Source organism: Apodemus sylvaticus, chromosome 19, assembly GCF_947179515.1.
Source record: "Apodemus sylvaticus chromosome 19, mApoSyl1.1, whole genome shotgun sequence".
NCBI lineage: Eukaryota > Metazoa > Chordata > Mammalia > Rodentia > Muridae > Apodemus > Apodemus sylvaticus.
The window spans coordinates 29,211,754-29,449,151 of NC_067490.1; the positions used below are offsets into that span (position 1 = coordinate 29,211,754).

The following is a 237,398-nucleotide window of genomic DNA, read 5'->3' on the forward strand; positions in this document are numbered from 1 at the left end:
ACCCATGATATAACTCACTGACCACATGAAACTCAAGAGGAAGAACCAAGAGTGATTGCTACAGGCCTACTTAGAAGGGGGAACAAAATAATCAAGGGGAAGTAGAGGGTGGGAGGGACTTGGGAGGAAGAGAGGAGGGGAAGGGAAAAAACAAGGGCAGACTCAGGAATAGGAAGAGATGGACAGAGGATGGGGAAATTGAACAAATGTGTTCAGCAGTGGGGGATGGGGAACTGGGGGTAGCAACAAGAAAGTCCCAGATGCCAGAAAAGCAAGAGCCTCCCAGGACCCCTCAGGGATGGCATTAGCTGAAATACCCCACATGACAGGAGCCTGAACAGCTGTCTCCTGAGAGGCTTTGCTAGATCCTGATCAATACAGATGTGGATGCGCGCAGCCAACCATCGGACTGAGCACAGGGACCCCAATGGAGGAAGGAGTTAGGGGAAGGACTGAAGGAGCTGAAGGGGACTTATCTGGCATCAGTGGGAGGAGAGGCCCTTGGTCCTGTGAAGGCTTGATGCCCCACTGTAGAGCAATTTGTGGGTGGGAGAGGGAGCACCCTCATAGAAGCAGGGTAAGGGGACATGGGATAGAGGGTTTGCAGAGGGGAAACTGGGAAAGGGAATAACACTTGAAATGTAAATAAATAAAATATCCAATTAAAAAAATAATCCAATAAAATATCCAATTAAAAAAATAAAAAAGAAAAAATGTTATCAGAAGAAGGGATTTTACTATGTTAAGGGAAACATGGTAACATAGTTTATTTCCACATAAGAACAAATTATATTCCAAATAATCACATAATTTCAAGAAAACTTTTCCTAAAATATTTTTATAAAATGTAATCCTGTTGCTTTGAATTCTAACCCTGATGCCTTGAATTCTGGAAAAGCCACCTTGTACATTAGTATTACCTTAAACAGAAACATTCTAAAACATCCATATCTTCCATGGGTCTCATTTACACAGCTGAAAATTCTTTCTAGATATTTTTCATGATAAATGATGCTGTTGATAATTTTACTCTGTAGAATTATACTTTGTTGATTTTTCCACTTTTACAAATAAAGAACACATATACATATATAACACACACACACATTCACACACACACACACACACACACACACACACACACACACACTTTTCTAATGGCTTGTACTGGCAACGAGGGAGTTACATTTTGTCAAACCCAGATTGAACAGAGTTGAATTCAGATTAATACAGAGAAAGGCGTGCTCTGGATGTGTTGTCCTTTGTATTTCCTGAAGCATTAGGTGAATGGTAAAAACTTCAAAGAGCTTCTTGTTACTCCTGTAAAAGAATGGAGATATTACTTAATTCCTTACAAAATTGAGAGAACTTATACAAATGTGAGGAAATAGCACTTGCTTTTTAAAACAAAGGAGAAAATGGCTGACTACAGGATTAAGATGCTAAGAAAACTAGGTTTTAGGAGCTAAGGCCATAGTGGAAAGACAAAAAAGAAAATAATTTATATCCTGAAAACTGATTCCTGTTCGCTAACAGAGGAAAAACTCCTAGGTACAAGGAACCCCTGCTTCCCACAGTTAGAGCCTAAGGGTTATCTTAAGGGTCTAGAATGGCAATGTGCTACTTCTCTCCTTTCTCTAACAGACTCTCTCTAACAGACTCTCTCTAACAGACACTCGAGCTTGGTGTAGAAGTGCGGACCTTCAATCCCAGCACTCTGAGGCAGATTTGAGTTCCAGGACAGCTTGGTCTACACAGCAAGTTCTAGGATAGTCAGGGCTACATAGAGAGACCTTGTCTTACAAAACAAAAGAAGAAAACAGAGGAGGACGAACAAAGAAGAAAGAGGAGGAGAGAAGGCATTCAGTAATTTCATTTTAGTTAGAATCCTATCTTAAATATAAAACAGAACTCCACCATATTTTATGTTCTTATCTGAGTGTATCGCCTCTTGAGAGAAATTATCATTAATTTCCCTGCATTAAAGGAGGTAGAGACGGGTGGTTTCCAGAGCTCACTGGTCGCGTAGCCTAGCTAATCAGTAAGCTCCAGATTCAGCCAGAGACCCTGTCTCAAAAAAGAAGAGGAAGACACCTGATATCAGCCTTGAGCTTCCACATGTACACACACACACACACACACACACACACAGAGTCATACACACAGACATACACACAGAGACAGAGACATATACATTCTTTCGACTGTTTCACCAAATGCATACTTCAGTGTATTAATAAGGAATTACCAAAATGCACGTTTACTATCACTTTGACTTTGTTACCTGTTATATAAAATATCAGTGTGCGGTGATTTGTTCTGATGTTGTCACTTGATTAATAAACTTGTCCTTAGTGGAGGAACCATGCAGTTAGTCCTGGGTTCCCAGTACCATAAAAACCAAAAGCAACACAATATACAAATAGTCTCCCACTCAACATCTTAAATAAGAAAGCCTTTTTCTTGGATTTGCATGCTGTCTCTGATATTTAAAGTTTGCTTAGATGAACTCAACCAACTGAGAAGCAGCTATATATTCAAAGACTAATGTCCATTATTAAATCTGTGTGTATGTCTTTAAAAGTGTGTGTGTGTGTGTGTGTGTGTGTGTGTGTGTGTGTGTGTGTGTGAGAAACTGTATGTTTGAGTGTGTGTGTGTGTGTGTGTGTGCGTGCATGTTTGTGTGTGTGTGTGCTGTTTGGTGCAGGCATGTGCATGTGGGTGTGTGCATAAGGGCCAAGGGAGGGTGTGTGGCAGACTACTATCTACCACTCTCTGCGTTATTCCTTAGAAACAAGGTCTGTCACTGAACCTGGCGGTATGCTGAGCTCACCAAGGCCTGGTGATCCTCCTGTCTCTATCCCCACAGTGCCCCACACAGTGCTGGGCTCAAAGGTGCACACAGCCACACTTAGCCTTTTATGTGAGTCCTGGGGGGGTTGAACTCAGGTCCTCACACTTACAAAGTACCTACTCTTATCTGCTGAGCATTTGCCTAGCCCCAAATATATGGTCTTTGATAATTAATTTTCATGATTCTTAAATTTTTACATCTAGAAATTGGAAATCATAATCAAATAAGAATCAAGTAATAACCGAAGGAAAACTGGCTTGAGAGTGAGACTGAAAAGGCAGCCGCAATGGTCACAATATAATTATCAATTAAAAATGTTACAAAAAAAGACTTTCTTACTTGATTTTGGAAAGCTTCTGCAGGATAATGCTGAGCTTTTCTAGGATGTGAAGATCAAGTTTAGGGGTTCGCAGCAGCACAGAGCAAGTACGAAAAAACAAGGAGGTGCTACAGGCTTCCAGGAATGGCTGCAGGGACTCTGCAAAACAAGTGCTATGCTTTACTGGGAAGGAGTAGAAAAAGGAAACTAAAACAGCAAAACCAGACCGTGTGAGTCAAGCATCAACACTGGCTTGGCCTGCCACGCTTTCATCCTTAATCTCTAGGACAAAATTATCATGTGAAAAGCAAAAGCGAACTCCTGCTGGGTGTGGCAGCCCTCGGAGCAGGTTAGTGTCTCACACAGAGCAAGCCTGAAAGAGGGGGGGAACTGTGTCTCCCATGAACTTCTAACTGGAAGCCCAGTCGCAGTAACTGTACATAAGAAATTCTGTTGAACTATACATTATTTTTCCTTAAAACCCCAACAACGATTCTGTATAAGATGGGCAAGAACATTCTGAGCATGAGTCATAACAGACCGAAAACCTAAGGATAAAGACTTTAAGGTCTCACTGTGGAAGAGCAGAGCAGGGAAACGTGAGGACCAAGGAGTCTGCTGAGAGACTCTCCTAGGATGTCAGAAGGCACAACTAGGAAGTCTCACCAGCAAGGACAACAAAAGATATACCAAAGTGGATGGGGGTGAGAGGGTGGGGAGTGGGCCTTGGCCCTACACAAAGATCCACAGGTAACTAAGAATGCAGGTGGGGGGTAGTGCGGGGGCGTTCGGGTGGATGGGGAGGAGGTCTTCTCCAAGGAAGAGCACACCTACTGTTTACCCTATACCAAATGAAAACATATCCATACCTGTAACAGTCTACAGACTGAGCAGCTTGTATTCATGTATTTAGGCATATGTGTGTGTGTGTGTGTGTGTGTGTGTGTGTTTATTTATACACATATGTGTTTAACAACAATTAATGAAAAGAGGCATCAAGTTTGAAAGAGAACAGGGAAGGACATATGGGAGGGTTTGAAGGAGAAAGGGGAATTGAAGCGCATGCCTTTAATCCCAGGGTTGGGGAGGCAGAGGCAGACGGATATCCAAGTTCAAGGCCAGCCAAAGTTACACAGAGAAACCCTGTCTTGAACTCCCCCCCCAAAGAATAAAATAGTAAAAATGTTCCAAATTTGTTACCAAACACCTTAAATGCACATATCCTTTTACTAAGAGCTCTGCCTTGGGGCTGGAGAGATGGCTCAGCAGTGAAGAGCACTGAATGCTCTTCCAGAGAAGCTGGGTTCGATTCCCAGCACCCACATGGCATCTTCACTGTTGTCTATAACTCCAAGATCTCAACCTCTCCCTCTCACACGGATATACATACAAGCCAAATGCCCATGCACATAAAAGTAAATAATTAAAAAAAAAAATGAAACTGTGCCTTTAAGAACCATCCAATAGAGATGCGTGCAAAGGTAAGAAGTCCTACTATTCACTGTGTTTATCACAAGAGAACATATGAAAATGCTTTGGAAGTGAAAGTTACTGGTACTGGCTAGCTAGGGGAGGCTGAAAAACAACACTAACAGCAAAAATCACCCAATGTCAAACTGTACCCTTTAAAACCATGTCTTTAGTAAAAGGCCTCTGCAAAAGGCTGGTTTTTTTTAATGCAAGTAAGCTGTTTCACATAAAAGATATAAACTCATGATAGCTTTGCATTCATCTTGCTTTTTATATGTAGAAACACAACTTGGAAGGCTTGTATGTTACTATCTTGAGACATAATTGATTAAAATAAACTACTGAAGCAATAAAATCGAAACTGTAAGGAAAGCCAGGGAAACAGAAATCAGCTGGTGGAAGAGGAGTCTATGCAAGCTGCAAAACCCATACCTGTCACTAGTGTCAGGCTAGGAACCTATGGCTAAACAGGACTTAGGCCTTAGGGAAGACTACCTACAATTATTATTTTATCTTTTTTTTGGGGGGGGGGGGTTGGATTTGGTTTTTTCCAGACAGGGTTTCTCTGTGTAGTCCTGGCTGTCCTGGGACTCATTCTGTAGACCAGACTGGCCTCAAACTCAGAAATCCGCCTGCCTCTGCCTCCCAAGTGCTGGGATTACAGGTATGCGCCACCATCGCCCGGCTATTATTTTACTAAACAGACATAATGTTCAAATGTTTTTGTTTTCCAAAGCAGGGTTTCTTTGTGCAGTCCTGGCTGTCCTGGAACTTGTGCTGTAGACCAGGCTGGCCTCTGCCTCCTGCGTGCTAGGATTAAGGTGTGCACCACCGCCAGGCAGTGGTGGTACATGCCTTTAATCCCAGCATTTGGGAGACAGAGGCAGGCAGATTTCTGAGTTCGAGTCCAGCCTGGTCTATAGAGTGAGTTCTAGGACAGCCAGGGCTACACAGAGAAACCCTGTCTCGAAAAAAACAAACAAACAAACAAAAAAAGGTGTGCACCACCACTGACCAGCTTACCATAAAATTTTATTTGTACTAGATTTTGAATAACACACAGACCCAGAAAATTTAAAGACTGCAGGATGCTCAGCCCTGAGTGGAACATACGCTGCAGTCCTCCCTTTGGGGCTCAGGGATCACTGAGGAAGAAAGAGAAGGTAATAGTGCCAGTGCCAGAGGCCGGGGATGATACCAGGAAACAGTGTCGTCTGGACACAGCAGGGAGGCTGCACATAGAACTCATGGCATTTGTGACAGCATGCACAAGACCTGTGCAAGCCCGAACCAGACGAAATCTCAGCATGAAGAGTGGAGTTAGGCATAAAATCCCACCCCTAACCATGGGGAGATTAGCAGCCACCAGCTGCTGAGAGGGAGTCAGTCTCCTCTAAGAGTGTAGCCCCCCTGGGAAGCCAAACAAGCTCCAGGGGAGGAGCATGCACCCCAGATCAGCCGGGCAGCACCAACTGGAGAGGTGCTGCCCTGCTGTTGGTGGAGGAGAACAAACAGGCTGCCAGGAAAGAGAGGGTGGACCTGAGATGAGAGGGGAAGGGAGTACGTATAGTCAAACACAAAAACACTGCACTAGGACAGACAGGAGAAGAAAAACAAAAGCTGAAACTTCTAGATGACAACACAGGGAATTCTATTTTTAAGACTCCAAGGCAGGCAAGAACTTTCTGGACATAACTTCAAGAACACAAAAACTAGCCCCCAAAACCAATCAGATGGGCTATATCAGCAGAGCCCACAAACAGGCCAGAGAACGGGAAAAAAAACCTTTCCAGCTACACTTCAGACATGGGGCAGATAACCAGAATTTACAAAGAACTGCAGAAATTAAATACCTAGGAAATATCACTGCAAATCAACACGTGGGGTAATGAATTACAGCAAAGGAGGAAGGAAGGAAGGAAGGAAGGAAGGAAGGAAGGAAGGAAGGAAGGAAGGAAGGAAGATGAATGGCCAATAGCCATTTTAAAATGTTCACTATCCCTAGTCATCATGGAAATGCTTGAGGTAATGCCTCAGCCCAGTCAGAATGGCTGTCATCAAGGAAGCTGACAAATGTTCAAGGATGCAGAGAAAGAGGAACCATCATACACTGCTGGTGGAAGTCCACACCACTATGATGGGAATCAGCAGAGCCTCAAAATTAGAAACAGACCTACCATATGCTACGGCTATTGTCCTCCTGGGCATATGCACAGAGAACCTATTATGCTATGCAGTGCTGCCATATTCAATATAGCAGGGAAACACAAGCACCCCGTGTTCAGTGCTGCCATATTCAATATAGCAGGGAAGTGCAAGCAACTGGGGTGCTCTGCAAAAAGTGAATGAGTAATAAAAATCTAAACATATATAAAATGGAGTACTATTTAGTTCTAAAGGAAAACAAAATTACAAAACTTGCAGGAAAATGGATTCATAATGCATAATATTAAGCAAGGTCTTCTAATCTCAGGGGGGGTGGAAATCAATCAATCAAATACATTTTCTCCTCCATATGTGGATCCTGACCCACATTTTGTATGTGTATATATAAAAACAATATACATTCGAGTATAACATTTAGAAAGAGGAACATGAAGGGCAATAGGCAGAAAAATGCACACCAGTGATATCCCATGTATATTCTATGCAGTTAAGTCCTTTGAATACTTTCTCAAGGTGCAACACATCTTCAGTGCAAAGTACATGCTTCAGCGGGGGTTGGTCGCTTTGTGATTCTAAGAGGAGCTGTTACCTGACTGGGAGATATAAATGGTAAATTATGATTTTTGCTGTTTAAATATTCCTATAGGATGTAGTTCTTTGTAAGTACTCCTCAATTTAGTGTATTTAATTTTTTGAATTTTAGCTATCCAGTTAACACAGAATGAAGTAGGAAATGGGTAATAAGTCACCATAATTTTGAAATTTCTGAGAATTCCTGAGATACTAATTTATTGTCCCTGAATCTCAAAGAGCAACTTGCCAGGAATATGAAAATACTGAGAAGTCACTGTGGAAATCAGTATGGAAATCCCCAAAAATGTAAAAAAATATAGAACTGCCCTATCACCCATCTGCACTACTAAGTCAGCACACCACAGAGCTTTGTGCATCCGAGTTTACAGCCGCATTATTCACAACAGCTGGGAAATGGACGAATCCTTTCAAGTCCATCAACAAGTGAGTTTATAAAGAAAATGTGGCATGCACACATACCCGAGGGAACTTTATATGGCATAAAGAAAAACAAGAAAAAAATAAAGAAAGAAAGAAAAAAAAAAGAAAAACAAGATCATGACATTTTCCAAAAACAGATGCAAATGGAATTATGATAAATGTAATAAACCAGACTAAGGGACAAAGATCAAATTATTTCTCATACAAGGAGCATACATTTTAGATTATACACATAGGTATATCACTATGTCTATATGTTTGTATTTGTAGGATACTGAAGCAGAAAGGAATCACGAGAGGAGAGAAAGAGGTTTCAGGGATGTGGGAAATAGGAGTGGCAACAGGAGACATGTGTTAGGAAGGAACAGAGGAGGACTTGCCGAGGAAGACCGAAGTCAGCTGGTGAAGGGGCACACAACAAAGCGTGACACATACGTATGTCACGATGAAATCTCATTCTGTGTGCTGACCTAAATAATAACATTTGAAAACAGCCATCATTTACAGCACTGTGCAGTAGTGCCTGGAGTATGGGGTTAACACACACTGATTAGAAGGAAACGGAAGTGTCATTTCTTTACAGACATAAAAGATAAAACCTTACTTGACTCTACTGTCATCTGCAGTAGGCTGTCGATGACATTGGATAAGAGCCCTTTACTGGATATTCTCAGGTGTTTCAGGATGACTGGAACAGCTTGGTACTCCAAAAATAAGGTTTTTCCTTCATCTGTCTTCAAGTCCAAACAAAGGGAGTCAAACGCTTGAGCTAGGTAGTCAGCTAGAAACAACAAACAACCATCTGTGCATCAGTTATTCAATCAGAAACAAAAGGTTAAACAAAAAACCATCACTTTAATAAAATACAAATATAAAAGAATTAAATAACAAGAGATCACAAGTTTAGTTTCACTCCCCCCCTCACTGGTTTATTAGAACTCAACGAGGCAGGAGAGATAAAGGTAGTCCAATTACAATGGCGTAGACTCATTTAGCACATTCGTATTTCAGTATTAAAATAATAAGCCCCACTGAGCAATGACAGATCTCTGTGAGTTCAAGGCTAGCCTGGTCTACAGAGTGAGTTCTAGGAGAGCCAAAGCTACACTGAGAAGCCTTGTCTCTAAAAACAATAATAATAATAGCCCAATTTTGTTTTTTATACTAAAAAAGAAAAGTAATAATTAATATTAAATAGCACAATAGTATAGTATATATTTCCGTATTTGGTTGTAATTACCACATACTTTTATGAACTTAAACATCAGTATCTGTATCTTTAAAATAGCTTCTAATTTCATATACCTTATTACTGACTTCCAAATGCCTCTTCATTTAAAACTATAACTAAACACAAACCTGCTCAATGAGTTTTAAATGAGGATTTCTGTTTCTTACCAAAGAGCAAATATCACGCCATTCAAAAACAACTTCCAAAAGACTGGGTTATCCTCTGGTCCACTCCATTCTGTAACCCACCCATTATTACGAATGCAGCAAGATTTTCCCAAGACCAGCACTAGAATGGCACTTACTGTATCATTACCGTGATTCAGCAGATACCCCCCATTATGACACGTACAATACGACACATACATACTTTACACTGCTTGTAAATGTGTAAAAATTATTTTCCAAAATGTTCCTGCAGTATACGATTCCAAGAAATTCAAAAAAAGGTCTATGCTGTTCCAATAACATTTTTTAAAATTAATATTCTGTTTAACAGAGTGCCTTGGGCCCAGTGTAGTGGCATACGCCTTTCACAAAGCTCGCAGAAGCAGGTAGAGCTTTGTGAGTTCCGGCCAGCCGGGGCTACATAGCAGACCCTATCTTCAAAGGAAAAAAAGTGTGTCTTGGCTCCGATGTCATCTGTCCTAAACAGAATCCCGCAGTGGGGGCAGGTGTGCAATGCCTCCCTGTGAGCTGTTAGTTGGGGGAGAGGAGGGGAGGGCTGGAGACCCCCAGGACAGGATAGTGTCATTGCTCTTAGCTGCCCCTCAGAGCGATGACAAGACCCTATGGCTGAAGACCCCACACATTTTGATGTCTCAAGTGGCCCCAGGCAGCTTCCCTGACGGTTTTCTCAGTCCTGGAAGGTGCCGCTCAGGCGGCTGGAGGAAAGGCCAGTGTAACAACAGTCTTACACAGCCCTGAACCCTACAAGCTACACTACCAATCTGTCAGGTCAGCTGTGCCCACTGGAGCAACAGCAGCCCGACGGTTATGCTCTGGTGTAGTTCCTGAGTTCAGTTCCCAGCGGCGGTGTTGGGTGGCTACAAGCCCCTCTAACTCCAGTTCCAGGAGGAGCTAACACCTTGGGTTAACTAAGGAACACTACTGCCATACTTCATCTTTCACTTATAAATGACCTCTGCAAACAAGCGCATAATAAGCCAAACCCCTAGGTTCTGCTCAGCTTCGCCTGGCTCTCGGCTCTCGTTTGTGCAGGTTTGCCTGTTCATGTCCATGCAGAGGACAGACAGGGGAGGCTTTCTTCCTTTTTTTCTTTGTTTTTTCTTTTTGGGTTTTTCAAGACAGGGTTTCTCTGTGTATCCCTGGCTGTCCTGGAACTCACTCTGTAGACCAGGCTGGCCTCGAACTCAGAAATCTGCCTGCCTCTGCTTCCCAGAGTGCTGGGATTACAGGTGTGCGCCACCACTGCCCGGCTCCTTTTTTTTTTTTTAATTATATACATACATACATACATATATATATATAAAATTACATCATTTGCCTTCCTCATTCTTCCTCAAACTCCCAGGTACATCCTCACCCTAAATCCATGGCCCCGGCCTCTTTTTCCTTTGTTTTGAGCTGGGCTCTCTCACTGGACTTAAATCTCAACGTTTTGGCTACAGAGGCTGGCCAGTGAGCCCAAGCGACGCACCTGTCTACAGCCCTCACAGCTGGGATTAGAGCTACACACTGCTGTGCCCAGCTTTCCTATGGACGGCAGGGACCCAACCTCAGGACCTCTGTCACCAAGTCGGCAGCAATAGGCCAGATACACTAGCCAAGCCTACTGCCTTCACAGGAACAGGCTTCACAGCACTGCCCTCTACTGTATTTGAGGTTACCTGCAACAGCTAGCATGATTAAGTGGACTAATTATCACAGGGTTGCTTGTTAATAGAGTCGTAGTGGAACATCATACGTAGATCAGGCTAGCCTTAAATGTGCCTGAGTTCCCTGGCCTTGACTTCTCTGTATGTGTTCACCACCATTTAACGTACAAGCTTAAAAGGGTCTCCATCCTTCTTGCCTCTTAAAAGCTTGTCTTTCTTCTTTCATTCTTTCTTTCTTTCTGTTTAATCTTTTGGTCTGGTCTTTTGCTTGTATATTAGTTTCTTATTTTTGTGTTTTTATGGAGTGTATGTGTATCTGTTTCTTGTGTGTGTGTCTGTTTCTTGTGCTTTTTCTTTTTATTTAAAAAATTTGTTTTTTGTTTTGGCTGTTTTCTAAAGAAAAGTAGGAAGTGGAGTTAGGTTGGTGGGGAGGATGTTGAAGATGAGGGAGAAATCATGATCAGAACATAGTGAATAAAAATTATTTTCAATTTTTAAAAATGAGGGGAAAAGCTGTCCTTTAACAGTTTTCACAGGTAGAAAATAGTATTTGGTTATTTTTTTCTAAAATGATCTTATTTTTTTTAAATATTTATTTTGCTTGTAATTATCCATGTATATGTGGGGAATAGAGGGGCTGTGGACATGAGTGTGGGTGCATGATGAGGACATTAGAAGGTGTGGGATCTTGGGGATCTGGTTACAGGTACTGTGAGCTGCTCAACAGAAGCCAATCTGTTCATCTCAATCATGGTAGATTATCATGGTAAATTATAAAAAAAAAAAAAAAAAGTGAGAAAGTCTCTGCAGCGACTCTTATGAGAAAGGGGCTCTGCTGCCAGCTCTGACCCTTGCCTTGCAGAGCCTGGTGACTTGGCCAAAGCACAGTAAAAGTGATGCCTTGTGGACGAGCGCCCAGCCTCAAGGGCTCCTGAGTCTTCTGAAGAGCCAGGATAGATGCCGTGACAAGAGGCCAGAAGGGAAGATCAGTGAGAAGACACCAGGGAGCTAAGCCCAGCGCAAACTTCCACGCAAGGATCTGTAAGCTAGTAAACTGAATGCATTTTTAAAAGATTTCGTCTTGTTTCCTGTGTATGTGTGCACCACAAGCATGCTTGGTACCCACAGAGGAAATGATAAGGCATGGACCCCCTGGAGCTAAAGAAGAGGCAACTGTGAGCTATCCTACATGGGTGCTGAGAACAAACCCAGGTTTTCTTAAGAGCAGCGAGTACTCTTAAATGCTCAGCCGCCTTTCAGCCCCATGTATGTGGTCTTAAGTCACTTGCTTAAATCACAGCTAATGCAGTCTAAAAAACCTCAATTCTGATCTCAAGTAAAATCAACACTTAAAAATTAGTAAACAATGTCTATTGATAATAACAATCAGCTAATTAAGAATTTACTATATGACAACCTTTGCTGAACTTTTACACTAGTTCTTTCATTTAAGCTTTTAAAAAGTAAATTAAGTCAGTGTTACACATGTGTAACTCCCAGGACTTGGGACAATAAGTCTTGACATACAACGAGGTATCTCAAGCCCACCTGTCTAAAATATCATGATGGAAACTGAAAAAGACATGATCTGCCCATGTCAAAAAGTAGTGGGGCAGGCCGGGCCAGAGCTAGTGGGGCTGCAGAGAGAGAAAAAAGTGTGTGAAGACAGGTACAGGGAGGAAGAGATGACTCAGTGGTTAAGAGCACTGACTGCTCTTCCAAAGGTCCTGAGTTCAAATCCCAGCAACCACATGGTGACTCACAGCTATCTGTGATGAGATCTGATGCCCTCTTCTGGGGTGCCTGAAGACAGCTACAGTGTACTTACATATAATAAATAAATCTTAAAAAAAAAAAAAAAAGCAGTGGAGCTCAGATTCAGTTACCTGTGATGCTGGAGGGCTGGCTCCACAGCTAAGAGCACCTACAAAGGACCCTGGTATAGCTCTCAGCACCCACATAGCAGCTCACGACCACTTGCAAGCCCAGTTCCAGGTGATCTAGGACAGATCTTCGGACCGCCATGGGTACCAGTCATGTACCCAGTACACATACATGCACACAGACAACAGCATTCACACATCCAATAAAACGAAATCCTTTTAAAACCATGAAAGATAAAGGATTGACATAATTTTAAATCAGAAAAGAGGAAATCATCTAGCAGAAAATAGATCAAGGCTATCGACAGAAAATCTATAGAAAAGAAACTGTAAATCATACACATGCAAAAAGTTAAGCTTGGAGTGGTGCCACACACCATTAAGTTCCAGCACTCACAAGGTAGAGACAAGGAAATCTCTGTGAATTCCAGGCTAGACTGGTCTACATAGTTAGGCCCTATCTCAAAGACAAACCTAAACAAAATTATTATATAAAGCCATATTTTCATTAAATAAGACTGGAAAATATTTAAAAAATCAGTAACCCTGAAGGCTGGAATGGATGGTTCAAGAAATGGCACCACACACACACACACACATACACACACACACACACACAGGTATATACATACATATACAACCATCCTCCCAGATACAATATATACACATATATGCCAAATACACACACACACAGACACCTCCACACATATATGCAAAACACACATGCATACTGACACACACATATACATGCACACCACACACATAGAGACATACACACAAGACAGAGACGTACACACAACACACACACAAAGACAAACACATGTACATGTAGGTATACACACACATAGACACTCCCTAGACACCAAAACATACACACACACCCCACACGCATCCACACACAGACACATCCACACACATATACAAAGCTGACACACACACACACACACACACACACACTAGCCTCACTCTCTTTGAGAAAGGTGGCAATGTCTGCTAAAGTTAGGATTGCCTAATCTTTCATATGTCAGCATCATATTGGTTAGTTTATTATACGTTTTAATAGTGCTAAGATATGTATACGTCTATGTTATATTAGAATTGAGTGAAACATCCCATTGGTATCATGTCTAAGTGCTGACTGGCTAAAACGTTTTTCTAAAAAGCTACACAGAATACTTTAAAAATAAGATTCAGGCTATACATATGGATCTGTAAGTTAAATAATACACATTTTGTTTGTTTGTTTGTTTGTTTTGTTTTTTCTGAGACAGAGTTTCTCTGTTTAGCCCTGGCTGTCCTGGAACTCACTCTGTAGACCAGGCTGGCCTCAAACCAGAAATCCACCTGCCTCTGCCTCCCAGAGTGCTGGGATTACAGGTGTGCGCCACCACCGCCCGACAATAAAATACATTTATGATTAAAAGACACGGGCTCATCATGGATGGGAAAGAGGCAGGCTACAGAACCCCATCTCTAGGTAACTGTGGCAACTGAGGGAGAGGATGTGGCCTGGCAAACCACTCGCATTCCAGTAGATGGCTCTACATCCACACACATCCAGGTAGCACTAGGTGAACTGGGCGAGTTTTAAAAGAAGAATTCATAAAGTTGATGGGAAACATGGCAAAGTATAGAGGGAAAGTCAGGAATGAGGCATAGATTTGATGAAAATACATCATATGGGTATATGGGAGGGGCTAAAGAGGTACTGGCAGGTGACTGCTGCTGGCAGAGGGACAGTCACTTTTCTTTGAGGAGTGCCCACTGATAGGTTGGTTGCTCATACCTCAGTGGACAACTCCACGCCCATGCATGGCTGGGCATTTCTGTTCTGATTCCATGCATTATTTTTTCTCCAGCTTTTATAAACTTTTTTTCCCCGCCATCATCCTTCCCTTTACTCATGCCTGTAGAAAAGCTCATGACCATTCAGTGGCCCGTATGTGGGGCTGCAGACCAGTCCTCTAGGACAGCTGGGCACTCGAGTCCTCAGTAGAGGTCTCTTGGCGAGGCACACAGTACCTGCACACCTTCAGACCAGTCTGTCATTGCTGGCTGAGGGCCAATGAACTCAGGAGCTAGCACTGTCCACTCGCCCCAATTGCTCCATGGCACAGACTTCTCAGTGGTGGCTTGCTTTTTGCTCTCTATCTCTTCAGGGTCTCTGTAGAGGAAGAGATTGGGTGTGACCTCCCATGGTGCCCATAGAAAATGGTGCATGCGCAGAACTTCCCAAGTCAGGATCCACCACATTGGAGCCACTGAGTGAGTCCCCTTTTGTTGTTGCCTAGGGTAGCACTGTCCACTTAGTGCAGAGCAGAATCTCTGTCACCCAGAGCGTGGTAAGTAGGCAGGTTGGCATAAGATGTCTTTACGAGGGGCTGGTGGTCAGCCCTAGGATCAGTGGCCACCAAAAGAGGAGGCTCCCTAAAGGCTGGATCTGGTTGGCTAAAGTTCCAGGAATGAAGGAGGCCGCAATTGGAGTGGCCCTAGTGGCAGAAGCAAGCAATAGCATGGCTTGCTGGCCAGTGTTCCCAGAGAAGAAGATGAAGGCATGGCAGGCAATGATAGCTCGAGCTGCAAGCCACTACTTCCCCGGGGCCCTCTTCGGATTGAGGGTGTAGATAGCATCACTTTTCCTTCTGCGATGCACCACATGGAATTCAAGGGTGGTTCCACCCAAGTTGGGTTCCTGTGACAAAAAATTTGAGGGCATCCTCTTCCTTCATCTATAGAACATGAAGAACTCTGTACACTGTGTGTGTTTTCTCTAAGTTACAAATGGGAATCAAAAACAGCACAGGCATGGACCTGTCCTGTGCAGTGTGACTATGGGATCAGAAAGATCTTAACAGGAGAACATCCATTTCAAAGGCAGAGGGATGTGTAGGAGACGCCAGGGTAGGGGTGATGGAGGAGACTGAGGGGGACATAAGCAAGGTGCATTCTACGCATGTGTGAACGCCTTCAAGGAAAAGGATAGCATACAGAGTGCTTAAGAACAGAGGGCATTGCAGACGGCATATGTTAGGCAGTCAATCAGATGCCTCCTGGGGAGGGATACATTCCTTCCATTCATGACCTTATGACTCCAACATAAGCCCAGGTAGCTACAGCCACTTGAATGTTGGCAGAGATGCCAAGGTATATATAAACACAGCCTCTTCCACAAATGTGCCACAAAAACTGGCATATTTCTTCCAAATCCTCAGATAGAAGAATGACAGTGGATCCCTTCCTCTCATCCTGTAACAAAAAAGCAACTCTACATGGATTAAAGACCTTAGTACAAGACCTCAAACTCAAACTGTGAAAGGAAAAGGCAGGGCAGACCCTCCGAGATGTGGGTATGGGCAACAAGCTTCTGGAAAGGACTCCAACTGCTCAGGAAATAATGCCAACAATTGACAAGTGGGATTTCACTACTTCAAAGGCATCTGTAGAATAAAAGACCGAAGAGATACCTTCTGAATGGGCAAAGGTTTCAACTATACACCTTAGAGAGAATATAGACTCAAAAGTGAAATAAAAAGAAAAATTTAAAATCCAATCAATAAATGTGCCAATGAAAAGAACAGTCAGTTCTCAAAAACAGATGAAACACACATGGCCAAAAACATGAAAAAAATGTTCAATTTTACTAGCCATCAGAGAAATACAAATTGGAACCACAAGGAGATTCCCTCTCACCCTGATCAGGGTGGCAGTCCATAGGAAAAGAAGTAGCGGCCTGAGAGATGGCTCAGAAGTTAAGAGCACCGACTGCCCTCCCAGAGGTCCTGAGTTCAATTCCCAGCAACCACATTACACCATCTCACAACCATCTGTAATAGGATCTGATGCCCTCTTCTGGTATGTCTGAAGACAGCAACAGTGTACTCATATACATACATACATACATACATACATACATACATACATACATACATATATACAAAAAAGAAAAGAAGTAGCAATAAATGCCGGCAAGAAATTCAGGATGCACACACACCTACCTCAGGGCTAGATCATTATATACATTTCTTGGGGGAAAGGTAAAACACTTCCTGCCACCATTTGCACCAGGGAGCCAAGAGACTCCACAGCCTTCTGTGCATAGCCCGCCAGGAGGGAGTGATCTCCCAGCAGTGCTTTCACTTCTGAACACAGAGGTGAGATCACCACCTTCTCCCTGGAGGGGACCAGTTAGGAGCACACAGGGCACAAGATCAGTGGAGCAGCTGAGACAGAAGTTTTCCCCACCTCCATTTGCACCAGGGAGCCTGGAGACTCCACAGCCTTCTGTGCATAGCCCACCAGGAGAGAGAGATCTCCCAGCAGTGCTTTCACTTTTGAACTCAGAGGAGTAAGCACACAGGCTTACAGGCCCACAGGAGGAACAAACTCTAGCCAGAGACAACAATACCAACTAGCACCAGAGATAACCAGATGGCGAAAGGCAAACACAAGAACCCTACCAACAGAAACCAAGTCCACATAGCAACATCAGAACCCAGTTCTCCCACCACAGCAAGTCCCGGATACCCCAACACACCGGAAAAGCAAGAGTTAGAGTTAAAATCGTATCTCATGATGCTGATAGAGCTTCAAGAAAGTCTTAAATAGCTCCCTTAAAGAAATACAGGAGAACATCAGTCAACAGGTAAAAGTCCTTAAAGAGGAAACACAAAAATCCCTTAAAGAAATACAGGAGATCATGGGTCAACAGGCAGAAGCCCTTAAAGAAGTAATACAAAAATCCTTTAAAGAATTACAGGAAAGCACAAACAATCAAGTGAAGGAACTGAACAAAACCATCCAGGATCTAAAAGTGGAAGTAGAAACAATAAAGAAATCACAAAGTGAGACATCTCTGGAGATAGAAAACCTTGGAAGGAATTCAGGAGTCATAGATGCAAGCATCAACAACAGTATACAAGAGATAGAAGAAAGAACCTCAGGTGTTGAAGATACCATAGAAAACATTGACTCAACAGTCAAAGAAAATGCAAAATGCATAAAGCTGGTAACCCAAAACATCCAGGAACTCCAAGACACAATGAGAAGACCAAACTTAAGGATTATAGGTATAGATGAGAGCGAGGATTTACATTTTAAAGGCCCAGTAAATATCTTCAACAAAATTGTAGAAGAAAACTTCCCTAACCTAGAGAAAGAGCTGCCCATGAACATACAAGAAGCCTTCAGAACTCTAAACAGACTGGACCAGAACAGAAAGTCCTCCCGGCACATAACAATCAAAACACCAAATTCACTAAACAAAGAAAGAATATTAAAAGCAGTAAGGGGAAAAGACCAAGTAACTTATAAAGGCAGACCTATCAGAATCACACCAGACTTCTCACCAGAGATGATTAAAGCTAGAAGATCCTGGGCAGACCTCATACAGACCCTAAGAGAACACAAATGCCAGCCCAGGCTACTATACCCAGCAAAACTCTCAATCATCATAGATGGAGACACCAAGATAAGATATTCCATGATAAAAAACAAATTTACACAATATCTGTCCACAAATCCAGCCCTACAAAGATGGAAAATGCCAACACAAGGAGGGAAACTACATCCTAGAAAAAGCAAGAAAGTAATCTTCTCCCAAGAAACCCAAAAGAAGATACCCACACAAACATATAAATAACATAAAAAATAACAGGAAGCAACAATCACTATTCCTTAATATCTGTTAACAACAATGGATTCAACTACCCAATAAAAAGACATAGACTAGCAGAAATATTTCTCATGCAAATCTTCAATTTTATCAGAAAATGTTTGTAATTACCCTTTTAATTAATTTAGTAATGTTTTTTATGTCTACCATTTTATCTGCATTACTTTTCATGATAATTTTCAATTTTAATGTCTTTCTATATATTTCCTCTATTTTATCAGAAATGTGTTCAATGTAAATCTTTTTTATCACATATATTTCTAATTCCACCTTCAATTAATTTAGAGAGAGTTTTTATATCTATCATTTTATATGTAAAATTTTTCATGAAATAATTAATTTTAATGTGTTTTTCTATATATTTCTTGAATTTTACCAGAAATATTTTCCATGTAAATCTTCAATTTTATCTGAAAATGTTTATAATTCCACCTTCAATCAACTTAGAATTATCTTTATGTCTATCACTTTATCTGTATAATTTCCATGATAATCTTTAATTTTAACATGTTTTTCTATATATTTCTTCAGTTTTATCAGAAATATTTTCCATGTTAATCTTCAAGTTTATTAAAAAATGTTTATAATTCCACTTTCAATCAACTTAGGAATACTTTTATATTTACCATTATTACATCTATATAAAATTTTCCATGATAATCTTCAATTCTAACATGTTTAAAATTTTTAACACCTAAAATTTTTCTACAATCTTATCAGAAATATTTTCCATGTAAATCTTCAATTCTATCATAAAATGTTTCTATTTCATATTTCAATTAATTTAGTAATGTTTTATATGTCTAACACTTTATTCTTTAATTTTCATGAAAACTGTCAATTTTAACGTGTTTTTCTATGTATCTCTTCTAATTTATCTGAAATGTTTTCCATGTAAATCTTTAATTTTATCATAAAGTGTTTTTAACTTCCATTTTCAATTTAAAAAACTTACTTTTTTTCCTTCTTTTTATTTATTTATTTATATATTTTTAAATTTATGGTTTTTGAGACAGGATTGCATGTGTAGCGCTAGCTGTCCTCGTATTCTCTCTATAGACCAGGCTGGCCTCCAACTCACAGAGATCTGCCTGCCTCTGCCTCTGTGCCTCTGCCTCTGTCTCTGTCTCTGTCTCTGTCTCTGTGCCTCTGTGCCTCTGCCTCTGTCTCTGTGCCTCTGTGCCTCTGCCTGTGCGTCTGCCTCTGCCTCTGAAATGCTGGGATTAAAAGCATGCCACACACCATCTAGCTGACTTTATTTTCTTAAATTCAGCAATTACAAATAATTGTCTTCAGAATGTGTCACTATTATAAAATAACCCAAAATCTCATTCTGAAAATGTTGAACATAGTTGACAATAAAATAAATGCTTCAACTTTACTCAGTGAATGATCAAGCTTACCTTGAGTGACTGTTTTGAGGACAATTAAGGTTGATAAGAACCTCAGTGACAAGCTGGAGCTTTTGAAGAACACTGCTGTCTTTGCTTTGTTCTCCACAGAATGCTCTAAAGAATTATCCTGAGTTCCTTTCATTGTAACTCCTTTAAATACGTCTTCTCCCAATCTCCTCAATGTTGATGTCATAGTTGAATGCTATTAAAAATATATGCAATCAAAAAATATGCAATCTTCTATTTTAAATAGTTTGATCAAATGCATGCACTAAAGCAAACATTTATGAAAAACAGAATTGAAAATAAGCAAAATTACAATTAAAACTACATAATTAACTTTCAAAAACCAAATATGGACTTCTCTCCTTGAAATGTTTTCTTAAGAAGTTATGATCAGGACAAATCTGGTACAGTGAAATATCAAAAAAGGGGAGTTGGAGTCCTCTGAGCTCACCACTTTCCCTCTCGGGAGCCAGGCCATCCAAGGTTTTCTCAGAGCACCAGATAAAAGGGTGGAGTCAGCCGGAAGCTGGTCAAGCACTGCGGCACAAAGGGAGTGTGAGAGATGGGGCGGAACGGAGTGGCTTGTGCACCATGCCCAAATCTCTCACAACTCCTTCCAGCCCTAGCCCAGCCTTAGTCCCAGCCCCAGACCAGAGCTTGCAAAGTCTGCCCTGGGCAAGAACACAGAAGTGTTTGCTTATCAAATGACAGACTTCATATTTTCAGATCAGTCTCGCTTACCCCCTCCCCGCCCCCACAGACTCTGAAAACATAATTTCAAAAGAAGAAAATAATGGGTCAGAATCATGAAAAATTCTCATGGAATAAATTGCAACAAGAAAATGGACAAAACAGAAATAATGGTATCTCTAGAATAAAATGGAATCTGGTGGTCTTCTACAGACTCATTATGACACAAACACAAGGAAGCCATTTCAAAGTACTGGAAATAAGAATGCTTACGCTAGACTTAGAAATAACTTAGAGCTTTCTGTGTTGTGACTTAATTCTTTCTGCCCTTGTCACTGACTTTATAATTTTCCACATCTTCATGAGGATCTCTAAATTGATTTTAAGCTCAGCATTGACACTACAATGTGAATAGCACATGTCAAATACGTACACCAAAAAGCAGGAACAGAGATTTTGGGGATACCAAATGACTGGGCAGTATCTGGTACAAACAGTGTGATCTAACTTAAATGTACTGTAAGACTGTAGTATCCCTGAGGAAAGTATATCATTTAAGTAGCACGCAGAATGTTTCTATTCTTAAAAGTCTAAAACAATTCAAACTTGCACCATTCAAAAAAAATTTAAAGAAAACAATCACAATAAAATAAAAATTACATACTGGAAGCAGGGTCAATATTCAAGAAGATGTAATAATCCTGAGTGTATGTCCACCAACCAACAAGGTTGTAACGTGTGGAACAGGCTGGATTGCTGGTGTGGTGCTAAGAGCACCTCCTGCTCCTGCACAGGACCTGGGTTTGGTTTGCAGCACTGCCTGGCAGCTCACAGCTTAACTCCAACTCCTGCGAATCAGAGGCCCTCTTCTGATCTCCATGGGTACTACATACATGTGGTACATGTGCAGGTAAAATATGCATGCACATAATTTGTTTGTTTGTTTGGTTTTTCAAGATAGGATTTTTCTGTGTAGCCTCAGCCAGACTGGAGCTTGCTCTGTAGACCAGACTGGCTTCCAGTCAGAAATCCATATGCCTCTGCTTCCTGAGTGCTGGATTAAAGGCGTGAGCCACCACCACCCAGCTCTCATGAAAAAAGTTCATTAAATTAATTATTTAATGTGAGAAAAAAACAGATGGTCCAAGAGAAACACAAATGCACAGGCTATGATATAACTCCAGCACACTATCCTCTATTGATAGGAGAACTAAAATTATCAGTGAGGATATAAATACCACCAATTAACATTTCTAAAATACTCTACAACAGAACAAATATAAAAGTACTAACTTCAACAATACAGACATGCCAGAAACACAAAAGCAGAAAGACCTACCAGGCACTTCTAAGTAACACACATGACAGAAGAAGCTCTACAGGAATTAAAACAATGCGGGAGTTAAGTTCAATGCGAACGAAGGGACTGGAGAGATGGCACGGCACTCATGAGTGCCTGCTGCTCTTGCAGACGACTAGAGTTCGCATCCCAGTACCCAGGCCAGGCGGCTTATAGTTGCTTCTAACTCCAGGTCCAAGATATCTGACACCCTCTTCTGGTACATACCCATACAGACATATACACATTCATAACAAATAAAAGTAAAATACATATTTTTAAAAATGTAAATGAAAATGTGACTATCAAACTATGTAGGATAAGGGAGATGCCTCAGGAGGCTGATGTACAAACAAGCATAGGAACCTGAATGGGTGAGGGAGAAAAGGAGGGAGGGAGAGAGAGGAAGAGGAGGAGGGAGGAGGGAGGGGAGGAGGGAGGGAGAGAGGGGAGGAGGGAGGAGGGAATGGAGAAGGGAGAGAGAGAGGGAGGACAGAGTGAGGAAAGGAGGGAGGGAAAGAAGGGAGGAGGGAGGGAAAGAAGGGAGGAGGGAGGGAAAGAAGGGAGGAGGGAGGGAGGGCAAGGAGGATAGAAGGAGGAAGAGGAAGGGAAGGGGAAGGGGAAAAGGAGGGAAGGAGGAGTTGGCATATTAATACACTGTAAAATAAAATGTTAATACACAGTAATCCCAGCACTGCTGAGAGAAACCTGTGAGTTAAGGCCAGCCTAGGTTACACAGTAAGACTATGTGAATTCAAACACTACCACAGACAGAAAAGGATAAACAGTCTTAAAACAATAATCTAAATTTTCAGTTCAGTATCCTAGAAATAAGAGAGCAAAATAAACTTAAGATAGTAGAAGAAAATAAGAAAGGAGAAGAAATTAATTAAATTGAAAGCAAAAATGTAGAATGTAAAATGAAGAAATGATTCTTTGAATGATCATTTAAAAAGAAAAGTGTAGGAAAAACAGCCAAGGTAAAGAAGTAAAAGCTTTGATTGATTGCTCACACCGATGTGTAGCAGACACATGATGTGTTCCGGACACCGAGGCACACAAGAGAAGGGCCCTGTGAAAACACTGTCTGTCTCCATGCAGTGCTGATTTCAGAGAGCCAAATACGTCATGCCTGCTTTCACTTTATCTTTACATTCCAAATTCTAGATGTATAAATTTGTCAGTGAGACAAAAGAATTCATTTCCTCAAAAAGCACAAATTACAGGAAGTTAGAAAACTCAGAATAACCGTGTAACTGCGAGGATCTGGGGCTGAGGAGTTGCTTCAGCAGGGAAAGGCCCCCGATGCCTAACTTGCTAACCTAACTTTAATCTTTGGGACCTACAAGGTAGAAGTTGTCCTCTGACCTCCCCATGGCTCAAGGGCCCATGGGTACGTGCCTAAATGATAAAACTAGAATAAACGAAATTACCATATCAATATTGGTAACTGTGATATATAAGAGAGTTCTGTATTCTACGGAAATGTACATCGAAACATTTGGGGTAAAGGAACACAACTGCACCAAATGCTTATGGCTAACTGAGGAACTATGGGCAGTTGACGGTTGTGGGAAGGAGAGTCAGCTTTCTTTAGAGTGTAGCGCCTAGTAAGTTGGCCATTTCCCAGTGTATAGCCCCATGCACAGACGTAAAGGGGAGCTCAAACTGGAATTGATGGATTATTTAAAAGAAAAACTTGGGGTTATAAGAAGGCAAGTTATAGGAAGGTAGGGTAAATCTAGGAAGACTTAGAGGAGGTAGGGCTGAATATGATCAAAAGTATTGTACAAAATTCTCAAAGAGCTAAAAAATATTTTTTTAAAAAAGAAAAAACATATGCCTAAGTTGGGCAGTAGCGGTGCACGCCTTTAATTCCAGCAGAGGAGGAGACAGAGGCAGTCTGAGTTCAGAGGCCAACATGGTCTACAGACGAGTTCCCACACAGGACTATTCTGAGAAACCCTATCTTGAAAAACCAAAAAACACCCACCCACCCAAAAAACCAAACCAAACAACAAAAAACTTGCCCTTGCTCTGCAAAAAACCAAACCTAAAACAAAGCAAAAAACCCAACAAACAAACAAATCACAACCAAAAATCCATGCATGGGCTGCGGAGGTGGCTCAGTGGTTAAGAGCAATGGCTGCTCTTCCAGAGGACCCAGGTTCAATCCCAGCACCCACACGGCAGCTCACAAACACCTTTAACTTCAATCCCAGGGGACCCAATGTCCTCTTCTGGCCCCCACAGCCACTGCACACATGGGGTTCACAGACACACATTCAGGCAGACACTCATACATACATAATATTATAAAAATTTGATAACTGAATTCATAATTTAAAACTCTCCTCAAAATATATCTCAGGCCAAGAGCACTTATTGGTCTTGCAGAAGACCTGGGTTCAGTTCCCAGCACCCACATAACTCACAACCCTCTGTAATTCCAGTTCCAGGTTATCTAATGCTTTTGTTTCTGCCTCTGTGGACACTGCATGCATGCGGTGCATTACATACATGCAGACAAACATGCTATCACCATAAACATACAGACTACAAAATTTAACAGCTAAAAATGACTTAAAAATAGGTGACGATCTAAGGGAGTGTGCACATGAATTTTATGCAAACATTAGGCAATACTGATTTGAGACCATGACGCTGCGAGTGAGGAGATGGTTATGCTCCTATGTTGACAAGACTGAGCTCATGAAACTGGAGCACAAGCTGAAGACAATTCCTATCAGAACCTTAGGACAGCACTGTATAGAGAAGACTGCTCTCAACAGAAAGAGAAGACAGCGCACACACATGTGCGGAAGTAGCACATGTGGAACACACGGAACACAACCAAGAGAACAGATGGTAAATCACGTCTGCCGGAAAACAGAGTCCAAGGAGTCGGTACCTGTGAGCTGGCATCCAGCTGCCTCAGAGACCAATAGATAAACCTTACGAAAGGCTCGTGCAGTTTGGCGTTCACCAGCGGCATCCACTGCAGCTGCTCTGTCATCATAGGCAAAAGCTACGGGTGGAGACAAAAGCATAGCCTGCTTAGACATCTGAAATCAACTGCCACAATTTCCCAAACAGGAGCTGAGGGACGTTTAGGACTGTTCTACCAATCTGGTCTATGAAGAAGCCAGTTGAAATATAGATAATACATTGAGTATACAATTCATCTGGGTTAGGAAACTGACATATTTAAAAATATTAGGTCTTTTGGATTATTTAAGTTCATTAGTTATACTTTAAATTTCTCTCAGAAATATATTATGGTTTTCATATTGCCTGTTTTATATCAAAATTACATTTCTGCTTACGCATCTCCTCTTACATACAATACGTGAGCTTTCACTCCGCTTAGGATTCCCATCAGTAGCTCCAGACAGCCAGCGGTTAGGAGCCCCCTCAGCCTTAGTTATCTGAGTCTTCATTTCTCCGTTGATGGCAGGCAGTTACACTGGACACAGCGCGTCTGACAGCTTTTACTTTGGGTACTTTGTGCCACCCCAGCTGGCTCACAGGGATCTGCTGCAAGAGCTGCTAGCATGCTCACTGAGGTTTCTTGGTATGTGGCAGCTTCTTCTTCTCTGGCTGTTTTCATGATCTTTTTTGTCTGACTTTTGAACATATGAAATGTATCTTGGGGTTAATCTCTTTGGAGCTTACCTTAGTCAGGAGTTCCTTTGGCTTCTTGGATGTGTGTGTCTATTTCCTCAATAAAAACATGTAGGCTGTGCTCACCCCCACTAGCCTACCAAACAAGCTTCCTTAGTCTCTTCCTCCTGAGGCTTCTAACACACGGGATTAATAACAGAATCAATGCTCATATGCACTTCCCAGTACTTTCCCGTGACTCTGTCTCTTGACACTTAAGTATTTTCACTTTTGTAGCATCCTTAGTAGATTCTACTTCATATTGTACTACTTTGTTGTTATTACTGTTTTTTTCTCAAATTCTTTAAAAATGTTCCACCCATCTGTTTTTTTAATCACAAAAGAAAATCAGTTGTATCTGTCAGGTCATAACAAATGTATCAGAACTAGTCTCTAAGTCGGGCAGTGGCGGTGCAGGCCTTTAATCCCAGCACTTGGGAGGCAGAGGCAAGGGATTTCTGAGTTCAACGCCAGTCTGGTCTACAGAGTAAGTTCCAGGACAGTCAGGGCTACACAGAGAAACCCTGTCTAGGACTCTAATGGCTTTTTATGTTTTTAAATATTGAGCATGTCAATATTTATGACCCTTAAATGATAATGGGCCCTAACAGTGATTTAAAAAAAAAAAACACAATAAAATGTGTCAGAAGGTCCCATGGGTCATTTCTAAAGACATTGTTTTTCAAAACTATGCAATTCTAGTTTTTTTGTAGAATAAATACAGTATCGACCTGCCCCGATCACCCTTAACTGTCAACTTGGCATCACCTAGAGTGCCTGTATTCGGTACACATATATGTAGACAAAACATCCATACACATAAATAAATCTTTTAAATTTAGTATGAATTCATATTGAGGTCTGAAATGAATCATGTTCATATTTCAATAAAAACTATTTGTGTCGACATTTTTTAAGCAAAACTGCACCTACTCCAGATATAGAAGCACACATTTATAATCCCAGAAACAGGGAGGCAGTGATGAGAGAAATACCATCCTGAAGTACTGAGTGAGGCTGAGGACAGCCTAGGCGGTGTATCTAACCCTTGTCTCACAAAACAAAATACTGTCAACATTTCCCACTTACAAACATATCAGAAGTTGGGGCTGGGGAGATGGCTCAGTGGTTAAATGCACTCGTTGCTCTTGCAGATACTGGGGTTCAATTCCCGGATGGTTTACAGCCATCTGTAACTAGTCCTAGAGGGTCCAAAGCAGGCCTCTGAGCTCTGCAGGCGTCAGGCATGCATGTGGCACACATACACACACGCAGGTAAAATGTGAGCCAGTGAGGTGGCTCGGTGGGCAAAGGGGCTTGCCACCAAGCCTAGGGACCCGAGTTCCGCTCTTGTGATCCACACAGTGAAAGGAGGGAAACGACTTCCAGAAAGTTGTCCTCTGACCTCCACACATGTGTGGTGTTATACATGTGCTCCCAGTTAAATAAACAGATATAATTTTCAAAAGCTACAATAAAATGAATGAATAAAAATGCCAGAAGCTTTTCCTTACTAAATCATCATATACTTCAAATTAAAAAACAAAAGAACAAAGAACTAAAACTTGGGGCTGCTGACACGACTCAGAGGTTAAAAGCACTGCTTTTACAAAGGACCCAGGTTAGGATGGATGCAATAACCCGGCTCACAACCCTCTGTAAGTTCAGTTCCAGGATCCAACACCCACTCTGGCCTTCACAGGCACCAGACCGCATGTGGCCCTTACACATACACAAGCAGAACACTCACACAGATAAAAAAAAAAAAAAAGACAAATCAAAAGCCAACCTTTACACATTTCTCTTGAATGTCGCTTCTCTGGGAAGGCTTGGCTGGTGGCTTTTCACCATCCACACCAGGTTCCTCAGGCTCTACTTTGCTAAGATAGCAGTCTGATATCCAATCCATGAAAACAGTTAACACCTCATACACTTGTCCATTGAGTGCTGCCTGGTGATCAAACAGTAAATCAAACGTTTACTTCAGTTGAAAACTGCATAAAAACTAAAAAGAAAGCCTTAAATTTTAGATAAATTTAGATAAATTCTAAAGTACGTTTAGGCAAGTATTTAGGTGTTTACCTAAGCAAAAATAAATTCCAAATAAAATATTGTCAATTAAAATTAAAAATATTAAATACATGTTTAGATAAGGCAAGTAAATTCATCATAATAAGGAAAATAAAAGCATACCTTATTACTATAATAAAGAATTTTCAGTGGTTATATATAGTGGTCCTAGACTATAACCCCTTCCCAGCACCAGAGAATCTAAAAGAAGACAATGAATTTGAGGCCAAACTGGGTTAGACAGTGAAACCCTGTCTCTAAACCAACCAAAAAAAATGTTTTTAAATAACTGTCATCAAAGTTATTTAAGTTTGATAAATATAAAAACTGGCTTTAATTCAGCAGCATAAGCTATCCTGCCTAACAACAGAGACTTAAAGATTCCCCAAACCAAATAGTTTCTATTGTAGGATTACATATTTTCTTCCTACAAAACCTATTTTCTTTGTAATAATAACTTGATATAAACATGATGTGTAATTTTTTCCTGGAAATTCTATTCTCTGGGAGCCTACCAGAACAGAAGAGAAAAAGAGTAAGAAAAAAATCTTGGGATATAACTCAACTGTAGAATTTGTCTAACATGTATGAGACTTGTTCTTGGTCCCACAAAAAAATAAAAAATATACATTCAAACCCAAGCAGCTGGGCAAAACTGTGAGAGATTTTCTTGGGTGGATCACTTAAGGTTGGAAGGCCCACCCTAAGTCTGAGGCACACCAGGTGCATGCAGTGTCTGCAAGAGGCTAGAAGGAGGCACTGGGTTCCCTGGAACTGAAGTTACAGTTGTGAGTCACCATGTGCATGCTGAGAATTGAACCCAAGTCTTTGGGAAGAGTAGCAGTGTGCTTAACCATTTAGCCAGCTAAAAACTTCCACCTTTTTCCAACTTACATAAAGAAGAGCAAAATGTATCAAAATGGTAAGTACTACTACACAGGTATTATAAGGTTCAAATGTTGAAAAAAAATTGCCAGATACTGACAAGTTTGATAAGTAAATAGAACTTTAATACAATGATAGAATTACAAAATGCTACAATCACCTTGAATAACACTTTTATTTGTAAAATACAAAAACTAAAAAAGACAAGTGTCTATCCACAGAATGGCTATGTGAACTGTAATAAATTCATATACTAGAATACTACTGACTACACAAACGTAACCAACATGATGAAGAGAAAAGAAAGGTCTTAACTGAACAAGTACATATCATGCGATTCTGTGCACTAATGCTATAAAATAGGCCAGACACTCTAGTTTGATGGAATTCTGCAGACACCAAACCCAGACACTACTGCTGATGCCAAGAAGTGCTTGCTGACAGGAGCATGATATAGCTGTCCCCTGAGAGGCTCTGCCAGATCCTGACAAATACAGAGGCAGATGCTTGTAGCCAACCATCGGACTGAGCACGGGGACCCCAATGGAGGAGTTAGGGGAAGAGCTGAAGGGGTTTGCAACCCCACAGGAGGAACAACAATATCAACCAACCAGATGCCCCCAAAGCTCCCATGGATTAAACACCAACCAGAGAGTACACATGGAGGGACCCATAGCTCCAGCTGCATATGTAGTAGAGGATGGCCTTATCAATAGGAGGGGAGCCCTTTGGTCATGTGGAGGCTTGATGCCCCAGTATAAGGAAATGCTAGAGCAGTGAGGCGGGAGTGGGTGGGTGGGGGTATCCTCATAGAAGCAGGGGAAGGGGAGATGGGATAGGGGGTTTTTGGAGGGGAAACCAGAAAGGGGTATAACATGTGAAATGTAAATAAATAAAATAACCAATAAAAAAAGAATTCAAGTCAATGGCTGCTTCCAACTGGCAGAAATGAATAGGAAATGGTAGAAAGGAACATTCTAGTGCTACAGTTGTTTATACATGGTATGTGGAAAAGTATTTACCAAAAGCTCACCATACTTTACATGAGAAAAATATAGAATGTTGTTGTACATAATATACCTCAAGTTAAAAAAAAAATAGGGATTCACAGAGCCCGGTCAGTGGTAGTATGATCTGAGTAGCAAATGTCCCTCCAAAACTGCAGTGTCGAGAGGCGGGGCTCAGGGGGGTAAAAGTAACTGGATCATGAGAGTCCTGACTCAGTGATGAACTAACGATGACTTGTCAGAGATGATAATCAATGAGCTAACCACTGTTGGAAGAAGGTGGAAACTAAGAAGTAGGGCTCGGGTGGGGCAGGGGGATGTCCCTGGAGACATGCTCCTCCTCCAACTGTTTCCGGCTATGAGGTGCGCGGGTCTCCACTACATGCCCTCCTGCCATGAAGCCTGGCCTCACTGTAGGCCCTGTCCTGCTTTGCTTTCCATTGCTGTGAAGAACACTACGGCCAAAGCAACCTGGGCAGGAAAGGGTTAATCTGGCTTACAGAACCTGACCATAGTTCATCATAAAATGAACCCGTGGATGGAAGTCAAGGCAGGAACCTAGAACAGGTACTGAAGCAGAACCACGGAGAAGTACTGCCTACTGGCTTGCTTCTAATGGCTTGTTCAGCTGGCTATCTTATACCACAATAGACCACCTGTCCAAGGGTGGCACCCCCAGCAGAGACGACATCAATCAGTAATCAAAAACTCAACACAGCCTTGCCTATAAGTACTCTGATAAGGGAAATCCCCCTAGGATGAGTTCCTTTTCCCAGATGACTCTAACCTATGTAAAGCTAACAAAAAACCTAACAGGCCACTGAAATCACTCAAATTGTGAACTAAAAGAAATCTGTTGTGCAAATCAAGTAAGTTGATAAAAGCCAACACAGCCAGGGTATGGTTTTGATAAGAAAATAAATTTATTAACAACAAGTAACCTTAAAGGACCTGTGACTCATTACTGCCACTAAGAGAGTGCCGAATACTGTTTTATTTTTGGGTGGAAAGGGGGGAAAAAGGTTTTATACACACACACACACACACACACACACACACACATACACACATATATATATGTATGTGTACGTGTATATATATTATATATATTACAGATAGGTCTCTATAAAATAATTAAAATGAATTATTTAAAAAATACAGTTTACTTAAAATAGAAAAAAAATGATTAGAAGATATAAGAAAATTTCTTCACTCTCCACTACAGGAAATTTCATCCTATCATACCTTGAGAGGTTTTGAAGCTGGTGCCTTTTCTTGTTTTGAACTCTTCACTTCGTGAGCAGCGTGGGAATCTCCTTTCAGTCTCTGTACTGTCATAAACTCATACTTCCTCTGCAAGAGCACACAGTCAGGAGTTAAGGAGCAATCTTACAAAATGCAAGCACATCATTTAAAAATTCAAGACAGGACTGGACAGATGCATGGCTGTTCTTCTAGAGGACCCTAGTTCAGTGTCCAGCACCCACAGTGGCTCACAGCCATCTGTAACGCCAGTTCCAGGGGAATCCAACTCCCTCTCTGACATCCACAGGCACCAGGTGTGCACATGGTGCACAGACATACATGCCACAAACACTTATATACACAAAACAGTTAATTTACAAATTATGACACGGACTAGAGAGGCGCCTCTGCAGTTAGGAAAAGGTACTGCTCTTCCAGAGGACCGGACATTAGTTGGGTAGCTTACAGCTGCCTAAGATTCCAGTCCCAGGGGCTCCAATGCCCTTTGCAGCCTCCGTAGCAAACTGCACACACAGGGCATACACTCAACCCAGACACACACAAATGAACTAAAACAAAATTACAACAACAAAAACTCATCAGAGAAAAGCAGGCAACTTACCTGTAAGTTATCTAAACGAGCTTGGACCCTTTTGGCCTGAATCTCCATCTTCTTGTTTTCCTCGCTTACTTCATTTAGCTAAGGAAGGGAAACAGGACATACTTCAATAAAAATATTTTAAACTATTTTGATACTATTTCTCAATGATAAGTAATCTTATCAGATACTTTAGCAAGCAATGTAACAAAACAGCCAAAAATTCCCATTTTCATTCAAAAGTATCTAAGAACCTTTACATTTTATGAAAAATTTCAAAACAGAGTCTGTAACCATTCACAAGGCAGGTCCCCATCTAATGGAATTAAATTGGGTTAGCCTCTGGCATGCCCCTGAGGGATTCTCTTGATTAGGTTAAGTGAAGCTGGAAGACCTACCCTAAAACAGGGTGGTACTGTCTGAGAGCTAGGGTCTTAGACTGCATATAAAGAGGAAGTTGATCCATTCTCAAATTACTAAGTTTTTTCTTATGCATGCTTTAAAAATAATGTACTTAATGGTGTTTTGATTGTATGCATGTCTGTGCACATATGCATGCAGTACATATGGAGGCCAGAAGAGGGCATCAGATCCCCTAGAACTGGAGGGAGAGGCAGGTGTGAGCTGCCCTGTGGATGCTAGGAGCTGAACCCAGTCTTCTGGAAGAGCAGTCAGGGCTCATATTGAGACATCTCTTCAGTCCCTGTGCTTGCCGTTAATCTAGTAAAGCTCTTTTATTTTTAATTTTTTTCAAACTGCCAAATATATGCTAGATGAAAAAGAGGAAACAAGAATTTAAATATTTGTTTATAAGACTGTTATAGTAAAGCTAACAGATTTATTAAATTCTTTCTAGCTAAAATGTTTTAAGACTGACTTAAATTTCTTAACTATAATCTTAACATCTGATACATATAGAATAGGTATACCTGCTTTCTTAAGTTGTCATTCAGCTCTCTCAGGGTATCAAAGGAGGACTTCATTCTCTTGTTCTCTTTATTCTTTTCCTTAAGAGCTTCTGTTAAATGTTCAACTTCCGTACTGTGTTGCTAGAAGAGAGGGAAGTCTAATCGAAGTAACAGCTAAGAATCCCGTATGAGTAGAGCCTAACATGCCCAAGGCCCCAAGCTAAACTCCCACCAAAAAATAAAATGAATTCAATGCTATTAAACATAAATTAATTAAAGCTGTAATTCTTCCATCAAAAACTCTAATCAATGTATGTAAGCATATATCATATATAAACCTTTCTTAAGTAAATGTGTGTATATGTGTATATATGTACACACACATACACACACACACACACACACACACACACACACACAAGTAACTCTAACCAAGAAAGTGAAAGGCTTGTATAATAAATACTTAAAGGCACTGCAGAAATAAATGGAGGAAGATATGGGAGCATGGAAAGACCTCCCATGCTCATGGATCAGTAGTTTAATATTATGAACATGGACATCCTGCTAAAAGCAATCTACAAGTTAAATGCAATCCCCATCAAAATTCCAACACAATTCTTCACAGAAATTGAATTAAAAAACATTTCATTTTCACTTCGAAACCCAATACCTGGAATAGCTAAAGCAGTTCTGAATATTAAGAAAGCTGCTGGAGGTATCACCACGCCTGGCCTCAAGCTATACTACCGAGCAAGGTGCTGACATTAAAACACATTGATCAATGTAGCAAACTGAAGGCCCAGAGAAGCTCACATACCTATGGGCACCTAATTTTTTTTAAAGATTTATTTATTCATTTTATGTATATGAGTGCTCTCTCTACATGGACACCTGTGGATCAGAAGAGGGCATCAGATCCCATTACAGATGCTTGTGAGCCTCCATGTGGTTGCTAGGAATTGAACTCAGGATCTCTTGAAAGAACAGTCAGTGCTCTTAACCACTGAGCCATCTCTCCAGACCCAGCACCTGATTTCTTAACAAAAATACACAGTACTTCAACAGATGCTGTTGGTCAAATTGTACAGCCGCACGCAGAAGAATGTAAATAGACAAAACTCAAGTCTTAATGGATCACAGACCTCAAGATATCGCCAGATACCCTGAATCTGAGAGAAGAGAGAGCAGGGAATAATCTTTAACCATGCAGAAGAAAAGATTTCCCGGGCAGGACAATAATAACACAAGCACTAAGAACAACAATTAATCAATGGGACCTCATAAAGCTGTAAAACTTTTATGAGCAAAAGACAAGGCAAAATATAACATCATTAGAACAAATTGGTACACTATAGATGGGAAAATTAATTATTAATTAATTAACCATATGATAAAGAACCTTTTTTAAAAAATTGGATACCAAGAAAACAAACAACCCAATTAAAAATGGGGTACAGAACTAACAGTGTTCTCAAAAGATAAAACACAAATGGCTCAGAAACAAAGTAATAATGTTCAACATCTTTAATCATCAAGGAACTGTGAACCAAAACTACTTTGAGATTTCATCTGACCAGAATCAGAATGGCCAAGATCAATAATAGCTCATGCTGGTTAGGATGTGGGGGAAGGGAAACAGCTGTCCACTGCTAGGAGGAGTGCAAACTTGAACAGCCACCATGAAAATCAGTGTGGTAGTTCCTCAGGGAACTGAGGATTGATCTACCACAAGATCCAGCTTACACTCTTGGGCATTGTGCTGGCTAGTTTATATCAAGTTGACACAAACTGGAGTCATCAAGAGAGGAAGGAGCCTCAGTTGGAAAAATGTCTGTGTAAGACCAGACAGCAAGAAAGCCCACAGGGCATTTTATTAATTAGTGATTGATGGGGAGGGCGGGCCAAGATTTATTGAGGCTGGTGATCCTGGATTCCATAAGAAAGCAGGCTGAGCAAGTCATGGTGGGGGGGGGGGACAAGTGAGTAAGTTGGACTCTTTCATCACCTCAGTACAGCTCCTCCCTTCACATCCCTGCCCTGACTGAGCTCCTGTCCTGCCTTTCTTTGATAATGAACAGTGATGTGGAAGCGTAAGGCAAACAAACCCTTTCCTCTTCAAGTTGCTTTGGTCATGGTGCTTCATCACAATAACAGTAACGCTAAGACAGGCATATACTCAAAGGATTCCACATCCTACTAGAAATACTAGTTCAACCATGCTCACTGCTATTCTATTCTAATAGCCTCGATGACCATCAACAGATGAATGGCTAATGAAAATATAGTACATTTACATATTCCTAAGAATTTCTCAGCCTTAAAGAAAAATGAAATTCACAGGTAATAATATTCAACATCTTTAGTCATCAAGGAACTGTGAACCAAAACTACTTTGAGATTTCATCTGCCCAGAATCACAATAGCCAAGATCAATAATAGATTGGATAGAGCTAGAAAAATCATCCTGAGTGAGGTAACCCAGACCTAAAAAGACAAAATAGTATGTATTCTCTTACATGTGGGAGTTAGCTTCTAAGCCTTGGATAGGCATGCTACAATCTGTATAACCACAGAGGTTAAGGGAATAGGTGAAGAGAAGGAACAAGGATGTGGAAATAGACACCTACAATCTCATTGAACACAGAAGCTGTGCTGATGCCTAACTAGAGCCTGTGCCCTACTGACTGTTCATGGTACCCAGCACACTACCAGTGGACAGAGGTAAACACTAATGCAGCTATGAACCCTTCGATCCACAAGGGTGAACTGCCTGTATGATAACGCTATCTCAATAGTGGTGGGAATGACCAAACTGAATGACTGAATTTAAGGTCTACTCCAAGAGATGGAATTCGTGCCTAACACTGCTCAGATGGCCAATAAAAGGGACGAGAATGGCCATGGAAAACCAAATACTATTGTTCTGCTAAAGGAACATAGCAATAAAATGACTCCTAGTGACATTCTGCTATGCTCATAGATCAGCCATCATTAGAGAGGCCTCCTGCTGCAGGAGATAGGAACTAATGAGAGCCATAACTGGACACTGGGCTAAGAGTGAGGGACCTTGGAACACTCAGTCCTAAATAGGATGTCTATCATTTCTTTCTCCTCCAGACACTAGGTGGAAGACAAGGCGGAAAGACTGGAAGAGCCAATGGAGATGGAAAACAGCATGGAAATAAGTGTCTTGCAGACACAAGACTGACGCACACATGAACTTACAGAATCTGTGGTAGAATGTACAGGTCCAAACCAGATGGGATCCCAACACAAGTCCAAACCCTTAACCCAGAAGCTATCTTCAACTGTCAACTGGTTTTCTCCAATGAAGTCTCACTGAATATACAAACCACACTTAAGGGCAGGCCCCAGGCTCAGTGATGGCCAACACAAAACAAACTCAATGGTATTTTTAAAAGTGTTTTGTTGGTCTTATGATGAATTGTGCATTTTTTTGTGTGTATGTTTCTCATGCTTTTTCTTTGATTTTTGTTGGTTTTCTTTTGGTTTTTGTTTGCCAATTTGCTAAAGAGAGAAGAAAAGGCATGAAGTTGCACCGGTGAGAGGAGGTAAGTAGGAGCTGGGAGGAGATGAGGGAGGATTAACTGTAATCAGAATATACTGACTGAAAAACAAATTATTCCCAACAAAAAAGAAAAAAAATAGTGTGTGTGTTTGTGTGTGTGTTTGTGTGTGTGTGTGTGTGTGTGTGTATTCATGTGTCTGTATGCAAAGAGGAGGAAGAGAGGTAAAGAATTACTTCATGATCAAACACTGCAGAATTACCTCCTTTAAAATTTGAAATCTTGTCAGAACCTCTTCTTTAACACCTTTAATTTTGCTCAAGGCGGTTTCATGTCTGAAAAGCAGCTGTTCTCGTTCTGCTAAAAACTGTTCTCGTTTTTGAAGTTCTTCAGCGAATTTCTGCTGTGCTGTAGTTTCATACTACCAAAATAAACAATTTAAACGGTTTTTATTAGTTAGTTGACCAATTCTACAAATAATGTTTTAATCCACTGACAGACAGTGTTTTAATCAAAAGGTTTTGCCGATGCAAAATAGTGTGGTCACTTTGGAACAGTCTGGTAGTTCCTCAAAAATGTTAAATATAGTATCATCTGACTCCAACATTCTAAGAGAAATCAAAGTATATATATTTATACAAAACTTAAACACAAATGTTCACAGCAACATCATCACAATAGCCTAAATTGTAAACAACTAGTCAGTTTTAACTGTCAACTTGACACAACCTGAAATTACCTGGGAAGAATGTTTTAATAAGGAATTACCTAGATCAGGTTGACCTGTGAGCATGTCTACAGGGACTGTCTTGCCCAGCCCATTGTGGGCAGTACCACTCTCTCAGCAGGGGGTCCTGAGCTATATAAGACAGAACAAAAAGCTAGACAAGTAACATATATTTATCTGCTCTTGACTATAGACATGATATAACATTTAAGGAATGCTGCCTTGACTTCCCTGCTATTATGGTGTGGTGGTTTGAATATGCTTGGCCCATGGGAAGTGGCACTAGTAGAAGGTGTGGTCTTTTTGAAGTATGTCACTATTGAGGAAGGCTTTGAGGTCATATTTTCAAGCTCTGCCCAGTGCTGAAGAGAATTTCCTTTTAGCTACCTGTGGAAGACAGTCTCTTCCTAGTTGCTTTTGGATCAAGATGTATAACTCTCAGCTCCTTCTCCAACACCAAATCAGCCTGGATGATACTATGATTTCAACCTTGATGATAATGGACTGAACCTCTGAACTTGTAAGTCAGCCCCAATTAAATAGTGTCTTTTCTAAGAGTCATGGTGCCTCTTCACAGCAAGAAGAAACCATAGACCCTAGACAAAAGTTGGTACCAGGGACTAGAGTATTGCTGTGATAGGCCTGACCATGTTTTGATTGGAAGAATGTAGATTTTGGAACTTTGGATTTGGAAAGCATTGGAATATTTTAAGTGGGGCTTAATGGACTATTCTAATTATAGTAACATGAAAGATGGCAGTGCAGAGGATGATTAAAACTGTGGAGACCTGTCTCAAGATATTTCAGAGGAAAATTTTAGTATGTTGTCTAGAAATTGTTCATGTGATATTTTGGTGAAGACTGTAATGACTTTTTGCCCTTGTCCAAAGAGTCTGCCTCAGGCTAAGGTAAAGAAATATAGATTAATTGTACTGATAAAGGAAGTCTCAAAAAAAATAGCATAGACTCTTCCCTGTAGCTCATTCTTATGAAGAGCACTTCAATCAAGTTTAGCAAGCACAGAAAAGAAAAATACAAAACATATGGTTCAAAGAATAAAGGGTCACCAGGAAGTAGAATGGAACTAAATCCTGTGTTCAAGAAAATAAAATGGAAACTACATAGTGACTACAGAGCAAGATCCCACGAAACTAAGCTTATTGTTTATGCATTTTCAGTTGAACAAAGGATAGTTATATCATGTTAGGCATTATTATAACCTGGTTATTGCTTTCATTTAGACATAAGGAAATATGATTGTGTGTTTAATTGACAAGAGATGGATTGTGATGGCTATTCTTGGTTGTCAACTTGACTATATCTGGAATTAGTTACAATCCAGAACTTATAAAGAGCTTGTGAAAAGGAATTACATGAAAGCTTAGGTCTGGGCATGGTAGTGCATACCTTTAATCCCAGGAGAGAGAGGCATGCATATCTCTTGAGTTCAAGATCAGTTTACAGAGTAAGTTCCAAGACAGCCAAGCTTAGGCAGTGAAGGAGGTAACAGATAAAGGGGGCCATGTTTCAGCCCCAGCAAGCAGCAGAACTTAGCAGCTTTAGCACATGAGGAGAGTCTATAAGAGGCTATTGATGAAGCTTAATTGTAGTGGAAGACCTCAGCATATTAGAAATGACAGTAAGATGATCACCAAGAACAGCAGCAGCAATGGAGTGAAGTCACTCAGAGCCTAGAGTGTTACAGAGGGCAGAGCTGGAAAAGTGACCCAAGCCCTTTAGAGGAGATCATGTGTGGATCTCAGACATTGGAGCAAGAAGCTATGAAGCTGAAGGTGCCTTGGAGACCCCATGATGTTAGAGATGGCAGAATCATGGGATACCTGCTGAGGAAAGCTGCTAACAGGGAATGGAACCAGCCCAAGACAAAGAAGTCTGTTGTAATCAATAAAGACAGAAGGAATTAGAAATCTGAAGAGCATTTTTACATCAGACATGGAAATGCAGAGTTTGGGGTTTTCCCAGCCGATTTTTGATCTTGCTTTGGTTCAGTATCTCCTCACTGTGCTCTTTCCTGTTTTTTAGAATGGTGATATATATATATATATATATATATATATATATATATATATATATATATATGTTGGAAGTATGTGATCTGCTTTTTGATTTTGATTTTATATGGGACTCTGGCTAAAAGGTTGCATGAATATCCTAAGATACTTTGAACTTTAGTCTTTTAAATATTGTTGAGACTGTTATAGACTATGAGACTTTTGAAGTTTTATTAAATATATTTTGTATTATGCTATGGCTAGGTATGGCCCCCATAGACTCATGTGTTTGAAGAAGCCTCTAGGGGCCAGGGAGTGGAATGTGGTGGTTTGAATATGCTTGGCCTATGAGAAGTGGCACTAGTAGAAGGTGTGGCCTTGTTGGAGTAGGTGTGGCTTTATTGAAGGATATGTATCATGGTAGGGGAGGGCTTTGAGGTCCTATGTTCAAGTTCTACCTAGTACTGAAAAGGTCCCCCTCCTGGCTGCCTGCAAAAGACAGTCCCTTCAGATCAAGATGTAGAACTCTCAGTGCCTTCTACAGCACCAAGTCTGCCTGGATGACGCTATGCTCCCCCCACCCCCCGCCCCCATGATGATAATGAACTGAACTTCTAAAACTGTAAGCAAGCCCTAATTAAACACTGTCCTTTTTAAGAGTTTCCTTGATCACTGTACTTCTTCACAGCAATGGAAACCCTAAGACACATGACCTGCAACCTGGGATTGCAAGCCAATAAACCATTCCCTCTCCTGTGTTGATTTTTGCCAGAGTATTTTATCACAGCAACAGAAATGAAACTACGACACTACCCAATGTCCAACTAATGAATAAAGCAAGAAAATGTGGTATATAACAGAGTAATAGTTAGCAATAAAAAGCATGCACTGATACATGATGCAACAAAGAATGAACGTAAAATATGCTAAGTGAAAGGATCCAGTTTCAAATTACTACATACTATAGGATATCATATGTAAAATATCCACAGAGACAGAAAATACATTAGTGGTGGCCTTTTGGAGATGATGAAATATATTAAATTTGGTTGGGATGGTGTACAGCTCCATGAGTATGTTAAAAATAACAACAGATTATAAAATTAATGAATTAGAAATTTAGAAATGAGTTTTCTAGCTCAGCAAAAAGCTACAGCATTTATTTAACTACCTCACCCCTAAAAATCCATGAATTTTTTTCCTTGACTAAACTGTACTACACACTCAAAATAATCTCAGTACCATTAATAGAACCTATCAATTAAATATCTCTACAGTTCATCCATTGCTCTATATCCTTGGCCCTTATCCTAATCCAAGACGTCATCAGACTGCCACCATCACTATGCATTCTATCAACTGTCTAGCTCTTAACTACTGATGACAATTTAATATACTAACCCATACGTAGATACTGAAGTTGAGAATTAGGCATGCCCAACTCACACAGTGGGATGCAGTCCGGGATAGCTATGAATAGGGTCCAATACAAAACTGAAGACTTGTAAAACATGAAGTGTTTGCTTGTTTTGTCTTATAACTCAATTGCACAGTCCTCAAGCATAAGCTTCACAAATGACAACATCGTGTATCAGGCAAAATAACTGCATGTATGCTTCCATAACCTGTGGTCTGTGAGTTGGACACATCTCAAAGTCCCATGTATCTCTGGCCCTCACACTGGTATGAAGGGAAAGGTGCTGGAACCTTTTAGAAGTACCTGTTCACAGAAAGTCACTGGTACCTGGTCACTGGAGTTTGCTCTTGAGGCATATTACAGGACCCTGGTACTTTCTCCTTTGGTTGATGGCCAGAAAATGAGCTTGGCTGTGTCAATGCTTTTACCATACGCTGCTGTACCACAGTCACTGTTTTAGTTAGTTTTTGTCAATTTTATATAAGCTAGAGTCATCTGGGAAGAGGAAAACTCAATTGAGGGAAAAAAACCTCTCAATCAGACTGACCTTTAGGCAAGTCTCTGGAGCATTTTCTTGATGACTGACTGATGTGGGAGGGCCCAGCCACTAAGGGCAGTGCCACTTTGGGGCAGTTGATCCTGGGTTGTATAAGAAAGCAGGCAATGGAACACAAGCTACTAAACTGTGTTGCTTTCTTGCCTCTGCTTTAGTTCCTGTCTTGAGTTTCTGCCCTGATTCCTCTTCATGATGAACTGTGATCTGGACGTCCCCAAGTTGTTTTTGGTCACAGTGCTTTTTATCACAGTAACAGAAAGCAAACTAGGAAATATAGATCAGAACCTCCAAAGCTACAAATCTAAGCAAACCGTTCTAATTATTTGAGACTGAAATCAGATCTTCCTATCCTACCCAGCTTACTCTCAAAGTCAGGGGCTCCAATGAGCCTCAACCTTCCAAGCAGCTAGGCCTCCAGGTGTATACGACCACGTGGGGCACACTGTTGGCTTACGTTGATTATTTCAAGTACTTTGTTAGAGAGACAGAATACTTAACTTGTTAAGTATTCTGATTCCCAAATTAGGTTATCAATGATATGAGAGTAAGGCAGGCTGGTATGCTTACCTGTCAAAGCAACCCAAACCCACCCTTCTAACTCAACCCTTCTCTTTTCTGAAATCTACTTTCCTTCATGCTGCAGAGACTAGAAAGGTGAGAACTACAGTGAGGCCCTCACACATGCTGTATGGTCCCTCTAAATCAGCACACCAAGTCGAGACAGCTTTACATCCACACTAAAGTCTCTACTTGCTTCAGCTGTTCCTCTACCACCACTCCATTCCATGTCCCCACTGTCTCTTATCCAGTGATGACAGTAGAATCCTATCTACTCTCCCAAATTCTGCACCCACACTTGCCTCCAATCAATTCATATAAGCAGAGTAGCTTATGTAGCTGTCTTGTTTTAAAAATTATTAGATGCTTCTATGTTTCTTAAATTGAGAGCTTCTCATATAAACTAGAATGTATTCCTCTCACTAATTAGATTTAAATGGGATTTAACTTAAATGTCAGAAAAACCTTATCTGACTTCTCATTCTCCCTGAATCAGACATCCAGGATATACTTCTGTTATTCTTTCATTTAAAGTTAGAAAATTAGCCTGGCTTGGTGGTAGAAGTTTGTGCTTCAGTTCTCTAGCATACCAATTAAGGCAGGAGAATTCAAGGATGGGCTAAATAATGGCCTTTTCAGACATCAGTGAGAGGAGAGACCATTGGTTTTGGGAAGGCTCGATGCTCCAGTGTAGGGGAATGCCAGGTCAGGAAAGTGGGAGGGGTGTTGGTAAGCAGGGGCAGGGGGAGTGGGATGGGGGTTTTGGAGGGGTAAAGAAGAAAGGGGATACCATTTGAAATGTAAATAAAGCAAATATCTAATAAAAATTTTTAAAAAATTAAAAAAAAAAAGGATGGCCTAAACTACATATTGAGTTTAAGGTCAGCCTGGGATAGCTAATGATAACAATTTTATGTACATATTATATGCATAATATAAAATATATAATATATATTTTTAACATAGGTATTCACTATTTGCTTTGAATAAGCTTCATGTAGCAGGACCCTAGACATTTTATTCACCTGCATGGATACTCAGCATTGAACATATGAATGCATATTAATAAGCACTAAAGTATTTGTTGAATGGGTGAAGTCACATAATGTAACAAAAATCTAAATACTTAATGATAACTCTAATACTACCCAATGAATTTTAAAAGCAAATGAAATGGCAGAATCCATGTTAATCACATTCACTTAACTGGTTTTACTTTGTATTGTTTGCTGATAGACCTTTGCCAGTTTGCTTTTCTTTCACTTGGCACAGCTCTGCCTAAAACACCATTTGTTAATTCACTCCTTAGATTAAAATCTGTAAGACAGCCAGCATGAGTTTTCACTATTTTGTTTCCCGACAGAGTCTGCTTAATTCACAGCCTGACAATCTTTCCTCAAAGGCGCCTCCTTTGTTCTTTCCTTTTTCAACACAGTTACTGATTACTTGGGAATTTCACATCATACACCTCAATCACACTTCACAGTCATTCCAGATCTCCCCGCTCACCTTTTTGATCTCCTCACCCCCAAAAGAGGAGGAAGAAAAAGAAGAAGAGGAAGAGGAGGAGGCTTGGGGGAGGAGGAGGAGGAAGAGAAAGGAGAAGGATGTTGTCCAATTTGTGTTATCTATATACTCACTGGAGCATGGTCAAACTTCCAGTGGCCATCCTCTATATGAAAACTGAGTCCTTCCCCACCTGCATCCCTGCCAGTAGCCATCAACTGTGCAGAGCTACATGTCAACATCCTTACCACACAATTTTTAAGTTCTCTTCAATGGCTTTCTGTATAGGCTGTTACTTTTTGGGAGGTGAGGTGGGTAAAGGAACAGGCTGTCACAGAAGTCGTCTATGCCATTCTTTCTCAACCATGAATCTTCGGACATCTATACCACTGCAGAAGAAGCCTCCTTGCCCTTTACAGGCAGAGAGAGCACAGAACATGGACTCCCAGGCGACAGCATAGACCACAGACATCCACATGATCCGGCCTCAGAGTGTGCCACGGACCTCAAGCATGGCGTCTGGTGGCAGTACAGACCACAGACATCCACATGGCCCTCTGCTGCAGCATGGACCACGGACACCACCATAGCTCTTTTTGAGGGGGGGGGTCCCACTATATGGTCCTGACTGGCCCCTCCCAAAGCTGAAGCCAAAGCGAAGGCCTTGAAAGCTAAGAAGGCAGTGTTAAAAGGCATCCACAGCCACAAAAAGAAGATCTTAATGTCACCCACCTTCCAGAGGCCCAACACCCTGCGGCTCCAGAGGCAGCCAAAATACCCTCGAAAGAGTGTACCCAGGGGAAACAAGCTTGACTGCTATGCCATCATCAAATTCCCCGACCACAAGTCAGCCATGAAGACAGAGGAGAACAACACGCTTGTGTTCACTGTGATGTCAAGGCCAACAAGCACCAGATCAAACAGGTCGTGAAGAAACTCTATGACATTGACGTGGCCAAAATCAGCACCCTGATGAGGCCTGACGGAGAGAAGAAGGCGTATGTTCGATTGGCTCCTGATTATGATGCTCTAGATGTTGCCAACGAGATTGGGACCATCTAAACTGAGTCCAGATGGCTAATTCTAAATATACACTTTTTTTTAACCATTAAAAAAAAAAAAGAATGGACTAGGTTGCCGGGCAGTGGTGGCGCAAGCCTTTAACCCCAGCACTTGGGAGGCAGAGGCAAGCAGATTTCTGAGTTCAAGGCCAGCCTGGTCTACAGAGTGAGTTCCAGGACAGCCAGGACTATACAGAGAAACCCTGTCTTGAAAAATCAAAACCAAAACCAAAACTAAAAAATAAATAAATAAATGAATAAATAAACAAACATAAGACAGTCTAAAATCTAAGATACACCTACCAGCAAACTACCATTCCCTTGCCTTTTCTCTCAGCTACTACATTTTCCATTCGACAGTTCCTATCAATTAAATCTGATACTTCTGAACTGCCCCCTTCTGAACTGCCTTGACTTGTTTATATATAATTCATATCAAAGTTCTTATATTAAAGTTTTGCACATAGTCTTAGAACACAAATATTTCTGAACTTTCAATTCAGCATTTGGTTTTTACCTGCAGTTTCATATGTATATGATATAATTCATCATATATTTGATTTATTTCATGTGGTAGCAAACCCTGCTTCTTCGACACTGTGGGTCTTGGGTAAAGGGCATGCTTCGGAGGCGTGTCAATGGAATCACTGCAGCATTCAGACTGAAGTCTTGAGGACGCCATGCTAGTCGGCAGGGCATCTGCAAAAATTAAAAACTTTTTCAGACAGAGAATCTTCAGAAAGAGTTGCTTTAAATAACAGTATTGTTAGAAAATCTGGAACGAATGATATAGCAAAAAAATGGCAAAATGTAATATAAGATTTGGATAAAGTGTATAACACTTTGTGCAACATTTCTGGTAAATATGAAATCATTTCAGACTTAACTATAATGTGGATAAAAACACTCATGAATTAACTAGCCTAGTCCAAGACATGCAATGTTACCTCACAAACTCCTAATCATGTTTCTCTCTGCGCCCTAAAACCAAATTAACCACCAACTAACTTATGGTGCTAACCACTGCCTTTACTTGTCAAGTCCCTACCTACATTTTAGAAGTCCATTTTGCCTATTTTAGATTTCATATGCCTGTGGTTAACAAGACTTCTCCCTTTAAATACTAACATGCTCTCTGAAATCTGCCCAGGCTGACTGCAGAATGATGGGCTTTAAGCCTTTACAGCTTATCCTATTTTATAAATATACAACAACATTCTCCAAGAGATGTATTTAAAGTGCTTTGCTTATGTAGAATTTTCATACTCATACATCTGGCTCCTGCCACACATGTTCAGAAATTTATCTGGAGTATAAATATAACTAATAGCAAAATTGCTGGCTTTTAGGATCTATGTGCAGGTTCAACTTTACTAATGATGACAAATTGTTTTCTAAAGTAATTAAACAGTCTAAACAGTTGTAGATAAGTTTCCCTTGCTTCCAATCCCTACCTATATAGTATATACCAGAACCTTCTTTCTTCTAATAGTGTAAATACTTTCTTACAAAAAGTAAATCCTTAGGACCAGAGAGATGGCTCAGCTAAGAGCATCTGTTGCTCTTGCAGAAGATCCAGGTTCAGATGATTGTAAGCTACAAGCATCCATAATTCCAGTTCCAGAGCTCCAACGCCCTCTTCTGACTCAGGTACCAGGCACACACATGATGCACATACACCCACACTTGTAAAACATGCACACACATAAATACTTTTTTTAAAAAAAGAAAAAGTAAAACCCTTATATATACTGCTTGTAAAATACAAACTAGTCCAGTCTCTAAGAAAATCAGTTTAGGCTCTTCAACAGACTAAAAATATATCTACCATTACAATAGTCACCTTATCACTTCTGGTGCAAGGCTCAAAGTCAATGGTACCACATGGACAAACACTTGTGTATCCACGTTTGCTACAGTACTATTCAGAATCTAAGTGATAGACCAACCTAGTGATCCTTCAACAACAGAATAACCAAAGAAAATGTGATACACTACACACATGAACACACACACACAATTTTATTCAGCTATAAAGAGCAAAGTTCTGTCATTTGTAGAAAAATGGATTTAACTGGAAATTACCATAGTAAGTAAATTAAGTCAATCTCAAATACAAATATGGCATGTTTTCTCTTATTTATATATTATGGATTTTTACATAGATGCATAAACTAAGGGCTGGAAGGATGTCTCAAAAGTTGATGCTCTTTCAGAGGATCAGAGTTTGGTTCCCAGCACCACGTGGTACTCTGTCCACAAATGCCTGCAAGTCCAGCTCTGACCTCTGATGGCATCCACACACAAGTTTACATGCGTGCTTCCTCCCCCCTCAAAAAGATTAAGACACACTGGTCCATGGTGGCACACCCCTTTAGTCCCAGCCCTTGAGAGGTCGAGATAGGTGGATCCCTGAGTTCGAGGCCAGCCTGGTCTATAGAGTAAGTTCCAGGACAGCCAGGGCTACACAGAGAAACCCTGTCTCAAAAAACCAAAAAAAAAAAAAAAAAAAAAAAAAAAAAAAAAAGTGAAAAATTACCCTGTATATAACTATTAAAAAAAAAGTTTCAGGACAGCCATGGCTATATGAGGCCCTGTTTCAAAACATGCAAACAAACAAAAAAATAGACACATAAAGCTGTGTATGGACACATAAAGTTGTGTATGTACACATGACATGAAGATAAAAGCAAGACTTTCTAGAGACAAAAGGGAGTGGGAGGGGCCCAGGGACTAAAGCACCAACCAAAGAGTTCACATGGAGGGGCCCATGGCTCCAGCTGCAATGTAGCAGTGGATGGCCTTTCAGACATCAAGGAGAGGAGAGGCCTTTGGTCCTGTGAAGGTTCCACGCCCTAGTGTAAGGGAATGCAAGTCAGGAAATTGGGAGGGGGTTAGTGAGCAGAGGGAGGGGGGATGGGATAGGGGATTTTTGGAGGGAAACGAGGAAATGGGATAACATTTGAAATGTAAATAAAGCAAATAAAAAAAATTTAAAAAGCAATGGGAGGGGCTAATATAGAAAGGATCTGCTCTAAGTATATTACATAGTTGTATGGAAAGCATTCGAATGAAACCCAGTACCATAAATAATATGGGCCAATAAAAACTCAAACTTTAGAAAACAGAATTCTCTGTCACAGTGTCCTTGGGAAGTCAAGCTTTAAGAATCTCTCATTATACTCCCCCATGGACAGATCATGAAGCAGTCAAAAAAAAAAAAAAAATACTAATTTACACTTGGCAGCCAGAAGCAGGAGGATCTCTAAGTTTGAGAACAGCCAGGTCTACAAAGAGTGGTTCTGGACAGCCAGGACTACTTAGAGACCCTTTCTCAAAAACAAACAAACAAACAAACAAACAAAACCCGAAAACCTAATTGCTCTCTAGCATACACCCATAATCCCAGCAACTCACTGAGGCACGGGCATCGAGAATTCAAGGTCAGCCTGAGCTACTGAGTGAGAACATAACTGGAAACAAAAGCACGTACTATAACAAAATGATTTTTAAGAAAGGTTTCATTGCTGAGTTAAGCAAATGAGGGAAAAACCCATTTAGTTACCTGACTAACCAATCCCTAGCCTGGGCGCGCAATATTTTTTGTCAACTTTTCAAATACATTCAACTTTTAAAAATAAATTTCTCTTATATTCAGTAGACAAACTGGTTACCTAGTGGGAGACACAAGTGCGGGCTGAATCGAATGATGTCATCTTCAAGTGCTGAGAGCAGTGGGACAAAGGGGACGAAGGCAGGCAAAGAAGACAGAAAAAATGGAGACTGCAAGTGCCCAGAGCTTCCACAGGGCAGGGGTGCACCACACCTCGCAGCCAAAGGGGAAGGAACAGACGCCACTGCTGGCCTCTGCTTTCTCTGAGATCCAGAGGAAACTGTGGGATCCATTTGGGCAGACAGAGCGCCCTGCTACTGAGCAGGGAGAAGGCAGCCTGAGCAGTTTCCAGGATTTTCTCAAAGCCTCAGGGCTGGTCAGATTCTAGGAGGCCCTCCCCACAAAGAAAACCATGAAAAGGAACTAAAGGCATCATCAAGGTTCAGTTAATCATGAACTTACTTGGATAAGTTTTGAGAATAGAAGAGCACGACCAGAAAACAGTATGCTTATTTTTCTTCTCCTTTAACTTAAACACAAGTACAGAAAGTATAATATGGCTTATAAAAACTCAGAACATAGAAATATAGAGTCCTGAGTAGCAGTTCCTACTAGAGGTAAGCATGGTTTGCTCTACATAACAAATTACTATTACCTTCCAAATTCTCTTACCGGTTTCTCTTTCTTTGAAAGACTGCTTTGTTATTTTGGAGGCACCATCTCTATGATCATCTTCGATTAATTCTTTTTCTGTTTCCCATTTCTTTAAATCATGAAAAGAATCCAGTTCATCATCTAGGCTTTAACAATATATATATCAGAAATCCGGAATTTCACTACAACAACTGACAAAACAAACAAACAAAACTGCTTTTCAGATAGTAACACCACAAATAAGGAAAATGCAATCATTTTTAAATACCAAAAAACTATGAACGTAAAATGTACAAACTAAGTTAAAAATCTTGAAAGCCACTGCAAGTGCTTTTCAATCTTTCTTTGTGTTTAAAACAGTTAAAACTTTTAGAATGATATGTGGCTATCAAACTCTTCCAAAACCCAGTAACTCAGACAAGGTAGGCAATGTTATCTATAATTTAATTAAGATAATTAACAGTTACCCTACAAATTAGAACCATGTTCTGGGGTCATGTCGGGACAGCACTACTTGCCTGCTTACATTTGATCATTCTTCTAGAAGTACATCAAAAACAGAAAGAGCCAAGACTTACACAGTGTTTCTTACTTATCACAGAACATATGAAATACTACTGCACCACAGAATGAACGTTAAGATATGAAGGTTGTTACGGTCATGTGTAAGGTACTCCTCGGGGGCTATCTCAGAGTCCCCAGATGACTGGTTTACAAGTGAACTAGTTTCATTAACAGGTTAAGCCACCAATTATTCCTCATACTGAATGAGCTGTTAGGAAATGGGGCCTCGATGGAGAAAGCTGGTCACTAAGAATGTGTTTTTCTCCGAGCCCCCCCCACTTCATTAATTATTTACTTTACATCCCAATTGGAACTTCCCCTGCCTCCCCTCCTCCCAGTCACTATCTCTCATCTCTTCTCTTTCTACTGCTCCGTCTCCTCAGAGAAGGGGAGGCCTCCCACGGATAGCAACCCGCCTTGGTATATCAAGTTGTAGTAAGACTGGGCACATCTTCTTTTATTGAGGCTAGATAAGACCGACCGTCCAGGTAGGGGAGGGCAGACAACAAAGTCAGACACAGCCCCTGCTCCTGCTGTTAGAGGTTCAACATGAGGACCAGGCTGTAAATCTGTTGTTACTCATGTGTAAGGGGACTGACTAGGTCCGTCCCATGCATGCTCTCTGGTTGGCTGGTCAGTCTCTATGAGCCCCCTATGGGATTTTCTTGTGGTGTCTTTCACCCCTCTGGCTTTTAATCCTTCCTCCCCTTCTTCCACAAAACTCCCTGAGCTCTGCCTAATGTTTGGCTGTGGGTTTGTGCATCTGTTTTCATCAGTCGCTAGGTGAAGCCACTCACATGACTGTTGTGCTAAGCATTGCAGAATATCATTAACAGTGTCGGGGTGGGCGGGCTCTCTCTCATGGCATGGGTCTCAAGTTGGGCCAGTCATGATTCCCTCACTTTCTGCTCCCTCTTCATGCCTGTACATCTTGTAGGCAGACATGTTTTTCAGTGATTTGTTTTGTCTCTGTTTCCCAGGAGCCATAAATTGTAGCGCTCTGCTCTCCCACATGTTCCATCTTGACATTCTGCATCCCCGCAGCCCTAGAAATATGGCGGCCAGCAACTACGGACTATAAATCTGAAACCATGGATGAAAATAAACCTCCCTCTTTTGTTTATGTCACGAACTTTGTCACAGTGATAAAAACAGACTAACATAAAAGGGGTTTACATTATCTTGAAGTACATCAGTGTATATTATACTTACAGCATATTTCTTTTCAGACCAGACACTTTTAAGTACTATTTGCAACCTGTATCTACTGGCAGGGCAGCACACTCATAGTAGACTATTATGACTAAGGATTCACACACACACACACACACACACACACACCACACACTTCTCCACTACTGCTTTTTTTTGAGCTGCTAAAAGCACAGTAATAGTATTATTCTAAATGCCTTACCAGTTCACATTTAAATGTTTGAAGGAACTACAGAAAGGTGTTGTAGGATGCTTCCTTCCTTCAGAGTAATATCTTGGTGATGAACCAACTTTATCTCCAGAGCTATAAGTATCTAAACCATCTGTCAGTGAAAAACATTAGTCAAATACTCATATTAGTCAAATGGTCTCATTCTGGCCTCCTAAAAGTAAGATCAAAATCACTAACTGATCTGTTTCTCTAATGTGAGCTTAGAGAATACATACTGAATTTCATATTCATATTGTACTTTACTGATTACACAATGCTCTTCTATTTTGTAAAGATCTATTTATTTATTTTACATGAGCACACTGTAGCTGTCTTCAGACACACGAGAAGAGGCCAACAAATGTCATTACACATAGTTGTGAGCCACCATGTGGTTGCTGGGAATTAAACTCAGGAAGAACAGTCAGTGCTTTTAACCTCTGAGCCACCCCCTCCAGCCCCCTGCTCTTCTATTCTTATTTGACCCAGGCAATGACTCTGAAGTGAGACTGGGTGCCTTAAATATAAGCCTCTGAAGTTTTTGATTAGCTAAGATTTTAATTCCTAGCTTTATTTCAGTTGCGTTTGCTTTGGTAATTCTATTTCTACTTTCATGTCTTGGACTGTTCATTATTTCATTCGACTATGTCTTCGGAGACTTCATTTAAGGCATTTATTAAATCCTCTTCAAGGTTCTTGAAGATATTTGTAACTGCTATTCTCAAGTCCCTTTCTCATGTTTCAGCTCTCGAGGCCTACTGCACCAGGAATGCTTGGCTTCTGAAGGAGGCATACTGCCACGGCTGTCCACAGTTGTGCTTTTGTGCTGAGATCCAGTCATCTAGAGTTCTCATGTTTGAGGTATTTCTTGGTGTAGATACCTGGTCTTGTCTTTGCTGGGTGGGTGTTCCATTCTTTAACAGTCCCTGTTCACTCTAAATCCTAGGCTAGTATGGCGGCTATGGCTAGGCTAATCCAGCAGAGGACTTCTGCAAGTTGAGGGTGACACAAAGAAATGGAGATGAGCTAGAAGGGAAAGCTGAGAGGGTCAGTGGTAAGGGGAGCCTGGGTCTACATCAAGAGGTGGAGAATGGAGGTGGGGTAGGAGGACGGGCTCCTGTCAGTAGGGTGCTACAGGACTAAGAGTAAGTTTGCAGGGATCAGAACAGAGATGAGGAAGCACAGTGAAGATTGCCTGAGTCCCAGCACAGTGTAGCCATTGAGGGATCCCTGCTAGGAAGTTTCTGAAGATTTGCAGCCGACACAAAGCAGTGGAGATAGGAAAGGGAAAGCTGAGGGTCAGATAGGAGAGGTAAGAATGCCCTGGACCAGCACCACAGGGCAGAGTCCCTGAGGAATGGAGGGAGGGTGGAGAATGGGGCTCCTGCAATGCTTGCTGCAGTATGACCTCCGTCATTGTATAAAGGGCACAAGCTATATCAACTCTCCTCTAAATTGTTAATTAAAAAAATATGTCTGTCAGGGAACAAACACAATCTCTCTTCAACTCTCATAAATTCATACCTGGGAGAAACACTGGTAACCAAAGACAAGCCAACAAGAGTAAAGTGGAAAGGTTTATAAATGCACAGTACAACCGGGTGTGGTGGCACACGCCTGTAATCCCAGCACTCTGGGAGGCAGAAGCAGGTGGATTTCTGAGTTAGAGGCCAGCCTGGTCTACAGAGTGAGTTCCAGGACAGCCAGGACTACACAGAGAAACCCTGTTTCGAAAAACAAAATAAAATAAAATAAAATAAAATAAAATAAAATAAAATAAAATAAAAATGCACAGTACACTTCATACAGGAGGAGCTTCAACGAAAGACTATTCAAATCATCACTTAGACCTCTGACATACAGAGAATCTTCAATAAAGATTAGGTTCTTAAACAAGTGGCGAGACACTGGCTAGAAAGTCCCAGGAATCCACCTATCTCCAACTTCCCAGCAACAGGGTTACAAGGACATACTGCCCAAGGGGTTTTTCATGTTCTGGGTGGTCCTCACTGTGGGGTCCTTATGCTTCCAAAGCAAGCACTTTGCCAACTAAGCCATCTCCTCCATTCCATGGAGCTCTCCTGACTCTGCTTCTTCTTATAGTATTTATATTTAAGGGACATATTTGAGGGTGTAGTATTCTAGCTTTCTTCATTCAACACCAAAACATCACAAAGTGCCAAACAATTTCAGATAAGTAACATTTGACAATTCTGTTACAATAAGATTCTCAATTAAAAAATAAAAGACAACAGCAGTTTTCAAGTGATATTTATAAATTATAGACCACAAAGTAAAGCTAGAAATTTGAAAACTTCTGGTGTTCCTTACATTCTCCAGAAACTCTGCTGTGACCTCACGAAGCACAATCCATCAGTGCATACTGAGTCATTAAGACTCAGGAGAACACAGATGGTCTCAAAGGACGCTTACAGTTTTAGGGTTACACGAGTGACTATAAACTCAGTGAATAATTTCTAGACCAAGTCAATCCTTTTTAAAAGTCTGCTAATTTCTAAAGCCTTTTAACCTCTCTTCATTGACTTTATTAGCAGTGGAAATAATTCCTTTCTTCTAATAAATTCTAAAGATCCAGAGTATTTGCAGTCAGTTCTTTTTGACTATCACAACCAACTTTAACTACTTACCTCTTTTTTCCCTTTGAATGATCTCATTTTGTCTACAGACCTAATTCTGATCTTCCAGAATTCTGTAACCATTCTGCCTTTAATGTCACACGTCACTTTTCTGAAAGTGCTGTACTCAAATCCTTGCAGACAGGGTGTTTCACTGAGAGTGTTTTTTAACTTATCATTAAGTTCATTTTTGCTTTTATCCAAGAGTGCAGTTTGTCTCCTGCTATTGTGTAATGTATTTTGGAAATCAGACTGTGCCCCGAGACCTGTGTAAATCAGCCCAATACAGCTCTCCAGTTACCAGCCAGTCCTCAGAGGCAGCTCCCACATCTTGATGAAATTAAAGACACTATTCATGCTATAACTACTAAAGTTTAATGATTATTATTGTTAACTAATAAATATTAGCTCTAAAGTATTAACAAATTAATGGATTAATGGTTAATACTTATTAACATAAAAATGTTTCAGCTTATCAAAAAATATTACAACCCACAGTAAAATTATGTTTCCAAGTACATTTACTTGATAAATTTTCCCTTTATTTTTGATTCTGGTACATTCTTTCTTGCCTAAACAATACTTTTTCTCTAGAGTTTTTCTCCCAGTACACTCTGTACAATTTTTCAACATCTTCAAAAGCAAACATACCAGCTGGGGACATGGTTTAGCGACTGAGCACTTGCTTAGCACTGATCAACTTGCTTAGAACTGATTCACGGTCTATATTTAACTCCCAGCACCACAGAATAAAAATAAAAGCAAGGCACACATATTATAAATTACATCACTCTCTCTCTCTCTCTCTCTCACACACACACACACACACACACACACACAAACACACGTGCGCGCACGCGCGCGCACACTCCAAAAACCCTCACTAAATTTAATTTTAGAAGACACCTCACACGTTCACCTCTAAGTTCACAATTGGATGGTTACCAGACTGAAACCTTTTTAAATGAAAAATGAGTAACAATAAGCCAAAGTCTAAATATTTCTATAAATCTCAAGTTAAATTTTCTAAAATACGCAAATACACAAAATATTCTTTTGGGCTTACCTGGGGAGGTCAGAATTCTTCTTTTACATTTAGTCTGGTCAAAATTTGAAAGCTCCTGCTAGGTGGGGGTAAAAGATACACTTAAGTTAAACACTTAGACATATTCTCTTAATACTTTTCCATAATGACAAAGGTTAGCATGGACAAACTTAGGGGCACCACCTGAACCAACATCAGCATCACTAATTAGACAAGAATACAGCATGTACCTGTCGATTCATCAGAGCAGCCCACATGCCAGCCATGTCATTTTCCTGCCAAAAATACAAAACCAGAATCAAATCAGAAGCTATCCATTAGACAAACTCAAACTGAGAGAGATTCCAATACACATGTCTTTCGACCTAGTGTAAGCACTATTGCTACAAAAGTAGGTGTGGACATCTGTTGAAGATTAAAGGCAACAACAGACAATCAAATGTAATGTTCAGACCCCAGGTAGTCTCTGCACCAGGGTATGCTTTCTACAAAAGGTTATAATTGAGGTAATCTGTGTACAAACTATACATTATTCTGTATTATTGCCGCAATGCTAAATTTCTTGGGAAACATCAATAAGGCTTTAAAAGAGAATGTGCTTCACCGGAAAAGCAAACTAGAGGAGTAAGTGTTGGAATCTCAATTAAGGTTATGTGAGGATGGGATGAAATTGTGTCATGGTCACAGGAACATTAAGAAATACTGATTATTTCTCAAGAAGGGGTTTTGGAATGCCAGCAAATGTGGGAAGGAACAGAGGAATGCCTGCGACGTTCCTCAGCTTCTGGAAAAGTTAGGGTAAAACGATGTTCCCATACCTCAGATGGTTTGTTGAAGACAACATTGTTATGCTTTATATAACCTTGAACATGCTGGGCTGTCAAGCAGGCTTCTTGGCTGAACTGTAAACACCTAAACTCTGTTATCAAAGGAGGATGATGATTAAAAACAACAACAAAAAGAACCCCGTCGTGCAAACTGAGGTCTGCAATTGGTTTCTGACTTCTGTTCTTCCAGGAGTCATCGAAGATGTGATTTGGTCAACCTCTCATACTATATTAGCAAATGACCTCAGTGGGAGCCCGCCTCAAAAATGGCAAGACTCTTCTGGTGAATGGCGTCCTCAAGGGAGGACGACAAGAATGCACATCGCCACAACTTTTCTCTAAGTGTGCAATTACTTCGGAGTAAGATGCTTTCCTGAAGGAACTACAGTGCCTGCTGCACTCAGGTCACCGCCAGCACTGGTTACCAGGACCAAAGCCACGCCCCGTCCGTGTCGGCGGTTTCCCCGGGGGAGGGCGCTGTCTGGGGAGCCGCCCCGAGGAGAGCAGGGCCGGGACCCTCCCGCAGCCGCCCAGCAGAGCCACAGCGGCTTTCACCCATCTCACCTCCACCGAGCACCTTCCCGCCAGGCCGTAGCGGCTTTTGAGACGCTCCACTACCATGTCCTGCCCCGGTGGCTTGACCACCCTGCGCTCCATGGCGGGTCGCTGACCGCCGTCGCCCGGGAAACCGCGCTCACAGCCGCGTCAAGGCGGGCAGTACGTCACGACGCCTGGCCCCGCCCCCAGGGACGCCGGAAGCCGGTACAGGGAGGATTCACTACAGCCCAGCTGCCTCCTGCCCCTTCTAGTTTCTCAGTTCCAAGTCTTTTACCCGCCATGAAAGACTTGAGGCGTGAAAGGGGAGAGTTCCATCTTCCTTGGGAGCGCCGGCTCGGCCTCGGGAAGGCGAATAACTTCTGCACACTGGAGAGCCAGAGTGCTCCCTAGGGCGGGGGTCCACAGGGTAAGAGTTACTGTGCACCAGGGCTTGCCTCAACAGGGGTCACTTTATCCAAAGTGACAATCACAGAAAAGTCAGGACATACCTGAATGCTAGCCATAAGAACTGCAGATTACCTTTACACCTTTGCCTGTTTCCTTAGGTGGTATATAGGCAGGGAAGGTAGAGGCAGGAAGCCAGCCTGGGCTACATACATGGTCATAAGCAGTTGGACAATTAACTGCCCCAACTACATAGGGAGATCTGCCTCAGAAACTAAAAGATGAGAAGGTTCGTTTAAAACACAAAACCTCTTTCCCAGATATATAACAGCACACAGAACACTTATGGTGTTCAACCTTATCATACAAGCTCCTACCTGTTCAGTTTTTCTGAGATACATTTACACTGAGAAGTACGGTAAATGGACATGTGTTGTAGCAGCCCCTAAATTCTCTGGATTACTTTTAACTTACAGAAGCTGATACTTTAGCAATAGACTGGAAACTCACTATCAAAAAATTGCTTAAAGAATACTTTTTGTGGGCTGGAGAGGTGGCTCAGTGGTTAAGAGCACTGAGTGCTCTTCCAGAGGTCCTGAGTTCAATTCCCAGCAACCACATGGTGGCTAATAACCATATATTATGTGATCTGGTGCCCTATTCTGGCCCGCAGACATACATGCAGGCAGAATGCTGTATACATAATAAATCTTAAATTAAAAAAAAGGGGGAGGTCTTTAATAACCTTAATGGTTTGAAATAATGTCTCTTAAAAAGCATTTGCAGCTACAGCACATGCCTAACAGTGGTGATAAAGATCCAAGATGAAGTCCAACCTCAGCTACAAGTTCAAGGCATTCCTGGGGGAAATTTTTTAAAATTCCATTTACTTAGATTAAAAATATGGCATCACCTTCTCAGCTGAAAAGCTTTAATACTTTTACATGAATTTATTTTACACAGGCTTTCAAAGAAGGCACTAAATGCACATGGTTCTTTTTACAAGGCCAACTTGAGGCAGGTTTATTTCATGTACCTGGTTGCAGGATTAGGTATTGTGATAGTGGTACTATTGTATAAATTCATTAAATAAGCCTTAACTTGCCTTGCCTAATCTAATGGTTGGGCACAAGAAAACAGAAATGACTCCATCCGTAGGTTTGGATTATATAGAATTTTGCCATCTACCTGGATTCCTTTTATTCTATACTGAATAGGCCCATAAGAACATCCCCTTCTGTTTGCCTAACTTAACCCAAACCATACCCAAGTAAATTTTCAGTGTTTATCAAACTCTTGATGTTGAGGAGTGTTGGATTATATAGAATTTTGCCATCTACCTGGATTCCTTTTATTCTATACTGAATAGGCCCATAAGAACATCCCCTTCTGTTTGCCTAACTTAACCCAAACCATACCCAAGTACATTTTCAGTGTTTATCAAACTACTGATGTTGAGGAGTGTTGGCCTTTAACTGATCTCGTTTGCCAGACTAGATTCACGCTCAACAGCGTCTTCTTTCCCCCAGTCCCACCGAGCTCGTTCCTTTGGCTGTGGTGTCACTGGACAGTAGGTTGGGACAGTGGGAATCTTGTTCATCCATTCATGTGGGTCACTAATTAGATGAAGCATTTGGCTACCTTAAGAGAGTTATAGTTACTTCCGCTGTTTACCCTCACTTCATTGAACTTCTTCACTTTGATATTCAGAGCCACTGAGCAGAAACCACATCTAGTCACAGAAGGAATAGACAACTTAGATGCACAAGTAATCAAATGTTTTAAATGTCATGGCTGTTATCAATTTTCACTTTATTTCTGCTACAAAATTCACCAGAAAAAGGTACTGCAACAATCTAATATAAAGCAAATCTTTAACCAAAGAACATGGTATAGATCTTTTAAAAATATTGATACTTTATCACAAGAACTAGAGAAAATTCCAATTCTATCATCAGGACCAAGCTGAAGTTTCTGAGGTAGTAGAGACAGGTAACAGAAAAGTGAATGGAAAGAAAGAAGAAAGCAAAGAAAGAAGGATGGTAAGGAGGAAGGAGAGAAAGCTAGCTAAGGAAATGATCAACTTATTTAAAATGTAAAAATTAATGTCTTCAAAAGAGCACGACATATCTTAAGAAAAGATGGTATCCTACTTAAAAGTTAATTTTTAACTATACAGGAGCATAAAAATTACAGAAGAGCACTTTGGTTAACTCCTATCTTCTGTGGCTCTATCCATTCATAAGTGAGTTTATACATAAATGAGCACAGGAATAGCTAAGATTTCTATATATATATTTCAAATCTAAAATAAAATTATCTGCATTGTGGTCCCCTTATTCAATGGTAAGTACCATGCAGGAAGTCCAGCTATCTTAACAGGAATTAAAATAAGATTGCATATATCATATTCCTTCAATAGTCTGGGAAATTCTATTGCTTTTAACAAAATTAGTATTAGCCTTCTAATACACATATGTCAGGAGTACATAAAAATAAGTACACCTGAAATACACCAGTGTTTAAACTTTTATTTCACACCATGCAAGATCAATTATTACACACTAAAAAGTGACAACAGCTATAAGCTACAATTTTACATTTATACATCGGAAAAGTCTGTTTTCAAAAAGGTGAACATAATTACTATACTGTTTGTAACAATTAAGCATCAATTCAACTGCTTATATAGATAAAACTCACTGTGAAAATTATTTTATAGCTGTCCACATTCTGTGATACAAATTCTTCTACTAACAGACCCTTTAGGAGAACCAAATGATTCAATCTTTCTAACAGTATCCATGCCATCCTTAACAAAACCAAATACTACATGCTTAAAGTCCAAATGTTCTGCTTTCTTCAGTGTTATAAAAAATTGAGAACTGTTGGTGTTCTGGCCGAAATTGGCCATGGATAGTAAGCCAGGGCCAGTGTGTTTCAAATCAAAGTTTTCATCGTCAAATTTATCTCCATAAATGGACTGTCCACCTGTTCCGTTGTATTTGGTAATATCTCCCCCCTGAAAACAAAAAAAATCTTTGTTAATACTGATTAAACATTAAAACACAGAGAAATCAGCATGATAGTGTAAATTATGAATGCTCTATTTCTTTAAGAATACATTTTGACAGCCAGGCAGTGGTGGTGCATGCCTTTAATCCTGGCACCCAGAAGGCAGAGAAAGGTAGATCTCTGTAAGTCTGAAGCCAGCCTGGTCTACAGAGTGAGCTTCAGGACAGCCAAGAGTACACAACATAGAGAAATCCTGTCTCAAAAGAAAATTTAAAAAATTTGAAAAATAACAAAACACATGTTTTGTTGTTTTGTTTTGGGTGGGGGAGGTCAAGGACCGGGGTCCCTTGTGTCTCTAGCAGATACAAAGCATTAGAAACTTGAGGCCTTTCACCCTGAATGTTTAAAAGGGAGTAGAGTGTCCAGTTTCAGTGTGGGGAAAAAAGAAAATTTCCAAGATGAGGATGAGGATGAGGGGAAGAATTACCTTCCTGAGTTGGTGTGGTCAAGATTTAGCAGATATAACCATGATGTATGTACAGTGACACTTACTTGGCAAATAAAATCTGGAACTATTCGGTGAAAAATGGAATTCTTAAAACCAAAGCCCTTCTCTCCAGTGCATAATGCTCTGAAGTTCTCAGCAGTTCGAGGAACGATATTTGAAAACAATTCCATGATTATCCGTCCTAAAGGTTCACCATCCGCACACACATCAAAGAACACCACAGGATTGGTGTCCTTGGATAACTCTGCTGCAAGGGATGTTTGTCCATTCTGGAGTTTCATTATATTTTGTTGACATTCTTCAAATTTTTTCTTAAAACTGTCAGTCATTTCCTTTGTCTTAAATCTTACTGCAAGCTGTTCTACTTTTGCTTCTCCATCTGTTAAAAAGAGGTGGGGTTGGGAAGACCTTAATATTAAAGTTACTTAAAAGGCATGTGTATGTTACAGATTTCAAAAAAGTCAATCAAATTAAAAGGCATTTGAAACTCACCAGCATAATCTGAGGCAGTCCAAACTAAAGCATTGTTTGAAACATTTAAAGGTTTTAATTCCATGGCTTTGGTAATAACGTGGTTTGCACATACTTTAAAAACCTGGTCTCTTCTCATTAGGATCCGATAATAATTCTTCACTGTATGCCAGAGAATCTTTATATCTCCAATACCTCTCTCCTTCCACTGACTGACATCTCTATCCCATCTATAAAGTTTGGCTCTCTCTTTGAACAAAACTTCTTCCTCTTCCTCTCCAGATTTCACTTCTACCTATGACAAGAGAAGAACTTATATAAACAACTAGTTATAACAAATCCCTTAACCAGTGCCAACGGGTATTACTGTATCATGGTATCTAATTAATATCCTCCACTTGTAATATATCTGATTTGGTTAAGCAGTAAAGATGGGATTATCATTAAATATTAAATATCTCTGTGAAAAGAAAATGCCTTTAAAGGTCAAAAGCAGTTTCAGAAATGCTGGTTCTTGGCAGGCATGACAGTGCATACACATCAATAGTCCTGACAAGTGAAGTGTGGAAGCAAGAGGATCAGTCCAAGGACGGTCAGCCTGGGCTATGTGAGACCAGAAGCAATGTGGGTCTTTGCATGGATGCCCAGTAATCCCAGCCCTCCAGAGCCCAGGAGGCCAGATGATTACCACAATTTTGAGGCCACTCTGGGTTAGTACTACATAACAATATGCTGTCTCAAAAACTAATAATGTCCCACCTTAAAGTGTTCTGTTTTTATAACATTTTATGTATATGGCTGTTTTGCCTGCCTGTGTATCTAGGCACTGAATTCCTCCATTACCCCTGATGCCAAAAGAGGGTTATCAAATCCCCTGGAAGCAGTTATAGGTAGCTGGGGTACTGGGAATTAGCCTCTGAGCTTTGTCTCCAACCCTTTTTATTTTTTATAGAGATGTACTTTATTTTCAATTTTATATATGTGTGAGTCTGTATGTGAGCATGTGCACGTGAATGCAGATGAGTATCTCCCTGGAGCCTAAGTTACAGGCAGCTGTGAGCTGGCTGATGTGGATGCCGGGAACCAACAAGAACAGTACAAACTCTGAGCAGATCTCTCCAGATACAGCAGGGCTGATTCTTGTAGTGTGACAGTAACTGAGACTGAACATGGACATGATAATTTTCTAAAAACAACAGTCTTCTCTAGTCTTTTTATGGACAAAAGTCCCTAAAATTATTTTATTTTTTCAAAGATTTATTATTATATGTAAGTACACTGTAGCTGTCTTCAGATTCATCCGAAGAAGGCATCAGATCTCATTACGGATGACTGTGAGCCACCATGTGGTTGCTGGGGTTTGAACTCAGGACCTTTAGAAGAGCAGTCAGTGCTCTTAACCACTGAGCCATCTCTCCAGCCCCCTAAAATTATTTTATGAAGATAAACATGATCTCCTAATGACATAACAAAAATGCCTATGGCTGAGCAAGATGGCCAGTGAGTAAACATGCTTGCTAGCTGCACAATCCTACAGGCCTGAGTTCAAGTCCTGGAAAGCTATGCTCTGACCTGCACATAACCATGGCATGTACACACCTGCTTGTGTTCTCTAATACTCTGTGTGTGCATACCCACTTCTTTCCTCCCTCTCACTCCACTCTCTAAACGATCACAGAAATGCAGGAAAAAGTTTAGTGAGCACCGAGTAGTAACATGCTTGTTAACACGAGCAAGACCCTGGATTCTATCCCTAGCACTATACCCAAAAGAAAACAAAACAAACCTCAAAACAATACCTACAAAAAGGCTGGAAATCTTGAGCTGGAGATATGGGTCAGCAGTTAACAGCACTGGCTGCTCTTCCAGAGAATCTGGGTTAATTCTCAGCACCCACATGGCAGCTCCCTGTAACTCCATCTGTATGTAACTCCAGTCCAAAGGTAAATGACCCCTCGAGGGATATGACCACAGGCAAACACATGGCACACAGACATGCAATGTAGGCAAAAGACTCAATACACATAAAGTAATTTTTAAAAAGTTTGGAAATGTAACAAAAAGAACATAATATTTAATTGTTTTGGGAAAAAATGTAGATAGCAATATTTTTTTTTAAAAAATATGGATTTAGGGCATATTTCCACACGTCATCACTAGTGAACTGTTCACTTCCGGCACTTACCTCTGGTAAGGAGACTATAGGTTCAAAGTGAATGTCCTCATTATGAACTACGTCTTCATCACTGCCATCTTCATCCTCGCCACCTTTACTTGTTGACTGTGTTCCAAACACAGCTGCTCCAGTATTTGCCCACTGGAAATTTTTATCTGATAAATAAATTAGGCTATTTAAACACTGAACTCTTAAATTTTTATAAAGAACAATTTTGTAGTCTGTAGATTACTTTTCAACAATGAAATACATTGGTACATGTAATTTTCAACGTCATAAGCATCTATTGGAGGTGTTTAAAGTATTATCATTCTGGCAACTTCAACAACTATGGAATACAATTGATTGCAGCGTATTTGTAGGTTAAATACTATTTTAAGAAAGTAAAGTGCCAGACTGAGTGGCCCATACCTTTAATACTAACACCCAGGAAGCAGAGGCAGGTGGATATTTATGAGTTCAAGGCTAGCCTAGTCTACACAGTGAGTTCCTACAGTCAGAGCTATTATAGTGAGACCATGTTTCAAAACACCAAAAAAGAAGAAAACAAAAAATATGCAAACTAAAGCCAGGATTCAACACAAAAGAAAAGAGGAGAGGAGAGGAGAGAAAAATGAAGAGAGGATGCAGTGACAATATTTATTAAGATAAGGCTAACCTGATACTTAAGTTCTATCTCATACTTATTGTATGATATGATAATAAGGAAACACTATCAATTTTCATTTGGCCTTTTTCAGGGAGATTAAGTATACCTATTGTACTGGTATATCTACTCACTACTCATCTTTTAATTCTAATCTATTAAATACATTAAAACTAAAGTTTAAAAGCTTGGTATCACCTTTAATTCCAGCATTTGGGAGGCAGAAAGAGATGATCTTTGTGAGCTGAAGACCAGTCCACTCATATTAAGAGTGCCAGCCTGGGAAAGACAGATAGTAAGACCCTGTCTCAAAACAAGAGTAACTTGGCATGAATAAAACTATGAATTCTCATCAATTATTTCTTTTTATGTTTTGTTTTTTGAGACAGTATTTCTCTGTGCTGCTCTGTAAAAACATTTCTTTTTCTTTCCTTTTCTTTCTCTTCTTCTTCCTCCTTTTTTCTTTTTCTTTTGAGACAAGGTCTCATTGTATAGCCCTAACCATCATGGAATTTACTCTAAAGAGCAGGCTAGCCTTGAATTTAGAGAGCTCTACCTGCTCCTTGCTTCAAGAGTGCAGGAACTGAAGGTGTGAGCCACTACTATCTAGCCCTATCAATCATTTCTAAAAGTTTAATGTGTTTCTGTAAGTAGCATGAACTTTCAAAAGTATAAAGATCTAAGTAGGACTAAAAGTAAAATCTTAAAATGGATTATTTCACCATTCTAAGATTTCTCCAAACATCTTAAAGAATAAATTGCACTATATTCACAATATGAAAGATCTCTGAGTAAATACAATGATGTCTAATGGTAATAAAACTTGAAACAAATAGTGCCTGCATGGCAGCTCAAAACCATCTGTTTCCAGTTCCAGAGGATTTGCCCTCTAAGAGCACTGCATTCATGTAGAAATATGTATATGCGACAGAAACACATACACAAATAAATAAATCTTAAAAATATAAACACCGCTGACAAATGAGAACGAACACGAATTTCTGTGTTATATTTCTGTGTAGCCACTGTGTTAAATTACTGTGGAAATGTGTAAATTTCCACAGCCCTAATGTGGCGATCCAATTTGTCTTAAAGCCAAGTCAGGGTTATTCCAAAACCGAAAAACATACATGTAGATGAGGAAAGGAAGGGCTAATTTAAATTGATTTAAATTAAGTCAAGAGAAAAAAAAATTTTTTTGTTTTTTGGTATTTTTTTTTTTTTTTAGTTTTTTCAAGACAGGGTTTCTCTGTGTAGCCCTGGCTGTCCTGGAACTCACTTTGTAGACCAGGCTGGCCTCGAACTCAGAAATCCACCTGCCTCTGCCTCCCAAGTGCTGGGATTAAAGGCATGTGCCACCACCGCCCGGCTAGAAAATTCTTATAGCTTTTATCTTCACTGACAGAATGTGCAATCCTAATTGCTAATAAGGAAACCAAGGACATCAATATTCATCTCTTTCCTTTTGATTTTACCTTTAGAACCAAAAGCAAAATCTCCAGAATTACTTGAAGCCAAGTCTGCAAATGAGAGGCCTGTACCACTTCCAAATCCAAACAAAACAGTCTTGCTTTCCCCTGACAAAACAAACAAAAAAACAATTTCTAGTTTGAGATAGGCTATATATATAACATTACCCAGAACCCAGAAGGAACAGGTCTCTCTGTACTCCAGGTGAGACAAGGTATAAAATACATTTTTTAAAGTTAGTATTTACTCTTCTAAAATGCCTTCAAATTCAAGCCTGATTTTTTTAGTTGTTTTTTTTAATAGACTATATAAATGTATGTAGATATATATGTATGTGTGTATGCAAATATGTGTGTGTGTATATATAATTTCCTTTTTTAAAAAAGGATTTATTTTATGTATGCGAGTTCACTGCTGCTCTCTTCAGACCAGAAGAGGGCATCAGATCCCATCACAGATGGTTGTAAGCAACAGTGTGGGTGCCGGGAATTGAACTCAGGCCTCTGGAACAACAGTGAAGTGCTCTTAACTGCCGAGCCATCTCTCCAGCCCCTACAAACCATATTTTAAGTTACAAAGTACATTCAATTTCAAGCTTACTCAGTAATATAAAGTTTACAGGTACTATGCCCAATGAACACCAATTCAAAACCTAAACCAAGTTTCCTTTAAAATCCATTGAGCTACACACTAAGCTACGTTGAGACTATATAGTTTTTTTGGTTTTTTTTTTTTTTTGGTTTTTCGAGACAGGGTTTCTCTGTGTAGCCCTGGCTGTCCTGGAACTCACTCTGTAGACCAGGCTGGCCTCGACCCTGCCTCTGCCTCCCAAGTGCTGGGATTACAGGCGTGCGCCACCACGCCCAGCATATAGTTTCTCTTTATCAAGGTTCTTACACAATCAAGCAGTCAAAGGCAAGATCTTAGGAAAACTCTGCACTAAACATTTTTTAAAAAATTTATTATTTTTAACTGTGTGTTTTTGCATGTCTGTGTGTGAGTAAATAAATGCATGAGTGCAGGCTGCCAGAAAGGATAGGGCGAGGGCGGGCGAGGGCGAGTCGCCTGCCATGCAGCTGAACTCTGTCAGAGCAGCGGGCACTCGGGCACTGGTAACTAAATTTATCTGTGTTCTGTACTTTTGTCTAAATTCTACCAGTGTCACAATCTCTGAAATTGCTCTGGCCTACTTAATCTTATCTGAAAAGAATAAGATTAAGATAAGAAAAATCTTATCTGGCCTACTTAATCTCTTGCTTGTGCAGTTACTTTTTTGGCTCAGTATATTCAGACAAAGTGACATAAAGGTGCTATTTGTGACTGATGTTGGGATTACTTCTAGAAAGGAAAAAAACGGTAATATAGATAATGTCCATGTATAAAGAAATGCAATTCACAAAGACACTTCTTCCAACTTACAAAAACTGAGACACATAGTAAAACTAACAGTAATTACTGTAAATGACAAGTGAGTTTTGGAGCTTGTACAAATTTTAATATCATAAAAATGTTAAGTTTTTACAGTAATAATCTTTAAAGCACATGAGTATGTTTGGGTAATACTAATATATAACTCAACAATAGTTAAGTAAAACTATTATATAACCAAGAAAATTACCATGCAAGCAAATTGTTCTCTTTTATGCAGACCTAATGCTCTCTATTCTGTAATAGCTTAAAATCGAATGATAGGTCAGGTGTGGTAGTGCAGTAAAGGCAGCCAGATCTCAGTATCAGTGTGAGGCCAGTCTGATCTACAGAGTGAGTTCCAGGACAGCCAAGGTTACACAGAGAGACCATGTGTTTAAAAATTAACATAAAATATAGCAAATGATAAACTGTTACTATCTACTGTTTTATTTATTGAGAAGGTAATATGCCTTGTTTGATTACTGTGTTAGTTGATTTCAACTAACTTCTTAGAATCTACTCTATTTTCTCAAACACATGGGTAGTGTCTTATATACTGTGAAATATAAACACATGAACAACTTTTACCTTTGCTTGGGAATTCCATGTCAGTTTCTTTTCTAGTGGACAAATCTACAGGCTTGTCCATAGTCCCAGGAACAGGGGAGGAGCTACTAGGTTTCGTATCAGAATCAGGCTCTTCAGACTTACAGCCAACGGGGCTTGTTACTTCAGTCTTGCCTAAATGCTCAATACCAACTCTATCAGTCACTTTCTCATTTTGGGATTTCTGCAGAGAGGAAAGAATAAAACATACCATTAATTCATCCTCTAGAGCCACCAAAAGAAATAGAAAAATACTAGGTAGTTTCTATAAAGTTTGGCATGTGTTTTAAAGATTTATTGATTGATTTTATGTAAGTACACTGTAGCTATCTTCAGACACAATGGGAAGAAGACACCAGATCCCATGACAGATGGTTGTGAGCCACTATGTGGTTGCTGGGATTTGAACTCAGGACCTCTAGAAGAGCAGTCAGTACTCTTAATTGCTGAGCTATCTCTCCAGCCTCTGCTGTGTATTTTATGTCTTTACCATAACCACTGAAAAGACAGGAAAATTAATAGAAATAAAAACTAGGAAGGGACAGGCAAAATTAAAAATGAAGAATAAACTTAGAACCAACCCACCTCTCGAATTAAATGAATGTCAAATGGTCTAAGCACTAGTAAGAGATTATTCAGTCAGGCTTGTTTGTCTTTACTACAGAAAACACCACGGTGGAGAGTTATCTTGGCAGACATGCTTGCACATCAACTGCAAGGCCCTGGGTTTGGTTGCATGGAAAAACACACACAGAACAGTAACAGGCTGAGGAGAATGAGAAGTTAGAGGGATGGGGGCATAAGGATGAAGACAAAGATTAGTATCTCACACAGATACAAAGAGAGAATCTTTACCAAAGAAGATTTAAGAAAAATTACAAGTGATAAAGTGTGTTCAATAAGATTCATTTCATTTCCTCTCCTAGCATGGCAGGGTAAGAATGACCTTATATATTTTTCTCCTTAAACAATAAAAACACAAAGAATGATAACCAAAATCAGTTCTTTTGTCTAACTCTGGAAATTAGCCAAAACTACAAGAACCTAGGTTTTTTTTTTTTTTTTAATTTCTAACTATGAACTGAAATTAAGGCGGGGGGGGGGGGCTGGTTTTATAACACTAAGCTACTCCTTTTTCTGTCTATCCTGCCCCCAATCTCAGTAGTAGTTTATAATTCAGGAACCAGACAACCATGGCACAAAGAGGAATGTCTGCAGACAACTAGGCATGGCAGAGGAAGGGAGGTGACTGACAGAGCGAAGGGTATTTTTTTTATAGCACTGAAATTATTCTATATACTATACATTACAGATTTGTAATAATTCATAAAAATAACACATGGAATAATGTAAACTATATAAACTAATATAAACTATAAATACTCATAGACTGTAATTAAATTAAACCATCAACCACTAACAAAACATTATGTACAAAGTCACCATTTTAAATGGTGTACTAATGCATAGGTAAAAAGCATAGCAAGGAAGTACTCTGACCTGAATAGAAATGACAATAGCACACATTAAAACTGGTGTACCAGCCGGGCGGTGGTGGTGCACGGCTGTAATCCCAGCACTCTGGGAGGCAGAGGCAGGCGGATTTCTGAGTTTGAGGCCAGCCTGGTCTACAGAGTGAGTTCCAGGACAGCCAGAGCTATACAGAGAAACCCTGTCTCAAACAAACCGAATCCAAAAAAACCCAAAAAAACAAAACAAAACAAAACAAAAAACAAAAAAACAAAAAAACAACAACACTGGTGTACCTAAATATCGTTTAAGGGACAATATTTTTTGTATAAACAATGAATATGCTCTTAAGTCTGTACTCATGATTCCATATTAGAGAAATAGAATAACAGCAACGTAAAGTCAAGGCAAGAAAGAGATAATGAGAGCAGAAATCAGTGAAATTTAACAAAAAGGGCATGAAACCAAAATCTGTTTCTACCATGAAGGGAGGGGCCGAGATCCATAAAACCAGGAAAGGGCAGGAGTGGGGAGAGAGGAGCAGCGTAAGGCAACAGCAAATACGACAAACTCATGAGATCAAAAACAGAGCCAAGAATGTAAGGCACTTCAATAACACAAGTATTAAGAGACTGAAAATGGAAGCCAGATGTAGTGGCAACCACCCACAAACCCAGCACTCTGAAAGATGAGAAGATCGCAGAAAGGTCAAAGTATCAAACTTGATTCACAGAAGTTTATTCTACAGTTCTACAAATTTAAATTTGAGAATTCCTTCAAAGATACAACTAAAACTCAGTAACAAAGAGATTAAATAACTTCAACAAATATTCCGAATAGTGCCTTCCATTTAATTGTTTTCAAGGTCCAATCCTGGTATAGTTCCTTTAGTTAAAACTATTAAACACTTCCGGGGAAACAACATTAATCAGTCTAGTGGTGTGGCAGTGACAGGTGAATCACTAGCTCAGCCTGGTCTACAGAATGAGTTCCAGGATAGCCATGTCTACACAGAGAAACCCTGTATTAAACACCCACCTCCCAAGAAAGAATATAGTAGCACAGAAAAGTATTTCCTAATTTATTTACTATAGTACCATTAACTTTTTTTTAATGGTGGGGGTTCTCTATATTGCCATGACTGGCCTAGAATTCAGAGATCCACCTGCTTCAACAAAACTAAAGATGTGGGCCACTACTTCCAACTTAGAATTAAGTTTTAATTTTATTTGTATGTGAGAGTGAGTTCAGGTACCCAAAGAAACCAGAAGAAGAAAGGTATCTGGATCCTGGGGGTGGTGTGTCATCTGACTGACATGGGTGCTATAAACTGAACTCCAGTCCTCTGTAAGAGCAGTATATACTGCTAAGCCATCTATCTAACCCCAACACTGGTTTTTATATGGAAGCAAGGAACATCCATTTTTAAAAGCAGCAACAAAATTTACCTAGTTTAAGTCTTTCCTAGGAATGTCAGAACCATCCATAAACTGCAAAAATCTACATCACTTCGGCAAAGACGGACAGTACGATGGAACGCCATTCAATATTCACTTAGGATTAAAAACGCTTACTCATCAGAGACCTTAGAACACTCAGCCCTAACATGTGTCTCTATAAAACTCATTCTCTTGGGGCTCAGGGAACCCTGCAGAAGACGAAGCAGAGAAAGTCTAAGAGCCAGAGATGAAGGACACCGAGAAAACAAAGCCTTCTAAATCAGCATAAGCCTAAGGCAGCACGTGCAGGGCCTGACCTGTTTCCCTTAGCAGCCTGTTTATTTTCTAATGACGCAGATATCAGGAGAGGTAGGGAAAAACAGAGAGGAGTTGAAGTAGAAAAATGGTAATCAGGATATATTGTGTGAGGAAAAAAATATATTTTCAATAAAAGAGGAAAACAGGAAAGAACTTACTCATATTAGCTGTAATTTAACAGTTAAGAAAAGAAATTTTAAAGCCAATTTGTTTCTATCTACAAAGAATCCTGGTGGTGTTTCAAGTGACATGATACTAAGCTTGCAGTTTAGCCTCACTCAACACCCTACTCATTTTGAGTGTTCTCACTCGTGAACAGTAACATGGCTCTATTCATATCATCTAACATGTGCTGGCTAAGGCCAAGGATTACATTTAGTAATAAAAAGATTTTCAAATGTACTAACAGAGGCAAGAGAACTGAAAGGCCAACAGTGGAGACAGTCTAACCTGAGCTTCACAGACTTTCCGAAGCTCTGACTGAAAATCCTCCCCATTTCCATTGTCCTCATCAGTGTCACTGCAGACTCCACAGAAAAATGTAGGTGGAAGCTTTAAAGTATCTGCTTTTGCTCTCTCTTCAACTGTTGGCTTCTTTTCCCAAACAATAACACATTCCTTGTCATTATCTGAAAAAGTCATACAACACAATCAGAAACCCAAGCACTCCGTAACTGTCACCCTGGAGGGTTTTCAACACAATCTGAAGACCTCCAGAACAAGGACTGTGAATGCCCACCAAGCCAGTCCTTGGCTACCAAAACTCATCAGTGTTTTCCGACTGGTATTACTTTTTTAATGTTTTAAATGAGCATGGATGGATCCTGTAAAAAACCAAACTGGACATTACAGATAACTTTCAAAGTAAAAGGTACCTTTCTTTATTTCTTTACTCAGGTATTGTGGCACGTGCCTTTAATCCCAGCAGTGGTGGAGGGAGATCTCTGTGAATTCAAGGCCAACCTGGTCTATAAAGTGAGTCCAGGATAGCTACAGCTGTTACACAGAGAAATACTGTCTCCAAAAAACAAACAAAAAAACCACTTAAATTATTAAAATTGTATAAACATACCTGCTAGATTTTCTTCCAATGGTTTGTTTGAGTCATCCAGATAGAGTTTTCCATTAAGTTTCTTGACCGCCATTTCAAAATCTTCATCTTCAAATGCAATTAATGATTATATGAGTAAAATAATTTTAGGAGGTAGGTTTTCCTGCCCACAAACCTAGGAATGATCAATCTGGCCTTTACCTCCTGCTGCAGTTACTAGTTCCCACTTGTGCTCCCCTCATGCTTACCCATTCTGCCATTGCAACACAGCTCCCAACAGGTGGCCATCCAGCCCCACACGGGATGCTCTATACCACTGCACAGAGGATCTTACTGGGACTTTAAGGATGTTATCCTTCTCCCTCTTGTACTTTGAATACTTCTGGAATGATGATTACTTACAACTTCATCAAACATCAATATCTGTCTTTTCTTCAGGGCTTTCTTTAATGAATGCCATTCTTCTGATCATTTCATTCTCTGACAATTTTATATGCACAGGCTAAATACCCACCGCTACGGGTATTAAATGTTTCAATTTTCTTTCTTTTTTTGAAATGAAGTCTCACTCTCTAACCCAAGCTAGCCTGAAACTCCCCATGAATATGAATTCATAAGCATCCTACTTCAGTCTACCAGGTACTAGGATTACAGGCATGAGCTGTCACATCTGGTAAAAAGTCGGGCTTTAAGTAAGTAAACTATACTCCCAATTACTATGATTATCAATTAACAAAAAAAACTTACCATCCTCTTCTTCCTCACTAACATAACCAGGTCTATTCTTATAACAAAAGAAAGTTGAAGGAAGCAGAAGTTTCTCTGCAAGGGCTTTCTGCTCAGAAGTGGGAGTGAGTTCATACACAATGAGAATATCAGTATCAGAGGGGGGATCTTCAGGTTTATTCTTCTCTTGTGCTGTAACCAAATTAAAAACAACTGATAAGAGTCAACATAACCAGCATAATTAAAAACACAAAGAACATGAAACTTATCTATAGGTTAAAACAGCCCACTGATAAGATAAAAACACATACTTCAGAACAAACCAAGATCTATACTGCTAATGAATTTAAATTAGAATTAGAAGCCTGGTTTAGTGTTCTATTAAAACTTTTAGGGAATACAAAGCTTTTACAAATCCTTTTACTAGTCACTGGAAATTGCTAATTCCTGTAATTTAAAAAGTGTTGCTATAACCACACTCCATATACTAAACAGTTATTAAGCAAAGTATCCATGCATTTACATCTGAGAATGTACCTCTCGTGTTATCCAACATAAATATTAGTACACCCAGAGCCAACCTTTATTAGTTCCTATAAAGAAAGCAAACAACTTTTTTATCTGCAAAGGATGGCAGGTGATAGCATTGTATTCATTTTTTTGCATACTTCCAAGTGTGAAACTAGATAAAAATTAAACAATTGTTCTCTGATGATACTTTATGTATCAAGACAATTTCTGTAGCTAAAAACATTGTACCCACTCCACCTGATAAAAAGACAGAGATTTAGAGATAAAGGAACCCTATAAAAGTCTGTTCTAAGAATCTCTAGCTTGTAGGTACCAGTGCCTTAAACTAGTCATGAAACATGTATATGCCAGCCACTACAGGGGAAATATCCTCTAAAGTTTCCCTGTCCAATATGGTAGGCTTACCCATATGTGACTTCCTAATACTTAAAAGATGGCTAAGTCACACTAAAATGTATAATAAAGTATATACACTGGATTCAAATGGCTTGGCATAAAGAAGAATGTAAATACTGTGTGTTTTTTTTATCTTAATTGACTAAAAGTTGAAATATTTTGTATGCATACATTATATTGAGTAATTATTAAACTGATTTTCTGTCATGCTACCAATTCCTTTTAATGTTTCATTTTCTATGTTCCTCTCAGAATACACAGATCATACTATATTTCTAATGGATGGCATTACTAAAGAGAACTGGTACCTAATTTTCTGCAAGATCAAGATAAATTACTGGACATATTTCTTCCATTTGCTCTTAAAGGGCTTCTACAAATTCTGCATGCTTATTCCAGTCAAGAAGCAACATTTATTTCTATAATGACCTGTTTTACATAAGGAACATAAGTTATAGCATGATAGTTATTAAAAATCAGGTCTAATTTCAAATATAGTCTCTAAACCCTAATAGAAATGTATTATATACATGTCTGCTGCCATCCTATCTGAATACTGGCAAGCAGTAATGACTAAAGTCAACAGTTAGAAAAAAAACAGGTCTTCATTATACAAGACTTAAAAATAAAGAAAAGTTCAATGAAGCAGTAAGATAAAGACAGACAGATATTAATAAGCAGAGTTGAAAATGAAGCAAAGATAGCATAATAACACATAGACAGCATCCAGATACAAATTTATATTAAAGGCTATTACATCACCACTCAAAAAGTATGTTTTGTAAACTGTCATTCTTCATGCACATTGCAATGTTAAGTACTCCAATTCATACAGCCACGATTACTTGGCTAAGGACTGACTACCAGCTGGTGGTCACCTCACACTGAGAATGCTAGCTCTATACCTTTGCTCTCAGGCTGTGAGGGAGGGATGCTGGTCCAAAAACCCATTGGATTAGATTTAAAAAGGCTAAAATTAAATCCTAGGAAAATAAAGAATATTTTATTTTTTTTAACATCTTGTAAAATAAAATGAATAACTTTAAAAAAAATTCAGACCTCTTCTTTTATACCAATCTGGTTGCCTTATATGTTCATTTGATGTACAGGCCTCTTTCTTTGCTAACTGAATAAAATGGTGGCAATACTATAACATATAATATACATGAAACTTCTCAATAACAAATGCTTCGAGTGATTTTTAAAATACAACAACATTGAAGTATCAACCTTTAAAAGACTCAATACTCATGATTCAAGTGTATTATAAGTCTGTGTACTATACTAGGTTCTTTTGTACTGCTTTATAATGATACTATATCTCCAGATGCTGAAATGAATCTCTTATGATCTGTTAGTTGGAATACGCAGAAGCTTATTTAGGGATTAAACTTGTCCAAATACTTTTAAATGGTTATAAACTAGTGTTTATGATACAACTTTGACTAAAATATGAGTTTCCTATAAAGAGTCAAAGGTAAACATTAAAAAAAAATTCTACTTAACTCTAAATACTAAGTACTTACCCTTTTCTGGTGTTTTAAATGTATAACTTGTTGAAGAGTTCTCTTTTGAAAAAGCAGTGAGATTTTTGATTTTGCCATCAGAAGATTGCTTGATGTCAGAGTTCTGTGGCCGCTCACATTTGTCAGGTTCTACTTTTCCTTCAGATCCACTCTGGACTAGTGAAGTCATTTCACTATTGCTATTTTTCAAAGGTGCATTAAAACTAAATCCAAACAAAGAACCAGTGGCTGAGCTGTTGCCAAATGCAAATGGCTTTGATTTTTCACTACTAAAAATGCTTTTAACAGATTCTGAGCCAAATACAAACTTAGGAGGAGAAACCACTGCTTTTGGTGTTGTTTCAGATGTGCTAGAAGTTTCTCCAGCTTCTGAAGTTGTATCTATTACTTCATCTCCCTGAGTTAAATCTGTCCTTTCTCTGGTGGTTTCTTCTAGAACAGAAATAGCAATTTTGCCACATGGTGACTCTCTAGGGGTGCTCAGATGAGAAACATGAGGTGTTATCAACGAATCTTTTTCTTGGGCAGTTTTTGCTTCATCAAAAATTTTCTTAAATGAGTCTGCAACATCCTGTAGTTTAAAACGAACAGCCAAATGTTCTATTTTTCTTTCTCCATCTGCAAAGTCACATGCAGTCCACACCCACACTCTTTCAGTCCCTTTCATAGTTTGCAAAGTCATGTCTGGAGTTATTCTGTGATTGGCACAAAGTTTTAATACCTGGTCCCTTCTCATTACAATGCGAACTTGTTTATTATCATAATTCTGTAAGATCTTTATATCTCCAATGCCTCTTTCTTTCCACTGACCAACATCTTTGTCATATCTGTAGAGTTTTGCTCTGTGACTAAAAACAACTTGTTCATTTTCCTCACCACTGGATACTTCAACTAGATCAGGTAAGGGAACAACAGGTTCAAAGTACTGTCCATCTCTCTCTTCTTCTTGAGTAACATCAGACTCTTCATCAGTGCCAACTGAAGTTCCACTCTGGTTCAATTTGGCAGGAGACTTAGATGGGCTCAGAGCAGATTTAAAACTGAAGTTAAATCCTGTAGTTGACTCACCAAAGCGGAAGAGGTTTTTCCGCACAGGGCTGCTTGCCAATGGAGAAGCATGGACTGAGCTGCTGCTGACACTGTCATCCAAGGCATCTTCCCTTAAGTCATAGTTATCCCATTCTAAGGCAGGCCCAGTGTTATCAGCATTTTGCTTGACTGTAGTGTCTGAAGCACTGGAAGCATCTGCACCTGAACTTGTGTTCTCTTCATCAGTGACCTTTACTTGATCATTTGTCAAAAATGTTTTGAAATCTTTGAGTCCGCTCTTCATTTCCTCAGCTCTCTGAATTAATTTAGCAGCCCTACCAGTATCTACAAGTTTATGAGGTGTCTGAAGTGGAATGTCTAAGAGAAGTCGTTGACACTCCTCAAATTTCTGCTTGAATTCTTCAGCTAGCTCTGGCGTTTTAAACTTTGCAGCCAGTTGTTCCAGTTTCGCATCACCATCTGAAAAATCACTAGCGAGCCACATCCATGCTCGATCTGACCCTGAGAGAGGCTTCAGGTTCATCGTAGTGGTTATCCAATGATTGGCACACACTTTGAGCACTTGTTCTCTTCGCATCAGCATTCTTAGTTTACCGTTGACTTCATTTTTGAGAATTTTTAAATTCCCCAAACCCCTTTCCTTCCACTGACTTATCTCAGCATCAAATCTAAATAATTTCACCCTTTGTGAATACAATACTTTTTCATCTTCTTCTCCTGTGACTAGTTCCACCTTTTCTGGCATCTGCACTACTGGTTCAAAGTGGATGTCATCACTGTCCTCAGTCTTATAGGCATCATCATCTTTCTCAAGATCAGAAGATGTATTTGCTTTCTCAGCCACTTTGCCACTTTGTGATGAGAATAATTTTTCTCCTGCACCCGAAAATCCTTTGAAATTAGGGTCTTTCTTGCCAAATTGAAATCCTTCTTTTGAAGTTGACTTTGCAAGATCTGCAAAGGTGAAGGTGCTGCTTGTCTGACCAAAGATTACACCACTACCATTCTTCTGGCTGCTAATATCATGAGCTTGGAAACTAGGATCATTTTCAAGATGTTTTTCACTCTTCTTCTCTTGATTTCCCGTTTCCTGAATGCCAAATTTAAACCCATCAGCAGATACAGGAATGCAAAAACTAAATCCATCCTTGATTGACTTAAATTCTGTATTAGAACTACCCTGAAAGGCAAAGGAAGGTGTTTTTTCTTGATCCACATGCCCAAATTTAAATTTCTGCTCTGAAATGCCAGCTTTAAAATTCTTTTCTGGAAAGTTACTTTTGAATTCTGTTCCTACTTGACTTCCTGCAGACTCATTCAACTGTGACTTTGAGCCCGTTGTGAAAGCTGAAGGAGCTTCTACATTAGGCTTATGAGTTGGCTTGGGGGCATCACAAGCCACACATTTTAGGGACGAGCTCTCATTTTGTACACAACAAACAGCACACTCCCACTCTCCCTCCTTTTTGGTGAATAAGCCTTCAAATCCACTCTTTGGAGGTTTGCTTGACTCTGAAGAGGCAGGAGCTGATACAGAAGATGTAGGCTGATTCTGCTTATTTGGAGTCTGACAAGCAATACATTGAGTAGCACTAGCTTCATTTCGGACAAAACACAAGCTACAATCCCATTGTCCTTCCTTCTTGGTAAACATACCCTCAAATCCACTCCTGGAAGGCTTACTCATCTCTGAGGTACCAAACTTGAAAGAGGGAAGTGCAGTAGATGAACTTGAACTTGGTTTAAACGGATTATTACAAGCAACGCATTTCATAGCAGTTGCTTTATTTCTCACTGAGCACAAACTACAGCTCCATTCTTTCACATTTCCTGGGTTCTCACAAGCAACACATTTTGTAGAGCTTCTTTCATTTCGGACTAGGCATACACTGCATTCCCACTGACTATCTTTTTTAGAAAAAACAGATCTGAAGTCACTGTCAACAGACTTAGGAAGCTCTCCCTGACCAAATTTAAAAGAAGTTTGAACAAAAGAAGATCCATTTCTGTTAGCAGGCTTTGTGTTCTGACACGCAATGCACCTAGATACAGTGGGTTCATTTCTTACTAAGCAAACAATGCAATCCCAATGACCTTCTTTATTTGGAGCCATTAATGGAAATTGATCTCGAGCATTTTCTGGGCCAGTTTTAGGAGCAAAGCCATTTTCAACTAACGGAGGACCTAGGAGCTCTTTGTTGTTGGTTGGGTTTGTATTCTGGCATGATACACACTTCGTAGTAGTTGCAGCATTCTTAAACGAGCAGCTGTTACAATTCCAAAAAGGCCCTTCCTTCTTTACAATCTGGAATTCAAAATTCAAGTTTCCACCATCAGATTTGCAAATATCCTTGCTATCCTGAGTTGTAGGTTCTTTTACAATTCTATGAGTATGATTTGGTGCTGCAGATGCGTTTGTTCCTAAGGCTTTTAAAATTTTCTGGGCCTCTTCAAATTTACACTTAAATAGTGCTGCTTCCTCGGGGGTTTTGAATCTAATTGCAAGCTGTTCTGGTTTTGGCAATTCATCTGCATAATCAAGGGCATGCCATACAAAAGATCTATCTGAGCCAGTATTTGGTGTCAGCTTCATATCTGGGCTTATGTAATGATTTGCACAGATCTTTAATACTTGCTCTCGTCTCATCAGAAGGCGAATTTTACCAGATGTTTTATGCCTTAGTATTTTTACATTGCCTATTCCACGTTCCTTCCATTCTTTGGATTCACCATCAAAACGGAACAACTTTGCACGATTGCAAAAGAATTCTTCTTCATCTTCCTCACCAGTTTTTACTTCTATCTTGTCTGGAAGAGGTACCACAGGCTCAAAGTGAGGACCATCATCCTCCTCATCCCCATGAGCACTTCCTCCATCTGTCTCATGACTTTTATTTGCTAGCTCTGAAGCAGGTGTTGTAAATATGGACTTCCCTGGACCGTGAAAAGTAAACATATCATCACTTCGACGAAAACCAAAATTTTTCTGCTGATTTGGGCCCATGTTTTCTGTAAGTGTATTTTTGCTTCCAAAACTGAATGTATTCCGAGACCCACTAGCTTGACCAGATATTGGTTTTAGTCCACTATAGCCATCTCCCTGTAAAGGTTTATCCGAAGTCAGGAGACCTAAAAGACTTTCACTGTTACTATAAGCTGTTGAAGGAGGCTGTGTCACTACCTGTGGTGAAGAAAATGTGAAGTCACCATCATTTGATTTGAAATTGGAGTTAAATTTAAAGGGCGTTGGCTGTGTTGTATGTGCTGGTGTTGTCAAAGGTGGTCGTATTACTTCACCCTGCATGGGCTGAACAAAATTGGATTTTCCAAATTCTATAACCTTTGATTCTGCTGACCTTGAAGCATGAGCTACAAGTGGAGGCTTTGTGAAATACCCTGGTTCTGGCAAAGGTGGATTTGTGCTTGTCTGTTGAACATTGTAATTAAAATAATCATCACCCCTGGGTGATAGAATTCCTGTTGCAGGAGACTCAAAACGCAAGGGAGGACCATACATTTCCTGAGAGAACATACAAGCAGATGAACTTTGCACTGGTGGTGTGTGCATCTGTTGTGAATATGCATAAATATGCTGCTGGGGAGGAAGCCTATTCATGCCATAAACTGGACCCTAAAAGAAAAAAAAGTCAAAATACTTTCTGGATTATTCATAAAACTATAAAAATCTACAAACAAATCACCTCTCACAAACCTCAAATTAAGTATCATTCAGCAGAAAGCGATGATGTACACAGCACATTAACAGACACCAATGGTGCCACAAAGACACCTGATTATATTTGATAAGACAGCACCTTAAAAATCTGTATTTACAATGACTAGAAAAAAAATTTTCTACATTCACTAAACAATTACTAAATGATGTTAACAGTGAGGATTATTACTAAAATTCATTAAGCATTTATTAATGTATCAACTAGGCACAGTTCTAAACATTTTAACTTACTTTAGAAGTTAAAAGTTTTTAGCCTCAAAAACTCTAGTAACTGTAGTATCATTCTCATTTAAAAACAGGTGGCCCAAGAGGTACACAGGATATAAAAAAATGCCCATGTTCACAGTAAGCAGAAGAATAGGGACCTAAATGCTCCAATGCATCCCCAGCTCACTATCCTGGAAGTCATAATTTTCAGTTATTGTCATAATATCCGGTTTGAGTCAGTAAGATGTATATCAGCCTAGCAAAGCAAGAACATACTAGCCTTGTTCCTATCAAAATAGAATAACACAAGGGCCAAAACCACCCAATCCTCCTATATTTAAAATATTCTAAAAGTTTCGACTTACTATTAACACAAAAATAAGATGACTATAAAATGTCTATATCAAAGGTCACATATTATCTAATACTGAACTACTCCGTTCAATTTCTTTAAAAGAAACCTAAACATTTAAAATGTAAATAGTTATAATTGTATATGCTTTTTCTTTGTTACCTTTGTAGGAGTTACATTAGCAGCTGGTCTGAGAAGATACTGGGAATTATATGCAGGTGACTGACTATAATATACTGACGGGCCAGTAGTTGCAACTAAAATAAAAAAAACAAATAAAAAAAAAAGAAAAGAAAGCAATGTTAAAATTCTATTCTACAGTTTAAAATACTACTTAGATAAGAATTATAAATATATAAGAATCAAAGGAAGCTTTAATTATTCTGATCTTTACACTTCTACATACTAAAGTACACCATAAAGCAATTAATAAATGAAGAACTCAAAACAACAACAAAAGTTAAATGACACAAAGAATTAAAAAATAGCACTGTTCTTGTCAACAGGAACTGTACTGAACAAGCATGCATAATGAGAAGGGCACAATGGCACACGCCATCTGATCTCCCACACTCAAAAGGCAGGCGGATTCCTCTAAGTTTCAGCTAAAGCTACATAGAGACAGATCTCTAAAAAGAAAAGAAAGAAAATGGTCCATGTAAGATCAGCAGAATGTAAAAGCACAGAACTGCTCAACATTAGGAAAACCACATGCACTCAAGGGAACAGTGGCTCAGACCTTCAAACTCATCCCTCAAGCAGACAGGAGAGTCACTGTAAGTTTGAAGTCAGTTTTGAGTTATATATCATGGGTTCTACACCAGCCTGGGCTCAAAGTAAAATGCTGCTCACCCACCCACCCCTAATCAATATATAGTACAGTTCTAGTTAAATATCTCTTGTTCAAATTTTTGGTGCCAAAGGTATTTCAGGTTTCAGAATATTTGCATATACCTAAAAATGTCTTAAGAATAGAATTCAAGTACCACTAAATTCATTCATGTTCATAAATTCATCCAGTATATATTCTGAAAGTCTCTGGATTTGTTTCTGAGACAGGGCCTTACTCTGCAGGCTAAGCAGGCCTTAGATTTGTGGTCTTTCTAGCTCAGCATCTTGAGTACTAGATCATAGCCATGTCTGCCACCATACTGTGCCTAGTAATTTTCAGTAAACCTATATTTTGATAACCATAGTAACCCTTCTAAAGCTATTTTCTCATCTATAAAACCAAGTTTACCAGTAGTGTTTATAACCTGTTACTGTGATTACCCACAAAATGTACTTTTGCACATAGCTACGCACAATAAACATTATTAATACCCATGGCTCATTAGTGTTTACTATATAGTAAAAAAATATTCCATACCTATCTGCACATACGCAAATATTCAGAGTAACTATGTAAATCAAGTTCCAAGAAAAACTAATTATGGAGCCAGCTGTGGGAGTGCATGCTTAGAAGTGGGTAGTTAGAGGTGGGTAAATGAATTTCTGAGTTTGAGGCCAGCCTGGTCTACAAAGTGAGTTCTAGGCAATCCAGAGCTATATAGACCCTAAATAGACAGACAGACAAGGTAAATAGTAAATAAATGGCCAGACTACAATCCATTATGGATTTTCCAGTGAATAATCACGTTTGAAAATAAGGGCTGGAGAGATAACTCAGCAATTAAACACTAGGCTCACAATAAAAAATGAGTTAAAAAAAATCAAAATAACTAAAGAGGTTTAAATTCTTATTAGGCACCTCTTAATATTTAACTGTATTAGTTAGCATGTTTCAATTTATGAAACATTTAACAGGTTAGCTACAATGTATGTAAGATTTAGCTTTTTAATATATTTAGAGTATTAAGACTTGTTTATTCTGTTTCTGATTGGATTTATAAAATTTTACTATATTAAATATAGTGTTTTGGTAAACAAGTAGACATATTCTAGAATGTACAAAACCTCAAACAAGTTCACAAGTTCCCTATTTAACTAGGGTCAAGCGGGCTGATATGGGGTATAGATCAGGTTGTAGAACACTTGTCTAGCAATTACAAGGCTCCAAAAGTCTTAGTACTACAAAAAAGAAAAGGAACTTATAATGAGGGGTATTATTTTACTGGAATATAGGGTTTGTTTAGCTGCCAGCTCACCTGTTAGTGGAGCCCCGTGAAAAGCTTGTGACCCCTGATATCCATCAGGAGCTGGGTCTTGTCCATAATGTTCTGCTGGCCAACGATGAGGAGATGCAGAGTTATTGCTATTTAGCTTCAATTCCTGCATTTCTTTCTATTTAAAATAAAAAAGAAGTAAGGAATGTTAAATGTTTAATTATACAATGCTGGAAACAGTCTCAGTAAACACTTCATTCACTTTAATTCTACTCCAAAGAACTAACTCCCTAAATCTCACTCCATTTCCATTCCACTTTTACTTACATTTATCTTCATAAAATTTAATCCATCCAAAACATTTACCTACTCAAAAAATTAACACCTACAAATGAAACATCTTTTTGACAATCGCTTTCCTCAAGCACTTCAAGCTACCTACTCAGCTTCCAAGTTCTCCACATACTGCTATATTCTTCTGAATATCTGGACTATTCAACCCTGAAATTCACCTCTTAATACTTATCTTCACGGAAGGTAACCAACAAATTTCCAAGGTAGTAACAAATACTCAGCACCAACTGGAAGCAGTATATGCTCAGAACTTATCAAGTATACATTCTTAGTTATATACCATGTTGTTAGTAAACAATATAACCTATACTTCAAATAGACAGATATAGATAAATGCAAGAAAAGACAGAACTGGTACCTGATCCAGATCAGACTCCCAAAGTTTTCCTAACAAGTCTCTACTGACAGAAGATGGCAGAAACACTATTGCCTTTTACAAAGCTATCTTATCTCCGTTACTTTATTAAATGGACAGCATCCCAACACAAGAACTTGCAAAACTTTCTCTTTTAATATGGGACTTACCAATGAAATTGTTTTCTTTTTTTGTTTGTTAAAACAGGGTTTCTCTATAAAGTCTGGCTGTCCCAGAACACACTTATGTGTGCCAGGCTGACCTCAAACCGGAGATCCTGCCTCTACCTCCCATGTGCCAGAATTAAAAGTATATGCAACCACCACTTGGTTTTCTATTTCACTTTTATCAAAAAAAAATAAATTAAAATGTTTCTGTGTATAAAATGACAGGTCAATTTTGAAAACAGCATCCAACCAATTTATAAATGAGATCAGAAAAAAACCTAATGTTATGTTTTAGATAAAAAGTTTTATCTTAAAAGACTCACATCTCATGTGAAGTTAGTAAGTAATTTAGAAAATATGGTTAAGTGTCAAGAGAAACTGATTCTATAAACTAAACTATACTAAGGGTACACTTTGATCAACTGTAAGAAAGTAAATAAATAATCAAGAGGGTGGGAGAGGGGGAGGGAGACGAGACAGATACAGAGAACACGAACTTGAATCCAGGTGTGGTGGTGAAAGGCCACTCCGGAGGCAGAGGCCAGCTTGGTCAACAAAGTGAATCCAGGGCAGCCAGGACTACACAGAGAAACACTTGTCTCGAAAAACCAAAGTAGATTAGAGAAAAAAAATCTTAGCATGAGAGTTACACAGAACCAAACTAAATGTTACCTTAATGGCTTCTACTTGCTGGCAGATCATTTTCAGTAAAGAATTTTGATCTTCTGCCCATCGAGGTGGTGTTTTTGGAGAATACTAAATATACAAACATACACACAAATATGTTACCAGTGTTTACGTCATGTAGAAAACAACCTCGTAGTACAATGATTCATTTCTTTCGTACTTGCCTTGTAACTTTTACTTGGTGATAGAGAATATTTGGTAGGAGACGGTGTTGAATGCTTTAACTCTGAATCAGCACTTCGCAAGCAACCGTTCTTATAAAGAGTACCCCCTTCACTGTAGTCTTCAAGTTCCTGCATAACTGAATTCAGCATCTCTTTTACAGACTCAAGGGGGACAGGCAACTGAAAAAAAAAATGCCGTAGTTTGCAAAATGAATTCTAAAATACCTTAGAATAAAGAATCAGTTTTATTAAGCTGTTCACATTTTTCTTCTTTTGAGTCAGGAACTCACTTTGCAGCCCAGAGTTCCCTTGACTTCTTAGCCCTTACTCAGGCTTCCAAGTGTGAAGACTATATGTGTATATCACAGCACATTTTAACAAGCATCTCATTACATGTTAAGTTATACATATAAAAGCGTTGCAAAATCTAAACTCTAAGTTGTTCCTATCACATCTGTAAGTCATAGTAACAAAGAAAAGTGAACGTAGGAAGATTTTCCATATGGAAGTTACACATTCTTCTTCAGTACTTCAGTACAAAGTATCCTCAGATACTTTGAAGAGAGTGAAACAGATTCTAAAATACACCAGACAATATAAATCCTAAGATCATCAATACATATTAATAAACAAAATACTCAGAAAGCTAAACAGAAAACCACTAAAAATGTGAAACTGCTGAGAACTTAATTTCCCCAAACCAAAATTCATTCAGAACTCCTCCAAGCTATCATATTCATTTTGATTACATGCAAAAATGAAAAAACTACTCTCTATCTTAGAAACCAGTATGTACTTAGATACCAAGTTGTTGTGTAGATGTGTGTGTGTCTGTGTGCATGCGTGTGCAAGCAAGCAAACTAGATATTTACACATGTGTGGCAGGAATGCGCACATGTGTAAGCCAGAGATTGATATCAAATATTTTCCTTGATCACCTGCACTTCACCTTATCTACCTGATCGCCCTCCATGTTATATGTGGACTCTTGCTGAACCTGAAGCTTCATCTAGTCTAACTAGTAAGCTTACTCAAGGGATGGCCTATCCTGACCACTGGGATTTACAGGTGGGTAGTCATGACCACCTGGAATTTACTTGAAAGCTGAGTGGCTAATCTTGGACCCTCACACTTGCGCAATCTTCCCAACCTGAACTGCCAAATTTTTGTTTTAGTTTCAAGATATGCCAACCTGAGATGAAAGAAACATTCATACACATTCACAGTACACACGTGCCCCTAACACATCTATCACAAGCAATATATAGAGACTTCAGAAGTGTCTAAATATAAAACCTGGGCAATTATCAACAATACTAAAAGTCAGACAACAAACAGCAACTTACTTTCTGAACCACAGAAATATTTGAATCACTATCATCTAAAATCTTTATCAGGTAGTCCCTAGTCTTTCTCAGATAATTTTTGCATTCTTCTTGTTCTTCAGGAGACAAGGCATCATTTTCAATGTCTTCTGCTTTCCTGTGAAAAATCTACACAAAATACAATTAGATTTTCAAAGCAAGCAAGCAAACAAACAAAACTCAATTCAAGTCTTATATCACTTACCAGTGCAAGATTCCAATAAGAAACTACATTTTTAATAGATTCAAAAGCAGTCATGGCATCTTCTATATTTCCATTAACAGCATCCAATATAGCAAAAGTTATGTGTGCATCTTCTTCATATTCACCAATTTCAGATGCCTAAATACATTTATTTAGTAACTGTTAGTTAAACTGCTTCAAACCCAAACTTCCAAAGACTGTATTTTATCTGAAGAAAATTAACATTTTATTATAGTCATAATTCTTGTCAGCTACAAGATTTAGAAAGCAATGCTATCATAAAATAGCAACACAATTTGCTTATTTTCTATATTTGTATAAATTACATAAGCAACCAGTTCATTAGCATTAATTATTACCTGAATATCCACACTATGGAAATGTTTAAACAGGGGATCAATAGGTTCAGGAATACTGTTCTTCTTTCTGATCATCTTCAATAATGGTAAAACTTTCCTCCAATAATGAACACTTCTGCCTATGTATTCCCGTTGATCATAAAAAGAATTAAGACTGCTACCCTAAAAAGAAAGTCAGAATTCCGCAACATTATAAATAGTTTTGAGAAACTGGGAAAACTTTCAAATCAAAATTAAGTCAAATGTCAAAAGAAAGAGTTATTAACTGCCTCTACAAGAGGCAGCCCAATCTATTTTTAAAAGTTGCCATTTTTAAGATGGTCATGGTGGCATACAACTGGCTCACAACCTGGTCCTTGGGATGTAGAGGCAAGCAGATTGGAAGTTCGAAGTCATCCCTGGCTATGTGAGACTATGCATCACATATCCTCTATAACAACCCCCTGCAATAAAACTTGATATTTTTAGATAACCAAAATCTGCCTCTGAAAGTAACACTTTGTCAAAAAGCTAAACAGCCACATCTATTCTGATACACAATATATACTACTAATATTAGTACTGGCCAGCATTTTACTAATTATGTGTAAGCAATTAACATTATTACAGAAAAACACTTTTATTTAAGCCACAGTTCTTTTTTTAAAAATTCACATTTCAATGAACTCACAGTTTTCTGGAGACTCTGCGCCCAATGCACAAGCAGAGCGGGCTGAAGGCCATGCTTCTCCTGGGCCCTCAGACTGTTTATTTCATGCTGAACCAGGAGCCGCAATTTTGCTGAGGTTCCAGGTCTTTAAAAAAAAAAAAAAAAGAAAGAAAGAAAAAAGTTTAATTGAACTATTTTATAGAAATGCAGTTCAACACTTACATATATGTTAAGTGTCACATGACAAATTATACCTTCACACGACAAATTAAACCCCTAGTAAAACCAGGGCCACAATCTAAAGGATTATTACTGTTTTAATACTTACAATGCCTTTCTGTGAATCAGAGTACAAACTGCATCCCACCAGGTCTTCTGTCTTTCTGTACAAAGCTGTCTGCACACAGGAAGTGGCAAACACAATGGTTGATAGAAAGTGTGGTAAGAATTACACTTCTCCTTTAATTGTAAGTGACTGGTATATATAACGCCAAGTAAGAATACCTGTTTGATTTTTTTAAAAATAGTAAGTTAGAAAAACAAAATACAAACACTCGAAATATTTAATTAATTATTATCATTGCTTACTTCAAGATCTAAAATACATATTGATTCAGGTGCATTTGTTTCAAGCCTTGACGTCTCCTGAGGCAAATGGTGGAAGAGCTGTTTTAACCATTTTCGAATTGCTGGTAAAGCAGGCAGTGAATCCCACTGTAAGCCAAGCCAGGTAAGGTGCTGCAGACTACCATTATGTGCTCGAACGGCACCTGAAACAGAGGGGGAGAAAACGGCCATGCATGATACATTTTCTTTGGGTCTTTAGATTACAAAAATAAACAACTAATTTATCAAAAAAAAGTAATTACAAACTTTTTTTTCTGTTTCAAAACTAAGGAACAGAATAGCAAAAACTTCACATTTTTATTGAATATATTCTTACTTTTAAATTTTTTTGTTTTTCCAAAACAGGGTTTCTCTATGTAGCCAGTCTGTCCTGAAACTTACATGCTGTGGCCTTGAACTCAAAAGAGATCTACCTACCTCTGCCTCCTGAATGTTGGGATTAAAGTAGTATGCCACCATGCCCAGCTACACTTTATAAATTTTAATAAGAAACAATGTAAATTAAAAAGTTTTTATAGGCCATCTGAGAAAATAAGACTCAACAAGAAAGCTAAAAATTAAACTTAAAAAACTTAAAAATTAAATAATAAACTAATCTGACAAAGAATAATGTGCACTTTATATTATTATTATAAGAAAGTTTCGGCGAATATGTCATGGCTGCCATGGGGGTGAGTCACAGTCTTGCTGCGTCTCATGACACAACAAGTATTCAGGGCTTTTGCTCACCTACAATGAACAGGAGAACCTGCCACTCATTGTGTAGCTGCTGGTGAAGAGCTTCTCCGAAAGTGCAATCAACTATGAAATTATAATACTAGATGATGAAAGCCCAGATGGGACAAGAGACGTTGCTGAACAACTGGAAAGGATTTATGGGCCAGACAGAATTCTCCTAAGATCACGGGAGAAAAAGCTGGGCCTTGGAACTGCCTATATTCATGGAATAAAACACCACCGGGAACTACGTTGCCGCTATGGATGCAGACCTCTCGAACCACCCCAAATTTATTCCTGAATTTATCAGGAAACAAAAGGAGGGTAATTCTGATATTGTCTCTGGAACTCGTCACAAAAGGAATGGGGGCGTTTATGGATGAGATTTGAAAAGAAAGATAATCAGCCGTGAAGCCAATTTTATAACTCAAATTTTGCTGACCAGGAGGATCAGACTAACAGGAAGCTTCAGATTAGACCGAAAAGAAGTTCTACAGAAATTAATAGAAAAATGTGTCTCCAAAGGCTATGTAGTCTTTCAGATGGAAATGATTGTTTAAGCAAGACAGATGAATTACAACATTGGTGAGGTTCCAATTTCATTTGTGGATCGAGTTTATGGTGAATACCAAGTTGGGAGGAAATGAAACGGTCTCGTTCCTGAAAGGGTTATTGACTCTCTTTGCTACTACATGAAAGAAATTACTCATTTATGCTTCCTGTGTTCATTTCAGAATGAGAGAAGCCCAGGTCCCTGAATTTTATCAATGTTCTCTTAACACATGAGCCAAAGGGAAGAAGCATTTAATATGTATCATTTCTCTGGAGAAACTCCATTCTATATTTCAAATTAAAATTTAAAGTTCTTGGTTTAGTGAGCAATGTCCTCAACTTTCATGTACATACTGTATTAACACCTGTAAATAAATGTATATAGGTTTTGCAAAAAAAAAAAAAAAAAGTTTCAAAAAATTTTCCTTTTAATAAGGAGTCATTAAGTAACAATGGAATACCATTCTATTAAGAATACCATTTTATTAAGAATAAAAAGCATGTTTTCTAAGAAATCTAACACTGAAAAGGCTTGTGAAATTCTAGACGTAAAATAAGTGTTTCCTAGAAACAATAGCACTTTTAGCAATTTGCAAGAAAAAAATCTGTCTCAGTAGCTTCATTTTTTAAGAATCTCCAAGGAATTAATTTCGAAACACATACTATCTATTAATGAAGTTCTTTAACACGCTGCCCTTTTGTAATCAATACTGACCATCTGAAAGGATAAAGTTATTCAGTTTGTACAAGGACACTAAAAAGGTCAGCAGCCTAGCAAAGCAGCCCAGGAAGTATATAGGAAGATATAGATCATCTACATTGGACAGGTATAGCAAGAAAAGGCTAATGCCAGGCCTGTCCAAAGCGGTATTCACCCCAGCAAGATGCTTGTCACAAATCTCTCTCTCTCCTCTCTTAAATACAACTTTCACTAAAACCTAGCTAAATGAAGCCAGGTGTACTAGAGTACACTAATACCAGCATTGCAGAGGCAGAGAGGCAGAGGCAAAAGGATCTCTGAGTTCAAGGCCATCATTTACATAGCCACGAAAGGCTATATAGTGAGACCCTTTTTCAAAACAAGCAAAAAGATCCTGTTTTAAGTTTTTAGTAGTATTATATTAACAGTACCAAAAAACTGTAAATTTAAATGTTGAATGCGAGGTACCTAGCAAATAACATATACATATATACATATACACTATAGGATAGAAAATTCACAAAAGCAAGATATATATAAATATTTATTTATAAATAACTATTTTGCCAGGCAGTGGTGTTACATACCTTTAATCTTAGCACACAGGAGGCAAAAAACAGACAGATCTCTTAATTCAAGGCCAGCCTGGTCTACAGAGCAAATTCTAGCAGAGCCAGGAATACACAGAAAAATTCTATCTTAAGATATATGACAGAGAGAGAGAGGGAGAGAGGGAGAGAGGGAGGGAGGGAGGGAAGGGGGGGGTGAAAATAAAAAGAAACAAATATTTCAAAGAAAAATAGTGTGTCATCTACACCCATTTCCTTTAACATCTATTTCCTATAAAATAAACATAGAAAGAATTCAAAATATATTATAACTGCTAAGCCTTCCTGGTAGAAAGATGAATTATGATGAATTATTTCTTTGAACTTACCAGTATCATATCTAGCCAAGTCATCAGGGTCTGGTATTTGTCCATCAAGGTTTCCAATATCATCATTACGAAGAAAAGATCTCTCCTTGGATGACTGACTGGAAAACAGAGCATCACAGAGAGCAGACTGGCCACTTTTGTTAGCAAAAGATTCCACAACTTCCTTTAGAAAGTCTTGCTTGCCACGACTTAAGTTTAACAACATATGCCCTGAAAAACAAATTATTTCCATCATTGTATATTGAAACACCAATCATTTACTCCTGTCTCTTAATCATTTCATTGAGACAGGAGTCTCAATCCAAGAAGAAAATAAAAAGGTTATCTTAGATCTCATTTTTCAACCTCCAAATCACAACTGATGAACAAAAATAGTACTTTATCAAAAATAAACAATACAGGTTTCACAGTGTCTGTATCTATGTAAAGTAAAACAAATGGAAGGGGAAATAAAATAAATTTAAAAATGCCAAAGGTATTATCATTTTAGATAGTAAGTATAGGAATTAAGTGGCCTTCCGACAAAAGCCAAGAACCAAGCCCTAATGCTCCGATCTGGCACCCTGATGGGTAAAACTCTGATGGCTAAAACTGGGTTCTCAGATTCTTGCTGTTTTTAAACAACTTTAAGAAAATACCAATATGTAGGTTCTACTGAAATTTTTTATTCCACAAGCTCAGGATAAGGATTTGTTTTAAGCCAGTACTTGAATTAAATACTATCACATATTACATGATAGATGAACCCCGAAAAATATGAGAAATATATAGTTACCAAGCATTTTATATCATTCCATTTAGGCAATTAAAGACTGTCCTCACAGAGTAGTGTCTCCAAGCGGTAGTGTTAAACAACATTTGGCTACAGAAGTGTTTTGCACACTCAATAGGGATGCTCTAACACCCAGATAGAGCAGTTTTCTCCAATGGGAAGCAAATAAAATTAAATATGTTCTTAATTTTAAAGAATGCAATGGGGATTTAGCTTAGACCTAATCTAGCAAGTACAAAGTCCTAGGTTCGGTTCTCAGTCCACATCTTCTGGGCGGGGCGGGGGGGGGGGGGGGGGGGGAGGGGGGAATGGGAGCAGATATTTTTTCCTAATCTCTGCTATGCCTACCACCTTTGGCAAAGTATGAACAAGTATGAATATAGCAAAATGTGGCAAAAATAAACCAAGTAATTATGGAGGATTATCTAAGGATACTATAAAGAATTTAACTAAAGAAGCCTAAAGAACGTTTTGATCTTAGGATGGCAAGATGGTTCAACTTTAAGGGAACTTGCCACTAAGTCTGAGGACCTGAGTTCAACCCCAGAGTCCACATGATAAAGAGAAGCAACTCCTAAGTGATGAATATGAGTGAGTACATATACAACTCATACATACAAATAAATAAATGTAAGGAAAAAATTTAAGTGTTGAACCATTTCAGAATTTAATCAGTTAAAATATCATGTTACCTGACTGGCTAAGGCGATCATGAGACATCGTTTCCAGTAGATTTTGTCCAGTTTCTCCTTTTATTAATTTAACCTTTGGTCTTGGAACCTGACAATTTTAGAATAAAAATAATACAATTCAATGATACCTATATTCCCAACAGTGAGATGTTCCTTTCCATACTATTTTTTAAATAATGTCCAGCTAGTGAGAAAATAGCTGGCAAGGAAAAAGATTTCTGTAATCTATTAAAAAAAAAAAAAGTACAAAGAGTATTTTAATTAGGGTATAGTAGATAGCAGAAGAATCTACTGTGAGTTCAAGGCCTGCCTGTACTACACATGGACTTCCAAGAAGATCAGAGCTATGAAAAATCTTGTTAAACACCTTGGACATGGAGGAGTGGAACAGGTGCCTAATAAGAGCCTTTAGTCCTACAGACTAGTGTACACAGAACTGGAAGATATTCTTCACTACTGAAAAAGAATGGGAAATACCAACTGTGATGGCTTATATATGCCATCACATATATGTGATGGCCCAAGGAGTGGTACTATTAGAAGGAGTGGTCTTATCAGAGTGGGTGTGGCTTCGCTGGAGAAAGTGTGTCATTGTGGGCATGGGCTTCAAGACCCTCCATCTAGCTGCCTGGAAGCCAGTATTTTGCTAGCAGCCTTCAAATGAAGATGTAGAACTCTCAGCTTCTCCTGCACCATGCCTGCCTGGATGTTGCCATGTTCCTGCCTTGGTGATAATGGACTGAACCTATAAGCCATCCCCAATTAAATGTTGTCTTTATATGAAGAGTTCTTGGTCATTGTGTCTGTGCACAGCAATGAAAACCCTAACTAAGACACCAACCCAGCCACACACCCTTTACTCTACAAAGGTGACCTGCCTGCAAGATACAATGATAGTGCACTAAGCTTGCCACCAAATAACTTATCTGACTTAAGGCCCGGTCCATTAGATGAAACCTATGCCCAATGTCACCTGAGACTAAATAGGCCAATGACCTAGGGAAAAACAGTACTACTGTTCTGCTAAAGGAATGTCACAATCAAATAACTCCTAACAACCTTCTACTATACTTACAGATCATTGCACGGCTCAACTAACATCAGAGAAGCTGTCTCCTATACCAGATGGAAACAAATATAGAAACCCACAGCCAGACAAATATGCAGAGAATGAAAGACCTAGGAACACCCAGTCCTCAATTTGTTTCGTTCAAATCCCTTCCCACTCATGGCTCAGGAAACACTACAGAAGAGGCAGCAGAGAGTTTAAGAGCAAGGGTATCAGGGCTGGAGAGATGGCTCAGCGGTTAAGAGCACTGACTGCTCTTCCGAAGGTCCTGAGTTCAAATCCCAGCAACCACATGGTGGCTCACAACCATCTGTAATGAGATCAGACTCCCTCTTCTGGAGTGTCTGAAGACAGCTACAGTGTACTTACATATAATAAATAAATAAATCTTTAAAAAAAAAAAAAAAAAAGAGCAAGGGTATCATGAAGGGACCAAGGAGTCAGGAGTCAGGGCCTTGTAGATACGACAGGGCTAGTGCACATATGAACTCAGAGGCTGTGACGCCTGCACAGGGCTTGCATGGGTCTGCACCACATAAGGTTCCGGAGCTGAAAGTCAATCAACATCTCATTCCTAACCCAGAAGTTATCTCCAACTGACTGCCACTTACAAATGACAACATTTCCTCTAAGACAGTCTCACTGGAGAAACAAACCACTCTTAAGAGTAGGCTCCATGGCTACCATTAGGCGCAAAATGAACAGCATCTTTGAAGGTTCTTTCTCTCATGTTATATCAGCGAAGTTTTTTCCTTTCTTTCTTTTTTTCTACCTTACAGGTTCTTTGCACATAATTATGGCTTCCAGTTTGGGACATTTATGAGACTTCTAAGTGTGCAAATGTGAGTGTCACTCCATCTATAGCCTTTCTTGTACTTTTTCTTTGGCTCTTCATCTCATTTTATCATATTCCATTTTTGTTTTTATTTTACTATTTTTGTCTTACTGTTAGTCCTTAGATGTCTGTGTTTTTCTATTAATGACAGTGATCAAGATGAAAAGAAAGATAGTAAGGAACTGGTTGTAGGGAGAAGGAAAGCTTACCAGAATATATTGTATAAAAATATTTTCAATTAAAAAATCTCATCAAAAGAAACAGAGAGAGAGAGAGAAAGAAGCAGGGAGAGGAAAGGGAGAGAGAGAAAGAAGACAGGAACAAAGAGAGAAGAGGGAGAGCGAGGAGAAAAATATGTGAAGGGAAAAGGGATAGGGGAGAGACCGGTATAAAGGGAAGGAAAGGCAAGGAGGAGGAGAAAGTGAAGGACGGGGTATCTGGCCCGTGTAGAAGTTTTAGAATCAAGCTTAGCCAATATTTACAATTTCATCTTTAGAGGCTGGACGGATGGCTCAGTACTTAAGAGCAGTATCTGCTCTTAAAGTGAACCTAGTACCCACATGGCAGGTCACAACTGTAATTCTAGTTCCAAGAAATCCAACAGCCTCATATGCATGTAAGCAAAACACCAGTGCACATGAAATAAAAATAAATCATTAATAATAAATAAAATTTCATCTTTAACATTATGTTCCCAGAGATGGCCAAGCTGAAAGATCAAATGCTTCAATATGATCTGCAAATGAATAAGCCCAATATAGAATGTCCACAAGAATGCATTAACACCTACTTCACCTGCCTAAACAACGCATTGACCTTGTTACAGTTATTCATCAAACTTTTATCTTAATTTTAACACTATATTTACTCACAGACTTTATTATACATTATGACATAACTATGAGAAACACAACAGTCTTTTTGAAATGATAACTACATCTAAAACTGGAAAAGGCTTACCTGAAATGCTACAAGATAGCACAATGCAGCCAGCTCAGAAAGAGCTCGCCACTGAATTTCACTCTGCTGACCCATCTTCAAAAGCAGAGAGCCAACATGCATGTAGAAATGTCCTTTTGTTTCTAGGAAAGTGGCTGATAGCTCATCATTTCCACCCACAGAAGATTTCACAGACTGAAGAGCACTATCAAAGCTGTAAAATTAAAAGAGTAAACAGGTACTCTACACCTACAACAATGTGACTAATCAGTTTCATTATCTAATTCAAAATAAAATTACTAAGACCTATGTTAAATTTCACCTTCCTCATTCCCACTTCACGAATGAAACACCCTACTGGATAATCCCACATTAAAGAGCTAATGGGAAGTTTCATCCAGCAGCTAATAACACTTCAATCTTAAACACACTCGACAAGGATATCCTACTCCAAAATAGTTATTAGTCACACAATAAAAGATACAAATCAAATTGTTGACAACATGTGAATATCCAATATTAAATGAGGATAAGACAGCTCAGATTTTTTTTTATATTTTAATTAATATTTTTAAAATTTAGTGATCAATCCCTACAAGTCTCACGCTGTGCGAAGAATTATTTTAAAGCAGCTTATCTCAAGAAATAAGAACAATAGACTTTCTACCAAATAAGGTCTGAGGATTTCTATGGGTGCTCAAAGACCTCTTAGGGGATTCCCTGAGGTTAAAACTACTCTTGAAGTAATAATAAGAAACAAGAAATGTTTTGTCCATTATACTCATTTTCCCACATATGTATAAAAGAATTTTCAGAGAATTAAAATAGGAAACATACAGAATGACATAGTTAAGAATCTAGTTGTGTTCAATTAAGACAGATGTTACATAACCAAAATGTTAACAATGTCTTATTTTCCCACAACTTTGTTAAGAAATCCTTTAACTTTTAGGTTTTCTCTGTGTAGCCCTGGCTATCCTGGAACTCATACTCTAGACCAGGCTGGCCTTTAACTAAAGAGATCTGCCTGTCTCTGCCTCCTGAGTGCTGGGGTTGAAGTCATGTGAATTTTGACACCTCGGTCCAGCCACTCCTTTATTTTCAAGTCAAGTAGCGGCCCATAAACTCCTATCAGCCCATCCTTATACAAATAAAAATGATGTTTCTATGATAAGAATTTGGTTCAAAAGGGGAGGAGGTATAATAGGGCGAACATGAAAAGTTATTTGTTAGATTTGAATTACTTTGTTCCTATGCCAAAACAATGTTTTCCAAAATAATAGTGATGCTAAATGCTTGTACTAGCGAGTCTGAGCCTGGCCACTGAATGACAAAGAACTTTCTTACATGGTTTTTACTCAAAATTACATTAAAAATAAAAAGTGATAGCCAGACATTCATTTTGATGTACTATTAAGCATGCCAAAACTGAATATTAAACTGTAAGGCTAATTTTAAAAGCTGCAATAGCCAGGTAGTGGTGGTGCATGCCTTTAATCCCAGCACTTGGGAGGCAGAGGCAGGCAGATTTATTTCTGAGTTCGAGGCCAGCCAGGTCTATGGAGTGAGTTCCAGGACAGCCAGGGCTACACAGAGAAACCCAATCTTGAAAAACCAAAACCAAAACCAAACCAAACCAAACCAAACCAAACCAAAACAAAACAAAAAAACCCAAAAACCAACCCCCCCCCAAAAAAAAAAACCTGCAATAATATTCTGGCGATGGCAATACAGTTTAGAGTGTAAAGGTATTTATAGCCAAGACTGATGAATTCATTCCCCAGAACCCACAAAATGGAAGAACAGAACTAACTTCTCTAAGTTATCCTATGACCTCCATACTTGTAACCATGGCATGTGACACCACATACATAAAAGAATATAAATTAAAAATTAAAAAAAAAAGAATTCTGTAAAAATAAGTTGTATATAATTATATAAAATCCCCATAACAGCAAAAGTAATTTTCCTCTGAGTGTTTTACAGTATGAACTGCAGGTAAACTAGAGGAATGCTAACAATGTAAAGAAACCTAGAACAACATGGCAAAATAGAAAATCTGTCATTTGTTAAGTGTTTGCCTGTGCAAACTCTGCCAACATCAGCATACCTTTCCAGTAGCTCTCTACTTTCCTGCACATCTCTGGTGGAGAGTGTAAGCAGCATAAGGTTAGCATAGGCTAGAAGCAAGTCTTTATTGGCAGCTCTCCAAGTACTTTTCTCAGAATCCAAACACTGCAGAGACTCCAGATATTCCTATTTTTTAAGAAAAACACAGTAAGTTATTGTAGTGGCTATTCCTGGCTGTCAACTTGACTACCTGGAATGAACTACCTAACTATACAGAGACTACATTCTGTGACTCTAGAGAACCCAAACTAACACAGTTACAAAACTTCAAATAGATCTTGAAAAATTGACCACTGTATGCCTACAAACTCCTTGGCCCATTCTTATTAGAACTGTGCAAAACTGAGTGGTTTTACACTAGCCTTTTAAATAAGAATGTCAACTACACATACACAACACAGCAAATTATAGATGTGTGAAAGTGAGTTTTTACACTAGCTGTATAAATTAAAATACCAAATACACAAAGACGCGCACCAAATTTATTTTCCCACTTTTTTCAATTTAAATTGAGGTTGGCAAAAGTTTCATTTTACAGTTGTGCTATATTGATGACAGAAATTGAAATGTTACAACACCACAGAGACACAGCTCTCACCTACCTTAAGAGTATGTACAACACAGGAATTCCATTCTAAACTTGAACGTAAAGCTATGTTCCTGTCTGCCTCATGGCAGTGGGCCACAGCATCCTTCAATCTTTTATTTGAACGATAGAGCTCCACTAGTCGGATATTTACATGAATATCATCAGGTCTTGCATAAAGTTCTGACTGAATCAAGTCAAAAAGTTTATTCCATCCATCTTCACCTTTACAATCTAAAAGTTGTTCCTATTTGGGAGAAAAATCATTAAATGTTGAGTGATAACTAAGCTTCCTGTCCTCTGCTTCCCAAGTGCTAGGACTATAGGCATGCACCACCGTGACAGGCTACAACACATTTCTTTATAACAGTTCTAAGTTTTTGACCCGTAGATAATTATTTAATGAACTAAAGATTTTATTCCAGACAGAGTTTCATTACACCTTAGCTGCACACACCCTCACCTTACTTCCACTGATTACAAAATGATACAATCAATCATATCAACTACACTGTACAAACTATGAAACTGTATAATTGCTAAAACATGATTACAGAAGACTGAGATACCATAAATTTCATGTTGCCTAATAAGACAACACTGAGAAATATTTTTAAAGAAATTACTTAAAGATTTTTAAAGAAATCGTGAACATGTTCTTCTGTTAAGTTTGCTACTAAGAAGTATTTAAGCTTCAAAATACTAAAATGATTAATTATATCTTAGCTTTCTCCACTCACACATTTCTTGGTTTGAGGCTTTACCTTTAACTTATAAATGGCAGGACTTCCAGGAAAAAGTTTGGCTGCTCTTTCTACCCAGTATTTTGCTCTTCCATCAGTCACATCATTTTTACAAAGCAATTCTGCAATCTTCAACACAAGATCTTTTTGCGTTGGGTTTAATTCCACTGAACGCTGATGTCAGAAAAAAAAAAAACAGAAACAGAAAATTTAACTTGTATACAGGCATAAATTCATAAAGTCATTTTAAAAAGTTGTACACATTAAATAGTATATATTTTTCAAAGATTTTTAAATTTTCAAAAATGATATATATTTGCACATGAACACCCGCATGAATGTAGGTACACAAAGAAGCCTAAAGAGAGTGTCAGATCCCCTAAAACTAGAATTAGAGGTAGTTGAGCAGTTCCACATGGGTGCTGGGAACCTCACTCAGTACAAGAGAAGTACTCTTCTACTGAGCCACCTGTCCAGTCTCTGAAAATCCTATTCCTAAATGGTTATATTTTAAAGCTGGTAAAGCACCATTTGTATTTGTGTGTGTGTGTTGTGTGCGTGCGTGCGTGCGTGCGTGCGTGCGTGTGTGTGTGTGTGTGTGTGTGTGTGTGTGTGTGTGTTGAGTGTGTAGTGGTATGGTACCCCTATATCTCATACTTTTCACTTTAGCACTCAGGAGCCAGAAGCAGGAGGATCTGTGAGTTCAAGGTCAGCTTGGCCTACATAGCAAATTCCAGTTCAGACAGAACTATATAAGATGCCATCAAAAAAACAAAGCAAAAACAAATTTTTGCAAAAACAAAATAAATTTTGTATTACCTAGGATAGTTTTAAAAGAATAAATGGAATTATTATCTCTGACCTTTTTTGGCTTTTTGTAAGTTACATTTTTATTTATTCTGTATTCCAGGAATATGTGTACCCTTGTGCCAAGGCAAACCAGTCAAGGTCACAGGACAATTCCCTTTTCCTTTGCAGGTTGCAGGAATCAAACTCAGATGGTTAGGCTCAGCAGCAGGTCCCTTTACCAGCTGGGCCAATCTCAACAGTCTGGACTTAAAATTTTGTGTTTTAAATATTCAAAATATCAAGTATGTTCCAAGCTAAGTCGCTTAATAGTACTGTTGTTTGCGTTTACCACGTGGATAAAATCTGTATGATTATTACATGCCATGGGTTATTTATTACAACCCCTGTAAGGTTATACTTTGTTTCTTTTAAATGTGTACCGGTTTTAGCCTGCATGTACGTCTGTGCACGTGTCAGGGAGGCCAGAAGATGTCAGATGCCTTTGAACTGGAATTACAAAAGGCTGTGAGCCATCACATGGATGCTGGGAATGAAACCCAGCTCCTGTGGAAGAGCAGCCTGTGTTCATAATTGTTTCAGCCTCACAAAACCTGTATTTTAATCTTATAATTACCTTATAGCATTCTACAGCTTTGTCTATATTTTCTTCGACTTCATAAAGAAGACCCAAAAATCTGTGGGCTTTAGGGTCTCTCTCTTGCACATTAATATATGTAGAAATGTATCTGTTTTAAAATACAAAAATAACAAATTAAACATATTGTACCTAGTATGTACATTAAAACAATTTAAAATAAAAATACAACTAGACTGAAATACTGACAGTAGAGTACAGCCTAAGCCAAGCAACCATCCAATTATTTTATTGTGGTTCAATTACTGGCTACCATTACTTATTTAACATAGAGTACAAAAATAATCATTTCAAAGTGACTAATAACCATACAGAGCTAATAACATGTTTACACATTTTACTATTTTATTCACAATTTAGACACTTTTATTTTATGTGTATCTAAGTGCCAGCATATTCGTGCCACAATGGTGCCCGGTGCCCATGGAGACCAGAAGGTGGCAGCAGATCTCCTGGAGCTCAAATCACTACTTCCTCTATAAGAGCATCTGAGCATTCCTAACCATTAAGCCATCTCTCCTGCCCCTCATTTTACTAAAGTGCTACATTTGTCAAATAATGTTTCCACTGCTACCTACCAGAAATGAACACATTGTTTTTTCTTCCTGATCCCATTTAGTAAAGCACCGAAGAATTTCACATAAAATAAGCAAAATGATTATGATCTACAAATAATAAAACTTTAAGTGGCAATACGTAAAACACTAAAGAACAGTTTCCCAGCCAGGCGGTTGTGGAGCACACCTGTAATCCCAGCACTCTGGGAGGCAGAGGCAGGTGGATTTCTGAGTTCGAGGCCAGTCTGGTCTATAGAGTGAGTTCCAGGACAGCCAGGGCTACGCAGAGAAACCCTGTCTCGAAAAACAAAATAAAAACAAGAAGAAATTTACAAACAGGAATGATTTCTTTCATCCTACCCCAAGAGCAATTTTAAACCAAATGTACGGTTTAAAGAAAAAGTTTAAGAAAAAGTGTTTTAAATCAAGTAATTTCTGCACTAGATATAAACAGAAGAAGCCAGTAAGAAATAATTGTTAGAGGCTCAATGTAACAAATGTCTGAAAGCAATAAATCCCTGACTCCAGAATACAGTTGAAAGGAAAAATGTGTTCTTTAGCTGTTTTACTTATTACAAGGATGAAAAATTAAAACATATTTGACACTTACTTTTTAGCAAGATCATATTCTTTAGCTTCATAGTACAGCTTTGCAAAATAGAATCCTTTCATTGACTTCTAAAAAAAGAATTGAGTAGTTTACTGTTCACATCTTGAAATATTGTACATTTTCAAAGTAAAAAAAAAAATCCCTAACAAGTTTAATACTAATTTTTTATGTGAAAGGTAAAAAAATGCTGCCTGATGTCCTAAAAGTTAATGGTTCCAAATATTATAATTTCTATCGTAAAAAATAAATTCAAGAATAGTTAAAACAGACATCAGAAGCTACATTACAAGGCATGTAAAGTAGTCATATCTGTAGTACTAAGCAGTAAAGAGATAGAAGCAAAATGATCATGAGTTCAAGGCCATCCTAAACTCAAAACCAGCCTGAGCTGACAGACACACACACTGTCACACACAATAACACAACTGTACTCAGACAAGCTAGGCATACCGTGGCCTGTACTGCCCAGCATGCTTTGCGCTGCTTTCCTGGCATCACTCTACAGAGAAGTACATAGAAACCAACTTTTCTGGGTAAAGAGACAAATACTAAAAATCACTCCTTTCCTACCTCCTTGGGAAAGCATTTCAGAAGAATTTCAGACGCATTAAGGTACTGGGAATTCCCTGGTCCATTTATTATTTTCTTTACAGATCAGTATTTTACACAAAGATCTTAAAAGGCTAAAATAAAATTTGGTATTTTTGGTTTGTTTTTTTGTTTTTTTGCTTTGCTTTTTTAAGACAGGGTCTCACATGCAGCCTTGCCTATCATGGAGTGCAGTACATAGTAGAACCAGGATAGCTTCAAGCTGAGAAATCTACCTGCCTCTTCCTCCCAAGTGAAGGAATTAGACATATATCACAACTGGCTTTGATTTTTTTTTTTTTTTTGATCTCGTTTTTTTTCGAGACAGGGTTTCTCTGTATAGCCCTGGCTATCCTGGAACTCACTCTGTAGACCAGGCTGGCCTCGAACTCAGAAATCTGCCTGCCTCTGCCTCCCAGAGTGCTGAGATTACAGGCGTGCGCCACCACCGCCCGGCACACCTGGCTTTGAGATCCATTTCATACCCTGGATCTTCATCACATAAGCTGACAAGTCCCAAATCCAGCCACATACAAGATTATTTATGGTCTAGGGGTGGATAAATAGTGGCTAAGAGTAGCACCCACATGGCAGCTCATGACCGGCTGTAACTCGTTTCTAGGATCTAATACCCTCTTCTGACCTCCACAGGAACCAAGCATGCAAGTGGTACACAGACTTACATGCAGGTAAATCACTTGTACACATGAAATTAAAAACTAAAGCCGGGCGCTGGTGGCGCACGCCTGTAATCCCAGCACTCTGGGAGGCAGAGGCAGAGGCAGGCGGATTTCTGAGTTCGAGGCCAGCCTGGTCTACAGAGTGAGTTCCAGGACAGCCAGGGCTATACAGAGAAACCCTGTCTCGAAAAAAAAAACAAAAAACAAAAAACAAAAAACAAATCCAAAAATCCAAAAAAAACCCAAAACAAAACAAAACAAAAAACCTTAAAGTTGACACTGGCTTTAAATACATGAGTATTCATAGGAAAACTTTGTTTTCAAAATGTGGGGCAATCTTTTTTGTGTTCTTATTTATATGAAAGATAATTTATCTATCTTTGAACTGTTGCTAACAGAACTGGTTCAGACATTAGTAACAGCTAGTAGCCTCTTTAGTCTGCTACCAACAAGCTGTTTCAGCAATTATCCTTCAGAAGGGGGTGTGGGGTTAGGAACTAGAGTAGATAGCCTGTGTCTGAATTAATGACTGAACCATTCATTATCAGACATTCTAGCTGAATGCATCAGGGAATACAGTGCTGTTTCAGCTAGTCTCCCAGAATCCTCTGACCCAGTCAGGGCATCGCCACTCTAACCACATCATGCTACTACCCTTAATAGCAACGATCAAAGTCCTGGGTGTTTTTTGTAGGCATTTATCCATCCTCTCAACTATAGGGTACGCTTAGGTAGTAAGACCCTGGTGGCAAGGTTACAACCATGGAGCCACCTAGTCAACATATATTCAAATACACGTAAGTCTTCATAGGCATGACGCCCTTGGGATGAATTTCATAGTTCCAACAATATAAAAACTTACTCTTTTCCTTCTATTACCTACTTTCCTCCATAAAGTTTGTATCCATTTGTTCTATTCAGTATTAAAATGTCTAAGAATAGCTGTCTTTTTTTTTCATTTCTTTAATGTCTGATAACAGTATGGAGAAGAGTAGGTCACAAAAGAAGATTGATTTCTTAAGCAATGAAACTGTTTTCTTTGCTGTTTACTCGTTAGTGGTAATATGCTAAGAAAAGCTATTCTCAAATGAAAGTCCTAAAATCTTCATCCCTATATTCTTTCAGTTTCTCTCAAATTACTCTGAAATATAACACTTTTTTTTCCAAGTAGTATACACTGGACCCTTTGTTCCTAAAAGGTTATTAACTAGCCATCAATTTTCAAGCAATACCTACCAAATAACCCATCCATTAAACAAACCAACCCCTTTCTCCATATTTTGGAAAGAACCAAATGTTCATGTATAACATAATCTGCTTCTGTTTTGAAGCACATCTTTGCACTCTAGCGCAAATTAACCTGAAACACTACTGTAGCCCAGGCTACAAATGAACTGGGATTACAGGCATGAGCCACTACGCCCAGCTTTTATGTACTGCAGTCTTCATTTATTAAAACCTCTTTCAAATGATTTACAAGATTATATTTGAAAATTGAACATGACATAACAATAGCAAATTATATTTTACTTCCAATTATTTTTTTTACAGTTTATCCATTTTACATGTCTACATGTAGGTTATATGCACCACATACATATCTGATCCTGGAGGAGGTCAGAAATCAGTGTTGTATCCCCTGGAACTCAAATTATGACCTACTATATGGGTTCTGAGAACTAAACCGGTGTCTTCTGCAGAGCATTAAGTGCTCTGCCATCTCTAAGCCTCTAAGCCATCTTCCAGCCCCTTAAATTTTTAGCTAAGTCAGACTAATTTATAATTCAGTATTATCTTTAGTTATTCAAAAAACCTATTAAATATATATTTAATGTGTATGTGTGTAGAGGTGTTTTTACAAGTTCATTAGGACAAGTAGAGGAAATATATCACTACTATAAATTTGTAAACTATATAAACACACTATTTAAGATACCGGGGCTGAAGAGATTGCTCAATGGTTAAGAGCAATCACTGCCTGCTCTTTCAAAGGATCTCAGCTTGATTCCCAGCACCTACATGGAGGCTCACAACCATCTGCAACTTCAGTGCCAGAGGATCTGATACATTATTCTGGCCTCCTTGGGCACAAGCACACACAGGACACATAGACATGCAGGTAGGTGGTACACCTATACACATAAAAATATTTAAATTTTTTTAAAGACTAAAAATAACTAGGACTGGCAAGGTGGCTTCAGTGAGTAAAAGTACCTGACATTAAACCTAAAGACCTAAATTCCATCCCAAGGCCTAACATGGTAGAAAAGAACAAACTCCAACAAACTTACCTTTAACTTCTAAACACGTGAGCATACAAATACACACACACATATACACACTTGCTTTTAAAATAAAATATAGTAAAATAATAAGCTTAAGTATTAAGCAGAGCATTGGTTAAGAACATGGAGAAATTGAAGCCTCATACACTGACAGCAGGAATATAAGATTAAAGTATAATCACAACAGAAGATTCTGGGGGCTCCCTAGAAAACACCAATTAATAAACAGCCCAATAATTATTTCTTGGTGTAACTCAAGGGAATTAAGAGCAAGCACTCAAATTTTTTATATCAGTGTTTGTTGTATTATATTAGGCAAAGATACAACCTAAATGCTAATCTACAGTGAATGAATAACCAAAATGTGGCATACCTAAGATATTATATATTAACATAATATATAACTTATAAATATATGTATATATATATTTCTTATATAAATACAAATTTCTTATACAAATATCCTATAAATTATCTTATACTATTCAGCCATTAAAAAAGGAATAAGCCCGGTGGTGGTGACACACGCCTGTAATCCCAGCACTTGGGAGGCAGAGGCAGATGGATTTCTGAGTTCGAGGCCAGCCTGGTCTACAGAGTGAGTTCCAGGACAACCAGGGCTACACAGAGAAACCCTGTCTCGAAAAAAAACAAAAAAGAAAAAGGAAGGAAGGAAGGAAGGAAGGAAGGAAGGAAGGAAGGAAGGAAGGAAAAGAAAAAAACGAATCCCAACACCTGCCACAACATGGATGACCTTGAAAATACATTAAAAGGACAAATAGAAGAGCCTACAAACTTTAAAAACGAAAAATAACCAAATTCATAAATAGAAAAAGAGGTCACCAGGAGCACAGAAAAAAAGGGCCTATGGCATTATTTCTTTTTTTTAATATATATTTTTATTTTCTATATTCTTTGTTTACAATCCAAAAGCTTTCCCCTTTCCCAGTTCCCCCCTCCCCATTTGCCCCATAAGTCCTCTTCTCTCCATCTATTCTCCTATCTTTCCCCCTCCCTTTTCTCTGTCCTGGTACTCCCCTACAATGCTGGATCAAGTCTTTCCAGGATTAGGGCCCTCTTCTTGCTCCTTCATGGGAATCATTTGATATGCTAATTGTATCTTCAGTATTCAGAGCTTCAGGGCTAATTAATATCCACTTATCAATGACTGCATTCCATGTGCATTCTTTGTGATTGCGCTACCTCTCTTAGGATGATATTTTCCAGTTCCATCCATTTGCCTAAAAAATTCATGAATTCATTGTTTTTAATTGCTGAATAGTACTCCATTGTGTATATAGATCACATTTTCTGTATCCATTCCTCCACTGAGGGATATCTGGGTTCTTTCCAGCTTCTGGCCATTATAAATAAGGCTGCTATGAACACAGTGGAGCATGTCTCCTTATTCCATGCTGGGGAATCCTCTGGGTATATGCCCAGGAGAGGTATAGCAGGGTTCTCCAGAAGTGTCATGTCCAGTTTTCTTAGGAAACGTATGGCATTATTTCTTAATGGTAACAGAACTTGTTTGCATAATTTTTTTTAAAATACAAAAAATTTGGAAATAAGGGTTATGACTGAACAACTCACCATGAATGCAAATGCCACAAAACTGAACAATGAAACTAGTTAAACTAGATTTCTTATAGTTGTTATACTATCCAAATCAATAATAACCAACCCAAGTAATATTTTTTTAAAAAATGTTGGTAGCAGGATGTGGTGGCACACACCTTCATCCCAGAACTTAGGAAGAAGCAGTAGGTGGATCTCTATGAGTTTGGGGCCAACCAAGTCTACACAGTGAGTTCCAGAACATAACAGAAACCCTGTCTCAAAACAAAGAAAAATAACAACTCCAAAGTCAGATTTGAATACGCAGAGACTCTGCAATGGTTCCTAACATAACTTAACAACTGTTTAGAAATTTACATAGTATTAGATACTATTAGTTGAGTATGCTTTATCTGAAATGCTTGGTATTTTTAGGTTTCAGGGTCTTGTTTTTTAGTAATTTTTTTTTTTGATTTTTAAATATCTTCAAGCATGTTACGATATCTTGGTGACAAGACCCATGTCTAAATATAAATACATTTGTCTATGCAGATACTTCAAAGGACTTTCATATGATAATTCTTGTACCCTGGCATTTTAATTTTGATCCATCAGAGGAAACTAGGTGTAAAATTTCCCACTTTTGGCATACCAGCACTAAATGAATTTGACTTCTACAGTACCTTTGGATTTGACTGTGAGAGGGGGCTGTGGATTTACTGGACTGGATTATTTAGCCTGTAGAAGCCATCTAAAGAAGAGACTTTAAGGTGGTAACAAAAAATTATGCCATTTTACAACAGGGACTTGTATATTCAGGAACTTTGATATATATAGGTGACCATAAAACCCTCAGAGGCAGAATTTAAAAAATAAGCTACGACTGAATTGTGCGTTTGTATGCATAAACTGAAGTCCCTGGCTCTGTGTATTCTCAAGATCTGCCCTAAATGTTTAACATGAATCATCCTTGGTAACACTAACAAGGTCAAAATGCCGTTTTGTTGATGAAGGGTCTATACTATACCAAATTACAGTTTACAAATGGCGGAACTTGAATGTTCAATCCCCCCTCCCCCGCCAAAAAAGAACTGACTCTAGATCTTCTGTACATCTTTCTCCACCGGCAAACACTCTGGAAGAACCCAAAATAAATACAACACATTAATGACCTTAAAAAAACAAAACCCTACAAAACATGTTACGAAATAACGTTAGAAATATTAAGGCATTGCTGCTACCGTCTGGAAGGAATTCCTGACCTTCCGCCTTTATATAAGAAACTCAGAAAAAGCAAAGACTAGCAGCTTCTAAGAGGTTTGGGGAAGGAGAACGTAAGAAGCCGGGCACAGCAATAGAAGACATTTGTGCTGACGCGTCCTTCCTTCGCGCCCTGCTTCCTCCGTGGAGCCACCCACACAACCGTAAAAGCCCCCCGCCGTGCGGCGTCAGCCTCCCCGGGGGACACGACCGCCGAGACAGGGCCTAGCCATCCCCGAGACCGAAGGCGCCTGCCGGACGAGCCCGCAGAGCGCGCCGCGCCGGCCTACGGAGCCGAGGCCGAGAAGGCCAGGCCCGAGTGGGCCCGCGGACCGCCATGAAGAGGAAACGCTGGCGGCCGCAGTCCCCACGCCTCCGGTGCTCAGCAGCGCCACGCCGCCCGCGACCGCCTCCACTCAAGCGGGAGCCGAGGCCGCCGGGAGCCATGACGCCGCCGTCCTGGCCAGACCTGCTTACCTCTCGGGGTGACGGGGCGGAGCCCTGCACCGAGGCGATGTACCGCTCCACCTCGGCCTTGCTGCGCCTCATCGCGCCGCCGACCAGGCTCCCCAGGAGCCGCGGGCCAGCTCTGGGGCCTACAGCGGCTGCGGTCTCCAGGCGGTGAGCGCCGAACACCCGTGACGCAGCTCCGTCGCGAGCGGATGGGGACGGTGCGTGCGGCGTACGTCATCATTGTGCGCCACGCCGTGGCCTGACGCGCCTGCTCGCTGTCATCCCACCCCGCCGGCCCTTCAGACCACGTGACCGACCGTTTCGCAACCGATTGAGAATAACGCCCTTCCCCGAAAAGTCTTTATACATTTCACTAGTGCTACGTCACAAAGAGGGCCCAAAATGGCAGTGCTGCTGACGGTGCCCTAATAGATCCGACCTTTTCGGTGCTGCATCTAGTCTACAGTTGATTTCCGGGGTAGTTGACAGAGGCAGAAAAAGGAAGTGGTGGCTTTCCTGACAAACAGAAACTGGCATCACGAGGTTTTGAGGAATGATGACTTTTAAGTTTCTGTTTGGGTAAGAATCGAGGCGGCCATTGGGACATTGTCAGCAACATTGCCTTCTGGGACCTGTTTTGTGACTTAACAATGAGCAGAACAGATTATATTAGAATATTAAAAGTAATCATCTCTTTGTGCTAGAGAGATGGCTCCGCACTTAAGAGCTCTTGCTGCTCCACTGAAGGACCAAAGTTCAGTTCTCACAGCCAATTCCAAGGCATCTCTCTAAATCCCGGTTCTGAGCCCTGTAGCACCCATGCACACACGTCCTCATGTACACACAATGTTTTTTTTAAGTAATCTCAAGATTGTGAATAAACTATTGTAAAGGACAACTGCTGAAAAGAATCTGTGTCTGCAAAGACTGATTAAGATCGCAGTGGAGACGTTAGAGTGGTGCAGTTCCAGATGTTAAATACCTAATTGTCGCCGGGCAGTTGGGCGCCTGTCTTTAATCCCAGCACTTGGGAGGCAGAGGCAGACAGATCCCTGAGTTCAAGGCCAGCTTGGTCTACAGAGTGAGTTCTAGGACAGTCGGGACTACAGAGAAACCCTGTCTCTAAAAACAAAACAAAACAAACCTTATTGTCAGATCCAAAGTATACCCCACCCACCCCCGCAAAAGGGCTGCCCCACTAACTCCAAAACTGAATCTAACAAGACTCAACCTGGACTGTGGAGGATTTCTGGTGGTTAGGTAAAAGCTTGCATGCCTAAGGAACTTGTGGAACTGTTTCCTATCTACCAAAAGGAGTCATTTCCCTTACCTCTGGCAGAAATGGACATAGAGCTCTAGTGTACACCGCGCCCTCCAGGATCCCCAGCCCCTATTTACAAGCACTTGTTAAACAATTCAAAGGCCCCTTGCCAGCATCCTGGCTCTTCGCAGCCCTCCTCCACATGTAATGGCTGCTAGGGTGCTCCCACTTTTCTTCAGGGGAGTAACCAACCACTGGTTGACGGGTGATCCAGTAAATAGGCACAGACACTTGCACATACAAGCAACTATAATTAAACTTCTGGAGCTAAAAAAGTCAAAGCAGGCCGGGCAGTGGTGGTGCATGCCTGTGATCCCAGCACCCTGTGAGGCAGAGGCAGGCAGATTTCTGAGTTCAAGGCCAGCCTGGTCTACAGAGTGAGTTCCAGGACAGCTAGGACTATACAGAGACACCCTGTCTCGAAAAAACAAAGTCCAAAACAAAAAACAAAAAGTCAAAGCAGAAAGGGAAGGAGGTATGCTGGGGGAAGGAGGGTATGCTGGGAAGAAACTTTATGGGGATTAAGAAAGGGGATGGGTGATTTTGATCAAAACACATTATATGCAAGTATGAAATGGTCAAAGAATGAATTTAAAATTATGTTTACATTTTTAAATAGAGACAGTTCAAGGCTCAAAGTGGTGATGGTGGTGATGGTGTATGCCTTTAATCTTGGCTCTCCTAGAAGGAGAGACAGGCAAATCTCTGAGTTTGAAGTCAGCCTGGTCTACAGAGTGAGTGTCATGACAGCCAGGGCTGTGCAGAGAAACCCTGTCTTGGAAGGAGAGAGAGAGGGAGAAGGAGAGAGAGAGAGAGAGAGAGAGAGAGAGAGAGAGAGAGAGAGCTCAGCAGTTAAGAGCACTTGGTGCATGATGGTGAGGACTGGAGTTCTGATCTCAGTACCCATACCTCCTCATGCCTGTAACCCCAGCTGATGTTGGGTGGGGATACACAGGAAAGATCTTTGGGGTTTGCTGGGGAGAAAGACTTCCTCAAGGAAAAGGCTGAGAACTACAGAGGGCACCCCGCGTTGTCTTTAGAGGAGCACCCTGTGTGCTCTTCTGGCCTCCACAAACCTGGACAGGCTCATGTACTTGTGCATACATGATACTCTCACCCACAGAGACCATAAACAAAAGTTTGTGCTGGATAAATGGTTCCCTGGTAATGGCCATTCTCTCTTCTTGCTGAGGACCTGAATTTGGTTCCCAGCACCTACTTGTCAACTCATAACCACCCATAACTCCAGTTCTAGGGAATCTGGTCTCTCCTGACTTCTGAGAGACTCTGCATGCACATGGTACATATTCATACACTCAAGAGCACACTAATATATAAATAGATATATTTTTAAAACACCATTTTAGAACTATGTTGGATATGAATAACAGGAAAGAAAAGCATAAATCTAAGATTGCGAGGGTGATGAATTGCCACTACAATCAAAGACCCTCAGTTGCCCTAATCATGAGATCTGTGATGGACTTGGAAATCATGAACACTAGAGTGACAAGGGAAACTGTGAGCTCATTTGTGCTACATCTGACTGAGGGCTAATATACAAAATTTATTAAGAACTCAAGAAGTTAGATGCCAACAACCCAAATAACCCAATTAAATAATGAGGCATAGAGCAAAACAGAGAATTTTCAAATCTCTGGATGAATCTGGAATGGCCAAGAAGCACTTAAAGAAATATTCAAAGTCCTTAGTCATCAGAGAAATGTAAATCAAAACAACTCTGAAATTCCATTTTACACCGTTCAGAATGGCTAAGATAAAAACTCAAGTGATAGCTCATGCTGGCAAGGATGAACAAGAGGAACACTCCTTCATTGCTGATGGGAGTGCGAGAACTTGCACATCTTTGGAAATCAATTTTGCGGTTTCTCAGAAGACTGGGAATAGTTCTAACTCAAGACCCAGCCATACCACATCTGGGCATAGATCCAAAAGATGTTCCACCATACCACAAAGACACTTGCTCAGCTGTGCTCATAGCAGCTTTATTCATAATAGCCAGGAACTGCAAACAGCCTAGATGTACCTCAACTGAAGAAGAGACAAAGAAAGCGTGGTACATCTACATAATGGAATACTCTTAGGCTATTTAAAACAAAGGCATCATGAATTTTGCAGGCAGTTGAATGGATCTTGAGAATATCATCCTGATTGAGGCAACCCAGTCTGGAAAGGACATGCATAATATGTATGTAGGTACTCAGTTATAAGTGGATATTAGCCATAAAATACAGGACACCCATAATCCATTCAGGCCTACTCCTCTCCTCCCTTCTTAGGACTAGAGCCCTCCTGTTCCCTCTCTCTCTCTCTCTCTCTCTCTCTCTCTCTCTCTCTCTCTCTCTCTCTCTCTCTCTCTCTTTCTCCCTCTCCCTCTCCTTCTCCCTCTCTCCCTCTCTCACCCTCTCTCTCTCTCTCTCTGTGTGTGTGTGTGTGTAAACACCACAGCCAGCAAATGTTGATCCATGAGAGACAAAAGGGCAGTTTGTTTCAAGTAGTTTATTTCAGGTATATTTAAGTGCAGCACAAATTGGGAAAAAAGTTTCTACATGATAATTAACTCAATCCCATGTTCGTGACAAAGCTTAAGAGATGACTATATCAGAACTCTGTGTAAAGTACACGTGACATCTTCTATAAAGATAGGTTCTATGGATTAATTGAGAAAATATGCTCAAGATAAAAGTCTGGGGGGAAGCACAAGGCATGGTGGCACACGCCTGTAATTCCAGCACCCTGAGAGGCAGAGGCAGGCAGATTTCTGAGTTCGAGGCCAGCCTGGTCTACAGAGTGAGTTCCAGGAGTGCCAGGGCTATACAGAGAAACCCTGTCTCAAAAAAGCCAAATCCAACACCCCCCCCCAAAAAAACCAAAAATCAAAAACCAAAAACCAAAAAAGTCTGGGGGAGGCTCTGGTGTGCTCTTGGCCATCAGATAGCATAAAAGGTTGCTAGTCTATTAACCATGCCAACTTCTAGCCTTTTGGACAGAAATCAGGATGTACATCTTCCCTGTGTAGACAATCCTGTGTGTTTAATATTCTTGGCTCCCCTCGTGTATTTCTGCGACCACAAGGACTTCCTTGTCTCTTATATTCCTAGGCCTGCCTCCTCTTCCTTGACAGAAGCCATGTAGGGTTATGGTAAGAAAGTGAGTTTTCTGGAGATGGCCTACCATTTTGCATGGTGCTCTGTGAGGCAAGGACCCCAGAGACTTCATCCTAGGATTGCTTTCTTTTTTTGTTTTTGTTTGTTGTTCTTGGATTTGGTTTTTTCGAGACAGGGTTTCTCTGTATAGCCCTGGCTGTCCTGGAACTCACTCTGTAGACCAGGCTGGCCTCGAACTCAGAAATATGCCTGCCTCTGCCTCCTAGAGTGCTGGGATTACAGGCGTGCGCCACCACCATCCGGCCTAGGATTGCTTTCATTGCTGATATGCTTTTCCTACCACTATGACATTGCCTAATGAATCCTGGGCATCGGCCCACACTATTGGGCAAATTTTCTGCAGATCAATATGAAGATGAACTTTTATTTAATAATGCTGTTTAGATGAATTCAAGACTCCTGATTTGATTCATATAATTTTAAGAAAAAAGCTTCAGGAGATGGTTTTATAGTTGTTTTGCTAGAAAGATGTAATAAAGTTAGAATCTCCTCATAGAATAGTAAGTAAAGGTTGTATAATAAGGAATACAGTGAACTTTCATACATTGAACTAAGAAGAGAAACAGGCTTGGAACAAATCTGTAATCTAGGAAAAGCTAGGTCAGATCCAAGGAAGAAGCCACCCATGTGCACTATGCTAAAGCAAAGGCCATGTGAAACTGTTGCTTGGAACTTATAATGAACTTAGAGAGTGAAGCACTGCCTTGAACTTACTATCTACAGCCTTCTGTAACTCCCCTTTGTGTAACATTTTATCTGTGAGGTAATTTTATAAAGATCTTTTGTCTAAGAAGGTATAAAAAGGCTGAGAGGAAGCCGGGCGGTGGTGGCGCACACCTGTAATCCCAGCACTCTGAGAGGCAGAGGCAGGCGGATTTCTGAGTTTGAGGCCAGCCTGGTCTACAGAGTGAGTTCCAGGACAGCCAGGGTTATACAGAGAAACCCTGTCTCAAAAAAACCAAATCCAAAAAACCAAAAAAAAAAAAAAAAAAAAAAAAAAAAAGGCTGTGAGGAAAAGATAAAGTGTGGCTGCTGGGGCTCTGATCCACCTACCAAATGTATATATGTATATACATATATGCATGCATGTGCACTTGTGAAATGTATATATGTATATACATGTATGCATGCATGTGCACTTGTGAAATGTATATATGTATATACATGTATGCATGCATGTGCACTTGTGAAATTGATGATACAGATGGTTGGTCAGGCCTGGCCGTGTGTGTGTGTGTGTGTGTGCCTCATAGAATCATTATATTATCCTACAACCCACCCTGGCATCTTTATAAAAGGAAAGATAAAAATAAAACAAAGAAAAATACACTCCTTTGGAGTATGGATAATACTTTTAAACTTATTAAATGCTGTTTTAGCTCACTGAAAAGCTGGCTCTGGAAATGAGATTCGGCCTCATCCCTTCAGATACAAATGTGTTTGTCTCAAAGTGCCCTCCACAGTCCCTGTCCTGAGTCAGACTGGCCCCATGATTCTGTGACAGGGAGGAGAGGACAGAACATCCCAGGAAAGGTCTATATACTGGGGTGCAGCTAAGAGGTAAACTGTTTCCAATAGAGGATACTACTGTTTATTCCATGGTATTAAGGTGTCTCTGATAAAACTAGCTAATGGGATGTTCATATATGGAAAGGATAAAAGGGACCCTGTCGACCCTGTCTAAATCTCTCAATAAGAACTCCAGTATCATAGGCAGCTGATTTCTGCTAGATGTCACAAGACAATTTAAATAAAAAGAAAACAAATTGTATTAACCAGAAACATACAAGGCCTAATGATCTGACAGTATGTACACAGTAATATTAGTTTATTATGTTACCATATATATATATATAATATATAAATATTTCTTATATATATTTTACACATATTATATATATATACACACACACACACACACAATTTGGATTCTTTAATTAAGATGCTGCTGCCCAATATCTTCTAAGCCAAGCAACTACCATCTTCATAACTTGCTGTGTCTGTTCAAAGCAATCACAACTGGGTTTGTTAAAATGTTAATATTCCTTTAAGGGGAGGGAGTACCATTAAACCCTTACATTGATAATCAGTCACTCCTCAAGCTAGTTACAAGCAATTAGGCCCTAATTGTATGAAGACTCAAGATTTCCTGGAGAAATGAGGGTACAGAGGCTAAAAACTAAAAAGAGGAGTCTGCAGTCACCTATGCAGCTATGGGAAAGCTGTTATGCATGCTGGGCAAAGCCCCAATAGAGACACATATTGCTTTCCTAACACCCCTTAGTCAAAAAACTTCTTACAATAACAAATAGAATATATTTATTAATGTTATGACGCCTCCTGATATTTTAAAAGGGATACCATTTAACCGTACGCCAATGGCTTCTGTTGGGGCTGAGGCCAAAAATACTAAAAGACAAAGGCTCAAAAATTTTAACAGGGATAAATTATCTTAGTTTATAAAATCATAATTTCATGGGAGTTACTTACTGTAAATTGTTGAAACAAAGGCAATTTAAACCAAAAAAATTAATAATGATCAGCCACTTTATAAATTTTCTTAATGTTTCCAGATTACTTGTATTTGTACATACAAATGGTTGTAGTTACACTAAATACAGATGTGATTATTTACACAGATAAGACTGGAGGCAGAGATCAAGCTGTATCTCTCATTATATATTTTTTCTGTAGCCAGGCAGTGGTGGTACAAGCATTTAATTCCATCACTCAAAAAGCAGAGGAAAGGGATGTCTTAGAATTTCTATTGATGTGAAGAGACACTATAATCCCAGAAACTCCTATAAAGGAAGACATTTAATTGAGGCTGGCCTAGTTTCAGAGGTTTAGTCCATTATGATCATGGTGGGAAACATGGCAGTATGCAAGCAGACATGGTGCTGGAGAAGGAGCTGAGAGTTCTACCATCTTGATCTGCAGCAGCAGCAGCAGCAGCAGGAAACCATGTGCCACACTGAGTACAGCCTGACCACACATGAGACCTCAAAGCACCATCCCCCACAGTGGCACACTTCCTCCAAGGCCATGCCTATTCCAACAAGGCCACACCTCCTAATAGTGCCACTTTCCATGGGCTAAGCATTCAAACAATGAGTCTATGACACCATTCCTTGAGTTTGAGGCCAGCCTGGACTACAGAGTTAGTTCCAGGACAGCCAAGGCTATATCTTGAAAAAACATATGTATGTGTGTATGTGTCTTTGAAATTAAGTCTAATGCAGGTAACTCTAAAATTTATAAAATAATACTCAAAATCAGATATATTTTAAAAACTGGTGATGAAAAAAATTGGCTATGAGAATTGGATTCTTGAGTAAAATGAGTTAAATTCACAATATACTTGCATAACAGGACAACCCCAGAATTACATACCCTTTCCCTTGGATGGGACCTAGACTCCACCAGAGAAAATTGCATGTTGGCCTCATTACAGAATAGGGATGCACGAGAAAATAAAATTTGCCTGAGTCTGCTGCTCCACAGTCTCTAGTTGTCTAAGACAGACCAGGAAAATCTCCTCATCTCTCTATAAGAGACAAATGATTTCCCATGTCTCACATAGCAGGTGGATGGATTTTTACCCAGTGGAGGATCTAAGATTGCACCACTTTCAATCAACAGTGAGGCAAATAGTGACTAGTCGGTTCTAAATGCCTTGCAAATAGACATGTGGGTGCTGTGAACAGAGGAGCCTCGTGCCTAAGCCTGACAGCTGGTATGAGACCTGAATGCCACTTCACTTGGCTATGCCAGACCATGCATCCAAGTAACAGTTGGTCCTTACGTTATATTTTCCTAAAACTCAATCCCATGGCTAGTTTGCTTTAATTCAGGGCAAGTGTACTTTATGACAGGAGACTGCTCAGTCACAGGTTTGATTAAAGCACTCTGAAGTGGCCTTATATTCGTGGTGGTTTGTAATGTACTCATGATTATTTCATGGGGACGCAAAGGAAGGCCCTGGCTATGCTGTGAAGAGAGGGAAATCCAAGTGAGAGCTGGGATTCAGGTCAGTGGCAGAACGCTTACTGGATGTTAAGGTTGGAATATGGACGGTCTTCATGAGGCTCCAGTGGGTGGGGCTTAAGGGTTATAGCTCAGGACTGCAGCCAAGGCCTCCCTCTACTTCCTGATCTGCCCAGATGTGAGCAGGCAGACTCATGCTTCCCCATCATAAGAGACTCATCATCCTTTAAACTGCTTCTCATCAGGCATTTTGGTCAGTGTGCAATGAATTTGTATATCTACCAAACCCAGATCTCAAATGGGTTCCCAGAGCTGAAAAATATTTATTCTGACATCCAACACCTTCTGTGCCACTGTGGGATGTCATCTTTGGAGTAAGACAGGAAGTGCCATTGTAATCATAGCTGTTGATTACTCGCAAGAGATCCTGAGCAGTTTCCTTACAGGAGGTGTGTGTGTGTGGGGGGGGAGGCCACTAGGCCCCCACTTGAGGAGGAGCTACTTGTTCCCTCCTATACACCCTGACCCTAGATGCACGTGATTCTGCTGTAGAGGGACATGTGAGAGGTGTTAAGAGTATGTAGGAGGAAAGGTAACTGAGGGGTGGGCTCCATTTATGCAGCTTTGGGGGTTGTCCCAATGCTGAAGTGGTGCAGTTTTTCTATGATGCTGCTGTTTTAAAGTTATCCACATCCTTAGAAGAAGCCTTCACCCATACTGCTGGAAATTAATCCACTAAAATCACCACATCAGCAAGCTATATGTGATGGTTCTCTGTCTGGGATGAGTAACATTTATCTGTGTTGCAGGAAAAGTTAATACAAAAGGTACTAAAATTTGGCTTGTATACAACACCCAGGCCATTTTCTTTCACTTACTACCATATTATACTAAATAAATATTTGAATTTTCAAAGATAAGTCAAACTAAATGATACATAACACACTATGAATAATTTTGTATATTTATTAAGCACCAAACATATATAGCAATGGTTGCTACATAAAAAGCACAATTGCTGATATAATTTCTTACCATTAAGCTTACAATCTAAAATAAAATACAAGGATATTGTCAGCCTACATCAAAGTTTCCTTAACTTGGAATTGGCTACTTTGGCAAATGGATGAGGCAAAATGACTTATTTTAGGCAAAGTGTTAATAAGGCTTTGAACATGACACAAAAATATTTTTGTGTATCCATTTTCCATGTTACGTTAAGGTAAGTAAGGACAAAAAGGGCACTTAGAAATGTCATAAGCACAATGAATTACTTCAGATTGTTCAAACAGAGATGTTTACTGACAAATGCCAGCCCGTGAAGCCTCACAACTAATAGGAACCAGATGAAATCCTTGACGTGGCCCCATGTAGACCGCCATCTTCTTCCGCACTAAGGGCTCTACCAACAGTGAAAAGCACCATCTCCAGATGAATAACTATCTGACTGTGAGATCAAACTTCCTGGACTATTCCTGTCTGCAGAGAAGTGAGCAGAGACAGCAGTGGGGACGCTGGCCAAGCGATGCCACGTAAGCAAAGGCAGTCAGGCAAGGGTGCACCTCTAACGCGGACGGGAAGCACGGGCACGCCTGCCTTTCTGCTCCATACTTCCAGTGAGGTACGTAAGAACTTAGCTTCAAGACCCTAGGCTACAAATTCTATTTGCCTAAATGCATGTACAATAGTTCATAAATACTTTTAAGGTAATCACTGCTAGTCATTCTTAGCTCACAAAGGCACACTGAAGAAATTTTGGTTCTTATTGTCAAAAGGACAAATTTAAAATGCTAAACAATACAAAAGCATGTATATTTTTTAATTACTTATAAATCTCTTAATTCGAAAAGAATATTAGGAAATAAAATGATTGGTTACAAGTTAGTTATCTGAAAACAGAAATGTACTCCATAATGTGCATAACCAAGTATTTTAGAAATTCATGATTACAATCATTTAAAGGCAGAGTAACAGCATCCTGAGATGTGTGTGCGTGTGTGTGTGTGTGTGTGTGTGTGTTTGTGCGCGCGCAGATGTGGAGGCCAGATATCACTCTTGGTTGTCATTCCTCAGAAGCCATCCACTTCTTTTTGTGATACAGGATTCCCTTAGATCTGGTGCTCACTTGTGAGGCTGAGCTGGCTACCTTGGGAGTCCAGGGATCTGCCCCCTCCAAGTTCAAACTCAAGTGCTAAGGCTGGAGTGAGTCCATTACTGACTGAGCATTTTCCTAGGCTCCTGAGATAGTCTTTATGGCAAAACAATACACTAGTGTTTCTGTTTGAGGGGATGTTTTGGGGGGCTAGCATCTCACACTGTAACCTAGAATTTGTCTCCAACTCATGGCAATCTTTCTGCCTCAGCCTCCCAAGTGCTGAGACTATAATGTGAGTCACTATATCCAGCAATGTTTGCAGAATAATCTTGGCAACTGAGAAAAAGAAGGTAACATGTTAGCAGCAGAAATTTTTTTTTAAAAAGTTCATACTTTTGCATAGTGAGTTTATATAAAAAGAATGGTCCAGATATTTCAAAATAAAAATATTTTATAAAATAGAACTCACTGATTTTTACTTAAAGTTGATACTCTTTTTTTCTTTTTTGATTTTTTTTTTTTTTTTTTTTTGAGACAGGGTTTCTCTGCAACTGGCTGTCCTGGAACTCACTCTGTAGACCAGGCTGGCCTTGAACTCAGAAATCTGCCTGCCTCTGCTTCCCAAGTGCTGGGATTAAAGGCGTGCGACACCACAGCCCGGCTTAAAGTTGATACTCTTACTACCCTCTTTCAATCTAAAAGTATCATTTATACTGTTTTACTACTTTATAGTAAATAAAACCCAGTTATGACATTTGAAATGAAAAAGCCTTCATTAAAATATGTTTTAATATATCAGCATGGTTCTAATATGAGGTCAGGAATTAACTTTCATTGGCTTCCTGAGAAAAGAATTTTTAAAGTTTATATCAGTTGTGAATGACTCTAAATTTATCAATCTCAGTCAAAATACTTATTTTGGTATTATAGGAAATACCTAGAATTCCTGATTACAGGATGCAGTTTTCTAAGGCAAGGCAAGTTAGAATATGTATGAAGCATAGATATCAGCACAAAGGTAATGTGAGATACAGTCACTCTTTCCAAAACAAGGTCTTACTATGCAGCCTGGTCGGCCTAGGACTCACAGAGATCTGCTGCCTTTGCCTCCAGAGCGCTGGGACTAAACCCCAGTGCCAACACACCTGGCTCATGCTCGCTTTTCAAAGCATATATTCTAAGCTGCATAATAGTGCATTTCATGTCCCATTTGAATAGTATGTATTTTACATTACGCTTAGAAGCATAATTGTGTAATATATTTTTAAAATGCTTCATTTCCTCAATATCATGATGCATGCAGTATTTTTCCAGATAACTGGTATTTTTGTTTTGTTTTGCTCAAAAATGTAAAAGACACATTAGTAGCTACAAGTATGTTAAGTATTTTATGAAAAAAAATCTATAAGGAGAATGAAATAGAAAGCTAAGCGTAGTGATTTAACAAAATATGAAAAAAATCATTCTGAAATGTTTTTGCTTCTTAGTAACATGCATGTTCCTTTTACAATGCTAACTGGATAAGCACATGACTACATAGGAGCTGTTTTGGAAGTTTACTTATCTTCCCTACATAGTCTCCAGGATAGGAATGGGAAATTATTATGATAATAATAGAAAGCAAAACTTGGAGTCCTTCAACATGTGAGTCATGTAACAGCTGACTCTTGAGAACAGTGGTTGTTTATTACGTTCATTAACTGTGTGTGTTGGCGTAGAGCACCGTGGCCATCCGTGGAGCTAGAGGACAACTTGTGGGAATGAGTTCTCGTTCCCGTTCCACATGACCCGCACGGACATGGTTTCAGATGCTTTCTTAAGGATTCCACTTAGTCCACTCGGACTGGCAAGCGCTTCTGTTGCTCCATAGAGCAGGGTGTTTAATTCTGAAGAGTTAAATTTATATTTTGGATGGCTTAATTAAAACTACCCTTTAACATTTTTTTTTTTTTTTGCTTTTGCTTTTTGGTTATATACTTTTAATGCCTACAGATTAATATGGCTAAAGAAATGAAAGTCCTGATTTCATCTGTGTTTTAGATAGAAATAAACATTTTCTTTGTTCCAAATGAGAACAGCAAAATGAAAAAAAACATTTTCTCTAATGCTTTGATATAGTTTTAAGCAACGGTGGATCAGGGTCAATCAAATTAAGTAACATTGATTAGAAGAGAGAAAAAAGACACCAAAAGTTATTTCCTTCCTAAGGTTTCAGATAGTTTCTTAAGTCTTTTCTTCAGCTCCAAAGGAAATTTCTCGTAACACTTCTTACAGACTGGCTTCATGTCAAACTCCACAAATTTATTCCTAAAGGTAATTATATATAAAAAAGAAATTAGTGGAAATGTATCCAGCACACACATGCACAATATACACACAAACATATGATAAAGTGACATAAATTCACAAAAGGACATATAAATGAAGACACAATATAACATACTATATAAAATCTCTATGCACACGACAGTAAAGAACTGTAATTCTAATGCTAATTCTTATTATGATAAATATAAAGAGTGACTGGTATCAGTTGAAAATAAGCTTATATAATGGTTCTATACTCCTACATTTAGAACACGTGATGTTTATTAAATCTTATTCAGTGTTCCAGGAAATCTACGGTAGATATAATTTAAGTAAGTTAATCAAATTTTAATTTTTAGATTTATTTATTTTTCACGTGTGAGTATTTTGTCTGCACGTGTGTACTACTTGGTGCTCATGGAGGTCAGAAGAGGATCCTCTGGGAGTAGCATTAGAGGCAGTTGTGCCATATGTGTACTTAGAATTGAATCTGGGTCCTCTGAAGGAGCAGGGAGCACTCTTAACCACTGGGCCTGCTCCTCACTCTTCTCTTCATCCCAAATAAAGTCAACCAAACTTTAAAGCCTCAGGCAATGTTTTCCTCTTCTCAGTGCCTCTTACCCCCTAGTTTGTTGAGACAGTCTTACTCTAGAGTCAGGTTGGCCTAGAACTCGTGGGGATTTTCCTTTCCAGTCTTCCCAGTGCTGGGATTATAAGTGTGAACAATCATGCTTTTCACAAATAAATTTATTCAAACATTTATTTAAAACAAAGAAAAAATGTTTTTGTTTGTTTGTTTGTTTGTTTTTGGGTGGGAGCAGGGTTTCTGTGTAATCTTGGCTATCCAGAACTCTCTTTGTAGACTGGGCTGTCTTGAATTAACAGAGATATTCTAGCCTCTGCCTCCTGAGTGCTGGAATTAAAGCCAGCACCCCCACAATGGCTTTTATAATGTGAGTGATGTATTTTAAATTAGGCCACTATAAGGTTTCATCTTTCCCTGTACAAATGTTTTTCATTTTGTCTAACTAAAAAAAAAATTACCTGAAATTGTTTTTTTTAAAAAAAAGAGCTTAAATCATAATAGGTTATTTTAAGTAGTGGGATAAAAAAGCTGGTTATCATTCTTGAACACTAAGGACAATGCTTAAGTATTCCTTAAGTGGTAGTTCAGTAGAGAACATGATTCCTCTTTTAAAGCTACAAGAACACACAGTATCAATTTACTTTAATCAGCTCTGGAGACAACAACCTTAGGTAGTCTCCATCTCTATGTACTTAGAGCAGCTAATTGCAGGAGCTTAGAACTGCTGAATTCCAAACTCTGTAAGTATATAACTTTATAACCTGTTCATTTGCTGTGAGGTTTATATTTAGAAAGCATTTGTAGAATAAGCCTAGTGATACACTGTTATGGGTAACAATAATTGTTTTGAGGTCATTTTGTTTCTTTTTCTTTTTGAGACAGCTTCTTACTATGTAGCTCTGGCTAGCCTAGAACTCTCTATGTAGACCAGTCTGGCCTTGCACTCAGAGATCTGCCTGCCTCTGCTTCCTGTGTGCTAGATTAAAGGTGTATACTATCACATCCAGCATTGAGGTGATTTTAAAGAACAATGTTAATAATAAGAATAATTCCTACCCATTTATTTACAAATATTTTTTATACATTATGACATGTATGAGCTTGGCTTTCCATTTGTTTTTTACAAAGAAACTAATGCTGATTCAAATGTTACATGCTGCCAATTGGCAAATCAAATACTTGCAGGGCAGTTTGGTTTAAATGGTGCTAAGAGGCCCATCTAATGTGCAGGCTCAGCTCAGTTTTCCTGTAACAATGTAGCCTAGACACCTTTTCTCTGTGATCTTTAAATAGTGGTTGGAAGAGTTTTAAAGTACTTTTAAATCTATAAACTGTTCCCAGTCTTTGGTTTCTCTGCTGCCTAAAGTCAATTAACTGAGGAATTCTGGGTGTTGGATGGTTTTGGAATCATATGTATTCTGTAACTATAACTAAACTAAGTATTTTCCCAATGTTTTCTTAGAACAAAAACTAGTTTTGGTGGCAAAAGCTTCAAATATATGATTCCTGTTTTAGAGAAACTAGTTCTCTTGTTTGAAGTTTATATTTGCCTTTTAATTCTTCAACAAAAGGAAATAAGAAAATTAAACAAAATTTCGTTTAGAGTTTAAAACACCACAAGGAAAAACATGAAATAATCATGTCAGTAATTCAACAGAATGTCCAAGACTTAAGTACATCCCATACAAAGCACTGGTAAGAGTCTGGAAACTCAAGGCAACGCACGCACAGGCAGCGGGGAGCGAGCATGCACAGGCACTGCAGAGGACAGGCGTGCTAGCGAGCTAGAAGGTTTTGCTCAGATGGGGACATGCTCAGAGAACTCAGCACTGAGAACACACACACGCGGGTCTAAAAACACCCAACACTCACTTCCTCGGTTAAATGATTTTTAGGCACAAAGAAACCAAAGACCAGCAGCAGTTAACTGCCATAAAATACTTTACAACTGTTCCTACTACTCTTTAAAGGTTGTAGAGAAAAGGTGTCTCTGTCACACTATGACAGGAACGCTGAGCTGAGGCAGGCATGTGCGCACACACACCGCCTTTGCTAAGCTCGGATCTCATTAAGCTTTATACTTGTAAAAGACAAAAGAACTAAGTCCACAGATAAGTATCTCAATCTCTGATGGCCACAAAAACATGCATTAAAAAAAAGAAAGAACAACAAAAAGACACATAGAAAAGAAAGGCACCTAAGAGACTAAGCACAGAGAAGCACGAGACTGGAATGGAAGGGACAGGACGTTTACAGACACACTGGCTTTCTCTTTCTCTGCTTCTCCTTATCCTTTGCTTCTCTCTCCCGTTTGGCAAGGCGCCTCTTAAACTCTTCTGGCATTTTCTCATAACAGTATTTGCAGACTGGCTTTAGATCAATTTCAACAAACTTATCCCTTTGAGTAGAACAAAGAAGGGACAGAACAGGAACAATTAAAGAAGAACATTTACTTTCAGAAGGACTCAAGAGAAAAAAAGAGATAGAAATCAACCCCTTCCCCTTTTAGAGACTAAATGGCATCTAAAACCTTCCGGCTTTAGCAATCACAACGAACTAGACCAAGTACTTACTTGAGAGTCAGCTTGGTGTTGCAGGTGGAGCAGGCAAAGCAGCTCACACACCAGGCCTTGTTGAGCGCAGAGACCACTGTGAGGAGAGAGATCTCATCACACAGGAGCACTTTACTGTGGGACGAGGGGCTTTGCTTTCCAACCCTGAACAACATAGATGGCTGTTCCCTAGGTACCTAGGGGAGGTACCTTGAGACAGAGTCCTACTGTGTAGCCCAGGCTGGACTGAACTGCTGGTCTTCCTGCTTTAGCCTCCTTAATTCTAGAATTATGCATGTGCACCATCATGCCTGATAAGAAGTCCCCCCCCCCACCCCCCAAAACCCCAGCCCAAAAGCTCGATGCCACTCATGTACTTCTAACCAATTCACTTTTTATTATGGCCATCTTTTCACTGTTTGTTTTTTGAGGCAGGGTCTTACTAGAAAGCTCTTGGCTGGCCTGCAACTTACAATATGTGGACCAGGCTGGCCCCAAACTCATTGAGATCTCCTGTGTCTGTCTCCTGAGTGCCTGGCTCTTCTCACATTACTGGGAAGGTAGGTTTCAATTTAAGCAAGACTATTTCTGTGTTTTCATTTGTTTTTTCTGCACACCTTTGTGCATGTCTGGGTGCGCATGCATGTATGTATATATGAAGAGAAGTCAGAGGCTGGCATGGAGTTTTCATCACTCTCTATCTTATTAATGAAGGAAAGGTCTCCCAATTGAACTCGGAGCTAGCCAGTACAGTTCGTGTGGTTGGCGGCTTGCTCTAGGAGCCCCTCTCTACCTTCTAAACACAAGAATTACAGGCAGGCTGCGTCCTTCCATGGTGCTAAGGATAGAACTCTGGTCCTCATTACACAAGCCCTCCTCTGAGCTCTCTCTCTAGACTCACTTTGCCCTTTTTAACTTTTAGTTTTTCCTTACTTACAAACTAGAGACACTAAGATACCATTCCCTCTCAGTACTGTGGACAGCAGATAACCTGTGTGTCTCACACTGCTAGATGAGCTTTTCCAACAAGGCTTGAAGACCTCTGATAAAAAATTTTAAACTCCCGATTTTAATTTATCTGACTTAAAGGGGTGTTTCTTTCAAAGTCTACAATAAGCACATAACTTCCTTTGTCCTTTACATGACAGTGTCTCCTGCAGTTAGACTCACAGCACTGCAAGAACGATGGTCCCTGAACTAACCTTGTATTTCCTGATTAGGTGACGTCTGCTGTGAACCAGAAAGCATGCAGCAAACATGGTTGTTTAGAACTTTGTCAGGAAATTTCTGGCAGGACTGGTTAGTGACCATGAGCAAACACAGCTGCTTCCGCTGTGTTACACCCAATCTGTCCGGCCTGGTTAGCCTGCCTACGCAGTAAGTCCTAGCAGCTCTGCACAGCTTCCAGCAGCTGCGCTGCCTCAGTAGCCCATCTTGCTGCTGTAGCATTCTGGAGAAGCATGCCAAGAGGAAAGCAGTTGGCAGTGTCCGCATTACAAACCACAGGAGCAACTAGCTTCTTTCCATTTCCCCACCATTGTTTTTATGACAAAGTGGCCCCATCCACCCACAGATACATACCGTCACCTTCTATGACACGGTTGCAGTGGAAACAAACATCACCAAAGAGCTGAGAAGGAAGACAACAAACAAGTGGTAAGGGCGCAAGCGGCCTTAGAATTAAGTTTTTAACAGTAAATACTTACATGATCTCCATTCTGTTTACCACTGAACAACAAGTAGTTAGCAACTAAATTTGAGAATTTATTCATTCTAAAGAAAATTAGTAATTAGTTACAATGAAATACTTAGTTTTCTTCACTTAAACAAACTTTCCTTGTGACAATTTGAGCACCAAAATAACAAAACATACAAAACAACCCTATGCCCAGGAGGAGGATGGCAGCTGTTCAAGCAGAAGGCTGAGGGCTACCGAGCAGGGAGGGCACTAAACTGGGCAACTCTCATTCCACCCAGAGCAGGCAGCATTCTTGCATGCTGCTAAATACAAGGAGGACATTTATGTCATCAGAGGTGACTGTTCACAGGTTGTTTACTGGACTGGGGATGGGAGTAACTCTCAGTGCAGATAAAGTCAACACCAAGCCTGGGTGGGCACCAGTAGAACAGCAATGAACAGAGGAGAGGTGTGGAGGAAGACATGCCACTCCCTGCTCAGTGTTCCAGCCAAGAGCCCACAACCTCAAAATAACAGTGGAGAACCAACAGAAGAGCCGAAGGAAAAGGATATATCAAGGAGACTGGACATGATCCATATGTGAGGAGGCTAAAGAAATATAACAATACTGACACTAATCTTAGAGCAGGAAAAAAAGTACTATAAGAATATTATTGAGCTGGGTGGTAGTGCGTCCCAGCACTTGGGAAGCTGCTGCAGTAACACAGAGAAACCTTGTCTCTAGATAAATAAATAAGTAAATGCCTAAATAATAAAACTAGAAATTACCATATCAATATTGGTAACTGTGATATATAAGAGAGTTCTATATTCTATGGAAATGTACATCGAAACATTTGGGGTAAAGGAACACAACTGCGCCAAATGCTTATGGCTAACTGAGGAACTATGGGCAGTTGACGGTTGTGGGAAGGAGAGTCAGCTTTCTTTAGAGTGTAGCGCCTGGTAAGTTGGCCATTTCCCAGTGTATAGCCCCATGCACAGACGTAAATGGGAGCTCAAACTGGAATTGATGGGTTATTTAAAAGAAAAGCTTAGGGTTATAAGAAGGCAAGGTATAGCAAGGTAGGGTAAATCTGGGAAGACTTAGAGGAGGTAGGGCTCAAAACATACTGTACGAAATTCTCAAAGAGCTAAAACATTTAAAAAAAAAAAAAAACCTATGCATAACCTGGGCAGTAGTGCTGGGCAGTGGTGGCGCACGCCTTTAATCCCAACACTTGGGAGGCAGAGGCAGGCAGATTTCTGAGTTCAAGGCCAGCCTGGTCTACAGAGTGAGTTCCAGGATAGCCAAGGCTACAGAGAAACCCTGTCTCGAAAAATCAAAAAAAAAAAAAAAAAAAAAAAAAAAAAAAAAAAAAAAAAAAAAAAAAAAAAAGCTGGGCACGCCTTTAATTCCAGCACTTGGGAGGCACAGGCCAACATGGTCTACAGACGAGTTCCCAGACAGGACTATTCTGAGAAACCCTATCTTGAAAAACCAAAAACCACCCACCCAACCACCTAAAAAACCCAAACCAAACAACAAAAAACTTGCCCTTGCTCTGCAAAAAAAACCAAACCTAAAACAAAGCAAAAAACCCAACAAACAAACAAATCACAACCAAAAATCCATGCATGGGCTGCGGAGGTGGCTCAGTGGTTAAGAGCAATGGCTGCTCTTCCAGAGGACCCAGGTTCAATCCCAGCACCCACACGGCAGCTCACAAACACCTTTAACTTCAATCCCAGGGGACCCAATGTCCTCTTCTGGCCCCCACAGCCACTGCACACATGGGGTTCACAGACACACATTCAGGCAGACACTCATACATGTAAAATTAAAAAAAAAATCCTCAAAACAACAAAAACTACGGACATCTAAATGCACATACATGTCTGTACATAAAAGATAGATATATTAATATATAGCTCTATTTTTATATAGTAAAATCAAATGTGCCCAGAGGAAGCAAAGGGAGATTACAGGTAAAGGCAGATATACAGATATTGTTTGTACATAATTTAGTAAGCATTCTGAGACTCAAAGATTTAAAATACATCTCTGTAGACCAATGCAGTTTCCAAGAAACATTGGTCTACAGCTGAAACATAGATGAGTTTCAATCTGCATCTATCACATTTCTAGTAAGTATAACCATTACCTGATTATAGTGAGTTTCACAATAGGCCAAGCCCTTCCTCTCATAATGGCGATGTCCAAGAAATGGTTTTTCACATTTGGCACAAACAAAATGCTGGAAAAAATTGAGTAGATTATTTTTGAGATACTGTAATTTGACTTATCTAAGAAAGCAACCTCAAAGTTAATCAATTCTTAGAGAAGATAGTAATTAATAATCAGATTTCCACACCCTTTTTAGGTGATTGTGAATCACTATATAGAACGTATAGCTCTGGCTGACCTAAAACTTGCTGTGTAGACCAGGTTGGTCTGTAATTTACAGATATCTGCCTGCCTCTGCCTCCTGCCGGCTGGGATCAAAGGTGTGTACAGTCACAAATAGCAAGACCACAACTTTGAAGTTCTCAATTCGGATGTATAGGAGGCTCTAATGGGCATCCTAGGAATAACTGTTCAGCAGCAGGACATGGTGGCACATGCCTTTAATCTCAGCACCAGGGAGGCAGATATCTAGAAGTTCAAACTCTGTGAGTTCAAAGCCAGTTTAGTCTACAGAGCCAGTTTCAAGACAGTCAGGGTTACACAAAGAAACTCTCTCGAAAAATCAATACCAACAAAAAAGATAACTCCTCAGTAGTTAGAAGCACCCGCTCCTCTGCAGTAGGACCTGTGTTTGGTCTCAGTACCAGCATATAACTTATGACTATCCATAACTCCAGTTCCAGGGGATCTGATGTCCTTGTCTCACCAGGCACACACATGTAGGCAAAATATTCATATGCATTCAATACAACAACCTTTTGTAAAACAAAACAAAAAAGCCAGCCCATCAAATAAGACATGTGAGGGAAGAGCTAGGCATCCCAGCAGTATGTATAACTGAGAATAACTGTTGTTAGATGTGACATAAGAACAAAACATACACCCTGCACTATGCTGTCACATTAGAATATTCGAGATTTTATTTACTATAAAGTTGTGCTGGTTCATTTTTGTCAACTTGACACAAACTGGTCCATAATTCTAGGAGTTGCATTTATAAGACTGGACTGTGGGCGTGTCTGTGGGATATTTTCTTGCTTGGTATTGATATGGGAGGGCCCAGCCCACTGGAGGTGGTGCCATCCCTGGGCAGCTGAGCCTGGGCTATGTAAGAAAGGTAGCTGACAAGGAGCCTGGAAGCAAACCAATAATCAGCATTTCTCTATTGTTCCTACCTTGGCTTCACTTCACAATGGACAATGACTTGCAGTCCATAATAAACCCTTTCTTTTCCTGAGTTGCTTTTGGCTAGCTGTTGTTTGCTTTGTTTTTGAGTCTGGGTCTCTCTTTGTAGTCAGTCCTAGCTGTCCTATGAAGACCAGGCTAGCCCTGAACTTACAGAGATCCTCCTGGTTCTGTCTCCCAAGTGCCAGGATTAAAGGAGTGTGCCTCCACACTTGGTCTGGTCAGGATTTTTGTTTTGTTTGAGATAGAGATACCAAGTACTATCAGTGACAGACAAACTAGGACACAAGTCAACTGTTGTTTGAGATGTCCACATTCCCCCCAGACTGCTATCTGGCTAGCACACTTGGGCAGGCCGCACTCACCTCCACATGCCACTGCTTGCCCATGGCATTCACTACTCGCCCTTCAATGGGCCTCCGGCAGGCGCCGCAGATGGGGACCCCCATCTTATCATGGCATGGCAGACAGTAGAGCTCCCCTTTCAGCTCCCGAGCATCAGCAGTCAGCTCCTTCCTGCTCACCAAAAGACATTCAACTGACTACTATTGTACAACCAACAGGTGCTCAACAGAGGCGGCAGAAATTTTTACAAGACTTTAAAAGATATGACAATCCCTGATAATTTCTATTTTTCCCTCATTAACAGTGATCCGACAAGCCTGATTAAGTGTCTCGGCTGGGTTTTAGCTTGTTACTAGTATCTTGCATGAATGCCGAGACACAGGAAAGGTCAGACACATGCCACTTCAGTCATGTTTATCATCGTTGTCTTATAATAACATTGTATCTCAGTCTCCGTCTTAAAATTCCCAGTGCTGGGTCCAGGAATGGTCCACGTTTGTAATCCCAACACTTGGGAGGCTGAGGACCGAGGATTGTGAATCTGTGGACAGCCTATGATACATAGGTGTTTATTATTATAAAAAAATAATTGTATTGGGTTTGGGGCATAAGAGTTGAGAAGCTATTGGTAGTTAATGGCTGCTGGTGGAAGAGGAGTCATTTATCTTCAGGGGTGTAGCCATTGCTAAGGTGTCCATGATCCAGGAAATAACTCCACAGCCATATACTTGCAAGTATACTTAAACTGTAGTTTAACTTAGTTACACTTCAAGACTTCCTGTTCCAGGGGCAGGCTGGCCCTCTACCACTACAAAAGGGAGGAAGGACGACTTCCTGTTCCAGGGGCAGGCTGGCCCTCTACCGCTACAAAAGGGAAGAACAGTAACAGCTAAGGCTTTTATAAAAATTTAGCCTTTGAGATGGAGGTTCCGCTAGGAGGTCAACCATTTCCAACAGAAATTGTCCAGCCTCTGGTATAAGCAGGCCTGTGGTGGGACTGGGAAGCCAGAGATCAGGCATGGAGAGACCATTCTGCTCTGTCTATAAATTTCTCAATCAAGACCTTTACATGAGAACTGAAGAGATGGCTCAGTGGTTCAGAATACTGGCTGCCCTTGCAGAGGCTCCGGGTTCAATTTCAGCATTCACACGATGGCTGACAATCATTTTTCTAGTTCCAGGGTATCTAATGAGCTCACCTGACTTCCATGACCACAAGACATGCATTCAGGGCATATACTACATACAAGCAAAACACCCAATACACATAAAAAATAACCCAAGCTCCACTGTTTTCAGCAGAGTGTCTCTAGCCATTTCTGCTGAATGTTGTAAATGCTTAACCTGATGATGCTACTTTTACGTGCTCTCTCAATTGAGCTACTCTACTCATTTCTGCCAGATGTAGATACCGGATTTGGTGATGTTTAGTTGTCTGTCTGTTGCTTCTTATGTTCTGTCTGTTCTTACTTTGCTTACTATCTACTTAATAAACTCACTCATTGAACACTGAAAACCCAGCTAACACAGATCATTAGTAGAGCCATTATAGAATCTTCTTGGTCTTCTATAGGTCTAACACATGCACACAGACAAAATGAAATAAAAGCTTGACGAGATCAAGTTGGTTTGCTGCAGTAACAGAAAAATAGGCAACTCCCTTCCTTTGCTTTAATTTTACTGTTTTGCACAATGTCAGGGAAAATACTGTAATACCCGCAGTTGGCACAGTTGAAGTGGTCTGGATGGTAAGGGTCGTTCTTGAAGATCAGAGGCTGTTCATCAATGATGGCATGGCATTTCTGGCAGATGTATTTTCCAAGGCCTCTGGCCTTTTCACGATTATGACATGGGCGACATAGATGTCTATAAAGGGCCAAGATAGAAATTTAAAATCTTAAGTTCTTCTTAATCATTAGAAATATACTTCTCATATCTCTGACTAAAGATGAAAGAAACCAATTTTTAGAAAACTATCTCTTCTGCTATTAGTAGACAAGAATCAAAGTATGGGAAAAATCTTTTCCACTAATAATTCATGATGCGCATGGACTTTATCACTGCCTACCTCTCCTAGCAAACTAGGAGGCATGAAGTAACAGACCCTGTGAGCAGCCGAGCTTTGGGGTCATTTCCCAGGGAACTGAGTAAGTTAGTACATGGTTAGTTCCCATACCCTAGAGCAGTACCTCTATTAAAAAATGCATGAGACTTGAACAGTCAGTCCCTTCATCTACCCACACCCAACAAGGATAGAAAACTCCTACCTGCCAGCATTCTTGACAAACCCTATGTCTGCCAGCACCTCCTGGCAGAGGTCACATCGGAAACACTCCGGATGCCAGCTGTTGTTCATGGCTTTGATAACCCGGCCAATGATGAATTCACCTATAGGAAACCAAAGTACAAAAAATATTGTGAGGTGTCTTGTTTGCTATAAATAAAAGGGAAAGTGTTTATGGAGGGATTGACTCTAGTGCTCCTCCAATACTAAGTAACTGCCTTGCCCCTACGTTGTCTTTAAGATTTCACATCTCCAGCCCTCAGAATTTTCCCTTTTAATATTTGACCTAGGACCTCAAGTGAGCCCTTAAACTTGAGATCCTCCTGCCATGGCCTCCCATGTACCTGGGATTACAGGTCTGCATTACTAGCCTAATTTAAAAGAAGGCCTTTTATACCGTGTCTGTTGGACTAAGAGAACAAACAAATGATCTTTCTCTCATCTGGGTCTTCATTTTTACTTTGTAGTCACAATTAAAAACTGGGCATATTGTACCATACCATACCATACCATACCATACCATACCATACCATACCATACCATACCATGGGGTTCCCTTCCAAGCTCTTCTAGTGCCTCTTAGTTGTTTATGCCCACAGGTGGCAGGCAGCTGAAATCTACAGCACTTTTTCCTTTTACTCTCACTACACACCCCTTAACCCTCTCACTCCATGGAGATCAAACCAAGGGCTTTAAGAATGCTAAGCACAATTCTACCACTGCATGTTATAACTTCAGTCTCTACAAAGTATTTTCTGACTTTGTTCTTGCTGTGTTTTTGAGGCACTCACTTCCTTCACTAATCATTTTTAATATTGAACTCAGGGTCTCCAAGCCCTAGAAATGTTCTAGTTGAGTCACCTCTGAAGTGACTACAGTGAGTGAGCTAAGTACACACGCACCTTTATCCAGTCAACTGAAACATTTCCTGCCTCTTTCCTGGCCAGACAACAAGGAGGAATGTAAAGGCTATGCGCAGAAGGAAAAGCAGTGCAGAAGGCCCAGTACCAGCTTTTACCCACGTGTCCATAAAAATCAATTCTCTCCAGACTGTGGTCCTTCTTTAGTTCAATAGCAAAATAGAGAGGACAGATAAACTGTCTTTTATAATCATTTATATGCACCATTTGAAAAAAAAGTACTGTATAATGTTAAATGACTGTCCAAGTTAGCTTTACATGTCATCTTGAGGCATCCTAGAACCAACTAAGAAGGGAGTCCCAGTTGAGGGGTTACCCAGATCAGAATGGCCTGTGGACATGTGTTAGGGGAGTGTCTGGACTGTGAGTTATCTAGGAGGGCCAGCCCACTATGGCTGGCACAATTCCGGGGCAAGTGGTCCTGGACTGTGAAATACAGAACAGCAGCTGAGCTTAAGCCTGATGGCACACTGGCAAGCTACTTCTCCACAGTTCCTGCTGCCGGCTTCGGCCCTGCCCTCCCTCAGCAACGCACTGTTACCTGAGGCAGAGATGGAATAAGCCCTTTCCTCCCTCAGAGGCTTTTAGTCAGAGTGTTTTCTCATCACAATAGAGACAAAACTACAACAGTGCCTTATGTGAGTGTGAAATTGGTTTTCACTGACATTCAGCAGTAGAACTTACCACACTGGTGGCAGCAGGGAGCAAAGAGCATCTGGAAGTCGTGCTCACAGTACTTCCTTCCTTCAAACTGAAAGACAACCACGAAGGCCATTAGCTTTCATATATACACGAAACAAGTAAGGAATGAGATTAGTTCAGGAAAAGACAAACAAAAGTGGCTTTTGCTCTGTGTGTGTGTGTGTGTGTGTGTGTGTGTGTGTGTGTGTGTGAGAGAGAGAGAGAGAGAGAGAGAGAGAGAGAGAGAGAGAGAAAGTGTGTGTCTGTGTGTTTACGTGGTGAACCCAAAGCCTTGTGAATGCTAGAAAAGTGCTCTCTGCCAATCAACTATGCCAGTCCTTACCAGAGGAGGGTATGTATGTATGTATGTATGTATGTATGTATGTATGTATTTATTTATACACAGTCTCACTTTGTATACCTAGCTGTCTATCCTGGAACTAACCTACTTACTTGTTTGTTTATACATACATACATACATACATACATACATACATACATACATACATACATTTACATACACACACACACACACACACACACACACCCTCACTCTGTAGACCTAGTCGTCTGTCCTGAAACTTGCGCTGTAGACTAGGCTGCCCTTGAACTCACAGAAACCTGCCTGCCTTTGTCTTTTGCCTTATGAGTGCTGGGGTTATAGGTGTGCATCACCTGCCCAGCTAACTTTAGAACCTTCCATATTCCTCTATGTTGGTACAGGGAACAAACTGCACAAAACTGAGGTACTCTAAAACCAATATTAAAAAAAGAGCTGAAACAAAACAAAACAAAAAAAATCAACCCATAGTCATAGATGTGTGTTCTTGTAACCCTGTCCTGAGGAAGTGGCATCGTGACGGATGGACAAGGCTCACTGGGCAGACAGCCTAGCATGACTGATGAACTAACTTCAGGTTCAGTGAGAAACACTGTCTCAAAATATAAAAGTGGAGAACAATCAAAGAAAATAACCTCAACTTGCACATGCACAGGTACATATGCAGATGCACACATACACACACACCCACATACAGAAACTATACAAGGTGAAATCACAGTGAACAGCTTGTCTCACCTCTGACTGCTTAATTATTTTTGATGTACATATTCTAACTTTAAGGATTATAAAAGCATTTATTATTATTTTATTTAAATGGGTGTTTTGTCTGCATACATGTCTGTGCACTGTGTGTGTCTGGTACCTATAAGGGGCAAAAGAGAGCATCAGATCTACTAGAACTAGAATTCTACAGGACAGCCAAGGCTACACAGAGAAACCCTGACTCCAAAAAAAAAAAAAAAGGGTTAGAACTGGATTCTAGATGGTTGTTAGTTACTAAATCCTTTGCAAAAACAGTCCTTAATCACTGAGTTAGCTCTCCACGCTTATTTACCTTTATAAATTTAATGGAAGATACAGATCTCTCAACCCAGATAATTTGCATGTATGTAAAACTCCTTCTTGCATTATTTTAGGCCAGTATTTAAAATTTTTCACTGTAAACTTAAATATTTACAAAATGTACATGTTCTAGAATAATTTTTAAAAAGTAATTTTGTGTATGGGTTTTTTGCCTGTCTGTATGTCTGTACCACCTGCATGCCTGGTGCCCATAGAGGCAGAAAGAGGGCATCAGATGCTGTAGCGCTGGTTGTTACAGACAATTGTGAGCTGTCCTGTGGGTTGTGACAATCAAACCTGGGTCCTGCAGATGAGTAACTAATGCTTTTAACCACTGAGCCATCTCTCCAGCTCCTTAGTTATTTTTTTGAGACAGGGTTTCAATATGTAGTCTTGGCTGGCCTGGAACTCTCTATGTAAGCTAGACTGACCTTGAACTCACAAGGAATTATAACATTCTGGAAAGATAATTATGCTTACAGCTTTAAAAAGATTGATTTATGTTTATTTAAGATGTGCATATGTCTGAGGAAGCACGTATCACATGTGTGTGGGTGCATGTGTGGCAGTTGTTGAGTTGCATCACCACAGATACTGAGAACCAAACTCAGATGTTCTTAACAACCTGCTCAGAGAGCTTCCTGTCAATGCTCTGTGTTTGCCTAACAGGGACTCTTTGTGCATGTGTGTGTGCATGTGTATGCTTGGGGGTATGTGAGGGGGAATAGTATCTAAATACAAAGCCAAAGCAGATACTAGACGTCAGAGGTTATCAGTCTTTGCTTTCTACTTTATTTGAGACAGGGTCTCTTGTTCACAGCTGTGAACAGTTGTTCTATAAGCTTTTAAGAATTAAGTTGTTGTGCTCAATCCTTTGAGGGCAAGCTTTCCTCTCATTCTATTACATGTCTCCTACATTTTGTCCTCTGCAGAGTACAGCTCCATTGAGGGCAGAGTTTGAAGGCAGAGTTACACAGTACACTTATAAACTGATAGCAGAGTCTCACTGTAGCATACAGATATTTAGAATTTGTGTGCTGGCAGCTGCATCAAGAACAGGACACAGATAGATGTCCACTTGGTTGGTTCTTCAGGATAATCTAGGCAACCTGGAAAGGTGCCCAGCACGATGTAGTCTTGTTGCATGACTGAAAATTCTCCACTGTTCCAACTGCAATGTGGTTCCCCCCCCCCCCCAGGTTACCTGTGTGCAGTGACAGCTGGTCCTTCAATTGGATGATATAACATGGAGTGTGAACCAATTTGTCCCCCTTGCCTATACAAACTACTACAGCTCAGCTCTTGTGTGCAGACCTTATAAGGAAGATGTGAGACATCTCCCAGCTGCAGGTAGGCACCTGTTGCTCCTACTGGGTATACAGCCATTTTGGGCCAGAAGTATTCAAGGCATGTCAGATTCTAGCTTTTATGTGAGTTCTGAGATTCTGAATTTAGATTATTAGGCCTTATGCAGGTACTTTGCACACTAGCCATCTCTTCAAGTCATTCACAGGAATTCTTTTAAAGAAATATGCTCTCCTTTGACATGAATCAGAGGTACCCAAGGCAAGTCATAAAGGGAATGATGTTTGACTACTCTCTACAACTCTAAACTCACAACATACCAGAATACAGAACACTCAACATAGTTCATAGGATGAAGCCAAGGTTCATCCTAAATGAGAAAATACACAGGTCAGGAAAAGTTGGGAGGCTTTAAAGGCATATGTTTTCCTAAATGATACCATTTGAGAGGTGTCCTGGTGCAAGTCATCATATCAGGAACTGAGATCCTATTCTTTATAAAGTGGGAGAAGCAAGTGCGGTTGTGCATAGAAATATATTTGCAGTCAGACCAGAAAGGACTCAGAAGAGGCAGGCAAGCCAGAGCTACCCCACAATGGGATCTCAAAAGGAAGGAAAAAAGGAAGGAAGGAAGGAAGGAAGGAAGGAAGGAAGGAAGGAAGGAAGGAAGGAAGGAAGGAAGGAAGGGGAAAGAAGGAAGGAAAAGGAAGGAAGAGAGAGAGAGAGAGAGAGAGAGAGAGAGAGAGAGAGAGAGAGAGAAAGAGAGAGAGAGAGAGAGAGAACGGACAGACGACAGACTCAGGAAACAGCGTCCAAGTATTCAGGAAGTGCTTCCATTGCAATAACCTGCATACTAGATCCTGTGCTCCTCTGTGGTACAAGACCCAGTATTAGGACTATCACTCCTACTCCAGGACATTTTGCTATAACAGACTGCTTCTTTTCCATACACTGTAGAAACTATGAAGCATAAAATATTTAACTAAGAGTTTGGGGATCCCACAAATAACCCAAAAAAGTTTGGGATATGAAATTATGAACAAACTAGAAACTATTAATTTTGAAGAATCACATTTCCCTAAACACTATCTTTTAGATAACTACATTAACCCTATTTAAATAAGCCTATTTAAAACAAGGAATACTGTATTAGTTACTTTCTGTTGCTGTGATGAAACTCGGACCAAAAGCAACTCAAGGAAAAAAGGGTTTATTTTGGCTTCAGTTCCAGAAGGACAGAGTTCATCATAGCAAGGAAGGCGTGCCCTGTGGCAGGAGCAGGAAGTTGGCTGATCACATTTTTATTCACAGACAGGAAGCAGAGAAAGAAAGCAGGAAGTGGGGTGAGTCAATAAATCCTCAAGTCCACTTCCAGTGACGTACTTCCTCCCTCAAGGTTCCAGAACCTCTCCAAACAGCACTGCCAGTGGGAACCAAATGTTCAGATAAAGGAGCCTGCAGGGAGTGCTTCTCATTGATAGCACCACAAATACAGTAAGCAAGAAACACGTTCCAAGAGATTATGTGGTGTGGGAGAAGCAGCAACAGCTCTGCTTCTTTCTGTGTAGGTTTTGGAGTTCTGTAAATATTCCCATCAGAGAGGTGAGGGAGGGGCGTTAATAACTGTTGCTTTACAGCCAAAGATCGGGAACTTAGCGGATGGCCTCATTTCAGAAATGCAGATGCTGACCAGCCAGTTGGTGATTTATACATCTGCCATGAATTACTCTGAGACAAGTGGGTCGGCAGATAAGCAGAGAGGCTGGCTGTGGAGTTTCCTCTCTTCAGTCTTCACTTCTGAGTCGCAGCCATCCTGAATAATCAGGATACAGTATTAGAGGAAATGACTGAGGAAACTCTTTGTTAATCATTGTTCCATTACAGCATTCATTACCAACAGGTCTTTCCTGTTACTAAAGCCTGGGACGGGGGAGAAAGGGAAAACCAAACAAGGAGAGAGAAATCTGCAGCATTAACAGAGAGCTCAGCCCTGGGCGCGCTGGCTGGATCTGCAGCATACAAAGAAGGCTACTGTCAGGCCCTTGTTCTGGGCTCAGTCTATGCCAGTCGGAAAACTTTGTGGAATTGGATCCCTCTGTAACTGGTGGCTTTAGCTCACTTCTAAAAATACTGAAAAAATTACTTCTTTTAGTGGAGATAACCACGGTATCACAAAGATTATACTTACGAACCACTAGCAGGTGTCTGAGCCTGTTTAAATGGGCATTTCCTCCAGAAAATAGCCCAAATCTTATGCAACCTGCACTGAATTCTTTTTTTGTTTTTAAAGACAGGTTATTTCCATGTAGCCCTAGCCATCCTGAACTCACTCTGTAGGCTAGGCTAGCTTCAAACTCACAGACATCCACTTGCCTATGCCTCCCAAGTGCTGGGATCAAAGGCATGCATCACCACTGCCCAGCAGCACTGACTTTTAAGTGATATCTAGGTCATAGGGTTCATGTAACTATCAAATGAAAAAAAACATAACAACTTATAATGTAGCTTGTGTAGTAAGTGGCTCACAAACAAGAACTCAATTATTTTAGGGATAAGTATGACCTTGTAAGTCTTGAGCGCTGGGAATGCACAATACTTACTCCCATACAGGGGACTAGCTTTCTGTCAAGGTATGGGAAGCACAGGCATGCTGCCTTAGGCCACCTGTGACAGACACTGAGAAGCCCCATCTCAATCAAGCCCAGGAAAAGCATCACTGTCTGGGACTTGAACACACGAGGCAAGCCCTCTACCACTGTCCTGCTGTGCTTTTAACCTGCTCACACTGTTACAAGGTTACTATCTTCTGATGGAAGAGTAAAATGAGTGTTAATTTCTGTCGTCTAATAGGTTAATTTAAAGTAAAAGGCAGAATAGCATCAGAATGAAAGAAACTGGATTTTAGTTTGGCAATCCAGCACTCATAACATAAAATGAGATTTTAGTCTCTGTTAAATGGAGATAATCATTTCTTCATTATAAAGAGCTGAGAGCTGTATTACCTTGGGCACTAGATATATCTTGTGTTCTTTTTAGTTTACATATCAGTGCTGGGATTGAATCCAAGGCCTCTTACATGATAAGTATGTACTCCGCTACTAACCACACCCCCCAGGCCAGCCTGCTATATTAAGCAAGTAAGCAAATAAATAAATAAGTAAATAAACAAACAAACAAACCAGCACATCTTTTTGGTGGGGTCTTTTTTCTTTTGAGAAAAGTATCATGTAGCTCAGGCTAGTCTCAAACTTGCTATGTAGTCAAGAATGGCTCTGAGTTCTTGATCCTTTCTCTCCATTTCCAAGTGCAGGGATTACAGTTATGTATTAGCGACACCAGATCATGTGGCAGAAGTATTCAAATGGGAAATGAGTACTGTGACAAACAGTCACCATGACGTGTAAAGTGCTCCATGGTACAGGTGAGTGAAGTGCTCTGTGGACTCAGGAGAGATGGCAGGAGACAGATGGAACTGGCTGGTAACATCAGGAATGAATCTCCTGGGCAAATAACTTAGGCAAATCAGTTCTTTTTGATGAACAAATCTGCAAAGCACCTTATTTTTTAGAGACAGACAGATTTCTGCCTAAATTGAAAATGTTAGGTTCCTGTTTTAAACACATCATCTAGCAGGAGGCAGGGTCACTGTGTGAGGAGGGATCACATCTGGCCAGTCTTCCTAGGCCCAGTAGCTGCTATGCATTCTTTTTTGTTCTGTTTTTCCTTTAAGACAAAGTTTTACTTTTAAAAGTATTTATTTATTTTTCTTTTATGGGTATTCACCTACATGTATGTCTGCTCATCACATTACTGGTGCTCAACATGGTTAAAAGAGGGCACGAGATCCCACGGCACTGGAGGCACCAGCGGGTGGTGTCAATTCCTGCTCCTCCTGGCCTCCCCCAGGTGCTGGGATTTAGGCCTATGCAATCATAACCAGCTATACCATGCTTAAGAGAAGTACAGATGCATCAGAAATGCTTATGTTCATATCTCTAGCCATGTGTTCTAGTGAGTGGGTAGTGAAGAATCTGTGCCTAGAGAAATGAAATATCCTAGTCAGCTAATCTAATACATAAGGAAGTTCCACGAAGAAAAGTGAATCATGTTTTAAAGTAAGTAAACAAAACTTGTCTTTTTCCCCCCTTAAATTTGAGACAGGGTCTTATTAAGCAAGCACACCAAGCTAGTACTGAACTTGCAAATCTCCAGCCTCAGCCACCCAAGTGATGGAACCACAGGTCTGTGCCACCACATTTGGCTATCTTTAAGTCTTCATAACTGGTTCCAAGGGAAAAAAAAGAGTAAGGAATTACAAAGGTATGGACAGGAGAAGATCCCTTCTCTGATCTATCTTCTAAAGTGCTGAGAACTGAACCTAGGGCTCTTTGAAAGCTAAGCAAGAAAGCACTATATCACCAACCCACATGCCCTGCATGGCTCATTATACTGATTGATACACAGACCAAGTTTCTGATAGAAGGTCTGTCTGTAATCTTAGCACTAGAAAGCTAGAGGATCAGGAGTTTAAATTCACCCTCAGCCAGGCTGGACTATATATAATCTCAAAAAACAGAGGCCCCAGACAAAAAAATCAAATGGACTTCTAGTTCTGGAAAACCTTTCATTGTTGAGCACAGCTGAACATGCATTTATTCTTTGATGGGGATAGCTTTTTCCTAACATGTCATTTAATCAAAAGTAAAATTCTTATTTTTCATCTGTGGCTTTATAAATCTTTGGCTGGAAGATGGACCTTAAAGAGCAAACATGTAGATAAAATAGCTGTTTTCCTGAGGACCCTGAAGGCAACAGCCCATTGGGATTTGTAACATCTTTTGGAATAATACTAGGGAGATATTTATAGCCCCGCGGGGGAGAGAAGTAAGGAGTGAGCAGGAGGACAAGTGTGAGTCATGGTTTATTCTGCTCTGCTCAAGGCTGTTTCCAAGTTTTCCCCTCTGACCGAACATAAATGGTTTTACAACTGACAGGACCACACGTAGAGACAGGTGCACAGAAGGTAACTAACCACTGCTGGCTAAGAAAGATAGTGCCATTTAATGCCAAAATATAATGTACTGGAAAGGACAGTATCAGGCAGAAGACAAAACAGAAGTGACTTTTTCCCTCTGAGTTTCTGAGGTCTTTCCTCAATTGCTTTTCCAGTAACATTTCCTTAATCTTAAGAAGAGACTTGAGTGGATACTAGGGTTGATATGGGTTCTAATACCTGTCACAACACAATTGCTACCTGTTGTGTCATCAAGGATGTTTTCACCTTTCAGGGCCACAAAGAAAGATAGGGATTAAAGGGGACATACAATATGAATAACACTGCTTCCCCTATTTGTTATTTTGGGTATGTATATAGATATGTTCATGTGTACATGTAAGTGTGTATCTACACAGGTACGTGTGGTGTGTGTGTGTGTGTGTGTGTGTGTGTGTGTGTGTGTGTGTGTGTGTGAAACCATGTGGAAGCCACAGATGGTTGTCTAGTGTCTTCTTCAGTTGTTGTCCACCTTATTTTTGGAGATAGCTCAATCAACCTTGACCTCAACTTCCCTAGGCCATCCCCACATACATGTTCCTTGTGATAAGAAAGTTTCAGTATGATGGAAGTACAGATGACACCAAGATCAAGTGCTTAGAAAATAACTCAAGACACAGAGAAGGGCTAAACAGAGTGGTTCCTGCAGTGCTCAAGTCCTAACAAGATCCTCTTTAGAAAATACATGCATGGAAATCTCCAGAATGTTGCTTGGAAAGCAGAAAGTAGGTGACACGGGTTCCCCTTTAGGAAGACGTGCAATAATATCCTGATAAAGTAAGACCCGGGGATGAGGCTGGGCAGATTCCATGTAGGAGCAAGCATTGGGGGAGGCCAGAGATGACAGGTCTGGTGAAAGGACTCTGTACTTGGAGAAGAAGTACTCAGGTCTGATAGGCAGTTAGAAGACATTGTAGATTCTGAACTGGGACGAACTGATAGGCAAGAATGTAGGTAGTTATGCATGGGCATCCTAGTTAGGTTGGGACCTACATGTTCCACACGCATTCCACCACTGACCTCCCAGGTATTAAATTCCTGGCACTTAACTCATCTCTGGTAAGGAATTTGAAAGTGAAGGACAGCTGAGTTGACCCACCTCATAAAAGAGCCCTTCTGGGAACTGCTGGAAGCACTGCGCACACACGAAGCACTGTTCATGGTACAGCTCACCATTACTGTTCACGATCTTCTCAGCAGGTGCAAAGCCCCCCTTGCAGCGCTCACACGTGGCACTGGCCAAGGCATTGGCCATGTTGCTGAAACACACAAAGGGCAAGACAGAGTTTGTTAACTTGTTAACTGAATGAACAGACGGCATCAAGAATTGAGGAGCAAACCCTATCAGGACACAGAACTCCTATTTTATCCATAAAACCAGCTTTCATTTCACAAGTTCTCTAATTCAACGCGACCCAGTCTCATTAACCTAGGCACTTCAGTTTCTAAAGGCCCTCCTGCTTTGTTTCTGTTTGACTTTAACATTTTCAGCACTCTTGTAAGCAGTGGAAGAAACGAAGAGCACAGATCAAAGCCAAGAGTTCCCTTAAGGAACTCAGAATCACAGTGGATAAGTAACTTTAATTAAAATACCGATGAGACAGCCACGCAGTAGTGGCATACATCTTTAGTCCTAGCACTTGGGTGTCAGAGGCAGGCAGATCTCTGAGTTTGAGGCCAGCCTGGTCTACAGAATGAGTTTCAGGACAGCCAGGGGAACACAGAGAAGAAACCTTGTCCCGAAGAAACGTAAATAAGATATCCATGAGATAACGTTTTTTAAAAATTGTTCTTTGGTATGAATACAATATATTTTATTCACATGTGGCCCTGCTCCCTCCCCACTTCCAGGACTCTCCATTCCACGTTGCCCTATAACTTCACGTCTATTCCTCCTTCCCTCCTCATAACACATGGAGTCCAATTAGTGCTGCCCATATGTGCAGGAATGCAAGGCATCAATCACTGGAGCATGGGTCACCCACAATGGACCACACTGCAAAAGAGAACTGCCTCCCACCCCAGGCACTGCCAACTGCCAATAGCTACTCCTCTATAAGTGAGGAATTATGAGCCTCTACCCTCAGCAAGACAACAACTTAAAGTCAATTTCTTTTAAGAACAGAATCTAAACTTCATGTAACTAAACTTCATATTTTAACCTAAATTTAGATTATGCCTTTGATTAGATATTGTTCAAAGCAACTGCTTAAAACCACTGAAAATTAGACAAGATGACTCAATTCTATTAGACAGTATATAAAGCAAACATTTAGTACTAACAGTATAAAATGTATCACTAAGTCACAGAATTTTATGTAGTAAAGATCACTTTGTAGCTAGAGAACAGGTTCAGAGGTGGGCAGTTAACCTCATGGAACTAGCTACTCTTTAATGAATGACATAGGAGCAGAATCCAGGCTCTCTGCTTACAAGGAGTCATCTCCATCACAGATCATAGCCTTACTGCAAGCAAACTTGACAGTCCATGGTAGGGACACAATCATGTTTTACAGGTCAGGAAAATAAAACCAGGCGGCAACTAGTGTTGAGTGACTCTGACAGTTCCCTCCAAGCAATCCCACTACACCTCAAAACACAGGATGTGATCAATGAATAATCTCAGTTTTCTCTAGCCACTGGTGCTTCAGAAGCAAGGCAGCTGGCTGAACCAAAAAATTAGGTGAGGATTTCACATAAATAGCTATTTTGTTTCTGAAAGCTCTAGAAATGGAGAAGGTTCCATATGCTGATAGTCACTGACCAAGCCCTTTTGTGTGTTTTGGCTTGATTTTGTTTTCAGAGGCTGATTCTATGGTAGAGTTCCACCTCTACAATAAGCAAGGCTGCTCCCTGGCATAGCTTCTGCCCTTTCAAATATCTCATCAGTCTACCTCCACCCCTGCCAAGAGACAGATGGTGTGGACAGCCTCTCACTCCACAAACACTTTAACCAGCTGCCTTGCTCCTAGTTCTTTCCAAGGTCAGCATTTCCATAGCTATAGTTATTCTTGGCCCCACCCAATGGAGGACAGCTATACACTTGTGTTCTTCCTCAAATGTTTCAAGGCAACTCTATGTTGTAACCTTGCCATAGTAACGATATGTTGAATTCCCACATTCACCATTCCAGATCAATCAAAAATCTGTTAGAATTCATAAGCTCAAATCTAAGATAGGAGTGCCGCTGAAGAAACGGGAAAAGATGGGGCCGAAGAGAAAAAAGCAAAGCAGGTAACAGTGTTTGCTGCCAAGCCTGAAGATGTGAGTTTGATCCCTGGAATTCACGTAGTAGAACAACTGACTCCAGCAAGTTATCTTTGACCTTCACAGTGTATGCCCCATCCCCCAAACACTTTTAAAACAGGAAAAGAGGCAGCCTCATTTCTGGGTGAAGCTGGCCTAAGCACTGTGTATACAGACTTCCACTTTGTCTTTTCGGAATTATTGGGAGAAGAGGATCCAGATGAACAGCAACAGTTTTAATAAAGCTCTGGAGGGATCTGTGCACCCTCTTTCCTTACAGAAAGAGCAGCTGAGTGGAGGATGCTAAGCCCACATCCGCTCAGGAATTCTCAGAAGCTGTTCTGAGGATGAAATAATAAAAAAGTATAAACCACTCTGGAAAGCAGAAGGTGCTACTTAAAGACATAGTGCCATTATAATTCTAAATTCTCTGCAATGATACCCTGAACCTCAGTAATCTTAATGGACCTCCCCAAAAGCTGGAGAACATTCTGTAATGTCTTGCCACTTAACTCAGTGATTCTCAAGGACTGGTTCTCTGGAAGTTCTGAAGTATTCTTTCAGCCATAGCTCTGTGCTGCGTACAGAGCAGACTGGAAGGGGGTGGGGGGACTGTATCAAGAAAAATATTCAAAAATTCAAGGCAACAGCATTTTGCTCTGTATTACTAACATGTAGTGTGTTACTTCTTTTTGTTGTTGTTTTTTGTTTGTTTGTTTTGGATTTTTTTTTCCCAAGACAGGGCTTCTCTGTATAGCCCTGGCTGTCCTCGAACTCAGAAATCCACCTGCCTCTGCATCCCAGAGTGCTGGGATTACAGGCATGTGCCACCACGGCCTGGCTGTGTTACTTTTAATTGAATGAATAAATAAATAGATATAATTTCTCATACAAGAAGTACTGAATTTCAATCTTCTTTTTGATAGTACTGATAAGAATGCTATTAGCACTGACCTGTTTATATTTACTACAACAACATTCCAGACTTAATATATGTTTGAATACTCAAGTAGACTTGACAAAATGGGTAGACAGAGAATACTTTACACATATATTCATATATTTGAACTCCTTTTAGTAACAAATGAGGAACAGAAAACAGCAATCACTTGCCTCCTGACTGACCTCATGTTTCCCTTCCCTCTCACCTTGTTTGCTGGCTAGTTGGTTTGTTTCTTTCTTTGAGACAGGGTCTCAAATTCCCGATCCTCCACACCTCCCAAGTGTTGGGATCACACACTCAGCTCCTCCCTTGCCTGTACTGTTCACATTTTTTATACTTGACAATATTTAACACAACAAATGTAGAAGCTACATTTAAAAGATAAGTCCTTAGATTGGTTATACCTAATTGCTTAATTTTCCAGAAAATGTTTTTCACTAAAAAGAGTTGGTGACAAAGAAAATATGGAAGTGGAGAGAACGCACTTCCACAGAAGCCAACCATCTCTGTAAGCTGGCTACATAGGAAACCACATTCCAGCTTCCCAGTCTTCTACATCTCGTTTATTTCTACACATAAAACAAATTTTCTCTTCTTAAAAAAACAAGATGTAAAATTTTGTTATCAAATATCTTGAGAGTTTATTAGCCATCTCAAATATTGATTATGGGATAAATCCCCAACAAAGTATTTACCAGTTAAATTTTTAGTTTCATATTTGAGAACTTTAAGAGTATATTTTTTCCTGTTATAGATCCTGACAACACAGTGCCAACTTCTTTTATGGATAACACAGAGAAAATGTACCATTATTAGAAAGATGAGCACTGTCTATTCTTCCCAGGAAGGTGGCATTTTCCTTGACATCTACTAGGTCCCCTGGTGGAAGTTTATAAGACAAGGCAATCTGAGAACCACCCGAGACCTCTGCACACCCTGAAAAAGCCCTGCTAAATTAAAACACACTAGCTGGATTGGCTAGGGAATGCAGAACTGAGGACCTGGAGACTCGAAAGCCTGTATTTTAGGAGGAGAGAGACTCACAATTTCGCATAAAAGTCACAGAATTCCTTGTAGACTTTTACGTCACTGTGCCTGCGCTGCAGGTTCGACACAGCCCTCTCATCTTCATTCCCATTAGCTTCGAGGACACTGTTAAGAGCTGTCTGGGGGATTTCTTCATTCTCTGGGATAGTGCTCGGGCGTGCCCGTCCTGGGAAGGCCATTGTACAAGCTTGAGAGTTCAGAGTCCTGTGATGCCAAGCAGGATACAGAGAAGAGAAACAATATCCAGGCCTCCTGTTTCCCAGCCAGGGTCACTCCCACTGTTCCCACATGCGTCACCCAGCTGCCAGGGTCACTCCTACTTTTCATGTTAAAAGCTCTGCAGCACAGCAGTCTGGATCTACTATGACTTCTAGAAGCTCTCAAAACCATTTCACGTGGCAGTGACACTTTGTGTCTGAGCAAGTCTCCATTTGGGTGTGCACAAAAATTTTCCAAAAGCTTGACAAGCTCCAAGGAGGACTTGGGAGCGGAAGTGAAGCTCTATGTAGTCTTTATTATCAGTTCTGCATTCCCTAGCCATTTAATCCAGCTAGTGTGTTTTAATTTAGCAGGCCTTTTTCAGGGTGTACAGAGGGCTTGGGTGGTTCTTAGACTGCCTTGTCTTTTACTACGTAAGTAAGTAACAGCATAGTAAAGGCTTCAATGAATGGACGCAGTGTAAACCAGCAAGAACTAGAGTTTAACTGTAACCCTTCGATTTAATCCCAGCTAATACTGTAACAGGAGCGTCATGGATTCTTCATGGTATTCCTGCTATATTTAACTCAAACTACTATCTTGTAATTGTGTTTGTCATGATGATAATAGCAACAGTGTGGCATGAGGCAACACAGGGTTCTTCTGTGGTTCCATTCTCTAGAACAGTAAGACATCCTACTCAAAGCAAGCACCACAAGGAACTTGTGAGCAGCCAGGGTGCTGGGCACTGCAGGCCACACTGATAACAGGAGAGCCATAAGCCCTCAACAGACAAGCAACAAAGTTGAGACCTGAGTCACAGTGAATGGTGACACATAAGAATTAGTTAGTGTCTTCTATCACATCACCACATGCTCTATGAGACAGGTGCTATTCACAAGTGGGGAAACCAAGGCCATGAGAGAGATTCAATAATAAGTGACAGGGCTATGCTGTAACTTTTATGACAGAAAATGACTGAACAAAATCACTGGGAAATTAAACAGGAACTCAAAATCAGTTATGTGGCAGGTACAAAAGGGGACCAGAAGCAGGAATGAGATCACAGCTCCCTACTTTGAATCCAGAGATATCAAAATGATGAGGACTACAAGACTACAGACCTAGACTTGCTGAGACGCCAGGCTGATGGAGGCCAGAAAGGGAAAGAAAGCCCTAGAGACAGCTTCCCTGTGCAAAGGCCTCCCTTTCCACTCATCTGCACACTCTTGTATTTTTGGGTTTTGTTTTGTTTTGTTTTTTTGGTTTCTTTTCCTAAGGGTAAAGTAAAACAGAGAAAGGACAGAATCAGATGATCAACTTCACGCTAATGGAACAGTTTCCTCTCTGAAGAAGGCGAAATAGAGTAGCAGAGTCGGGAGCATGACAGTGGCATAGCTGTCCTACTGTCATTGAGTGTGTAGCTACTGTGGCCACCACTCAAGCAGGACGTGATCTCGGCCCATAGAAACCCCTTACTGCACTCCTTAACTAATCTGCTCTTCACCTGTATAAAGTGTCATCTATGGAACTCTATCATATGTGCTGGCTGAAGGTTGGCTTTGTTTAAGTCAGTATCATGCCACTAAGATCTGTCTAGGTTGCTATATATGTATGTGTAGTTTAGATCTTGTGTTGCTGCATAATATTCAGGAGTATTAATATATATGTAGTCAAGTCTTTTACTCATTGAAGATTTAAGTACTTCATAGTTTTAGGCTATGTACTGCTGGTTTTGTGTGTCAACTTGACACAGGCTGGAGTTATCTCGGAGAGGGGAGCTTCAGTGGGGGAAGTGCCTCCATGAGATCCAGCATTTTCTCAATTACTGATCAAGGGGAGAGGGCCACTTATGGGTGGGACCACCTTTGGGCTGGTGCTCTTGGGTTCTGTAAGAGAGCAGGCTGAGCAAGCCAGGGGAAGCAAGCCAGTAAGAATCATCCCTCCATGGCCTTTACATCAGCTCCTGCTTCTTGACCTGCTTGAGTTCCAGTCCTAAACCCTTTCCTCCCCAACTTGCTTCTTGGTCATGATGTTTGTGCAGGAATAGAAACCCTGACTAAGACAGGCTATTACAAATAAAAGTTGTTTAGAGGCTTCTGTGTAAATGTAGATTTATCCTTCTCTTTAAGAAATGCTAAAGAGTGAAACTGTGAGCTATATTCCAATCATACTTTAACTTTGAAAGAACTGCTAAGAGTGGTGGTGCATGCCAGTAATACCAGCACTTAAGAGGCCGAGGCAGATGAATTTAGAATTTAAAGCTACCATGGGCTCCACAGTGATAAAGGTCAGCCTGAATTAAGCAGTAAGATTCTGTCTAATATCCACTTATCAGTGAGTACATACCAGGTTAGCTTAAAAGCTCAGAATACCCACGATACGACCCACAAACCATATGGAGCTTAAAAAGGAGGAAGACCAAAGTGTGGATACTTCAATCTTATATAGAAGGGGAAACAAAATAATCATAGGAGGGAGGGAGGGAGGGAGGGAGGGAGGGAGGGAGGGAGGGAGGGAGGGAGGGAGGAAGGGAGGGAGGGAGGGAGGGAGGGAGGGAGAGAGGGAGAAAGAGAGAGAGAGATAGAGAGGAGGGGGAGGGGGAAAGGGGGACAGGACCAGGTATTTGAAGAGACAGGGGAGAAGTATAGAGGGTCAGGTCATATCTAATAGAAATATGTAGCAGTGGGGGAATGGGGAACTGTGGGTAGCTACAAGAAAGTCCCAGCCACCAGGGAAGTGAAAGGCTCCCAGGACCCTACAGCAATGACTTTAGCCAAAATAAGCAACAAAGGGGAGATAGAATGTGTAGAGACCACCCCCAGTAGATAGGCTCTGTCCCTAGTTGAGGGATGGGGCCACCCACCCATCTCAAACTTGTTAACCCAGAAATGTTCCTGTCCAAAGGAAAGACAAGGAAAAAAAAGGGAACAGAGACTGAAAGAAAGGCCATCCAGAGACTGCCCCATCTGCAGACGCCAAACCCAGACACTATTGCTGAAGCCAAGAATGTCTGCTGAGAAGAGCCTGGTATGGCTGTTCCCTGAGAGGGTCTACCAGCACCTGACCAGTACAGATGCAGATACTCACAGCCAACCATCAAGCCAAGAGACCCCAATGAAAGAGTCAGGGGGAAGCACTGAAGGAGCTGAAGAGGACTGCAACCCTATAGGAAGAACAGTATCAACTATCCAGACCACCCAGAGCTCCCAGACACTAAACCACCAACCAAAGCGTGTATATGGAGGGATCCATGGCTCCAGATGGATATGAAGCAGAGGATGGCCATATCTGACATCAATGGGAGGGGAGGTCCTTGGTCCTGTGGAGGCTTGATGCCCCAGCGTAGGGGACTTTAGATTGGTGAGGCGGAAGTGGGTGAGTGCCTCAGAGAGGCAAAGGGGAGGGGAGAGAAGGGGGATGGGATGGAGGGGTAACTGGAAAGAGGGCTATCATTTGAAATATAAACTAAAAAAAGAGATAAATAAAAAAAGATTCTGTCTAAAAAAAACCAAAGACCAACTTTTATTTGAAGGGCTTGGGGTATAGCTCAGTGTGGTAGATTACTTGCCTACACCAACAAGGGTTCAGTGTCTTCCATTGAAAAATAAACAAAGATCCTCCACTCAGTGACCTTATATCACAAGTTCCAAACCTCCTTCAGAATGTATCTCTTGTGTAAACTTGTGACCTATAAAGAAATATGATGACCACAAATGGCTGCACCAAGAACCTAAAATGTCCCCTTCTGACAATCCAGCCAATAAACAACCGCTCATTCCTCTCCTGTAAATTCATCTACCAGTCTGCAGAGAGGTAGAGCTAACACATAGCTCTGAGTCTCCAAATTAGCAGTCCATGTAATGGTGAGAAGATCTTTATTTCATTTCCTCTACTGGGAGCTGAAACTAGGCTAAGGGCAATGCCTGATATTAAGTACTAAGACCTCTATCCTTAAGGTTTATTTCATTTTGTTTTTGGAGACAGCGTTCCATTAGCCATCTCAAATTCACTATGTAGTGGAGGCTGGCCTTGACTCCCAGTCTTACTGCTTTACAGCCTAAAAGCTGCAACAGGCATGTACGACTATGCACAGTTTAAACAAAACATTCTGTTAGATTTTTTTGGGTGGGGAAGGGACAAGGTCTCATGTTGTAACCCAGGCTTGCCTCAAACTGGCCGTTCTTCTGCCTCAGCCCAGAAATGCTGAGATTATAGGCATGTGCTAAAACATCAGGTATACACCTTTACTTTTATTGACCCAGTAACTGTTTACATCAGTGTGGTACAGTGTGACATTTACATATATACTTTAGAAAGATCAGAGCAGGGTAACTAGCTTAACACCTTAGTCATCTTAGTTATACATCATTTTGGGGAGGGAAAGTGTGGAAAATTCAAAAATTTCTCTATTAGCTATTTAGAATAAATCAATTAATTGTTGCTAACCAAAGTTATCCAACTGAAGTATAGCATATATAACATAACAAGTTGTTCCTCCAGTTCCTCTGTATCTCGGTTTCCAATGACCATCTTCTTTTCATTATCCAAGCCTTTCTTTGCTTAGCTACTAGTAACCACTTTGAGATAAACAGTTAGCTTACAAATATATGTGAATGCATGCAGGACTTTCTAAACTTAGTTTATTTTATTTAAACAATGATTTATAGTGTTGAAATGACACAAGTTCTTTCTGTTTTGATGGCTAGACGATATTTTACTCTCTCTTTCTCGTGTGTACAATATGATATACCTTGATACTGGAATCTACAAAGTAATATCAATTCTTCTATACTGAAGTGTATGCTACCTGGCTTAAATGCTTATGTAACTTACAAGTCCAGTTTATTTTTAGTAACAGCTCTTTGGTTCTTATATTAAATGCAGCAAAAGTAGCCTTTAATTCCAAACTTGCCTGTCAATAACTGACAGAATCAGCCCTCTTATGCTTACATGCTGGAAGAATAACACAGAATCACGGAGTGTTGTCAAAGGTTACTGATACATGGACACAATGCCACAAAATCCTCTACAATCCTTGAGTAATTGATTTGTCTGATATTTTTGTAATTTGTACCTGACTACTTAAGAGAAATGAGAAAGAGAGAAAGAGAGAGAGAGAGAGAGAGAGAGAGAGACAGAGAGAGAGAGAGAGACTACATTTCTTTAGGTTGCAAAAAGACAAAAACAAAAACGATACAATTTGGATACTAGAGATTGGCTAAGTACAAATTTTTACCTACAATCTTAAAACCCCAGACTACAGGCAGCTGAAGGCAGGCACCAAAGAATCACAATGAAGTGGTAAGACTGTGTGGTGTTATTTGTGGTGGGTGGAACTGATATTTGCAGCATAACAACCAGGGTGTTTTCCTAGGGAAGGAGGAGGAGGAAGTAGAGGAAGGCAAAGGCAGCCAGAGAGAGCCTAACTCACAAGAAGCGATCTGACTCTTCTGCTGAATGGGGTCAGAAGCTTCCTAAGAAAAGTGGGTAGAAATGAAAATGCAGGGCATTAAAGAATATGGCAAGATAGAAGCTTTTAAAATTCAAACTGAAATAGAGATTATGGTTCAGTATTTTAGTGACTACTTGGTAACTTTTCATCTTTTTTAAAGAGTCTATTTAATGCATGTGTGCTTCGTGCATGTGAGCACAGTGCCAACGGAGGCCAGGGGAGGGCGTCAGACCCCGTGGAGCTGTTGGCCGTGGATACTGAGAACAGAACAGAACTGGAAGAGCAGACAAAGCTCTTAACTGCTGAGTCATCTCTTGAGCTCCCATTCTATATCATTTGAGCACTAATTTTCCTGATAAAGATAAATTTGTATGCACTGTATTATATATGTGTGTATATTCCAATAGATATAGTATATTCTCACTACCTTGGCTGAAAAGCAGTTGATGATAAATATATGCATTTATCTGTGTTCTCCAGTCTGTTCTATCAGTCTGTGAGTCTGGTTTTATGCCAGTATCAAATTACTTTGGTTACTAATGCTTCTTTCTCTTTGCTCAGGCCTGTTTTAGCTATTTGACAGTCTATGTGGATCAATCCAAAGCTTATGGGTACTTTTTCTACATCTTCAGATAATGTTGCTGGTATATATATTTTTTCGAGACAAGGTTTTTCTGTGTAACAGGCATGGATGGCCTAGAACTCACTTTGTAGAGCAGACTGGCCTTGAACTCAGAGATCCATCTGCTTCTGTCTTCCAAGTTCATGGATTAAAGTTCATCTCCACTGCCCAGATGGTACTTTTTAAAATTTTTATTTATATTATGTGTATGGGTGTTTTCTTTGCATACAAGTCTATGAAGGTGTCAGATTCTCTGGGCTAGAGTTACAGTTGTGAGTCACCATATGAGTACTAGGTTGAGCCTGGGTTGTCTGGAAGAGCAGACAGGGACCTGATGTTATCCTGATAGGGCTGAACTTCTTGGTCATAAGAGGTTCTATAGACATTATAACAGTTCAACAATTCATGATCATATACATGTCTTTCTAACTTGGTGACCTCTTTTGTTTGTTTGGTTTTTTGTTTGTTTGTTTTTTCGAGACAGGGTTTCTCTGTATAGCCCTGGCTGTCCTAGAACTCACTCTGTAGACCAGGCTGGCCTCGAACTCAGAAATCAGCCTGCCTCTGCCTCCCAGAGTGCTGGGATTACAGGCGTGTGCCAACTACCACCTGGCTTGGTGACCCCTTTAGTTTCTTTCATCAGTATTTGGTGATTTTCTTTATCTCTTCTTTTAAGATTTATTTATTTTATATATGTGAGTATACTGTCACTGTCTTCAGACACACCAGAAGAGGACACTGGATCCCATTACATATGGTTGTGAGCCCCCATGTGGTTGCTGGGAAATGAACTTAGGACCTCTGGAAAAGCAGTCAGTACTCTTAACCGCTGAGCCATCTCTCCAGCCCCTTTGTGTTTGGTGATTTTCATCAAAGAGATTATTTCTTTTCATGGTTAAGTGGTGGTTAAATTTTTTCCTAGATCTTTCTCTCTATATCCTGCTTTTATTTCCTTTACTGTAAATCAGATTGTCTTCTTGATTTCTTTTCCCTAAAGTTTTGTTGTATATATAAAGTTTTTTGTGTGTGTATGTATATATACACTATTGATGGGATGGTGAGATGGCTTGTTGGGAGTTTAAAGCCAAGCCTGATAATCTGAATTTTCTTTCCAGACCCTAGACAGTGGAAAGAGAAAAGCTGTCCTCTGATGGTCACATGTGTCTGTGGCCTCTGCTTCATTTCCTGCCTCCAGGTTCCCGCCTTAACTTCCTGCCCTGACATCCCAGCTGTAATAAACCTTTTCCTCCGCAAATTGCTTTTGGTCATAGTGCTTAATTGCAACAATAAATACAAACCTGGCTAAGACAGTGGTGTGCCTAATGCTTTGTTGAGACTAAACTACACACTAGCGCACGCCAGTACACCCTAGCGCACACCAGTACACACTAGCGCACGCCAGTACACACTAGTGCACGCCAGTACACACTAGCGCACGCCAGTACACCCTAGCGCACACCAGTACACACTAGCGCACGCCAGTACACACTAGTGCACGCCAGTACAAAATGAAGACAGCCGCAGACCTTCTGATTTCACCAGTCTGCTAACTTCATGACTGGACCTGAAGTGAACCAAAGATCAAAGATCCAAACAGCCTATTTAGACATGTTATACAAAGCATCACAGCTGTTCCTAGGAGTTTAATACTTAGTATTTGAACATATTCATAAGCAGAGGTGCCAAAAGCAGCTTTTGGGAGTAGAGGCCATGCTGGGACTGAATCTAGGTAATTAAGACAGGACCTTGCTATAAAACCTAGGCTAGTGTATGTCGTTCAGGCTGGATTCAACCTTGCGTCATGCCTCTGGCCACTAAGCAGAGGTGGTCTAATCGGTCTGCACTGCAGTGAAAGTCTGTGTGTGGAATGCTGTCCTCTGAGCATGACCCGACTAGTGTGCTCTCTTGCACTGTCAGCAGCCAGGATCACTTCAAAAAGATCTGCAAAAGACTGAGCCCATTTACTTTCTGCCATGGAAGTGAAAGAGGCTCATGAGGCCTTGCCCCTCTCCTACAAGATTTATCAGCAGGTCAGGCACGGTGGTGTTTACCTTTTAATTACAGCCCAGAGGTAGGCGGATCTCTGCAAGTTCAAAGCCAACCTGGTGTACATGTAGCGAATTCCAGGACAGTCAGAGTTATGTGACACTGTCTACACACACACCTACACACACACCTACACACACACACACACACACAGAGAGAGAGAGAGAGAGAGAGAGAGAGAGAGAGAGAGAGAGAGAGAGAGAGAGAGAGAGATCAGAAGGGACTGAGGGAAGGAGGAAGGACAAGCTAGCTATCGAGACCAAGAGTTCAACAAACTCTGGGCTTAAATGAGAGACCCTATCTCAAAGAATAATCAAGGATGCTGCCTAATATTAACCTGTGCCTCCACATGCATGTTCAGACATGAACACTTATATACCCATGTGAACACATGTATGCAAACATACATAAAAGAAAACAAAACCAAGGATGACAACTTCTGAGGTTGGCCACTGGCTTCCACTTACCTGTGCACTCATGTCTACCATCCCACCGTGAACATGCAAACACACTGGCACAAATACAAAAGAATGGTAAAATTTAGCTTTACCATGTCATTGTTCATCCCACCCATCCATCCATTCTTCCACACTGCATTAGGTAGTACAGTATAGAGATGATTTAAAATGAAATACTTGGGTAAATGGACCAGGCCATTTTCTAAGGAGCCCAAGGAACCAGAGCCTTTGCCATCCGGTAGGCAACAGGATGGCACAGCAGAGGTGTAGGTGTGGGGAAGTCCTCTGGAACCATCCCCAGCTCACAGTGAGTGATGACTGACGACTGGGGGGATAGAAACTGCTTATTTAATCTAAATCCATCACTAAACTAGGAACTTGCAACACTACCACTAGGATGAAGCCTCTTCAATCACTACAAAAGATCTTGGTGCCATATGGGGGTATTCAAATCACTAAGGTGGCCTACTTAAATTACTACTTGGCAAAATGAACTTTTTACCTGTAATTCTCTACTTGGCTTAAGTGGAAATTTTCATCTGATTTTCCTGGGACCACTGAACACAATGCAAGTGAGAGAACGGAGACAGAAAGCTCTTCCCGTTTCCAGTTTGTCGGACAAATGTAGTATGCATTCCTTCAAGACAATAAGGAAGTAGGGAAAGGGCAAGCAGAAATGGACGAATTTTCAGTTAATATGCCTTTTGCCTTGTCTTTTAAATTGCTTAACTGTGAACAGCAAACAAATTCATCACGTGGAGAAGAGTGAAAAGGCAGTCACCACACGCTTCCTTAGCCCAGCTGGAGCCGAAGAGAGATGCAAGCGTCCGTCCTGTGTCACTATAACGTTTGCTACCATTATTAAAAGGAAATAAGAGCACTCAGACTTTACTATATCGTTTTGTTGACTTGTTTTGTTGAGACAGGGTTTTTCTCTGTTGGAATGTACTCTGCAGACCAGGCTGGCCTCCAATCAGATTCGATTGCATCTGCCTCCTGGGTGTTAGGACTAAAGGTGTGTGCTAATGCTGCTCGCACCTTTATTGTATATTAAGTATAACACAGAGAGAATGTTTAAAGATCAGTTAAAATCATGAAAATATGAAATGTCTGGATTAAAGTACCAGTTGCCAACCCTGCACCACCAATGCCCCATGCCAGGATGCTTGCTATAAAGCTATTTACATATAACTGTTCCTAAGAATTGACCACTGAAATAAAACATATAAAGAACCTAGTTTTGATGTCATAGTTTTATAGTAGCATGTAGCAGACCTTATGATACTTAAAGAGATATCCATAAGGAAGTGAGTGTGATGCTATCCAACCAAAGGCTGGAAACTTGTCAGGAAGTAGACTAGTAGATGCACACTTTGTCCTATAATCAATAATTCAAATACAGTAAATCTGCTACTATCAGGTGTGGCAAAAACTCCTTCTCTGGTGTCTGCAGAATAGAGAGGCCACCTAGAAACCACAGCAAGGATGCAGCAAGGGACTGCCAAGGGCCTGTGACAGAGCCACATGTCCCAGCTCCACAAAATCAGAAATACTCTGCCCCAAACTGGCCTAAATAATGCAAATCAATACTGCAGCTACCCAACCCTAACCAATTTAACAAGGAATGAAAGCTTACTTTGGGGTCCATGTCTCATAAAGCATTTCTAAGTGATTCACATAACAAAATCGAATTCACAAAAGATGTGAGTGTGTAAAAGATGCCCTACGTAGGGAGAGTGGAAGAGAAAGACAGAAACTCAAGCTCATCATCTTTCTCCATGACCCTCTCTGACATGAACATTCTGAAAATTGGGTAAAGAGAAAGTAACAGCACCTACTCTTCCACAAAACAACAATGCCAAACAGCTGCCTTTTCTCTATGATGACACATCCTTACCATACTGGTAACCTACTGTGAAAAGAAGATGAGCTGCCAATGTGTAGAAAAAAATCATAACCATTCATGGCAGAACACTGAGACATGTCATGAACACCTGGTAGGCCGGGGCAGGATGAGTAGCCTGCACATTTCAGGGATTTGCACTTCCCTGTCACTCAACAATGCTTTATATACTCTAGAGAAAATGTGTAGCTGTCAAAGAATCACTATCCCATTCAATGAGCTTTACTTTAGAGAAACCAAACACTGTTCTGTACGCAAGATCTCAAAGCAGGATCTCTTCGTCTCTGCCTCTAGCTGGATGACTCTGAGCACCCTCTCAGTAGTCCATCAAGCCTTGCTGAGAGGCAGAGGGCGGCACTGTCAAGTACCACCCCACTGACACCCACACAGCTCAAGAGGTCTTTAGCAAGACCGTGCTTAAGAGACAATCACTGAAGTGAACTCCTGAAGCCCCACACAAATTTGGAGTGTTTGATCAACTTAAACAATTCTTTATATTTCCCTCAGAGCCTCCAAGGTTTTGCTGTGATTTTTAATATATTTTTTTCCTAGAAACTAGTCCTCTAGTGATTTCTTTACTGCTCAGAACGTCTTTTAATTCCTATCATGATGAATTAACGTATTATCACCTTTAAACATCTTTTTTAGAAAGATACAAAGCCACATTTGAGAAAGCTCCAAATATAGAAGAAGGGTATTTTTAGCTGTGTTGACCTAAGAGATGCCCAAGTTACCATGGAAACCTTTTGGCGCAGGCACACAGGAGCTCTTTATATGGATATGGTGCCCAGCAGCAGCAGCCTGTCAGGCTCTGAGGGACACTCTTATTTTAGTTCTGACTCAGCAGAGCTTTCTCACTGAACACAACTGCCAGCTACACTGTGACAGGAAGTTAGTGGGAGTTTTTATTCTTGACTAAATTTGAGCCTTACTTCACTGATAAGAAAAAAAAGAAACCATGAAATTTTCAGTATAGAAGGACAGAAGTAAAACACTTCGTTCATCAAAGGTCTTTCCTGTTTATATTCATAGATCTCTCATTTTTTATCATATATTTACCAGAATCAGAGAAACTGAAAAGGCTTTTTTGCTAAAGTCCAAATGGTACCTTTCCATTCATGAGCTTAAATTTTGTGATGTACAGAGAAAGGCAAGTAATTCTTTTAGTTGCCACATCTCAGATTTTTTTCATTGTTTTCTTTTTTTTATTCGATATATTTTTTATTTACATTTCAAATGATTTCCCCTTTTCTAGCCCCCCACTCCCTGAAAGTCTCGTAAGCCCCCTTCTCTCCCCCTGTCCTCCCACCCACCCCTTCCCACTTCCCCGTTCTGGTTTTGCCGAATACTGCTTCACTGAGTCTTTCCAGAACAAGGGGCCACTCCTCCTTTTTTCTTGTACCTCATTTGATGTGTCTCAGATTTTTACCACAACTGTGATAAAAGACCCTAGGAGTCTGATGTTGACCAGATGGTGCAACTATACTGACAGCCAGTTCACAGCCTGGGCTGCAGCCTCTTTAAGAGTCTTCAAATACCCTTTGTTCTGGCCCCTGAAACCAGATCACATGGTTATGAGGGTCTTTGTTCAATTCTTTCCCTCTTTTCCAGAGGTATTCTACAGTCCTGGCAACTCACTTCCTTTTGGGACGTGAAATACTGCTGAATACGGGCTCCCCACATCTTAGCTATTTAAAGCAGCACTCAAGTTGTCAGCAGAGGGCACTGGAGAGAAGCCTCAGGGTTTGTCCCCCCCCCATGCCCCCTGCAGAGAGCAGTCACAGAGAAGCAGACCCTTACAGAATTCTGCAAGATAGAAGCAGGAGATGGGCATGTGTTGGGGAGCTTCCTGTGGGAGACTCTTACCTAAGCCCTTGACATACCTGCCACCTCTCTCGTGGCAGCTGATCCAATTCTAACGCCGCCACACCAACATCATCTACTAAGATCTGCCGGGAGGGACGTGGTGAGAAACAGTTTTCTATCAAATAAGCTAACCTGACAAGATGAGTAGAGAACCACAGTTCAGTGTCCAGCACCCAATCCAACTCCAGATACAGAAGAGCCAATCCCCTCTTCTCGCTTCTATGGGCACTGCACTCACAGGCTATACATTCACACAGGAGCATATGCATACATAAAAATAAAACTAAGTAACTTATTCTTTTTAGATACCAAACTTTAAAAAGCATGTACTTTCTTTTCTGGTTGGACTAAGACCAACAGAGGAAGCCTGTGATTAGGATCCTATAGTTGAAGAGTTCTCAGACTTTTGGGCTCCTTACCCAACATGAGAAAGTTGTCTCACTTAGAAACTTAAAACAACCATATTTGCAGCAGAAAACTAGGAAGAGGTGGGAGGAGCGGGTAGCTAAGTAAAGTACAGTTCAAAGAAACAGTCAAGAGAGTTCTCAGAAGGACACTAAGAAGAAGACAACTGAGGAAGGATCTTGAGGTCTTTGTTGTGCTCCCTCTGCTTCAGCAGATGAGGAAGTCCACTGCCAGCATGCCATCAGATACAGTACACGGAAAACCAGCCCCAAGCGCCATATGCAAAAGGCAATACATCAATGGTCTATACATATTTCTGCTATGAAATAAGCTTTTATGAAATGACATATCACACTTCATTCTCTTTTCCCCTTCCCCACTATCCTCTCACAGTCATAAAAATTAAATCCAACAATAGGTAGGCTGAGTTAACCTGAGTCAGACCCAGTAACAGCAGAATCAAGCCTTGTCACCAGACCTTTTCTTTGCTCTTATATACAATTTAGCAGGAGACAGGAGAGTGACTCAAGGGTCATAAGAACTCTGTTCAGCATACTTCCTCCCGCCCATTCTGGTGTAAATCCTTGAGGACACTGCTTCTTCCTTCTATTCACAGAACCTGGCCCTCTGCTGCCAAGGCAGTGGTGACAGCTAGCACACAGTTCCCCCAGTTCCCACCTCAACCATAAACCTGTTAGAATGGTGTGCAATAGAGAATCTAGCAAACAGCTGGGGAACGAATACTATGGAGCTCAGACAGATTACTATTGTTTTAGTTATTTTTTAACTGAGCTGCAAACACATACAGGTACCATGTGGGTTACATTTGTGTGCACACTTAACATTAATTACTTAAAGACTGCAAAAAGAAGCTGAGCATGGAAGCTCACACCTGTAATCCCACCACTCAGGAGGCACAAAGAGCCAGAGGATCATTGTAGGTTCAAGGCCAGCTTCATCTCCATAGTGAGTTCTAGGTAAGACATGGCTAAATAGCAAGTGCAAGAACTGGTCTCAACAAACAAACAAACAAACAAACAAATCCTTGAGATTAAGTTCAAGCCTTTTATAGAGAACAGCTATTAGAGATTTTAGTTCAAAACAGCAAATGCACTTAAATGGTCTGGTGCCTACATGGTCCTTTTACTTGAACCTTGAATCAAGCATTAGTAAAAACAATCTCTTTCACAATTCAAATATAAGAAAGCAAGAATTTGCCAGGCAGTGGTGGTGCATGCCTTTAATCCCAGCACTTGGGAGGCAGAGGCAGGCGGATTTCTGAGTTCGAGGCCAGCCTGGTCTACAGAGTGAGTTCCAGGACAGCCAGGGCTACACAGAGAAACCCTGTCTTGAAAAAACAAAACAACAAAAAACAAAAGAAAGCAAGAATTTAATAAAACTAACTTGGCACAATGTCAAATGACTACTATAGGAAAACAGACACAGATGTATTAATTAGGGATTCTACTGCTGTGATAAAACACCAAGACCAAAAGCAACTTGGGGAGGAGGGGCTTTATTCCTGCTTAGAACTCTCAGGTCATACTTTATCACTGAGGGAAATTTGGGCAGGAATCTAAAGGCAGGACCCAGAAGCAGGAGCTGAGACAGAGGCCATGGAGGGATGCTGCTTGCTGGCTTACTCCTCAGGTCTTGCTCAATTCGCTTTCTTATACATCCAGGACTGCCTGCCTAGGGTAGCACCATGAGCTGGGACCTCCCATATCAATCATGAATCAAGAAAATGCCCTCCCTCACCCCTACCTATAGACAACCTGATGGAGGTATTTTCTCAACTGAGGTCCTCTAGAATAGTTTAGCTTGTATCAGGGTGACAATAAAACCAACCAGGATAGAAGACACACTTTCAAAGAAGTGAGGGCCCTGCAACAATCCGAATGATGAACTGCTGAGAATGGTTCAAATAAACTAGTAAAATGACCTGGGCGGAATGGAGGTGAAGAGGCTTTCCCATCAACAATAACAGGTATCTAAGCTGGCTGCCCCACATGTCAGTGACTTATGGCTGCAGCTGCAGCTCAGTAGCAAAGAAGGCTCTGGATTTGGTCCCCAGCACTACAAAAGGCAAGTAGACAAGCTGAGTGTGGTGGTGCATAACTGTAATCCCAGCACTAACAAGGGCAGATGAGACAGGATGAAGAGGAATCTGAGGCAAACCTAAAGAATGAGTTCAAGGCCAATCAGGGCTACATAGTAAGATCTTGTAACAAACAAACAATAACAAAACCCCCCAAATTAAGAAATGAAACTGCAAAACAAACACAGCAAAAAACCTAAACAAACACTACACAATTTTACCCCATTAAAGGCAGTAGTCCTTCTACGGATGGCCAATACTAATCTAGTATATTAGAGCAAATGACCACATGATTTATTCAGAGACAACCTATCTATAAATGTTCTCTGAAATATAGGAAATCATTCTGTTAAATAAAACAATCCAGAGCCAGGTGGTGATGCACGCCTGTAATCCCAGCACCCTGGGAGGCAGAGGCAGGCGGATTTTTTAGTTCGAAGCCAGCCTGGTCTACAGAGTGAGTTCCAGAACAACCAGGGCTACACAGAGAAACCCTGTCTCCAAAAAAAAAAAAAAAAAAACAAAAACAAAAACAAAAAAACAAACCAAATCCAAAAAAAAAAAATGAAAACAAAATACAACCCAAAAACAAAACCAGAAAGATATGTACCACATTTTTCTCTCATATATAGGGGAGAGCCCAGATTTACACACACACACACACACACACACACGCACACGCACACGCACGCACACACACACACAAATGCCACAATAAAACCATTTCTTCATATTTTAATTTAAACCTAAAAAAAAAAAAAAAACCTTTTTTTAACCTAGTTTTTTTTTTTTTTTTTTTTTTTCTGGCAAATGCCTATGAGCAGCAAGGAGAAAATACTTTGCTTCATTTTAATCACCCACAGGCAAAACATAAGACTTCAGCTTTCACTTTTTTATTCACCCATAATTTTTTTTTTCTTTTTCTTTAAGACTTACTTATTTATGCATGAGTACTCTATCTGCATGTACATCTGCATGCCAGAAGAGGGCATCAGATCCCAGTATAAACGGTTGTGAGCCACCATGTGGTTGCTGGATATTGAACTCAGGACCTCTGGAAGAGTGGCCAGAGCTCCTAATAACCACAGAGCCATCTCTCCAGCCTCTCAAAAAAGAGTTAAAAATTTTAACTTTAAGATACAATCAAGTATACTCAGAAATTCTAGATAACCAATCTTGTTAACAAAAAATCCTTTATCACATGTTCTTTCACGTGTTTACTTTAACAAAACATCCTCTGCCTGCGTCTACTTTAGTAAAATATTCCTTCACGGGTCTGCCTCAGTCTTTCCCCTGTTGTCACTTCAGGAAAACACTCCTTTCACATGTTTGCCCTAAAAAAAGACCATCTAACACAGCTGAATTTCCAAAGAACCCTTCCTTAAGTTTCCACTTTACCCAACTTCATTAGATGTCAAAAGATGCATTTAAAATCTTGGTGGGGTTAACAATAGAGCTGACAAAATAATTTTTTGATCATTATAAACATTGGTGGAGATGTGGTAAACATCAGAAACTTTATACACTACTGATGTGAATCTATCTGGAAAAATGACTCAGTCTGTTCTGAAAAAAATAGACAAGTACCCAAACAATTTAGCTGTCCCAAGTGAAACATGCACACAACCACACAGGGCTGTGCACATGAATTTCGTTAGCAGCTTTTTTTTTTTTTTAAATAGCCAAAGACTGGAAATAAATACAATGTCAAACTCAACAAATTAGTCTATTCATTTTAAATGCACAAAAATGATTATGCTGAGTTTAAGAAATCAAAACAAAACAAAAATATGGGATGAGAAAGATGGTTGGATGGTTAAGAACACTTGCTGCTCTTTCAGACAACCTGGGTCAGTTCCCAGTGCCCACATGCCCACGACAGCTGTCTGTAACACTTCAGTGCACCAGAGCCAATATCTGTTTTTGGCCTCCCAGGGCACCAGACACATATGTAGTGCATATACATGCAGGCAAAACACTCATACACACAAATACATTTTAAAAAGCAAAGAATATAAAATTCTAAAGACTGCAAACTAACATAGTGACACACTGGATTAAGGTTGTCTGGGTACAAAGGAAAGAAGAGGATGATGGGAAGAACCGTAAAGAGATGTGGGGATGATGAATACACTATATTCAGTGTAACATGTGCACTGTACATATATTTATCAATATTGATCAAACTGGACAAGAAACTTAAGCACCTTACTGAGATTCAATATAATGCCTTAAAAAAAAAAAATGTAGTGTAGGGCTGGAGAGATGGCTCAGTGGGTAAGAGCACTGACTGCTCTTCCGAAGGTCCTGAGATCAAATCCTAGCAACCACATGGTGGCTCACAACCATCCATAATGGGATCTGATGCCCTCTTCTGTTCTATCTTCTACTGTGTGTTGTGGGCTGACCTGTATCCCCATAAAACATTATCTGTGCTGTACTCTGCTACCTTTACATTTCATGGGTGAGTGGAGTTCACTTTTATAACTCCAGCATTTGAGAGGCCAGGACTGCTGTAAGTTAGGGTCCAGTTTAGACTACAAAATGAGACCTAAGACAGTTTGGGTGACATAATAAGACCTTGCTCCCAAAAATTTATAAACAAAATATATCCTTCACATTATTCACTGTACTTCTAGATTACAGGAATATGAAAATATGCTTTTGATTTATTTCAGAGTTCTGACATAGTCCTGATTTTATCCATGCACAAAGCCAACTGGTAGGTGGTAGGAATGGGTAGGACAGAACATAACTATAGGAGAGAGAGGCAGAGCGCTGAGATCATCATAGCACTAGGCCAGAGATCAGCTGAGGATTTCTGTAAAGGGCCAAATAGGAAATTTTTGTCTTTGTGGGCCATGTCAATCTGTATCATGATGCAAGTACCAGTTTACCACAAAGGCACCAGAGATGACCCACAGAAAGGAGCACAGATATGTCCCAGTAAAACTTTAAGTTCAGATACTGCACTGTGAATTTTATGTAATTTTCATATGAAGATTTCGTTTATTTGAGACTGGGTTTTACTGTGTAGTCCTGGCTGTCCTGGAACTTGCTCTATAGACCTCACCGGCCTTGAACTCACAAAGATCCACCTGCTTCTGCCTTCCCCTTCCTTTTAATCATTTGAAAATATAAAACCCCTCCAGGTTTGTGGGGCTTCTCCAATTAGGCAGTGGGTGAGGTTTGGCCTGAGGTCATTGTTCACTAAGACATTAGAACATGGGGTAGAATAGGCACCAAAGTGTTGCATTTGGATTGGACTCTAGATCTGTTATTTACTCCTCTCTTACACTTGAGGGAAGGCAAATACTTGCATGTGCTTGTCATCTGAGTTTCCTAAAAGAAAACATAAAAAGACAGTTTGGGTGGAAAATAGTTTAGAGAAAAGAATAGTTAAGAGAGAGAGAGAGAGAGAGAGAGAGAGAGAGAGAGAGAGAGAGAGAGAGAGAGAGAGAGAGTTGGAAATGCTATTTGGAAATGGAAATTTTTTTTCTGGGAAAAAGGTCAATACTCTGAAACTCTGAATGATTTCTAAATTTCCTGAATCTCCATGGCCCTCAAATGCAGTTAGGATCATCACAGGTACAAAGAAACTTTCAGGTCAGGAGGCAGAGGCTGGCAGCTCTGTAAGTTCTAGGCCAGCCTGGTCTATTGAGTAAGTTCTTGGGCAGCCAAGGCTACATTGTGAGGCTCTCTCAAAAACACAACACAACGCAACACAACAAAAAGGAACTTTCAGATCTTATCTAATACATTGGAACAAATATCAATAAAGCCAAAAGTTATGACACTTTTTACATGTATCTTTTATACACAATTTCAAGTTTTAAGGTAAAACTATTTTCATCATATTATAGAATCCTTTAAAACTTTGTACTTTTAATTTTAGACCAGTCTTTTACTTAAAATTCCAAGAAACTGTTTTCTGGCAATGGCTTTGCTCTCTCTCGTCCTCCACAGACTTTGTGTTGAGAGCGCACACACATGCCGAGAAAGGGAGCATGGAGCATAAAGTTAAAAGTGCCGCTGGGCCTGGAGCGCAGCGAGAGACAGCGTGAGAGATACCTGACATTCCAGGAACTCCAACACCTCTCATAGGAAGATACCCGCCGTTGCTGTGCCAACACGGTCCCTAAGAAAGAGCCATGTCTCATCCACCCCGAACCTTTACTTGGCACGCAGTAGGCACTCAATCAAAGTGAGGTACGTGATGTCCTAACCTCATGACGCTTTACTGCTCTGCACTATCCCTAAGATGCTGTTTGCCTTGCGGAGAAACCATGAGGACCCCTCCATGGGAAATGACACACACTGTCTGCACTTGTTTTCAATCATATTTAGAAGATCTGAGGGACTGAAACTTGGGGCACCTAATTTCAAGTTCATTACTCTCCTGATTCTTAACTAATACTAAAATACAACTAAGGGTAAATCCCATCTCTCTACACTCATTTAAACGTCTATAAGAATGCAGAAACTTACCTATTTTTTCTGTTTTAACTGCACTATAAATATGGAAAATGATTCTTCCAGTATTAGGAGACAAGAAGAGCAGACACATCAACCACTGTTATCGTCACAGAGGAGCTACATCACCAGAATGGGTAGAAAAAATATTTCTCTTTAATTCATTGGAACAAACAGCATTTAACAATTACTTGTTTTTTTTTTTTTCCCATTTAAATCCTAGGGGATAAAAATCTAGTTGTTTTAAAGATCACTGTAACTATATAAATAAACTACCTCTTATATTACATAAATTATTTTATTCATGGGTATTTTAGGTCTGAAAAAAAGTACCAAAACAGTACTTTTAATTCTGTAAAAATTCTGTAAAAGTTTAAAATATTTTACAGATCTTAAATTTTTAAAATAGGAAATTCTAAGAAAACCCAATCTGGAATCTGGTGATGCAGTACTAAAGAGTACTTTTAATTCTGTAAACTTCTGTAAAAGTTTAAAATATTTTACAGATCTTAAATTTTTAAAATAGGACATTCTAAGAAAACCCAATTTGGAATTAAAACTTCCGATGGTTAGTTTGTTTGCTAACTTCCCGCTTGGCATCTGAGTGCTGACCTGGCTCGCAGGCCGGGAGTCCTTGCCCAGCACACGTAAGGGCCTGGGTTGGACTGCTACTCTCAAAGGGAGGGCTTACAAGTAAAATGTGTAACACTTCAAACTCTGAAGCCTTTAAATTCTGTTGAACCCAGTGAATTCCAAGTTAATACAGTAAAAGTTGCTAAGTCACTTTACACTGTAAGAAGTAACGCATGAACCCAGCATCGACAATAGTTCTTCTGTTATCAGAATCATCAAAAATTGGAGAAAGTCAATAATTTTCAAATAAGCATCTCTCTCTGAAAGTGATAGAGCTGACCATAATGAAACACAAGTTTTAAAAGCTTGTCAATGTCTTCCCTGTCAATAGAGAACATATACAAGGTATAGATAGATGTCACTCGGCCATCAGAATATTCAGATACTCTAATTCCTGAATAAATTAAAGCTAGATACAACAAATTATTTATTCCAAATGCTTCTTTTTACTGCAGCTTTCTGGCAGCAAAACAGGAACACTTCCTATCTGCCCCTAACACCCCCCCCCCCAGAAAAAGAAAAGAAAAAAGAAAATCCACATCCTCTCTCACAGTAACACAGGGCTTAATTAATGCTGTAGGGACTTTCAGAAGATCAAATCTAAAAGAACTTCTTGGCAGTTACAGCAAAAAACTAATATTATGCTGGTTTTGGATAAATTAAATTTGAACTCCAAAACAACTCATCTTTTGCTAACTTGTTCTCCAGATTTTGGATGTCCGTCTCCGCTCAATTACATTCAGTAGTTCCCCATTTCCTTGCTGCATCACTTCAACAACAAAGAATCCCAGGAACCCCACCCAGCCCCCACACCAAATACTACAAACTACTTGACACATACTCAAAGTCAAATTTTTCCCAGAAATCTGCTCTGATATATTCAGCCTCCAGCCCACAGGAGAAATCAATTCCTTCCAGTTGAAAAGCTGGACTGCAGCTGCATCTAGAGATGCACCAGGAGCCCAGGTGTGGAGATGCGCAAGTGGAGTGGGAAAGGGCTCCAGTGCCATAAAGAGGCTCAGACCCAGAGACCAGGGAGCCACTAGGCTGTGACTTCCCGGGGCTACAAGCTGCTACAACCGCTACACTACAACCGGAGGAGCCTTGACCCCTGGCTAACCCTGCACTCACCTCAGCTCTTCCTCTGCGAGCCCATTAACTCTCAGACTATCAGGACGCTCTCGCCTTCTCCGGTAGAGGCCCGACTGTGAAAGCTCCTTAAGCTGTAGTGTGGTCATAGTTTTCTCTGCACAGCAATTAAGGATCCTTGGGCTAGGCGAGTGTTGCCAGCTCAGAAAGGCAGAGTCCTCTGCGGAAGGACCTCAGCACACCTGACTCTGGGTTAGAAAGCTCCAGGCAAAGCAGGCCTGGCCAGTCGGCTGAAACACAGCTTCCTGTTTCTTGTTGGTACACACCCTCCCCAGCAAGACCTGACTTGCCTTATCTCTGGGCCCTGTACCTAGGGGAGGGGGAGTCAGTGACCGACACTGGCCCACGTGGTCACCAATAAGCAAATTTCTTATGAACAATTCCTTTATAAAATCTCTCCAAGAGTCTTCTGAATTAAAGTTGGGGGGGGGGGGAGCTCTAGCAAAGTACTGCTTAAAGGAGGGTCCTGCCCTGTTTTATATGCCAGGAAATCCATTAACATTTCACAGACAACTGTCAGTATAAAGAAGTGCCTGGTCATCAGGAGCTCTTTGGGACATTTTCCCTGGGTGTGGGGGGAGGAGGGAAGGGGAGGCAGAATTCCAAAGGAAACAGTCCAATTCCTTCCTCTCTCAGCATTCTGAATCCTCCTTAGAAGAGAAGATGGTGTCTAGGCCACCCCCTCCCCAGTAAATGTTACTAAAAAAATCATAAATGGGAGGAAGAGTGTTCTCCTGCTAAATTCTGTTACGTGACGTCCTGATTCCATGTCTACTCTTTCTGAATAACCCCGACTTACACAGCCACCTCTGCTGGGTAACATTTATCTCAGGTTGTCAGCCTATAAATGCCAATATTTATCTATGTATTTGATCTTGGAAAGCAAGGTGAAGGGGTTGCAGAGCACAGAGGACATGGGAAATGCTGTGTCACCTGCTCCAATAATGTCAACAGTATATCAGGCAGGGCACCGCCCACCACACCAATCAAGTCCCTCTCAGGACAGACACTACAACACACATGCAGGTAGTCTGATGGCTAGTTCTTAGATAAAAAGCTTGATTCATGGTTCTAGTAAATTTCTCTTTGAACAGTTTTGTACTGTTCTTTTTAGACTGCTCTCAACAAGAATACAGAAAAGGGACTGGAGAGTAGAGTTCATTGAAGAGTGTACGGTTAGCATGTACAAGGCCCTGGGTTCAATACCAAGTACTAAGAAACAAGATGTGTTTCTATAGCATAATGTAAGCCAGTAGCATTACTTTTAAAAAAGGTGGGTGTTTGGCTTTGTTTTAAACTGATGCAACACTGCCAACAAGGAAACAGAGCTTGGTGAAAGCTACTGACACAGGAAACAGAACTGTGTGGGATGGATCTTGTATGAAGAGTCTGTGGTTAAAAGGATGTGAAGACAGTAACAAAAAGACCAGTTCCAAGCTTCGTAGCAAACAAGCTATGACAACTTTCACCCTCTGACTTTTCAAATGGCTGGGCTGACAAGTAGGAATTTTAGTAAGTCAATGTTTATTCTGCAGTGAAACTGCTACAAAGAATAAAATTAAAATTCTGAGCCTTTGCTGAAGGCTCTTGTCTCCATGAAGACAGATGGACAGACGGAGGGAGGGAGAGAGGGAGAGAAGGGGAGGGGGAGCTTTATCTTTCTCCTCGACCTGTGCAGGAGCATATTGAGGCCCGATACACTGTAAAGGGAGCTAGATAAGAACACAGGCACCAACAGGGAGTCCACAGCTTTGAAAGAAAAATTCAAACTTCAGAAAAATACTCTACTGACTAGCATTCAGCCTCCAGCTAGAACTAGTGGGAACATATCACTAACCCCAGTGAACAGTAGAGTGTATAATACAGTAAAACACAGAAGATCTTGGATCTTTAAAAAAAATTGTTGTTTTGTTTCTGGAGACAGGTTCTTATACTATGTTGGCTTGGAACTTGCTATATAGACCAGGCTGGTTTCAAACTCAAGAGACCTGCCTGTCTCTGCCTCCCAAGTACAAGAACTAAAGGTGTACACCACCATGCCCAGCCCCCCTTTTATTTTTTGAGACAGGGTCTTATGTATCTCAGGCTGGCCCTGAACTCATTAGGTAGCCAAAGATGTCTTTGGATGCCTTGCCCCTGCCCCCAGCGTCACCTGCAGGTGCTGGGATTACAGGTGTGCATGCACCACCTACTACTGGTTGTCTGGTTTATACAGTGCTGGGTGTTCTTCTAAGTTAATCAAGCATTTTACCAGCCCCAGCCCTCAGACCTGAGTTGCACAGCCTCAGACCCTCGTTCTTTTTTTCCCTTCAAATACAGTTTCCCATTAAAAAATAGTTACCAACTGCACCAAAGTGTTCTGTTCAGACATAATTCAAAGGTTTTCAGTTTCAAATAATCATCTTTGCATAATTTACAGTACAGAGAGGCCTAGACAGGTGCTTTTTGCCACATGACTCTAAACACAAACCTTTCCATTTCTTCATTCCCAAGATTTTGACTGCCATCCATTTCAGCCTTGCATTCTGTGCAGGGTTCTTTACCTTTCCTGAACACTTGCAGTAGCGACCACTTCCTAACACTCCTAGCTCGCTCTCTCCACTCCTTCTGCTTAGAGAGAGCAATGGTCCCCGCCAGTGCTCCAGCCAGAGGTCCACCTGCCTCTACTCTTGCGCAGCTGTTTGTAGCATGAGCCTCATTACAACTTTCCATACCATTCTGTCCTTTCTAGCTTCCTACTAGATTCTTGTTGGATCGGGCATGAAATAGGCAGCCTGCTCTAAAGTAACACCACCCACTGCCATCCATGTTGACAGTTTCTTGTGTAGCTTTAAGCTCCTGACTGGAATGATTAAATACAAAGTTCTACTGAGTGCTGTGCAAGGTCGTTCGTCTCTCAGGGTGACTGCTACTCAATAGCTTTTCATTTTCTGGGAGCCAGGGACCTTTTGTGAATCTGATAAAAATTTCTCTCAGAAAATATATGTGAGTACTACATTTTATAACAGTGTTACAAACTGATAGATCCCTTCAAAACCCTACAGATAATTCTTTTTTTTTTTTTTTTTTTTTTTTTTGGTTTTTTGAGACAGGGTTTCTCTGTGTAGCCCTGGCTGTCCTGGAACTTACTCTGTAGACCAGGCTGGCCTCGAACTCAGAAATCCACCTGCCTCAGCTTCCCAAGTACTGGGATTACAGGCGTGCGCCACCACACCCGGCCAGATAATTCTTTAGATCTTCCCTATATAAACATTTGTTTCTCCCTTTTCTGAACACCCCCAACTTCCAGTGTGGGTCTTTTAAGCTTCACCAGGTGTTCATTTGGTATCTCTCTGCTCAGCAGTGGGCTAATGCTGTTTGGGAAAAGTTTCTCTTCTCTGCTCCAAATTTCTCCCAGTCACCAATCTTCTAATCTCTTCAACCTGATCTTTTAAAATGCAGATCGATTATTTATTGACCCTTCTTAAAAACCTTTCCCTGGCTCCACTGCCTTTATAACAGTATAAACAAAGAAAATAAGGTGTGTTATCTGGTGCCAACAGAGCCTGCCACCCCCCCTCCCCCCTCCTTGGTCCCTAACATTCTTGACTCCAGGCAGTTCTTAGGATAGACTGTTCCTGTTCCTCTCACTTCCTGATTTCTGCCAATGCAGCCTGCAAGTCTAGTAAAAGGATTCTAGCAGGATTAGCTCCTATTCACCCCACTATGTCTTGGGCAAAGTAGGAAGCCTTTAGAGATCTCATAGGCTGATCAAGCCACCTTGCTCTATGGACTCCTGTGCTACCTTCTGTGACCAAAACAACACAATATTACTATTGGGTATGTAGTTCTTTTCCTGAAACAGGATCATACTAAGTAGCTCAGGCTGTCCTCAAACTCATGACAGCCTGCTTGTTCCCTTAGAGCTTGAAATGTTTTGCTCTTAGCATTCCACATTATCTAAGTGAAATTTAAATAAATAAATACATAAATACATAAATAAATACATAAATAAATAAATAAAATTTTATTTATTTTTTTATTTTCATGGCATGAGTGTTTTGCCTGCATGCCACATTCATGCCTGGTACTCATGAGGCCAGAAGATGGTGTCAGACTCCCTGGAATTGGAATTATAGATGGTTTAAGCCATCATGTGGGTGTTAGAAATTAAACCTGGGTCCTCTGTTAGAGCAGTGTGATGGTTTGAACAGGAATGGCTCACAGAGAGTCGTGTGTGTATGTGTGTGTGTGTGTGTGTGTGTGTGTGTGTGTGAGAGAGAGAGAGAGAGAGAGAGAGAGAGAGAGAGAGAGAGAGAATATGCTAGGACCATAGGGAGTGGCTCTATTAGGAGGTGTGGCCTTGTTGGAAGAAGTATGTCACTGGGGGCGGGCTTTGAAGTCTTATAAGTTCAAGTCTGGCCAGTGTGACAGTTTCTCCTTGCTGACTGCATATCCAGATATAGAACTCTTGGCTCTGTCTCCAGCACTGTCTGCCTGTACTCTGTCATATTTTCCACCATGACTATAATGCACCAAACCTCTGAAACTGTAAGCCAGCTCCAATTAAATGTTTTCTTTTATAAGAGTTGCTGTAGTAGTGGTGTCTCTTCACAGAAATAAAAACCTAAGACAAGCAATAAGTGCTCTCAACTGCTGAGCCATTGCTCTAGCTCTCTATGAGACAGGGTTTCTCTGTGTGGTCCTGGCTGTCCTGGAACTCACTCTGTAGACCAGGCTGGCCTCGAACTCAGAAATCTGCCTGCCTCTGCCTCCCAAGTGCTGGGATTACAGGCGTGCGCCACCACACCCGGCTTCTCTATGAGATTTTGAAAGATATACAAACTATAGTTTTAGAATGTACTTCAGGAAATTTCAGAGTTTATAAACACTGTAGATTGAACAGTACCTTCCACAAGTGTAAATATGGTAAGATTAAAAATTAGCCTAAAGCCAGGCGGTGCACCTGGCTTTAGCATCTGCACCTCAAGCATCTAAGTAGTCATTAGTGTTATGGGTTATCTATTTCTTCTCCTTATAGTAACAGGAGCTACAAAGTACCATCCATGCAGAATTGTAATTAACCAAGGATCATTACCACCATCTTTTAAAAAAAAAATGTTTATTATATGTATATGAGTAGATTGTAGCTGTCTTCAGATACACCAGAAGATGGCATCAGATCCCATTACAGATGGTTGTGAGCCACCATGTGGTTGTTGGGAATTGAACTCAGAACCTCTGGAAGAGCAGTCAGTGCTCTTACCTGCTGAGCCATCTCTCCAGCCCCATTACCAGCATCTTTTATGCTAGGTCCAGAAGGTCTATAAACTGGATGAACAGCTGTGCAATTTCAGCCGATTAGCTTCTCTATGTGATATGCAATACAAATAATTTTGTTTCATAACTAACTATGGATTTGATAGAGATAAGTCCTCTTTTAACCTGAGTTTTTATCTCATAAGATAATGGAAAAAAAAAAACTCATTATGAGTTGGAGAGATAGCACTTACTGCACTTACACTGGACCAACTTTAGTTCTTAGTACTCATGCCAGGCAACTCACAACTACTCACAACTCCAGCTCCAGGGGAGCCAACACATCTGGCCTCGGGTACCCACACTCATACGCACATACACTCTCTTAACCATAACTAAAAAAGAATAAAAATATCTTTAAAACATACTTTAATAAAGCAAAATTACTGTTTTACATTATTTTTAACATTCATTCATCTTGTAAATATTTATTTGTCAAGCATACTCTCTTCTTAAATAAGGTCTCTCAGGACTGTTCTGAGATTCAGTGCTGTGGATCCAACAATTCAGTACCATTGCCAGTGGGTTCAAGGTTAAAGTAACTAGGACAAGAACATAAAAACACTGGTGTGGGGAGCGGGAAACAGGTGCATTTCTGTGTCTGAGGCCAGGCTGGTATACACTGGGAATTCCAAGCCAGCCTGTGCTAAACAATGAGACCCTGTCTTAAAGAGAAAGAAGGAAAGAAGGAAGGAAGGAAGGGAGGGAGGGAGGGAGGGAGGGAGGAAGGAAGGAAGGAAGGAAGGAAGGAAGGAAGGAAGGAAGGAAGGAAGGGAGGAAGGAGAGAAGGAAGGAAGGAAGGAAGGAAGGAAGGAAGGAAGGAAGGAAGGAAGGAGGGAGGGAGGGAGGGAGGGAGGGAGGGAGGGAGGGAGGGAAGGAAGGAAGGAAGGAAGGAAGGAGAGAAGGAAGGAAGGAAGGAAGGAAGGAAGGAAGGAAGGAAGGAAGGAAGGAAAGAGAGAAGGAGAGGGACGGAGGACAGACAGACAAGAAGGCAGCATCAACTATTAGAACAACTGTCCAGAATAGGGGGGAAAATCACCCAAAAAAATGTGATCTACATGTTGATAATGTTGCCAATGTGTGTCTGAACTCTGTAAACATGTTCTTAATCAAACTTTATAAGACACATCCTAGTGGACCCGTTAAGCAGACAGCAAAAGCTCATGGAGTGCTGGTGAGGTAAAGGTACTTGTATGAAACTTCAGGACCTGAGTCTGAATCCCCAGAACCCCAGGGAAGAAGAAAATTGATTCCTACAAGTCGTCTGTGGTAGTCTGAATGTGAATTTCCCCCATAGGCTCATATATTTGAATGCTTGGTCCCCAGTGTAGAACCGCTGGAAAGATCGAGTAGATGTGGTCTTATTGTAGGAAGACTTTGAGGTTTCAGAAGACTGGTGCCATTCCCAGTGTCCCTCTCTGTCTCCTGCTTATAGATCAAAATGTGAACTCTCAGGTGTTTCTGCTGCCATGCTTTGGCTCTGCCATCGTGGACACTAACCCCTCTGAAATCATACGCCCAATTAAACATTTTGTTTTGAAGTTGCTTTGGTCATGGTGTTTTGTCACGGCAACAGAAAAGTTAGTAAGACATCCCTTACTCCTACACATGTACTAGGTCATGCACACACAGAGACATACACAATCATAACTAAAAGTTCACAGGAATTTGACTGAGTCAGAAATATGTCTCTTAAACAACATGGGGTCATCTTCACTACTAAGTAATCTTAAAAGTGAGGTTTCTTGGTAACTGTTCAAATAATTCAGAATAAAGTTCTAGGCAATCAAGCCAGTTACATTATTATTATTATTATTATTATTATTATAAACAGCTCTTGGAACCTGCTATGTAGACCAGGGTAGCTTTGCACTCACAAAGATCTGGCTGTAATAGTCTCCCAAGTGCTAGAATTAAAAGCACATGCCACCACACACAGCTCTAATAAAAAACTAAAATTTTATTTATCAGTGTGTAAATGTGTGGTATGTATTGCAGGTATGGAATTCAGATAGGTTTTAAGTATTGAAATGTCATCGGACCAATGTGGTAAGTGCCTGTACCCACTGAGCCATGACCTCCAATTTCAGATTTTCCTTTTTTTTTTAAGGTACCAAAACCACAAGATGGGTTGGGTGGAAAGGCACTTAAGAGAGCAGGTAACATTAAGATGGCAGTTTCACTTCTGGAAACTTACTTGTTGTGGTTGTCATATAAGTACATTGGGAGTAATTCTGTTATGGTGAAAACAGGTTAGGGTTAAAACGAATGCTGGATAAGAGATGGCCAAGCTGACCAGTTAAGAGGAAGGACAGGATCTGGGGTAAAAAGCCAGTGCTGGGCTAGCAATTGAATCCCACAAACTCCCACAAAACTCACCCCCTTTACCAAGGAAAAAGTGTTAGATATCACTGTTCTTTCATATATAGTTACCTCTATGCAGTGGATTGAAAAAGACTTAGTAATGGGTAAGAATACCCAGCCAGGACAAGGGACCTAAATATGAGGAACTAAGAAAGACTGCAGCTATATTATAGTATCTCCAGTTGGGCTGGAGAGATGGCTCAGTGGTTAAGATCACAGGCTGCTCTTCCAAAGGTCCTGAGTTCAAATCCCAGCAACCACATGGTGGCTCACAACCATCTGATGAGATCTGATGCCCTCTTCTGGGGCTGTCTGAAGACAGCTACAGTGTACTTACATATAATAAATAAATAAATCTTTAAAAAATATAAAGACTGCAGCTCTATCATAGTAGCTATGATAAAGGGGCTAGCTTCCCCACATCATGAAACACAGAAAAGAGGAAGCACGGTCTGATTAATGGCTGACAGACCCTATGAAGGTCAGAGACCAGCAATACTTTCATGTTGGCATGACCAATGCCTGACCAGGCTTGTGGCCTGCAGACATGCCAAGACAAGATTAGAACAGGGGTTTCAACCCATACACATGACCACCTCCAAATCAGACAAACCTCAGGTGAACATGATCATCTCTCTAACTGGACCAAGGGAATGTGCATAGAAGTGTAGGCTTCTTACTGGGTCATCTTGTCTGTGAATCTCACTAACTCATGAGTTTTATGACAGTGAACATCTAGTACACTTATGATAACAGTCTCCTTCATTCTTCAGGGCAACCCTTTTCACCCCATTTAACTACTGAATTCTTCTGTTTATTTTCCTTTGGAAACAGAAAAGGCTAAATGAAAATGTTTGTAATAGTCTTGGCCCAGATTAAGATTCCCTTGCATTAGGGGCTGGGGAAGTAGCTGGTAACTCCTTGAGGTACAAGCATGAGGACCTGAGTCTGATCCTCCCAGAAGCCGATGTTAAAAAGCTGAGTGTGGCACTTTCTTGGAATCCTAGTACTGAGGACAATGCAGCAATGAGAGGATCCCTAGGACTCTTTAGTTCCCCTACTCTGCAAGCTTCAGGTCAATGGGAGATTGTAGGTTCGCACCCACTCCACCAATGGGCACAGCCTTTGGGGGAGAATGAATTTAGGAATTTTGACTGCACTTATTCCATGCCCCGACCAGTTTGGTGGCAGTTGTGGCTGCGAGCCCAAAGAGGCCTTCTATGGAAGATTAGGCTGCAGCTCTGTAGGTGAAGCCCCTCTCCATGGCTCCCCACAGTGGATTTTGATGAAAGAGACAACCCACAGTTCTAAACAGTTTATTGGGTTGTTCATGGTGGAAAATGGATGCATAACCCCCTTTTTCAGGATCTGACCTGAGATTACGTTTTTTGCAATGAGGAATGTCTGGGAAAGGAAGCTTATTGGTTAAGCCCTCAGGTACTTCATTAGCATGGAGAACTCTGTTTGGCGCTTACATGTCCATAGGACATGTTTCTTTTATGTGAGAAGTTGGTACATGTTCCAGGTCAGGAGTATGGCAGGGAGCTGAGAGACACCTAAGCCTCAGGTGTGTGCCCACCAACTATCTGGGTCTCAGACTGCTCTACCTTACCAAACTTCTTGGCATGGCTTTATGTCCCATAGGAGACTGTTTCAAAAAAACAAGGTATGGGGCTAGAGAGATGTCTCAGTGGTTAAGAACACTGGCTGCTCTTCCAGAGGACTTGTGCACAAGTATGGGAACCTGCGTACAGATCTCCAGTGCCCGTGTAAAACGTTGGCAGTGGCACATGTGTCTGTGGCCCTAGCTCTTGGAGAGATCTATGGATCTCTCTGATCAGACAGTCTAGCCAATTAGCAAATGCAGGTTCAATGAGAGACTCTGTCTCAGAAAATAAGGTGGAGAATGATAGAGGGAGATCTCTAACTTACATACATGCATGTACACACGCATGCTATGAATATACACACAAATAATACAAGTACAAATGAAACTAAGTTAAATAAACTGGATGGCTCTTGAGGACCAAAATCCAAGGCTGACTTCTGGCCTCCTCATGAACTTGCACGTATACAAACGTACCCAATACCGCTACACATAAAATCTGAAGAAGTTGGGGAAAGAGATGACTGTACTGTCCAGGCTCTCTGAGCATACTTTGTTCTTTCTCTTCTGCAGTTGGAAATCCCATTCCCCAAACAGGAAACAAGGGCATTATACATTCAGCCTTAGCAAAGGTTTCCTGAAGGACTTCCTTCAAGGTCTTCATGCCAAATCCTCTGTAGAGGCAGGAAGAGAAGAAAGACACAGAGCAGCATTTGGGTTTTTCCTGCTCAGTATCCTCTTCATTTTCTATTAGGCAAACTACTCCAAAGATGTGAGCTATATAGGACATCCAGGACCAGAAACAGGCACAGCTACCTTGGAAGAGAATGGAACAATATACCTGGAGGGCAGGCAGAGACATCTTCAGGACCTCATCCTTCCTCCCTAGGGTAGGTTACAACTGAAATGACTAAGGCAATACCATCCTATCCCAATGTCTTTATGTGCCTGCCTGGTCACTTCTCAGCCTTCCACACTAACCACCACCTTCACCTTAAAAACCCTCTTGGCACCCTCCATGACCTAGACCATGGTTCAAACATATAATGTGTCTCTGGAAGATGCCACTGAACCTTGCAGTTCATACGTGTTACTAAGTAACTCTGCATCCCTCACTAATAAAAGCACTGATATAATGATGGCTTTGTCTTTAAAAACATTGTACCCTGAGCTTGGGCACCAAGAGACTTTACAGGGACCAAGAGTGACCATTAGTAAACGACTCAACACTTTTTTTAAAAAAGATTTATTTATTTATTTTATGTATATGAGTACACTGTCGCTCTTTTAGACACGCCAAAAGAGGGCATCGGATGCCATGACAGATGGTTGTGAACCACCATGTGGTTGCTAGGAATTGAACTCAGGACCTCTTGAAGAGAACAGTCAGTGCTCTTAACCATTGAGCCACTTCTCTAGCCTGGCTTAACATCTCAGACATCAGCTTTACTCTATTTATTTGCTTATTTATTTACTTATGTTATGTTGAGATAGGGTCTCACTATGTAGCTCTGGCTGGCCTGCATCTTACTATATGGTTTAGTCTGGCTTTAAACATACCAAGATCCACCTGCCTTGTCTCCCAACTGGTAGAATCCCAGTCCTCATGCTTGTGGCACAAATGCTTTACCACAGAAGCATTTCCCCATCCCAAAGCTGCTGTTTTAGGTAGGACTGATAAGATCAAAGTGGGCAGGGGATCCCTCTCCTATGAACAGGGCAGTGGTAGGTAATGCAGTAAGACAAAAGCAGCAGGATAGAGAGTACAGCAGCTAGAGCCTGGACAGGAGTGATAAAACCTGCAAGAAGGGTGTGGGGTGCACCAGGAAGCCAGGCAGAGAAGCCAAGGTAACAGACTAGGTGGGGCAGAGAGGGAGGTATCAGGCTCTAGCATTGTTAACATTTTTCTTCACATTCTTTCATGCACATAGCAACAAAACAGGCCTGGAGAAGTACAGCCTGAGCTGTACATTTATGTAGCCATAATCTTGCCCATTGAACACTAGAATTTAAAGCGTACTTCGAATCTAATAAAAAACGTTTTTACAAGCCCACAAAATTAACCAGATCTATCTCAACTGGTAGAATGCTTGCCTAGTATGGATGAAATTGTGGGTTCTAACCCTGGTACCACATAAAAACTGGGCCTGGGGTGCCCAATGCTGGACAGGTGGCAGCAGAGGGATCAGAATCAAAATCATCCCTGGTGCATGCATGGCTGAGTGCAAGGTCAGCAAGGCTAAATCAGACCCTGACTTTCAAGGTGTGATGGAGGCACAGAGGTGACTCAGCAGGGTAAGCACTACCTTGCAAGTATAAGGAATTGAGTTTGATCCCTAGAGTGCTCTTTCCTTTGATATATTCACTTGTTTTTGTGATAGGGTCATAGCAATCAAATATATTATTAAACTGATATAGATTCTGTTTAGATACCAGTTTAAACCAGCCAACAATAGAAGCATATACACCTCCCCCACCCCACCCCCCCAGACAGGGGTTCTCTGTGTAGCCCTGGCTGGCCTGGAACTCATTCTGTAGACCAGGCTGGCCTCGAACTCAGAAATCTGCCTGCCTCTGCCTCCCAAAGTGCTGGGATTAAAGGCGTGTGCCTGGCAGAAACATATTCTTAAAACACGTCATTACAAACCAGGCATTAAATAATGGTGAGGCATCTCTGTTCTTTTTGTCAGGCAGGACAGCAGTATGTGGTTTTATAATAAAGTGTCTATCTCAGAGAGCAACTCTGAGCTAGTACAGACTGATATCTGATTCTGCCTTTAAATATTTAATTAAAAGAGGAAAAAGAATGTGAAGCAAGTTGGGCAACAGCGCAATGACATGCAGGCAGTGAGAGTGCAGAAGAGTCATTTCTTGTTTGTATAAAATATTTTCCTAACAGTCTTTTCTAATGAGGCCTCTGAGGATGTTAACTCTCCAAACAAAGGCACATATCTTGTCTAAGATCAGACAAAGTACATTCAAGGACACGTTAAATTCCAAAAGGAGGTCACTAGGAAGGAGGAGAGATCCTTCTAAGTGGAGGAGTGAGGAGTGCCTCAAGAGAATAGTGAGCAGGCGCAGAGACTCATAAACAGAGAACTCACAATTCTATTTTGAATCTAGTCTACATGATTTACATGTCATGTGGAAAAAAGTTATAAAGAGTGTGAATTTAGGCTGAAAAGGATTATAAACTTGGAGATACAGAGTTTGGTGGTCCTTTACACAACAGTGTAAGCCACAGGAGCAGAAAAAGACATTCTCTCTGTGTGTGTGTGTGTGTGTGTGTGTGTGTGTGTGTGTGTGTGTGTGTTGGGATGGGAGTAGGGTTCATGCTTTTTCAGGGAAACATGTTGCCAAGAATAAATACACAAAATCAAGAATAGCACATACACTTACATGCATGATTCCTTTACATGTTTCTAACTGAATCATCCTAAACAAGAACCCTTCAAGTCCTGAACAGCTTTCCTCAATCCTCCACTCCTGTCACACCCTGATCTTCCACTCTTAGTAGATGACCCCTTCTACTTTAGAGAAAACATTCATCTTCTGAAGGTGACCACCACAACTGCCTTCAGGGCCTATTTCCCACTATTCTCTTATTTCAAGATGACCTCTATTCCACTGGGACTCAGTAAACAACACAAAACCCACTCCATGCTAAGTTTATATAACTGTCATACTAAAGATAGTATACAGTAACCAATCATGATGTTAATATTTTACATATTAGTTGATTTACTCGAGTGGTATCCTATTTTATATAAGCAGAAACAAGGCCAAAACTTGCTATGTGATGGTAACAGGATCTGAATGTGCACAAAGGCCTTAGTTATAACCACAGCACTATGTTGCCTCTCTCAAAATAAGGAACTGAATCTTAAAGGTTATAATTCCTCAACATAGTATCAGATAACAACAACAACAAAACAAACCAATTCACTACAGCTTGCTTAGTAATGCAAAAGTATACAGTGTATAAATTCATAATAAAGAAACAACCCGTTTTGCTATTAAAAAATATAAATACATAACAGAACCATAAAGACATGCACAGAGGTGACAGGCTAAATCCAATAAAGTTGCCTCCTACGGGAAAAGCACAGAGAGACCAGCTAACTAGAAGAAAGTATGCAAAGAGCTTTCAAGTACACTTATGATATTTTACTTCTTAAGATAGCTGCTGCATATTAGAAGTTCTTCTTATTAACTTCTATTGCAAAGAAATGAAACCAGCCCGGTGGCTCTTGCCTGTAGCTCTGGTACTAGGGGTGCTGTGACAAGACGACTACTAGAATTTGAGGCCAGCCTGGACTACAAAGTGATTTCGAGGCCAGCCTGGACTAGAGGGAGACCCTGTGAGTCTCTGTACTAGAATGAGCCAAAATAAACACACAAATGCAAGCCTACAATACAGATATCTTAGACTATGTAAGGCTCCAGTTCCTTAGTGCTCTTTCTGCCACCGTGTGGCTCCGACAGATAGTACAAGCACACAATTTTCAGACAACCAGCACTGTTAACGTTCAGGTCATTACTGCAGGAGTAGAAACACAAAGAGCCACCATTTGATACATAATCAATTCTAAAAATCAATTCTATAAAAATATTTTGGGCTAGGGGTGTATCTTAGAGGGCTTGCTAAACATACCAAGGCTCAGCAGTGAAAACACCACCATCATCCTGTTAGCCTATTTATTTCCAACTATGCAACTTCCAAACAGAAGATTTAAATAAGGAACTCACATAAAGGAACAGTAATATGAAACTTACTGGGCATAAATTATAAAATGAAAAAAAAAAAAAAAACCCAGTGTGAGAGGCTGGGTGGTGACGGTGACTGTCTTTACCCCAGTACTTGGAGGCTAAGGCAGGCAGATCAACAGAGTGAGATCTACAGAGTGAGTTCTAAGATAGCCAGAGCTACACAGAGAAACCCTGGAAAAAGAAAACAAGTAAGAACAGAGGGGAAGCCTTGCTTTTAGGCATAACTAAGTAAATAAACGCTTACATATATACTTCAAAACTAGTAAGTAAGTAATATGGAAAGAATATAGAAACTTAGTCTATAGTATTACTAATTCATGTGTAAAATTTAGGATTCCCCTCTTTTCCCTGAAACTCCTTTTTGAGACAAGGTATCACTATGTGGTCTTGGCCTGAAAATTACTATATAGACAAAGCTGGCCTTGAACTCAGAGACCCACCTGCTTCTTCCTCACTGTACCCTAGATCAGCACAACTGTGTCTTCTTGACTCTGCTATTCTTTATGCAAATGAACTCATGGTTGGTTCATGCTGCTTCTATTCTGTGAAGCCTTCCCAATGAGGTAGAGGGAGCTCTGTGCTGAGATTTCACTGAACTTCACAGGAAGCACCCTTACATTTGTCCTACCATATGCTGTTCACTGCTGGGCCATTTCCCTCAGTGACCCCTACAGTGTGGCAAACAGCATGCAGACAAATACTTGCTGAGTAACTCAAGTTCAGGAACTTCATAGAAACATGAGAAGGTGTTTATATATTGTGAAGCTTATTTTTTAGTGATGTCTACAGATATACACCAACACATATACATGTAACGGAAATGTACAAAACAAGGCCCTTGGTCCACAAAGACACAATCTGACAGACTTCCTATAAAGTCTTACTTTAGTAAACTATCACCTTCATCTCTTTTTGCTTTGCTTTTCTCCCTCTTGCCCCAGACTCTTGAACTTGGGGTTCCAGGCAGGCGGGTGCCAGACCTTCAGATGCTGAAGCTCAGCATGAAGCCGTAATACAAATGAAAACCAGTCCACTCCGGCCAGGTGCCAGCAACCTCTTCTTCTCAGAGCACAGTCCTTTCTTTCCTTCCACATCACGGGGTTTTCAGTTTCTTGTGGCGGGAACTACCAAACTACTGAATAAGGTTAGAGGAGCCCCATGGGAGGAACAGTGACGTCAGCCTGTCGGCCACCCAGACGCCCCAGGGCTCCCAGGGACTCCATCAACCAAGGGGCACACATGGTTCCAGCCAAAAATGTGGCAGAGGAAGGCCTTGTTGGGCATCAGTGGGAGGAATGGTCCTTGGTCAGGTAAACTCTCAAAAGAGGCCCGAACAAAGGGAGGGGGGGGTGGTGGTGGAGAAGCATATACATGGAGGCAGGGGGAAGGGGGAGGAGGAGGGGCTAGGGGGTCTTGGGGAGGGAGGATATCGGGAAAGGTTTTACCATTGGCAATATAAATGAAGACGATATTCAATTAAAAAAAAAAAAAGACCTGATACCCTGAAAATGGTAGAGGCAAAAAGTAAAAAGAAAAAGAAAAAAGAAAAATGTTAGATGCTAAATATTTTAAGTGCATCCAGTTACCAGATTTTTCTTTAGCAGATGTTTACTTAAGCAGATGTAAACACCGGATACCACACTTCAAGAGAGAATGTTCCAAAGACCCACATAATCATTTAGCGTTTGAAAGACCAAGGAACAGGTTTATGAAAAGAAAAATTGGTCCTCAGCCTCAACTGCACCTGCACTGGTACAAACATAAAAGAAGAAACAGGTGGGCTGGTGCGCACCCGGACCAAGGGGCCTCACTACTTAGCACTACACCCCGTACAGCACTGTTAATAGCTGAGCAGGAACTGAAAACAAGACAAAAAGCCTACTCCTCTGGGGAACAGAACCTTCCTCCTTTCCTCCCTTCCCCACATGAGTCACCTCCCAGGCTTCCGGTATCCAATGAGCAAGGCTTAATTAATCCTAAATAAATTTCCAAACTAGCAATGTTATCTGACATAAAATGCTAGTAAGTACCTAAAGACCTCAGCTTTAATCTCCCCTTCCAAACACTGCACTAATCAAGCTTGCTTTCTTCCTAAAACATAAAATAACTTCCATTCTATTAAAGGTTCGGGGGCTGAGGGGGAGAGATTGATAAAGAAATTTAACATAAAAAGTATTAATTCTTAAAACCACAAATTCCCCAGGAAACATCTTCACTTGGTAGTCATATTGTGACTAGAAACACAGAAACTGAACCATGGTAAAAATTTATTTTGGGGTAGAAAGAGCTTTCTAAGATTTTCAAATCACATCCATGATCCACCTGAGGGCGTTACTTTATCTATTTTAGTTTTCCATGAACTGTATACTGGAAGACTGAATGACAGGAGGAGCTTGTGATGGATACTTAACCATGTAGTGTAATCTGTACCTTCCAGGACGACTGCAGAGCTAAGAGGTGAATCAGTGTTGAGACCAGCTGGGCAAACTTGAAGAGTGTGCTTCAAAGGAACAACAAAACTGTTCAAGTCTCATGGTCTAAAATATATTTAACAGGGTGTGGAGATGTTCACTGGTAACTCCAGCACTCCGGAGACCAAGAATCAGAAATCTGAGACCAGTCTGGGTTATGTAGTAAAACACTGTTTGATTTATTTTAAAACAAAGTCGGTTGGTCTGGAACCCCTCCTGTCTTTGCCTCTGGAGTGGTGGGAATAAAGGTGTGTTGTGCTTGGCTAGAACCAAAATTAAGGGGGGAGGGGGAGTTCAAAATTCGTAAGATTCCCAGTATACTGACTTTCACAGAGCAGATACCAATGAGTAGGTATGATAACAGACAAACAAACAAACAAAACAAAACAAAAACTCTGGCAGTAATTAAGAATACCCAAGGAACTACTTAGAAGTAAATCTGTGGGCTGGAGAGTTGGCTCAGCAGTTAAGAGCATTGGCAGTTCTTCCAGAGGACCCAGGTTCAGTTCCCAGCAACCACATGGCAGCTCACAACTGTCTGCAATTCCAGTTCCAGGGGATCTAAGACCCTCACACAGACATACATGCAGGCAAAATACCAATGGACATAAAATAAAAATTAAAAATAAGTTAATTTGCAATTTGCAGAATTTATGTGAGGATTCAAACAACATTTCTTTGCATTATAGACCAAAAAAAAAAAGTATACAAAATCATAAAACCATTCAGTAATGTAGGAAAGGAACTGTTTGCAGGCAAAGACAACCAAGTACCTAATCCAGTCAATGATATGAAACAGCACCCTCTGGTGTCTGTTTGTGAGTCTGCTACTTTTCAATTACCAAAAAAATAACATTTTAAATGTTCCACTTAATAGAGAAGGCTTTATAGAAAAGTAATCCAGTGAGAAAGCTCAGTGTGCAGAAGGTGCAATCCTTCAAGGCCTGATGACTGTTGTCGAATGTCAGACTTCATATGTTGGAAGGAGAGGTATTTCTCTGATCTCTACACTCGTGCTGCGCCCCTTATGCGCCCCCCCCCACACACATACAAATAAATAAATGTAATGTAAAAAATAAGAAGTGTTATCATCATGGAACTAGGAAGATGGCTCAGTAGGAAAAGTCCTTGCTGGTCAAGCATTAAGTCCCGAGTATGGATCTCTGCATTTGAGCCCTGCCTGGTCTACAGATTAAGGTTCAGGAGAGCCAGAGAAACCCTATCTCAAAACAAACACACAAACAACAAAAGATCTAAGTACAGATTCTTAACAGCCCTTGTAAAAGCTGCACGTGACAGCACACAGCTGTTAATTTCAGCACTGAGGAGGAGTTAGGGATGGAGACAGAGGGATGCTGGGGATGCAGGGCTGGCCAGGTAGTCTAGGAAACAGCAAACTCCAGATTCAGTGAAAGACTCTTCTTAAAAAATAAGGTGTACAATTACAGAGAGGAATACTAGACACTAACTGCTGGCCTCTACCCATTTCACAGGTGTACACATGAATGCATACTCTCTCTCCTATATTACGAAGAAAGATTTTGTATGCATGTTCTTTTTTGGGCCTTTTTTTCCCCTGTGAAGGTCCTATATGTCTTTGATTATTTTTACTAATTAATTAATTAATTAATTAATCAACTAACTTTTCATCCAGTTTCCCCTCCCTGCTTGCCTCTTGGCCCTCCCCTAACCCTTGTCTTTATCCCAAGGGCCTTTTTCTTTTTAAGTTTTTTTTTCTTTTTGTGTATTTGTGTTTGTCTACATGTATGTGCATATACCATGTGCATGGTTGTTGCCTGCAGGGCATTAGATGCTTTGGTACTGGAGTTATTACAGACAGTTTGAGCCACCATGTGGGTGCTGGGAAACTACAATAACCAGAAAGGCCATCAATCATAACTGATAAAAAAAAAGAGAGAGAGAGAAAAATATTACATGAGAATACAAAATGTAAGCAATTCCTGTCTAGAAACCCAGTTCAACAGAAAACACTAGGAGATCTTTAGTCTGAAGAGGCCAATTACATCCTAGACAGGAGGACTAAAAAACCCCAGAACAGTAAATCACAAGAGGTTTAAAAAGCTGCCACCATAACAACAAACTAGCAGGAAGCAATAAACTGCTCATTGATAACTCCCAATATTAATAGTCTCAAGTCTCCCAATAAAAAAGCACAGACTAACAGATTGGTCAGAAAACAGGATCCATATTTCTGCTACTCCAAGAAGCACATCTCTCCGTCAAGGAAAGATTAATACTTTAGGATAAAAGTATGGAAAATAGTGTTCTAAGAAAATATACGCAAGAAGCAAACAGGTGTAGCATTTTTATATATCTGACAAAATAGTTACAAACAAAAACTAATCAAAACAAACAGAAAAGGACACTATATACTCATTAAAAGAAAAGTTCACCAAGATTCAAAACATTATGTACCAACTACAAAGGTATATAAGTTGATAAAAGAGACACAATTTCAGCCAAAAAAAAAAAAATCACATATTAACCTTTATATAGTCATCTAAACATGGAGTTATATCAAATGGACCTACCAGACATCTACAGAGCACTCCGTCCCAACACTAAAAAATATGCTCTCTTCTTAGCACCTCATGGAACTTTCTCCAAAACTGACTGAAACTGCTCTTTTAGAGGTTTGGAGTTCAATTCCCAGCAATCACTTGGTGGCTCACAAACCTATAAAATGATGTCTGTTACCCTCTTCTGATGTGCAGGCATACATGCAGGAAAAACACTATACATAATAAATCTTTTTTTAAAAAAAGAAAAAAAGAAACTATAACAAAATACAGAGATTCAATAAAATAAAAAGTTGGTTCTTTGAGAAAAATCACCAAAATTGACAAGCCATTAGCTAAATTAACTAAGAAAGGGAAGCCCCAAATTAATAAAAATAGAGTTAAAAAGAAGCACATTATAATAGATACAAAGTAATTTCAAAGAATCATAAAGACATACTTTAAAATTTATATTCTTAGGGCTGGAGAGATATAAGTCAATGATTAAGAGCCCCAACTGCTTTTCCAGAGGACCCAAGTTCAACATCTACGTAATAGCTCACAAGCATCTATTGCTTCAGTCTTAGGGGATCTGATGGCCTCTGTGGTCACTGCAAGCATGTGGTACACATATATACAGGCAGGCAAAACACACCCATACAAATAAAAAAAAAAAGAGTAAATATCTGTATTGCATCAAACTAGAAAACCTAAATAAAATGGATGAATCCCAGGATATATACAACCTTCTAATTTAAATAAAAAGCAAACAAGTCACTTAAATAGCTCCGTGACCACTTGTAAAATAGAAAGAGTAAAGTCTCCCAACCAAAAGAATTCCACGTCCAGGTGGATTCATTGAGAATTCTACCAGACCTTCAAAAGAAGAAAGAACATCAACACTCCTCAAATTATTCAGCAAAATAAAAGCTGAAGAAACATTTCCTAATTCTTTTAATAAAGACACTATTACCAAGATACCTAAACCACACAAAGATCCAACCAAAAAATAAAATAAAATTATAGACCAATATCCTCTATGAACATAGATACAAAAATTCTCAACAAAATACTTGAATACCAAATGGAAGAACACATCAAAAGACTATTCACCATGTTAGCTTCATTCCAGAGGCACAGGAATGGTTCAATATACATAAATCGATAAATAAATGTAATCCACCACATAAACAAATTGAAAGACAAAAACTACAGAATCATCTCATTAGATGGAGAAAAGGCCTTTGATAAAATCCAACATCTCTTCATGATAAACAACCCAGAGAGAACAGAGAAACAAAAGACTATCTAAAAACAACAAAGGCAATTTACTATAAACCCACAGTCAACTGTGGAAGTAACCAAACACTTTTAGATTGAATTTAAGGCCCACTCCATGAATTGAACCTGGACAAAGCTTACATCACCAAAAACCCGAGGCTTCACCAGCCTAAAAGAAAATCTAGTACTATTATTACACGAAAGGAACATGACAATAAAGCTACTCCTAATGCTATAACCCATAGATCAGTGACTTACTCAACCTATCCTCAAGGAGCTTCTTCTTGAAGTAACTGGGATCTAAGACAGAGAGCCACAACTAGACCATGTGCTAAGACTGAGAGACTATTGAACTCAGTTCTCAATGGGATGTTTTCATCAAACCCCTCCCCTCAAGGCTCAAGAATCTATGAGGAAGAGGGAATAAAAAGATTATAAGGACTGGAGGTCATAGATTGTTGCACCAAGGAAGAATAGTGTCTTCCAGACACAACAGGACTGATGCACATACAAACTCACAGACACTGTGACAAGCATGCACAAGACCTGCACGTGTTCAAACATGGATGTATTAACACTGAAGTATCAGCACTGAGGTAAACAGTCCATCAAAGGATATACTTCTAAAAGCCTTACACACAGAGCTCAAGTGCATCCAATTTGATAAATACTGATAGATGTCACCAAACAACCCCAAACCCACCAAGTGACTTCAATGTAATACAGTGGGGTAAGCAGGGAGGAAAAGGGGGTGGGGGAAAGTAGGAAAACAGAATACATACAACATACATATGACACCAAGGCAGATACAAGGTTACTGGGGAGGGTGAACATGCAAGAGGGAAGATCACAAGGGAAGGGGAGGAACAGGAGGATCAACAAAACAAAGTATGAATGAAAATGACACAAAAAATCTACCACTTCGTGTGCAAATAAAAAAACTAGTAAAGATAAGGAAATGATGAGAAGATTGAGGAAACTGACATTTACCTGATTTGTACAGTAAAAAATGTATATCTAAATCACAAGGTATCACGAGGCAACTCATTCATCTGTATCAGTTATCAATACATTTAAAATAACTTTTTTACGGGCTAGAGAGATGGCTTAGCAGTTGAGAGCTCTGGCTGCTCTTCTGCCCTGCTCACTTCCCAGCACTAACAACTGATAGGCTTGGAAGATGTATCTGAAAGTCATATATATTAGATGGGATTGCTACTTAGAATGCATATATTCTATACCAACAACCAGCTGAACAACTACAAAAATGGTCAAAAGCTCTAAACAAAATGGGCTTAACTTTTTCACAGGATAAGAAACAGGTGCAGAGAAAGATATTCTGTATCTTTCCTAGAAAAACAAAACTATAATGAGCTATTAATCCTATTCATGACACCATTATCAAACAAAACAAAACCCATACCTGTGGTTTGCATAGAGGCAGCCCTGCTGTTCCTGCTACAGGTGGAACACGCAGTAATACAGCTTTAGTCCATTTCACCCACACGCTGTAAGCAGCTCCAGTAAACTGTTGAGCCACTTTCTTTGGTCTATCTTGAGTACCTATTTGGAGTAAATTCTGTAGTTTACCATTTGAAGTTTACGTTTAATTTAATTTAACACACATGCGGTGTGTTTGATACCCATGGGGCACCAGAAGAGGGTGTTGCATTCCCTGGAACTGAAGTTACAGACAGTTGTGAGCTGTCATGGCCACTAGAAATCCATCCTGGACCTCTGGAACCGTAGCTGAGCCGTCTCCCTGCTCCCATTGGCTCAACAGTTTACTGGAGCTGCTTACAGCGTGTGGGTGAAATGGACTAAAGCTGTATTACTGGGTGTTCCACCTGTAGCAGGAACAGCAGGGCTGCCTCTATGCAAACCCTGGGGCTGTGCAGCTGCAAAAGCATCTCCTGTAGGAGGATCAAATGGAGGACTGCCTGAGAGAGCAAGAATTGCTACAAACAATGCCAGCCAATCAGGAACTGCTGTTTAGAAGACATGCTTTCTTGGGACCAACAGGGCAGTGCTCAGATGAGCTTGCTGCAGCACTTCTCACCTGCTCCAGAACTCGCCAACTCACCCCAACCCCCAAGGGCAGCTAGGGTCGGGAGGAAAGCTAGCTGTCCAGGGCCCAGGTGACACCACCAAAGAGTCTTGGCTCCCTCAGCAACTATTTATTGCTTATATAACCACTAGGGGCTTCTTATAATTTTCTTGTATGTTACCTGAGCCCCCACCTCCAACCTTTACTAGGTTTACCTAGAACTTCTGAATTGTCCCACCTTATGCTTTTATGCTTTTAACCAGTTATACAGCCCACACTTAAGAGAAGCATAAGCAAGACTCGGGTTCTTCGTAAGGAGCTTACTACTGGGAATATTAACTCCGGGAAAGAAGCTGCCTTTAAAGCTGATTGGCTGATGGTCCAAGAGATAATTACCTTATCTTGAGCTAGCTTTAGGTCTCCCTCCATCTCCGACAACCATTCCTTCCTGCCTCTATTTCAGAACTAATATCTTGTGACTAACAGATTAAAAGCCTTTTGGATTCCATTCATTTAGCGCACTGCTAGTGCTCTCTGACCCAAAGCTAAAAATGTCATCAGTATCTCAGGCCTACAGACAAGCATCCCTCAGCATGTTGCAACCCCCTTGCTCTCTGATTTATAATTTTCTTTGTTTTGTAAAAGTATAAAACTACAGTAACCTAAATCTGTTTTCCCAGGCTATGGTCACTCAAAATGACTCTAGAATAAAAGCTATCTTTCTTTCCTTTAATGTGAAAGCTGGGTTTTTCTGTTTGTTTGTTTTTGTGTCAACAGCACAAAACAACTAAAATATAACAAACAGCAAATATAAATGGAAAGGAGAGAGGTTCAGTGGGTCAAAGACAAAGGGAGCAAGAGCCACAGGAGCAAGATGAAAGAGGAATGCCAAGCTTTCTTAGAGTAAAAGCCATGGCTGGACTGCCTGGAGAACTTGTAAATACAAGAGGACCTTCGGTGGAAATGGCTGGCAACTGTCATTCACATCGTCCCAGGCAGAAGGGCTGGACATTGCCATATACAGTAGTTTGTTCCGATTTCTCTTTTTAGGCAGACTACAGTTTCCATCTAAAAACAGCATGAGGAGGAAAACCTTAGGCAACAACACTGACGCATACAACAAAGGCTGTGGTTTCCAGTCTTGACTGGACTCAGCTAGCAGACTCCCCAGCACACACACTCTGCTACCCCAAATATAGTTCAGTATCTAAGAGCCAACAGTGCGGTCTTCCTGAGGTTGTTTCTGGTGGGAGTGATACAGGGGTTCAGACTTTGCTCTCTATAAATAGTCCTCGGGCGGAAGGTCTATTGTCTATTTGATATGGTCAAACTCTTCCTTACAGAGCAGCCCAGCCTGCTCAGTAGGGCGCCCTTCCGCCAGAGCTTTCAAGTTAGGTAAAGCTGCTCCTCTAGTCACAGTGGCTTTCAAGCAGGTTCTCTGGTTCTAATTAGCTTTTAGGACGATTGTCTTTTTTTAAGATTTATTTATTTATTATATGTATGTACACTGGAGCTGTCTTCAGACACCCCAGAAGAGGATGCCAGATCTCCTTTCGGATGGCTGTGAGCCACCATGTGGTTGCTGGGATTTGAACTCAGGACCTTTGGAAGAGTAGTCAGTGCTCTTAACCACTGAGCCATCTCTCCAGCCCGATGACTGTCCTTTTCTTGGAGTTATGTTTTCTAATTTGTAGCCACATACTACAACGGTTCAACTTAAAATGTGACTAATCAGCCGGGCGGTGGTGGCACACGCCTGTAATCCCAGCACTCTGGGAGGCAAAGGCAGGTGGATTTCTGAGTTTGAGGCCGGCCTAGTCTACAGAGAGAGTTCCAGGGCAGCCAGGGCTATACAGAGAAACCCTGTCTCAAAAAAACCAAATTAAAAAAAAAGTGTGGCTAATCTGAATTGAGATGTGCTGTAGTATAAGATATATAGCAGACTGATCTTAATAATTTAAAAATAATTATTGGCCACTTTCCCATCTATATAGCTTGACATAGTAGCAGTCTGACATACTGAGCTAAATAAGTATATTATGAAAATTATAAGCCGGGCAGTGGTGGCACGTGCCTTCAATCTCAGCACTTGGGAGGCAGAGGCAGGTGGATTTCTGAGTTCGAGGCCAGCCTGGTCTGCAGAGTGAATTCCAGACAGCCAGGACTACACAGAGAAACCCTATCTCGAAAACAAAACAAAACAAAACAAACAAACAAAGAAAAGGAAGATTATTTCACCTACTCTTTTTTTGCATTTTGAACACTGCTACTAAAAATCTTGAAGTGCATAGCTCATGTTACATCACTCTTGATATGTAACAAACCCCATTTCCTGAATGGACTTAGAAGAGGCACAGGAGACTCAGATAACCTTACACAAATTCAGGGAAAGGAATCCTCCCTTCTTTTTCACTTGTTATAATGCAGCAAGGGGGAGGTGAGGCTGCCTACAGCAAAATTCTGGCCTGGTCTCTTGTTAGCCTGACAAGTTTCTTCACTTGGAGGTCAAAACGCCTCATCTATAACGTGGCCAAAGGAAATCCCCCTCTTAGGTCAATAAGGCCTAAAACAGCATTTAGCAACAGTGTGCTCTTTATTTCTGTGTGTGTTTCAGCAGCTAACTTAGTGATCTTGGGATCATATTATAGGATTGGAATCCAATCCTTCTTCTCTCCTCAAATTGTTTCCAAATAATTCACTCAAAGGGAGGCCAGGGTATTCTTCCTAAACAAACCATCACTCCATAGTTGTCTTATGTATCCATAGCACTATCTACCAATCACATCCCTTTCATTCATGTGTGTGTGTGCATACAGGGTCTACGCATTAGTGAATAATTAACTTGCAAATTCTGAAAGTTAGGATGGAGATATGACTGGCTGATGTACACTTTCCCAGCATACATGAAGCCCTGCATCCATGAAACAGGTACAGTGGCACCTAGGTGTTGAGAGGTAAAGGCAGGAAGATCGAGGTCATCCTCAGCTACATCAACAAGTCTGAGGCAACCTGGGCTTCATATGACCGTGACTCAAAGAGGAAAAATAGGGCTACTGCCCATTTTCTCAAGCCTATTACCAACAGCTCAGCGCTAATTCCCAAATTTAAAAATGGCATGTCAGGATTTGTAGCTCAGTGATAAAGAAAAACGAATAGGCTGGGCATGGTGGTACACATCTTTAATCCTAGCACTCAGGAGGCAGAGGCAGGCAGATACCTGTGAGTTCAGGGCCACCCTGGTTTATACATTCCAGGACAGCTATACCTGCATAGAAGAGACTCTGTCTCAAAAATAAAAATGTCAAGCAAAACAAAACAAAATATCAGTCTTTTAAACAGTTTTACAGGTTAATAAATAAAGAACAATTCTTGGATTAGTTAGTATCAAGGACTAAATATAAAACAGCACTTTTCTCTCTCCAAAGATCACAGGCAGAATTTATGGCTAAAAAACGAATGTTAATATGATGGGTGTGACTGCACAAGCCTTTACTTCCAACACCCAGGACACAGAGGCAGGTGATCTCTGATTTTGAGGCTAACAAGGTTTACGGAGCCAGGTCCAGGATAGCCAGAGCTACACAGAGAAACTGTGTGTTGAAAATAAAAACAAACAAAAAAAAATTAATATAACACAAAACCAAAAGAGCATGACTCAAGCCCTTCCCAGTGTAATTCTCCACAGGACCTGAAATGCACGGCATCAAACACAGAGCACAACTGCCTTTTACAATGCCCTTCACTCTGAAACCACAGGACCATTAAGTTACCTTCAAATGCAGTCAATAATTAGACACATATCTATAAAGAGACTCAAAACCACTGATCTCTGCTGAAGGGAGATTTTAATTAGCACAGTTAAAGATTACAACTTACCCAAGATCCTTTTTCTAAAGTGAAAAATAAAACCAAACTAAAGAATGGCCTCCTTTTTCCTTTTAAACAGTTTGACAGGTTAATAAATAAGAACAACTCTTTTGACTAGTTATTATTGCATCTTTCCTACCATAGCAAGGCTTGCGAATTTATGAGAATTTAAACAAATACCTTTTATATTTTAAATACCTGAGAAAGATAGGTGAAACAGAAAACAAGTGCAGAAATATAACAGTACCCTGTACGGTGCTAGTTCGTAGGTCAGGTCCTTTTCTTCTCCTCCGTTCCAGTCACTTTACCCATACAAGCCCACCTCTGAGAAGTCAGCAGAGGCTTGGAGGGTTTCCACATTCAGGGTCCCCACACTCCTCTCCTAAATTAGAATAGAGGATCTCTATTCCAGTACTTCCACACTTAATTCGAGTCACTTATCAGAATTTGGACAGCCACATCCACAAAAGCAAATTATCTTTAAAGGCTCTTACTTCCTTGATTGTACAGCACTTCCTCATCTGAACTCTGTGGCTACTGCTTTGAACTATATTTAAGCCAATGAAACCAAGTTGAGGCTTTTTTTTCAGTCAAATCATGTAACATGGTGTATTACTCAAAAACTCCACAGTTCTGAAGTAATCAGACAACACCCTAAGTGTCATAATTCATATCCTGCTGAGCTATCTTATATTCTTAAGAAGTTAACATTTAACCACTTGTAATGTGGAGACAAATATTTGAAAACAATGGTCAATAACTAATCAGCACAAAAGGAGTTGGATGTTCATGACAACTCTATCAGCTCCACCTGTAGCTTAGAGACCGGGATACTGGGCACAGGCTAGCTCAACAATAGAAACTGTTTTGTTTTTGTTTTTTTCTACTGAAGATACCCTAAACAAACACAGCACAGAAGAGGAGCAGGCCAGAGTGCTCAGGACTCACAGCCTGACTGAGTCATCTCTGGAGACTCTGTGATGCTAAGTTTCCACTGAAGAAGAGGGGGTCTTTTGTTGAGGGTGAGGAAAACCAGGAGAAATGTAGCCTGCCTTCCTCTTGCATTAATGTCTTGACATACTGGGAATACAACAAGAAATTATTTGGCCTTTATTATAAAGAAGTTGTTTTTAGGATGGTGCTTTCTAGTTCTAACCGGGGTTAATCTTAATAGGAAAGCAATTCATTGCGCTTTTTACCCAGACACTGGGTGCTGGCAGTCTTTAGAGCTGGCAGGAAGCAAAAGAGCAGAACTGAACTATGTTGTGGGCAGTCCCTCTTACAGGGAAGAGCTCAGTGCTCGGAGAGGTACTCATGTCAGGCAAGCTTAGACAGAGTAAGTTCCAGAACTCTGGGCTCAGTCAGTATTCCTGGGGAGATACATCAACAGGCTTCATATTCATGGTGTAAAACCCAATTATAACAGCAGATTAGGGAAGGCAGAAGTGAGAAGTAAAAAGCACAGCTTCCCGCCCCACCCTCCACTGCTGCCACCAGTACCCCAGTTTCCATCAGAGACAGTTGTGTACCATGAAGAGAACTCCTCAGCCTCTACACATGTCATCACAGGCGTCATTAGCCTCTCCTTTCTCATTAGAGTCCTCAGAAATTAAACACCAAGCGAGAGCTTCCTATCAACTAGTAACACAGCTGTGTGTCAACTTGACACAGGCTGGAGTTATCACAGAGAAAGGGGCTTCAGTTGGGGAAGTGCCTCCATGAGACTCAGCTGTTGGGCATTTTCTCAATTAGTGATCAAGGGGGGAGGGCCCCTTGTGGGTGGTGCCATCCCTGGGCTGGTAGTCCTGGGTTCTATAAGAGAGCAGGCTGAGCAAGCCAGGGGAAGCAAGCCAGTAAGAAACATCCCTCCACGGCCTCTGAATCAGCTCCTGCTTCCTGACCTGCTTGAGTTCCAGTCCTGACTTCCTTTGGTGATGAACAGCAATGTGGAAGTGTAAGTTGAATTTCTTTCCTCCCCAACTTGCTTCTTGGTCGTGATGTTTGTACAGGAATAGAAACCCTCACTAAGACAAGAGCTGTGAAGTTTCCCCCCCATACATCCCATTTCTTGTCTTAGTTCTACTTCTGGTTCTTACAGTGGGAAGCCCTACTTCCTTCAGGCCGCCTTCCCACCTCACTCATCACTTAGGTTGGAGTCTACTTCTAAGCAGCTGACTCCGACGGCTGTGCAGTGCTCCACGAGATGAGCACGCTGAAATGACTGGCACTGGTGCTTCCTTCTCTACTTTGGAGCAGGTCTGGTCAATATTCATCTGGATGCCAAGTATGTGTCCCATTCCGAGCTCCTTCACCATCCTCAAGGGTCTTCTCATCATCTCCTCATAGCACATGGTGTCAACTTCTTATTTGGTCACCATTTCTCTCTCTCTCTCTCTCTCTCTCTCTCTCTCTCTCTCTCTCTCTCACACACACACACACACACACACACACACACACACACTTTTAAGTATATGTGCATGAGTGGATTGCCTGTACTTTATGTGTGCCATGGACATACAGAGGTACAAAGGTGTCTACAGAGGTCAGAAGAAGGCATTGAAGCCTCTAATACTGGAGTTACAGATGGTTGAAAGGCACCACATGAATGGTAGGAATCAAACCCAGGTCCTATGCAAGAACAAGACGTGCTCTAAATCCCTGAGACATCTCCTCAGACATTTATTTATTTGTTTGTTTGTTTATTTGTTTGTTTGTTTATTTATTTGTGTATGTATGAGATCTTCCTCTACCACCCCTCTACCCTGTCAATATTGCTGTCTCAGAAATCTCACAGGTACGGCACTGGAGCAGTAGCTGAGAGCTTTCATCTGATCAATAAGTATAAGGCAGAATGGTATGAACTTTTTGAAACCTAAAAATCCAACCCCAGTGACATACTTCCTCCAAGGCCACACCTCCTAGGTCTTCCCAACATTTACACCAACTGGGGACCAAGTAGTCAAGCCTATAGGGAGCCATTTTCACTCAAACCACCACAGGATCCAAACAGAGTCTTTCAGTCTCCTAGGCAAACACCCTACCACTGAGATTAGATGTACTCTACTCTTAAAATCCAACAACATTAAATTAATTGTCCCTGTATCTTGCTCACCCTTTTCCTGGTCCTCTGCCCTATGTCACCTAAGAAAATGTTAATTTGTGACAAGACAGTGCAGAGGCTCCTCCATCATGTATTCTTGGCCATTTTAGGTTTAATTAGGATTTGATCTCCTTGATGAGAAGCTCCATAGAAAATTATCTAACTCTATTCTAGGAATCTGGGGTCAAGATGCCCCACCTAACTTATTTTAGTTTCTGGTAAATAGTCTGCTTGTGTAAATGCCCCCCTCCAGCTAACTGCTTATCTTAGCTTCTATTAAACTGCTTACTTGTGCAAACCTCCCCAACCCTAAACCCTTTGCCACCCTGCAACTGCTGAGTGAGATCCCAGAACATGATTTTTGCTTTCAAAAACTCTAAATGCTCAGAACTACACACACTCTGGTCCCAAATGCCTGAGTGTAGTCTCAGCCAGTTGGAATAAAGATTTTCAAATGGCTATAGACTGTGTCTGAATGGTCTTCTTTAGTGGGTTTCCCATAACAAGTTCATTATTCTTCATTAAAAAACAAAACAAAAAGCTTAACAATATATCCTAACTATTATCTTAAAGGACTTGATTTTCTAAACAAGGAAAAGGAAAAAAAAAATACAGATAATATAGTGGCCAAATGGTAAAGTGTGTGCTTAGAATACACAAGGCCCTAGGTTGTATCCCAGTATAAAAATAAGGAAGCTGGGCGGTGGTAAGGAAGCTGAGCGGTGGTGGCACACGCCTGAAATCCCAGCACTTGGGAGGCAGAGGCAGGCGGATTTCTGAGTTCAAGGCCAGCCTGGTCTACAGAGCGAGTTCCAGGGCAGCCAGGACTATACAGAGAAACCCTATCTCGAAAAACAAAAAATAAATAAATAAATAAATAAATAGGCATCATCCATAAATACAAGGAGGGGGGAATTGGGGAGATGGTTCACCAGGTAAAAGTGCTTGCCCTATAAGCATGACAACCTGAGTTTGATCCTCGAAACCCATAAAAAGAAGAAATCAGTTTCCCAAAACTGTCTCTGACCCCATTCCATGCTGTGGCACATTTGTGCCTACACACACACACAGAGCTCATTCATATAATTTCATGGGATTTTGGGTGAAGCATGTTTTCCTGAGACTGTAAAAGAGTATTTTATGATTACTGTTAGGGTCTATGCTCAGATAATTATATGACTTCCTTTTATTCCCCTTTCCTTTTCTTTCCTGTCTTTTTGTTTTTAACCATTCCAAAAGCCCTAGGCATGATATTCAGTACCTCTGGGCCTAGGCTACTTAATGGTTATAGTGTCCAAATAGTGCTCTCAAAAGTTCCTGCCTTTTTAAAAAATAGTTCTGGTACCACTGTAAGAAATATCAAATATGAATCTTTTTCTTTCAAATACTATAAGACAAAAAACTAAAATATTTTTTATCTCTCCCACTTTGTAAGCATTTTATGCAACTGGTTTTAGTCATCCACACTCAATAAAACCTTTACTTACTATCTTGGTGTTCCCAGCACTCTTTTTTTTTTTTTTTGGTTTTCCGATACAGGGTTTCTCTGTGTAGCCCTAGCTGTTCTGGAACTCACTCTGTAGACCAGGCTGGCCTCGAACTCAGAAATCCGCCTGCCTCTGCCTCCCAGAGTGCTGGGGTTAAAGGCGTGCGCCACCACTGCCTGACTAGCACACTCTCTTGATCAAGAGTAAAGTTTGGCTTGTCCAAACACTTTAATTGTAGTGGTGGTCTCTTTCTTTGTGACCCGAACATATGTCTAACACCACTACTGAGACCAGAGGATTCTTAAGGCTATTAAGCTACCTAATGGCAAAAGCACTGACCAAAATACCTGAAGGAACCACTTAGGATCTGAATTAACTCATTTAACAAGATAACAGCACTCACTACTAGTCTTAGCCAAAACATTCAAACTACAATTTAACTTTTTAATCAAGAGCGTCCCCAATCTGTGCTTAGGTCCTACTTTCTAATTTGTTTTGTTCTAAAGTAAAAGACATAACTGATGGAGGAGATAAGCTTTATTTAAGTCCGAACTCAGGAAACAGGTGAGGAGGCCGGGTGCCTTGCAGAAAAGAATTCTCTTCCGAAGGAGCACTGAGGTCTCAGGGGCTTTCCTGCGATCATGGGTGGAAATTTTCCACACTTAGAAGTTCTTTGTTCTCCTATGAAGTTCCTTTAAGGGCAGAGATTTGCCCTGACTCTTCTTGAGAAGGTTTTCTCTCTCATGTTCCCTCACTGTCTCTGTTTGTCTCTTTGTCTGTCTGTCTGTCTCCCCCTCCCTCCAACACCTCCCCCCCAAATGGCCTTTCACTCCCACCCCAACAAATCTCTCGAATGAGATCTGTTGTGTGGTATGATCTTTGTATCAAGTCCTGGCCCTAAATACCCCCTCCCTCCTGTGCTTCCGCAGCTGAATCCTAGCACATCTTAAAGAATCCAGAGCAAAACCAGAAAGTGATAGAGTGAACATGGCCAGCAGAATAGAGTGGGCCATGAGAGGGGAGAGATTGGGGAAGAGCGAGAGAAGAAAAGGAGATGGGACCAAGAGAGATCCAAGAAAGCACATGGCTGAAATGGCAGGTTTGTTTGTTTTTTTTTTTTTTTTTTAACTCTGAAGCTGAGGGCACAGCTCCTGAGCTAGAGAGGGTTAGGGTAGGGGTGGGTGCAGAAGGAGCAGAGAGGAGCCATGGAACAGAGTGAGGCCGCAGCCAGTGCACACTGTGCTGTGCTAATAGGCACCTTAGTTAGCCAATTGTCCTGAGTTTCTTTGGGACCTGACAAGATCCCTATTGGGAATGGCTCTGAGGGCAGTCTGACTTCCAGCAACAGCTCTAATCCCAGTGTTTTTAAGATAAATGCACTCCAACTCAATACTTTGAAACTGAATGAAAGTACTCTCTTAAAAAGTAGCTCTTTGTGAAAGACAGCACTATCTACTTAATAGTTCTAGCCCAAGCTAGAAACATGGGACTCATTTCAGAGTTCAGTGCCTTAATGTTTCTAACCAACCTCCAAAGTCCAAGTCTTCTTTATTCCTTTTAAGAGTCTCAGAATCAATGTACTTCTTTCCCTCCCTGCAGAAGGAATTACTGTTGGCACACCATCTCTTGCTTGGATTAATGCAACAGGCTTTCTGGCTTCTAAAGCTCCATCACCCCTCTCCCTTATGGCTTTCTGGGCCTCCACACTCTGCCTTCTAGGCTGGGCCTCAATTCTATTCATTGTTTCAGGTAACAAGCCTTGCTGTCCTGATCACACAACAGCCACTTGGACAAAACAGATACAAAGTCTGATCCCATCCTCTGGTTGGATGATTGCTCTAGATTTGGTCAATGTATCTAATTTAACTTACTCAGACTATTCCTCAGACCCTGGATATCTAAGTAGAACAAGGCTCTGTGGCCACAGCAAATTAACTAAGGCCCTGTAGAAAAATTCCACAAGAACTTCAGAAAGACCAGGAGTTGCCTTGGTTGTTTGCTTTCTTCAGAGACTTGATATTGAGCTCTGTCTTCAATTCTGGGAGCCATCCCACTATTTTCCCCAAAATTCTTCTTTAGCGTTGTTTGCAATAGATTCCTGTTATCTGTAACAGGGGACCTTCAGTAGCAGTAAAACCCGTCCTCTGCCCTGCTCCAGTGCTCCCAGGCTCCCCCTCCCAGATTCCCAGGCTCCAGGGCAGCACCAAAGCAGCTGTGCTGATCTCCACATCCTGCTTTCTCTTTCCTCTTGGCCTCCTGCCTTCAGCTCTTCCTCCCTAAATGCCCTGTCTGAATAATTCCTAATCACATTCAGAACTCAGTCTAGATGTTACTTCCTGTGTAGTTTCCCAAAGCTTCTCAGGCTGGACACTCATGTTCCCATAGGAATTTGCCTGATTCCTCAGTAATCTAGCCCCAAGTGTAAGTTACTACACATAGTAAATGTTGTATGTAATACCAACATCTACACTCATGCCTAACAAAGACTAGGTTCTCCATGAATACTTCTCAAAGGAACAAACAAAATTAGAAACCCACTTCATTCAAATTAGTATTCACAGGAGTTTAACAAAATTTTAAAAATAAATATAATGGTATGTACCACCACACACATAATTCCAGCATTTAGATGCAGCAAGGATTAAGTTCTAAGCTAGCCTGGTATAAATAGCAAGTGTCAGGCCATGCTGTCTCAAATGTAAGTAAATAGGGAGCTGGGGAGATAACTTAGGAAAATGCTGGCTGTACAAGCATGTGGACCTGAGGTTGATCCTTGCCGTCCACAGAAAAAGATGAGCATAATAGCTTATGCTTATAATCCCAGCAATGGGGAGGTACAGGGGGATCCCCAGGGCCTGCTGGTTAGTCAGTCTAGACAAACGAGCAAACCACAGGTCCCAAGAAAGACCTTGTCTCAAAGAATAAGGTATTCCCTACATACACACAACAATCCCTATACCATATATACATACATAAAAATAATAAAACAGATAAATTTGGACTCAAAAGGCTCTAAGCATATGATACTGGCTATATTTAACATCAATCATATTCAAAGTCATTGCTCTATGTGTTCACAATTCATAAAAAATAATCACCAACCTGTGTACTTAAACTTTGTGCCTTTTTTTACATTGTAAATTATATGCACTGATGAAAAGACTTCAAAGTATATTTAATAAGTGAACAATTAAGAACTACAACTGCAGACTAATAGTCAGTTCATGTGGATTTCATATCTTCCAGTCATTAACAGTACACTAACAGTAAAATTAGCCTTTGGTATACCACTTACTGGCTATAATTTGTTGGTTCAGTCAAAATTCTTGATATTCAGCATTAGCATCCATAAAATGGGATGATAATCATTTTCTCTCAATCTTGATGCTATAAAAATGCTAAAACAAAATCTTAAAGATAAAAATTCAAATATAACGTATTTGTGTTAGAAAATTCTAAGTCACCTGAGTCAGTATTATCTGTCCAACTAAAACAGATATTGGAAATCATAACAGTCTGACATTAAATTACCTATAAAATCTCATGAATTTACAAGAAAATGTGATGAATAATAAATCAAGATACTAACCTTAAATTTAAAATGAAATGCACATTGCAAAAGACATCCATGGCTTGGTGGTGTATGCTTTTAACCCCAGCACTATGAAGCAGTGGCAGGCAGCTCGCTGTAAGGCCCGCTTGGTATGCATAGCTAGCTCTAAGTTTTCCAGAGCTACCTGAGGTTCCATCTCAAAACCAAAACAATCCTCCCAGCAACAAGAAAAAGAGGAACATAGAAAAAAGGATATCTCTACAATGCTGTTTCTCTACTTCTTTTCTTTAAGATTTCATTATTTTATGTGTATGAATGTGTTGCCTGAATAATCTGTACCACATGTGTACCTGGTGTCTATGAAGGTCAGAAGTGGGTGTTAGAACTCCTGGAACTACAACTACGGATAGTTATTTGTACTGGCTGGTTTTGTGTGTCAACTTGGACACAGGCTGGAGCTATCACAGAAAAAGGAGCTTCAGTTGGGGAAGTGCCTCCATGAGATCCAACTGTGGGGCATTTTCTCAGTTAGTGATCAAGGGGGGAGGGCCCCTTGTGGGTGGTGCCATCCCTGGGCTGGTAGTCCTGGGTTCTATAAGAGAGCAAGCTGAGCAAGCCAGGGGAAGCAAGCCAGTAAGTAACATCCCTCCCTGGCCTCTGCATCAGCTCCTGCTTCCTGACCTACTTGAGTTCCAGTCCTGACTTCCTTTGGTGATAAACAGCAATTTGGAACTGTAAGTTGAATAAACCCTTTCCTCCCCAACTTGCTTCTTGGTCATAACTGTATGTATGTATATATGTATGTATGTATGTATGTATGTACACACACACCAATAATAAGTAAAGAAAAGGGGAGAAAGTGGAGGTGCAGAGACGGGAGTGGGTCTGGGAGGAATAGTAAAGGAATGAGTATGATCAATGTACATTGTGTGAAATTCTCAAATAACAAAAGTATTACCTTAAAAATGTTCTATTCCACCACTACCTCGAAGGTGTGAATAAAATCTGACACCTAGTAGCTCTTGTTCAGTCAAGGTAACAATTTTAAAAGATCATATTTTCCCCCCACAAACACAAGTCCTGAAGTCTCATTCAGTACATTTTAATTTTGAGAGTAAGTATCTATCAATCCACAGAGAGTAATCCAGGAAGCAGTATTCCTCCAGGGATTCTGCTTCAGTTCCTGCTTTGGGGGGGGGGGGCGGCTTAATGCACCATATAATTCATAAGCCAAACAAATCCTTTCTGTTTTGGTCAGTGTTTCATAACCAGAGAGAAGCAAATCTAATCACTTCCCCAAAGCACCAGCTGGAAACACTGTAATAGGAACCACTCTTTCAACAACAGGCTTTGGGGAAATATTTCCCATCTAAACCCAAATACTGATTATGGTGACTACTACCAAAGCAAACAAACACACAAAAAAGTAAGACAGACCTGTTAGTGGGATGTGAAGAAACTAGGCCTTTGTATGTATGTGTGTATGTATGTATGTATGTATGTATGTATGTATGATGGGAGTGGGTCGTTTATTGGTGGCACAGATGTAGAAACAAGGAAGTTTGACTTTTTAATAGAACAGTAGAGAGTCAAGCATTCTAGAGGTAACAGATACAGAGGAACCCTGGTTTTCACTCAAAGATCATGCCCAGTGCTCATACTTCCTTAAACTCTGAGCCTCTCTTAAAGAACTGAGGTCCCTGGAATAGAGATTTGTAGGTAATGGTTTTTCAGGATGATTTAAATGACTTGTGTCCTTTTCCTCCCCATACTCCACAGCCCTCCCCCATTGAAGGAATAAGTTCTTTCAAGCTGCACTGTCACCACAGCCTTATATTTTTTTAATCGTGTTATTCCTTATCGTTTTTGGCAAATCCAATTCCAGCTTCAGCCCTAATATGCCAACATTATACTCTTGTTTCAAAACTTCTGAATGTTGTTTCCATGACTGTGTGTTCAATCATGTACTGGGCTCTGTCTGAGAAGAGGTGTAGCCTGATAGTGAACGAAAGTGTGAAGTCACAGAATCTGTCAGTCTGAGCTACAACAAAGGTTTCTCCCTAGCTCTCCAGATACCAGTCTATATGACTCAAACCCTATAAATCATCTACTTTCAGGGGAGCATGGCGAATTACTGTAAAGACTATGGCTATCTCTCAAGAGAAAACAAAGACCGGCAAGATGATATGGAACAAGAATGAAGGGTTCTGACATAAGAGTATGACAAGATACTCAGCTGCTGTGTAAGAGAAACAGGGGAGCAGAGACACTAATTAGGGAGCTGACTCAACAGTCCAGGTGAGAAGGAATAACCACCTCAGTGTTTATTAAGCAAATACATATGGACAGCCACCTGTCTATGGTGTCTGATCATGAAAATAGAGAATTCACAACTTCACAGGAAGGGTATCAAGGCGTCCTTCACCAAAACTGTTTCTCAGGTACGTAAATGAAGAATGGGAAGGTCTCTGACGGGTATCCCATGGTGATGGGGAAGTAAGTAAGTCCCTGGAATAAATATCTGTAGAATGTCATTCTCAGATGAAGTGTTTACAACCATCAATCAACCACTTTAAAGCTGTATGCACATATGTTTGATCCATTTAATGAAAAATATTATAAAAGGGCACATACTCCCATACATAGGCAGATACCCACAAACTTCCTACAAATGCATATTGAAGAAAGAGACTCCACACTGGGTACATCGACCACACCTAGCAGTAGATGGCCAACAGAAAACGAACTCAATTATATTTTTGTAGACTTTCTGTCTCATATTGTTTTGTTTGAACAATTGTTTTACTGGTCTTTTACTTGAAGGTTAGGGTTTCTGATTTTGTGTTTTTATGGGTTTTGTTTATGTATTTTTATACATGTTTCTTGTGATTTTTTCCTTTATTTTCACTTGTCCTCTAAAGAGAGAAAGGTATGGAGTTGGGAAAATGAAGAGGTGGGGCAGGTCTGGGTAGATCTTGGGGAGGGGAAACTGTGATCAGAATATAGTGTACAAAAAATGATTTTCAATAAAAAAGACTCTATATTCCATAACAATCAAGGGATATGCCTAATCTTATAAAAGTAGCAGGTGATAGAGGTAAAAGCATGTTTTAAAACATGATGAAACAAATTTTGGAATGTTACCTACATTTGGAATATTACATACAAGTTAATTCTTTGTTTTTTTTTCTGTGTGTGTATGTGTGTGTGTGTGTGTGTGTGTGTGTAGCTCTGGCTGCCTTGGAACTCACTCTGTAGAGGACACTGTCCTTGAACTCACCGACTGCCTCTGCCGCCCACTGCTGGGATTACAGGCATGTGTCACCACTGCCCCTTTTTAAACAGTTAATTATTATTATGTTCTTTTCATACTTATGAAAATTCCTAACATAATTCAAAACTAATGCTGTAATCTAAAATAAAAGCAATAATTTTGGAAAGTTATTAAAACACTGAATTCAAAAAGATTACTTTTTTAATTCTACGGAATATAAGTAATTGCCTATTTTGGACAATTAAATTCAGATTAAGCAACAAATCAAAAGAAACTTCCGTAGTTCGCATGTGGTGGTTTGAATGTGAATGGCCCTCATAGGCGCATATGTTTGACTCTTTGGCTCCTAGTTGGTGGACTGTTTAGGAAGGACTAGTAGGTGCGGCCTTGTGAGAGAAGGTATAGAATTGGGGTAGGCTTAGAGGTTTCAAAAGCCCATGTCAGGCCTAGTCTCTCAGTCTCTCTCTCTCTTTGTCTCTCTCTCTCTCCCTGTTTGTCTCTCTCTCTCCCTCCCCCTCCCTCCCTCCCCCTCCCTCCCTCCCTCTGGCTTGTGGATCAGACATAAGCTCTTAGCTAATGCTCCAGCTGCATGCCTGCCTGCCTGCCTGCCTGCTACCATTCTATTTAATGGACTCACCCTCCAAAACTGGAAACAAGCCCCCAATTAAGTGCTTTTTAAATAAGTTGCCTTGGTCATGGTATCTCTTCACAGCAACAGAAAAGTAACGAAGACATGGGAAAATGGTTGTCAGTAAAATGTTGACTGTGTAAACATGAAAACCTAAGTCTGATGCCCGGAATCCACATAAAAAGGACCCAATATGGTTGGTGGCACATACTTGCAGGAGGCAGAGGCCTGGGGTTCGCTGTCCTGCAAGCCACAGGCTAATGAGAGACCCTGACTCATAAAACAAGGTACACAATACCCGAAGAACATCTAACAAAATAACAGAAGGTAAACACTGTGCTTTATCTCTAATGGCAAGAAAGTCTCTACAAATAGCATAAAGACACACAAGAAAAAGGCTGTCCTTGAATAGTACTAAGCAAGAGTGGCACCAGCCCCTACCCTCTCCAACCTTCTGCACCTCAGTAGCTTAATAGGTAGAACTTGGTAAAACATCTGGCAGTTTGCTTGGTTTCAGAATAGTGAGGTTTTTATTTTACTTTCAAAACAGTGTCTCAATATGTATCTCTGGCTATCCTGGAACTCACTCTGTAAACCAGGCTGGCCTCTAACTCACAGAGATTTGTCTGCCTCTGCCTCCTAAGTGCTGGGATTAAAGAAGTGAATCACTATGCCCCACCAGAATAACCAGTTTAAATATCTTGCTCCTCATTACTAAACAGATTTCACAGAGGCAGTTTAATGCCACAGAAACACAAGAGATTTGAAATTTCAGGATCCAGGTCTCCCTTTCACCTTGCCAGCCACTGGCCAATTTATGAGGAGATAAGGATTTCTGGTTTCAATTGGTGCTGGGGGGGAAGGGGGGGAGGAAGAGAGAGGAAAATAGCTTAGTTTTTCTGCAAAAGTTGTAGAGATTAAATAACATGGTGCAGGACAAAAGATATGCAAATGTTTCCCAGTGTTCAGGACTCTCTAACTGGAGGCTGAGCAAGCTTAGGTTTGCATATAGTCCAAAGATTGCTGTAATTCTAGCAAACTGTACACATTCAATTGTGACTCAAGTGTCCCACGGCTCTTCCTCATATGATGAAGTCTATCAGAATCCATGGCAGTAGCCATAGTGTGTACACAGAGCAGGTCCCCAGAGACTCTGGGAAAGCTGGCTTGGATCTACAGAAGCCAGTCTGCACTTGAAATCTCAGGTTCCTTAGCAGTTTATGAAAGTACCAGGATAGTTTACACAGTAAAGAATTGTTCCTAAACAGCAATAATATCCCCAAACTGTTCCTTCAATGCCTGCCATCACCATTTCTAACAGAACAGGGCCACTTTTCTAAAACTTCCACATAAGACTCCATGATCCTGAGCCTTGCCTCAGAGAGATTTTAGCCCAGATAGTGCTTCTACAAAGGCTCCATTATCGTGGCTCCTTTAGATCCTGCCAAGTGTGAGCCAGTCCTCAGCTGGCTCCGTAACTTTACACAGCAGTGGCCAAAGCCACTTGCAGCAACCAAACAGTAACAATTATTTAAGAACACCAAGCTGGGAGTGGGGGTGGGGGTACCCACCTTTAACCCCAGCATTCAGGGAGGTAGAGGCAGGCAGATTGAGTTTGAGGCCAGTCTAGTCTATAGAGTGTGTTCCAAGACAGCCAGGGCCACACAGAAAAACCCAGTCTCAAAAAACCAAGTAGGAGTTGGGGGTTGGGTAGGAGAAGAAAACCAAAAGTTAAAATACTCAAACAGAGAAGAGTCCTAGAGCGTATAATTCTGTCATCTAGAAGGATGTGCCTGCCCTGAATGGAGCTGACAAAATGATCCTTACAAACTGTTCTAGGACGAGGAGGTCTCCAGAAGATACAGCATGTTCCCTCACGAGGATGGGCTCACACACGGAACAGATCCCAGCAGTGATTTCTGATGCTGAGATCTGCCTACATCTACATTAGTTTATTTATTAGATATGACCATGACACAAGGGTCTCATATAAAGAATCCTCATCCTACCTCAACTTACCTCTATACCTCATAAGCATGAAGAAATGGTTTTTGGTATTTATAGTTAAATTACAATGGAGTAAATTTAATCAGCGCTGCATTAATGTGGTATCTTCCCATAGTGAGGTAGCTTGGAGGATCCTGTAGTATGAGGACCTGCCCTGCATTTGCCGGTCTGTTCCTCTCTTCCTTCTTTCAGTAGGGAGATGTGTAGCCTAACTGGCCTCCAGTTTAGAAACCTCCTTCCTATTCTCTCAGGTGCCTGGACTGCAGTTATATACCACCTTACCTAGCCACTGATGTCTCTTCTAATTTTTATCATATAAAGTTGAATAGCCTTTCAGACTATATTTTTTCAGCCTCACATGGACACCTCCCCCTGCCCTCCACGGTGTTCTACTATAGCTCACTTTACTATAGCTCAATTTGACTGAAAAATTCTCATGTCATTCCCAAGACATGGCCTCTTGCCAGGCAGTGGGGCAGCGGTGGTGCATGCCTTTAATCCCAGCACCTGGGAGGCAGAGGCAGGTGGATTTCTGAGTTCAAGGCCAGCCTGGTCTCCAGAGTGCGTTCCAGGACAGCCAGGGGCTACTCAGAGAAACCCTGTATAAAAAAGCCAAAAAAAAAAAAAAAAAAAAGACATGGCCTCTCTGTAATCCAAGATACCTTCGAACTCTTTAAAAAGCCCAGGATGCTCCAGCAGGAAAACAGGGCATCAAATGAGGGAGAGGGTTGCCATCCCACATTCACCCATAATTGTTCCTGTCTGAAAGAATTACAGGGATTGAAATGTAGAGGAGCCTGAGGAAAAGAAGGTCCAGCGACAGTCCCAAAGTGGGATCCAGCTCAAGGGGAGGTCCCAAGGCCTGACACTGTTACTGAGGCTATGGAGCGCTCACAAAGAGACTTAGCATGACCGAACTCTGGAAGACCCATCAAGCAGCTGAAAAAGTCAGATGTAGATATTTGCCCTCAACCAATGGACAGAAGCTGCTGACCCCTATTGCTGAATTAGGGAAGGCTGAAAGAAGCTGAGGAGAAAGGCAACCCAGTAGGAGGACCAGCAGTCTCAATCTGGACCACCAAGATCTCTCAAACACTGGACCACCACAGAGGCAGCACAGACCAGCTGATATGAGGCCCCCAACACACATACAGTAGAGGACTGCCGAGTTGATTCAGAGATGATTCAACTAACCCTCAAGAGCATCAGGGAGTTTAGGTCAGGTGGGGTTGGGGGTGGAGACACCCACATGGAGACAGGGGGTGGGGAGGAGTTATGAGATGTGGACTGGGGAGGGTGGATGGGGGTGTGTGGGGAATACAATATGGAGTATAAAAAAAATAAATTAATTTTAAAAAAAAAGGCCAGACTGGCTTTGAACTCAGCATCTTCCTGCGTCAGTTTTTTCAGTGACAGAATTACAGAAAGGCACCACAATGCCTGTCTTCTTTGTTTTTTTCTCTAACACTCTTTAAAAGCTACCTAAGGTCCAATGAGAGGGCTTAGTGGTTAAAGGCACCGGCTGCACAAAGCTGGCAACCCGAGTTTGATCCCTGGAATCTAACTGAAAGTGGAAAAAAAGGAGAACCAGCTCCGCAAAGCTGTCCTCTGACCTGTGCATGAAGCATGCTACATCCAGAAACACATCATGCACATACACAATAATAGTAACTTTAAAAAAATCCTGTATGATAGATGGGGTACACCCTAATGAGTAGTAGCTTCTTCAACTAATGGTTGTGTGTGTTTGTGTGTTTGTGTGTGTGTGTGTGTGAGAGTGAGTGTGATATGTTTGGGATTGAACCTAAGGCCTTGTGTAAGTTAAACACACATCTAACCACCAAATGACACTCTAAGACCCTAGTTTGCTTGTTTAAGGATCAGTTTCAAATTAGATAAAATCCTTATAGTGGACAGTTATTATTCCCTATAATCTATTTCCCTATTTCTCCGTAGGTAAGAGTGAATATGGAAACCCTGAGAGCTGAAGATATAGCCCAGAGGATATAGCACTTCTAGGCCCAAGGCCCCCAGGTTCAATCTCTAACACTGGAAAACAAATAAATGGGAGAAAGTTGAATAAACAGGAGGGGGAAAACCCTGACATCAGAGACCAAGGATGAGCACATGTCCAAATAAGGTCAGACAGCCTTCTCGGCTCCCAATATGGAAATCTTAAGTCAAGTAAGAAGCATGAAGCACAGCTGGAGCTGACTCAAGACAACCTGACGAGGCCAACTGAGATCACCGGTCTGTCTTCTGTCCTCACCTACAGCTTTTTACTAAGTTCCTTTCTTAGTTTATGTTATGAGAAATTGTTTTCTGTTGTTTACAATCAGGACAAGGGACAGCAGACAGTAGAGTGCCAGAGATAACAGAAGCACTTGTGTACCTCTGTGTACAGTACTAAGCTTTAAAAAGTACAGCAGAAGCCTTCCAGCCCAAAGCTCCATCTTCCAGGATTTCAGTTAAGTGACTAGTACAGAGCATGTCTTAGTTACTTTCGCTGTGATAAAACACCATGACTAAAGCAACTTAGAAAGGAAGGAAGGAAGATACCCAAGAGAGCAGTGTGGGCATCTCAAGCATCATCAAGTAGCCATGCATATTGCTTTTGGTGGATTCTGACCTTACACCTCAAATCTCTGCTAAGGAACTTAAATGAACCCAAAAGGTGGTTCCTGAGGTACATAGGATTATAGCTAACAGGGTAAAACCTAGGGTTACAGGGGAAGTTAACACATTTTTTTTTTTTTTAGTATTTTTCTATATTCTTTGTGTATATAAAGAATAAGGCTATACTTGAAAATCATATATCTTAGGCCTTAACCAGGTTTTACCGCTATTTTAGCATGAAATACCTCTATTTAAAGAGAATGTTATCTTGGGCTGGAGAGATGGTTCATACATGGTTCTGAGTTCATACAGAACTCAGAAATCTGCCTGCCTCTGCCTCCCAGAGTGCTGGAATTACAGGCGTGCGCTGCCACCACCTGGCTTACACTAGAATTCTTAATTCTTGGCTGGTAAGAGTCTCCAATCAGATTTCTTTTCTTTTCCCATATCCTCAAAATCTTCCCTAGCTGTCTATCCTGCCTCACCTTTGTGACTTTATCAATGTATCACTATCTACACTCCTCACACAAGACTGCTCATATAATAGATGAATGATTCCATCTCCAGCGGCTAAGAAAGACTCCCTTCGTTAGGCCAGTCTATATTGTTTTCCAAAAAAGAACTATGCTGATAGCCTTCTAAGCCCCACCAATCCCCAAACAAAACAAAAACAAACAAACAAACAAAAAACCCAATATTCTATTACAGGCAATGGCCTGCAGTTCTGATGGTCTAGGCACCACTCCCTTTAAACGTCTCTGAATGAGAAAAACTGAAAAAAATGAATGAATATTTGATTGTTTTCTAAAACTCTACATAAGGACAACAGGCATTCAACTTAAGCCTGAGGTTTAAGTAAGGTAAGCATGCCGGGCAGTGTAGGCGCACGCCTGTAATCCCAGCACTCTGTAATCCCATACCTGGTCTACAGAGTGAGTTCCAGGATAGCCAGGGCTATACAGAGAAACCCTGTCTCGGAAAACAAAAAACAAACAAAAAAACAAAACAAAACAAAAAAAAAAGTAAGGTAAGCATGTATTTACAGACTCTGAAACAGCAAAGAATAAACTGAACTAGAGGGAAGATATAAATCAAATTCCCAAAGGTACCCTATTAGTTAATGACAGGCTTAACATATACCACTTTTATGAAACTGTTTCTGTTTTTTAGGAAGAGTAGTTACCTAAGGTGGTACCCAGGCCTTGGAGCCAGCCTGCAAGTTAGTCTGTGCTGGAGATATATATAATAGACACTTAGAAGCTGCTTTTGCCAAAAGAAGTTGTTTTCTTACCTAAGCCCACCAGATAGAAAGCAGGAGGAAGCCTGCCTCCATTTGTGCCTAGCTCCTTTACTCTGGTCAGACTCCAGCTTGACCTTGTACAGCCCTGAGAGTCAGTCAAGAACTGATTATCTCCCTAACCCATCTCATCCCCTTTAAGGCTGAAGATACAAAGATAAGTCAAGCATCAGAAAGCTTTGTACTACCTTGGATCCTAGGAATGGCAGGGCCACACAGAGCAGACCACTCTGTCAATATAGCAATTATATCTGTGATGGATGTGGCTACATGTCCTGGAGTTGAAGAAACCATCTCAAACCAGACAGATTCTCTAACCTTCTTCAGCACCTTGTAGAACCAGAAAAGAAAGGACAGTTAACTAGGCCACTCCTCCACCAGAACTGCTTAATTATGCAGTGTTCTAATTTTTAATCTATTTCAACTAAAGCCCATGCCAGTACCTCACAGATGAACTTGGCCAATGGGGCCTTTTTGCTTCTCTTCCTAATGTTGACTGAAATTTTTCTCTGTTTTTCGCCAATATTCATTACATGGAGAGGTAGCTGAGGTTGCCTTCCTAAGATTGCTGGAGCTGGGCTTTTGCCCTAAAACTCTGGTTACAAAATCATAATCATGCCCAACCCACCCTCATTCTTATCACAGTCTACCTGTGTCCTAAGGTCCCCTTTGCTGATGAAGTGCTAATCTGTCCGGGTCACCTTATCAGTCTGGGCAACAACATGGCCCCACTTCCCACAACTCAAAGGTATATTACAGTAAGTATACATGGTGTAGTCTAAATAATTTTGTGGAGGGGGAAAAAATCTTATTCAAGACTTGTAATTGGGTTTGGTATCTCTCATCTGTAATCTCAGCACTGGGGGTCTGGGACAGGAGGATCATTTAGAGTTCTAGGCTAGCTAGGGGTCACATAGTGAGTTCCATTCCAGCATGAGCTACAGAATGAAACCACCTCAAAAAATAAAAAACAAAAATCAAACAAACAAAACACTACCAGGATCTACATTAAACCTAACTTTAAAATACAACAACCTCTAACAAACATCATCATTGTTTCTATATCTTAGAATGAATTCAGAATTGATTTATTTGTATTTATGTGGATGTTCCGTCTATGAAGGTACATGTTATGCAGATGCACACGCAGGCCAGAAGATGGTGTCAAATGTCCTGGGACTGGAGTTCCAGATGACTGGAAGGTATGAGGTATGAGTGTAAGGATCTGAATTTGGGTCTGCTAGAAGAGCAAATGTTCTTAAACCTCTGAGCCATCTATCCAGCCCTAAATCTCAGTCATAATAGAAAACAGGAAACAAATGCGGCTCATATGTTCTATGCTATAAAAGTATATTTGTACTTCATCTTGTAGGAATTTGCCTGCAAAATACTATAAGCAATTCAGTACATCGCACCACTGTTAGCTCTGAAGAATTCCAGACTCGGGAATCTTGGTGTACACAAAAACCCCTCTACACAGACACGCTGTGAGGGTAGTGCAGGAGGCTGAAGAAGAGCACCAACACCATGCACACCAGACTCAGGGCTGACCACCCAACCGGAGGGACAAGATAACCTCAGAAATCACTGTCTGGCTGCATTGATTCTCTATCAGGTAGGCTAGTTGGAGCTGGCTTGAGGAAAGCATATCTTCTGGAATGTTAGTCCTTTAGCTTCCCAGACTGTATGGGTTTAAGGAGTATAAGGATTCTGCTTATTCATTCTGCAATGGCTGGTACAAACTCTGGTATACCAGTTACAATTTCAAAGACTAAGTCACATGACTCATGACACAGATATGAGTCATACAGCCCCACTGATCTCCACTCTACTGCATAGCACTAGGGATACATGGGCAGCTAGTCTACCTTTTTACGTGGTGCAAACTCAGGTCTTCTCACTTGTATAACTCCCACCCCCAGACAAGTGTTTCTCTCTGTAGCCCTGGCTGTCCTAGAACTCACTCTGTAGACCAGGCTGGCCTCTAACTCACAGAGATCTGCCTGCTTCTGCCTCCCAAGTGATGGGATTAAAGGGGTACATCACCACACCCACCTTGGCTAATGACCTTTTTAATGTTCTTGAATTCAGTTTTCAGATTTTTATATTCATCAGAGAATATCCCTAATTTTGTTTTTTGTTGTTGTGTCTTTATCTGATTTTGGTAACAGAATAATAATGGTTTTGTAAAAAGACTCTGGTAGCATTTCTTCCTTGTTTGTTTTATTGGCTAGTTTGAAAAGTGCTGTTTAAAAGTTGTAGAATTCAGTAATGAATCCATGTAAACATAGAATTGTGTAGTCTGACATTTTATTATTATTAAAGATTTACTTTTGTTCCCTGTTATGGACCTGCTTTGTCTCATGTTGTTTAAATTTTGCTAGGTGCATCTGTAAAATTCATCCACTTGTGGGTTTTCTAGTTTATTGGGACATAGATTTTTAAGATATGTCCTTATGGTCTAGATGGTTGCTTCTCCTTTGGCAGCTTCCACAGCACTTCCCATTATTATGAAAGCTAGTCCTCACGAAGGAGGAGGCTTCCAAGTCAGATCCAGTTCAAATCCTTTGAATGGTATATCCAAAGTACACATTGTCCAGTAATAGGGATTTACCTTTAAATTCTGAGGTAACCAGGGGCAATGGCACTAGCCTGTATCATTTTAGAAGATGGACTTTTCTGACAAATGGAAATAGATAATGCTTTAAAAGAAATATGGTATCATGTGTTTTTTGATTAGGCAATTGAGACCACTAATATTCAATTATTGAAAGATGTGCATTAATTCCTGCAATTTTGTTGACTTAATACTGTGTAGGCCTGGGGGGAGTGCAGGGGCAGTCAGTGTACCTATAGAGGGAGGCTACCCGGCTAGAGGGGATGGAGTCCTTGATCGGGTCTTGATTCTGTGGGGCGGAGGCCGGAGTACTTGGGGAGGAAGCCCAGCTGGGCCAGAGAGTCCTTGGTCTGGTCCAGCTCTCTGTTCTATTGTTCTAGCAAGGTGGGTTTGGATAAGAAGAGACAGCCCATGATTTTAAAGCTTTATTGTAGAAAAGTAGGCGGAAAGAAGAAATAAAAAAGTAAAGAGAAAAAGAAGAGATAGAGGGGTGAGAACTGGCCATGACCACGTAGAAAATGGGGGAAAGAATGGGAAGGGGGAACAGGGAGGCAAGAGAAAAGGGAGAGGATGGGCAAAAGAGAGGGGCAAGAGAGAGGGGCAGGCGAGAAAGAGAGAGAAAGAGAGAGAGAGAGAGAGAGAGAGAGAGAGAGAGAGAGAGAGAGAGAGAGAGACAGAGAGACAGAGAGAGAGAGAGAGAGAGAGAGAGAGAGAGAGAGAGAGAGGGGCGAGAGAGCAAGGAGGGGCCAAGCAGCCCCTTTTATAGTGGACCTGGCTACCTTACTGTTGTCAGGTAACTGTGGGGTGGGGTAAACCTGCCTGTAGCCAGGTAACTGTGGGGGTGGAGTCCAGTCAGAGCACTAGGGGCCTGGGGCATGGCGCTATGTGACTGATGGCCACAGGATTATGGAGTTGAGGAGTCAGGAGTATGGAGTTGGTGTCAGGAACCTAAGTGTCTGGAAGCATGGCTCACCGTTCTGTCCCTTGTAGAATACTCTATTGGGTCTCCAGAGTAAGCCTTGCTCAACCAGGCCACAGACTGCCTTTCACGGTCCCACAACACTGCTTGCTGTCCTATTTAATTACTGTTGATTCTTTTCAGTGTTTATCATTCTCTTCGGTCTAAAGTATTCTACAAGTATCTTCTATAGAGCTTAATTACTTCAGAATGCGTTTATTGCGAATTTTTTTCCTTCCATACTGACAAATAGTTTTGTGCAATATAGTAGGTTGAATTGGCAGCTGCTGTCTTGAAATATATCATTCCATGTCCTCCACAGTTTCTGTTGAGAAATCTGTTGTATTTATCTCTTCCAGCTTTTAATGAACTTTATTGTTCTGGATAGGTAGTGTTTTAACTATAACGTAACATTGGGAGAAGGTTCTTTTTGCATCTGTCTGGTGCTAGCAATCAAAGTCTACTGTACCCATATGCACATTTCTTTCCTTAGGTTTAGGGAACTGCCTGCTATGATTTTACTAAAAATGTTTCCCTAAAGACTGACACCAAACCAACTACCTGCAGGAAGCAGAGACAAGCTGCCTGGAAGAGGTTTAGACCAATTGAGTCATTCGGAAAGGACACTCTCCACCCTGATGAGAGGCCTGCAGGCTGTGCAGTGTGCTCTAGGTTTCTAGCTCTGTGCTCATGTTTCTAACCATGGTGGGGTGGGCTTTGGTGATGTGGTTATGAGTCATTTTTGCTCCTGTAAGTAACTCCTCTCCCATATTCCTGTAAGTGTTTCCCTGAATCTTAAGCAGGAGATTCTCCTTCTATGGCCATGACTGAATATTCTGTCATCCTTCTGATGACATTTTATTCTTGAGGCATCCACAAAGTTTCTATTCAACTTCGTAAATACTACTTCTAGTGTTTTTGTTTTGCTTTTTTTTTTTTTTTTACTTTTTTTTCCCCAGAACTTGTTTCCCTTTCCTGAGGTCCAATCTCATTTCCTGCCCCCTCTGCCCCTTTTAAAGCTGTTTTCTTGGAATTCATTCAGATGGTTATTAATATCCTCTTTGAACATACTTACACACTTCTAAGTATTTGAATGGGACTTCATCTAATTTACTTCTCATTGCAAGGAATTACATAAGATTAGCAGTTCTTGGAGGAATCATACTGCCTTGGATTTTAGGCTTCTCATGGTTTTTGTTTGTCTGGTTTGTTTTTGAGTGAGACTTGTATATATGGGGTTAGGCTGCTGGATTTTTTCCTTAAAATAACCCCCCCATAAAGGGTTTACAATATTTAAAAAGGACTAAGTTATATAGTAGAGTTCAGATATAATGTTCCTCTCTTACAACAGTGTTGGGGAAACCAAGCTCAATTCCCAATGTTCTCCAAGAACAGAAAATATTGAACGCAATCACTGTTAAAGGATAGTCCCACTATGAAAATAAAGTAACAACCAAAAAAAAAAACTCACCCACCAAACACACTCCTTTTAGGAAGTAAAGCAGCATTTAATTAATAGTACAGTATGCAACAATCTATCACTGCAGATGTGGTAGGAAAAGGAAAGGAAGGCCAGTGATTAGCAGTGAGTTGACAGAAACAAAGTAGAGCAAGCAGTAAAGAGGAGTGCGGGAATAGTAGAGACAGGAGGGCATAAGGCAGGGAGAGTACAGGTAGAATGGAAGGCGTGTGGTAGCTGGGGACACACCCTAAATGGCACACTGCTCACCCAGCATTCAGGGCCCTGGGTTCAATCCCTAGTACTGTACAAGTCAAGTATGACAGTGCACGCCTATGACCTGAGCACTTGGGAAGGAGAGGCAGGAGAATCAAGAGCTCAAGGTCCTCCTCAGCTAGCTACACAACAAATCTGAGGCCAGTGTGGGATACATGAGACTTTATCATAAAATAAAGTAAGGAGGGAAGGCTAATATATATATATATATATATATATATATATATATATATATATATATATATATTATTGTTATTATTAAACAAAGAAGGAATAAATGTGATGAGCGGGAGAGCGCTGCATGGACAGTTTTGAAGTTTGAGTGTAGTCTCATTGCAAGCTGTCCCCAGTCTCCATTCTCTTGGCTCTCCTTTCTGGGCTCAAACACTACCACATCCCTAGCAATCTTCTGTGAGGTCTGCTCACAGATACTAACTAGTCAATCAATCTCTCCTGGGCTGAGTCACAAATGCTGGTCTTTTATCAGGGTGGTTCTTCAGGGGTCATGCTAAAAAGCTATTCTTACCTTAGGGCAGTCTTTTGCAAGGTCACTGACATTGAGCAATCTCAAAGGGGTTGGTTATAGATGCTGGTCACACTTTTGGTCATTCCTTCAGGAGTCTAGATGTGAACGCTGGATTTGTTCCTGGGAGGCCATTACCATGCTGAAGCCAGAGTATATATAAAATCCATGCTGAGAACGAGAAGGGATCTTCTACTTGTGTTGACTGCAGTGTCTGGTTGTTTACTTTGTCCTGAGGTCTATTTTACCTGACACTTCAATGATTGGTATTAATAAAGACTCCCACAAATTATTTTAATTGTTATTATCATAAGATATCTTTTTCCATCTTTTTACTTTCAATTTGCCTATACTATTATATATACAAGGTGAATTTCTTGTACACAGCACATATCTGGGTCATTTCTTAAGATCTATATAATTAAAATCTGTCTCTTAGTGTCTTTAGCCCCCTAATATAACAGGCTTTCTCTTCCCTGATTCAAGGTTACAGTAACATAAATAAATGTTAGGCCTCTTTCTTTAAACAGTTCTACGGTTCTCTGAGACTTTAAATTTTTATTGGAGTGCACCCAATCTCATTTCTTAATTCCTGTTTTGCTTAGGTTACAACAAACAAGAAATTAACTATAGACTATACAGCTCCCAGTGCTGAAAACATCTGCTAGTGTGGTATGAGGAGATTTTCCCCACCAGTGCCCACACAGTCTTCCATGTGACTGTGATAAGGAGCATGCTGAATGCCAGATGACTGTGACTGAATTGGACTCTGTTGTACTAGTATAGCCTATATACCCAACACGGGGAGGCCCAGATCTCGTAAACCTGGAGTATCTCCAGCACTGGATAAAGCTTTTGCAAAGTTTCTTAAGGACTTGGTTTCCCTCAAACCCCTTTGCCATGTGGAGACCTCAGCCAGGGCTGCATAAGATTCTTGGCTCAAAGGGGGGGGGGGGGAGAAGGAGGAGGAGGGAGGGAGGGAAGAAGGGAGGGAGGAAGGAAGGAAAGGAAGGAAGGAAGGAAGGAAGGAAGGAAGGAAGGAAGGAAGGAAGGAAGGAAGGAAGAGAGGAAGGAAGGAAGGAAGGAAGGAAGGAAGGAAGGAAGGAAGGAAGGAAGGAAGGAAGGAAGGGAGGAAGGAAGGGAGGAAGGAAGGGAGGAAGGAAAAAAGAAATAGAAAAGAGAGAGACATTTTCTAATATTTCAAACACAATAGGAGTAATAGGAGCACAACAGTATTTTAAGAATATCCACAAACATCATGAATGATAAACATTAAACTCAATAACAAAGACAAGAGCTCACATATTTTAGATCTCATCAGGTGCAAGTGGACCGATTTGCATTAAAACACAAGCAAACAAAAAACCAAGGAATTGGAGAGATAGCTCAGTGGTTAAGAGCACTGGATGCTCTTGCAGAGGACCTGGGTTCAATTCCTAGCACCCACATGGAGGTTTATAACTACAATTATAGTTATAATTATATAACTTTATATATTTATTCTATATCTATATAATTATATAGTTATATAGTAACTGAAATTCCAAGGGATCTAACATTCTCTTCTGGCTTCTGTAGGCAATACACGACAGTTGTACACTTACATACACATCATACACATAATAAAAAATAATTAAATCAAATTAGTTAAAAAAAAAAAAAAAAGCAACACCAACCTGCTCCCAAACTAGATTTCCTAAACCCTCTTGAGAGGTGGCTAATGTTTTTGTTCTGTATGTCATTTTATCTTACTCAAAGATGAGTAAGATATAGAAAAGGCCCTAGACTAGGATCCTGGTTGTCCTACTGTCCACCACATTGTGACAGCAACCACAGTTTCCTAGCCCCTTCCATTTTACTAACAGACCAGCACTAATTACTTTCCAATGCCAAATTCCCCACCCCTCACAGAAGGCACTACTCAGAGTTCATTGCTCCAAGCTTAGTCTATCTACAGCGTCCTGTCCCTCTATTAAAAGTCTGCTTGAGGCTGGGGAGATGCCCCAGGGGTTAAGAGCACTGGCTGCTCTTCCAGGGGATTCAAGTTTGAGTTCCAGCTCAAGGTGGTTTACAACAAACTGCACTGCCACACCCTCCTCTGCACTGCAACATGTGATACACAGACATTCATGGCAAAACACCCATACACATTTTTTTAAGTTGGTAGATTCATTAAAGTTCCATAATGTACTTCAACATGAAAAAAGAAACAGGAAAAAAAAATATGTATGTGCCCATGCACACACTAAGCTTCACTGTGGAAATACCTAGATGCTGTCAAATGAAACAAATAACATCAAGAGGAGGGGGCACAAAACTCCTACTGCTGAAGGTTGGAGAGATGGTTCATCCATAAAGAGCAATAACTACCTCACAACTTCTGAAATCCTGTTCCTGGGAACTCAGTGCTCTCTGAGGGCACTGTACTCGCAGGGTCCATACACATACATGCAAGCAAAAAACCTATACAGAAAATTAACAACAACAACAACCACAACCACTCACCACTGGAGAAGGCTTAGCATTAGAAAACAGGATGTATAATTCTTGCTTTAAATAGCTTAAGGCATTAAGCTCTGAGTCCTCTGGAATACATTAAGGCAACAGTTTGGTAGGCAATGTAAATGGTCTTCCTGAATTGAGAAAGCATAGCTTAGAGCAGTTGTAAGAACTGTAAAATCAACAAGTGGTTTGACATGTTTTTCCTGCTATTTTAATGCAATCCTACTCAAGAATATGCTCTGAACAGAGGCATACTTAAAGGACTGTCTGAAGAACAAATGTGCTTTATTGAAAATGCACTTGCAGAATTAAGCTCTGCTCCCCCATTATGGATTTCTAAGGCTGCCGAGTTTCTCCACCTGAAGGAGAGGCTGAGCCCTCCCAGGGAAGGAGAGAAAGCTCACTGCCAGTACCCACACTTAGCAACATAAAGAACTACTAAGGAGAAGAGTCAGGAGGCTCACACAAAGGGAGAGAGTGCAAATGCTAAAATCAAAACCACAGTTTCATAATAAATAAACAACAAGTAAGGGCACAATCCTGATGGATTTTTTTTTTCTCTAAGACTGTAGAGCACAGAGCAGCTAAAGAACTAGGGTATCTCAGGGCTGGGGATATTACCTCAGGTGGTAGAGTGCTTCCCTTATGTACATAAAGCCATGGGCTTGACCCCCAGCTCTGCAGAAACCCATGAAAAATGGGCGAGACAAGCCTTTAATTCCAGCATTCAAGAGGAGGATGAGAAACTCAGAATGACCCTTGGCTTACATAGGCTACATTCTTGGTTACTTTACATTCTTGGTTACTATGGCTACAGTAGTATGTTCAAGGCTAGCCTAGACTATGAGACGGAACTCACTCTGTAGACCAGGCTGGCCTCAAACTCTGAAATGCACCTGCCTCTGCCTCCCAGAGTGCTGGGATTATAGGCGTGTGCCACCACCGCCCAGCTGAGACCCTGTCTTAAAACAAAAATACATCCCATAAGGCCTATTTCCCTACTTCAGAAGCAGATATAGGACATTTTAGATTTAGAAAGACAAATTTAGGAAAGAGCCACTAGAGCTTCCCTGTTCATGATGGGAACTTCAGGACCCAGGCTTGCTTAGTCATTAAGTCCTAATAAATAATCAAGTCAAAATCCTGTCTCAAAAAAACCAAGCAAATGGTTTAGTGGGTGAGAACATTAATCTTCCAAAAGACCCAAGTTCAATTCCTAGCTCCCAATTCAGTCAATTCACAACCACCTGTAACTCCAGACTTAGAGGCATCCTCCGGCCTCGTAGGTACCTGTGCTTACAGGCACATGCCCACACACATACATATCATTAGAAAGAAAAAAAGAAATACTTGGAAGGCCATGATAGTTTCACTGAATTCTTTACATACAGGATAAGGATGTCAATTTCTCCTTTAAGTGTCTGTCCTTGATGAAATAAATAATGCAGCCCTCTGGAAAACATTCTGCCCATTTCTTAAAAAGTTAAACATAGAGTTACTGTACAGTCTGGTAAGTTTATACACTTAGACATTTGTTTTACAGAAAGGGAAAACATGTTCACACTAAAACCTGTACATGAGCATTCACAGCAACTATATTTTTAATTTCCTAAAAAAAACTGCAAACAGCCAAATGTCTTTCAGGTGAAGAGTGCAACAGGCTGTTGTACACCCATACTATTACTCAGCAAACTGTGGCACGTGAAAAAAAGACTGTGTGATTCCATTTATCCAGGGTACTAAAAAGTTAAAACAAGCAAGAAAAATGGCTATTGCCAGGAGCTGGGGGAACAAGGAATGGAGAACTGTTCAATGTATACAACTACTTCAGTTTTGTAGATGTCTGAGGGAAACGGTAGTGTGCTAATACGGATGTATTTAATGCATAGAAATGGGGGCGGGGCACACATCGTGGTCACATCTGTAACCCCAGAACTCAAGAAATCAGACAGGAGGACCACTGACAATTTCAAGAATAAGATTCTACACAGTGCGATCTGGGGTGAGGAGGAAATAGAGTAGGGAAGGCCACTAGATAGAAACAAAACTTGAGGGTCCTACAAAGACACCATGCTATTCTAGTCTCAGATTATATCCATTCTTCTTTACAGCTCCTGTATATTTTCAATTCCCTTCCAATTAAATATTCCATATATCATTTTTCCAGGTGGAAAATGTCCATGGCCAATACAATCACTGTTCATGATGAGTACAGTGGTTGTACAAATTCTTAACTCTCTTTTTATTTTTTAAGATTTATTTATTGTATTTTTGTGAGTACACTGTTGCTGTCTTCAGACACACCAGAAGAGGACATCAGATCCCATTACAGATGGCTGTGAATCACCATGTGGTTGCTGGGAATTGAACTCAGGATCTCTGGAAGAGCAGTCCGTGCTCTTAACCGCTGAGCCATCTCTCCAGCCCCAAATTCTTAACTCTTGATCCTCTTCCTTGGTGCCTAGAACCCAATGGTAAGTGCGTATACAGTGCTTCTGCTACATACCAAAGCAAGCTTTCTTAAGGAAAGGCACACATGCTATGTTAAGCACTGCACTGAATTAGAAGCATTTTTCTTGAAATACCATTTGTTCTGCAAGAACAACAACAACAACAAAACCAACCAACAACCAGGGTGACTTAGACTCACATTTAGCAGACATTTCCTTGAAACTAAATTTTGGGAACAACTGACAATATTTTGTTGATAATGAGAAAAGTTTCACGATTTCCACTGAAATTTTCAATGCTCCAAAATGAAGCCTCTCCAGTCTGACAGCTTTCCAGATGTTAATGAAAGTCATTTAGAGACATTAATACGATGTGTTAGCATCCGGAACCTTCCTTAATAGGGTATGCCTAAACAAACCCATTATAATGCAAAACAGTTCCATTCAAATACAAGACAGTCTGAGAAATTTTCATATAACCATGAACTCGGGTTTCATACCAAAACTAGCCTTTAAAAACCATCTTCTGAACTTCTGGCGGAATCACAAAGAATACCCACAGTCATTTGGAAAAACAATTCGAATATTTCTCATCTAGTTAAAACCAAATTTCCTTTAAATAGTTCATTCAAAACACATCACAACAGACAATGCAAAATGAGAACCCAGCTGCTTTTTCTATTAAGCCTGCCTTGGAAAGGATCTGTAAACTATGTATCGGGTTGTTCGTCTTAATTCTTCTGTTTAGGGTATACTATTTTCATTAAATTGAGTTATGCATGTTAATATATCACGTATTATTCAACGAATAAGCATTTTACACGTCGTTCTCATTTCTAATACAACAAATGTATCGGACTGCGTGGTCCTGAGACCTTCTGATCCGTTCTTCTTATCGGTAGAATGTGAAGTTTTCTTAGCCAAACTCTGGGGCACACCCCTAGGCCGCACAGGACAGCTCAGCAGGACCACGAAGGCCTCTCCCGCCTCGGGCTTGGGCGGTGCGTGTCCGGGCCTCTCGCCAGCCGCAGGCCGCGCGGAGGCGAAGGTTGCCCGCCCGCTCGCTCGCTCGCCCGCCCGCCCAGCCGGGCCCAGAGCAGGCTCGGGCAGCGGCGGGTCGCAGAGAGCACGCGCCCGTACCTGTTGGTCATTCCGGCCGCCACGCCCAGCATCTCCGCGGTCCACGCCGGGTCGGTCTATGCCTCAGTCTCCGCTGCTGCGGCCGCACCCTCTTCCCTCACTGCCGCGGCGAGCAGTCGACTTGAGGGTCGGTCCCAGGCAGGAAGGGGGCGGGACGAGGCGGCCCCGTGGCCACTAGCCGGTAGTGGCCGGCGAATGGCGGCGTTGACCACGCCCCAAAGAGCGCCAGTCTAGGCTCGCGAGGGGGGCGTGGCTAAGACTCGCAAAGGTCCGGCTTGGGCGGGGCGAAGTTTTTTTGAGAGGGCGTGGTTAAGTCCTGCGGGGGTGGGACGGTGTGCTGGTGTGAAGTGTAGACTGGGGGGTGGGGGGGCAGAGCCTGGAAACGGGCGGAGCGAAGTCAGGGGCGGGGGGCTGGTCCTTAATTGTCATAGCTCCTCCTTCCTCCACATAGTTCCGCCCCTTCCCTGGCTTGGCCCCAAGCCTGCTTTCTCCAAGGCTCCTCTCCTGGCCCTAAGCAGACAGAAAGACTTAAAGCTGTTCCGAGGATGGAAGGCTACAGAGTGTAACCTCCGGGAACACTTGTTAAGGTGTGATGGTCAAAGAACAGGCAAGAGTGCCCTTAGCTTGAGGCTCTGACTCAACTTGGCGTTAGGCCACCTGGTTGCGTCGGCAAGGGCTTGGGGATCTTACAGGGTTCCCACCTGGCCTGCACAGGTCCAGGAGATTGAACCAATGAGGATGTCTTGCAAGTCAGTCTTCCTGGGATGGAGGTCTCATCTGGATTGGCCATTTCCAGCGAGCCCTCCCCTTGCTCTTATTAGAATTTTAGGGGCCTCCAAGATGGCTCAACAATTCAGTCCCTGAGCCCCTCATGGTGGAAGGAGACAATCGTCTCCAATTGTCCTTTGACCTCCAAACACACATACGCAATAAATAACTAAATAAATGTAATGAAATAGAATTTAAATTTTTTTGCCTCCAAAAGAAAAAAATGTTGCCATTTTGGGATAGTTGGGTAAAAACTGGCTGCCTCTTGATTAGTAGTTTTTAGTTTCATCATAGTAATGCCATTTGTGGAATGTGCTCTCAGAGTGATTCTACTTCTGTGGTTGACCAAAGTTTGCCACAAAGAAAGCTTAGAAAAATACAGTTGTTCTAGAAAACGGGATTGAAAATGAAAAAAAAAGCCGGGAGGTGGTGGCGCACGCCTGTAATCCCAGCACTTGGGAGGCAGAGGCAGGCGGATTTCTGAGTTCGAGGCCAGCCTGGTCTACAGAGTGAGTTCCAGGACAAAACCGGATTGAATTTCTAACTGCTCAACTTTACTTGTACCTCAATAAAAAAGGATGCTACCATGACAATTTCTTTATTTTTGATCAGGCTATCAACAATCAGCTTTTAAAAACAGAATTTGGTATTTGGAAGTTTTTCACATATGTGTGCATATGCACACTAGAAATACAAAGTACACACAAATTGAAAAAAATTGTGTGTGTGTGAATGAGAGTGCATTCATGTATGCCTATTCACCACCTACGTACCCCTCAGACACTCCAGGATGGCGTTGGAGCCCTCAGATCTGTGGTTGCAGATGTTTGTAAGCTGCCCTGTGGGTGCTGGGAACTAAACCAGGGTCCTCTGCAAGAGCACCAAGCATGCTCCACTGCTGAGCGATTTCCCAGCCCCACAAAGTTCTTGAAAAGAATATTCAAAATAAATAGTTAAACATGCATTTTCCCTGAGCTGTGCATAGTGGTGCATACCTTTAATCCCAGCACTGAGGAGGCAGTGATAGGTGAATCTTGGTGAGTTGGAGGCCAGCCTGGTCTACATCTTGAGTTCCAGGACAGCCAAAGCTACATAGTGAGACCCTATCTCCAAACAAACAAAAATAAGACAAAAAACTAAGAAAATGGTGGGGTTTTTTTTCTTATTATTTTACATCTCCTTTTGTCTCTACCACATAAGTGTGTAATAAGAGGGCAGGGGAAACCATTTCCTGCCCCCAAATAATAGACTAGTTAGATAACTCCTGTATCTTCAGAACTAAATTTTACTCTAACTTTACCGTTTTTGTTATACTAGGAAACCGAATACTACAGGGTAGGCAATATTGTGCATTAATTCTGAGTGAAATCTTGAACTCCAAATGTCCTGGGATCCAACTCACGCTTGAAGAAGCCAAGAATCCAGTAACTGCTCAGTGCACATGTTAGATGAAGACTCAGCAGTCGCAATCTGGCACTGATGGCTGGGACAATCCTGGAGACCTGCTTGATCGCAGTCTACATTGGAAGCTCAAAGAAGTTAGCTCAAAGAACCTCAAAGAGGTCAAACTGGCAAAAAACAAAGTTCCCACTCTTGTCCTTGTATCTGGGCCACCACCTGAAGGATACTGCCTACTTTCAGACTTCAAATAATCTGATTTTAGCCGGATGGTGGTGGCGCATGCCTGTAATCCCAGCACTCTAGGAGGCAGAGGCAGGCGGATTTCTGAGTTCGAGGCCAGCCTGGTCTACAGAGTGAGTTCCAGGACAGCCAGGGCTATACAGAGGAAACCCTGTCTCGAAAAAACCAAAAATCCAAAAACAACAACAAAAAACAAACAAACAAAAAATCTGATTTTTTAAAAATTATTTCACAGGAGTGCCCAGTGGGGTTACATTTTAGTTGATTCTAGATTCAGTGAAGTCGATAACAACGATGAGGCCGACATCACGTTCTCTGAACACCAAGGGTCTTTACAACACTTGACAAAGGGACCTAGGGTTTCCTGTATAGAGAAAGCATGGACTCTTCCACTGAGCTCCAGTCCAGCCACATCCTTATCACATTAAGAAAAAGCGTGGGCTAGGAGAATATTTGTGCAAGATGTTTCTGGGAAAAGCACAGTTTAGCATTCCTAAAATTTCACGCGCCCGGAGTTGTGCATGATGAATCCCGTCCCTCCTACATGATCATGTATGAGATCAGCGGTTCTAAGAACCCAGCCTGACTTCATTTTTAGCTGTTTATCTGGATACATCATTGACATTATTTCTTGTAGTGGGGCTGGAGACACAGATCAGCAATGAGCCCACTTGGTGGATTGGTGTCAATGAATATGGGAAGGAACCTTGTTGGAGTAGGTGTGGTCTCATCGGAGAAGTGGTTTAACTAGTGGTGCGCTAGCCGGGCGGTGGTGGCGCATGCCTTTAATCCCAGCACTCTGGGAGGCAGAGGCAGGCAGATTTCTGAGTTCAGTTCGAGGCTAGCCTGGTCTACAGAGTGAGTTCCAGGACAGCCAGGGCTATACAGAGAAACCCTGTCTCGAAAGAACTAAAAAAAAGAAGAAGAAGAAGAAGCCTACAGAACTAGAGGTGAGCTTTGAGGTTTCTGCCCGGCCTCTCTGTCTGCTTCCTGCCAAAATCAGTATTTAAAGCTCTCTCAGCTGCTGCTCCAGCGCCACACTCCACACCATGATAACAGACTAACCCTCTGAAACTGTACACAAGACCCTAATTAAATAATTTTACAGGAGTTGCCTTGCCGATATCTCTTCACAGCAGTCGAACAGTAACCAAAACAGTGAGTTACATTATTATCTGAGACTTGCACTGCTATCTTGAAATCTGGAGTTCTTATAACAATTTTTTTCATTTATTTATTTATTCACCTACCATCCCATTGGAAGCCCCCTTCCCTTTCTTCTCCCAGTCCCACCCTTACAGATTTCTCCCTCATTAACTCCTCCCCTTCTCCTCAGAGAAAGGGCAACCCCACCCCCCCCTTGGGTACTACCTCACCCTGAAACATCTAGTTCTGGCAGGACTAAGTCCATCTCTCCTACTGAAGCCCAACCAGGAAGTCAGGTAGGGGAAGGGATCCGATGGCAGGCAACAGGGTCAGAGACAAACTCCATTCCAGTCGTTAGGGGACCCACATGAATACCAAGCTGTGTCGTATCAGCTACAAATGTGTAGGAATCCTGGGTCCAGCTCCCCCCATTCCCGCCCCCACACACACCATAAGCTCTTTGGCTGGTGGTTCAGTGTAAACCCCCATGGGCCCAGGTTAGTTGACTCTGTAGGTTTTCTTGTGGTGCCCTTGACCACTCTGACTTTCTCACTTTTATCCCCCACTCTATCACAAGACTGCGACAACTCTGCCAGATGTTTGGCTGCGGGTCTCTACATCTGTTTCCATCTGCTGCTGGATGAAGCTGCTCGGGAGACAGTTCCTGTAATATGTCTTTCTGTGTTCTGGGTTACCACCTCACTGAGGATGGTATTTTCTAGCCCCACCCATTGGCCTGCAAATTTCATGATGCTCTTGTTTTTAATAGCCAAATGGTAGTCTATCGTGTAGATGTGTACCACATTTTCTTTATTCATTCTTCCTTTGAGGAACATCTAGGTTGTTTCCAGTTTCTGACTATTACAAATAAAACTGCTATGAGCATAGTTGAGCAAGTATCCTTGTGGTTTAGTGGGGCATCTTTTGGGTATATGCCCAGGAGTTGGTATAGCTGTGTCTTGGGGTAGACTTATTCCCAATTTTCTGAGAAACCATCAAAATGACTTCCAAAGTGGTTGTACAAATTTTCACTCCCACTAGCAACAGAGGAGTATAACTACTTTTTTTTTTTAAGGTTAACACTAGGCTAACCTGGAACTTCCTACATAGACCAGGCTGGCCTTGATCCACTTGCTGTATGCTGGGATTAAAGGGTGAGATGTCACCACACCCACGTTCATAAGCACTTTTTACCCTAGGTAATCTCGTGAATTCTGAACACCAGAGCTCAGTCTTTATTCTCAATACCCAGTCTAGGGTTTTATCTGTTTAACAATATGTATATTGTGTTTATCTGTACCCATTAGGAAAGTTGGGGGACTTTCTTCAGTAGCACTGTTAAGAATGGTTTCCTTTCCATTGGTATTGCTAAAAATTACCTCAGGCCTTCTATTACCCAAAAACTGATCGACCAAGGCAACAGTTCAGACTTGAGAGCCGAAAGCTGAGTACTGGACGCTTCTCAAGGCCAGCTTCTAAAGTCTAAAACAGTAAAAACCACAATGAGCACATATGCAGATGTTGGAAGTGCTGCCTGGTGGTCAGCCCTGACTCAAGCCAATTTAGACATAATAGCTTATACTGGCCTTTACTTTGATGGGTCCTAGGTGAAGATTATGGTAGTGGAATGTCTTAAGATTTACAAACCTCATAACATAAAGAACATAACAGGGTATGTGGTCACCATGACCCTGACCTGAGTCAAGTTAATTTTTCTGTGTCAATGACTGGCAGGCATATTACAGCAACAATATGAAATTGCTGGTGGGCATGGAACAAAATGGCTACAGCTATGCTGTGGGGCAGGCTTCAACATCATCTACTACTTCGAGACAAGTAGGCTGGGGCTGGAGAGATGGATCTTCTTCCTGAGGTCCTGAGTTCAATTCCCAGCAACCACGTGGTGGCTCACAACCATCTGTAATGGGATCTGATGCCCTATTCTGGTATGTCTGAAGATAGCTACAATGTACTCATATACATAAAATAAATAAAATCCTTTTAAAAAAAAGTACAAGCATGCTGGGGCAGGCTGCTTCATACTGTTTTATTTGGAGGGTGGATGGGTGCCTTGTTCACCCTCAAAGGATTTCACATATTTCTTCTCATCAGTTTCTTCACTATAATTCACCCAGCTCTGAAGGGTCACTCAGTGTCATCTTGATCAGCCAATCATCTTCATAACAGGATTTTGTTACAGCATTTTCAAAACCCGTTTCTAGTTGTGGTGTGGCTCATCCCTTAGCACACATTTTTAATCTCTCTGGATGGAATATAGACTTGCCCTTAGTACTCACCTTTAATCCCAAACAATGAAGGTAAAGTTAGTTTGTAGAAGGAAGCACCCATGTTTGAAAGTGATGTCTAATTGAGGGGCAGACAAAGTGATGAATCAGAGAAAGATTTGACAGAATAGGATCTGCTCAACTCTCATGAGAAGAGAGGAAAGGGAAGCTACTAAGGGAGACACAGACAGTACAGGAGGAAGAGAGGACAGTACAGGAGTACAGTAGAGTTCTTGGAGAGCAGTGCAGTAGAGTTGAGAGGCGGGGCAGAGCAGCACAGAGAGGGAGACTGAGGTGGTTTTACTGGGAGAGTTTTACAGAGAGAGATTGAAGAGAGAATAAGTTAAACGCAGGAAAAGACAGAATGAGAAGGACCCAAATTAACAAAGATTGCTCAAGTTAGTTTGAATTGCCAAGCAGAGCAATTCAGAGACTGGGAGAAAAGCCAGTTTGAACAAGTCCGTTGGGAGGAGAGTTTGAGCCAGAACAGCTGAGTTGAATCGACCAGCTAGAGCTCAGAGAAAGAACAAGGAAAAGGTGAGCTTCCTTCAGTGGCCTCAGAGGCTGACAACATTCTAGGCCTAGATTAGATTGTATGAAGGATAGAAGCTTCCAGGCCTAGGCCTAGATTTCCAGACTGAGGCAACAAGCCTCCAAGACAAGAATTACAACAGCAGAATAAAAGTTATATTGACAGGATTTGTTGAATAACCCCATGTTTTCTGAAAGTGCTTTGTTGACCACAGTTAGCTCTTCTGATGGAGAATTGACTTCACCGAAAGCCTTCCCATTCTCCAAAACACCACACCCATCTTGTCTTTTCAATTTTGTTCCAACTTCAGGCAGACTACAATAAGCAACATCTCCCAAAGATTCCTGTGAAAAAGTGCTGAGGTCCACAGTTCCAATACCATTGTCTGCTGTTATCCTTTCTCTTTGTCGTCTGTGATAGGAAATTCCACTTAACCTTAAATTCCACTAACATACATAATAGGAGCTACCTTTGAAATTACTCAGAGAAATTCTGAATCCTTTGCTCCTAATGGGAGGAACGGAAATTCTGCTGTTGTGGACCAGTCAGACATGGAAAGGAAACAATGACCGAATCTGCACGCATGAACAAGTATGTTCTCCCCAAAGAGAAACATTTCTTCTCCCCCCCACCCCCCACAGGGTTCTCTGTGTAACCCTGGCTGTCCTGGAACTCACCTTGTAGACCAGGCTGGCCTCGAACTCAGAAATCTGCCTGCCTCTGTCTCCCAAGTGCTGGGGCGTGCGCTACCACCACCCGGCTACGTTCTCTCTTTCAAATCAATAATGGGAATCTTTTCCAGGACTAGCAAGATGACTTAGCAGGTACAGATGCCTGCCATACACAACCTGAGTTTTATTTGGTAGCCTTATGGTTGATAGAGAGAACTGACTCTTGAAAGTTCTTTTCTGACCTCCACACAAATGTAGCATACACACACATGCTCATGAGATGGCTCAGAGGGTAAGAGTCCTAGCTGCTCTTGTAGAGGACCTAGGTTCAGTTCCTAGCACTTCCCACTGCTGCTCACAACCACTAGGAATTTGAGTTCCATCTGATCTGATGCCCTCTTTTGGTCTCCAAGGGCACCGTATGCATATCATGCACATACATACCTACATGCAGGCACATACTCTTAAAATAAAAATAGGTTGTGGGGCGGTGGTGGTGCACACCTGTAATCCCAGCACTCTGGGTGGCAGAGGCAGGTGAATTTTTTGAGTTCGAGGCCAGCCTGGTCTACAGAGTGAGTTCCAGGACAGCCAGGGCTATACAGAGAAACCCTGTCTCCAAAAAACCAAATCCAAAAAAAACCAAAAAAAAAAAAAAAAAGGTGCGGAGGCTCTCTCCCAGCGTCCCCTCCTCTCCCCGCAGTCCCTTTCCCCTTCCCCTTCCCCGCCCTGCCCCTCCCTGCCCCTCCCCGCCCCGTCCCGCCCCTCCAGGCCAGCGCGAGCCATTGCCGGCCCTCGGCAAGCCGCCCCCAATGGCTCCTCGCTCCCCCCATCAGGCCCAGGGGCGACGGGCGCTCTCTTCCTCGCGCCTCGCGGCCACGCGGGTAAGCGGCGCGGCCATGCGCGCCCAGTCCCAGGCTGCACACTGGCCTAGGCGCGGCGGCCCGAGATAGGGTTCCCTGAGGCTCAGGGATTAAGCCGTTTCAGTGTGACTGTGGAAAAAAAGTTTACCAAGCTAAAGATTCATCGCCTAGAGCATGAAGTGATTTCATAGTACCGGACTACTTAAACAGGAGCAAGAAGAGACCCTTGTTCACTATGATCTTGGAGAACATCCTTTTGAAAGCAACTCTTCTGTTCAAATGCCTGTGGTTTCACAGGTCTCCTCAACCCAGAACTGTGAAAGCACTTGCCCCTGGGGTCTCTTGGTGGGCTTGCGGAAAAGGAGTAAGTGCAAGAGCAGCCCAAGACCAGTGCTCCTGCTGAGACTCCCAGAGACGACCCCCCCCCCGCCCCCCAAGGCATAGCTGTCTTCTCTAACTATTGAGTAATTCTGTGATTGATTGGCTTGGGTTTTGGTTTTTTGGAAAGTGCCTGTGCTTGGTCCCATATGTTTACTTTAATTTTTTTTTACAGAAGGGTTCCCTTTGTAAGCCCTGAAACTGGAGGATTCTTTGTTTCTTCATAGCTAACTGGTTCTGTATGTATACAATAAGGTAACATTGACAGAATGTAAACTTTGAGACTTAAGGAAAAGATTTATAGCATGGCAGTTCTGGGCAGCAGCAGAAACAAAAGAAATCAGGTTGTTGTTGGCCTTCCTGAGATAAGAGGGCTAGCGAGAAGTTGTTTGACAATGCCTAAGTAAATGTTTACTCCTAAATGCAGGGTGCTATAAACCCTGCAGTTTTGGAAGTATTTACGGTAATTGTTCTTTTTTTCAGATGAAGGCAAATAACTTCTGAAATCTAGTATATTCTTTTTTCATGCCATTTTGAATTTTCATGGTGAAAAATTAGTATCAGGCAGGCATTTCTGTACCTTTATAGTACCACTCCAAAGGCTAAGAGGTGTGACTGAGTCAGGCTGTACACGGAATGGCAGGATGCAGAATGAGGTACGTATACCCAGATTTGCAGGAACTCTTCTTTATAATGTTTCTGTTCCTGGTCATTGAATGCTGACACCCGGCTAACTAGGGCATTGCTCAGAGAAGTGTCCTTCTGTCCCACCAACAGCACTTTCACCTGCATATACTATTGTGCTGCCATATAAAAGAAAAAATATTGAAAATATTCTATATTTTATATATAGGTCTATGAGGCTGTCAATGCTGTGCTGTTTTGGGTAAAATAAAAGAATTCTATTTTGAGGCTTAAAAAAATAAGTAAATCTCGAAAAAATAAGAGTAAAAGACCTCCATTTCATTGCAATATTGTTAGGATTCTGTCTAAGCTCCACCCCACAATTACCTGGCACCAGTCAGGTAGGCCTGGCCCACTATAAAAAGGGCTGCTTGCCCCTCCTCTCTCTCTTATCTCTCTCTGCCTCTTGGGTTCTCCTCTCCCCAGCCCCCACGTGGTCATGGCCGGCCTCCACTTCACTCTCTCCCTTTCTCTCTGCCCTTCTCTGCCTCCACTACCCCATTAACCCCCATCCTCTGCCCTAAATAAACTCTGTTCTATACCACATCGGTGTGTGTCTGGTCCCTCGCTGGAAGGGATGCCTCGGCATGGGCCCGCTGGGGCACCTCCTCCCACCACACCGCCGTCTATCATATTCTCTAAACCTCTTTCTCTTTTTATGATCACAACAAATACAATCTTTAGTTGGACTTCAGTTCTTCATCTTTGTTTTGTTCCACTGCATCGCATAGCTCTAAAAGGGAAAATGTTTAAACTGAGATCAAGCAGCCATTACAGAGGCAATGCTGAATAGTATAATATTTTGAAATCAGAATAGCCCAGAGTTTGTTAATAGAGTCACTTCCTCGGGAACGCTGGTAAGAGTAAACACTGAGTCGAGATGAAGAGGCTTCTCAAGGGAATGTGACCTTTTCAGTTAATTACTTGGGCTAAGGAAAGGAGCAAGAAAGGATGGTGGTCCTCAAAGAGGCTCTGTAAGGAGAGCATCACCTGCATCCAGCATGTTAGCACGTTGAGAAGCAGTGGCGCTGGGGTGAACCTCAGAGGTATCACTCTCGCTTAGCACGCTCTAGATCCTGGGTGCTATCCAGAAAAGGCAAAGGAAAAAAATCCTAATAGTGAGCATAGCATTACTTAGAAAAACAGATAAGAAAGCAAGCACTTGTCTTCTCTTGGTACCAAAACAGATCCAATGAACACTGAAAAGCACAGAGGTTGCAGGCTTCTGGACAGGAGACATTTTGTATCACTTTTGCCAGTGTGGAAAGCAGAGGAAGATTTCAACCGTCCCTTATGTGGCTTAAAAATATTTATGCTTCAAGCCAGGCGGTGGTGGTGCATGCCTGTAATCCCAGCACTCTGGGAGGCAGAGGCAGGCAGATTTCTGAGTTCAAGGCCAGCCTGGTCTATAGAGTGAGTTCCAGGACAGCCAGGGCTACACAGAGAAATCCTGTCTCGGAAAAAAAAAAGAGAGAGAGAGAAAAAAAAAAGAAAAAAAAGAAATGAAAAAATATTTACGGTTCACAGATGGCCAATCAACATTTTTAAGGAGTGCTCGGGATCCTAGTCCACCAGGAAATCTCAAGTAAAACTATGTCAAGGTTCCGTCTTAGCCCACTTTGAATTACTGTAATTAAAAAGTAAACAAAACCAAACACAGCAGCACCTATACTAAAATTGCAACAATTTAGTAAAGATTAGCATTGGCCTGCACTAGGGTCACACACAAATTTATGAGTTAGCCCACATTAAAACACAACAATAACAATAAAAGCCAAAACAAAGGCCACCACGACAATGGAAATGGCCCAGCAGTAAAAGACAACTGCTGCTGAGCCTGATGCTCTCCGACCTGCTACCTGCGTGGTAGGAGAAAGCCTATTCCCACAGTCGTCCTGTGGCCTCTACCCTCTGCTGTGCCCCCAGACACAAATAAATAAATGTACTTTAGAAAAGGGCTAAGGCGTCTCTCCATTCCCCAACCCCTTCAATGCAGATATTTTTATTTTGTGTGTATAAGTATTTGCCTGCATTGAGGCCAGAGGAAGGCATGGAATCCTTGGAATTGGAGCTATATACAGTGTGAGCCTCAATGTGGGTCCTGGCAGATGAATTCAGAGGGAGTCTTTTTTTTTTTTCTTTAAAAAATTTTTTTTAAATTGATTTTTTGTGAGTTTCACATAATGTATCCCAGTTCCACTCATCTTCCTGTCCCCTTAGATCTCTTGCCACCCCCCCACCCCAATAGAAAATACAAACAAAACCCAAAACAAAGCATAGCAAACATCTTGTGGAAGCTGTGGTGTGCTACAATGTGTCCCACAGTACAGCCCTGTCCACACATCTTCACTTGCAAATGCTCATTGCAATGCCGCATTGGTCTGGTTTGAGTTCTCTGGTTTCTGTGACACCATCACTATTGGATCCTCACCTGGACTCCGCCTGGTTATCCTGTTGTTGTTCTGTGTCATGGAGATCCTACAGTTTTCAGATTGGCAGGACCTGCCCTTTCACATACCCCAACAGTTCACGGATAGTGTAGATCTGGGCCTGGCAGGCAGCTGAGCTGGTCAGCCCACCAGCTCTCCCTTGTTGCCATTACTGAGGCAAGTTCTCCAGCACTTTTCTGACTAGGCCATCCAATATTAATAATGGCTGGGAGCAGGGTCAGCTCTCCTGCGCCCATGCCCTCAGGGCTGGCTTACCCGATCCTTGGCCCTCAAGGCCAGCTCCACTCTGTTGCCCAGGTGAGGGTCAGAGCCCATGCTCCCAAGCCAGTGAGAGGCAGGGATAGCGCTCCTGCTCTCATGACCATGGTGCCAGTTTTCCTAAGTACCGTGGATGTCCGGGGGTGGTGGAGGAGGGCATCACCTCAGACCCTCACAGTGGACGCGTCAGTGGTGGTGGCCACCATTCAATGCTAATACCCTTAGGGCTCGCTTACCTGCGACATCTCTGCCACCACCAGGGTCAGCTCTATACTGTGCTGCCCAGGTGAGGTGCAGGGCCCGCTCTTCTGAGCGCTGCAGCCAGCCCTCAGCCTGTTCTCATGACGTGGTAACCAGCTATCCCGACTGCTGCAGTATTCTTAGCCAGGAGCCATCTCTCCGGGCTGACCAGACTTCGCTTCTTTAAATGCCTAGTCAATGAGTATAGGCATGGAGCCCATAGAGAGTGAGATTCCACAACTGAGGAACCGCATGGAGGCCTGCTTGTCCTTCACTGGAGACTCAAATAGGCCTCTCTCTTCTGTTCCTCCCAGGATTTTATAGATGGTGGTATGGAAAATGAAGCCAGATAGAATTCAGTAGGGAATGAGAACAGAGTGAAGACTAGAGGCACCACACCATGAAGGTTGAACTGAGTAGACATCCCTGAGGAAGTAGCAGTAATGCTCACTTCTTTTCCTCCAAAGTGAGAGAAAATTGGTCTTGAAGGCCTTTAATCCTGGCCCTTGGGAGGCAGAGGCAAGCAGATATCTTTGAATTCAAGGCCAACCTGGTCTATATAGTGAGATTCTGTCTCAAGAAGCAAAATGATACAGCCAAATTCAGGGAAAACAAAACAAAACAAAACAAAACAAGTTGTTCCCCCCTCCCCCCCAGCATCTGGGTAATGTGTATTATCATTTCAGTTCTTTATAGTTGTTCTGGTTAGTATTTGTTTGTTTGGTTTTGTCAACTTGACACAAGTTATCTCAGAAAGGAACCTCAATTGAGAAAATGTTTTCATTTGCTCTGTAGGCAAGTCTGGAGGGCATTTTCTTGATTAATGATTGATGTGAGAGGGTGCAGCCCACCAGAGAAGGTACCAGTCCTGGGCAGGTGATTCTGAGTTGTATAAGAAAGCAGGCTGAGGCTGAAAAGATGACTCAGAGCTTAAGAACACTGGTGTCACCTCTAGAGAAACAGGGTTTGATTCCTAGCTCCCCTATGACTGCTAACAACTGTGTATAACATTAAGGAATCAGATACCACCTTCTGGCCTCTGCTGCCACTGTATGGGCATGGTGCTCAGGCATACACACAAGCAACCCCCCCCCCCCCCCCACTAAAAGCAAGCTATGATGATCAAGGCAATAGCAGTGTTTCTCCATGGTCTCTGCTTTAGTTCCTGCCCTGACTTCACTTCAAGATGGGCTGTAATCAGGATAATCTTGCCGGGCAGTGATGGCGCATGCCTTTAATCCCAGCACTTGGGAGGCAGAGGCAGGGGAATTTCTGCGTTTGAGGCCAGCCTGGTCTACATAGTGAGTTCCAGGACAGTCAGGGCTACACAGAGAAACCTTGTCTCGAAAAATACCAAAAAAACAAAAACAAAAACAAAATAAGTCCTTTCTTTCCCAAGTTACTTTTGTCCCCAACTCCTAATACTGACTGCATCATTGACTACTCAAATCTTAAGTCTAAACTCCCATAGAAGTGCTAAATGTCTTTCCTAGCAGAGTAATCCATCCTTAGACTGTTCTCCGGATGAGACATTTATCACCAGATACAGAGCAGCAGGAGGCACATTCTCTGACTTGCTAGGTGTGACAATATTTTGTTTTGTGTTTGAGATAGGGTCTCACTGTGTAGCCCTGGCTGGCCTAGAATGTAGGCATCACTGTCCTGAAGGTTGGGCTTCCGGGATGAATAAGGAAGCAGTGCAGGACACAGATTCACCTCTTTGTGTCCTGACTGCAGATGTAGTGTGACCTGCTGCCTCACATGCCTGTTGGCTCAGCCACAACTGCACTACTGCTTGCCTCTCCATTCCTCACCCTGTGAGCTGTGGGCGAGGGTGGGAGGGTGTGGAGAAGGGGGGGGTCTCTGCCAGTGTCACACCTGGCAGGGAAATATGGGTGAGGCAAGCTTAGCCAGCCTGGATCAAACTTCTGGAGTCTGATACCAGGCACTTTATTATAAGCATATTCAAACATGGGCTACATACATTAGCTTAAGGGCCTAGAGAAGGATCTGGTGTAGTCTCAGTCATAGTATTCATAGTATAAAGGTCTTTTTTTTTAATTCGATATAATTTATTTACATTTCAAATGATTTCCCCTTTTCTAGCCCCCCCCCAAAGGTCTTTTTTTTTGTTTGTTTCTTTGTTTTTTTGGATTTGGTTTTTTTCGAGACAGGGTTTCGCTGTATAACTGTATAACCCTGGCTGTCCTGGAGCTCACTCTGTAGACCAGGCTGGCCTCAAACTCAGAAATCTGCCTGCCTCTGCCTCCCAGAGTGCTGGAATTACAGGCGTGCGCCATCGCCGCCCGGCTCTATAAAGGTCTTCTGGTACCTAATAAGGTACCTCCTATCTTGGTTGTGGGAGCTCAGGGGAAGCCCCTGGCTATGCAAATAATGCATAGGTCATCTAGACTCTAAGTATCTCTGATCCTGATTGTGAGAGCTTGATATGGTTTGGCCCTACAGGTAGCACAGATCACCAGGCTATTAATCACCCCTAACTCCCACTCTTCTGGGTAGAAAAACAGGTTATGCATCTTTTTCCTTTGAAAAGACAACACTAAGTTTTCCCTGGTGATCTGTGGGTGAAAAGGACCTTTGTGCTTCCAACAGTGAGCTTATGGAAACCCGTCCATCCTTATTTATTTATTTATTTATTTATTTAGGGTCAAGCATTTGGCACACATACGCTCACACTTTTCAAAACATTAAAAAGACAGTCCACAGAATCACAGGATAGTAGAAAATATTTGCTAATCATACAGCTGACAGAGGACTTATCTACGACATGTAAAGGATACTTAGGGTAAGCTGAAAAAGTAACAGGATTTTTAAAATGGGCAAGATACATGAAAAAGCGTGGATCATCCTTAGTCACTAAGGAAAGGGGAATGTGGTGACACAGCGCACCGCATCCACAAGGATGGAAGAAAAAAAAAAAACGTTTTGAGACTGTGAATGTGGGGGAAGTCTCACACTCTGCTAGTGGGAGATGCCAGGCAGACAATACTTTGAGCTTACAGCGTGAGGACACCGATTAGGAGTTCTCACCTCTCTGAAGTTCCAACTTATACCTGTGAGAATGGATACCATCAGGAAAGCAAGCGGTGGTGAGAGTGTGGGGAGGGCTCGGAAGCTTTCCACACTGCTGGTGGGAGTGTCACCACACAACCACTATGGAAGGCTGCTGTGCTGGCTGGCTTTGTGTGTCAACTTGACACAGGCTGGAATTAGCACAAAGGAGGCTGCCTTGAAGAAATGCCTCCATGAGATCCAGCTGTGGGGCATTTTCTCAGTTAGTGATCAAGTGGGGAGGGCCCCTTGTGGGTGGTGCCATCCCTGGGCTGTGGTCCTGTGTTCTGTAAGAGAGCAAGCTGAGCAAGCCAGGGAAAGCAAGCCAGTAAGCAGCACCCCTCCATGGCCTCTGCATCAGCTCCTTCCTCCAGGTTCCTGCCTGTGTGAGTTCCTATCCTGACTTCCTTTGGTAATGAACAGCAATGTGGAAGTGTAAGCTGAATAACCCTTTCTTCCCCAACTAAGACAGTTGCTCAAAAGCCGCAGCACTCTCAGGTCCACATGTTAAGAAGTCTAAGTGGACACATCATTGGAGATATAGTACATCCATGTTTATTGCTGCTCTACTCACAACAGACATGGAATAGAAGCAGTCAAGATACTCATCAACAAATACATGGACAAAGAAACTTTGGTCCATTTATACAAAGAATTCCATGCAGCTGTAAAGAAAATAATGAAATCAAGGCAGTCACAGGAAAATGAAATGTCATTGGAGATCATGCTAAAGCAAAAAAATAAAAAATAAAACAAAAGCCGGAATAGTATCTTTCTTATTCTTATATGCAGAATATAAATTTGTATGTATACAAATATATAACTATTGTATGTCTGCGAAGGTTATGAAAGTAGAAAGGGGACAATGAGAGGGAGTGAAAAGATCTACAAAAGAGGAAGGAGGAAAAAAAATGGGTAATAGGATTAATGTGACATGACAGTAGAAGGCAGGGTGATCTGGCTGCGGGATAGAACAGAGATCAGTAAGAGAGGCATTGGTGGGTGAGGAGAGCAGTGGAGGACCAGGGGGAGAACAAAGGACAAAGGGAAATACATGTCTGCAATGCCACAAGGAAACCTGTGGGTTTGTGTATCAACTTAAAAGCATTTCAAT

The 237,398-nt window shown here is 40.9% G+C and overlaps 3 protein-coding genes, 1 long non-coding RNA gene and 2 pseudogenes across 11 annotated transcripts; 3 read left to right on the forward strand and 3 right to left on the reverse strand.

Moving 5' to 3' along the window:
• Window positions 1-742: 742 nt before the first annotated feature.
• On the reverse strand, window positions 743-55,080 carry Ccdc138 (coiled-coil domain containing 138). 3 transcript variants are annotated; one of them, XM_052164575.1, is made up of 16 exons: window positions 54,941-55,080; window positions 53,780-53,824; window positions 53,571-53,625; window positions 49,860-49,980; window positions 47,900-48,027; window positions 44,132-44,313; window positions 36,040-36,198; window positions 32,272-32,391; window positions 31,367-31,444; window positions 30,745-30,852; window positions 27,327-27,488; window positions 24,786-24,902; window positions 19,849-20,041; window positions 8,428-8,604; window positions 3,194-3,332; window positions 743-1,320 (listed from the first exon to the last, which is right to left on the reverse strand). In XM_052164575.1, the coding sequence occupies exons 1-16, from the start codon at window positions 55,031-55,033 to the stop codon at window positions 1,155-1,157; spliced, it is 2,043 nt and encodes a 680-aa protein (XP_052020535.1). In that variant the 5' UTR covers window positions 55,034-55,080; the 3' UTR covers window positions 743-1,154. The 3 variants fall into 3 exon arrangements, with proteins under 3 accessions (XP_052020535.1, XP_052020534.1, XP_052020536.1); XM_052164574.1 differs by having other exon boundaries at window positions 53,571-53,628; XM_052164576.1 differs by lacking the exon at window positions 3,194-3,332 and having other exon boundaries at window positions 1,188-1,320; window positions 53,571-53,628.
• On the forward strand, window positions 43,191-43,650 carry LOC127670207 (60S ribosomal protein L23a-like; annotated as a pseudogene).
• A 2,033-nt stretch (window positions 55,081-57,113) lies between the features above and the next one.
• LOC127670202 (E3 SUMO-protein ligase RanBP2) lies at window positions 57,114-105,790 on the reverse strand. Its single transcript, XM_052164573.1, has 29 exons — window positions 105,589-105,790; window positions 98,742-98,809; window positions 97,554-97,665; window positions 96,152-96,304; window positions 95,404-95,634; window positions 94,782-94,927; window positions 92,693-92,885; window positions 89,829-89,916; window positions 88,365-88,574; window positions 85,420-85,601; window positions 85,160-85,335; window positions 84,853-84,976; window positions 84,183-84,344; window positions 83,824-83,961; window positions 83,601-83,747; window positions 82,255-82,434; window positions 82,076-82,159; window positions 80,570-80,705; window positions 78,585-78,679; window positions 73,078-77,758; window positions 70,646-70,816; window positions 69,920-70,006; window positions 69,298-69,476; window positions 65,603-65,804; window positions 63,610-63,711; window positions 61,498-61,643; window positions 59,334-59,607; window positions 58,886-59,220; window positions 57,114-58,340 (listed from the first exon to the last, which is right to left on the reverse strand). Exons 1-29 carry the CDS (start codon window positions 105,658-105,660, stop codon window positions 58,035-58,037), a joined length of 9,180 nt encoding a protein of 3,059 aa, XP_052020533.1. The 5' UTR covers window positions 105,661-105,790; the 3' UTR covers window positions 57,114-58,034.
• On the forward strand, window positions 86,115-86,871 carry LOC127670044 (dolichol-phosphate mannosyltransferase subunit 1-like; annotated as a pseudogene).
• A 9,222-nt stretch (window positions 105,791-115,012) lies between the features above and the next one.
• On the reverse strand, window positions 115,013-221,460 carry Lims1 (LIM zinc finger domain containing 1). 5 transcript variants are annotated; one of them, XM_052164578.1, is made up of 11 exons: window positions 165,169-165,446; window positions 153,162-153,296; window positions 139,744-139,903; window positions 130,885-130,951; window positions 129,264-129,384; window positions 128,713-128,862; window positions 127,017-127,167; window positions 125,444-125,536; window positions 123,182-123,230; window positions 121,622-121,697; window positions 115,013-118,462 (listed from the first exon to the last, which is right to left on the reverse strand). In XM_052164578.1, exons 1-11 carry the CDS (start codon window positions 165,273-165,275, stop codon window positions 118,348-118,350), a joined length of 1,224 nt encoding a protein of 407 aa, XP_052020538.1. In that variant the 5' UTR covers window positions 165,276-165,446; the 3' UTR covers window positions 115,013-118,347. The 5 variants fall into 5 exon arrangements, with proteins under 5 accessions (XP_052020538.1, XP_052020541.1, XP_052020543.1 ...); XM_052164581.1 differs by lacking the exons at window positions 153,162-153,296; window positions 165,169-165,446 and adding an exon at window positions 221,297-221,460; XM_052164583.1 differs by lacking the exons at window positions 153,162-153,296; window positions 165,169-165,446 and adding an exon at window positions 191,657-191,911.
• LOC127670208 (uncharacterized) lies at window positions 193,127-211,717 on the forward strand. 2 transcript variants are annotated; one of them, XR_007974483.1, is made up of 4 exons: window positions 193,127-193,363; window positions 201,667-201,847; window positions 203,536-203,778; window positions 207,415-211,717. It is a non-coding gene; the product is annotated as an uncharacterized LOC127670208 (long non-coding RNA). The 2 variants fall into 2 exon arrangements; XR_007974482.1 differs by lacking the exon at window positions 203,536-203,778 and having other exon boundaries at window positions 193,197-193,363.
• Window positions 221,461-237,398: the final 15,938 nt, after the last annotated feature.

Coding starts and splice junctions, on each gene's coding strand:
- Ccdc138 (XM_052164574.1), bottom strand. CDS start 55,033: ATGGAGCGCAGGGTGGTCAAGCCACCGGGGCAGGACATGGTAGTGGAG. Junction 53,825..54,940: donor CGGGAAGGTGCTCGGTGGAG/GTGAGATGGGTG, acceptor TATTTTTGGCAG/GAAAATGACATGGCTGGCAT. Junction 1,321..3,193: donor CAGAAGCTTTCCAAAATCAA/GTAAGAAAGTCT, acceptor ATTCTTTTACAG/GAGTAACAAGAAGCTCTTTG.
- Lims1 (XM_052164578.1), bottom strand. CDS start 165,275: ATGACCACACTACAGCTTAAGGAGCTTTCACAGTCGGGCCTCTACCGG. Junction 129,385..130,884: donor TCCCTGCTGCCACCAGTGTG/GTAAGTTCTACT, acceptor GGTTTCCTATAG/GTGAATTCATCATTGGCCGG. Junction 125,537..127,016: donor GCAAGCAGTGGCATGTGGAG/GTGAGTGCGGCC, acceptor AATTTTTTCCAG/CATTTTGTTTGTGCCAAATG.
- LOC127670202 (XM_052164573.1), bottom strand. CDS start 105,660: ATGAGGCGCAGCAAGGCCGAGGTGGAGCGGTACATCGCCTCGGTGCAG. Junction 97,666..98,741: donor GAATATGATCTTGCTAAAAA/GTAAGTGTCAAA, acceptor ATTTTAAAACAG/ATACATTTCTACATATATTA. Junction 70,007..70,645: donor TAGTGAGGAAGAAGAGGATG/GTAAGTTTTTTT, acceptor TTGCATTTGAAG/ATGAAGATTTTGAAATGGCG.